This window comes from Neolamprologus multifasciatus, chromosome 11 (assembly GCF_963576455.1).
Source record: "Neolamprologus multifasciatus chromosome 11, fNeoMul1.2, whole genome shotgun sequence".
Taxonomy (NCBI): domain Eukaryota; kingdom Metazoa; phylum Chordata; class Actinopteri; order Cichliformes; family Cichlidae; genus Neolamprologus; species Neolamprologus multifasciatus.
The window spans coordinates 26,211,074-26,499,431 of record NC_140449.1 but is presented as its reverse complement, the minus strand read 5'-3'; the positions used below and the strand labels follow the sequence as shown (position 1 = coordinate 26,499,431).

Here is a 288,358-nt window from a genome sequence, read left to right as displayed (position 1 = left end):
GCCACTTTCAGTTGCAAGGCGACTGCACAGGTCCAGCTGCGGGTGGCAACCGGTCTCCAAACAATCACAGCCTGACTCACTCAGATTAACAAAGGTAATAATTTAAAAACACAGACTAATTGTTAACATTTTGCACTCGATCTGAGTCTATCTGTGCTGATGACTACAACTCATCTGCATTGCATCATCTGGTTGCCATCTTGGTTGTATCCTGGTTAGACTCTTAAAGCAAGGTTACCAAATCCCTGTGCCCTTTTTTTTTTTTAGCTAAATTGCCAGCCTGCAGCAGCTACATTGCCATTTGTGGAGGATTTTTTTTTGTCTATTTCAGATCTGTAAGGTTCTGGCTGGATTTCTATTCTAAGAAGATAATTTGGATTTCTGTGTTTGAAGACAGCAACAGCTCTGCAGTGACTAGTTGTTCACTACAACTACTTGCAACTGGTCTCCATCCTGCATCACACGGCAACCACCAATTTTTACTCTACTGCGACTCTTTGTCCTAACAAGTATTCTCAAAAAGGAATATTGCATGGACTGAAACTTGTTGGTCAAACTTCAGCCTCAAAGATCAATAATGAGCTAACATAAACTAATATAATGAATACATCAATGATTATTTTTAATGCACGACGTACATAAAATGATTCATATGGAAAACTATTAATTGCCATAATATCACAAACAGATTGCCAAGTTAACCTTATTTAATTGCAAACTGATAGAGCCTGACTCTGTATCACTGCTGTTTTTTTGCCTTCCTGATGGACCAAAGTCGCTTTGAAAACAGCAGCTGACTGTGAGTGATTGCAGGCCTCATTCCCATCTTCAAAGGAACCATTTTCAAAAGCAACAAGATTGTAAGTTCATCGCACATTGTCACAATAATTTTGGTTGTGCCAGAGTCTTCAACCACTGTTTTCTCTGGTGTGATTGCAGCATAAGGCAGACTGCAGAAAAACATTTAATTCTTAAAAGTTGACTTTGTTGTAATGTTTTTGTCATGTTTTATGGCTTCTAAGTTTCAAAAATAAACATAAAAAACTACTCGTCAGCTTGTCGGGTGTAATATAAGGGCATCGGACTAATTTAGTAATTGGGACAGGCAAAAAAAAAGGAGAAAACCAAAAACACAGTGACAGTCTAGATATGTCACAATCAGGAGTTGAACTGCTGACCCTTGTTTATCGGATGCTGTTGGTAATTTGAAAAAAAAAAGTGTTTACAACTGGGACAAAATATTATGAACACACCTGAAATGCTTAAAGAGCATGAAATGAGATTTTGAAAGGTTTAATATTCAAAATGACAGCGGCTGTGTTCTCTCTCATCAAGAAAGATAAAGATTCGGGTTGAACATTAAGTGACTGAAAAGGAAAATAGTGATCTGCCGCTTTAAAAATTGTTGGATAGAGTGTCCCTGGTATAATCTGCAACCTAGTGTCTAGATTTATTATAAATGTGGTGCAATATATTTGATTCTGAAATAGAATCTAAATGAATCTAAAAGTCCATCAACCCTCTACTCAAATGTCTCAGGGAATTAGTAAATGTAATCTAATATTGCTAATAAATGGTGGCGGTGTGGATTTGGGGGAATGAATAGAACAAAAGGAAATACCCGATCTGTACTAAGCTGTTCTAAACATACACACTTGCGTATGTACTAAGAGGACAAAGACTGAGATGTGAGGGGGAAAAATGCCAATCAAGAACACGAGAATGTGTTTCTTTTTATATAATTAAGCTTGGATTGCAAAGCAGAGCACTCAGGTACAGTCATTGCCAGACACTCAAGCCGCTTTAATTGCCATCCACAGGTAAAAACAGCTTCTCTCCTCTGCACACTTGACTGAATTCAGACATCTAATGGCCTCTCCAATGTTTTATATTTTGACTTTTTAAGTTGGAGTGAGCAGTTAAGTTGCTTCTGTGTGTGTCTGCTAATTGGGATGTTTGAGGCAATGGCAAATTGGTAGATCAGTGGTCTAAGGAGTCCTACTGAGAGGCAAAGACAAAGAGGGAAAGAGAAGGCAAGTGACAAACAGAGCTGCTGGGAGAGGGTTCACAGCTGCCAAGCAGGTAGCGGCCCTCACAATGTGACACGTTTGCCACCTCAAAATGGGAGCACAGAGGAGCTGCCAACCACCAACGATCCTGCTTTTTCTCTCTCGTGCTCTTTCAGTCATACTCCTACAAAGACAGGCAAGCTCTTCTCACATGCTGTTACTCTCTGAAATGAGCTGTACTAGTGCCAGGTGCTGCTGAAGAGAAAGAAAGGAAAAGGGAAGAAAGAAATGTTAAGGCTCCTGTGTGGACATTACTGTGGCGGGAGTGACAGCATGCCTTCGCAAGAGACACCTTGGCTCTGTTATTGTCACCACTGTGGACACAGCAAGTTCCTGCTTCCCTCTGAAATTAATACAAGCTGACCAGCAGCCTGCTCTCTCCGCCTCAATGTGGACAACTGGCTCATTCAGGGTGACAGAACCTGTGACTTGTCCCAACATAGCCTGGATGTCCCGACTGGGCTGGGCCATTAACGAATGCCACTCTGCACAAAGCTCTCCCTTGATTACAGCTGACCTTGGCTTGGGAAAATGAAATCACCATGCCAGGTTGACTTTCACAATGCACAGACTTGGCCGCTGTGTAAATAAGCATATCCGTCGTTTAGGTTTGTTACCCCAGTAGGGTAAAACATAGCTTACCCTCACCGACACACATCAGATCGTCCTTCAGGAATTGCTACAAAAAAGGCAAATAGTTTGTAATGTAGCGCCGAGTTAAACTGATTGTTTTCCATGCACCGATAAATAGCATTTAAACATCTGAGCTTCGACGCGGGGCCAACCACTGATACGCAGCAGCACTGACACTCAGATGTGACAAATTCTGCCAATGCACGCACAAGTACTCAAGCACACAAGACCCCTTTTGGAGTTCAGTGTTGTTATGCCGGCTTATCGATTGAGGACCTCCTGATGCGATCAACAGCTGTCCCTCAGCTGAGTGGCCGCCCGGTGTTGTTCTGCCTCAGCGTTGCCCTGTCAAGGTCACATCTCCCATCACTGTCTGTCTTTTTTTGTGTGTGTGTGTGTGTGTGTGCACATTTCTACACTGGGCTGAATTACAGTAATGGTCCTCTCAGACAGCAGGGCTGCTTTGCTGAATAGTAGCAAGATTGTTGGTTGCTGGGAATCACATGGTAAAGCAGAGCTGGTGGTTCAATCCCTTCCCGGCTCAACGGACATAAAGTTTCTCTGGCCTTGCAGACAGATATGGTCTCTACTGATTGAGGCCTAACTATTTCTCTCTGTGTGCTTTGACTCTCTCCTCCTTCCCTAAAGCTTTCAGAGTTTTATAATTCTGTTTTACTCAAGATGGAAATTTGCTTTTGCTTACTTTTTAACAGAACATCAGGGGTAGGCAAACAAATGCTTCTTTTTCATGCATCAATCATCGCACATTTACTGGCCTCATTTCCACTTGTGGCTGTAGACACACCTTTAATGAGCTGTTTCCATATCAGTGCTTCTGCCTGCTACACCACTCATTAGCCCTGTCACTTAAAAAAAAAATGAACTGCATTTTTACTGATCGCGGCACGCTATCGAAGTCCTCCAGCAACATCGGTGCGGCTGTAATGACACCGCCGCACCGATGTTGCAATTAATGACAAGTGGCTGAGTCATTAATTGACTAGAAGTAGCTGGAAAACAACATTGTAATACATCAATCCTCATTCTTGAATATCAGACATAATCTTTTGCTGACAGCAAAATGTCCATTTGTTATTGTTGTTCCTCCATGAGTCAAATGTTTATTTCTTTATAAAGTTGACATTTTTATATGGATAGACATTCATAGTAATTTCACTTTTTTACTCTTTTTTTTTTTTTTTTTGACATGTTCTATGTTTTACTTTGGGTTTTTTTTGCCAATATGAAGAAAACTATTGAAAAAAAAAATCACTTGAAGACAAAAGGCCTCGGATTTTCCCAGCAGTTATACTCACACCACATACACACCTGACCCCCTTGGAGTACACCTGTTAAATTCACCGTCAGAGCCTTGCAGTGTTTCCTCTTTCCTATACGCTGTTTACCATTCCTATCTCCCCCTAGGCTTAATCTTTGAAAAATATAACATTTCTTATCACCTCTATGCCGATGATATACAAATATGTTTTCAATTAGATGATGACGACATTGCTCCTTCGTTGCACTGCTTCCTTGAGTGCATGAGAGAAGTCAGAGAATGGCTTTCAGGCAATTCCCTTATCCTGAATGAAAAGAAAACTGAAATTGTGGTGTTTGATGAAGAATGGACCCACTATCGTTGTACCCCATATACCAAACCATCACTTTTGTTGTTCCAACAGTCTTGGAGGGATCCATCCAATGTGGGTTAGTGTCAGACCAATAGCGGTGGTTTTGTTTTTTAACTTCACCATCACATAAAAGTTTGCCTCATCACTGAACAAAATCTTCTGCATGAACTGAGGGTTTGTTTTGCCCATTCTGCAAATTCTGTACGCCGATCTGGGTCATTCTCATTGAGATGCTGCAGTAGCTGGAGTTTGTAGGGGTGCCATTTGTGAGTAGCTAATATCCGCCGAAGGGATGTTCGACTAATGCCACTCTCCAGTGACATGCGGCGAGTGTGGGCTCTTGCTGAATGAAGCTAGGACAGCCACTGATGTTTCTTCATTAGTGACAGTTTTCTTGCGTCCACATTTTGGCAAATCCAACACTGAACCAGTTTCACGAAACTTAGCAAGCAGTTTGCTAACTGTAGCATGGGAGATGGGTGGTCTCGTAGGGTGTCTTGCATTGAAATCTGCTGCAATGACCCGGTTACTGTGTTCACCAGATATCAACACAGTTTCGATCTGCTCCTCACGTGTTAACCTCTTCGACATGTCAAGGGCTGTGAACAAAGAGAAACTTGTAAATAACTCATGAAAGAATAAAGTTACATTGAAACCAAGCACACCATTGTTTTTCTTGTGACATTACCAATAAGTTTGATGTGTCACATGGCCCTCTTCCTATTGAAAAAACAAAAGTTGTATCCAAGATGTCCGACTTCTAAATGGCCACCATGGTCACCACCGATCTCGAGGAGTTTGCCCCCTCACATATACTAATGTGCCACAAACAGGACTTTAATATCACCAACCATTCCCATGTTATTACGGTGTATCCATATAAATGGCCCACCCTGTAGATTGGATTACTGTAATTCTCTCTACTTTGGTCTTCACTCCGCTCTCCTTCATAGACTCCAGCTCATCCAAAATGCTGCGGCTTGCCTCCTGACTGGCACTAGAAAGCATGCCTCTATCACCCCTGTTCTTATTGATTTGCATTGGTTACCCATAAAATATCGCATTGAATTTCAAATATTGTTGCTCACCTTTAAAATTATAAATAATTTCGCCCCTCGTTATCTTGTCAATCTTCTTAGTCTATATGTCCCTGGGAAGCCCTCAGGTCTTCAGCCCAATTACTCTTGGCTCAGCCTAGATCTAGACTTAAATCTAGGGGTGACCGTGCTTTTGCCTGTACTTTATATTTTAGCTATATCTGTTCTTAGTAACTTTGTTCTTATATTCCCTTTTATTGCTGTATAATTAGTGCCCTCAACCTGATGACATATGTGGTACTTTGTTAATAGTCTTTTATTTAATTATTGTATTTTATTGTAAAGCACTTTGGTGTACCGCTGGTTTTTTTAAACGTGCTATACAAATAAAGTTGTATTGTATTGTAGTCCTTATTGAACAGACCTTGCCTCTGCTAGTCTCGAGTGAAGCTCAAGTTTTACGGAAGACAAATGCATTGCACTCATTCTTCCAGACATGATGGACAGCGTTTATCTGCTGCAGTTTAGCCTTTGGTCTGGTGCTGTCAGCCTGTAGTTGAGTACAAATGTTTTACGCTTGTCTTTTAGGCTGTGGTGACCTATTTTGGGAGGGTTTGGAGACATATGTGAACAGTGCATATAAATTGGCCTATGGCTCCAGTCTATTGTAATTGTTGTTGTTCAGAATAAATAAGTAGTAGCAGCCTTCAAATATGGCCACATATACATCGCTCCCCAGATATAAATCATCTATGTGAGTTGCAGGGTGTATATGTATATAAATTATTCAAATTAACATATTAAATTAATAAATAAAATGAACAGCTAGATACAGTAAAAGTGCAAAAGTCTCAAGCCACCCCTCATTTCTTTATATTTTGGTAGGAAAATGGGAAATGGGTGCAGAGATTTATTAAAACATACATACAATATACAAGGCAAAGTGTGTATAATTCAAATGGATTCCCAAGTCAGTCTTTTCACTGAACAAAGCATCATCTTTAAGTAGTCTTCAGGCTTCTTGAAGGACATTCAAAGTTTCTTCTGGTTGAAGAATGGGGCGATCGTGGCTCAAGAGTTCGCCTTGTAATCGGAAGGTTGCCAGTTCGAGCCCCGGCTTGGACAGTCTCGGTTGTTGTGTCCTTGGGCAAGACACTTCACCCGTTGCCTACTGGTGGTGGTCAGAGGGCCCAGTGTCGCCAGTGTCCGGCAGCCTTGCCTCTGTCAGTGCGCCCCAGGGCAGCTGTGGCTACAATGTAGCTTGCCCTCACCAGTGTGTGAATGTATGTGTGAATGAGTGGATGACTGGATGTGTAAAGTGCTTTGGGGTCCTTAGGGGCTAGTAAAGCACTATACAAATACAGACCATTTACCATTTTGATTTTGGCTGCCTTTTGTTCTGTTCTCTGTCAGCATAATCACTCACTGCTTCAATAATCTTTAAGTTCTGGGAGGCCAATACCAGACCATGATAATGTTCCAATGAGTGCTTTTACATCCAGGTATCCCTTTTCTGCATTGGCAGTGGGTTTGGGATCACTGTCGAGCTGAAATATGAAGCTGCTGCCAGTCAGATGCTTTCCAGATGGTACTGCATCAAAATCTGACAGTACTTTACTGATGGCTCTAGACACTCTCTGTACCTCTCTCCTGACCTATATTGACAACAACAATTTGAACCAAAAATTTCAAATAGGAAGTCATCACTCCGTAAGAATTGTAGCCAATGATTTTCTGTCTAGTTCTTCATTATTTGGCATACCTCTGTCTTTTCTCCTTGTTTCCCTTCCCTTAGAATGACTCTCTGACAGACATTTTTCCACTGAGACCATGAGTTTTTGTCAAGGAGTAGATGGACCAACTGAAAACCCAGATGCATGTCTTAGGTCCGGCCTCAGGTCTTTTTTTTTAAATTTATTTATTTATTTTTTTATAATTGACAGGATCATAACACCTGATTTTGTTTTGTTTTGTTTATGCTGTTCACCTGCTGTAGATTTTTAGATGTGCCACTTCTTCTATTGTCGCCCACTTGTCCAGTTTTCTCAAAATTTTCAAGGACACATTTCACACCTTTCTGTTCAGTTTTAAGCTAATATCTCTTTGGGTGCCACCTTGTTAGTGCAAGAAAAGTATTTTTATGCCTTTGACACTATTGGTCATTGACCACATTAAAGAAAATTACAAAAGTCTGGCTCCTTGGAAGCAAAATGAAAAGAAATTATTGCATGTTCAGATATGCAAATAAATGTGTTAGTGTAACTGGGTCTGTGGCTGCCCTGGTATTCTTGGATCTTATTATCAACAAGCGTAAGTCACTGAAATTGAACATTACAATAATTTTACATGTGAAGATTTGACAAACAAATTTAGAGACAGTTATGTATTTGTAAAGGTATTTAATTTACTCTGATACTGCAAATCAAACAGCGTGTCACACATGGTTACACGGACCTTCCCTCCCCTGTTTTCCTTAAAGTCCTTTTTTCTTCTCTTGCACTTCCTCTTTGTCTTGGCAGTTGGCGAGCAGTAACATTTAATTAGGATCAAAGAACCAAGGCCTAAGCAATGTCTATGAGCTGTGACATTTATGGCAAGATGGGACCCTTCAGATGACCTCAGGCCTTGACACATCAAAGGGTCTTGGGGAATATCAGACACTATAACTCACCATCTTGTAAGAATATTCAGCCTAAAATCTTCTGCCTGAAGATGTTCCAGTTCTTGCGAGAGGTCAAAAATCCATGTGCTCTTCTTACAATGAGAAGTGTCAGAGTGATTCGTTGTTATTTATGTAGTCACTACTGCCTGTAGTTATCTTTTAGTAGTGCAGTGCAATTTCTTTTTCTTTTTTCTTTTTTTTTTTGAGTTAGTGATCTGACTACCACTTAATTTTTCTTGGATGTTATTTTTAATGTGACAAAGCTGTTTCAACAAAAAATACCACCACCCTGAGGAGAAACTGGGCCCATACTGGTGTGCTCTGGTATAAATGGCTAAGAGCCAGCAAGCACAGTTAGTGATGATAAACACAGGTGGAAAAGAGGCAAGCATCATGCCCTCAAGCATGCCTGTACTCTGGCATTAGCTCATTGAGCACACAAGCTATTTCACCTTTAGCAAAACTGGCTATACTGCTGGTGGTATTTTCTCATATTGTGTCAATTATTTTCAGACTTAGACCAGCTAATTTTCCAGTGAGTAGAAATGTAGTGTTCAGTGATGGAAAATGCTGGAAACCACTCTGCTGATTTAAAGTGAGACTGAAATGTGAAATAAGCTGCAGTTTAGAGTTTTTGATTATGGAATTTGATCTGGTTTAACATTTTTCTGATATGAATGACCTTGTTTCTCTTTGGAATTTGAATAGCTTTACTTTACATCTTTGTATTCCTCACTCCCAGTGGTTGAAACATGTGCCTGGGTATTTTGGCAGGAGTTAAGCGTATCTGTTCAGCTTCCCTAACATTATTTTGCCTTCAAATTGACGAAGCATGTCCGACACCAAACAAAAATCCTCTTTGCTGTCGAGCTGCGCGTGAACTTGAGTCAGGCACCGTGTTGATCTGTGCTAGCACAGACACAGAGGAGTGGCAGCAGGATGGATGCCACCCCCTACTGAGAAAATGAGTGGAATCACAGCATTTTCCACCCAGCTGACACCCAAGACAGATGGAGCTAGCAAACACTGCAGCGCAGCTCCAGTCGAAACCATGGCAACAGCGAGGCAACAGAAAGCCTGCCAGGCCAATCGCAGAGAGGAATGCAGTGCTGTAGAAGCAGGTCCCCGAGGTAGAGTCAGAGATGATGATTGCCTAATGGATGTGAGGTTGGTGTTAAAAGAATCGGGGGGGATCCATCATAACAGGGAAGATTGGGTGGAATTCACATTATTCTTTTTATCCTAGGGGGTTGATTTTTATATCGGCAGAAACGAGCGAGTTAGATCACAGACAAATGACATGTCATCAGCGAAGCCTCCGTAGTGTTATAGAACAGAAGCTGACTGAAGCCCGAAGGCACGTCTAAAAACATGGTTAATGTTTTTTGAGAGTTTACACAGTGGGTTGATGTCTGAATTCAACTCATTCAGTCTGAATTCAACTCGTTTACCCTTCTGTTAGATCATTTCTGTACTGCTGCTGCCCACAGGGAATTTGTCATTTGACTTTGCTCTTCAGAGCAGAGGATCACCTGAATGGCTGCCTTGCCGCTGATGGAAACTGAACGTCTCGCTCAAGGACACACGACACACAAGGAGCACGCTCGAGCTCAGGCTCTGTAGGTGAACGAAAGTACAGCGCTACATTCTTAATGAAACAGTGCATTTTTGTGTTTGACTGTTTTGAAAGGTGAATTTACAGCGAGGGATTTATTTTAAATTGCAACAAGATTTGAACTCTAAGGAGACTGGCCTACCACACTGTAGAGAATATGCATTCTTGTACTCTTGTATTTTCTCTGCTGCAATGGGGAAAAAATCATTACATGTTATATTTTAGGAGGCTAAGTGAAATATCACTAAACTACTCTTGTTGCATTAAAAAAAGTGAAGCATGTTTACTAGAGAGAATGTTTAAACTCAGGTCCAAATCTCTTTATTATTGAATTCATGTTAAATGAAAAAAGCATCAGTTTTTCTATTAGATTCAAGGTCTGCTTGCCTGATACTGAAGCTGTGCGCGACCCCTGCGTGACCCTATTCTTCGATTCTCTCCGACTCTGTGCAGCCTGTGCTCCATTTACATATGCCCAAAAAATAAAAAGTCATCTCTGCATTTCCAGATAAGCTCAACAGCAATAAATCACCTTTGTTAAAACCACTTTGCTTTATCAGGGTGTGGCACAGATAAAACGAGCACTGACAAAGATACAGTATAATTGCACATTTTCTCATCTGCAGTACTTTTCACTGTCATGAAGTCTTTAGCTTTTTACACCACTTTTCGCCATTTCTAATCTTAGAGAATCCAGTTTGACTTTGCGAGCCTGTATCAACTTCTTTCTTGCTTTAAAACAAATATACGGTGTTACAGCTAGCTGATAAAATGTCTACCATTATAAGAAGTGACTTGCTGCCTGTGCACTTACCCCTTTTGAAGAACTTGTGAAATTGAGTTTCTGAAGTGTGTTACTTGTTTCGATTTCCGAGGAAAAGCAGTTAAATTTTGAGGGCCTGAATGGCAGTTATCTACCCTAAGCAGCCTGTGCACTGTGTTAAACTGAATTGCCTTTTCTTTCCAGACTCCACGGAGGCTCGGTGATTATGTAGGCTCTGTTTATTTGTTTATTTCAACAAGGATATATTACAGAGAGTTTCCGTCATTCAGAACAGGAACTTCTCTCCAAAGACAAACGCCAAACAGCTACAACATTAAAACAAATGAAAGGTAAAATTAATCGTTACATTACAATATAGAAAACAATAGATCCTTGCATTTGTGTGGTTAGAGTTATTTTGACTGTACATAAAAGATGGACATGGTTACAGTGACATCGTCATCATCTTTTATTGTAGCAATACCATGGAGCACAAACTTGTTAAAGGTACAGTACTAGTAACTAAAAGGCGTTCCATATTATTAGTGGTCTAAAAAATCCATCAACACCATCAAGACATCCAATTCAGTGACTCAGACTGGCAGAGGTGACAGTTGGAAGGAGTGGTCACACTCTCAGGAATGCATGACTTCAATTTAAAATGATGTCTTAACTAAGGGAGGCGTTAACAACAGACTAAATCATTTTCATACCCAGGATGTAAACATTTCAAAATCTGTGAAGTTGGATATTGTAACATAAGAGGGAAAGCCAGCCTTAACTAGGAAGACGTGATTTGTGTGTGTGTGTGTTTGTGTGTGCGCGCGTCTTTTCTCACACCGGTTTAAATTCTCAACCATGGAGACGAACCACTGCCCAGATTCTAATCATCTGTGGGAATGTGCTAAAACAGTTCTGATCCACACAGACCCAACCCCGCAATCCACAAGACCCCAGCGGATTTACTGCCACCATCGAGCTGCTACACACCACATGACACCCACAGGGATCTATACCCCAATGGGTTTAGTGGTTTTAGCAGGTAACTGCTAAGCTACACAATAACATGTGTGCTACTTGGACTGATATCCCTTCCTTCTTGGCAACCACTGTTTGAAGCTCCAACAGAAGATTCACGTTGGACTCATTAATCATTAAAAGTATGATATGTGCTTTCTTAATTGAGAGAAACACATTCTCAGGCAAGCATCTGTCACTCCAGCTTACACACACACACACTCACACACAGTCGCTCCCCCGCATACGAGGCATCACAGTGGCCATATCCTTCACTGAGTCGAGTCTTTGATGAGGCAGCCGATGCTTTGAAGCCCGGCGCTGCCATCAGGGGCTTTTAAAGAAGCCCGGCCTCTCTCTTTGCATCTTTCTCTTACACTCCACAAACAACTAGCACATATTGCCAACTGAACCACTGATCCGCACTAGGCCAGAGTGATCTTCCTCATTTCATCTTGCCTTCTCTCATCCCAGTCCTACCACAAACCCACATCTCTCTCTCTCTCTCTCTCTCTTTTCAACTGAGGCACTTTATCCTCAACCCCTCATCGAGCTATATTCCCCAGATCTCATTACCACTCGTGAAATTGCATCTTTTTTCTCTCAGATCGTTTCATCTCTTTTGAAGAACCAGCAACAGGTATATACGGTATTATTGTTCAGTGTTCAGAAATATCTTAGATTAAGAAGTGTTAACTCTTTAAAACAAGAGATGGATTTAATGGCAGTGCTACTCTGTAGGGTTTTGTCTCAGCGCTTAGAGTGGTCAGTTAGAAAAGACCTATATAAAGGCAAGTACATCCTGTTTGTATGCAAAACAAAAGAGTCATGAATGTCATGAATATTAGGAAATACTTTAGGAATACTCCAACAATTCTCTTGCTATGAATGTTTGTAGAAACATTCATGGTGTCCAGACAATTATTCCTAATGAAACTGGTGACTGAATTTTTTTTCTCTTGCGGCACCAGCAGGACATTTTTCTCTCTTATTATTCCGATGACGACAGGCTGTCTGAACAACAAATTGCCAAATACCAGAGACTTCATGCTTCAGGAAGACTGCTGTAGTGTCACTTCAAACACATATTTCATTTGCATGAATTTGACATGTAAACAAATTGTATGTTGCAAGTTAATGAAATGTGAGAATAAAGTGCACCTGACATTTTGTTTTCACATTGTCTTTGCTTGGTGTAGTAAAATGTGACCTAACCTAACATGCATCTTAATTTTTCAACAAAATTTACTCCATTTATTCCAAAACATCAAAGACTTCACCAGGGGGATTTTAAATCCGGTAGGCAGATTTACCTTAAACTATCCTAATTGTGACCATTCTGAGAGCTTTCCTCTTGTGCCACAGAACCTTCATGTTCTCAGTGAGGTAAACTGCTTTTCATGGCAGTCTGGGTTGCCCTCCAGCACCTCCCTGAAACTTATTTTTAATGCAGTACTAGTACAGCACTTTCGCACTGAGGGAGTATAATGAACATTACGGCCTCTGCATTATTCTGTTGGGTCTCAAATGTTTTACATTCTGTTGCAGCCTGCAAGTTTCTCACAGGATATAACAAAGTATGTGTGAAAACTTTAATCCATCTCCTACACAGAGTTGTGATGTCTCCACCATTTGCATGTAGCTCACAGGCAGTCCCAGACAGTTTTTCTCTCTTACACTTTAAACAAGATCTCTTAGACTTCCTACAGTTTCTCTGGGAGCGTTGTCTGTCGATGCCCACACAGGAAGGTACCTGTTAGCTCTTGTGTCTAGCTGAGTGGGCCAGTAGGTGCCTGTTGTCCTCCTACACCAGGCCTGTGAGACTGTTAAGGCCCTTATGAGAATTGGATCTGACACCATCAGCCCCATCTTCTTCCTGTTCCTCTTCCATAGTAATAATGATGGAAAGGTTGTGGCACCCTGCAAATTGCAGGTTGAATTATTGATGTCTGGTGCTTTGGTACAGCGAGGACTGATCATCTATGACATCTGTCAATACGTAAACGGGTATAACAGCGTTGCTATGTGACGGACAAGCTTGTTTTATTTGTCCTGTATGCCACAGGTGGGGAGTGTGCCAATATTATTATCTCTCAAGGTGCTAAGACAATGATTCAAAGTGATTTGCCGTCGGCTAGCTTGGAGATGGCTCCACAAATCGAACATGTGGAGTCTGTGTGTATTTATTTTTAAAAAACACAGTAAAACATGAGTAGGATTAAGTCTTCCCTCTGGCTGTTCTTTTTATTTTTTTTTTCTCATTTCATGCAGACACTGTGTTGCAATAACACAAAATAAGCAGCTTTGGATGATAAAACGTAGCGTTTTGGTTCCCAAATCAAAACTGAAGCATACACTGCCACTTGGTGGTTACCCTGTAATATGGAAAGATCATGTTAAAGTTGAAACAACTGGATAATGACCTCTTCTGTTTTTACAACCAGCACCCACATCTTCTTCAATAATTGCGTCACTAAGCTGGCAGAAATAACAGCTATTGTGTTTGCTACATAATACAGAGGCAGTAGCCGGCACACTGGAATGATTTGTATAAGCCCAGTTTAGTGGGTCAAAAGGAGGGGCAGAAAGTCTGTGGGCGGCTCGTGCACTTGAGAGAAGAACGTTTAAGCTGATGAACATTGCTTAACAGTATAGCTGTAATGTGGACTCATTTAGAGCTGCTTCTTTCCAGTGGGGGCTTGATTGAGCAGCCGCCACTTGTTTGTTTTCCAATTTGGGCTTTGGTGGGTACTTCCATTTTACCACTGCGTTTGTTTTCGGCGAAGACCTCATGTCTAATTTATTGGATCTGTTTTAGCATGTTCGCCTACTCGCTCTCAGGCGATGGTATGCTGCATAAATTATGCAGAGTACTTTTGATTTATGACATCAGGGGCAAAACGGCTGATGTGAGACTGCGTGCTGCGAGTTAGTGCGTCTTGAAAACAGCCTGCTATGTCACTGTGCCAGCTTTTCAGATTGAGATGTTGAAACGTGAGTGGGGTACAACAATGGAATAGGAATTTGCAGTGAAACCACTGGCTCGGATAGCGTTTAGACTTTTAAAACGATTCCCTCATTGGCAATAGTAGAGATTTACAGAGAAGCAAAAGAACACTTTGCAGTCTTTCTACTATCTTGCCCAAATTAACCTTGAATATTCATTGAGAATGTTACACACCACTGTGGCTAAATATAGCTTACCATCTGTAGCTCAGTATTCAAAGCAGAGGTAAAGCTTGGTCAAAGGCAACAATGTTGATGTAGTGAGATTTGGACTTGTTGAAGCATAGTAAAATGATGGTGCTGTGAGCTGTGGACTTGTCTGCTTCTCAGTCAGCTCGCACCAGCAGCTTGTGAAATGAAGAACGAAATCAATGTGCATCAAAGGGTCTCCTCCTGTCAGTCTTGTCAGATCCAGTTGAAAGGGTAGATGTACCGGGGAAGACTATTGAAGCTGAGACTTGTAATATTCCTTTCAATCAGTGATATCTGCAACTAGTCACTGAGATACCTGCACGGTGTCTGTTTTATTTGGAATATTTCTATGTTCCCCTATCAGGCTGATTAAGATAAAGAAGACAGAAAAGGATCCTACTGATGACCAATGCCGCTGGGAGAGAAATTAAACAAGGTGCACCCGCTACTTGTATAGAATTGTAAAGAATGCGTTCCATTCGCCTCGCGCTGAGTGTTCTGTTGGAGCCTCAGTAGAATTAAACCACAGCTATCTTTCAGCCTGCAGCAAACCTGAACCTTGTTTTAATGTGTTCTTGGGTTTTTTTTCAACTCTCAACTGTATGACGACCATTTTCCAAAACAAAATAATTACTCCATCTAACACAGCTAAAAACACCCCCACGGGTGCAGAGTTCAAGTTATGATGAAACATGTAAATATGTTTTACAACCATTTGCTCAATTTGCTCGTTTGCAGATGTCTTTTTGCATGTGTTTGTGTATTACATCTGTGATTTACTAAGTCTGTGGTGAAAGTGGATTCTGTTTCTACAGCAAAAGCAGCACCATCATTTACTGACTAAATGATCAGTAAATGATGGAGCTCAACTTTAGCTGACGTTAGGCTCAAAAAGTCCTGATTTTGTTATTTGAAGCTTTTCCCAGCTTTGACTCTGTAAACTGTATGTTCAGCCTAATTAACCTGTGCATATAAAAACAGATTATAGGGGTATTCATTGTAGGATTTGGAGATTGACAAGTTGTTTTAGGAGAAATGGGAAAAGAAAGAAAATTATGGTATATTTATACTAAGACTAACAAGTGAAAGATTAGTAAAAGTGAAAGATCTGTTTGGATCCCCGAAGAAGAGACAAATCCCACTGGGGGTTAGACCAGGAAAGGCATCCGGTGTAAAATTGTGCCAAATCAAATATGCAAAGCTACCTGCTTTGGCGATCCCTTGTGAATAAAACAGCAGCCAAAAGTGTCCCTTTTTTTTCTATTAACACTGATCTCTTTTCAAATTTACAAAACAAAAGCTGTTTTTGGTTTGATCTCTATAGGTTATGGAAATGTATCAGAATATTTATTAACTAGATACAACAGATAACAACAGATTAACAGATACATTTACTACAGGTAAGCAGAACATGAGCATTAGTTCAAACAAAGAGCACTTTGTTTTAGATATATTACTAATGTGAATACATGAAATCATTCTGCAATGCTGAAGATGTCACCTTAGTTTAGAAAATCGCCATTGACGTTGCTCATTTTATGTTATGACAATTTTGTTGTTATGTAATATATAGTTAGCAGATGAATTAGAATTGGAAAATAAACACGTTTTGCTGTACAGTGATGTGTTGCCTACAAAGTGATTTTACAAACACGATTTTCTGTTTTGTCCCTGGCTCATCATCATGTGGCTGACGTCATTACAAGGTTTTCATTTCTTGTTAATTGCAAGCCGTTAGAGACGGTTCAGTTTTAAGCATCCTTTGTTGTGTTGCCAGAACTAAAAATTCTGTTCTAATTAGCAAACGGTATTCAAAGATTTTCTTACAACTGGAATGTCATCTAACAAGATCTAAGATCTAACCATACACATAAGTTGCGAGTGGCTGTGTTGAGATTTTAGCTATATTTAGAAGTGAAATAATGACTAAAAAAAGAAAGTTAAAAGCTTGTCTTGCATAGTGCACAGACTCTCCTTGGCTGCTACAGCTCGCTAAACCATAGAGAAGGAGAGAGAGATATGTGCCTCACCTGTAATTTGTATAAAAAAGTGTAAAAAGTTTCTTTGAAAAGTTGCTGAATCTTGCAACAAAGTCCCAACCATTAGGTTAACTTGAGGATAATGATCACTGCTGTTAGTGAGAGGGATGGTTTATATTTCCACATGAGAAGTGCCTGCGTCACAAAAAACCCATCCAAATAACAATTTTTTTGATACAGAAGTAATCAAAACTGCTCCCTGCTGCCTGCAAATTGCTTTATACATGTATATTTGACCAGCTGCTCTCCTCTGAAAGTCAGAACAAAGGGAAAAATCTGTGAGAAAACTACTGCAGACTCACACAATGCTGAGCTGTGAGGGATGCGGAGGAGATTAGTCTGAAGATCTGTACTCATAAGCTGCCAGAATATGAATTATAGATCTCTGGTCTAAAGGAAAATGCCTTTTTTTTTCTCAGCTAGGCACCAAGTTTCTCAAAACACCAATACTCACCCACTGAGTTTCTTAGATTTTATTGTTACTTGTCGATCAAAGAAAACCTGAAGTGATTTCAAATTAACTCTTCTTAAATAGGTAACTAGTTGCATGAAAATATCCGTGCTGAACTTCAATCAACATATGATTGTGCATGTACTCTGCATACACTTTGCTCTCAGAAATAGAGGATAGAATCCAAGGAGCCACAAACCAGCCCCCTGGATGAAATTTGCCTTCAAATTGCAGATGATGACCCTGCTGCATGCCACCCCTGTGTCATCCTACGCAGGTCAGGTTTTCAGTTAGCTTTGTCTCCTACATCTCTGTAGTATGAGTAAAGAGGAAATGATGGCAGGTGTAAAAGAGACAAGGCTTTGTTTTCACATCAAAAGACTCCCATTTTCACTTCAGCACCAGTGACACAGAGAGGAGGGATTCAAGCAGCTGATGATGCTCTTTGCTGGCTGCTAAAACGCCGTCCTAGTCATTTATTGCCACATTATATTTTCAACATGTGCGTCACCTGTCTAATCGCGCATGATAATGTGTCCTAAACGACAAGAAGAAAAGGGAAAGTTGCCAAGAAATATTAAGAAGAGTCAAAAAATGTATGAATAAGGGACTTAGCTTACAATTGAAGAATGAGGTAAAATTCTATTTTTCTCCCTTCTCAGATAAATGGGATGAAAGCAGTTATCAAACTTTTGCAACACAGGAAAAATATGTCTTATTCTTTAATGCGACAGAGTTCAAATGTTTGCTGTCCATGTTCGATTTGTTAATGAAGGTGTGATCAGTTTATATATATTCTGTGATCAAACATGCTGCAACTCTTAGCATTATGAAAAGTAGAGTGGACTAAGCTTAGCATAAGTTCAGAGAGGCTATGTTAAGCTTGTCTTAAAACCCTGCTGAATCAACCAAGCTCAATAATCATCCCCCTCATCAGCTGATGGCTTTGCGTGCAATATTTAAACTGCATTAGCCTGCTCGCGGTTGCATTTGCAAGCAGCTTTGCAACCCACTTACACCCTAGCTTCTCCTCGCTGTATCTGACGCAGTCATTGTTATGCCGGTCACAGTGCCTGCTCTGTTCTGTATAGGATGTTAGTGCTGTTCTTATTACATCCAGCTTTCCACATAGAGCCATCAAACCCATATAAATTACTGAAGATGGGAAAAAATTGCTGGACTATAATGGTCCTGATTGTGTTTTTAATATATTTTCTAGTATCCAACAGAATTGAAATATTTGTTTGGTTTCAGTTAAGTTTGTATATTAGCTCTATTACTGTGGTCACTGTAGCATCTACTGTGCCACAATAACTGTAACAGAAAAATATGTTACACAACTACAAGAACAAAGGGTTTTGAGGCAGAGACTGGCAGGAAACAGAGGTTCAAAATTACTAACACTGAAATCTAGGCATGTGGAAGAGTGCATAGACCTCTTTTTTCCATGTGCCATGTTCCCTGGGGTGAGGACTCAAGAGTTTTTAGTGGTAAACAGAAGTGGCAGACCACGAAAAGTTTCTCTCCACTGGGCTCTGATGATGTTTGTTTTGGGAGAGATGACTCCATGCTTGATGTGTGTCTTCAGCAGTTAAGAGCTGATAGAAAAGCCATTTGTGTCCAGCCTCCTATCTGCCAACTGACAGAAAATTTCAACTGAGAGTGAAGAAAGTGACCTGTCGGCTGTCACATTCTATCAGCGTTGCTCTTTGCCTTGCTCCACCATCCGTCCATCCTTTTCATCCCTGCAGGGAGTCTTAAATATTTAAAATAAAATAAAAAATAAAAAAAGCACAGAAAGAGATGTAAATCCAGCCAATCATGGACTTTACTCATAGCTTCACATTGGACAAGATGCAAGTGCAAACACACCAAGTGCAATTACAGTAGTACTTCAGGATGGAAGCTCGTGTGCTGGAGGAGGCTCTGAGTGTGGCACAAGAGAGCAGCGGCATGTCGGCAAAGATAGATTTACGAACACAGCCTTTCATTTAGATTGTGTGCTGTGCACTGAGACGATGCCTGCCAAAGGGGTTTTACTATAATTAATCATGTAATTTATAAACAAGCAAACAATAATAAATGAATGCAATATAATCAACAGCTTCTGTTTCATGTTTGTCTGTTACTTAATGTAGTAAAGGGAGTTCATTTAAATGTGATTGATTTCATGATCTAAAGTATCTTTCTGTTGTGAAGCTTTAATAGACACAAATGCAGAACGTAAACGAGGACAGTTGCATTTGTGTTGGTTTTGGGTGTGTGTGTGTGTTTGTGCCTTTGGGCTTCTAGTTTGCTCGCGCAGCACTGGCGGTAGAACGGGGCGATGAAGAGAGATGAGACCAGGCGGAGGGTCATTACCGCGCTCTTTGATAAAATGGAGAACCAGGGGACTCGAGGGAGAGTGGCACACACAGATGTGCACTGACACACGTCAAGGGGGAGGCTGTTCTAGCTAGAATTAACAAGTGACTGTGTAATGCCACCACGGTCCCATAAAATCTTTTAATAGACACACATTCTTAAACTAATACAGTGTCTGAAACCAATAATAATTAATAAATATCAGCCTTACTGATATAGGAATTTTATGACTCATATTCGGTGTCTGATCTAAGTCTGATTAAAGTCTGATATTTTTTTCCATTTCACTTACATAAGAAATAAACAGATTTCCCTAATGTCTGTAATGTGTAGTTATTTATTTACTCAGTTATTCCCTGGCCGACTGTCCTCAGTTAGGCTTGTAGCTGTTTGTGGCGTCCAAAATACATGTTGTTGCAAAGTACCCTCTAGTGGACAAACTATGCAACATCAACACTCAGAATATGGTTGAAGGGTGTTTCTTGCGTGCCTTCTTTACTTTTATTTCCACTTATCAGACATTATAAATGCTGATGTGGAGATATTGGCAAACAGGTTATATCAACCAGCTTATCGTTCAGGTTCTATTGATGAGTATTGCTAATCTTAAACTTTCTTTTTACATGTATGTAGGATGTATTCCTGTTCTTACTGCTGTTCTTATCAGTATAAAATTTCTGACATCATAAGTGAAGTTGTTTTTGTGTTAGTCCTTGTATTTAAGGGTGTAAAAAATAATACGATTCATATTCTGTGATGCAGTTTCTTGTGTTTTTGGCTATTCTTGTGATGTACATACTACTAGGATATGTACAGTGTAGTTCAAATGCGTACATACCCGTATAACCCACTGTGCAACTCCCAACTCTTGAGCCACGAGGGGCAATCGTGGCTCAAGAGTTGGGAGTTCGCCTTGTAATCGGAAGGTTGCCGGTTCGAGCCCCGAGCCCAGTTCGACCTACTGGTGTTGGCCAGAAGGGCCAATGGCACGATATGGCAGCCTCGCTTCTGTTAGTCTGCCCCAGGGCAGCTGTGGCTACAACTGTAGCTTGCCTCCACCAGTATGTGGATGACTGGGTGTGTAAAGCGCTTTGGGGTCCCTAGGGGGGACTAGTAAAAGTGCTATACAAAATACAGGCCATTTACCATTTACATTTAAGGTATAGATATAATTATGGTTTTATATGGCACTTTTCTTTTCTTACTGATGCTACAACGGGCCAGTTGTAAATATTTAATGTAACTCTGAAATTCTCTTCAAAACAACTGCACACTTCAAACTAGACTCTGCAAAGTTCTCTTCTACAATAATAATCATGCTAAAGACAAGTGGGCTGTAGCTATCTGGCTGCAATTTCTCTTCTCATCTTCGATTTTTCTGCTGAGTCACTGCTCTCCTGCACAAGCTCTTTCTGACTGCGCTTTGTCCTCAGCTACACCGTTTTCTCTCCATATAACACGTCAGTGTCTCCTCAGTCACTTTCTCTTGTCTCCAGTCTCTGAGGTTTTCACTCTTTTATGAATCTCACCTCTGCTCAGCTACCTTTTTGTCTTCTGAGACATCTCTCTCTTTGTCGAGATTTCAATGTCTTACTCTTTTATCTTCCTTTCCTCCCCCCCCCCCCCCCCCCCCCCAAAACACTATTCCCTCTGGTTAATGGTGGAGAATGAATGGAGATTTGATGAAAGATAGTCCAGCTCATAAGATGATACTGCCTCCACTTGAGACTGTTGCTAGTGCAGATGTGAAGGTGGTGCGGTTTTAAATAGACTTTCGTAGAGCACATAACTAAGAGTTATTTTAATATTACAATAGTTGTGTTAATGCTTTTACATTATTCGTTTTGTTTTATTTGTTTGTCTTTTGAGGGGGGAGGGTGGTCAGAGGCAAAGTGTTTAACTATTTATGAGTAAACAGAAGAAACTATTTCACACACTGGATGTTTTACAGTCGTCTAAAAAATAACTCTTGTGAAAGTACATCCAGTCTGAGATTATAGAGTTACCTTTAGCAGAAATAACCTGAAGTAGTAATTTCATCTATTACTTTATCAGTCTGTCACATTTATTGGGGAAAATTTGACCCACTCTTCTTTACAGTGTTGTTTCATGATAAAGGTTTTTGAGGTTTGTGGGATTCATTTATGAATAGCTAGCTGAGGTCTAAACTTTGGGCCAATGCAGCACATTGATTCTTTTCTTTTCACCCATTTCAGTGCTTGGGATCGCTGTGTTGCTGCATAGCCCAGTTTCATCCAAGCTTTAATGGTCAGACAGATGGTGTCATATTTAATTCTTTGGTATACAGAGGTGTTGATGGTCAACTTGATCATGGCTGACTCCAAGAAACAAGGCCACTGTGGCTGTGAAACAAACCCAAGTCACCGTGCTTGACAGCATGAGGTGTTTGCATTGGTAGGCTGTTTGGTTTTTGCAAAACATGGCGCTGTCCAAACCTGTAAACAGTGTTCCACAAGTTTTATGGGTTGTTTAGATGCAACTTTGCAAACCTAAGCTGTGCTGCTATGTCATGAACTTTACAGAGCTCAGTCAGCATGTTAAATGTTCGAGTCTGAGATGTTGTTCTCTGATGGGGGATGGGTAGTTTCTCTTAGTATTGCACAGTTTGATCACTCTTGGGAAGATATTGGTGTCATCATAACACACACACATACATGCTCAGTCAAAGCCTCTGCTTTTATAGAGGTGTTCACACTTGCTGATGATCAAGTGCATTTGATTAGCAGCGCCTGACTGCTACTTACCATTTTAATTCCTGTGGAAGCAGTAAGGATGTGCATAGATGTACTTGCATGACTGTATGCATACTGTATTTTTGTCAGTTAATATTCACCAAGTTGTATTTTGTGTTTTCTCTTCAGTTGTTCAAAAATAAAGCAGTGGAGCTGGGAGAGAAGCTACTGCCTGCCTTCAACACACCAACAGGAATACCCCGAGGAGTCATCAATCTCGGGAGGTGAGTTTCAGCACAAGTCATCGCGTCCAGCTGTCCTTCTTCTCTGATAAAAGACGATTGAAAGCTATCACATTTTTCTGACATTCGAGAGTGAGCAAAACGACAAATGACAAAAGTTGTCATTAAGTAAGATAAATGTTGTTTGAATGTGGCGATAACATCAATTAAGGAAAGCAAAATTGTATTTAAAAAAAAAAAAATCTCAGTCACACAGGCTCTGTTTATTGACAGTGGATCAGCTGCAGGCTAAGCTTCATAATGCAGATGACATTTAGATAAGAATTAATCTGTGTTCATAACCACTTCAGAACATCGTCTGAATAATATTTGCATGTTTTTAAATGAACAGTGTTAATTTTTCAATCTGTTCTAAACTATTGCTTTTCTAATCTAGAATCTGTGTTGACATGATCTTCTTAATGCCACAGTCATGCAGCACAACTTTGAGCTATTTTCATTTTCAGAGCAATTTCCAGCGTGGAGTTTTGCTTCTCCGCTTGTTTGGATGTGGGTTTGACCCTTTTTAGGCGGGAGTGGAAATAAAGAGGGGAAAAAATGGCTTGCAGTTTTATAGTGAGACGGAAATCGGAACTGAAAAGCTTACAATAAAGAAATCTGACAAACTGATGAATGATAACAGCACTGTGTCGGCCGGCTGTGACAGGCAAATTATCATTGCTGGCCTACATTCATGCAACGTGACTATTGTCTTGTCATCACTCGTATGATGTATGAACAACAAAGTGTAAAGGGTACATCATGATGTGAATATGGATCAAAATTACGTGACCAAGTTTTAACTTTCAGACTCTTCTTCTCATTAACTAATTGTATTTTCTTATAAGATACTTCCTGGCACCCCTGTCTTCCACCTGCTACCAATTAACCCACCAGCCAGGCTGGACAGCTGCTGGAAGATTTAATTACCTCAGTCTACAGTTAATTCCTTCTACATTACAAACAGTGCCAATCCTACAGATGGGCAGGAGGAACCATACTGCCCATAGTGTATCACACAAAAACAAACCCACGTCACTTTGGAAGTAAACATATGCAGCGTGTGAGAGAACGTCTGCACCCTGGGGAAGTCAGTTCAGGGGAGTTTCCATTAATTGATTTTTTCCTTGTGATAGATTCTTCTTATGTTTAATGGTAATATAGTGTGTGTACTACTGTGTTAGTGTGTGTACATTATATAAAACAGTATGGTAAAACTGATTGACAGGAAGTGCATATGTAGACTTTCTACAAAAAAACACCACTTTTAAGTTTTTACTCTTAATCGTTCAGATTATTTCAGTTTATTGTGACAGAAACTAAATATTCTAAATTTGGTTTGACAGAAAGTTTGAACGTGGTCATGATCACTATCATTAAAGTAATACGCTCCAGGGAGCCTTTTTTCAGCTTTGTCGAATATTTAGAGGAAGAAAATACGTGAGAAAATAACCTATTAGCTAATAAAATTCTTGATTTTGTGTTTGGGGTTTTTTTTAATCTCAACCTTATAATTTAGATTATGCAATAACTCACAGATTCCCCTTTTACAAATTAACAATGTCACATTTCCTGTTCTGTAGCCCAAAACTCCTTCAACGTGCTAAAGATGTTCTTAATGGCACTTAAAACCCTTAACAACATTAGATGTAGTGTTTAATTCATGGTTCCTGTTAAAATGACAGCGTAAACAATGCTAAAATGATTGCAGTTAAAAGGTAAAAGATCCTACTTTTCCCAAGCACATTATTCCTAACACGTGGTATTGATTTCCATTTTTTAATCTGTTTTTTTTTTTCTTTTACACTCAATTATATTTCTGACTGATATGGAATAGATTGTGTTTGTTAAAGAAGGTGAAAGGGTTAACGGATGCGTGCCAGTGATGTTGCTTACCAGAGACTCCTCCCTCTAAAGACGAATGCAACACCTGCTGCCCTGTACTGAGTTTCAATTGATTCCACTTGAAGCGTGAATCAGATATGACTCAAGCCAGAAGTATTAACGATGCAGCCCCTAAACCTTTAATAGGTGCATTTATCAGAGTGCCAGACTCTTTGATTCCCCTCTGCTCTCACTCGCCAGCCACTTCCCACCATTTCTCTCCCCTTTCTTCTCACCTTCTCAACATTTCAACTCAATTCATTATCCGATATCGCATATCTTCCAGCAACTCTTAGAGGATATGTAAAGTCATTCTTTTAATGTATTATGGCCTAACTAATCATTGGCAAGCATCAGTTCACCACACTAAGCTTTGATTTGTTGAGTGATCTTACCCGCACTAACTAATGGGCCAGCACTGCTGACCTTCGTGTGCAGTTTCTAAAACACTTTTCCAGGTTTATATTAAGGCATAGAACTTGAGTAAAGTTTGACATTGAGTATAATGAAACTTTAAACAAACATCAATCACAGCAGTCAAACATAAATTAATGTTAGATGATGGAGAGGGCTATTTTTTATAGACCTTTGATTAGTTTACTTTTACCAGACAGAGATCCAATTTGCTGGGCCAGTTGCCAAGTTAATTTTATGTATTTTAAAACTACTATCGGAAAAAGATTTTTTAAAATGCACTCACTTAGAGTGTGTAACTACTGGGAATAGTTCTCTAAACGTCTGAACGTTATGTGCTGCAGTTTTTATTTCTTAGGTCAGTGTCATAAGCCGTTTACAAAAAGCACAGAAATGTGATGACCTTAGGTTAATAATACAAGATTTAATGGGCAAAGAGAGAGTTTCTTAAACTCATTTGACTAAATTGGAATTACATAAGCCGATTTTTATTGTCAGTGAAATTAACATTTGTATTGTTTGTTAATTTATTGACTGGTCGACAAAATGTCAAAATACACAGAAAAATGCCTGTCACGGTTATGTGCAGCACTATGTGATACAGGCTGTTTGTATTCACATAAACAGACAAAGACGTAACATCTTTACATCACAGGAACTGGTAAACATTTGGCATTTATGCATAAAAATGAAGAAAAATCTGAATTTATAATTTCAATGTTGTCATTATGATATTAGTCGTTTAATAACCACATATCAAAATCAATTAGATCAGTGCACTTTGGATGGAATGCATTGTAGAGATTGCAGGAGATGGTTACTGATTTCTATCTGAAATAAAAGGCAAAGCCTCGTGCATTAAGCAGAGACTGACTACAGAGAGGTCTGACCAGCACTCAGAGTACTTTGTTCAGCTCCGTTTAGCTGCACTGTGATGAGAATATGACATACCCTATAACATCTGAAGAATCTCGTATGCAAGTGGCCTTGGAAAAAATGAGATTTGCATGTGTTGAGGCTCTTCCCTGGAGTTTGGTTTAATGCTGCTGCAGTGGCAGTATACCAGAAAAGAAAGCTAAAAATGCCTTTTAAACTATACATTGTTGTCCCAAAGTAGTTCTCGTGCTTTAATTTTGTGGAAACAAAACAAGGAAATTGATGTCATGCAAAAAGGTTGTACACAAAGGCAGCACAATGAGTAGATTGTTAGCTTCAAATACGGAGTTGCAGTTGGAAAAATGACAACTATATCAGACTTTGTTTCACTGAGAGGAGATTAATGGGTATCAGAAGGTTGTCCTGGTAAGCACTCACAAACAAAATAATGTTATGCTTTCACTTGAAAACCAGAGCAATCCTGTAAAGAGCGAGCATATAGAAAGTTAAAAGCTTTATTAGCTCCTCTTACATCCAAATTAATATGCTTATCTGTTGAGCATGTTTTAGACTGTATGAATAAAACCAAAAAGATTAGGACAGCGATTAAACCCATTACCTTCACAGCATGCCACCAGTGAATGTAATTAATCTGCATTTGCAGTTAGCAGTGTCAATTTGACACAAAGACCCGATCCTAAAACAAAGATCTGAGCATGGTCAATATTTATGTTTTACAGGCTCAACTACATATGCCTGATGCTACAAAAAGATAAGGCGATGTGCCTTAAATTAATAAGGCTTTACTAATTTAAAAACAAGCACATACTATATATAACTAAAGAGAAACACAGGCTATGTGTGCAGTGTCAAATTAGCATAATGACTTAGCCACAGCTTTACATAAAATATTCAAACTCTAGCGCAATAGCAGCAGGTAAGCCTCTCAGAATTAAAAAAAAAAAAAAAAAGTCAGGATCAGCTAAGTATCAACTGAATCAAAAACAGTAAAACTGACAGGTGACAAACATCAGACGGTGTAACTGAACCGGCTTCTTCTCGTCTTCCTTACCACTTCCCAATGGGCATTGCATATCTAACCACTCACAAACATGGGCACAGACAGATAAACCAAATTTTGTTATGTTTTATTATAATTTACATGCAAAAATAAGTGATAGTTACTATGAATCTCTGTCTTGCTGAACTGTCTATTTCACGATACTTAGTGGATGTGTTTGAATGTTATCCCTGTTGTAGTGGCACCAGTTGGAGCTGGGGTTGGGCCTCAGCCGGGAGCAGTATCCTGGCTGAGTTTGGGACTCTTCACCTCGAATTTGTGCATCTGACTGAGCTGTCCAGCAATCCAGTATACACGGAGAAGGTTCAGTATATGAATAACCCTTCCTTTGCAATTTACAGCGCTGAACAGAATGTTCTGATTTCCTATTACCACAATTTTTGTGCAAAATGCCTTTCAGCCTTGAGGTGATGGCATAATACAAATTCCCCTTGCCTAATGACATGCGATTTGCAGGTGATGAACATCCGGAAACTTCTGAACAAGATTGAGAAACCTCATGGCTTGTACCCAAACTTTCTCAGTCCAGTCAGTGGCAACTGGGTCCAGCGTAAGTACTGTATTGTGCATAATACTTAAATATCAGCGCAGATATTTTAGGATACATACAAGTTTTGTGATGAAGGGTAAAGTCAGAAAAAAACGTTTTAATTGAAATTGGGGTCACAGGTCCACTTGGGAAGGTGATTTTTGTTGGCTGATATTCACTGTATTACAGTAATTATGTGTATGTGTGGGTCAGGACTTATGTGGGTCAGGACTACAGGAGTGTGAGGTCACTGAATGTGGTTTCACATTTCTTTCTTTTCTTTAGCTTTCACATTACCGACAGACCTTGAATCACCTCACATGTCAAAGCTCTTTCAGCCGCTCGCCTGTGTCCTCCACCTATCCACCCTCTTCCTTTCATTTGTAAAACCGGGCTCCTACAGTAGCGAGGGCTATATGACTCCATTTGCTCTGGGTTATTAAAATGAGAATGAATTCAATTACTTAAGGAAATTGGATCTTTCCGATTTACCTGAAAGAAGCTTGGGGGAAATCAGGTGATCAAACAGTGCCTGAATTGAAAAGGTGGCAATCTGAATCATTACAGAAGCAAACTGTTGTGGGCCAGGATGTAAACGAGCTGAGGAAAACTGTGTATGAATATCAACAGAAAAGGGGGGGGGTGCATTTGGCTTCATAGCTTTCTCTCATTTGTCAGTGTCAAGGACAAACACAGCAGCACTGTGATAACCTTGCAGAGGAGTTAGCAAAGGTGTATGTGCATGCAATGAGTATGAGTGGATTAATAAAGAGTTGCCTTTTATGTGAGATCATATTCATCTTTTGAATTCAAATGTGAAATTATAGCAGACAAGTGGAAAATCAACAGGCGTTTGTTTCAGTTTCCACTGACAAGCTTGAAGTGTATTACATAACCAGAAAACACAAGAGTACAAATGATTTCTCAACTGCAACTATCACGTTTTAGTTCACGGTAATTGTAAAGTCTTCATCAAAACTTATAGCAGAAATACATTTGAATAACTTTTCATGGTTACATAATCAAATCATTTTAGTTGTACTGGAATCGCTATGAGCTTTGTACTTATTGTGATTAGCAGCAAAGTGTTTATATCTAAAATGAACATAGAAGCCAATGCAGAAGTGACTGCATTCATTTAGGGGGCAGTTGTGCTGATTGATTCTAGTGCAAACAGACCTAATGCTCACTTGATCTATGATCAAAGGTTTTTGGTGATTTTTTGATCTCAATCACTAATTTAACAACTTATCTCAAACAATAAGGTGTCTACTTTGTAAACTATGGTGTAAAAGCTTAAAGATTAGAAATTATTGACCACTTGGTGATATCACATTGGCTGCGTCTGTCTCCTGTTTAAAGTGTGGTTGTGACAGCACTCGCTGCGGATTGGACTGTTCTCCTGAAACATATAAAATACTTTTGCCATCTTTTCAAGAAATTCTGAATTTGTTTAAAAATTTTCCAGCACCTGCAGAAAATCGAGAATAAAAAAATCTGTATCCATGCATATGTGTTTGTGCGTGTGAGAGACTTTGCTGAATAACTCAATATACCTGTTATTTTCTCCGGTAGATCATGTTTCCATTGGTGGCCTTGGGGATAGCTTTTATGAGTATCTGATCAAATCATATCTGATGTCAGACAAGACGGACGACGATGCGAAGAAGATGTATTACACTGCACTGGAGGTATGGAAATCTTTATTTTTCGGTGTAAACAAAGGAATCAACTTGCTGAAGCATAGCTCAGTTAGATTAAATGATAATTACAGTAATTAGCATACACTTTTAATAAAACAAAGCCCACAAACTGCTTTACACCCGTAACAATCAACAGCAGGACAAGCAAGTATGTTGTTTTTACGGACTGGTTGAAGGCTGAGCAAAAGATACAACACTGTAAATTATCTTTATCTGACACAGAATGGACTCAGCTGTAATCAGCCAAATGGAGCATGTTTTCATGTGGTGCAATAGTAAAAGCTGCTCTTCCACTATCAGCAGAAAAATATCCGTATACTTGAATGTGCATGCTATGATCATGTATAAAATCACTATTATTTCTTCTTTAATGGAGATAATGTCAGAGTAAACCACACTGCCTGTGGCTACAATTACAATATCATAGAAAAATAATTTTAAGATGCCACTGAGAATTCCTCAGTTTTCATCAGAGGGTCAAGCCAGAGGCAGAATTACTAATTACAGACTTTCTTTCTCCCCTGTGACTTGGTATTTAAATGGCAAAGGACCCCCGCGCTTTTAGATTAAGTTATATGCTACATGTTTATACAGAGATCTGAGGTGAAGGCATGGCACAACTCATTATCTTTGGCATCCAAATAAAAGTAGAGTTCTAATTAAAACGGTGCTGAATGAGAGAACATTTTCTAATTATGCTATGCCATGATTACTGCTAACAACAGCTAATTAGTAGGAAAATCATCAGCCGCAACCCTCAAGAAAAATGGGTTTTTTTTCAGAGAACATGGTATTTATAAACTATTTATAACATCCCCTATTTAGCATGAAGTGATTCCCTTGCTGTAAACAAGAATTGCAAGTGGAAACAGCTGTTTTATGAAACAAAATACTGACAAGAAACACCTGCAAAGAAGCAGAAATGTACAAAAAAGATTCTTGATTCCTTCAGTTATTTAATTTGCAACAAAAGCAATACATTTACTGTGCAGCACTGCAGTAGCCACACTGGACTAATCCCTTATAGGAGGAAAGATTGTCTATATATTCTATTGTAACACAATTATCTTGAATTATCAGTGTCTGATAAAAAATAATCAGTTGTTTTATCTCTTACCGTGGACCGTGTTAACGAGACGGCAGCAGAGTGGGTCTTTGCAGGTCACAGCCTTTGCATGGTCGGCCGTGGCTCCTGTCTTGTTAGCACTGCTATGTTATTACTTCTGGTGGACACCAACTACGTTTGTCGTGCCAAATTAAAAGTATGCATATTTAGTCCACATTCCAGTACCACCTACATACCGCAGCACTGGTGAATAATAATCACTTTAATCTAAACTGCATGTATCACACCACATCTTGAGCAATTCTACTTTAAACAGTCATGAAGAGCTCTTTTAGGGAACCAAGCAGCTATCTTACCAGGTGTTATGTATACCACTGTATAACACTTTTCAGGTTTCAGTGAACAGCCAGATGAATGATATGCATGCATGGAGTGCAAAGCATCATATTTGAATGTATTTGCTAGCTATCAATCCTTTTGCACTCTCTTCTCCTATAACTTTGGCTGCATTAAATCATCTACAGATAAGTAAACATGACTTTGGACTTTCTGCTGCTGCATATTTAATGTCAAAGTAAAAGATATAATCTTTTAATAGTACTTTGTGCGGTTTCATCTGTCAGGTTTTATCGTAGCATCCAGTTCTAGGTTTGTTGGAACAAACGCAGAGACAAACGGTGAGAAACTGGTGAATAACAAATGTTATGCCTCAAATAATACTGAGTGCATAGAGTTTGCAGAGAATCTCTTTGCATGCATTTTTGTAGATCTCAATCCTCTGTGATAATAACATAATAAGTCAACATAAACACACAAGTCTGTCTGATTGCTCTAATTTCTAAATACTGCTGAAGCATCACTATAGACATTGCTACATAAACATCTAATTATCTGAGCTAGTCATCTGTAGTATGAAAGTCCCCACCTGCATTCTTGCACAGCAGTCTCTGTACTGTCTTCGTAGCCAATATTGGACGATAAAAAATGTCTTCCTCAGACCTTTAAGACTTTTCAGCCTCCTCTTCTAAGATGTCTGTAAGTCCCCTATGCTGTTCTTTGTCTCTTCATGTCTCAGTCCTTCCGACCTAAGGCCTGAGCAGAGGCGGCAAGGAGAAGACACAAGGAGATAGGAGTCAAAAAGAGATGCCCTTGCTTCGGAGCAGTAATTTTAAAACGATGTCTATTAAAGATGACAGGTGGCACAGCTGCCTACTGCTGCTTTTTATGACCTCTGTCAGAGGAGCATAAAGTTTATGAAAAATTAGGCATTTACTCTCAGTCGAATTCATAATGTGACACACACAGTGACAAGAAGGAAGGTATGTCAGCAGCTTTTATTTATTTAACGCACACAAACAGTTAGGGGTAGAAAAGTTGGTTGCACAGCTGACCATCATTTAAATATCTAATACAACTCATGAATACAAATGAACACTTATCATTTGTCCTGCTTCAACTTGATTTCTGTATTCCTGTCTGTGTCTGTCAAACTTGTGTCACAAAAATTTCGATTTTGAGAGAAACGCTGCTGCTGTATCAATCATAGAAAACTAAAATAAACGGTTAAAATAGTCACCAAATATACTTACCCAAGTAAAGTTTAAGTGCGGTAAAGGAATTGAAGTGTCTTTATGTCCAGAGCTCCTCCAGTAAGGCTTGTCTCTCCTAGAGATTCATTTATGAAAATCCTCAAAAAAAGCAAAGAATATTTCTGGGTCATGGAGAAATAAAACTAGAGATGTGAGAGAAGACCTTTCTCCTCAATAACTCTCTGGAACTGTGAGCGGTCTGCTTGTACAGTTTAAATCAGACTAAAAGTAATTGGGTTTTTAAGTACACTATATGGACAAAGTATTGGGTCACACCTTTTAATCTTTTGCCAGAGGTGTATAAAATCAAGCACTTGGCCATGCAGCTTGCCTTTACAACACTTGTAAAAGAATGAGTCGTTCTAAAGAGCTCACTTGTTGCAGAGGTGTCTTCCTATCATAGCACCAATGCTTGAATTCAATCAATTTTAAGCCTTGGTGCAGAGAGAGGAGCACAAGTGCTTAAATGTCGCCAATGCTCTGTTGACTCAGCACAAAAACTGTGTGCAGGAAGCTTTACGGCATATGTTTGTAAAGCTGAGCAGCACCTGTGTGTGTAATATGTATGTAGCCCGGTACTTTTGTCCATATCGTATCACTATTAATTGTGAACTCTTATACAAAGAAGTAAAATCTCTGGTGAAAGAAACCCATTTCCCGATGTTGATCACAGCTATGCATGAATCATATTTGAAAAGGGGTAACTGCTTTATACAAACAGTATGTGAATGATGGCAGCGGGCACATCAGGTTTAAAGATTCCCGACTGCGTATGTCATTGCAGGCAATCGAAGCCAACCTGGTACAGAAGTCGCCTGGTGGTCTCACCTACATGGCTGAGTGGAGAGGAGGAATCCTGGACCACAAGATGGGTCACCTGGCATGCTTCTCCGGGGGCATGATCGGAATTGGGGCAGATGATGGCGCACCGGAGAAGAGGCAGCACTACCTGGACCTTGCCGCAGAGATCACACATACATGCCATGAGAGCTACACTCACTCAGGTAAATGTCAGGGCTGCTGTAGAGCTGGGGTTTTTTGGAATAGTGTCAAATACGGTAGCACTTATGTTTTATGTATGTTTATGTATGGTTTATGTTGGGTTTGAAAGGCACAACTGTGGTCTGGACTTACTTTAGGCCTATGCAGATCTTGAACATATCTAAAGACAGAGGGTATACTTTTATAATTTCCACAAAGGCAAAGTAGTCTGCTTGCTTTGGAGATGCTTTTGCACAAATGGAAAATTGCAAACTTAGCAGCAGTGACCAAGTCACAGTCAGGTAAAATCATATAGGTTTTAAATCTCAGTGAGAACTTAGCTTCTAGAGCTTTCTTCTTTAATAATTCTGTTAGTGACCATTTCCTAGTGAGGCCACTGATTGGCTGTCAAAGAGGGATACAGAGAATTTTCCTATTAAATTAAATGAAACAATGAACCTAAATCCTAACACTTATGCAAAAAGGAAAAATAGTTGAGCAGACCCTGTAGCCCTCCCGCCCGTCTTGACCTGTCAGGTTGCCGAAGAGAATCTGCTTCCGAGGTGAATGACTGTTTTATCCCAAATCTTTTTCTCAATTTGGTGTTCATTCTCCTTACAGCCAAGCCAGAGGAATTCACTGTTGTAGCGCACTATATCTGTCTTGTTAGGAGAGTTTATGGTAGCATTCAGAGTAACGAAACTGAGTCTAGGGGAGAAATATTGTAAATTAAAAGAGCCTTGGGCGTTTAACCTGAGACAAAAGGGGAAGCATTCTTGGTGGCTTCACCTCAGCGGAGCGACGACAGGTCTAATAAGGAGCAGCAAAGAATTAAACTTCTCAGTTTTTCTGTAATGTCTCACAGCTGTAGGGCAGCAGCCAGGGAGCCTCGGAGTTTGTTTGATACTGATAATAACAGCATGTTGAAATGTATTTGGAACAAAGAAAAATGGAGAGAATAAGAAAGGCAATAGGGATCAAGTTTAGAAGAGTAAACACTGTGATAAAACCTCCAACGGCAAATTTTCTTTGGCTCCAGCCTATGAATGAGAATGTATATGGCTGCACTTTAAAGATGCACCCAGGGGGGAAATGCAATAAAAAAAAAAAATCATATAAGCAAGCCTGCATTGGGAAGACCCTTGTTTGATTTATGCCTCGGTATACGTCTCGGTCCTGACAATAATCTCCTCTCCTAATTTCAAGCTTTTTTTTTTATCCTTCCACTGTTGGGTGGGCTGTAAGGATTCATCTTCAAGTGCTCGTTCGCCAGTAAGCTAATGTGACTCATCACATAACAGGTACCTCGATACGCTTTGAACGCATTTTGATCTGCAGGCCCGCAAGGCTTCTCTGGCTTTCTCTTCTATAGTCAGCCACCAGGTTTTTCTTCACTCATTACAGGAACTGAATGGTGCTTAGAAGCTTTCGGATTAGCTGTCTACAGGAAAGAGAGAGAAGTGAGATTTGCTCTTGCATGCACATAAAGTGGCTGCCATTAAGCTGTGTCTTAAATACCAATACCATAAAGACTCCTCCTGCTCCTACTTCTGGATCTCTGCCATCTTCACAGCATCGAGCTGGTGCTGGGAAATGAGGACCTCAAAGGAAGTAGTAGGAGGTGAAGAGGTTATTGTGTGTGTGTGTGTGTGTGTGTGTGTGTGTGTGTGTGTGTGTGTGTGTACCACAAGTGCAGTCATAATCACCTTTATGCTTCGAAAGTGTAGTAAGATTGTCACTCAGTGCAGCTGTGATTTAGTGTGAGCATCTTGACTTCATGTTACTTCTGGTTTAGTTTTGCATCAGAGGTTTCTTTTATTGATTTAATGTGTTGTACTTCTACCTGCACTATTCACACATCTGCTTAACCTCATATAGACTTTAGGGAGGTGACAATCATCATTTATACATTTCTACATTTAAGGGTTTTTGGGGTTTTATTTTGCTGCTACACTGCAACTCAAATCACTTCAAGGCTCACAAAATTTCAAAATCTCTGGTAGCCCTTCGGGCAGGCATTCTTCAGTTTTTGGTAGCCCAAAATAAATTTAAGTAGCCCGAATATTGTTTCCTTTACAATATTATACATTAAAGTATAATATTGTAACGGAAACAAAAATTAATCAAAAAAAATTGTTAAAATACAAATCACAACAACTGTATAAAAATTACAATCATCAACTCAAATACTTGGTTCAAATTGAACAGAAATTTCTATGAACTTGTAAGAACTGTGTAGAAATTGAATCAGTCTGTGTCAGATCCTGAATCTGAAATTTTCACTGAAGTCACGGGTAAGAAGTAAGTGGAACCAAGATCTAGGCCATTTGCTTTTTGAAGTTTGCAAAGACTGCTAAATTCTGCCAATGGTAGTTCACTCTTTGCAATATAGCACGCTGTTCTAAACAGCTTTTTCAGGAGTTCTTGTTGTGCTTGGTTTATTTGTAGTATGTTTTTTTGCAATTGGTGTTTGTTCTGGGAAAGATACTGCAGACTGGGCAATAATGCATTTCTTGCATTTCTCATGGGTTCTGATGGGGTCTTTCTTAAAATGACTGGTCCCAGTAACAAAGGCGCTTGTCGACTCAGAAATCAAATGAAACTCACAACACACCTGGCAGAACATCATGATATTTAGCTCGTCATATTCCAGCCACAGAAATTCTTTTGTCCATGAAACCAAAAAAGCTGCGCTTTCTTTTTGCCTCATAGTCTTTAGGGTAAGTGACAAATCGTCAACATATTACGTTTTCGGCTACCCACCACATTCCTAAATGACGACCTCGGAAAAATGAGGAAATATGAGAACCGTATGGACTCAATCTACACATGTTCGCTCTTTTCCTTCAAATAGCTTAGAAACACGCTATTTAACATCATTTAAGTCCTGTTTAAGGTGAGGAAAAAGGTTATGGTTAGGGCTAGGGATAAGGTTAGGTTTAGGGCTGGAATACAGGGCTGGAACGTTGGTTACCACGGGAGCGTCATTGCACTGGATTTCAGCCATAACCCGCCGCATACCATAAGAACGCCGAAAGTCTCCTTTCGCGTTCCTCAGGAACGCCGCGGGACGTGACAAAATGTCGCCATGTTACGCCTCGGGAGTGAGAACAGGCTCGATTTGTCATATCTTTTCCGTTTTGTGATCGGCTTTTCTTTGGCTGCCCCTTCTTCACCCTGACCTGTCTTATTTGGCTCTGCAGAACTAAAATACCAGCGTAAATCCTGGTGCTTTTACACACGTACTTACATAATGATCAGCGATTCTTTGCGCACTCAACCTCTCACATGTTTAAGCTTGCTGCGAGAGATTTCACTTGTCGCGTTTGAATAGTAAGCTAATGAGTGATAAGACGATGTCAGAGGAATTGGTGCGCAATTAATCGTCACTCACCAATCAGTGCTGCCGCTCTCTATACACCGTTCGCGCGATCGCAAAATGAAAATGAAAGCAAAAAGCAAGCGCAAATTCAAACGCGATTTCAATATGTCACATATTGACAGTGGCTCATCGATGCCAATGACATAATTACTCAGCTACATTGGCGAAAGAATGCAAAAGCACTGACATATATTTTCCTATGATAGCCCGACGGGCAGGGCTGAGTTAGATTTTGGTAGCCCGACTGGAAAAATCGCTAGCCCCGGGACGTCGGGCTAGCGATTTTGCGAGCCCTGCACTTCAGACTTGATTTTGCTCCTTTATGCTTAGTATAGGTTAGAGAAGTAGCGAGTCTGTCTTTCAGTTTGCTTTATTTTTTAATTGAGTAGCATCCACTGGAGTTCTCCTCACACTGTTGACTTTGAAAGCTTTACCAATGAAAATAGTGATTCAGCAGCATCCATGTAGTTATTAATTCTTCTGCTTCCCTTTTCCCAAGCAGGTGGTGTCATAACACACTGAAGAATTTCTTGTTTGAAGTTGTCTTCTTCTTTCTTTATACAGTGACAGACCTTTAGTGAAGTTTGTGTGGAACATTAAACCATTTATTACTTTGATGTTTTTATGTGTTGCACACTTTAATGAGCCATAATGGCCCAAATGCTCTGCTCAATTGAATGCTGCCACTTCCAACACGTCAAAGAACCTGTTTTCTCCAACCATATTCATGTTTTCTAAAGGGCAACACGGCCTACAGAAAAAAAAATAGAGCAAAGTAAGCACGTTAGGCAATGTTTCTAAATTTAAGATGTTGCTATGCCAATGCTCCTGTCCTGACCTGAGAAAGAACAGATTCCTTTGTGCTGTTTCTTAAATAGAATTTCTTTGCTATGTAGTCTTGAATTGTGGTTGAGATATAATGAAAGTGAAGATAAAGAAAAGCCTACAGAACCATCTGACCAGCTGTGAGGATCTCATTTAATTTAACCTCAAGCCTTTTTTAAACTGAGAATAAGGACTGAATTCTGTATGAAGGTGATATACAGCAAAGAAAGAACTCCATCGTCTTTTCTGAACAATTTTAGACTATTAAACCAAGCACAGATCTGTTGAAAAACTTTTCATTTGTACTGGCGGAAAATCATCCCACGTCTTGTCTTTGTATTTGTCTCATCAGCTACTAAACTGGGACCTGAAGCGTTCAGATTCGACAGCGGAGCCGAGGCGACGGCAACCAGACTGAGCGACAGATACTACATCTTACGACCAGAAGTAATTGAGAGCTACATGTACATGTGGAGGCTAACCCACGACCCCAAGTACAGAGAGTGGGGCTGGGAGGCTGTTGAGGTGGGATCATCAATTCAGCGTTAATAATTGCCTTATCTGTATGAATACGAGATCACACTGTAAAAGCGATGGTTTTCCATATTGAAGCTGGCTATGTGCCAGACTATTTATTGTCTTTGAGAAGTTGCCAGGCAACAATAAAAATCATGAATTTATATAGCATAATTTTGCAACCATGGTAACACACATGTGCCTAATCAATCAGAAAGTCTAATGTAGGGAATGAAACAGATGTGTAGGTGGGTTTGTGTCTCATTGTTTAAATCTGTGCAGTTCCCTCATTACAAGTGAGGCAAATGTATCAACGCCGTTACAAAAACACCTAAGTGAGCTGTTAACACACAAAAAACAAATGCTTTCAGCTGCTCCCTTAGTCACAAAGGGCTCACCACAGCAGGTAGCTCATCATATTTGATTTGGCAGAGTTTTACATCAGAAACCTTTCCTGATACCGTTCTTCCCATTGTAGCACTCAAATGCCTTCTGTAAAGTTGCAGTTACAAAAAATTCCCCTTGGAAAGCTTCTTGAGACCCCAAACATGAAAGAGAAAGCAATCAGCAACAACCAAACTATCAGTATTTCCAGTTTTTGTTTATATTAATTTCATTTTCTGTAATATTTCTCAAAATTACAATATGTCCAAAAAAATGTGTCTATTGAACATTTTTCGATGCATAAACTGCAAATAAACAGCACACTGTTTTGCCCTGGGACCTCATCACGTGAACAGTTGTGAGGAGGGGAAACCCCGCTCGGACACTCGTGGGTCCAACATGGCCAGTCAGTCAGTGAAATCTGCCCTACAGTGATGGATGGGACTTATCTGCCTTTAGCCTGTAGCTATAATGTTATGTGGATTGTGAGCAATCATTTTCTCGAAACCTAATTGTGTCATTAGAGGGAGTTTAATCATAATAATAATTCAAAGAACTGAGACAGTTTTCCATCTTCAAGTTAAAAACTGATAGAAAATAAACAATGATGGATAAATTAGATCTGCATTTTGTCGGTGGAATCTTAGGAAACAAAGTAAAAATTCCAAAAATGTGCCGCATGCAGAGTGCCCTCTAGTGGATAAATTATGCAACATTGAAACTCAGAATGTTGAAGGGTGCTTCTTTTCTTTATCAGCCATTATAAATTCCAAAAAGGACAAATTGGCAAATAGCTAATATTGAGCAATATTATAGGACTGCTGATAAAAAGATGTGGTTCCAGTGCTGAGGAGAGGGTAAAAAAATGAAAATGGGTGTTTGTTGATGACTTTTGTGATCCGCAGCGCTGTTAGTTAGTCATCATTAATGTTTGAAGCTTTTCAAAGCTGGGGAAATGCAAGTCCAAGAGAGTCTTTAGGCTTTAAAAGTCGATATGAAGACATATTTATTCTTTGGTTCTAAACAACTGAACTACAAATCACACATGAGGCCAGTGCACTACAAAAATAATTTAATGGTTTATTTAAGCGTCAGAAACTGCACAGTGTAATTTTGTCCCCTATATCCTGTCTTATTACTGGCTTGAATTTTCATTTTATAAATTGCACTCGCCTATTATGTCAAGCCCCTTTAACACCCTCAATTACCCCGAACTGCCTTCCTTGATATTGTGTGGCACTATACATTACCTTGTAGATCAAGCAATCCCACTAGCAGGAGGTGAAGGTTGTGCAGGGATCACTATTATTAATGTGGCAATAGACAGGACATTAACTGTAGTAAACTGTAGAGGGCTGCCATGAAATATTTAGCATTAATGTAGTGCGCACAGAAGTGGAGAGATCAGGCTGACGAGTTTGACGGGCCTTTAATTATTGGGCACAAAGGTTGAAAGCGGCGCACGACGCTTCTTTTCATGAACATCAAGCATTAACACGTCAGGGTCTTTGTTAATTAGCACGTATAAGGCAGCCCTTTGTAGCAGGGGTAATAATGAGCTAATCTGCTTGGCTAGCTCAGCCACTCTCCATTAGCCCTTGTCAGATTTAGCATTGCTTAAGCTTCAATTGTGCAGCTGGCTGAAGACCGTGGCATGCTCAATCTTAGCCTGTCTGTAGGTGCACATGGACACAGTGTTGTTGAGTAAAGGATTTTCTACTCCTGTTCCAACATTTGAGAAGAACAACTGATTGTTTTACTTCTAAGCTCTGATTTGTTTGAAGTAGATTTTGTGAAATGCCACATTGTGAGATAAACTGGAGATGGCCTTCCTTTTTTCCACAATAAACATGCCATGTTCCTCTCCGCCTCCTGCCAGGCCCTGGAGCAGCACTGCAGAGTGGAGTCTGGCTTCTCTGGGATCCGCGATGTTTACACCACGAGTGTCAGCCATGATAACATGCAGCAGAGCTTCTTCCTCTCAGAGACACTTAAGTAAGCCCCTTTTCCTCTCTATATCCCCACTGGTGAAAGAACCGGCATTTTACAATCTACTTGCATAAATTATTGTCAGTTTAAAAGTAATAGAGGATGTTGGGAATTCATCATAACCCATTACCTGTTCCGTCCATGAAGCACATGAATGCTGTGAATGAGACACACTATTTTTTTTGCAGGAATAAGAAAGGATGATAAATAGGTGGTGTGCGGTAGGATGAATAAATTTTACCTCCCCTCATTCCTGGGTCATTAAGCAAAGTAAACCATTCGGGATCCAAAGTTGTACTGCAGCTAGCAGATGATAAAGACCCGTTTTCCTCGGGTGCGTAAGGAATCATTAAGGTTCTGTCGGACAAAGTGCATTGTCAAAAACTGTTTTAACATAATAATGGCAATATACCGGTGCAGTTAGTATGTTTACAGTGCCTGCAGTAGCTCATCAAGATTCTCATCGACACCAATTAATGTGGGTTATTTAACAATGAGCATGATTGTTTTCTTCTTTTTTTCAGCTCAAATCTTAATGTTAGAAACGGTTATATTGCAAACTTAAAGGCCCTCTGACAGTTTCAATTCAAACCAGGGTAATGGTGTAATAATTTAGCACTGGAAGATTTTTAACTGCACTTTGTACTGCACTGTTGACTTTCTTGTACTTGCAATAAGGGTAACAAAGGATCACATAAAAACAGGTTAATCATTTTGGAAACTACAAAGAATAACATGAGAAGACTGATTCCACTCTAATGTCCATGAAGGGAATGTGACGCTAACTCGGAGAGACAAACAGAAGGGCTGGCTTTGCTCAAATTTAACAAAATCTGCTATCAACTCTGAGATTATCAGTGCAGTGCTTTACTGATCTATTAGATCACCACCCAATGTAAGGCTTCTGCAACAGTTACTGTTTTACAAAGCAGTAGAAAAAATAGTAAAGTATATCATTATATTTTGTTAAGATGACATTTACTTTGTCTTCCTGAACAAAAAATAAGTTTTAGAGTTGGAACGTTATCAATGATTAATTTTTAATTTCTCAGGGAAGTGCAGTGCACCGACTCAAATGCAGGTATACAAATGTGAATTCATTTTATTTGCCTGATAAATAAAAAATATAATTTTTGTTTTTTAAAAATAAGTTATTGCCAACAAGCTGCTGTTTCTTGGAAAACAGACATCTGTTTATTCAGTATTGACTGAATTAAATGGGCATTCTTCCTGTGTGTTCAGGTATCTGTACCTTCTCTTCTCTGACGATGACCTTCTCTCCTTGGAGGACTGGGTCTTTAACACAGAAGCCCACCCGCTGCCTATCATCCGCAATAGCTGCCTGCAGGATGATGCAACACAGGAAAAGACGGTCTCCGAATAAGACTGAACACCGACGGACAGTTAAAGACATCTGCACACACACAAACATAAATATCGCAAACCCCAATTCAGTGCAGGTTCCGAGTCTTTTCAGGAGCGTGTTACGGACTCCCGATTCCTTTCCAGTAAAGGATGTTGTCGTTTTACGCTGTGATTGTAAATCCTTTTGCCGGAGTTACTTCCTGCTGGCACTTCTATTTTGTGGACAATCAAGACAAACATGACTTTCATGAAAAGAGCACCTTTTTTTCTTTCCTTCTTTCCTCTATGAGGAAACCGGTTTAACTTGCAGACCCAAATGTCTGGGAGAGAGGGGGGATGAAGCGTGGGCCATATTGTCGGAAAGAAAGAAACACACAGAAAACCACTTAAGTTTTGCTCCTTAGTTTTGCTGTTCCGTTAATCTTCAGTAATCAATGATTTCCTGAGATCCTCTCAGTGCTTTTTGTTTCGTTTTCCTTTGTGAGTACACACTCTTTGACCAAAGGTTTCTTTACATTGCTTTTTTCCCCTCTTTTAATGTGTTTTTGGTGAGATTTAGTGGAAAGTTAAACATTTACAGTGAGGTTTGAATATTGACTAATGTACAAACATGATATCTGACTCTGAAGTCCACCTCTAAACTGATGTTGATGTCACGTTTCTTACGGAAACAAGTTCGAATGAATTTTCTAAAGTTCAGAGGTGATCAGGAAAGTGGTCGTGTCTTATGCATCCAGGGACCATTTTTTTAAAGAATGATGTTGGGTTGTGTTTCCACAGTGTGCTGTTATTTTATTCAGTTTTTCCCATCAGGACAGGGCTTTCTCTGTCCTTTCTGATCAAAGTGACAAACACAGTAATGTCAGTTCTGTGACTGTAAAAGAACCATAAAGGAAACGAGTACATTTGCTCTCCAGCTCCAAATGGGTTTTCCTGTTTCTGTTGTAGTTTCTTCTGCTTCACTCTGCCTTTACATGTGAATCCAAATGGCTGCCAATACCGATGTTAAAGGCAGTTAGGCTGCAGAGACGTCATTTTTCATCACTGCTGTTCCGCACAGTTGTGGAGCGAATGTGCTGTATATAACGGATGATTTGAGTGACCCCATATGAGCTTGTCTTGACGTTTTTCTTTCAACTATTTTGTGTCTTTTTCTTTTTTAAACTTCAGTGATTTTTTTTTTTCTGGGTTCTCTTTTTATTTGCTTCCCTCAGGTGTTTCAGTAAAAAAAAAAGGGAAAAAAACTAAAAATTTCTGATTTTAAGTCTAGTTATTGCTGATATTAATTATTGTTATTACTTATTCTTACTGTTTGATTTTAACTTTCATTGTTAAATATTTTCAAATACTGATTAAAAACTGTGCAACTTTGTACATTTAAAACGACCGCAGTTGCCTTGTCGTTATTGCTTTACTGAGTCGTTTTGTTTTTGCTCATTTTCGACAGCAGATAGCAACAACAAGATAAAAGATTGGAGTCATCTGCTGCTTAGATTTCTTTCAGGATTTTCTTGCAGGAAGTTCATTACAGATTTAATTAAAGGGGGACGTCTCAGGGTTATGGAACGTTCCAGCAATCACAACCAGAAAATGACTAATGGGCTTTGGCCATTACACCTTTTTCAGCGTGTCAGGCCAACAAAGCAAGATTTAATATCATCCTCCCCAAATGATTTAACTCTACCTGCTGTCAACTGAATCCTAATTTCGGCATGATGGCTTGAAGTGATTTCACTTTCCCTTTAAATAGAACACGCATGAGTTATTGACATGATTGACATTCAATGGTATTTTAAAAATGGTGCTTTAAATGTCACAGATCCAGTCACATTAATCTTACTGACACCTTAAATAAGAACCAATGCAAAGGTTTAAACAGTGTAGCATGCAAATGTAATCTTTGTTGCAGCCTGCAGCTACAGTGCAGGACCCTCTTCCTGTAGTAATGCCAAAAAAGTAGGGGGCAAAAAGTGAAGGGCACAATGTGTACGTGTGAACATGTACTAATCTCTCCCAGGGACTTAAATAGAGGGGGGGATCACTGTCCATTTGAATGCACCTGAGACTGATGGCAAAGGACAAACACTGCACATAATCCCCTCCCCTCTTTTTCTTTCCTCTTTGCTGGTCCCAAAGTCCCCAGCAAGCCAACCAGGGCAGCTGAGACAGAAGTGTAAGGGCTGCTGTCCTTCTTGGCAAAACCTCCAGTTGATGTGCAATGAAGGAGAAAGAGCCATTGCTATCTCGCTGTCACAGTCGTCCTCCAGCTGTCTCAACCGGCACAATAATTTTATAGGGAATAACTGGCAAGTAACTGATATCTGGGTCCAAGTATTATTCAGCACTTTGACATAACTCTTCTTGCACTCTACCTTCTCACATTTCGGCAATCAAGTGAATAAATTCAGGCTACGAGGGAAAAAACACAATGTCAGGTTCTCAAGACAGTCAAAGAAAGCAAAGCAGCAAAGTATTATCACAGGTTTACTCTCAGGTCACTCACTTGACCTTCAGTTAGAGCAAGTGTGCAATCTTGCACTAAAATCAAGAAAACATTGATTTTAGTTTGCCATGCCATTCCACAAGGGCGAAAAAGCATGCTTTAATGTTTATTTAATAAAAAAAAATGCATTTTCTGTTATTTGCATCATATTTGACATCATGAAAGAAACATGCCAGAGTGTATTACCAGATGAATATGGTTTATCTGTCACTACTGGGAACATTTTTATTGCCGTAAGTGACAGCAGCTAAAATGCAGCTGAAGAGCAGATTTTCAGTTTTTAATTGAAGATGTCTAAGGAAAATGTCAAACTGTTAAAGTACAGCCATTTTATTTTTCAGAGTCTGCATTATTGAAGCCATCACTAAATATTTGCCCCTTTTATTCATCTGCCTTCACTTGCTGGTGACTGTTTTCTCATTTTTTCTTTGGCTTACAAATCTGTGTTTTGGGTTTTTCTCCATCTATATTGTCCTATCACTTTAGCAGCATTTGTCTGTGTGTGAGAGCAGAGCCTATACTATACACTGTATAGTTTTCTAATGGTAGCCCTATGTTTTAACATGATCAACAATAATTTTGGTATTAGTATTATTATTTTTATAGGTGATGTAATTTGCTTTGGATCATGAGGACTCACTGTCAGTTAATCTCATCTCATCTGGTTAGAAGCAGGAAACTTCTTTAGTGTAACCATGCTTCAGTGTGAACACTGGTTTGGATCTTCGTGTAAACCCTCTGTTTACATTCATAAAGGTGTTTCCTGTTGATAGGCCCTTACAGTGAAACAGTAGTGCTTTGTACTTTGCTAGATGTTGTGAGGATGTTTTTCTTCACCGAGAAAAGAATTCCAGAGCTGTTGCTGAGCATCATCACTGCATCCTTGTTTTAGGAATGTACTAAACTGTTGATTTGGCCGCTCCTGACATTTCTCTCTGATTGGTCCCTTTTGTTCTTTTCTACCTAATGACGGCATCCTTCTTTTACATCAACATTTCTCTCCCGCTTGAATACTGAGAGGAAAACGGCACCAGGTTTGACCTGAAAAATCCAGTTCAATATGTAGTTGGACTTTTTCCAGTCACTGTTTGATTGTAATTATCAGATCGGTTTTGATTGTGACCAGAAGCAAAAATGTCCTAATACTCAGTGGGCATGATTTGAGAAAAAACTGCCATGGCAACTACTTAAAATCTCCCACTTAACTGAAATCCTGACTATTCCCACCACTTCCACATAAACTGATTTTTTAACTGCACTCATTACTTACAGTCGATCTGCTTTCAGCATTTAATTTCCACCTGACATTTCAAATGCTTTCACAGTTTTGTACTTCAACTGAAATTTCAAAACCTTCAAGTGTTCAGCTATTACTATTATGATTCCAACTGCTTTCATCTATTACTAAACATTCATGTAGTGCATTATGTACATTTTTATGCACTCACCGGCGTAGTGTGTGAATTATGATAAGGTAGTGTCATGTCAACCAAAATTATGACAGCATTTCATGATCCTGGCATCTACTGTTGCATAGAAAGCACACATTAATTAACAAAAAATTAACAAATTAACATTAAGAAAACACTGGCTGACACATGCAGTGTCAATATCTGGTTAAAATTTCTTTTAGCTAGCTTTCTATCCTGCACCAACAACAGCTATTCCTGCTAGTGACTGAATGGTAGAGGGTGGGTCCTTCCCTTATGGCTCGGTCACACTAGAGTAAAAGTAGAATAGCAATTTCTTTGTGACAGGCAGAAAAATAAAGATTATTGGTATTTGGTAAACAATTACAAGTAGCTGCAGAAAACATTTTGATTCACAAGCCAGTTGCACAAGTTGCCTGGTGTTGGGCACAACATCGAAACCATTGCTGTCCGCTGACTACAAACAAGTTACAACTGATCTGAATGAGTCTGCACCGATGAACGCAATTGTCTGCAATGCATCTCTTTGATAGAGGGGACGTGACTCAATTGGACGTATTGTCGTTATATTCCTATACAAAAGTGGGGTTGCTGAGTGCCTATGCCATTTTGCAAGTAAATTGCCGCCCTGCAACAACTCTGTCGCTATTTGTTCCAAATCTATAAAGTTCTGGTTGAATTCTTCTGCCTGGATTGCACAAATGTCGGCATTATTTTGGTCGTGCTGCAGTCTCCAAACACTGGCATTACTTGTATTAGACAAGCATAATAAAACGTTCACTGTGAAGGATCACCATCCACAATTAGCTGTTTCAAAGCTGTGAGTATACCATCCAAGCACTTCATATTGGCACATTTGTCAGTGTGAAAACATTTCTGAACTCAAAATAACAATTCTAAGATCAGAGGTATACACTTTATACGCTGCACTAGTTCTCCACATGTGGTTCATCTGCTTTTATGTCAGAGTTCAGCTGTTTTCTGTGATTTTGTCCTATTTAAGCTCCTTTCAGGGCTTGGACTAAGACCTATAACACAACAATCTTACTACTCAAAAATGTAAGAAACCTCAGCGACAGGTTGGTCCACAAGCAAAACTCCTTTAATCTATTAATAGAGAAATAACAATTTCTAAAAAAGTGAAAAATAATGTCTGGTTTAATTAATTACAGGGTACAGTTGATGTATTTTGCAGATAAGGCAAATATAGTACAGTTAAAACACGAGATACTTAACGGTTCCTTGAAAATGTAGAAGCTGACATCAGAAATAAAAGAAATATCAGATAAATAAAAATAAAAAGCAGCGCTGCGTTTTCTTCTCCACTAACAACAACAATAGAGTGACAGGTTCAGTCTCTATATCCCCTATCCTACACCCACCTCCTTCCACCTTTTGTTGCAATCAAACAACTTCCATCAAAATCCCTTAGATGTATTCTGGGACAACAATGTTATCTTAGGCAGTTTTCTCAACAAACACATCTCGCCTGAATCATGTCTATCTGATACAGAAGTTTTAAGTTAGAAAAGTACTTCACAAATAATTTAGGGAGTTGGACATCTTCTGTCCCAGTAACTGTTTTGTTTTATCTTTACAGGTACTGAAAGTTTACGTTTTAAATGCTCCCTCCGCCTCCTTTTCCCCTTCCTTTCAGTTCCTGTTTCCACACTTTTATGGTTACACAAAATTTTTAGTTGCTGATAAAAGGTAAGAAAAAGAAGACCATACAAAAGGATTTGTAAAATAGTTTAATGCCTGCTTACTGAGTTAATCCTTTTGACTGATGTGAAGTCACAAAGAGAAAATTAATGAAATCTGTGTATGGATAGTGTAGTAGTAAGACTACATGCCTCTGGAGCGGGAGTCGCAAGTTCGATTCCTGCCTGTCATAAATTTGATGACAAAGGGATTTCACACTTTTAGAATCAACCATGACTACAGATAAGCTCAATAATGCTACTCAGATACATCAATCTCCAAACATTTTGTGCTAGAAGTTTTATGTTTGGACGTAATTGACACTGGACAAAGATGCTGAAGGAATCACAACAAGGTGGCTCCGCTGGAACAATACGTCTCCCCCCACCTACTGTTATTTCCTGTCAACACACTTCAGCTTTACACTGAATTTGGTGTCTACTGTGGGCCCAGGGCAGGGAAATATGAATGGCTTTCTTTCTGCACAATGAACTTTTCTTTAAACTAATTTGCTTTCAGGGGCTCATTCATAAATTCTGGGGGTTTTTTTTGCCTGTCCCATTTGGATCTTTAGCCATCAGAATTGTTGTCTGAAGGCCAAGAAAGATGCCAAGTGGATTTACTTTACCAAGTGGATCATCATGGCCTTGCCATATTGGTCCATTTGATTGACCTTTATTATAATTATGTATTTATTTTCTTTTCAATTTTTAAAGACGGGACAGACATGACTGGGGGATAGGACAGGGAGAAAGAATGAAAGAAAGACAGGGAGAAAAAGAAAAATAGAGGGGAGAAGAGATGATGAGAAAGGGGGGAAGAAAAAAAACCAAAAAAAAAACCCCCAAACAAAAACAAAACACCTGGATCACCTGTATGGAGATAAAAAATAAATAAAAAAATAAAAAAATAAAAAAAAACAGAAGAGAAAACAAAAACAAAGAGCAATATAATAAAAAAACACCATCACAATAAACTAGCTAACAATAGATAACAGTAGATACTTTTTTAATTTCACCTGTTGAGAATGAAAAAAGAAAACAAGCAGAAGAAAACGAGAGCAATAGAATAAACAACATCATCATGATATGTGGGAATATAACTGTAAATACTAAATATTAAACATTATTGTGCAGCACGTAAGATCGACAGCGCACAGTGTGCTTTGAGGTAGGAGCCAAAAAGGGTGTAGTTTGTGTGTGTGAGCACCCGTGTGTACACCTGTGAGCATGAACGCGCCTGTTTTTAAAAGGTTCCTTCATGTAATGATCTGCGATCTATATTTTATTTCAGGAAAATGACAGACACAGAGATTCTTTACAGGAAACAAAAGTAGCTTTCCTAGATGCAGACAAATTGTTCGTGGGGGGAAAGTAGCACAGATGATGCATTTGTTAGGGGAGGTTTGCTGTCTGGTTTCATCCTTGACTTTGAAAAGTTCATACACTGCAGAGGGAATTCTGCTGTATTATACTCATATTTCTTCTAAAGATTTTTTTTTTTTTTTTTTTTTTATGAGAAAGTTGTCATTAGTATATGTGATTAGCATAAAGACGGATGATTGGATAATTCTGGCAATACAGGAATCCATGCTGGTTTGTCCCCTGTCATTATCTAATTTCATAATTATTAAACCATGTGTGATCATTAACTATACTGATTTATGGAAATGATAACTCTTAGTCCGACCCTGTTGTCATTTAATATTCATATTCAATTATAGATTCTAATTAGATTACTAAAAGTAATGTTAGAAGCTGTTCTTTCAGATCATTTATTCTGGTGGTGATTTTTTTTAAAACAATCCTTCAAGTAAATGAGCAACTGAATAGCTGTGAATCTATGCAGTATGGTTTTGGCACAGCCGGCTGCGTGAAACTGAGTGTGAATGGTTTTTCTGTATATTCACCAATGTGTGCACAGAACAGATGCCCCAGTCCTCAGACAGAGTACTATGTAGCTCCAGTCTGGGCTTGTCAGAACACCCTGTGCTACTCTGCACTGCCAGCACTTGAAGGTCTGCCAGGCCGGCCTCATCTGCTGCCCCTACACCTTGTTAGAGCCCAGAAGGAAGCGCAGCTGCATAATCAGCTGCTAATATTTCTAAAAATAACACATTAAGCTCCAGGGTCAGAAGTAGGAGGGCTAAGAATTGACAGGTAGACAGCATGCATAATCTATAAAGACACACTCTAGAGTTGGTGTGTGGGAACTTCATGCTTGGGGCTTTTTTCATGAAGGTCACATATGAGGTTTTTAAAAAGGCTGCATTACTGTGGGCCTCGAATTATTTATATTTCTTATAGCATATGAAAATGTTGAAAAAGGGATTCCACTGAAGGTCTACAGAGTTCAACGTGATATTTTATAACAATTTCTTTTTCAACTAATCATTTTAGAACCATATTATAGTCTAGGGATTTTCATGTATAGCTATCTTAAAAGCAGCATATAGCTGTAGTTATCTGCAGTAGTTTGCAATAAATGCTAACATCAGCATGCTCACATGGTTTTAACTGACAATTGATCCCGCTGCTGACATGCTAATGTTCATCATTTTGATAGAGAGTATTATTGCTTCCCAGTTATTACAAAACACAAATTAGAGCTGATGCAGGTATTTTGGACAGTGAAATTACAGGAAATGTTTAAGACTCACCAAAGATATATTTAGCAGTATCATCCAAAGGTTAAAGACTTTTCACTGAAAATCATGAATCTGTCTCGTAGTGGCACTACGGGGTGAGTCATAGCTATATAAGATTCATCCTCTGGGCATCATGATGGACAGCAGGATAACACGCCATGTCACAAAGCTCAAATCATCTCATACTGGTTTCTTGAACATATCAGTTGGTTCACTGCACTCAAACGGCCTCCACGATCACTAGATCTCAATTCAACACAGCACCTTTGGGATGTGGTGAAACTGGAGACTGACATCATGGATGTGCCGACAAATCTGCAGCAGCTACAGTTTGTGATGCTATCATGTCAATATGGACCGAAATCTCTGAGGAGTCTTTGCAGCACCCTGCTGAACTTATGCCACAATGAATTAAAGCATTTCTGGAGGCAAATGGGGGTCAAATCCACTTCTTGCTGGCCTTTACCCTTTTCTGTCTAATAGGGACTGGTGAGTGTATGCACTCAGATTTAAGCGACCTGACTTCCAAACACGCTGTGAAAAATGCAGAAAAAGGAGCCTGGATCACCTTACAGATGGTAAAGGTAAAAAAAATAGCAGATGTTGCTGAGACAAGTTCTTTGAAAAAGGTATTTTGTCACATTTTTATGTCACATTTCATATTTGCATCATCTTTCCAAAGTTGTAAATCAGACTTTCTGTAAACTTGCAACCATTTCCAGAAATAGTATAAAACCTGGATGGTTGGTTTTGTATTTGCAGTAAGTATCTATAGTGTAAGCTTGCTGGGTATTTTAAAGATAAGAATGCAAACAGCCTTCAAAAATGTATGATTTTTAATGGATATTGTGTGTTTATGTTTAATAGTTGACACTTAAAGATGTATTACTCTGTTTTAAACACCCATGCAGATTTTGCTGTCTCTCAAGAGTGATTGCTTTGTAGCAGGCCATCCTCCTCGTCAATTACATGTTTTACTGTTCAAAGGCTTTGAGGAGCCTCACGAGTGGAGTAATTTAACCCAGAATCCCGATGAAAGCTAATGCTAATTGTTATGGTTCTTGCCATCATAAATATTCATTTGTCAACACAGTGACACACCACTCAGTGCTCTCTGGAGATTTGCAGCTTTGAAGATGCTAGGATTTGTTAGGAGCTCTATTTTAGCAGTACATGAAATATTGAAAAGCACAGTATACTTCCATCTTCTTTTATTAAAAAAATAAAGTCTCTTATTTCCTCCAAGTTTGCGCTTTAACATCAGTTCATAGTCATACCTACCATGGATCCCTGCTGCTTTTACACATTAACTTTATGTACATACTTCTCAATATTGCTTTGAAGGTTAAAATAATTGATGGCGTTCACAGAGCGTCTGAGACATTGTTTCTGGAAAGACTCTTTGTACTGGTAACAAAGGCACTATTGGGTTTTGCAATTTCATTTTTTCTGATCCTTTGAGCCGCGTGAATGAAATGCCATTCTTCTCAATTTCACTGGGTTGGCAGCAGAAGTCTCAGTAGCAGAAATTTTAAAAACTTCAATAAAAAATAAAACTACGTGCACTTCTTGATACCACTAGGGGGTAAGTTAGAAAATCTATTTGGTGAAATTTCAGTAAGCTGATCTTTTATCCTTCCGTTGCTTAGACTTTGCACGTGGCAGCATGAATTTTGATCAACTCTGGTATTTTCATGGGCTTTCAAGGTGTGTAGCCAAAGTGTTAATCGCGTGAGGTTTAAATGGAACCTTTAGCTGGGTTTGAGGTAGCACTGTTGCTATAAAAAAAAAAAAAGGTTTCTGCTGGAAAAACAAAAAACGAAGTTTGAAGTGGGGAAGTTTGATAGAGTCTATATTTATAGCACATATGGGAAAAAATCTGGCTTGTACTGCAGCAGGTGTGCTGCTATTGTTTCTGCTTTAATCATTATGTTCCAAAGGTGAAGGGATGTTTGCTGAAGCCAGTCCAGTCTGTTGTTCAGAAACCTGCATTTGTTATTTTGACTACATCTCAATTATGTGCTTTTATTCACAAGAAAGACTGAGATCTCCAGGATTTTATATGTTTACAGGATATTTCATTTAAGCCAATTAAGATTTAAAAGTCTACCTTGCAGTGTTGTCTTTTTAAAAACATTATTTTTAGTTTGAAAGTCATTTTCTTGACTTCCCTTACAATACAAATGAACTGTTTTTTTTTTTGTTTTTTTTATCATTTAGTCATGTTCAAACTCAGATCCATCCCTATTCTTCTGCTTATCCAGTTCAGTGTCATTGGCCTATACTAACTGCCATAGAGCGAAAGGTGGGGAAAACCCTGGATAGGTCGCCAGCCTGTCGCAAAGATAATACAGCTGATCACAGCTACCTGCAAATGGTGTCCCTGTGTATTCCCTTTAGAATACTTCGTACACAAATTGACACTCCGTGTCTGGAACAATTTCATTCCTGACCTTGGTTCTGACAAGAACCACACAGTTTTTCCAAGACATATTTTGTGGACACAAACAGTATTATCATGCCTGTCCCTGCTCCCCAGAGCATCTTTAGCACTACAGGAAGGCCAGATTCCTGCAAGAAGTGTGAGACCTGGTTGACAGGTCCATATTCGGTGTGCCCATTGAGGGGCATGGGCAACGGGCATGAAGCCAAGCCACAGACTGAGGCTCCAAGCTGTCTGCACTGATGAAAGAAAGAAATTTACATCAACTATGTTGCCATGTGTCTCCAAGGACTGTGTTGCTTTGTTCACTCTGAAATAGTGCCCAATGCAATGCTAATTAGGAAGGCTTTTTTTTTAAACTACTGAACAAATTCAACAAGAAACATTTAAAGTAAACCTGATAATAGGCTGCTCTCCTCAGGAAAACAACAACTGCAAATTTAATTGTAGTTACATGAGGACAAAGAGAACTAGTTATGTCAGCGCAGCTTTAATGGTACAGTAGTGTGAAGGTGCTGCTGTATGCTGCGCAAAGATCAGATGTTGTGAAAAACTAGAACTGTTAAAAATGTGGAAATTACTTTTTTCATTTATGCTGCTATAAAAAAAAAACACTCTAAAACACTCTAAACTTCAGGGTTGGTTACCAATTAGTAACAATGCATAAACTGTTGTCACCTGCTTTGGTGCAAATGAACGGGAAAACGGATGCACAAGAAATGCTCCAACAAGATTACACTCCAGAACAGAATAGTTTTGGAGGTGGTGGCCTCAGACCATTGCTCTGTCATGACCCTTCCTGACTGATTTTTCACTAGTTTCACTCTTTGCTAATGTCCTTCTCACTGCTGGCAGCATGACACGGTACCTACGCTCCTACCACATAAATGCAGAAGGAAAGAGGTTTGTCCTCGCTTTGTCCTCGCTCCCTGGACAGTCTCTGTCCCTGTTACTCAGAAACATTGCTTAGTTGTAGATGTATGTGCAATAGCTACTAAATTACTATATAAAACCTTCATCTCTCTCATCTTAAAGTTTGTATTCACCTCATCTTGAAACCATGTCTTTTGCAAAGTCTTCTTGGTCTGTTTCCCCCAGGGGGCGCCGTCTTCATCAAGTTATTTATCTTTATTCATCTTTGCACTGTTTTTGGCAACAGCTTGATCACAAAGGAGCAAATCCTAGTCCTGCTGCTGTTGAATGCCCTTCTACATAAATTCTCCTTGTGTAATAGTGCATCTCCTGGTATCTCCTCTACACAAAAACATGCGTTTTCTCAATCCGGCTGTCTTGGTTTTTGTAGTATTATTTGGTTTGTAGTCCCATGACTGACCACAAACATTACAGTGTGCGCAGTTTTGTTGTTGATAGGGCCTCCTGTCTGAGTCTGTGTGCTGGGAGACACAGCAAACCTCCTTATGACAGTATATATGTATGGTTGTATGTGGTCACCACCTGAAAGATGACTCTCTTCTTGGGTTGTCTTGTTGTTGCCTCTCCAGTGTTGTTGCTTTCATTTGCACCAGAACAGGTGAAAAGGATTTATGCTTCTTAACTTGATTAATTTGTGTTTTTTTCTTAAGCATTGTGCAAGAAAGAAATCTTTAAATATTCAGAAATATCCCTACTAAAACTTTCAGTTTACTGATACTAAGGGATTAAATAAATAACTTAAATATTAACATTGATTGGCTATATTAAATAGCATTTTGTTTTTCTTTCCTCCTCACACTGCAGACATAGCAGTATGTTTGATTGGAGACGTCTGAATTATCAGAAGAGCAATACATTCAGCTTGAATTGATTGCTTGTCTGCTTTGAAGCTTTTGCAATTAAACATCATTTATTAATTTACAGCTAACAAATGACTTGGGTGTGCTTACATTTCCCTGAGAGATGGCAAGATTCACAAAGGGACCATCAGCTTTGTAAATTCCAACGGCATAATGACCTTGTTATGCATCCGTCAAACAAACATAGGTAGCAAATGCTGGTAAAAATCAATTGTAATTCTTATAGTTCGAGATTTAAAGTCATCCATTTTTTAAAAGCAGGTTTATTATGTTATTTTCATTGAGGCTGACCTGTTTAGTAACGTGTATATACATGCAAATACTGCTCGCTGCTCTTCACCAGTGCCAACATCAACAAATCCTTCAGTAGACAAATCAATATTGAAAACAGTGCTGCAGACAGACTTCTGTTATTTTTCTTACAGTAAAACTGGTGGAATTCATTAAATGTTACTTAACTGGCTGCAGTCAAGATGAAAGCTGCTCTTCACTGTTTGAAATTATTTAACGAAAAACTAAATATCTGTTGGACAAAACCAGCCACCCAAGGGAATAATATTTACTGACATTTCATACATTTTTTGCTTTATTTTGTTTAATCAAGAATAAAATTTGCTGTTTTTTAAGCCCATCCAATCACTAGAAATGCACCAGTCCAATATTTGCCTTGCATATCAGACAGATACTGAATGAAGAACCTTAATATTCCCATAGCACAGAGGAAACTAACAGCAAAGCTTCAAAGATGTGTAGGTACTTCACAATTCATGCTGACAAGTTTTATTGTTTGCTTGCTGTACGTGGTGTCTTATCTCTGATTTAAGGCAAATGAAAAGCTCTCTCTTTCTATGTCTCTCTCTGAATATTAGATTTAACACTTGCTGTGAAGCTTTAACTACACGCTATCACAACAAATTTTTGTCAGCTAGACTGAGGTTGTCGTCTTCTGCACATTTCTTTTCACACAGCAACACAGAGCAGAAAAAGAGAGATGATAGCACGACTATAAAAGACAAATCAGGGCAGGAGAGACAAAGGATATAAGCCATTGTGTCTTGATGCATGCTCAGAAATCGAGGTAAGTAAATCCCCAAAAGTTGACTTAACATCAGTTCATGACTTCTTCAGTCTCCAAAAATTCAGACTGAAGAAGTCACTTGGATGTCTGGAAAATATACTTATATTGACACAACCTGTACTAAAGCAGAAACCTTACATTGATTAGGAAGTAGCACAGCTTATTTGTTTACATGCAGTTGGATCCCGTCCATTTACTCCAACTTCTTTATTACAGACTTTTTTTAGGCGTTTTTACCATTGTGATATCCGCCATGGTCACAACAGTGTGCTGTCACAATTAAATATATGAAATACAAGGGTTCTAACAAGCTGCTTGTGGATTTAACCGAAAAAGTCATTTTGTTCAAGCAGATGGTAATTCTCAGACCTCGAGTGCCATCGCTGACAGGTTTGCACTGTTAGTGTCCACTCTAAATGCAGCCAAAGTATATTTAAACCACGTGTCTCATTTAGACAGACAGGTAACCAGCTGGCTGCCTCTCTCAGAACAAATGTTCAAGTCACAAACGAGGTTTTAAAATTGATACATTTTCTAAAGATATTTAATTATTGATCCAAACCAAAACAAGTATTTGTGACTATAAAGCACAGGCAGAGGAGATATCTACCGCTACTTCATAAACTTGTGTTGACCCATCACAAGTCTATTTCATTACTTTGCCGTAAAGGATGATGTTGCTGTTTAATGTTATTTCTTTGAAGTTTGCTGTGTTTTGTGTCTTATTACAAGAACAATGACGTCAATCGTGCTGGATTCAAAGATGCAATTTCACCGCAGACAAACCATTGCTTTTTATCCCAAATACACAAATGCTTTTATATGTGCCCTACATCTAAATAAAGGTTTTCATGTGGGTGCACAGACTGAACAGTGTTTTCCCTGAAGCTCCTTTTATCAATAGCATCTTATTGACTGGATATCCAGGGAAGACATAAGCAGGGATCTAAGCAAACAATGCCAAATTATGATCTCATACTCCCCAAATAAGCTATTAACACACATAGACTGCAGCTCGAAACTTTTTAGATGTGAACCAGCCAAGGTGCATCACAGTTGAGCTGTGCATTAATGCCAGCTCCCTGGTACAAACTCTGTATCTCTTATCATTGTGCCCATGTGAGAGTCATGTGCCATGTGTCCTGCCTTCTGCACAGTCTCCCCATGTAGCAACCTGACCTAAAACCAATGGATTATTTACAGCACTGAGAACCTGTCACACAGACTATCTACTCCTATATGCCGCATGCAACAAATGACAACTTGGCTCTCCTGAGAGAGAGGTGGGTGATTAATTAATTCATATTTTGTCTTTGTATATCAGACATGGAAAACAGAGAAGTTTGTCAGATCAATCATATTTTGAAACACACATTTGCACAAGCCTAATTACACATTGTCAGCCAAGAGCCTTCAATGACACTCCAAGTTCATCTGTTTTTTCGTAGGGAGGCAGAAACATTATTGTTTAGCTTGAATCAGAAATTACAATTATTTTGGTGAATATCAGCCCACGCTCACATTTTGCTAATTACCCATGAAGTAATTTCCATAAATAATTGCTCCTGTTTATTACAGTGGCCCCATCTGCCACACAGGAGTAATCAAATGAGCACAGTGACTTTGAGTAATGGCACTTACAGGCCTATATTGGAATACTCCAACGCAAAGGAAATGAAGTTCAAATCGGCAGCTCATTACACACCAATCATCTCAATGGGGTAACGTTTTCACTCCAGCTCGACCTTATATCAAACATCAATGCAGAGGGTGTTATTTTTAGACATTTTTTGCAGCATTTTAAGCAGAGCGATATCACTGAAATATTGAATAAATTATAGTTTTGATATTTATAATCATCAGAGAATTCATTCTACTCAATTTTCCTCCTGTGTTATTTGCAACAAACCTTTCTCCTTATCTTGTTAAACGTTTGGATAATGGGTAAGTATGACCAAACGTTTGACTTTTACTGCAGTTATGCAACATTTTCCATATATACACAACGCAGTTAGATCAGTGGTTGTTGATCAGTGGTCATGACAAGTTGCATATTAATGATTAATGACCAAGAAACTGATCTCACAGCCCTAAAGTAAATCAGTGGTGCTTGTTTCAGTCATTATGCAAATGTACTTTTAATAATGTTGGAGAAACCTGCAGTCAGCTGAGACTGAAGTAGTCACCTGGATGAGTGACGAAACAATTCTCCAACTGAAAACGCCATGTTCACATGAACAAAATCGACTTTTTGGAAAAAATTCTGTTGCTAAGAAGTTGAGAATGTCCATATATCTCCGCTACTTAATCCAAATCCTCTGTCAAGAATAACTTGTTCTGGACAGTCTCAAAAATTATATTCAGCAGAGTCAATTAAGCAATTATATGCTCCATTTGACTGCTGACCATAATGTCCCCCACTGTTTTCTGCTTCAGTACTCGCTGCGTCTCTCTAATCTTCATAGAGTGTTTGATTTAATATTGGGGTACTGGCAAGCGACTGCCTGAAAGCTATAAAATTTTAAGCTGAGATAATGACTTATTAGAACTTCTGACTGAACAACACAAGTGAAACTGACTGAAGATTAAGAAAATCGTAAATGTCACTGGCAACACGATTACGCTTAAACTGTGATAAGGTTTTAATTTGCTTTTTCAATAGGCTTTGATTTTACCTTCAAATGAGCACAGAATAAAACATGATGGCAAAATGTAAATTCAGGTTGAAGTGGTGTAGTGGTTTGTGAGCTCACGGGTGTCAACTGATTAGGTTCATTAGCAACAGCTTGACTTTTTAGCTCATAACTGACTGTGCAAATTTGGCATGTAAACAACCATTTTTGTTGACAATTGATTACGCCTGGTAATAGCTGCATTTCTTTACAGTGTTGACTAAATAAATTATATTTATTTGATTCTCACATATATGAGTTATGTTCTTAAGTGCTTGGCAAATCCAGTCAACACTTCATGAGTTACACCTTGCTGTTACTGGGTCTTTCTTTTGCTTTCAGAAGGGTATAGATTTAACAAGTTTTAGGTTTTTTTTTTTGAGATTTTGGTCCATACTGACCTCCCACAGATGCTGCAAATTTGTCATACCCTACATCGCAAAGGTTCTTTATTGGATATGGTGACTGGAGGCCATTTGAGTACAGCGATCTCAATATCATGTTCAACAAGCCAGTTTGAAATGATTTGACCTTTGTGGCAAGGTCCTTTATCCTGCTGGAAGCAACCATCAGAAGATGGGATACTGTTATCATAAAGGGACAGACATGGTGCACAAATTAATAACCTTAATATTCCCAACATCACCACTACCATCATTCTGAAATGCTGACACAAAAATATGGTTGTTTGCACCATATTTACCTGTACCATCTAAAATACTGGAGCAGAAATAAAAACTTATCAGAACAAACAACATTTCCCATGTTCTGTTGCCCTGTTTTGGTGAATCCATGTAAACTAGATCCTGAGTTTCCTCACAGGATTGGCACTCGGTGTGGTCTTCAGCTGCTGTAGCCTGTTTGACTCTACCTTGATATGTGTTGCATTCAGAGATGTTCTTCTGCATACTTGCATTGAAATAAGAGGCTATTCGAGCTACTGTTGCCTTCCTATCAGCACAAAACATTCTGGCCATTCTCCTCTCAGCTCTGCCATCTCACTGAGTACTTTCTCTTTTTTGGACCATTCTGTGTAAACCATAAAAAAAAAAATTGGTTTTGAGTCACATAAAATACCCTTTCTAATTCTCAGTTTGAACATCAGGAGGTTTTCTTGACTATTTAAACATGTCTAAATTAGAGATGGACCGATCCGATATTACGTATCGGTATCGGTCCGATACTGACCTAAATTACTGGATCGGATATCGGAGAGAAATAAAAAATGTAATCCGATCCATTAAATATCAAAAAAGCACCTCACAAAACTTGGCGACATGGCGAGCCGGAGCAGTGTGGTCACGTGATAGAGCGGCTGTGTGTATTTGTAGCCTGCTAGCAAACATTTCATCTCCGAGGAAGTTATCTCAGAAAGAAGTAAAGCAAGTGTGTAAGTTCATCTCTGAATGTTTGTAAAGCATTCCCGCGTTAAGCTTAACAACCGATATATAGAGCAACTGCCTCTTCTCTCTCTCTCCTGCTGCTACTTCAATCGTGAAACTGCTTAATGATCAGCTGATCGGCTTTTCTGTCCTGAGTCCGTCTCTCTTCTTTGTTTTTGGCCCACTTCTCACCAGAAAGAGGAAACCAGCGGCTGAACAACAGCAGCACTATTAAGCTTGATAAGCTGTTGTTAGAATTTATTTAATATTACTTTCTAGACCAGGATCTTTTTCAGCTGACGGCTGGTAACTGTACAGGGGCGGATCTAGCAAAGTTTAGCCAGGGGGGCCGATAGGGCATGAACAGGCAAAAGGGGGCACAAAGACATACTTTTCTTTCTTATTCTCATTTAAAATATCTAGCTTTTAATTATTTAATAATTATCTGAATCTTACACCCAAAGTTTTAATCTGATGTAAAATGTATAGAAGTCCATTACTGTATATAGTAACTGTTAAGTCTAATATACCCTAGTACTTTTTAGTAGTAGTACTTTTTCCTTTGGGAAGGTACCATCTGTGCAGTCTGTAATTCTGTTGAAGAAAGATGTTGAATCTATTTAATTATTCTTGAAAAATAATTTATTTCTGTGAATTTTTTTCACCCTGCATCAAATTAAAGTTGATTACATTGATTAAGCATCATGAGGAAGAGGGTGGTTCCCTATTTTCTTTTGCTGGGAGTTTGCAACCCTATTAGTTAGGTTGCTTAATATTTCTGCTAAGTACTCTTTAAAATACCAGAATAGGGAGGATGGGGTAGGTTTAACTTTATTAGATTGATCAGTGTTGCTAATCTATGAAATATTTTGGGTGCAGTGGTTTTTTTTTTTTTGGTTTTTTTTTTTACATACAGGTATAACAGAATAGCTTTAGTGTTGTTGTTGTTTTTTAACTTGAGTATGAACTTATACAAAAAGCAGCAAGATATTAAAAAAACAGTTTTACTGATTAAAAAACACACTATATCGGATTCATATCGGTATCGGCAGATATCCAAATTTATGATATCGGTATCGGTATCGGACATAAAAAAGTGGTATCGTGCCATCTCTAGTCTAAATGCACTGAGTTCCTGCCATGTGATTGAATCATTAGCATACTGCAATAACAGGTGTATCTAACAAAATAGGCGATAAGTCCCTTGAAGCATCCGTTGTTGTTATAAGTAAAAGTTGAATTTATTCAAGCATATGTTATGTAGCAAAACTGAACAATTTATGCCTTCAGAGAATAACACTACGGCGATGGGTATGGAAACTTTTATGAAATTTATACATGCAATACAAAAGGTGCACAAAGGGATTTTTTTAACCAAACATTTCTATTATTTACAATATGGAATGCTGTACTTAAAATGTATGAATATGTTTTCCAAATCGGGCCGTCTTGGTTTTTGTAACATCATCTGGTTTTTAGTCGTGAAAATGTGACTCACCGCAAACATTAGAGTGTGCACATTTTTGCTGCTGATAGTGTCATGTCATGAGACTCAAGAGACCCTATTAGCTGCCTAACGGAGTGTGAGACACATGATGTGAGGTTTTCATTATTGATGAGACGGCTGTGAGATGTTTAGTTATATCTTGATAAAGAAAGTTTTTGATTCCCATTTATTTTTTTTAGATTATCTTGAAGTGCATAACTGTCAGAAATGTGTCACTTTCAACCATGTTTAACTGTGGCAAAAAATGGCGATTTTGTAAAACTACTGTAGCTCTTCGCATACTTACGACAAAAGAAGACCAACAATAAAATGAGCGTCATGACCACAGACACAGGCAGACACACAAACAAGTGGTGCCCACTGATTCTTACCGTCAGTCCTGTGTGGACATGGCCACTAGAGGCGTAGTACTTCGGTCAACTGAAAGACAAAAAGGTATTTTGTCAAGTTTAAAGTTAATCTTCTTGATGATAGTGTTTTCTTCTTGGCTGTTGCAGATTGATGGCAGATTTAACCCTGCCATATCATCAGTCACAAAGGATACTGTGGGAATTGCCGGGCAAGTATTGCCTGAGAAGGAAAAAGTAAGGTGAAGACAAGACTCCTTTATCACAATAATGATAGAGACCTTACTTAAAGAGATTTTTTTAAGAGCAATGAAAAATTGAGCCTGAGGCTTGTTGCAGTTATCCCAGTGTGTGTTTACCCTCACCACAAAGCTCAATGTTTAAATCCCCACTGGTCTTATTAAGGATGAAAGAATGATTCATTGTATCATGTGAAAACGTTACAGAATCCACAGCAGCTAGACTGGGCTGGGCTTCCTGCTCCTCCCTGTCCACAGAACAGTTTGAAACTGCTTTGTGAGTGATAAAGAAAGGACAGGCAATCCTCAGTGATACATTACATATATAACCTAATTATATGTGGTGAAGCTGACATTATGATAAACATACAGCATATTTCATAGCCTGCTTTATAGTCTTGCTAAAAATATTCTCACCACTTTTTACATTTGCTGTCACTTTGATTTCAATGTACTGAAGAGCAAGGAAGCATCGACTGTAAAATTCTAGGTCGCCAACAATGTTTAATAGTTGACTAGCAGCAAGTTCTGATACCGATGTGTTCTCGGTTTATTTTTGTTGTTAGTTTTCCCCCCTTTTAAAAAAAAAAAAGAAAAAAAAGAGAGAAATAATCATTCAAAAAGGCAACAAAATTGCTTTTAAGGCTTTCAATTCTTTATTAAATGTGAGCTAGTATAAAATTGTTGTAATACAACAGTAGCAATTGCCATAAGCAAAAGTCATATTTTTGATTTTTGCCAGTAGCTGATGGCAGCCAAAAAAGCCAATCTTCTAAGGAGACTTTGTTCTGTCTCTGACTTTAATTTTTGCAGTCGTTAATATACCAGACAGTCAACTGCCTTAGAGAAAAAAGATAAATCCAAAAAGACACTAACTCATTGTTAAGGAACGGCTGTGTGCAGACAGGAATAGGACCCAAGGTGCAGACACTCGGAGGCAAAACTTAAACTCAAAACCGCTTTAATGTTAAACTCAAATATAACATAACTGGAAATATCAAAAATAAACTTACACTGGAGGACTGGGAAAAACACACAGCTAAATAAACGGTAGATCGCGACAATGACAAACTGAAACACAGGGCTTAAATACATAGAAGGAGCAATCAGGGAATGGACAACAGGAGGGAAACACAGCTGGGGCAAATCAGAACTGACGAGACAAGGAAGCGTAAACTGAACACACTGAGATAAGACAGAGACCTTCAAAGTAAAACAGGAAACACATAACACAGACTGAACAAAAGACACAGACTCACATGTAGGCACTACAACAGAGGGAACAGAGATGTGGGACCAGGGCAGACACAGACTGGACACGGGGATATAGCAGACAGGGGAGACAGCAACCAAGGATTACACAGAAACAAACCATAAGACATGACTCTAACGAAAACCCAAAGACTAGAAATTATAAATAATATAATAAACTCAAAAACCCTGGTTCAACGACCCAGGCATCCTAACACTCATTTACCAGTGATTCACTCTTTCACCAGGCACATGTCAACCCTTTTCACAGAATCCACATTTTTCTAAATTTCTTCTACTGTTCCTTAAGGCCATGAACATGTACTGTATCTCATTTGGTTCTTTAGGACTTTTGAGTTGGATCTGAAATGACAGTTCTCAAATTATGCCGGGATTGTGGTCCAGAGTAAACCATCAAACCTTGGTCAAATGAAAAGAGGCAGTGTAGGGTCAGAAAATAAAGTGAACCATGGTTTAGTTTTATTCTGGTGTAAAAATATTTTCTTGGGTGGTTTGAACCTTTGGACCAACAGCAAGGCAGAACAGGCTAACATCAGAACCAAAAGGAAAAAAAAAATCAACTACAGTAACACATAAGACATGTTTGAGGTCTAAAATATGATTCAACAATGCTATTAAAATAAACTAATGCCATTGCCGTAACCTTCTAGCTATTTTTTGGAAGGGCAGGAGAGAAAGGATACCAGGTGGGAGTGGTGAGTATTATGCTTGAAGTTGGTGCTGCAGGGAGTATTACTATTCTGACAACAAAATTAATCTGTTCATTTTTCTACATTAGTGTAAACAATAAATAAAAATTTATTTCATTTAATAATTTCCTATTCATGCCATCTACAGACAAACTGATGTCAAGTGCACAGACATATTGCCCATAGGTCATGACAACAGGACACTGGTATGTCATGTGCATTTCTTTATCTAAATATGTTTTATGATAGTGGACATATTTACTTGGCTTGGGTCTGAAACTTACTATTTTCTTAGGTAATCGTTTGCTCAAGTTTCAAATTGGTGTTACCCTCTATTCTAATAAACCCAAAATATAGTAATAATAATAATAATAATAAACAATAATTTCCTGTGATGTAAAATAAGGAAAGGCAGAACATTTGGGTAAAGTTTGCACCATATTTCCACCTTTATTTTTATTTTTTAGGATCGCTTTAATTTTCCTGACTGCTCCTTGTTTGACTTTTTTTTGTCTGTTGTCAAGTTGTCAAAAAATGGCAAATCATTATTTATTGCTTTGTTTGTGGCATAAACAAACTCAAAAGGTCGATACCACAATTACAGCGCTAGACAGCAATTTGTAATCAAGAGAGATTTTTGAGAGTAAATATCTGGGTCACAGAAAGACTTGTCATAGACGTACATGCTGGAAAAGTCAAATCAAAACCACTGAGCAATACACAAGTAATCTGCAATCAAGCCCTCATTTCCAAAGGACAAGTGACTTCTGTGAACAAATTAAGCAGAAGGGCAAAGAATTTGCCAGCACCAAAATCATTACCATCAAAAGCTGAGATGGATGTTACCATTTTATTATAACCGCCATCTTTTTTCTTTCATTTTGTCTCTTTTTTTCTTCTAGGTTTGTCTCAATATCTCTCTCATATTATTCTCTTTTTTTATACGTATATTGCAGATTTTTTGTTTAATTTGCATGTTTTCTCCATTATGTCACTAACGATAGACACAGTAAATTGATATTAGAGAATAAACTCCTGCATATTTCAAGAGAAAAAAGGTCGAGCATTCGATGATAATTTGTAAACAAAACAAATTAAAAAACAAACAAACACATAAAATACAATTATCTAAAGACCAAGGTGACATTAAAAAAAAGACTAACAGGTCCTAACAATGGAAGCTGGAATTTGAATTCATTTTTGCCATAAGTTACTTCAGTAATAAATAACCAGTCATTATGATTAGTGATTTTTTGTTATGTTGCAGCTTTAACAGACATACTGTAGACTTGTAATCAAGACCGCCTAAACCAAGACCAAGACAATACCAAGACCAGAGGGTATCGAGACCAAGACAAGACCAAGACCAAGACAGACCGAGTCAAGACCAAGACAAAGTCGAGACGAGACCGAGACAAAAAAAGTCTTTAAACTGCAGTCAGATGCTGCTTCGTTTACGGGTCTCAGGCATATTTATGTGTTTTTGGGATGCACTCGTACAGCCCTCCTGACCGCTGTCTACTGTCTCACTCACTTACTGAGAACAGACGCACGCTCCACTTGGCTGTCGCGTCTCTCACCCTCTGTTTTTCACATAATGATATTATCCTATATTCTCGCATGTGATTGGCCACAATATGGAGGGATTGGAGCATAGCTGAGCCACTGTGTGAGAGCTGAGCAGCGAAAGGAAATTAAGTGAGGAGCCGGCTCTCGCTCAATGGGAGTCGACTCTTGTGATTCACTACAAAGCACGGCTCTTAGAGCTGATGCTTTTGCGCAAGACACATTATTGCACGTTATGTTGTGTGTCATGGATACTGTTGACTCCAAATCTCCCGACCACTATGTCGATCTGAGACAGCAAGACCGAGACAGCGAGACCAAGACAAGACCAAGACCAAAGTCTGTCGAGACCAAGACAAGACCTAGACCATGTAAAAGTGGTCTCGAGACCATGAACAGTCTCGAGACATCTAACTCTAACATACTGATTAGTCTCCCTTCACTGGCTCCCTGTTAAATTGAATTCAAAATCCTGCTCCTCACATAAAAGGTCTTAAATAATCAGGCCCCATCTAATCTTAATGACCTTGCAGTGCCATATCACCCTATTAGAGCACTTTGCTCTCGCACTGCAGGCCTACTTGTTGTTCCTAGAGTATTTAAAAGTAGAATGGGAGGGAGAGCCATCAGTTTTCAGGCCCCTCTTCTGTGGAACCAGCTTCCAGTTTGGATTGGGGAGACAGACACCATCTCTACTTTGAAGATTAGGCTTAAAACTTCCCTTTTTGCCAAGGCATATAGTTAGGGCCGGACCAGGTGACCCTGAATCCTCCTTTAGTTATGCTGCAACAGGTGTAGGCTGCTGGGGGATTCCCATGATGCATTGTTTTTCCTTTTCAGTCACCTTTCTCACTCACTATGTGTTAATAGACCTCTCTGCATTAAATCGTACTTGTTATTAACCTCTGGCTCTCTTCCACGGCATTTCTTCTATCCTGTCTTCCTTCTCTCACCCCAACCGGTTGCAGCAGATGGCCACCCCTCCCTGAGTCTGGTTCTGCCGGAGGTTTCTTCCTGTTAAAAGGGATATAAGGGATTATGCTATATAAATCAAAATGAATTGAATTGAATTTATTTTTTATTTTGATCCCATGCAGACAGGCTTTCTAAAAAAATTTAAGTGGTCTTGAATGACAGTTCTTCAGGCTTTTTTGAGGCTTTTCATAGTTTTTCATTGGATATTGGCTGCTGTTTCACTAATTTTCAGCTCAGTCATTGTACCTGTCCATTCTCAGAGGAAGACACCTAACTCAAGGTCTAAACAAGTTTTGTGTCAGTTTTTACATGTATCAAATTGTATTTTTCCACCAAAAAGGTAATTCCCAAAGAGCTATTAGCTGGAAATGTGGCATATCTTAGCATGGTGTGCAGTGTATCCTAAAAAGAAAAAAATATAGAGGAACATAGGACAAGTGGAGGATAAAAGAAGAAGTGGCAGGTCAAAAACTACAATGTCTACAGTAGAAAAACAATATCTGAAAGGCAAGTCGTACAAAAAAGGAACAAAACCCAGCAAACACCTGATACAGGACCGTCAGTTGTTCCAGCTATTACTTGTTGAAACATCAGAAATGGTCTCATTGGCAGAGTGGCTGTCAAGACGGCATTCTTAAAGAAGAGAAACAGGGAGACAGGGCTGAGGCATGCCAAATTACACAAGAACTGGCTCCAAGTTTAAGTTTCTGGAAAAGTACTGTCAGATTTTGATCTACTATGCATCTGACTGGTAACAGGTACAATTTTCAGCATGACATTGATGCCAAAGACACTGCCAATGCAGTAAAAGCAAACCTAGATAGAAAAACGTACAGTGGAACACTATCAGTCATGGTTGCCCTCCCCACAGCCCAAACTTCAGCATTATTGAAGCAGTGTAAGATTATCTTGACAGAGAACAGAACAAAAAGCAGGCAACATCCACATAAAATCATTGGAATGTCATTCAAAAAGCCCAGATAAATATCCCTGAAGACTATTTAAAGAAATTAAAAGAACACTTGACTTGGACAGTTCAGGTTGTGTTGAAAAATAAAGGTGATCATACCAGATATTGACTTGTTAGAATTGTGCAAATTCAGTTTTTGCCTTATATACTGTATTTCCAGGAATTTTTGCATGTATTACTCAATTTCCTGAAATAGTGTTGTCTCAAAAGTTGTGCACTTTAGTACCCAAATAAAAAAAATATACATTTAACCAACTAATATTTTAGTGTGACTGGCAAGGGCAGAGGCATTTAAATGTCGCTGTTAAAGATGCAATCACAAGTCTGGGTTTTAGTCATCATTTCTTAAAATTTACAGGTATCATATGCATGTTATATTTTAAACAGTGAATGGCTCATCCGTTCAAATAACTTACAGATTAAGCAACAAATAAAAATAGTCATGAATAAAGACCTTGTTTCTATTACAGCTATGACTTTATCGTACACTCTGGCAACACTTGCAGCTGTCAGCTTGTGGTTTTTGATGAAGTTCACTCTTCTGTTTTTGCTAATAAGAACAACTCGTCTGCTTTTCTAAGTAACTGCTGTTTCATCTAGTCTATGACAGAAGTGCAGAAGCTGCACATCAGTAGTAAGAGATTGGGAAGCAGCAGATGAGCTGCCAGCTTCTATTACCAACACACGTCACCAGGTATTCACAGTGTCATTCAGAATTGAGAGCATGCACGGTCAGCGGGAACATCTCAACAGGAGACAGCTTGTCGAATTTAAAAATGCACTCCTTCCAATTAAGAGGCATATTAAGATTGCGTGATTGAGTACTCTGTGACTAATCCCCTGACATTAGTTTGAGCTACTGTGCAGGAGTTAGTCATCATTTTGACTGCTCATCACAGAAACTTCCTCCTTTCTTTTTTTTTTGCATTATTCTAATACTATTTTAATCAATCAAGTTTTTTTTTAAGTGTGAAATGTCAAGTTCCCAGAGCCTAGTCTGACATATTCAGTCTCTACACTTCAAATAACAAAGATTCAAATTTCATTGGAAAAGCTGAAACCAGTGAATGTTTCAGATTTTCTGCAGATAAAATACATGGATGCCTGAACAGTTAATAGGCAAATCTTAGTGATGATGTTATCATATTAGTGCTGCACCAAATAATTACTTTCATTATCACTTAATCTGCATACTGATGGAAAATGTTCGTGACGAATTCACGGGGCACAGAGTGTGCAAGGCTGCAAGGCTTCAAGTCTTTTAACTTGAAGCCTTGCAACTCTAATAACGCATCATTGCTTTCTTACTCAAGTACCTGTCATGGCTCTGTGTGCGGGCAGGTGGCGTTGTGGATTCAAGTGCAAGACTCAGAGACGGAAATGTAACTGAAAACCTCAGCTTTATTGCTGGCACCAAACAAAACAGAAACCAAACATGAAACCACTAACTGGAACACACAGGCAGGATCTGAGGGTACGACACGACACTGAGCACGAGAAAACACAGGGCTTCAATACACAGGGTGGTAATCAGGGAATGGGCAACAGGAGGGAGACACAGCTGGGAGAGATCAGGGCTAACGAGACAAGGGGAGCAAAGATGCACACACTAACATAAGACAGACTTTCACAATAAAACAGGAAACAAGAACCACTAAACAAAGACGCAGACACGACACAGAGACAGACTGGACACTGAACTGAACCTGCAATAAACATGGGAACACAAAACCTAAGAACTACTCCCTAAACCAGAATAAGTGAAAACATAGATTCATCATCATCAGCAGCAGCAGCAGCAGCACTACAAAAGAATAAGAAAACAATCAAACACAGACTGAAAACACTGAAACACAGATTGATCATAAAACCCAACAAAGCACCAGAGAAATTTAAATAACAAACCATCATTCAAAAATAACCCAAAACATAACAACTCAAAATACTGGGTCGAACCGACCCAGAACCGTGACAGTACCCCTTCAGTTCAGTCAAATTTCATTCAGTTTCATTTATAAAGCACTGATTTACAAACTTTTATAAAGCAAAGTAAAGATCCTACAATATTAGAAGGAAAAACCCCAACAATTGAATGATCAGACTATGAGCAGCACTTGCCAAAAGTGGGAAAGAAAAACTCCCTTTTAACAGGAAGAACCCTCTGAGGAGAACAGGGCAGAGGACAAAGAACAAACAATGGGAGACAGACGACACAATTTAATGACTTATACCAGCTTACAAAACTAGAGTGGAAAAGAAGTGTGTAGTGCATCATGAAAAGTCCCCCAGCATAGCGGTCCCCAACCTTTTTTGCGCCACGGATCAGTTCATGCCCGACAAGTTATTTTCACGAACCCGCCTTTTAGGTGTTGCAGATAAATACAACAAAATAAAACCAGTACCGGTACCAAAAAAAGAAGATTTCAGATTCATAACACACGGGAAAAGACCCAGGGAAACCGAGTTAACTATAAAAACGATTTAAAAAAATGATGATAAAAACTGATAAAAACCCTGAAAACCATCAATTTCACACCCGAGCCTCAACTCTCACAGCCCGGTGCCAAACAACTCACAGACCATGGCCCGGGAGTTGGGGACCGCTGCCTCAGCAGATTCGGCCTATTGCAGGAAAAATAAGGAATTGTTCGGGTCTACCTGATCTGGTCCTAACTATAAAAAGTAAAGTTTTAAGCCTTATCTTAAAAGCAGAGAAAGTGTCTATCTCCTAAAACCAAAACTAGGCGCTGGTTCCACATGAGTAGGACCCCCCCCCTCCCCCTCCCTAGTTTTAAATACCCTAAGAACCAATAATAAGCCAGTGGTCTGAGAGCAAGGTTCTCTATTGGGGTGACGGCGCCTGATTATTCAGGACCTTGTATGTGAGGGAAAGGGTTTGAAATTTAAAATCTTTCCTCTCAGATTTAACAGGGAACCAGTGAAGAGAAAATGCCATAAAGAAATACGAAAGTGTCACATTGAGGCGCATTGAAGGACACATGCTGTTCAAAAATGACACCAAAATCTTTCACAGTGTTATCATTAGTGGTCAAGCTAATGCCATTTTTAGGGCTGACTATAATAGCCTCAGTTTTGTTCAAATTTAGAACAAAAAATTTAGAGGCCATCAAGATGTTTATGTCTGTAATACATGCAAAACTACATGCAATGTCTGAAAAGAAAAAAGGAGATCTTCAAAGCATTCCAGATCATAAAAACTGCTGTTGGTGGACCATTTTTCTTTAAATCTGGCTCGCTGCATCTTTCTAAGTTAGTGATGAACTATAGCTCAGAAAAGAATTTCCAACAGTCCACAGAGGGAAAGTCATAGATCCATTTCATATCTCACATGACGTCCAAACTCATCTGACCTGCAAATCGATTGAGGCGTTCCACACAATTAAGGTCGTCAGAGTCCTTTAAGTTCTGTTTTGAGGAACAAGGCAGAGATTTAAGAGAGCAGAGCGAGGACAGAAATAAGTGGAGCTGAGTAATATGGATAAAATCAATATGATGTTATTAATAAAAGTGAAAGTAGAGACCAGTAGTCTTCCACAACACATGTTGCATCATAGAGGTTTTTGCTTTACTATAATCTTATTTTTGACCAGTTTCACATAAACTTGTCAATTTTTTTTATATAAAATTGATTATAACTTAATAATATGTTATAATATATAATATAATCCCCTTTCTTATGAAACAAGCATTTCTGATGGATTACTTGTGACTTGTTATATTCTGTCTCAGCATCTGTGCAGCTGTTTTCTGCAAAAATTTCAGTGGATTTATTCATACAGTTGTTTCACGTAATGAATATCGTTTTCTTCTTTCACACAAACAGACTGCTTCCTCTTCCAGGAATCCTTCATACATGCATGTGCACATATGCATACAAACTATATTCCACACAAGTGGAATATATTTAGAGGAAAGGTTTTCCAAGTAAACACCTTAGAAATGGAAAGAAGCATGTTGTTGCCAGAATTGTCTGTAGAGCTTGTTGTCAGGTTTTCTGTATCACGAGCAGCTTCAAAAGCTACTCACAGTCTTCCATACAAAATCAGGCAACAAAATCAGTGCATGTTTACAGGGCCTCTATTGGCAGAAAGACCATCTGAAGCTTCCTGGCATGAATATTAATATGAAATGGAAATTCAAGCAAAAGAAAATTTTCTTTCTTATCCCCGATCAAGGCCGATCCTGGTGTTCGTTCATACGTGCACATTTTAATCAAAGGAATCTACTTGTTTGTGATGTTTTTACTGACCATGTGCCATCTTAAGATTCACATCAACAAGAAAGATACTAACAAAAAGGGACTGACAAAAGTCTAAAACATGCACCATTTTTTGATCGACAGTACCTTGAACCAAATGTGAGTGTAATCAAAACTACATTTCATATTATATTTTCTATTATATTTAAAGTAATAGCAAAGTAGAAGGTGTGCAGTAGGTGTCAATGTAAAGGAGTCAACCTTTCATTTAAAGAACCTGACACACACTTCCAGTCAGTCAAATCATCTGGAGAAACAAAGTATATGAACTGAAGTTTTGAACGTAAGTAACCTTATATTTAGAAAAAAAAAAAATCAAGGTCTTAAAGGTAAATCTAAAGAGGCTTTTGTAAAGGCTTGATCTAGGGGTCACTCCAGAGTGATTTTAACAAAGTTCCAGAAACCCAAGGCATCGTGCACATTGAGTTTTCTTGTAGAATAAACTTTATTCTACTAGAATTTTGTAAGAAACCTTTAAAAGGATCATTTGAATTTAGTCTTTTAATATTTCTAATACAAGTGTGTCTGACTAATGTCAGTATGATCCTGTAAGTGGTGTCAAGGGGTTAATGTGAACAGCCTAAGACTGAGGAGAATGTTACACATGCATTTATGCTTTTTTGACTGCTAACCTATTCACAAGGGATTGTCACAGCAGATGGCTCTGCATATTTTGGATTGGCATAGGTTTTTACACTGGATATAAGCCCCCCAGAGCTTTGTGTCTCATCCTAGTCTTAAATCAGGGATCTTTGCATGTTTGCATGTTAAGCAAATGTGTTAACCACTACACTACTAAATATGATTAGGAAGAGGTGAAGGGGGTAAAAGCCAACAACAAACTGACAGCTGTTTATTAATATTTCAGTATCCTGAGTGGGCATTAAAAAAAAATCAGGTTTGCGGTTGAAAACTTTTGGTCTGTGATGTTTACGGCTTAATTACTTGGGTGGTGTTTTAATTCTTATCTTGCAGTGTGTTGCTGATTGTCACACAGAGTGCAGTGTAATGCTGCAGCATCCTGCGATGCAAACGCAGTTGTCTTGCTAATTCTTACCTTATCAAGTCAGTGCTCACCATGAATGCCCCATGCAAGACAAAAGTAATGAGGAACAAGTGCAATTAAGTATCAGCAACTGTGATTATGCTATTTCATTTGAGACGCTTTTTAGCTGCAATAATTGTTAGAATGGAATTAGACTGCTATGTTGCCTACGTTTAATTACAAATAAATTATAGAAACTGATAAATACAGAGTTCTGTGAACAAATTAGTGTGTTTATTTGAGTTTTATTAGGTTAATCTTATGAGAGAGGTGAATTAAAGTGCTTATTAAGTTTAAATAAGTTCAATGAAAAGTATTTCATCAGCTTAAAATAAGGCAATTAAATGCCTTTTTAAAATTACATTATAAACGACATTTACATTATTTGGGTTTACACTGGACAGCTGGTGATTCACAACAGTGTACAGATTATAATGTTGCACATCAACCTGTATAATGAGCTATAGGCAGCTGTCAGAGTGAGTTGCAGGGATGAAAAAATAAAAATCTATTTTGAAATCTATAAATGCTCAGTAAATTGCCAGGCAGTGCTGATAATGACATGACAAATAGAATATTACTTTTGCGTTACGTTTGACTTTATTATAATATCTGATTTTTTAAACTGACTAATCCCCACCTCCATAATTTGCTTCAAAAGCAATTGAATATAATTGGAACGAAATCGCAGTAATTTTTTACCTATCCAGGAATAGTTAATATGGATGTTTCCGTAATGTATATGAATCTATAACAGATGTCAACAACATGCTTACAAGTATGAATTACAAATTTACAGAGCAAAACTCATGTGTGTTTTATTTCATCATAAATGAACATTATTTATCATTAGTGGAAAATATATGTTGAATAAGCTCTCAAACCTACTCCACTAAAATCTATTAATTTAAAAAATGTAAACGTTGTTAGCAAAAAGACTATCTTGGAATGAATGCATTAAAATTTGGTCTACTATTTTTTCCATTTCAAAAACAGAATTATCCCCTCACTGGACACAGTGGGCTGTGACTTGCCTTTTATTCTCTGTGGCATAGATTCAACAAGGCTTTGGAAACATTCCTCAGAGATTTCTTTGAGTAATGGAGCGCATCAGTTATTCACAAGCACATTTGTTATTTATTTCACCTATATTGTTGTTTCTTATGTTATGTTATTGCACCACAAAGGCAAGTTTACATAATTCAAGTATAACTGAGCAAAAGCGATCGAATGTCAGGCTGAATTTATGAACATGAACCTGTTTAACCATCATCATCATCATCATCACTTCTTGCTTACAGCTCTCCTCTCCCTGGATGCAGTTCCTCTCTCTCTCTTATTCCTGTGGGACAGTTCCCTGCTCTCTCCCTAACTTTGATGCCATCTCGGTCCCGCACTTATTCTCTAGTGAATTTTGAGATCTACCACTTTTCACAGTGGTAAAGTCACAGTTACAGATATATATCTGACAGCTGAGATGGAGTGCAGGCTTCATCCAGAGGAGGGCTGGTTTATTTCCAAGTATTTCACCATGTAAATCGAAAGCCTGTGTTACAGTTGTCCTTCATGGTGCGTAGAAGAACACAGCCCATTACTTAGTTACTCATTAACTGACACATCGCCATTGTTTTCTTTCTGCATGCCACGTCATCGTAGCTCTTTATTAAGGTCAGATTTATATACTGTAAGATTCTTGTATAAATAAGACACCTCCGAGCTTTGCGAGTCCCATTAATTGGACCATTTTGACAGACATTTCAGTGCGGTGTATTACAGATCTGAGAGAAGAGGTAAAACACACTACATAAAAGTGATTTGTGGTGTTGCAGAACTCTATGACTGCACTTGGGTTCATTATGGACTGATTTCTATCATTTGACTAAAAATCTGAAACACTCCATCGGCTCACTTTCAAGAATATCTTGATTGCCTGCAAGAGAAACTCCTAAAAATACATATGTGATAAGGTCAACTGCAAAATTAACTATGTCCAAGAGGTGCAGTTGGTTTTGTGACTCATAGGTTTGTACATTTGTAGGGACTTCCGTTTCAATACACAAGATTTTCAGAGGGGAATATTTAAATGAAGTTTGAGGCACTAAATTTAATGCTAAATTTAATATTGCAAAAAGGTTATTTTAGTTGTGGATTTGTGACAGTTGGAGTGTTTGTTTATTTAGGATGACACGTTTATAATTAGCATGCATGGATGCTCCGAGATGTGCTAAAACTCTGGCTCTGTCCTGGAACTTTGAGTAAGCCCTCTCCCTGCATGTTCAGAGCTGAGTCCCTGTCTGCTCCTCAGTAATAATACTCATATTTTATTGAAAATGAGAAGAACTGAATTGAACTGTGTTCCAGGTTTTCCAGTCACATTTCTACAGAGATATTGATAAGATTTTTTTCTAATGAAAGCTCTGCACATCTTTTTTCAGCAGTGCACGCACACAGAACAATTTTCTCGTAGCCTTTTCCCGTTACTTTTCTCTATTAAAGCCATACATTCAATTTTTAAATCCATCCCACCATTCTTTCTCTTCCGCTTATCCAATTCAGGGTCGCAGGGGGTTGGAGCCCATCCCAGCTACCACAGACCATACTCCCTTTACAGATCACCAGACTGTCACAGTGCCAACATAGAGAGACAGACAACCATTCACATTCTCACTCCCTGATTGGCCGTGTTCGTTTTTAAACCAGCAGTTTATTGTGCTCTTGGCAGATAATACTAAAATGAACTGACTACTTCTTTGTTGATAAATTAGCACACTGTTAAGAACTTTCCACTCCCCTGGATGCATTTTTGGGAATGAATCATCACACTAATTTGCCCCACAGCTTTCAGTTGTAGACACGGCTCCTCTTTGGTAAACCCTGACAGTAACTTTTTGATGCCAAAGTGAAGCTAGCTAACTTCAATTACGTTTTGTGTGCATTTTGCTGGAAAAAAATAAACAATAAACAAATAAAACCATATTTCATTCATCACTTGTCTTTTTGATAAATGAGGAGGAAGGATTATGTCAATGTCTTGTTGCAGTATGACTCAAGGAATAAGCTTCTGTCTTCCCCCTGGAGAATACAGGGCCCTGCTGTACTTGCTCACTAATAGTTGTTGCTAGCAGGAGAGAGATAAGTCTTCAGTCACATACAGCAGAGGAAATATCGTTGTATGTTTTTTTTTTTTCGTGATTGACTAAATTTGTCTCCAAGAAACAAATTTCCTGTGGGTATCGGAGTCCATTAACAACTGATGCCCATGTGGTATGAGGATATAGTAAGATGCAAACAATCTCAAACTGACACATCTAAAGTTGAGAAAATATAACTAATCACAAATCCAGGCCCCACAGCTTTCTTCTTCATCCTATTACTCATAAACCTCTCAGTTTCTCCCAGCTGTCTGCATGGCACCGATAATAAGGGAGCCAAACATTTTTCTCTCTGCTTTATGAGGCTCCCCTGTCTCCACAGTAGCTGCCGCGTTTTCAGATGTCTCTTTATTCTCTCCACACGAAGAAACACTTCTGACGTGATTAGCTGGAAATATTTAATAAATGGGACCTGGCTAACGAGCTTTTTCTCGGAGAGAGGACTAAACATGCAAAGTTATTTCTTACCTTTGTAAAACTTTGATGTGCTGATTATACAGGATTGGAGCCAAATGTCAAGGGTGTGCGATTGATCGAAGAATGTTTTCATATTGAAATCGGGTGGAACATTGTCATGTGTACAGTGTATGCTCCACTGACTGAGATTATTTGTTTCATGTGAGGGTGATGTTAAGTGGGAGGTGAATTAGGCTGTGAGAGACAGCAGGGTGTTTGGATGATATTTTGTCCCTGCCAGGACCATCTGCACTGTTGGAACTGCTCTCATTTTGAAGCACTCGGTTTGGTCGTCACATCTGTTTGTGAATTCTCTCACACACTGCTGACATGACACATATGCACATGTGTGTTTCTCTTCTCTCTTTGCAACAGATATTATAAAATTTACACTTTTAAGGTAAGGACATCTGTTTAACATATGCAGACAATATGGACAGACCTCACAGTGAGCTTATGATTTACAAGTATGTTACGGTAGGACATCAACGTGTTAAGAGTTACTTTGCCATAATTTTGAATGAGATTTCATTAAATACTTCTTTTAGAAAGTTGCAATGTTTTGTTTCACAGCCTAATTCTAACAAGACCTCCAAATATTGTATCATATACTTCTCTGAAACTTGTAAAAGTTACTATCAGCCCTGAAACCCTCGACTTCTGCGCACCTGCCTTTTCAGTCTATGGTACCAGATGTGTGAAACACTTTCCCTGGATCAGGTCCCATCAGGTCAGGCTTTTAACTTTTTTATTTACTAATTTGTTCCTATTTGAGGACAGTATAGCCCGTGATTTAGTAGGTCTAATCTACACACGTTCACAGAAAATGTCACATATAGGCACGAATTTATTTAATGTGTAAGAAACTCTGCATGTTCAAAAAATGGTTTCATGACTTTTCTCAGTGAACTCACTTCTCGCAACAAAAACAAAGACATAAGACAAGCAAATACAATTAATTAAGAAACAGATATCTTGGTGAGAATGAGCTTGAGTTTTAGACAATCACTCATTTTCTTCTGCCTACTGTATGCAATTCAGGGTCATCTAGCAGGCCGAAGCCTGTCCCAGCTATCACAGGGCTTTTCTACAAACTAGAACTTGTTGTAAGACACTCGTTTTTTTCCACAGGTAAAGGGTTAAGGCTTTTTACAGTTGAAGGTATGTTTATGGGACAAATTAAGATAAGTTGTACCACTTAGTTGATGTAACTAAATATATGATTAAGAGTTTCTGGAATGTATTACTAAAAATGCCAAACAGAGTGCAGCAGACAGGAACCACTCTGGTAAAAAAGAAAAATGGTAAAAAAAAAAAAAAAAAAAAATTAAGAAAGAAATATGGGGGCCACTCTTAAGCGTTTTCTAAAGGTTCAATTAAAAAGTAATCTTCACTACTTGTTTGAGACTTGTTTTGTCAGCAGTGGTTGGTCAGTTAACTGACTCATTTTATTAAAGAGCAAATCAATTAAATATCTTCGATAATGGACTTTTTTTGTCGTCTCTTTAAATGAAAATTTCTCTAGTGTCAGAAAAAAAACTTTCTTATCTTGTTGCTAAGAGCAAACTCACTATTTGTTCAAAGCATCACTCTGAGCTTTACAACTTGTCACACATTTTTCATAGTAAAAGCCACTTTGGCGACACCTGTCTGAAAAACTGCAAGAACCAAGCCTTGTTCCCCCCTCGCTGTATTTTGCATAAATAAATATTGTAAAATAAAAATAATGGTTTTGCCTGTTTGTGGAAATGAAAAAATTGCACATGATGTGCCAGAGATGATATTTTAAAAGCTCATCCAGTGAGATAAACCATTCAGCAGATGAGCTCACAGCTAGAAATGATTCGATGGGGTTTGGTGGTCCTGAGCCAAACCAGGACAGCATTTGGTCCATGGCTCACCCTGCTGGGTAATAATACTATTCACTCGGCTGCTCCTGTGCCCTCACCATCTGGGGATTTAATGAGCCCAGAACGGTCTTGTTGATGCCAACCAATTGCAGAGCTTGCACTCAGTCCCCCTGGTTAGGCAAACTCCAGCATGAGTCTGGAGCTTCATGGAAGCAGAGATACGTGAAGTGTCCCATACAGCGAGTTCAAGTGAGGCGCTGCATGATAAGCATAGTTTTGGGGGCCTAGAGACACACCTGCGTATAACACTTTCTTCATGTATCAGTATACTCTTCATCATAAGAATCATAATTGCTTCAACAATGATTTAGGAAATTCAGTGAGGAGGTGCAGTATCTTTGCTAAACATCTATAATTTGCAGGTCACACTGTTTGACTTTTGATTAAGCCCTAGAAATTCTCCTCTATCTAATTTCAAACTCTCCATGAGTGTGCTTCTCTCGAAATTCCTCTTTCCTCACAAGGACATCAGATAAGACCGCGAGTGCTGAAGCAGGGAAGGTGAAGGCGGTTTACAACTATAAGTCTGGCCGAAATTCTTTTTTCTCACAGTGTGAGTCGAAAAGATCAATAGTCTGTGTTGCTCATGTTGAGCCCTGCGGGTCTTTGAGTGGTGTCTTGACATAGCAGCTGATTCAGAGTGCATTGGTGATGGTGAAATCCACCCTGTGATCGAGAACTTTAAAGTGACAGAGCTCTCCCAGAAGGCCTGAGTGGGGCTCAGTCAAAGCCTTCTGATGCTGTTCTTCGTGCTCGGAGAGTGAGCAGGGACTGTAAGCTGCATGCATTTAGTTATAGTAAAGCACAATATAGTACAGCTGTTCTTTTACATGACTTGGAATCACAAGCCCTGATCACGGTGTTAAATATGTTTGTGATATTTGGCACAAAAACTAAACCTTTGGCAAGATGTAAACAAAAAACAAAACCTGTGTGTATACACTCACTGTAGAGCTGCAGTGACTGGTTGGCTAAACAGCTGATCTATTTTTTTACGTATTGAGGAACAAATGAGGAAAAAAGGATCTGTTTTGAATGTTTTCTTTCTCATGCATGACAGTAAATAAAATAATTGGGGAATTCAAACCTTTTGTCAGACCCACACTTTTCACTTTTTGCTGCCATTTTATTAGCAAATTAATTAATGGGTTGTTAATGAAAACAATGAGCCGATTGAGCTTGAACTTGATTAAAAATGATAGACATTTGGATCCAGTACCAAGTACAATTTACAATTGTACTTGGAGAAAATTCAAGGAGATAAAACTGTTTCCCCTGCTTTCCAGTGCTGAAAAAGAAATACATAAAAGAGCATGTTGGTGCCAGTGCGGCTGAACTAAATCCCCATTAAATTATAAACAGGGGGGCGCTCTGACAAGATCTTAAATTATGAGACCATCTGGAGCTCTCTTATTAATTTCTATATGCTGATATACTAGCTTTCATTTAGGCCAACATTGGTTTTATTGGATATCATAAAACTCATTAATACCAGATTTTTAACAGCCCATCCCAAATGTCACAAACGGGCTTATCCTCATTGTGGGAAGTGACAGGAGAAACATACTATACTGGGGTGCTCGGTACAACAAATTTAAGAAGTAAGCACTCATATTTGTTACGTTTAGGCACAAGAGAATAATCGAAACGGCATCTGCCTTTTATGAATTCAGACAGCATCATCATACAGTTGATTTAACCCTACCTATTATTTTTCCAAAGCTTTTATTTATTCTCGTGAGAACAATTCTGCTTGTTTAAGCTGTAGAGAAACCAACAGCACAATTATGACAGGGAAGTCAAAGAACTTTTATTTCCCAGAAATGTGCAGCACAACAGCACAGCCATGGAGGAACTAATTAACCACTTTTTCCTCTGCTTCTTTTAACTGACACCTAACAGATAAAAGTGACTTTGCGGGCTTCTCAGTCGTCCCTTTGACCAAGCAGACTTTGTCAAGACAATTCAATTACTTCTTCATTGGTTACACACAGGGCTTGTTTATTGATGTTCCCAATTTTATTTGCCTTTGATTCTGTTTTTCTCTTCGAGAGACTTGCTAGTTATGCCCCACAGTTGCATATAGCTAATGAGGAGCTGTGTTTATGCCTGCTGCTTTTTTTCTTTCCCCCAAGCACTCTGCCACTGCCTCATAGCCCCATTCCCCTCTCCTCCTCCCAGCTCACGTAATGTGCCCTTCAGGAGACCCTAAACCTGCGCTCCACAATCTGTACGGAGGTGATCTTCTCTGTCTGCACCTCTTCCCAACTGAGACTGTAATTAACTTGCACTGATTGAGCCATCAAGCCCACTCAACGTGTGTTCCTGCTCATTTGAATCCCATAGAAGAAACAACACGAAACACCACTGCGCGCTGCTGTTAGCTTGATGACGGCTGCATTGTTTTCTTCCTTCTCTCAACTTATATTTTGTTTCTATTTCAAACGTTTGGGAATCTGTCTCGACAAGAATACATCAACACGTGAATGAGAGCTCTGTCGCACAAACACAAACACACCCACACCCACACACAGATACAACCCGTGCTTTAATCCAGAGAGCTTTATTAGCAATAATTCTGAGTTATCTCTGTAAAGCCTCATAGGCTCAGCTCAGCGTGAGGCAGCACTCGAACCACACAGACACCTCCCTATAGTGCCAAATTATTAGAGCTCAAAAAAGACTCTTCAAAGGCCTTTGCGACTTACTCCTCCAATCCTCGAGCACTAATTTTCAGCCGTGGGGTTTGTCTGGGGTCAGGTGGGGATTGTTAAAATTGTTTCAGGTCCAATTATGCAGAGAAAATAAGCCATGTTTATTGGCCAGCCGGGACTAAACTACAGCTCACTGATCTTTCCAATTTGATTTAGGAAGTTTAGATACACTTGATGCGCTTTCTTGGATATTTCTTATCTTGACAGGTTTATTAGCTCGGGCAGACTGGCTTAACTCACTCAGAAGGGCGCCGCTTTGTAACAAGTGATTTTCAGGACTTTCGGAGATGCCATCTTTCAGTCATTTTGATATCCGAAATGGCAAATGAAATCATAAAAAATGCATTTATTACCATCAGCAGATTTTACTTATAGTGATTCTGTGAACTCAAGAAGGTCTTAGTCATATTTGACGCACCGCACTGGCCTGAAGTCTGTCTGAGTTAAAACTAGGCAATGCAAACATGATACAAACAATGTTTAACTTCTAAACGTCTTATTCGCAATTTACAGAGCGATCATGCTGATTATATGTGAAACAGCTTCATCGCAGAGACAATTCTAACAGTGCTGCCCATGCATGAACTTTACAACGACAGTCTGTCTAAGTATATTTACTGACCTGTTTAATTTCTTTATCTGTCTGTGAGAACAACACAGTCTGTGATGAACACTCATCAGCCTTGTTTTCAGAGTTTAGTTGGTTGCTTTTCATTTTTTGCCTGCTAGCTATTTTTTAGCCAGATTTTTGCTGTTATGTTGTTGACTGGAACATCACCTTGGCTTCAGAGCAGAGGTATGCTACATCCAGCATCTTTTTAACCTCTTAAGCCCCAAGCCTAACTGATCTCCTGCCTTTTGCCCCCGTATCAGGGGGCGTTGGGGCTTAAGAGGTTAAATGCATGTAGGAAAAAGAAGCACGCTGATTATGTAGAGTTTCAAAAACTGGCGTATCAAATATGATACACAGAAGTCAGAATTTTCTCTGTCACAAAGAGGCTCTGTTTTTACCCTGCTAAACCATTGTGCTAACTTATGCCTAACACTCCACCTAGTCAGGAGCAGGTTATGTATCCTCATATTTCCAGCATATTTTAGGTGCAATAAAGATTCTCTGCTAGGGGAATACATTTTAAATGTGCAAACTGATAAAATATGCCACACTAATATCGTGATTGAACCCCAGCTGTAAAGTTGGAACAGCACAAACCACGTATCGAATTGTCATAGGAAATTGCATGCATTCAGCTGGTAATAAGAAATTCTATTAAGAAATTATTCTTCTAACCTGCTGATACTGCTTGAATTGCAGGTACTAGAACACAGAACACTCGCCGAGAACGCTTGTTCAAGCGTCTTTAGGCTGTGCTACAGTCAGAGCTGAACACACAGAGTAACCTTTAATGTATCCAGTTTAAGATCAGAGCTTTAATGTGCGGCTGTCATGTTAGAAATAAACATCAGAACTGAGAGAGTTTAAACGATGAACTCAAATTAAAATGTTTATTTTACCGCTCTGTGTGTTAAATCCAAAGGTTAATGATTCTCTGCCGTACTAATCTCTCGTCCTGTTTGCAACAGCGTTTCATTTGCTTGTTCTTTACAGATTTTTAAACCATTTTGTCATCATCTGATAATATCTTTGGAGTAGGCATCACTTGCAGGTTCTTTTTGTGTGAAAGAATAATCATATGATGAATAAAACACCCCTTGAGGTTTAAGAAAATCCTGATAACCACTGTTGTGATACTCGTAACGTTGTAGCTTACGCCCTCATGGGAGCACCTTTGGTGCCATGCAGTCCTCTCTATAGTCTCTCTAGACTTAAATACCTCTGCTAATGGACACAATGACAGTTGCATAAATTAAGCATAACAGGAACGACTACCTGGTCAACAGGTCTCTACCTGTCCATGTCTGCAACTGAGAATAATCCAGGCTTACGAGGCTACAAGGATGTTGGCTCAGTGTGACGGGTGTTGGTGAGCTTTTACAATAGTACTTATTGTGACAACGTGCCGACAGCATTATTAAATATTATTTCACTTCAGCTGTCTCCTGTTGGCTCCACACCTGCGTGTGAGGAGGAAGAAGGAGAAACCACTAAATTTAAGAGTCTAGGCACTGCGTCTGTAAATGACTCTCACGTTGATAATTTTTATTCTGGGATTCGTTTATTTTTTACATTTTATTTGACAAAGTTAGCAAAGATCTTAATGTTGGGCTTCATGTTTCCTGACACATGAAGGCGAGTGATACAGAATAAGAATTTAACACTGGGATCAGATTGTTTCTCTGCATCTGCAGATGCCCATAGCAAAGATACCATAAAAACCTGTCCACCCCTACATTTTCTTTCCTTTTAAAAACAAACAGACAAAAACAAAACAAAGCAAAAAACCCACAAACCTTAGAGGAAGAATTGCAGCTTAACAGTCTTAAGAGCCTTAAAAGTGAACAGGTGTTGTGGATAAAAATACATAAAAATACAAGAAGCTTGTGGCAAAAAGTTAGGCTAATAAACTAAAGTTGGGCAGTCGGTCTCACGTGTGAAAAAGCTATTTTCATAAAACTAAGTATACCACTTTAACACTGCCATCCAACAAAGCATGAGGAATGTAAGCAGATACAGTAAACACCAGCAATTTGTCTTTTCCCCTTCAAACAGCGAGGCTCTTAATCTTCCTGCAACAACAGCGAACGCTGCTTAGATAACTCCCATTTGCTGATGTAAATTTAAACAAATGACTATTGCTGCAAGCATTTCAGTCTGAAGAGTTTTTAAGGATTAATAGTGAGAAAAAGCTGCAACGTACAGACGATCAGTCAAGTCGACTGCTCCACCGAAAAACCATATTTTTTCTGTATTTTGGTAATCTGTTGTGAAATAGCCAAACGTCTACTGGACTGCTGGTCCAATCGTTTTTGCTTTTCAGACACTTTCTCTGTTTCAAAAGATGAAGTCATGTTATGGTTTAAACAGAAATTACACAGAAGATAAGTTAAAAGTACAGACACTGTGTCTTCAGCTATTCCCATACATGCAATGCAATTGTGAGTTGTTAGAAGGAGACATACAAGGAGAAGTTTAAGATTCTAGGCATTGTTTGGGAAACAGCCTGGAATGAAATTAGGAGAGACAGCAGTGAAATGGATCCTGGTTGGGCTCTCGCTCCAGTTAATCAGATAACAACAAAAGGCACCAGAGCATGGGTCGAGGAATCTGTCAGCGGGAAGTTGCGGCCTTGAAACCCTAGGGGAGGCACAAAGAGATGGAGCGAGTGAACAGCACATGTATTTGGGGGATGAAAGAGCACAAGAGTATCATTAGAGGACCGTGCGTCTAATTGCTTTTGTAATAGATGCACCAGCAGGTGTCAGCAAAGCAAATGCTAACTAGGACACATTCCAAACCGCCCTTACATGAATTATTCTCCCTAATCCCCATTCTTTGGGCAAAACTGGAGCATGAAGTATGAGAAAGAGACTTTAAGTGCGACCTAGTGATGACAGTGACTCGTAAGCAGACCGAGCTCTGTCATCTGGCTCCCAGTTTATTCTTAATAAGCCAGGCACAAAACACACATGGATAAGCTTACATCAAAACTCCATCAGTCCATTTTTTTTTTTTTTTTTTTTTGCATTTTCCTAAAGTTGGGAGATTTGGATGCTTTGGTATCTGCCATGAACAAAAATGAAACAGATGACACATTTGACCGTGTCAGGATGACACACTGCCTCTCAGTATGCAGCAGTAGTGGGTCCCTAGGACTCCCTACTGTAACACTGCCTTTGATATCATAGTGGGAAGAGCATGAAAACCCTCTTACTCAGTGCATGACATCAACACAGGCCCCAGTGTGTATAATAAATATGTCAATCAAATAATGAAACATTAATGTTGAGTATTGAAGTGTCAGCACATCCATGTCACATCTTGCTGAGATGGTTTCTGAACTGATGGTTTTTGGCTCACGTTAATAAGACCGGCTTCTTCCAGCTTTTTCAAGTAGAGGATTTTTTGCTATTCTGTAGATGAATTAACACTGTTTTAAACTGTATTAGTATTTAGATCTGTGAAACGCAGAGACAGATATTTAGATAAATTAGAATTGAAATACAGATGAAATACAGTGGGAAGTATTTCAGCTGGGACACACATATCACTGGTTACCTGCAAAGCTTCTCTGGTGGAGATGCAAAGTTGCTGCTTTATCACTTTGAATTGAGCCAGCCATAATATACTGTTAACGTTACTGAATTTAATACAGCAGCTGAGTCTGTAACCCTTGCGGCACATCTATACTACTCGACACACTGATTTCATAATTACCGATGAATCAGTTTAAAATCAGAATCAATAATTGAAAAATGTCAAAAGGAAACAGCCAATTTAAGAACAAAAAACCTCATTAATGTTGTCTGTTAACATGTGAATACTGAATGGAAGCTCGGTTTTAAATAATATATCTGCAAACCGAACTGCACATTGTCTCATTCAGCCCTATGCTGTTACACCCTTGTATGTGACATGAAAAAAGTGGCATTTGACAAGTGCATTCCTCAGGATACTCACTTGTGGTAGTGCCTCGTGGACTCATTTTTAAAAGCTCCTTTGGATGCATAAAGTGGTAATTATGGATTGCCTGTCTTGTAGGCGGAGGCTGGAGGACGTTTGAATGGATTGGCAGCTGTCTCCTGAGCAGTGTCAGGTCTATTTGCATCTCTATACAGTGTGAGTGCAGCCGTTAGCTAACGTCTGTCTGTCTCGTGTCAGTTAAATCCCAGAGTCTCTCAACTGCAATACCTCTTTTCCTTTGTTTTAGTTTCCCTCCCAAGAGCTCTGACTCTAACTTTTCTATCTTTGATGTTTTACTCCAATTCTCATGCCTTCGCTCTCTTACTTCCTCCTGTGAAACCCAGGATAATTTTATGATTTATCCCTGAAATTGTGACAGAAGTGAGCACACAACTAATATAACTCCCAGTTCATTCATTTATACACTGGCCTGTTTCATAAAACTGCCTTCCTTTATTCCTTCATCCCTCTGTTATGTAATATTTCATGTGGTAGGAAGGTTTCAAATCAGTGTCAAGCCTGACCTTTCCTTTAAAAATTGCCCAACATGTACAACACGTATTGTTAGGTGTGCAAGCACGCATGGGCTTCAGTGTGTGTGTGTGGGTATATATATATATATATATACTGAAACACATACTCAATCTCCAAAAATAATAATAAAAAAGTAATCAGAATGCCATGGTCATTACCCCTCATTTTTCCAGAAAATAAAAGCTGCAAGTTTACAAGAATCTATTTGTAAAAGGTCACGCATGACAGTCCAACAGTTTGCAATTTCATTTTGTACTGCCGTCCTCTTGCGTGCGTTTCTCTTTCTCACACCCCATCCTGCCACCACTATCTCCTATCCCTGTCTGTCTTCCTCCAGAGCATTTCTCATCAGACAAACAGAGCCCATCTTGCTTTCCAAAGCAGCCACACCAAGTAGCTATCAGCCTGTCACATCTTATCAGAGTTTATGCCTTCTTTCCAGGGAGCGGAGACACTGGAATCATGGCTCGGTAGATTCCTAACCATTAAATAGTAATAATAAGGTGGACCTGCTTCCGTAGTTTGGGGAGCTTTTTGGTCACTGGAGTGTGCAAATTTGTCACCGGAGAGAGGGCCGAGTTCAGCTGCAGAAAACACAGATTTCCTTTAATGGCAGCTGACATGCTGTCAGCTTTCTTTGAATTTTGTTAGATTACATTTTTACTGTTTTTTGGTGTATCTACCAAAAATAAATAAACATATTTAAGCTAAAATGCATATTTGGTACTTTCTTACATGTTAAAGGTATTGAACACCATTATATTTAACTTTGAAATGACTGGCAATGTATTCTACTAAAAAATATTGTACTTTGATGCCTTATTAATGATATAATTTGATGTATAAGGTGTCAGGAAGGAGCTGCAGCAATGGGAATGTAGCGACACCAGAGCCAAGGTGTTATATCCAGATGCCGGTGTTGGATGAGCAGCCTGCAGTTCACTGCGGTTCATTTACCCTAATTGACTGGAAAGTAAATGAACGTGTTCTCGAGCCACTGCAAACTTTTATAGTTTTAAACAAGAGCATTGCTTTATGATATAGTGAGAAATCTGCAAATAACTGAACAAACATTTTCTATTGGTTGTATAATCCTGATAGTTTCCATTTCAAAATTCAGTACTTTTCCAGATTACTCATATTTATTATTATAATAAATTTTCTTTGTGCAGAAATCGGCTGCACTGAAAGGCTGCTACAAATTTTTATATTTTAGAAAACTGAAAAAAATTCAGTTTTTCCTTTTACCTACATCACATGCTCTCAAATGTGTAGAAACCACTGATTCCTACAGTTATGCTCTAAATGTTTTGTGAGAAAATTCTGTCAAACCTTTAAGTTAGGCCTCAGCTACACAGGCCTAGAGACCAGTTGGCAATGACGCATCACTATAGGGAAAGATGTGTGTGGATGGTAAGTGATTGTTTACAGTTGCTGAGCCGTAGTTAAAAGTGTGAAAAGTTAGATGCAAAACAGAAACAGAGGGATTTCACCTTCAAAGTAAAAGTTGTTCCTGTTGAAACACAGCTCAGTGGTCAGTTGGTGACTGCTTGCACGCAGGCCCATTTTAACCATGCAAGCTGAGAGAGACTCTGCTATTGACCAAAGCAATAACAAATAGGTTTTTGGTGTAGCAACTTCTTTGCGACTGATTTCACCTTTTGTCAGCCAACAACCTCCAGCAACCACTCACCAACAGTTTGGTGAAATACATTTTTCGCTAGTTTTTTCCAAAGGTTTCCAGGGGATTGCTCTGTCTCTAGAGCCATGTGACCAAGGCCTTAAGAGTTTGGTGAAAGAACAAATACAGTCAGTCATGTAGTATATTTTATTATCAAACACAGAGATTTGAAACCTGTGCAGAGCAGTCCTCATGCTTGCTTTTTTATTTTAGTTTTTCAGCTTTCTTGGATTGGTTACCCTTCTGTCTGTCCATGCCAACTTCTAAAACTTAATGGATACTGAAGAACAAAGAAGGGGTTGGAACAACTGTGTGAAAAGTGGCAGATAACCTTTAGAAAGTCGTTTCATATTTGTGCGGCTTGAAGAGACTCATGAATAATGAGAGCCCCAGGCCGGAAAGTCTCTGCTGTTTAACTCATAATCAAAAAGTTCAACAACAAAGAAAGCTTTACATCCTCAGTACAACAACATTTCTAAGACCCATTTGCGCCAAGGTCAAAGACCCCAGAGAGAAGTGGTTAATATTCACTTATTATTTCTAAAGAGCCTTTGCGTGATGAATTCAATTATTTAAAAAAATGTAAAAAGGACATGGGAAACCTTGGCAGTAAACTAACGCAACAAAGTAAACTTTATTCTTTAATCAAAAGACATGTAGAAAAATTCTGCCCTGTTCTTTATCCAGAAGGTTAATGGAATAGCAACTTATTTAGAGCCTTCTAATCAGAACAGGGAAGCGGGGCAAATGGAGAGAGATACTGTAAATCTCTGACATCAGTAAGTCTCATTTATTTCCTCAGCTCTCTCTCAGTTCTCTGCTTTCCCTCTTAATTAACTGATAAAAACAGAGGATATGAAAAAACTTGTACTGGTCATTTCAGTTGTACAAACGAATCATATTCTATTACAGCTCCACAGACTGAAGGTGTTGACATAAAATTAGTCTTTACTTCAGAAAATAAAGGCCTCTATTAATTGCTCATGATGGCTGGTTCATTCTAAACCACAAAGATTTATTTTTTTTATTTTTTGCTTGCATTTGATGGGAAACTAGAAGAACTAGATGCACTTTGCAACTATTCTGTTACATTATCAATTATGTTTATAACTATTTAAATCACACTGCATGGGCTTCTGTAATGAGGAAATATAATTAAATGTTAATTTTAATACCAACTATATAAGTTTATAGACATTACTGTGCATAAGTCTTGATTCACCTCAGCTATTTATTGAAGCATGCAAACATACATGGAAAAACAGTACAGTGATATAAAACATGGTATAAAAACAGTATAAAAGGCAAAAACTGAGGCTTTACATTTCTAACAAGCTTGTTATGACCTTTATTCTCCAACACAGCCTGAACTCTTAGGGAAAACTTTCTTGTAATTGCTTTAAGTAGTCTTCAGGATTGGTTGTCCAGGCTTCTTATAGGTCAGAACCTTTCTTTGGTCTGGTGGTCTGGGCTGTGGGGTGGCCAGTCCGCCACTTAGCGGTCCATTGTGTGTTTTCATATCCAGGTATGCTTCTACTGCACTAGCAGTGTGTTTGGGATCCTTGTCATGCTGAAAAATGAGCCTGTTGCCAATCAGATGCTTTTTCCAGATGGTATTGCATTGTCAAGTAAAATCTGACAGAACGCCACTGGCTGAAATGCAGCCCTGAAACCTGACAGACCACCGTGGCTGTAAACACTGACTACAGTACCTCTCTTCTGACTTCCTCTGTGCGTACTAAAGACCTTCAGAAAGCCTGGAAAACCATTGCTCAAAGACCAATTTAAAAGAACATCTGGCTGCTTGGAAGCAAATTATTTAAAAAAATGACGATGGGGGTGGCTCAAGACTTTTGTCTAGACACTGGTATCATTAAAGTCAGATAACGTCCGCAGTAATGTGATGCACAAGAGATGATGTGTTCATCACAACTTAATTTAAACTATAATCATCCCCAAACCTTATTTGACAAGGCAATGGTTGTTTTAAATCCTCACTCATACATAGAAATAAAAAACGTACCTTTGAGCATTAATCAGGCAGTGATTTATGAAAACGCCACTAAATCATTTAACAGCATAAGCTTAATTTACAAGAAAACTGATCTGACGACAGCTGGAGACAAAATTCAAAGTATATTGCCTCACTGTGGTCTCTACAAAACGCTGAGGCAAAATCAAATGAAGACTGATTAAATATTTACAGGCTAAAGATTAACTGATTAAAGATTAACCTACACTAATTAACAAAGGGTTCTGGAAACTGTAGCACTCTCAAATAGCATTTACCTGAGGATTATACTTGTGTCTGGTACCAAAAGACACATAAAACCATTTATGTGTAAAGGGTTTATAAAAGTTAAAGAAAAAAAGGTTCTCCAAAAGAAAAACAAATATCTTTGGCTCAGTCAGTGATGTGGTTTACATTCTGGGGTTTTTTTCTCCTTTATATATTTTCTGCTTGTACAGCACTTGTTCTACAGCTTTAAAACACAATAAAACAAAATTTGTTTACTTAATGAAATATTCTGTAGGAGGCAAAACTCCCAATGCGACTTTATTTGCATTCGCGTACTAGAGTTCAATTTGAGCCCTCCATTTCTTTGATATAGACTGTATATATGGGCCACTTTACAGGCTGGGCCAAGCTAATGAAGCCTCAGCTCATCACTCGATGTCATGGATATATATCTTTCTTCTCTGTCTGACTGGTGATAGAGAGTCTCTCTGCTCACCTATGAAGTAATCAATACTTCACTGAGGGTAAAACAGAGCAAAGGGTGGGAGGCAAAAGGACAGGGGCGCAAGTCAAGGGTGACTGAAAAAAGGAATACTGCTGAAGAGTGGTCATAGACCTGTGTGTGCGTGAGAGATGACAATTATAGGACCTGAACTAGGGTAAACAATGATAAAAAAGGAGTACAAGCTGCATCAGTATTTTTATACTGAGTCACTTGCTTTAATCATAATTAGTGAAATAACTCCAGAGATTAACAACATTAAATTCTTTATTTCAGAAACATTAATTTAATTTGCGGTACTTCCAGGACTGAGTCAGTGTTCTGGGAACTCTTTGTCAGAATTTCCATTTCTTAAAATATCTAATCCAAATTACAAACCAAAGAGCAATAACATAAAACTTACTTTATTGATCTGCGGTGGTGGGGAATGGAAAATTCAGTAAAAGTAATTGAACTGAAGTTGGTCAAAAGCCAATAATTTATGAGCAGGTCACAGTTTATTTATACATATTTATAGCAATGGTCTCACATGATGTATTTGGTACCAAGTGTGACATCTGCCATTTGGCAAAAAACAAATTACCAGAGTTTGCACAGAGATTGCTGGAGTGACCTTATCATGTGACAGTTACTCAATAATGACCTGTGATTACAATTTGGAGGGAATTAACTTTCACTATTAAAGGAAGACGTTCTTTTTCCTAAAACACACATTTTACAAACATGTGTCTGAAAACAAATCTGAGGACTTGATACTAAAAATAATGATTTAAAAGAGTAAGTGTTTAGAACCTGTTATAGAAAGTACAACCTAATACACTGTACTACACCACATCTAAAATCTGATGTGAGCTGTAATTTTGACTACAGCAGCAGGTACAAAAACACATTAGTCACGCTGACAACAACAACGGGAAAACACTGGGAACATATTATACAGCGGTACAGACTTTGACATTTACTGCATGTTTATGGCTGAGGCATCAGTATCTGAGGAGCTTCTAAGGACTCAAGAGATGTTGTCTTAATGATTCATAACAACAAAGATCTTTTTTTTAAAAAATGGTGTAATTAATGAGCAGTTTATTTTTTCTTTGTTGTGAGTTATTTACATAATTTAATAAGTGTCATATTGTTCGCAGCTATAGTTAAAACGATAATGTAGTCCCCTCGCAGCAAGATGGTCGTGAATTCAAAATACACAGCGACACGCGTTTTCCTGTCTTGGGGACAAACAAAGATTTTAAACTTGACTGCATGTCGTACATGTTAATGTAGATTCAAATCACACGTGATTTTGGGCCTTTTTCGGGCACAAAAAAGATTTTATTTACATGAAAGTTTCAATAAACAGTGTTTACAAGGTCTCAATAATGCCATCTTAAAATAAGATTCAGGTTGAGATATGATCATCCTATTCAGTATTTATATCAAATCATATAAATGCACAAAATTTGCCTCTGCCATCACCAAACAATTTTCTCAACTGACGACACTTTTCATTGAGTTTTTATGGAAGAATAGACACTCCAGGCTGCACCTATCACCATTGTATTTTCCTTAAGACAGAGAAGTGCTTAAATGCCCAAAACCACTATGGTACTACCGGGCGGCATGGCTGAGAACACTAATGTTTTACTATTTATAAGAGAATGTGCCATTGTGGAGAGAGATGGAAGGGTATACTCTGAAATTGCCCCTTCCTATTTACCTGTACTTAGCTAATTTTAAGAAACACCAAGAATCCTATGGTCAAAAATATTTATGATTGGGGTGTGGCATTAAGTTAAGACCCGCCTCAATGAAGTTGACTCACTCTCAGTATTCAGTCCGATATAGAGAAAAGATCGCTTTCCCCTAGGAGGGGGTGAAGGGGGATTTAAAATATGTGTTGAACAGGGGCTACAAAAAAAATAGGAGATCTTTACAATCCGGATAATAAACACTTGTTGATGAAATTGTTGCCAAGCATGACATAGCCTGCAGCCAGTTCTATTGTAGATATCAACAACAGAGATTTTATTACAACAGAGCAAAACCAGTTCTTGTCTATTCCTGGCTTATCACTTATCACTCGAAGAAATGATGGTGAAAGATTGTCAGGGAAGGGGCTTAATTTCTAAAATGTATAATGAACTGGTGGCTGCCTCTCCATTGAAGAGTGGGAGAGGCCTTAGACATAAGGCTGCTGGTGGCTAAGAGAGTGACAGCGATTGCTTGAAAAGAGGTGGATAGACCAAGGACAGGTAAATGGATTTCAGAATTAACATCAACTCTGCCCGTAGAAAAGTGCAGAGTTGATGGGGTAGGCAATAAAGCTTTGATAGAATCTGGGGCCCCTTCAAAAACTTTCGTGCAAATAAAGACTTTTGGGGAGGGCGGTCCATTTGGGAATATGTTTATTGCTTGCAGGGGTAGGCAACTCCAGGCCTCGAGTGCCGGTGTCCTGGAGGTTTTAGATGTGTCCATGATCCATCACAGCTGATTTAAAGGGCTAAATGACTCCTCAGCATTTCTTAAAGTTCTCCAGAGGCCTGGTAATGTACTAATCATTTCATACAGGTGTGTTAACCCAGGGTGCGATCTAAAACCTGCAGGACACCGGCACTCGAGGCCTGGAGTTGCCGACCCCTGATTGCTTGGCATTGAACGACTACTTCCTAATTTACATGTAGCGTATACCTGCGAGTGTGGGTAATGTATGGTGAGAGACACAGTTATCCCCCCCCCCACACACACACACTTTTTCTTTTTTTTTTAAATTGTGTACCATTGCAGTATGTCTAGTTTGTGGTGTATGCACTTGTTTTGTTGTTTTGTTACATTTTAGCAGTTGTGTAGGTGTTATGTTCGAAAATAAATAAAGACACTGTTGGGAAAAACAAAATCATAAATCTGTGAGGTATTTATATGTACGCAGTTTGGGCAATGGTTATGCTGTGTTTCAGGTATTTTTGAGATGTTATTAAGCTTTTTGAAATCTAAATTTTATTTGATTTCACAAATTCTGGCACACTAGCAACAAAAAAAAAACATCAGACTGACTAGATAAAGTTAATCCACAGAGGGGTGGCTGGCAGAGATGAGTAGACACGCCTGTGTAGAAAGGTCAGCCCTAATCTGACCGTTATTTACTGCATCACTCACAAGTTACAATCGAGGTATGTTTTTATTGACTCACAGACTCAAAGGTCTGCTGATGATCTCTGTAAATGATCAGTTTCCTCTTTCCCTGTCCAGATGTTTACAGATGTGGGGAAAAGAGGAAAATGTGCTGCAGATTACGCTCTGCAGGAAAGCAGCAAAAGTCTGTTATTAAAGCAGTCTTTTTTTAAAATTGACAGCATTTTGCAGAGTTCATTCATGCTTGAAAATGTTCCAGTGTGGCTGAATTAAAACAATTCTGCAAAGAAGCATTGGCCTCCACTCCTCCTTCACAGCAATGTCAAAGACTTATTGCCAATTATCGCAAATGCTTGATTGCAGGTGTTGCTGCCAAGGGTGGCTCAGCCAGTTATTAGGTTTACGAGGAAAAGCTTTTTCACACAGGGACAGGTAGGCTTAAATGGCTTGTTTCCTTAATAAATACATTTTAATGATTAGAAATATTCATTGTGACAAATATGAAAGGAACTCACACAAAAAACACCAATCAAGAAGGGGACAGGATTTTTTCATGGCACTGTATAGATGTGCATTTGATTTAGTGGCTTATTAACTCTACTTGTTATCATGTCTGTCCACGGGAATCCTGAATCCTTCTCTATCAGTATCTCTAAACAGCTCAGGCTCTCTTCAATAATCCAAGTTTAGAAGAGACACTTCTTGCTGGTTGAGAAATAGAATGGTTTCATTTAACCGTCGTCTCTCACCAGCCAGTTGGAACCTTTTGTTCTCTTCTGTATCTTCGGTTTAATTTAATTTCAACGTTGACTGATTTTGAAGAGTGGCGTTGTGTGCTTTGGCTTAACGTTGCCCATGCTGTCAGAATGGGTAATCAGTTTTCTAAATGTGAGAAAAACCCAAAGGAGTCTAGCCACACATAAAACGTCACAACCATGCAAAATAATCCTGGATCTGAGCAGCTTAGTCAGTGTGGTTTAATTGCATATACATTGCTCTGCAAGCAAGGACATGCAAACTCTCTTCTAAACTACAAAAAAAAGTTGTGGACTCAGGTTGTTGTTGAGGGAAGGAAACAATCCAGAGCCTGCCAAGTCTGTCTCATGATGTGAAAACTCGGTAGATTTGCAAGTTGCTTTGTCGACTCCAACAAAACTGGCCGCTACCGTAAAGCTGACATTGAGAAAAAAGGATGACTAACCTTACTGTTGTACAATTTGTTTTGGTCACAGTGGTAAACATAGCTTTAAGGTGGAAAATGGAAAAAGGAGGCTCTACCAGTTAATTTTCTTTGTGCAGGGACCTTAGCTTTGCAGTGACTTGGTTTAAAAAATAAATAAATGCAGTGAGAGAACGCTGCACAAAATCCTCTGACAATCAAAGATTTACTCCAGGCCACGGTTGGTGTTGTTACTTGTTAGGCATGTCACTAATATATTTGATGCAGTGAGTCAGCAAGTTTCATCTTTTGTCTTTGTTTTTTGTTTTGCTTTCTCAGATTTATGGTGTGGCTGCTCATAGAAGATCCATGCAAGCTTAAGTTTATGAAGAACAAACATTGACAGTTGTGAATCTTTTCACTTCCAAGCATCTATAAGTCTGTGTAAAGGTCTCAGTTTTGGTTCAGAGCTGATACTTGATTCAATAAATCAATGCGACACGTTTTTCAGATTGTGTTCTACATCAGAACAGCTGTTGGAGATGAAATGAATATAATATAATAATCCAGATGATTTGGGATTTTAATATTTTTAAAAAAAAAACAATGTTTGTTCAAAGTTTTGTTCAGTCTCTCACCCTTTAAGGAGACAACTATATACAGACATGTATACATATGGCTGATGGGATGAAGTATTTAAGACTTTACATGTATTACATAGCTAGTCATCGAGTTGCTTTTTTTGTGGTCAAATGAGTCTCGATTTCTGCTGCAAAAAACAGATGCAGGGTTGGATTTTTGTGTAAACAGCATGAAAGTATGTCCATCTTGCCATCACCTCCTCCACCACCCGATAGTGTAATAGTGTGAAGGTGATATTTTCTTGTGACCCTTTGAACCACTTGATACAAAGTGAGCATCATTTAAACATCACAACCTACCCAACCCTTTATGACCACAGACTGCTAGGAGTCAGATAACACTGAACGCCATTAGCTCAAATAATCTCAAATGTCATGATCCTTGGTGTTGTTATTTAGTCTTTAGGTTTCTGTTATCATGCCTCGCCTGTGTTCAACATCACGTGTTTAGTGATTAGTCACTTGTTGTCAATCTCTCGTCTGTTTCTCACCAGTCTCGGTATCAAGCCTGTGAGTTTATTTCCTGTTTTATTTTGATAGTCTCTCGTCCTGTGTGCCGTTTTGCTTCCTTTGTCTCTTTAGTGAGTAATTAGCTCCAGCTGTGTTCCCACCTGTTGCCCATCCGCTCGTTATCTCTGTGTGTGTGTGTGTGTGTATTCATGTCCTCAGTCTCCCTCTGCTCATTGTGTTGTCCGTTTGATCTGTGTGTTCTGCCTCGAGTTTCCATGTCTCCTAGTTTTGTGCCTTACAGAGTTTAGTTTTGTTTCGGAGTCCTGCCTTACCTGCCACACAGCCGTAGCTGACATCAAATAGGTTTTTTGAGCATGGTCATCAGTTCACTGTACTCAAAGGGTCCACAGTATACCAGATCTCCATCTAACAGAGTACCTTTGGGTTGTGGTGAAAGATTTGCATCATGGAAAATTTGCAGCAACTGTGTGATGCTATTATGTCAATATGAACCAGAATCACTGAAGAATATTTCCAGCACCTTGTTGAATCTAGTTCATGATAATGATAAAAGGGTCAAACCCAATGCTAGCAAGGTGGACCTTATAAAAGGTCAGTTGAGCTTATAGAACTTATTGTTTTTGTTTAATAAGAAAAAAAAATAAAGTAAATTACTGTTAAAAGACAGCATAATGATGTTCTGATTGTATTATGAAGATTCTGAAGACAATACATCATCTGTACAAGCTAAAGGGCTGCATTATTTCCCAGTTTCTTTACCCAAAAGGACTAAATAAAAACTTGTTCTTTGGGGTCAGGGTTTATAAAAAGACAGTGATGATATTAGTTATAGCCTTGCCAGATGTTTTGAGGAATAGATCTCTTTATAGTGCAAATCCAGACAAACAGCCAGAGATATAAGAAGAGACACCTGACTTTTGAGAAATGAAAAAAATGCAGCCCTTAAATTCCTCCCTGAAAATGCAATAATAAGGACAAATGCACTCGTAACATGGAGGACACCTTATTCCTTTCGGAGGACGCATTTATGACTCCCTAATAATTCAATACCCAAGGTGAAGTGAAGATCAGTAAAATATTGCACTGGCTACAGGCTAGGAGGTGGTTTGGGCCTTAGAATTGTCACATTTTGATTTGTGTATTCTCAGAGAAGCCCAGCAAGGGCTTGCATTTATTTACGAATTATTCTGTTGTGATGCATTTTGTCTTTTATCCACGTCCAATATACTTGCTTTCCTGGGAAGAAAGATTGATAGTAGTTGTCAACCCAGGATGACGCATGGGGCCTGAAGTAAATTCTGCCACTAGGCCTGTATCTTCCCGGTTCTCCAAGGTGCCTGCTTCAGATTCACAACTCTCACCAATGTTGAGTTAAAAATAACAAGGCCGCCATTGAAAACTCTCACAGCCAGGTTTGCTGCATATTGGCTGTCTTTACTCTAATAATCATTGATTTACTTAATGGATTAATGTTTGCTCCTACATGGACTGAGGCACAGATCTGCAGCACATTTCCATTTAGCTGAGCCGGAGCAATTTAAATGAGAAAACAAGCTTTGGCTCAGTGACCCAGACCTGTTTTCTCCCTGCTCAGAATGGGACAGACAATGTTATTAAGCAGAGTAAATTAGCATGTAACATACATACAACATACAATAGTACACATTAAATGACTTAATGGTTTATCTACCATTAAGTTCAACAGTATCTTTCTTTTTGCTTTCCTTTTTACTGACCCACCACCAGAGTGGTCATGCTGAATGATTTTACAGGCAGCATGTTCTTCATGGCTTCTCCTGACCATTTTAACATCTGTCACATGTACTCAGGATGAACCTCCTCTGTGAAAAGCACAGGGCCCCAGTGGTGGACCAATGGTGCCAGTTCTGGTATTCTATTGTCCATGCCAGTTGGGCTCTACAGTGCCAGGCAGCGAGCACAGGGCCCACTAGAGGATGTTGGGGCCTCGGGCCACCCTCACCCTCTGACTGTTTGGTTAAAGACCTGTTAGAGATTTCTGGCAGTGTTCATCCTGTTCCTCTTTGCACAAAGGAGCAGATATCGGTCTTGCTGATGAGTTAAGGATGTCAGGAGAGCTGCCCCATTCTCATCCATGTGCTCAAGACCGTGGGAAGGAGAGACAGAAACATTCTTGTGATGTTGATGTGATATCCTGGAGGACATGGACTACCTGTCAAACCTCTGTATTGATCTAGGCACTGCCTGATTCTGACACTGACCCTAATTGTTGCCCCTTTACTGCACTGTTAATTTTATTTACAACAAGGCAGCTGAAACCGACTAACAACTCCCTCTACTACTTAACTGACCAGATCAATATCCCAAAAGTTTAACTGACTTGATGCTATGCTCTAATTAAAGTGTCAATTTTTCATGGTACATAAAAATGTGGCCAATAAAAAGCACTTCTGCTGCTAGCAAGAGAGAGTTGTATTTACGACTTCAGCTCACCATAATTAGAATTTAGATTATAACTAGACAGATATCAACTCAAAGCTGTAAAATATGTTAGGTGAAAACCTTTGCTTGGCTCCTTTTCACATTTTTTCCCTTTGAGTTCCCCAGCTCATTCAGGATAGAGACCAGGGAGATCCACACAGCAACAATTTTCACTGAGTAGAATTAGAATAGCTCAAAAAATATAAAACAGAACTGATGAATTGGTGCTAACCTAAGTCTACATGGTTTAAAGTAGGGATACTAAAGCTAAAGCAATAGTTGGTGTCTGAAAGGCACCAGCATTTCCGCAGGATAAAGACACAAGTTTGGAAACAACTAGCTTATATAAAATCTCAAACAGCACAGTAATTTTTTATGACATGGGGTGAGAACTAGACTAGATGGACAGAGTCTATATGGAAGCATGCGTCTGCACACATTGTGTGCAATGTTGAACTGCAGATTAAACCACTACCACCCTTTTCTTCGTTCTGTTATATAACTTTTAAGTGTGAGAAAAAGGTCTGAAAGTTACAAAGTTCTTGCCGAAGGCAGTTATTGCTTCCCTGAGAAAGCACTGCCTTGCAAACTCCTTGTAACAGCTCATTTGTAGTCCAGGCTTTTCTTCCGTAACTCATCTACTTTACCATGTAACACATTTGCATAACCCTACAGGCTGGTCCCACCCCCCCACCCAAACAAATAGGAAGCTGCTCAGCAGACCATTTTTTTATCACTTGAGTTGCTTCTGCTATGGTAACTCAAAGCACAAAAGCATAGACTGCGTTAAACATCAAAACATTCCTACACATTTCCATCCTGGCTCAGTAAAGACCAAACCAATGGAACCAACAGTCAACAGAGCACGATAGTCTATGAAAGACTCCAGAGACCGCACACATAACTGGAAATAACAACACATAATGAAGATCCAGATTAAACACAGGACTGCATAACATGATGTTCATGATGTTCTGTTGTTGTGATCACTTTTTATGGTTAGACTATCACATCATGAATTTTATGTAAGTTATGCTTCACATAGCTACAAAGCTTCAGTTGCATCTACATATTGTTTTATTATTGCAGTTTCACTGACACTGTTGGCATTACTGTTTGAAATAAGGAAACTCAAAGCTCCCACTTCACATGTGCTCACCACCTCTGTGTGAGCACACAAAACACATAAAGACAGAACCTGAACTTATTTCTTACATTTGATCCAATTTATTGCAAACATTTTGTGTGTTTTGAATTTTGAGTGAATGCGGTTATTGTGTTGATACTTTACTGCTGCCCCCAAAAGGTTATTAGTTTGGTATTTTGCATTAGTTTTCTATTTTATTTATTTATGTATTCAATAAAGTTTTGAGTTTTTGTTGATTTTTTTTTTTTTGTCATTTTCAGTGCAATACAGGTTATTTACCAGAGGCAAGAGCAAGTTTTGAATTAGTACTTTAATACAAACACTGAGATGTTTGTGTGACATCCCAGCCTCAATAATCATAATACTAAAGCTGCCTCGTGCTGGTTGCCCTGAAAAATTTGACAGCAACTAAAAACATTTCCTACGTGTCTTCCTGTTGTTTCAGCTTTGTCAATACAAAAATACACTTAGTTTTTTTAAGTCTATTTTTTTTTTTTTTTTAACTTTGTTTAAAGTAAGTTTTAGTATTAGTTACTGTATCAAGTTTTTGATACTCGTTACTAGCTTTGTATATATGAAACTACGGCAACAACACAAAAAGCTAAAGAGACTTTAGAAACTTTTACAAAACCTACACTCATACATGGACTCAAGACACCCAGACTAGGCCCAGGAAGAGGAACAAACATGACAGAGTTTAAGAAACGGGACCGAGGGATGGAGAGGGCAACAAACATAACAAGACAAAAACCAAAGACTGCAAAAAACTCAGAAGCACAAGAGAATACTAAACACAAAGACCAAGACAACTTCTATCAAAGAAATAAACAACAAGTCCAGAACCAAACTTAAACTACTGGGTCAATGAACCAGGACTAGGATGGCAATATTTCATGTTTGGTCTATGATTTTAGTCACTGAGGTTGTTTCTAGGCAACATGATGGCATCATAATATATTAATCATAGATCAAAGTTTTGTGGATATGAATCCACATATCATGAAATGATATTCAATGATATGGCTATTGAATATCATTGTATATCAATATCAATATCATTCATGATAATTGATATTCAATTATCATGAAATAAAACGATAAAATGGTTTTATAAAGTGCCACAGATGGGGTCATTTTAGCTCAGGTGGCTGCTAGATAAGGCAATGACATGAAGGTATCGTATATGCAGTAGATAAGGAGGATGTACCTGTGTGCCAAGAGGAGTTTACAGACAATAAAAAAAATTGGTGTGGTATAGTAAGATATAAACATTAACATTATTTAAAACTCTGATAATTCATCAACTCATTTGTTGATTTTCTTTACCTGGGGTGGTGTCTACAGTGACCCACTACAACTTCAGAAAACACCAGCAAACAGAAAAATGCTGCGAAAGCACAAAATACAATGAAAGTAAAATAAAACATTGCAAAAGCTCAAAAAAATAAATAAATAAACAAAAAACACATAAAAACAGTGGAAGCCATTTTGGGGAGAATAACATAATTGGACAGCCGTAGCAAACTAATAGTAAATATGTATCTTAGTATCTCAGTCTTTTATGAATGATGCGATTAAAACACACATACCTGCACAAAGGTATGTGCAGGTATGCACATACCTCCCCCACAAAGCTGACAGATCTTCCACGTCTTAATCCTGTTTCTGTCACTTCTGCAGCTGCTCAGCTGTTCCGTCTCATTACCGTTTCCCCAGAAAAACCTCTGCTGCGTTTTTTTTTTCATTTTCCTTCCATTGTGTTTTGTGTGCTTTTACTAGTTTAAGAGACTAATCTACATATCTTAAAACAGTGGGAGCAAAACAAAGCAAACCTCTTGGAAAAGCATATGAATCTGCAAATGAGCATAACATGGGCACTTTAAAAAGACTCATCTCTTTAAGGATACAACCTCACTCTTCTGACAGCTGATGATCAGGGATCTGTGGTTGTAATGCATTATTCAAGCAACAAAATATCTGCATCAAGAAATCCGGTCCACATCAACAATCCCGTGTTGGAATAAGACTCTGTGAAGGGCACAATACATTGTGTGCTTGCAATATAAAGCAGCCATGGCCTACATGCATTTCACCAATAGATTCCCATCTCATCTAAGTATTAATGTTGTTCCAGCTGTTTTCCCCTTTTGACTCGCTGCACTCAAACACCTCCACCTCCTGCTAAAGTTATAATGATCTAGTGTTAATTGATGGGTTTGGATAATGTCATGGCAATAGGCCAGGCATGCACCATGCAAATCACATTACCAATCAAGCCAAGGGTCTTCGCCTCAAGACACATGGTAGATGAGTTTTACATTTAAAACAACAAAAAAAATTCTCATTAATTTACGAAAAGGGCACACATCACAAAACCATTATTTGCCCATTAGCGAGTTTGTTGTTTAGAAGAATCTATTTTCTGCTATAGTTTTTCCAGAGAGTATACATTCAAGCCTCATTATAATAACCTCCTCTCCTCCTTGTTGTGGTTAATTAAATTGTTCAGCTTCTGTCTATGTTCTTGATGAGCCTAAAGGAGCTTTATATATATTTAAAATGGCATTAATGCAGAAGTCAAAGAATGTATTTTTTTTTTTAACCCAATTTGTGCTGGATAAGGTTACTTTCATTCGCTTAAACATTGCGTGAGACACATATTTTCTTTGTATTGAAGAAGTGCAGCTCATCTGTCAAGTGCGTGAGGTTTCTTTTTGAGCTGATCAGTTTCACTTGAGGTCTTTCGAAAGGGACTGTTGGGAGAACAATATAAAAGGGTGAAGGTGGCAAAAAGGGGGTAAATATAATTAGCAGAATTAGTGAAGCAGTAAGTAGCACCCATTATATAAAAGTGTTTGAATATTGCATCCGTCATGTCTCTCGGGCCCTGTTTTCAGGACTGTGTGCAGTTTTAGTGGAAAATGCACAATGTGTTTTTGTGTAACTATGCAACGCCCATCTTAAGTTGCCACTTTGGCCAAGTCTTTACTAAAACAGTGTAACTCAAGACACTTCCTGGATAAATAAAGGAGGTGGATGGGCAGCAATGTGCCACGTAACTTTCATGCTACATTTACTGTGGCCAGAAATATTGGTAGTATTCAAACTTACTAGGATATAATAATAATAATAATAATAATAGAACTAAGAAATTTTACTATAGACAAATCAAGCATTTTCTAAAACTATAAAGAAAACCTACTATATTTTTTGCACATGCTCTTCTTTCTTATCCAGCTATTTATCAATAACTGATATATAGACACACACACACACACACACACACACACACACACATATATCACTTATTGAGACATACATACATATATATATTGTGCCATTCCTTACTTAGTGTATTGTCTGTCTGTGTTACTGTTTGTACTGGAGCACTGTAACCAAAATAATTTCCCCTGGGGATCAATAAAGTATTCTGATTCTGATATATAATTAGCTATTTTCACTATAGAATACAGGGTGGAGCTGCAAATCAGGGGAAGGCTGTCATTTTCCTGTGATTTGCAATTTTCAGTTCTTAAATCCAGTTACTGTTTATATTAGTTTATTCATTTCCTGTTCTGTCCCGTTTCCAGTTCCTATTCTTTCCACCGTGTTTTAATTTTCCTTCATTCCCTGTGACTGTGTTAATGTGTGAGTATGAATAGGGCTGTCTTCCCCTTACTTATATTTCGTTACAGTATGCTTTTTTGGGATAATCAGGCTTTTTTTGCACAAGCAATGCTTCCTTACACCTGCATTGTTGTAGAAAGCGGGAGAAAAAAATCTCTGTGTATTCAGTTTTGTCAAATAATGAATGACACTGCTGACTGATCAAAGATGCTTCTGATCCTGAACTCAATATATATTTTTTACTCCACTGGTTTTTAATCTGCTTTTTCACTTTCAGTGAAAATTAAAGATAGATCATGATCATCAACAACAAAGAAAACGAATGAAACATATTAGTCATTTTTAAGAAATTCTGTTCTTAAATAAACCCTTATTTGTAATGATTACCTTTGCTTCTGTAATCTTTCTATAGCACTGAGTAATAATCACATGGCTTCTCTTCAACGTGAGACCTGATCCAGAACCAGGACCTGTTCTTTTCAACCCACGTTTATTGAACCAGATCAAAGATCTGGCTCAAACAGGCTGGTGAGATAAGACACACGAGATGCATCTGATTTGCTGTGACAGTGCACTGGATGGTTCATTGATGATGTTCTTGAAGTGCAAGAGGCTACAGAAGTGCATCACATCTCTTCCACAGGTTGGGTCTAAGAAAATCACAGCTTTTGTTTCTCCTGTTTTAATTTAATTTAATTTGACCACAATAGGAAAAGCAAAGATTCTTTCGCAAACAAAATGTTCTCCAAAAAAACAAAAACAAAACGTTTTTTTATAATAAAAAGTCATTGAAAACTCTGTACAAGCACAGATTTCTTTTATATTGTGGTTTTGTTTGTTCAAAGTAATTTATATTTGTAAAGTAGTGTTTTTTCTTCTTTTTTTGCCTTTACTTACTCTTTAGTGTCTAGTGTCATAGTGTCTAGATGCAGAAAGCAGAGTCATACATCAACTTTGACAGGCCAGTAGAGTCTGTTTTTGTTGTTTAGCCACTTCAAGGCTAGTATATTGTGTATTACACCTTCTTCAATGCTTGTCATGGCAAGCATTGAAGCACTAAAGCCAAAATGTTGTTGTCAACAATAAGGTGTCATAGACCATAACCCACTGAAAACAACGCAATGATAAGCAGATTGTGTACATACAGTTATTAGAAAGAAAGAAACCTAAATTAGTAAGAGAGGTTGTTAGACTGCATGCGATCTGTGTTAACTCCTGATATGCTTTGTTTCATTCTGTAAAGGATTTTTTTAAAAGCCATCTTTATAAGATGTTTACGTAAGACTTAAGACTTTTCTGTTGAGGGGGAACCTCAGGCTTGTATTTCAGCAGCAAACTGCTCGCTTTTAGTATTTTTCTTTAAACCTTATTGTCAAAGTAAAGAAGTCTAGCAAAATAGTCTATATTAGTTTCAGGGGCAAACATCAAATCACCATAAAACACTTCAGCCTGACCTACAGATATTGGTTCTGTGTTTATGATTCCATTACCTATATGTCAATATGTAGTAGAAAAGAGCATTTTGGATTTCAAAATCATTCTCATATACACCTCATGTATATACTTTCTCCTAAGAGCAGGTTTCAATGCTTTAATGTATTAATTTTGTCCAAAAAAAAGTGGGAAGGCAAAGCAAAACCATGACATTTACTTCTTAGTTTTAATTGAACAAGCCCACAGATTATAAGAGCATGCATAATTTATCAGAAAACCAGGCCGTCATCACAAAATCTAATCACATTAAAACAGGGAAAGAATGAGGGTTAGAGGCCAAGTAGAAATAAGTTTTGCTTTTCAAATCGTGGGAGCATTTTAAATTGTGACTTACGGTCATAACTCAAAGCTCAGACTCCCAACTCTCAAAGTCAGTCTTTGTCAGCTTGTTGTTTTCTTAAATTTGATTATGATTTGCCCTTTGCCACATAAGCGAGCAATTAACGATGAAACTTATGACTCTAAAGCTTAGAGTGGCATGCAATATTTTAATGTGATCACTTTGCTTCCCCGTGAGACCTGGAGTGTTTCTGGATTAAAGATTAGCTGTACTTTTAACAACCTTAACAGTAAGTATCCTGTGAGCCGGAAGTGTGTCTGTCAGATAAAAATAATTATGAGTATCTAACATTTATATAAATAAATATGTTTTTGAAGACTTACAAGTCCAAAGTTCACTTAAGCATGACTGCATCAGCACGTAAAACTACATTTCCCTTCAAACAGGGCGTCTGTTTCAACTGTGAGAGCTACTGATGCCTATCACGTTTATCCAATATTGCATAATAACTGCGTTCCTATTATATACAATAGGCACTCCCAGCTTTGGGATGTCTGCCTACGTATTTAAAAAAAGATAATGAATGGGGACAAATATGTCGCATGAACATCACAACAACAACAATGTTAAGAACCTAAGCTGACTTTAAAATCAATAACATAAGCAATTTATATATAAAAAATACACACATCTCATAATTTTCAGTAAGTGCTCTGAGTGTTGCTAAACTCAGGAACCACAAGGTCACTGAGTACCAGGGTAGCCTGATTATGTAAATATTTATATGTTAACTTTGGATTAGTGAATGTGATAAAAAATTATCAAACTTTAACATGTTTAATTTCTTAAGCTGTTCCCCTATAGCTTTTTGGTCCAAAAATTTTAATTGCCTCATTATATATTGTCATAAAGTGCCTAATTGTTTAGTATGCTGCTTGTCGCCAAGAGATTACACATTAATTTAAGTGAGCGAAAAATCAATCATCTACTAGGCCACTGTTTGAAAGCGATAGCTGTGTCAACGAACTTGGGTTGTATTCATTTTTTCACGTGATCAGTCACCCGTTCCATTTTCTTTTCTGTGTTTGAGCCATTGACTTTCGTGCGCAATCATTTCAGATAATCTTATGCAATGTTTCAAATAAAAACAAATGAAAAATAATACCTATAACCAATCTATATAAAGCTAATATCTAATTAAAAAGATTTTTGGATGGATGGATGGATAGGGTATAAGCGTGTATATATGTATGTGATGTATGTCTGTGAGGGCAGACTTCTGTATGGAAGGAGCAGCCAATCACAAGAAAGTTGGTTTAAAGCAAGCAAAGCCTGCCTCAAAGGTAGAGTCCTTAAAATCACATCGAATTAAGTAAGAGGGCCCAATGCCTATAAGTAAAGTTTATATGGAACTGTGAATCATGCAAAGAACAAAAGAAAAATGAGTTTCTACAACCAGCCAAGCCTACTGGCAGATGATCTGTGTGAATGAGCCAGTATCTCGTAACCACTGGGCATTGTTCCTTAATCTTTTCATTGTAAACTCCAAAACAGGTAGAATTCCACAGCACATATCCCACAGCTTTCTGAATCAGATAGTACTACACTTACAGAAACTGTGACATAACTTACACATCTATGTATTTATTGCCTGAACTGTGTGTTATAAGTGTCAACACTGGGCTGTTTCAGCATATATAACAGTGGTCTGTGACCCATATATACGCAAAGTTTTTTTTCTTTCACTTTCTGTTTTTTCCAGTTTCAAATCTCGATCGTTTCCAGTAAACCATGAAAACCTGAAAGACAAGTCCAGAGAGAGAGAGTGACTGACTCAAGGTGAGGAGGGAGGGAAGAAAGAAGGAAGTTGTAATTCTGGAAACAGAAAATGGGCAGGACATATAGTAAGAAGAAAAACAGGAACAAAGTTATGGCAAGTCAAAGTTCAGTACACCTGCACACCTGAGTAAAGCCACTCCTTTCCTAGATCGCATCAGAGATGGTTGAAAAGCAGAGGCAGGGAAATGCTTTGAAACCTTATTCAGCTCCAAGACTTAACAGCGTTTTTCACATTCATTCAGGTTTTATTTGGGAAGATTTCTGACATCAGGTAGCTTTTTTTATGCAGGTGTGTTTGTGTGTGTGTGTTTGTTTCCCCCCTTTTTGTTTGTCCTTTTTTGGTTTTACTTAAAAGAGAGCAGAACTGCCTGGAATTTTTGGAGCCCACATAAGTGATGAAGATGTGGTTCATGAACATTATGATGCTTCTCTTTTTCTGCTTTGGTGAGTACAGCAAGTCAATTTGGATCTTTTTCTCTTATTTACAGGTGTCAACTAGAGGCAGGCTTACACTGAATGGATTATTATTTTCTAACAGCAGAAATAAAAAAGAAACACTTGCAGAATTGCAGAGTTATTCCCTCTTATTTGAAATGAAAGAGTTTCGGTGACCGAGAACTCCTTGGCCATTGAAAATGACCACAAGAAAAAAAAAAGGAGTCTTCAATAGTTGACATTGAACCGCTAATTTAAAAAAAAGCTCATTCTGAATTTACTGTGTCCAAATTTCAAGCTTTCGATAAACTTCATGCACTTTAAAATTGAAATATAATAATACAATCTGCGCTGTTGAAGCACTAAATCTGTGCGTATGGTTTGACTAGCTTGGAAAATATTCAGACTCCAAAATGCAGCTTGTAAAGGATATGGTTTCCCATCCTGAGTCACAGCCTGGGAAATGGCCGAGTTTTATATCCATGTATCAAAGATATGACTGGAAAAAAACAAGATCTTCTTGAGTTTCAGCCACCTGTCGAAACAAAGCCCATCTTAAATGATCTCCCCGCAGTCCCAATCCAGTGTGTGCTCAGTTCAGTTATACTGGGTAACTGCTATCCTCTTTAGTTCAAAATTCAGGCAGCTGTACTAGCTGAGGGCACGAGTGCTTTTAGACTGACTGTATTAAGAAAAAGCAACAGAAATGACTCATTTTGAATTTATTGGTTTTAAAAATACTATCGAAAGAAATCACTTATTCAAACAAAGGATTATTATTTGTAGCAAAAGACTGACAGACTTTTCCCTTCATCTTTACAGAATCCTCAACTGGCAATGTCACAGTGCAATTTAACTCCAGGAATTTCAATAACATACTCCACTGGGATCCTGCAAAGAGTGATTTTCCAGGGCAAAGGTTACTCTATAGTGTCAAGTACAAGAAGTAAGTCCAGGATGATTGATGATTGATGTGACAGCTGTACTTTCCCTGCACTGTTGCTCTGATATAAGGGGCTAATGCAAACACACTTTTTTGCCAAGTGTTGCTGGTGTCTCATTACAAACTGTCGTGGAAAATTTATAATGCAACTTGACAACAAATTAAGAACACAGGGCTGGGCGCCACATGATTTAGGGTTGTATATAGATGTAGTGTTGCAATGGCAGGTATAGCATGCTGAACAAAACCTTGCTTATTTTTACAAATGTCCTCTGCTCACATGACTTGTGTAAAATAATCTTAATGTCTGTTTTATCATTTCTGTATGATTACTAAAGACATTTAAAAAAGACTAAAATTGCCACAGACGCACACTGTTAATGGGCCTTCCATGAACGACCCCACTGCAGTGGAAAAATGCTGTTCTGTTTCTGACCTCACATACAGGCTACTGCAGAGACAAAAACAAATATTCAATTACTCTTTGAGTAAATCCTGATAAAATCTAAGCTGATTTCAGGACTTTTTTTTTTGCCTTTTCTAAAGATTCATACATTTTTGATGACGGTTTTTGGAGATTTGAGATTGGATCTCTTCATACAAAAATATAGAAAATTGCCATTCTTATCCTTCAGGATCTAGAAATCTATTTTGCAAAGAGAAGAGGCCCCTCTGTTGCTTTCCCTCACCACCTCTTTTCCCCCTTTCTCTCCTCCCCAAGTTGTGAGTCACTGTGTTTATAAAAACACAGTGACTCACAACTTGCCTCAAAAATCCCACAGTTAGTCAAGTTTATCATGCTGTTGTGTGGCTTAGAAAACGTCTAAAGAACGTCTAAATATCTCCAAAAAGTAAGGCCTGTTACAAGTGATTAGCAGCCTATGTGTTTGTTTCTATGCTGCTTTTGTCACTAAAGAGAGCTGCAATACTCATATGACGCTTCCAAGCTGATTTTTTTTTTACTCTTTTCAATCAGTCTCTACAAACGGCCTCCACGAAGTGGAAATGTCATCTTGTCCAATTTATCATGATGTAGTTTTTTAGACAAATGTCAAGTGCTCCTCCTATCCAATTGACTTTTCTCCCAGCTACTGTCACTTGGAATTTCTGGAGTGATTTTCAGCTTCATTTTAGCTGCAGAGAAAGACTAGCGTGCCTGCAGGATAATGGTTTCTTATTAACACAAAATGCTCATTTGTCTCTCTCAAATAAAAAAAAATTATGTGTGGTAAAATGATTATGGGGAATTCTGTGAATTCAGTGCAGCCATTTGAGGCGCATAATATTTTCAGTGCTTGAATGCTGGTTTTCACAACTTTTTATAATATACAAGGATTATAATGAATCATTATTACTTTGCTATCAAAATCTGATTATATTGTACTACTCTCTTTACAGTGATGATAGCGATCAGTCATACAAGATAAAAGATGAGTGTCAGAATATCACCGTCCTGTACTGTGACCTGACGGCAGAAACGCCCTTTGTTTATGATGTTTCTTACCACGCTAAGGTGTTGGTTAATGGCAGAGCTCACGGTTCCACTGAGACAAGGTTTAAACCTTCAGAACACAGTAAGAATACCCATACTCAATCATACATTTCCTTGCATCTTATAGTAAGAACTATTATATCGCAATATTCATCCATTCATCTTTTTTTCCCCCATCTTCATCTTTTCTCCATAGCTATTTTGGGTCCACCCATCTTGTCTACATCCACAACAGAGTCGTTTCTGTTTGTTAATGCCACCTTGCCTGTGGGACCAAATGGAGTCTCCATTGCAGACATCATCATTAACGGCAGAAAAGTGCCATTCGAGACTAAATTTATCTATACCTTGAATTTATACTACCCAGATTGGGCTACAGCGGTGAGTGGGAATTTACAATATAAAACATGCTGTGTATATCTATGTATTGTGTAAAATACGGCACAAGTGAAACCAAAATTACAATAAATTTAAAAAATATAGACATTTAATCTACTACTATTTGCTGATGACACCAACTGTATGTATCAGTAAGAACAGTGAACCAGTCTACACACATTAAAAAAAGTCTGGTAATTCTTATTATTTGAGCCCAACCAATATATATTGGCTAATATTAGCCATTCACTGATAGTATTTATAGCATTTATAACACCACCATTATGGATGTTTTTAATAGTATGACCACCAGAGGACACATCTTCAACTTCCTTGTTGGTAACACGTTTTTGGAAAGCTACAAACACAACAACTTACTGATCAGAGGAAAGTTAAGCATAGTGTAAATGAGTGATCAATGACATATTATAATGTTTCACTGCACTGCCATATTTTGCTAAGGACTAATGACTCATAAGTACGCACCAACAAACACTAGCAGACGTTAGGGAGATATATTTATGTTTCATGTGAATGACAGGGTGAAAAAATACAACATGAGTATTGAGCTTAACCACATATCTGTATTTTTATATTCTGTATCCTTTTGTCAAGTGGGCTCTGATTATTGGGGGTGGGGGGGGGGGGGGGGGTGGGTGGGTGTTGTATGTTATTTTACTACTAAAGAGCATAGAGAAATTAATGTTGTTGAGTAGAAACTTCTTTTTAGCTTGAAGTGTACAAATGCATAAAAATAGGGTTGAGTTTTAAGTATTTTCAAACAAGGAGACAATGCAAACACAAAATAGGAAAAATCAGATTAGAGTCCAAAGCAAAGGATCAGGGAAAAAACTAAGAGCTACATTAAAAGGCCATTTTAAAGGGTTGTGAATAAGGAGTGCTGATTCCATTTTCTTCTGTAACTGATTACCTGCAGTGGCAGGAAATGCCATCTTTTTTCCAAATATGGACTGCTAGAAAATGACATAACTGAATTATTCTCTCCTTGCCTAAGTGTTATTTTTCTACTATGGATTAAGACAAAAGGATCGAGACAAATTATGCAGTGCTCTCTTCCGCGTGAATGCCTTTGCTAATGTCAAGACAGTCACGGTTGGGTGATGCCATGACATCCATTATTGTTCCAATATGTTTACATTAAATAAACCTGCTTTCGAATTGTGTTTGACTTTGTGGCTTTGGTTATCTTGCTATGACAACCAATCCACACTGGCTTTGAATAACTGAATTTTAAACTGAACTGAAGCTTGATCTGGATAAAATCTGATCTCTATATTGTAAGTGGGCCCCTGACATGTATTTTAAACTTCGTAACAAGCTGAGAAACATATTCTAAATTTTTTTTTTTTTTTAAATTTACCATTAGTTCATGTTTAGTTCTCCTGTACATTATAACAGAACACAGCAAAATGTGTTTGATTGCTCCAACCTGTGACTACACAACTATCATTAATATGAACGTATTTTTCCTCTAGCACGTTGAGAGCCACACTGGCCAGTTCATCATCGACTTAAAGAAGAAGTCTAAATACTGCGGCACGGTTATCTACAAACCATCTTCTGCCTGGGGTCGCCCGAGCAGTGAGAGTGCCTCCTTCTGTGTAACACTGCCAGGTTAGCACAATAATGGCAACAGCATATAAAAACATCATTTTATTCAAACCAATATGTTGGTTGTTTGTTTGTTGGTATTCAAACTATGATGGGCTGTTTTTGAACAACAAAACTTGATGTCAGTTTTGAATGTTAATACTTGTGTACCTTTTTTAAAACTCCCTGATAATATTTACAAAAATCAGGTTTCACTTGAGAAAATTGTGTGCTGCTTGACAACCCCATAGGAAGCTTTCAAGGGCCCACCTGCTGAAGAAAAAATGCAAAAATTTAGATACTTGAAAATGCTGCTTTTTTTTTTTTTACATTTGACTTTAATCAGACTGCACAAATTTCTTTGAGTGAATGCAGTGTTTGATAATAAATCAAGACAGTTTGTTATAATTCAGCGCTTCTTAAAGCCTTTGCATCTGCACCACACAGATGAGGCACTCACTGACACTGCAATGAAGCAGAAAATGAGGCTACACAATAAACACGCTGTTCCTTCTGTAAATCTGTACTAAAAACGTAATCTTTTTAAATCTCAAAAAAAATCTCCCCTATTATTGTGAACTCGATTAGGCAAGAGATAAGATTACACATTGGACTTGCAAAGATAATGTTCTCACCTGTGCTTGCCAGTGTACATTCCTTAGTGCCATATATGACAGTAAAAGCCACAAGTGCACAGGAGTTTCCACAGGAAATCCATTTCTGTTAGTTACAGTTAGCTATCATTCAAGTACATCTCGAAAATACTTTTACATACCTGAAATTCAGGAATGTGTGTATTCATGTGCTGTGTGACAGGTGTAGTCAGGATACTCCCTGAGAACATTCCTAAGCATGCACGTCACCCTGGGAAGTTTTATAGCTCCCGGCTTTTAAGTGCTCAAGCATTTTCCTGTAACATGTCTATCAAACAACCTTTTCTCTATTTCAGAAAATCCGTGGATGCTTCTGCGATGCCTTCTCTTGATTGCGGCTGGTGTGGTTGCCTTAGTCATAGTATCAGCTGTGTGTACGTGCAAATATGTGAAAGGTGGAAAGTCAACGAGCATGACACAAGCACTGGTAAGGCTATTGTTTCTTTGTGTCCTTCCTTACTGTCACACAAGGAAATGTTGTCTTACTGGAAAATCAATATCAATTGCACATCACTAACTCAACACAGGTTCAGTTTGATAAAGTGTCGCATCAAGTTAAGATACAAACAATGAAACACTGTGGGTGTTGTTTTAGTAAAGTCAAAGGAGCATGTGCAGTGAGTCATGGTGGTTTGGTAACTGGTGTTTTTTGTAGTCTGTGTATGCTCTCTTTGCTTTTTGTATCAATGTGGCATTAACTACAGATTTCTAAACAGCTTGGTAGACCTAAAAATACTTTAATCAATTGTGTGTGTTTGACTGATCCATATCGCTTCATTGTTTTGGAAACAGGAGGCAACCACTTCTGAAACCCCAAAGATACTGCAGGATCCAGATAAAAATCTCGTAATTTCTCAAGTCGAGGTATGCCCTCACATGGATGAAATAGTTTATGCCAAAATCCAGATGAATAAAAATGGGCCTTCAGTTAGGAATGGAGACTATTCCCCCCAGGACATCCCTTTCCCTCCCTGGCAAGACCACACTGGCTCCTCTGTGGACACAAGAACATGCAGAACTCCAAATTCTGAAGACACAAGTGCCCAGTCCTCTGACATCTACAGTTCTGTGGCTGTTCTACCTAAAGAGAATGATGACATTCAGCAGGCTGTCACTGAACGTGAAGTCATACACCACGTGATCGCACGCGATGCAAGACCATTACCTGATGCTGATTCTTGTGACACCAACCCAGATGGGAAGCTGCTGCTGCACACAGTGCGGGATATCAATGGACAACTCATGTTGCCTTTCCTCAATTTTCAGTCACAAAGCAGCAATAGTGATGCAACATGCCTGTCAAACAAAGAGAAAAAACCTCTCCTATCAGACCTCATACCCTCTATGGATCAGTCATCGTTAGCTTCCTTGCTCAGCTTAAATAGCTCAGAGTGGTCCGATTCTGGATGTGATGATAGCTCTTTAATGACACCGACCCACTCATACTGCAACACCCATTTTTCTCCATCTCAACCACTTATTCCAGATTCTGACAAGGAATGTGAGCCTACACTATCGAGTGATGTCTCATTTGAATCAGGATACAAGCAAAACTGGATGCCTGAATTATGTAGCAGATCTATTATAGACAGCTGCAGAAGGACAAACTACATGTGGACCTGCAATGGCTCCAAAATGGAAGACAATGACAATGAGGAAGTTGAAGACCAGGGAGAAGTAGAGAAATCAAGACCAATTTTCCTGGGAAGTTGGACAATAAGAATTCAAGAATAATAGACTTTGATTGACCCCTAACCCCCACCCACCCATCACGATCCTTGAATAACTATAGAGAACATTTCTCTGTTTTTTTGACGGGAGGACTGACAGTGCTTTGGAGGCAGAACTCTAGTAGATGGATGGGTTAGCAACACACAGTGTTGTTCAAGATGAAGAACTGCCTCTGAATTAAGTACATTTCATTCCTATGTGTGGCATATTTTTCTGTTTGTATCGTATATTTTTGTATATTTTTATTTATTATCTGACAATTGCAAAATATTGGGAGAAACTAACTGGGTTTACATTTAAAAGCCTGGGTGCATTTGCTGTTTATAAACTCTGCAAATTCTTCGTTACTGTCACTTTTTAGCCAAAAAACCCACTTAAAAAAAACCAAAAAAACAAACATAATTTGCGTTTTATATGAGGTTAAACAGCCAAAGTTTACCTCCTTCCAAACTGATAACATCTGTTCTGAATATGTCATTGTGTAATGTCTAAAGTGAAGTGAATAGGTGTCAACAAACATCTCATTTCTTAGGGAATTCATAGCATCTCTCACATTTTATGTAATGGGCAACAAAAAAAAAAAGTTGCACACTATTAATAACTCCCAAAACTCTAATGACACATCACAAGCATGCGTGTTTGTGTGTTATCACTTTGACAACATGTTGCAACTTATTACAAACCCTAAATACACAAATCCAGTCTGGTCATTTTTAAATTACAATGTGAGCGATCAGCCTTAAAGATTAGATGGAAAAACAAATGCGATTGCATAGTGGCTGAACACAGCAGCAGACTGAGCCCGACACTTATTGTCACATATTGAGGTGTTTAAAATGGGAGTAAAATGACTGAATGTCTGCAGGGCAACAATATATTCAATTTCTTTTCTCATTAGCATGTTTCAGTGTTAACAGATGTACAATTCATGAAATGGCTACATTTATGTATATAAAAAGAAATGGTTTTTTTCATCGCAATGTTTACGAACTCAATGTTTGCTGTTCTTCCAGCATAAGGAAACAGACGGTATCACATATATTAGAAGGTGGTGTTGGTTTCCACCCACGCCATGTAGATAACACTGAGGCTTTTAATAGCGTCAGTGCAGACTTTTAAATACACCTATAAAGTAATAATGTCAGGTGTGTTGAAACCATGTGATGTGAGTCACATGTGAACTTTGTACAGCACATTTTAGACGTCTGTTTTATAACAGATATTTAACCTGTCTGTGTTCTTTATTTCCACTTTGTAAATTTCCACTTACTGTTTATGTTGGAAGTTCATCTTTGCAAGTTTGAGTAGCATTAAGAGATAAGAGTTTAATAACAACCATTGAGTAACATATTCTACAGTAAGATTTGTGAAAGTGTCATTTTCAGTTTTGAGTTATTACTGGAAATGATTAAAATGTCTATATACTGGAGAACTTCCTTATAACTGTTGCAGTGTGAGTGTAGCAGAGACACAGTACTGTATGCAAGCTTGATTAGGAAAACTCTGAACATATTCTGAATTCCGACTTCTAAGAAATGTTTTGATTAATTGGCATTCACTAACCAAAACTCTGGTTAGACAGTGCTTATTTGAGAAAACCATACCAACGAAATAAATTTGCATCTGTTTTGTAACATACTGAAAGTTCTTGCAACGTGCCGTACACATTGACCTCGTCAGGTAATAAAGAGGTGATGTGGACGGTGCAAAGAATCCAAAGTTCAACTCAACCGCCTGTTGCTAAGTGCATGTTTTCAGTCAACTAATGATGATAAAGTAGCTTTGTTTTTCTACTTCTGCCTGGGTGAACATGCTGTAAAAGTCTCGTGCTTAACCGTTTAAAAAAAACAGCTTCATGTTGAAAATCACAAGTGGCACTGATTTAGCAACAGACTGCACACTTAGAATAGAAATGTCATTAAATGGTTAAATGGTTAGAAGCCACGCTCAGAGGAGGTAGTTTAAATCATAGCCTAAAGAATCTAAGAAAGGCTGACCCAATTGATTGTGATTTGAATTTATATACAAAAAATACACAGCATTATTGGCAACTGTATCTGTAGTCTAAAATGAGAGTTCATTGTTTTGTTTGGGGTTTTTTCTGAGTAGCTAGGAGAGAAAATGATCCTTCCATTCACTGTTCAAACTGAAAAGGGGAAAAGTGTAGCTAACTTCAAGACATGATACAGTATAAGCTTTTGTGCGCATCTCAGATTTAATGCCCATTGTTAGCTTATACAACTGTTACCAGATATGCTAATAAGATATTTTCCAATGAAAGGCTGACCTATAAACAGGAAACAAAGAAAAAAGTAAGTGATATGCCATGCTTCACTCAAAACAAGTCTTAAATATCTAATCAGAATAACAGATTCATTGTAACTACTCTACGCCGCTGTACTATGACTTTTTCCCCTTTTTTTTGGGGGGGGGGGGGGGGGTGCAGTTTAAGTGGACAAAATAAACTCAATAAAATTAATTATATTTTGCAGGTAATGTCAAGATACGATAAATCATTCAATGTAATATACAGGTTTCAAAGCCAAATTAGGAGTGGCAAATCTAATTTCAAAGTTGCATCAGTAACAAAAAAACAATGCCCTCAATATGACAAAAGGAGCAGCTTCATATATCATGGAAACACAATTTGCAGAGTGCACTTTGTAGGACAGTGACAAAATTTTTTACACACACACACACACACACACACACACACACACACACACACACACAGTATGAAAAATAACCACACAATTGAATCAATACATCCTGAGACACGATATCGACACGAACTTACATTATGAACATGTCAAAAGCTTAGATTTATGACCATGCTGCCTGGTAGAAATTACTTGAAATCCAAAGCTCCTGGAAAGAAGTAACACATAAGTAAAGCACGTAGACAGCTACATGGAAACAAAGAAGTGATACTGTCTAATGTGACAGATTGTGCAGCAGATTATTGGTTTTAAAAGTCAAAGACAATGCCAGGTTGTCCAGACAGCTTCCCCATGAGGGCTTATTTGTTTATCTTGTATCTTTTATAAAACTAGTACTGTGTTTTACTGTATTTTTAAAGGAACAATATAACTCCTGCATTAGTGAATGATGGTGATAGCTAAGGTTAAATTTTGCTTCGCTGTTCTGTGCAAACAAGTAGACACAAAGTATTTTGTGCAATTGAGTTCACAGCCCTTGGGTGTTCTGCAACTCTCTTCATCCAAATACAAGCGTCTGAATGAACATGGGGCTCCTGCTCTCCCCTTTACATATAAATGAATGGGTTCATCAGTTCTTGAAGAGAGAATAGGTCTGATACATAAAGGGAAAAGTGGATATTGTTTAACATTAGTGGAGTGCTGGAGCTGAAAAAGCAATTCAATTTTATTCAGTTTTATTTATATAGCACCAATCACAATAATAGTCCCTCAAATTGATTTATATTGTAAGATAAAGACACTACAATAATACAAAGAAAACCCCAACAATCAGATGTCCCTCTATGTGCAAGCACTTCGTGACAGTGTAGTGTTTTAACAGGAAGAAAACTCCAGCAGAAACAGCATCAAGCAGGGGCGGCTATCTGCCATGATTGGTTGGTGTTTAGGGAAGAGAGACAGGACAAAAACATGCTGTGGAAGAGAAACAGAGTTTAATAACTACTAATGATTAAATGCAGTGTGGTGTATAAACACAAAGAGTTAAAAGAGGTAGCGACGCAGAAATGCTGAATGCATCATAGCAGCCCCCTTAGTCTTGACCCAGGCAAAACTAAGGGAGAGTTTAGGCTCACTTTATCAAGCTTACTATAAGATTTATCAAAAATGTAAGGTATAGCCTAATCTTAAAAGTAAAGAGAGTGTCTTTCTCCTGAAGCTAAATTGGAAGCTGGTTCCTCAGAAGAGAGGTCTGAAAGCTGAACGCTCTACCCCCCTCTACTATTAATTGTCCTAGGAATCACAAGCAAGCCAGCAGTCTGAGAGCAAAGTGCTCTACTGGGGTGATATGGTACCACGAGGTCTTTAAAATTAGATGGGTGATTAGATTTCAAAGCCTAGTATGTGAGGGAAAGGATTTTTAATTTGATTCTGAATTTAACAGAGACCCAAGCAAGAGAAGCTTAAGGGAAGCATCCATAATTAACCTTAATGTGTAAGGAATTCTCCCCATTTACATGAACAAACTGTAATCTACTAGATAGATATTATTCAAATCTGCAGAGGAGTAAATATCACTACTATAATACTATAAATATTGTACAACTATGCTTTCAAGAACTTTTGAAATTAGCTAAGAATTAGCTAAGAAATCTAGGTTAAGCAATGCCTTGTTAAGTAATGATTTCATTACCACAACCTTAAGACTTATGGCGTTTAGAGATAGATTGATGATATTCAAGATCAAAGTGTAAATTAATGGTAGGGCTATGCTGCGCAGTCTTGTCAGAATAGAATCTAGCTGCTGAAAATAATTACTAAAGTTAACTCAGAAAGATCAATCGGAGAGCCTTAATAAATATCTGTAGCATTCAAAGTTGCTGTACATAATGATCCATCTGTAAGATCATTATGAATATTTTTTTTCTGTTCTGGATTAATTTTTATTTGGAAAAGAGATTCATGAAGTCATTACTAGTTCTTTTTAAAGGGATGCTTGGGTCAACAGAGTTTTGACTCTTTGTCAGCCTTGCTGACTGGCTACAGCGCTAAAAACCTGAGGTTGTTCCAATTTCCTTCCAAACACTAATGAACAGTAAGTCCTAGCTTTACATAGGGCTTTATATAGGCCAACACATTCTTTTTCCAGGCTAAACAAAGATCTTTTACATTAGGATGCTATTTCCTCTCCAGACTAAAGGTTCTCTGCTTTAAGGGTCTTCTGATTTAAGGCTTTCTTTTTCAGAGAAACCACAGTATCCAGAGTTGTATGAAGTGACGATTTAACACTGTTAACAAGATAATTGACCTCTGTGCGAGTAGAGTTTAGGTAGCTGCTCTGCATTCTACTGGCACACAGCATTGAAGATAAAAGTGAAGGAATTACATACATTAGTTACAGCACTTTCAGTAAGACGTCTACTGCAATGAGATTTATTCCCCACTGCTGTGTTATTAAGAAATGATCAGAAAAAGGAGGGTTTTCAGGTAATACTGCTAAATGTTCAGTTTCAGAAAAAATCTAGGGCTTATTTAAAGTGGTGGGTGGGCTCATTTACATTTTGAGAGAAGCCAACTGAGTCTAATAATAGATTAAATGCAGTGTTGAGGCTGTTGTTTTCAGCATTTACATGCATCTTAAAATCACGTACTATGAGTATGTTATCTGAACTGAGCACTAAATTAGATCAAAAGTCAGAGAATTTAGACTCTAAGTAAGGTTCAGGTTTACAAATTTACATAATTTCCTTAGGGATGTTGTTACATAGGGAACAAATCATTAAAAACATTTGCAGTTTTCCAGTTAGGGCGTATAAAGGTGAGCAAGGCTTGCAAATATTTCAAAACTCTATCTGGTTCTTCGGTTGATTAATAAGTGGAGTAACAGATTGCTCCAACAAAATTTTTTAAAAAAAAGGAAAGAAAGAAAGAAACTAAAGTAGACCGACAACAATGAAATGTATGTGAAAGGATCTTGTGTGTAAGAGTAAGTGGGTAGTCGAGAGACAAAGAAACTGGGTAACACCCAGAAAAGAAAAAGGAAGGAAAGTAGGACAACAACCTACATGAGAACAAACCATGGTGTGGAGAAGTGAGGAAGTGAGGAAAGCAAACAAGAGGATTTTAAACTGTAGCCGCGGTGTTTCCAAAAGTCTTTGAGAAATTAGGGTTTTTCTATCTGTTGTGTTTAGAAAGTCATGTCATAGAGCATATTGTCAAGCTTTCAAGCTCGTGCCCCGCATCTCCCCATCTGGCTCCTCTTTGGACAGATGTACAAAAGAAACTAGGAGCAGTAACAAGCAGTAGTTTGTCTGTCAGAAAGCAGTCTTTCTCCACTTTCAAGCCTTGACAAGATTGAATAGGAGATCTCAGGACAAACCCTCGAGTCTTACAGCTATAAAAGAACCTACAATGGGGAATAGCAGTTTGGATGAACCCAATGCTTCTGCACCCACTGAGTGTCAGACAGTGTTGAGGGAGTGTGCCTCCCCTGGATCAATGAATATACTGACAGACTGAGTACCTGGGCCACTTACAACACACAGGCAACCATGTTAGACAGTTGCATAAATAACTGCCCATTTCAATTATTGCCAGAAAACTCAAAGGCTGATTGTATTTACAGAAACAAACACCTCGATTACAATTCTTTTCTTTTCTTATTGTTTTTCATATAAATTACAATATTATTAAAAATTCTAACAAATGCCAGTGCTCCCCCTCAGCCTCCTAATAAAAGCACCTACTGTATGGTATATATTTGAAAATCCTAGGGATTTTCTGAAACGTTGACCTCTGACCTTGATGTCCAGGTTACTGGGATTGCAACTTGACTGAGATTTGTAGTAAATGCACCTATAGCATGAATTTGAAAGTCCTACTTCCCCTCGTTCTTGAGCTATCATGTTCATAACATTTCAAAAAAAACTTGACCTCAAGGTCACTGGGATTCAAACTCACCCAAAATCTTTAGTAGTTTCATCTATGGTATTTGTTTCAAAATCCTGTGTTGTCTCTTAGTTACTGCATTCACAAACTTGGTATTCATGCTGCCCCACCCGCCTTCACAGTGACGAGAATGCCCCATCAAGCCTTTACAGCTTAGCGTTAAATTTTTTTTTAAAAAAATGCTGAAACTCAATTTATGACCTTAAACTTCCTTGTTAAAGTATTTAATAGAGATCTCAATATTTAATAGCTCCTGTGATATTTTGTTTGCAAAGCAGTCTTTATAAGTGTTATTTTGGGTCATGTTCAGCTAATTTATCTTTTGTATAACCAAGCAATGCAAAATTCTAGTTTGGAGAGATACAACAAAAAGAGGAAAAACTTATTTGAAGAAAAGATATTTGAAGATGCTCAGAGAACATAACAGCTATAGGTTTGGGGGTCTCGTCATAAAACTATCAACAACATCCCTCCAATCTCAGATGCAGGCATCTGTTTTCTAATTATGTCTTTTCTGATAAGGTGCAGAGAGTTAACTGGGTCTATTGAAATGCATCCATGCCTCATAGCTAAAAACCCTGCACTCTGATCTTCAAGGTCCTTCATTAAAGGTTCTCATTATCCTCGTGAGATAATAGAGAGAGAAAGTAAACTTTCAGCTAATAAAAGACTGCAAAATAGTTTGTCTTTTTACACAAGAGAGTGTGTATGACTTGCCAGTTACTTACAGATATAAGACGTAAAGCAATGTGTGTTAATAGTATGAAAATGAATGAGGGGAAACAAGATGTTTAACAAAGATAATGCTATAAATAGCTTGATATTCTTGGGGATTGGGGATGCAGCCTTCCTAAAGTATGGCCCCAAACTCTGAAACAAGAAACTTTTAATCTGGCATTTAAACAGTCCATACAATTAATAACAACAGCTATAGCAACTGGGTTCAGCCACATTTAAAAATCTGGTAGATGCAGGGCTTATCAATATATTTTTCATCAATATATTGACCTTCTGCTTTTGTTTCTTCCAAGATTGTTTTCATATTTTTCTGTGCTTGACATGATTTTATGTTTGACTATGTATTATTTACATGTCTATGTGTGCGCTTCTATAGGTATGTATTTCTGATGGTTTTTATGTTTGTATAAATTTCTGCTTTAATAAGTGATTTTTTTATGCCTGTGAAGCTCTTTGAACCCAAATAAAAGTCCATTTAGCTGAATTAAACTGATCTTTGCCATTTTGCATTGGGCCTAAGTGACACAGGCCTAGAGACCAGTAAGCATACCAGCGAGTGGTTGTCAGACGTACCAAGCAACCACAGATTGTTAGGGGAAAATGAGTATGAGTTGTGGCAGTTATTAGGTGAAATTGGTGGCGAAGTTGAGAGATGTATACTGTGCTGCACCAAAAAACTTTGCATGCAAGTAGATTGCTGCAGTCGCCAATAGTTAGCATGGAAGAAGCCAACTTAAACCATAAATGGAAAAGTTTTGCCCTCAAACTAAAAGATGTACTTTTTTTTTGGTAACATTTCCCGGTTGCAGCAGTAAGGCTAAAAAATTCACTCTGAAGGCAAACATTCCCCGTTTACCTTTTTGCACTGCACTTTTTCAAGTTTCGCCACAGCTTGCCAACCATTGGGCAACTGTTTACAGACAGTATGGTATCTTAAAGGCACATTATGAACAACCACATCAGTTTGCTAGTGACCAAAGTAATCACAAGGTGGTTTCTGGTGTGGAACCATCTAAGGAAAGCCATCGAACTCCAGCAGGCACTTACCAACTGGTGAGGGAATGGTGATAGAAACGTTGAAATTGAAATTATCTGCTACTTAAAATTGTTACTACCTTCATGCTCACGCCTCTTCTGTAGAGCTAGCTAGATGCTAAAGTACTTCAAGCACGTCCTACAGTCACCAGGAGCTTCCTGCCCACTTTAACTCCTGAACATAAACACTATAGACGAACCTAAAGTATAAAAATGTAAGGAGTAAAAAGTACTGTTTTTTATGTAGGGAGTAAAAGTAAAAAGTTGAAAAGAAAAAAAAGAAAAAGAAATACTCGAGCAAAGTACAGATACCTGAAAATTTCAAAAGTTCACTTACCATTAACACCAACTTGAAAGCACCGATCATCAGTCAGCTCTTGTAAGTTGTCAATCTGTTGAGAGGCAGTAAAGGAAGGTGATACCCCATCATTAATCTCTCTCTCAGCTTTTCATACACTAAATTGCTTCACCAATCAGCTAAAGCAAGACCTGCAGACCTCTTTATTAGATCTGGGTGGCAATTCAGAAGAGCTAAAAGCTAAACAAGCTTTATTTAGCGTTAATAAACCTTTAATGTCATGACACCAAAACCTACAACAACTACCTACTTAATGCCAACTAGTAAATATAAAGGAGAGACCGTCATCTTTTGGCTTCTCTGTGGTGACGAGCCTTTTTAAAAGTACATCCAACAACAACATGACTGACAACAACTGGCGTCCTTTTTCCTGCCATCCCCTTGTAGAGGGCACCTACGTCTCGTCAAGACCATGTCATTTAATAAATAGAAGTCTGCATGTAATTGGAACCAATCACTTCGCCCCCTTCCTTTCCTCTCTTGCATTCTAATGATCTCTTAATGGGCCCTTGATTAGAAAAAGGCATGGAAACAGCTGTCAAGGCAGGCCAGGAAATGATGGATCATCCTGCAGACTTTGGTGTCCATTAAGTTCTATTCTGGGCCCGATCACCACTGGGGGAGAAGATAGCAAAGAAAGTTTAGTAATATTTAGTTTCCCAGTGGAACAACACTCACTAAAGTCTTGAAACTGATATCAAATTAATTTTGAGCACTGGGAAGAACATTCAGTCTGAACCTAACAGTGTTGTGCATTTTTGCACATTGCCTCTTGTCAGCATGGCGTGTAATGTGTCTAAACTTCTCATTACTAAGCCCGGCATACTGTGCTATTTGCTCAAGGGCGCAAAAGGTAAATATGATGACACACAAAGTGATGGTATCACATGACGATGAGAGATATTCAGTTAAATGAGATTAAATGCATTAAAAACAGAGTAATTCATCATACGTTATCAGGAAATAATAATATGACATTGTTGCTTATCAAAACATGAACAACCCCGCATGAAAAAATGTAATGCCATGCAGGAACTGTCTCGTATCCTTTCATATTCTCGCCTCTGGCTCAGGTCACGCCAGATTTACTGTAAGCATGAACTGCAAAATAAGGAAAGAAATACCTGGCCTCCAGGATTGGGGTATGCTAGAACTTTCTCTGATATGAGGTTTTAGAGTCTTACTCAAAAAAGTTCCCAAGTCCAAATGAAAACACTGCCTAATAATAACTAGAGACAACATTGTGGTTCAGTCAACTTCACACCTGTAAAGTGTCTGCTTGTGATGAGGTACCTGTTGACAAAGGCCGATGACTCACCACCAAGCCGAGTATCACATCCCTCTTAGAGGACTCAAGATGGATCATGTATCTGTGACAAGAAGCTGATCTTAGTTGTATTCTCTGTTAGTTGGTGCTTGCAGTAACTTTTTTAGCAGCAGCAGAGAGCAAGGAGTCTGCAGTTTCAAGGCATTTCACAAGTGTCGTGCCTAGTATCTTATTCTCTCCAAGTCTTCTACTGTGATCAGATAAGTCAAGAAATTTGGGTTATTTTAATCTATTGTTGTGTTCAGGTTGTCAGTTGTTGGGAAGTTTGAGTTTCCGCTCTTATTGTAGGTTCTGATCAATTATTGTCTTTAAATCAGTTAATACAGCTTCTCCTAATTTTCCTTTTGCCACCACTGATCCATATAAAATATTCTGGACCAGTCAGAAGAAACAGCTTGGATATACCAGCTCTCGTCAATGCAACGTCTCGCTTTGTGAGCTTCAGATGAAATGATATGATTTCCATGAGCCCCCCTCCCCCCCCAAAAATTGGGGCTTTTATTCGTACTTCAAAGAAATAAAGTATAGTCCAAGCATGAATTGTGAATAAGCATTAATGATTAATAACACATAAGTCATTCTGAAAGTGCTGCAAATATTTATTTCCTCTTGGCTTCCCGTACATGTTTAACCTGGCACGTGTAGTAATTGAATGTAATTGACTGTACTGTATGTTCCCAGAGCTATTACTCTGGGAACATGCAAACAAACTGATCTGCATAAGTGGCCTAAATAAATTAGGCACTAAACAGACAGAAGCTGCTCCCATCGAGCTTTTGAGCATGACAGCACTTCAGCAATTTTGTAACAAACGTGCTAAATCATTCATGTCTCTCTGAGGATCCAAGAAAACACGTTAAAGGCCTCTTCTTTGTTCTGCAGTTATGGTAAAAATATAAGACAGCACTGACATTAGATGGTCCTGGTGAACCTTAAAGCTGAGGACTCTTTCAGAGAAAGAGGAACCAATAAAGATGGCCCTCAGCTGCTTTGTCTCAGCAGTTATTCTTAGTCAGACGGTCACTGCTCGTGTATGTATGAGAAAAGAAAGCCTGGCAACCTGAGCTTGTATTGTGCACTGATATTCCAGAGGCAGGTGTGGCAACTAAAAGCTTATAAATAACTCCTCAACCTTTTATATGCTGCTATGGCCTTAAACAATGAATGCTTTGAGTCTCTGTGAGTCAAATGACCACTAGACACAAGAAAATCTTGTACCACTTATAGTAAAATGTCAATTTCCTTTAAATTGTTTGCAGATTTAATGCCCTAAAAGTGGATTTCAGTCAAGTTTATGTTTCCAGAGATAAAAGGTTTTGAGAGCAACATGAATAGACACAGTTCCAATACACTCTTGGGAATACAGTGTCATATTTAATTAGACGAAACAATGGCCAAGACAACAAACGAAAGACAGGAAACAATGTGAAAAAAGTCGTGCTGCAGAGGATCAACTCGAAGTCAAATCATGAAAGGAAACTTCTGGAAAGTTTGAAACTGATATCCAGTGTTTACTGAACTAATTACTAAAGCCAGCCACAAAAACACAATCCTGTGTAACAGGTTTCAAATTAGTTTCGTCCTTGAACGTGTTATCATTTTCCAAGTAGCAAAACAAAAGACTAAAATAAGATTAAAAGCACACATACACCCACAGATAAGGTGACTATATGTACAAGTATTCCTGTGAGCCAAAAGTTCAGGATTTGGACTGCTTTGGTTAAGTTTCAAACTTTTTTTTTTCAACTCTTGGCCCTGTCTGATGTCATTGCAAGCAGATACCAATGACATCAGACAGGGCCAAGAGTTGAAGCAGATAATATGGTCATCTCTGTGAACACTGACTGGGTAGCCAATCAGAGGAAAGCTGATTTAAAACATTTTACTTTAAACAGATTACAAACTGAGGGGCTAGAAAGTATAAGTGAAGCTACTCTAGTACATTAATCATCAGAGGGCCATAAATGTTACTGCCGTTTATGCTAAGCTATTGAGGATGTGTGTAAATTATGAAATGCTGGTGACAATCATTAGGGTTCATCCTGTGGGCATCATCATCATTTTCTGAACCAAAAGTCATTGCAATCCTTTTAACAGTAGAAAGATTTTGCTCTGTATTCACGAGCAATCACACAGGAAGCCTGCATTATACCAACTGGTTTCTTTTAAAAACAGACTAACTGGTCATACTGTTTATGTGACAGTGACAGTTTCCTTTTCAAATACTACTTATTGTTTTTTGCTTTTGTTTTCAACTATCATTTCTTTCTTCCTCGCTTTCTCCCGTTCTCTTTGGATCTTCCTTCTCTCACCACGGGCATCTACCTCCCCAGTGTTTTAGCCTTTAATTTTCTACCATTTGTACCCAGGTGGAACAGTGCTGAGAGGGCTGAAATAAATATATATTTCTTTTAGTGGCAGTTTGTAGTTCTACCACAGCCAGTTGTTCTCCTGAGGCCGTTCCAGCTGTTACTTTCAGCTGTTGGGGTTTCATTGTACAGGGAGCTATTGTCTCATCTTTTAGCTGCTTGTACACAAAGATCTTTCTAAATCGATCTGGCAGTGTGTGTGTGTGTGTGTACACACGTTTCTGTATACACAGGGGTGTCATTGGTCTATATTTACCAACTTAAGAATGAGACAGCATTGTGTTGTCGACATACTTGGCAGTGAAGGACACCGAGTTCAGGGTCACCCTGATTGCTCAAGAGACATAGAGAGAGTGAGGTACAGTAGATGAAGACAGACAGACAGTCAAAGGCAATAAAGAGAGGTGAGACACTAAGACTGAAAAGCATCTTCAAGGAGTGAGACAGGGAGACAAAAGGAAGTGGAATATATTCGTCCTACAGATCTTTGGCAACAAGAGAAACTGTGAGTGGGATTTCCATTTCCTCAGCCATTAGCTAGATCTACCACAAATAGCAAGCAAGGGGTTTTTTTTGCTGTTCATCAGTTTCTGAGGAATTAGAGTACCTAATAACACTAAGCCTGGGTAAAATGCATGCACTGTACCTCTACAGTACATTTGCATAATGCAGCTAATTGCTAGTGTTTTTGCTTTGTCAAAAAGGTTTCCCTTCTCTTCTTGTTTCTCTTGAAAATGTTTGCTCGCTTCTTCTGCTAGCTGAACTTCTTAATTGTCTTGTCTTTTAATGGCCTTAGTGGATGCAGCTTTTTAATTACTCTCCTGGGAGACCACAAGTCAAGCTCCTGATGTATTTGTATAATTTCTTTCCCTTCAATGTTTAAAACAGTGAATCATTTACCTTGTTTTGTCTCAGGTTGATAGATTTTTATTATTATTATTATTAACATCAGACCTAGAAAATGAGCTCTCACATTACTCCAGAGACTTTTTAAAAAAAAATTGCACGGTGCATAAGAAATAGAACCACTTTGCTTTATCTGCTTTCCCTCCAGGGGCCTGGGGATCCAGGCTTCCCCATGGAGATTGATCAATTCCAATGTGCCAGAGGTTGACCTACTATCCTCTGTGCTCAAACAAACCTCTCCCCTTGGGCAGCAGTGAGACGCATAAAAACTAAAATAAAATAAAATAAAGTAAAGCAGCAAGGGAATCAGCTGACCTGCAAGCGTATTAGCCTGTTCCCCAAACCTCTTCCACAATGCAATTGAAGGAGATGAGAAGAGATAACACATTGCACTTGTTTATATTGCTAACACAGGTGGCTGCCATTGGGAATGGGTGAATGAAGCTATCATTCAGGCACGACCTGATTCTGTTTGTTGGGTGTGTTCTGCACTCACCTCCCCAGAGCAAACACATGATTAATGATGGACAGGGTGTGTGCAACACCATGGCCAAGCTCAACTGATAAAATGTAAGAGGCTCAGTTGCTGAAAAAAAAGGGGGTGATTCACACCATTTCAACATGTCACAACACAGTAGGCTGGACAGTGAACAACACACAAAAAAATTGTAGGTTTTCACTTTTCTTTAGCTTTCTTTTCTATTTTACCAATTTATAGGTTAACCCAATAACTAAAGCTCCAATTTCCAGTTAGAGGCCCAGTAGAAACCCCAGTCGCTGGGGGAAAATGATTATTCCCTGGCCGGTTTGCAAGTGATTTTGGACGTTGCCAAATTGGGTGGAGCACCAAGAAAACCTCTTGCGGTTGATTTAGTTGCTAGCAGATCTCCATGGTCAACTGCAGTTTGCATAAAAGGTACTAACTTGTCTGCAAGATGTCAGGGCTTTGCAGTGTGGAGAGAAGGAAGAGAGGACCCAAACGTAGGATTTATGAAGGATAAGGACAGTGTTTATTACAAAGGCAGGATGAACGGAATATAACAGACTGAAACTGACTGATTGACTGAATGGCTGGCTGGCTGGTTGGCTGGCTAACTGAACTGGAAAAACACACATGCAGAATTGTCGGCAGCAATGACAAGACAATGAACTGGAGGAAAGTAAGGACTTAAATGCACAGCAGTGATAATGATGAGAGACAGGTGAGAACACAGCTGAACTGAATCTGACTAATCACACACAGGAAGTGGAACAGAACATAATGGACACAGACCGGGGCAAACAGAAAACAGAAAATGTGAAAACTAAACATTGACAAAATTCAAAACTGAAAACGCTGGGTCATCGACCCAGAAACCCTGACGCAAGAACTTGCAAACTAACCTCAGAGCTGTAGTGAAATTACAAAAAAGTGTGACAAAAAAAACAAGAAAATAGAGAACGTTCACCTTCAAAGTAAAAGTTGTGTCACAAAACATTTCAAAAGGCGAACAGTCTTCGTTTCCAGTTCGCATTACAATCTTAAAAGGGTAACAACCACTTAGTGAGTAGCTGGTGAATGTCTGCAGACAAGTCAGCGACTTCTCCAGCACAGTTTATCTCTTTGAAAGGAATGTCGCCTAGACAACAGTAAAAAACCTCCAGCAACCACTTGCCAGCTGGTTGGGGAATAATGTTTCTCCGTAGCAACCACAGGTTGCTAGACAGTCGCCATTCAGTCTTTAGACCTGTACGACAAGAGCCTATGATAATCAGCAGCTTAATGGAAAAAAGTAGTTTCAGCAGTATTTCAAAAGTATTTCAGTATTTCATATTAAAATGCTTAATCAGTTTTAATGTATTAAATGGATTCTGAACAGTTTCTTTTCCTCTCTGAGGTGTAACTTTGACATATTGGATTGAAACCCGATTATCGAAGTAGTATTGGGTGTTTGATAACCTCTTTTGATTGCTGTAGATTTAGAAATATAATTATTATTATTATCACCTTGTTCGTTGTTTGTAGTCACTTCAATATAATATCATAAGAGATTTAAGCACTACGACAAATATTCTATATACAATTAAAACTTAGGGCTGATTATTCCCATTATAAATCTATTGCTTTTGAAAAGCTTAAAGCACACGGGTAAAGGGTGTTCACTGTAAACATATGCATAATTGTGCAACTAATCTGAACTCAATTTCAAACCCAGCTTCAGGTTGCTGATTACTAATACAGATACCCTCATGGCTAAGGCTACAGTGCCTTTAGTGCTCGACTGACTCCTATTGACAATCACATTGCCTCCTACACACCTCTGCATGCTCACTCGTAGCTTCCCCTCCCCTCCCAGGTGCCGGTTGGGGGGTTACCATGGAAACCAGGATGGTGATGCATCGAGAGCAGGAGGAGCAGTCGTCCCAGATGTCTCACAGCATGCAGCTGTCCTCCCAGATCAAGAAGAGGACCTTCACGTCAAGGTGCAAACAGACACACAGTGATAGCAACATCACTGCATGCCATTTATAATGAATTAATTTGATAATATTTATCTTCATTTTAACAAAATTCGGGAAATGCCACAACCAAAGAGGAACTAATCCTAAAGGTATTATCTTTGACATCAGATCCAATTTATTCTTTTCTGCCAAAGGCTTTCTTTGTTGCCCAAAACCTAGAAAAATCTCAACAAGCTACACTAAGTGGCATGTTCCTTCATCTCGCTAATAAACACAGGAACCTCTTTATATCGTGTTATGTGTGGTATGTGTTCTCCGCTTTTCTCTGCAACTATTCTTTCGATTTACTTCAAACTTGGCAGGTGTATTGCTGGGGGCTCACAAAAATGCAGTGTTAAGCTTGAAGTCTGTCAGATCAGAACTTCTGATAATTTTGCTAGAAATCGCTTTCTGTTACACTTCTAAAACAACTAGTTGCCTAAGGTGTTTAGGGAACATCGACACACCGTCCCCCAAGGGAAAAAAAAAATCAAAAACAACTGCTCTCACCAAAACAGGTCTGTTTCTGGTGATTATTTGACTATTCAGTAACTGTTTCTTTTAGCATTGCTCTGTGCATAATTTCATGTGATTTATTTTCCATTTTTATTACTTAAATAGAAAATACAGGCTTAGTGAAGTCAAAACATTATAATCAAGAGTTGGTTTTGGTCTTTTCATGGGGTTTGCTAACAGCACAGAGGAGGAATAATCCTTTACCCTTTCATTTAAAAACCACTACTTATCAATATAATGAACTAAACGCACTTAAACATGTGGCCTTTACATGGATTTACTGTCATCAGTGATCAATAAGTACTGCATACACATGAAATTCACTTCATTAGATGCATCTGTTCAACTGATCATTATTGCAAATATCATATGGAAGCAACTTGCTGCATTTAGGCCTGCAAACATGGTCAAGACCTGGTAAAAGTCAAACAAAAGATTATAATGTGGAAGAAAGATGATGTAAGTAACTCTGAATGTGGCGTGGTTGTTGGTGCCAGAAAGGCTGATCTGAGTATTGCATAGCGCTTTACTTAGTCCCTAAGGACCCCAAAGCGCTTTACACTACATTCAGTCATTCACCCATTCACACATCACACTGGTGATTTCAAGCTACATTGTAGCCACAGCTGCCCTGGGGCACACTGACAGAGGCGAGGCTGCCAGACACTGGCGCCACTGGGCCCTCTGACCACCACCAGTAGGCAACGAGTGAAGTGTCTTGGACATAATGACCGGGACTGTCCGAGCCGGGGCTCGAACCGGCAGCCTTCCGATTACAAGACGAACTGCCAACTCTTGAGCCACTGCATAATTGTTTATTGCACGTTTATTTTTAGATTTGAGAAACTGCTGATCTACTTGGGATGTTCCCACACAACCATCTCTACAGTTTGCAGAGAACGATTTAAAAAAGAGGAAATATTCAGGGTGGGGTGGGTTTCTGGGTGAAAATACCTTGCAGAGGTGTTTTAGTACACATTGTTTAAATACTAAACAATGTGTTAGTGTTTACCACAGTCATCTCTTTATAACCACAGTGTACATTTTTGGATGGCTGCTTAGAGCAGGATAAGATGCCACGTCACAAAGCCCAGACCATCTCAAACCGGTTTCTTGATCATGACAATGAGCTCACTGTGCTCAAATGGCCTCCGCAGTCACCAGATCTCAATCCAGTAGAGCAGCTTTGGTGTGACGCTATCATGTCAAGCCAAATCTCAGAGGAATGTTTCCAGTACCTTGTTCACTCTATGACACAAAGACCGAAAGCAGTTATGAAGGCCAGCACTAGCTACTTTACAGTACTTTTGTTTACTATACAGGATCTAAGTTAAACTCCTCTTAACTCTGGGACACCTCAGAGTCTAAAAAGTGGCTTAAAAGAAGCTCCGTAATCACTCTAACAGTAACAGCTCAAGGGAATACAAAAACAGAAAACTGACAAGCATAATGTTTGTGTTGTCATATCATGAAGACTTCTGTTCAAACTCAAATTTCATAAGCAAAACTCCAGAAATAACTAGTTCTGTTTTACTTTTTGTGTAGTATTGTTTATTGCACGTTTATTTTTTAAATGAAAGAGACAATTTAGACAAAAATTACAATAGAAAATCCACTGCACTGTAATAGGAAAGTGCAGCTTGAGGCTTTAGAATTGATGAAGCAAACTGATTAATATTTGAAAAAGGTGGAACTGTCTCGCACCATAACCAGCTTTCTGTATAGTATTAAAAAGAAATAAGCAGGATATAGGATTAACAGATTGAGCGACTTGTTAAGATGAGGACTCCTTGCAGCTTTACTAATAGCAGAGGACATCCGTATGTATCTTTGTTATAAAACAAATGTATCCTTTATGTAAATTTCCTTTTTAGTACTGATTCACTACATGGTTCAATGACACATTCAATCAAAAACTACATCAACACATGCACACAAGGAAACAGTTTTATTTGCTTTCTTTTCCACCAGAAGTCCCTTTGACATTGTACTACAGCCGGTTTTAAAGGCTAAAGTTAAACATAAACTCTTGATCATAAGATAAGCAGACAACAGCGGGGTGAGCTAACGGATAAATTAAGACACCTGTGTGTACAGATGCATCGGTTCAGCTACTTTGTGGTTAGCATGAAAATTACCTGAAGCAGGAAATGAATAGCATTCAGTTAACGTCCTACACAAACATCCAAAAACAATCTCAAGGTCAAAGGCTGACTTTCAGTTTAACCCATGAACACCTAGTCCATCATATTTGATAAATATAGTTTTATTTTTGAGACGTCTACAACTATGTGATTTTTTTCTCCTGAAAAACCTAAAAAACATTTTAAAGCAAATTCAAGACGTAGCAAATATGATACAAATTAAAGCTATATATGGAAATGAACATTTTATAAATAAAATTGTCAGGTGGTTTATTAAACTCTAAAGTTTCATAAAAAACCATGTCATGTGTAATGATTAGATTGCAAGTCTGGTCCATTGTTATTTGCCTCATTTTAATTTTCTCAAAAGGTTTTTTATAACTTTTTTTGTTTCTTTTCATTTGGCTGCCCACACTCACATGCAGCAGGCCTCTCCATTTACACTATGGCAGAACACAAATGAAAGCAGGCACACAGGTACAAGTCAACATATACTTATACTCTCAAGCCAAATTTGCCTTCATTTTCATGCACCCCTCTTGCTGTAGTGAGTTATTAAATTAGGCTAACCTGTGGGTCTACAATCTCCATTGCAGAATACAGGGAACTGGCCAATGGTTCTCCTCGGGGAAGATGAAAATAAGCAATTATTCCATCTAGCTTAGTTCAGCTGAACTTAGAGGTCATGTCTCCTTTTGTTTAAAAGAAGAAGCATGAGAGGGAGCAGGTGCATTGGTGAAATTTATACTTAGAACATGCTCGTGGGAGCACACTCAAATTTATCTTCATGTTAGATTGAGCAAAGTGGCCTCTGGGTAGGTTTAGCCAACACCAGAGAAGGGAACAGTTTTCTCTACAGTGGTTTCATTTTTTGTATTTGTAGAATAGCACAAAACAGTCTTTGTACAGTATGTTGACAGGCATGAAACAGCGATAACAGAACGTCCAGTTCCATCAAGTTTCCCTCTTTTTTATTTCCTCCTTCCAGTTACACCAAGTTAATATTTTGAGGAAGCCCACTGTTTGTAAACACAAACGAACAACCACTCTCTTTCAACCAACAGCAGTGGCATTTTTGGCCTGCACGGATTACTGCATGCATTTGGAAGTTCCTGTTTATATGTGCCCTCGTGCATACACATACATATATCTATATTTACACACACATATATATGTACTACCCAGCCACACACAACATTATTCAGTGGTACACACATTCAACCGCAACCCGAACAATAGAAAGAAAATACAATTATAGGAAAGCAAAAGCAGAAGTTGTTCTCTCAGCACCGTGAAATGGGGAAATTTCCCAGATTACAAACAAAAGAAAAAGAGAAGTCACGTCAATTTGCATTGCCATTTGTAAGATGACTTGTTGAAAGCAATGCCTGAGGCTAGATGTTAACAGCAACGGTCGGGGTTTGTGTGACGCAGGTGGATAATAATACAGTTCTGGCATCACATTTGAGATTTTTATTTATTACAGTGAGACTCTGTGGTGAAGTAACGTACGGTACTTTCGCAGCTTTTTAATTAACAGGAATCCAAAAAAGCTAATCCATATTCCTAAAAACAAAAAGAAAAGGTTTTTTCATTACATAAGAAAAACAAGGGAAGCCTTCGCACTTATAAAATAGCCTCTCACTGAGGTTGCAATTATTCTAAAAGAGTAAGCCTCATCTTCAGATAAGGAAACAAAAACTCAAATTTGTGCTTCTCGTGTTACAAATGTGCTATTCAGTTTCACAACTGCAACAACAACAAAAGCCTCTTTCCTTCCATGGTGGTGCACATACTGTGGATAACGTCGACTCAGTTTTATGTTGGAAATTCAGACAGATAGAGTTTGTGGTGCAGTGTAGGCTCAGAAATGTACATATCTGCATAATTGGGCAAAAGTCTGTTCTTTACTAGAAAAACGGGAAGTTTACTGAAACATGCAAAACATATAAGGCAAAAACAACGTTTTTACAGTGATGTGCGGGGAAATCACTATTTGTTATGAACACCTTTCCTCAACACAGCCTGAACTCTTGCCATGCTTTCTTGTAACTTCTTTCTCTAAGTCTGTAGGTGTAGTTCTCCATGGATCTTGGTGGATGTTTCAACGCTACATTTTGGATTTTGACTAACTTTTGTTCCATTCTCTTGCAAGATGATCCCGCCCTGTTTCAATAATGTTGAGGTTCAGGAAGGCCAATTTCTCAGGTCCTGTTTTGATTGGGGTTTTTATTTTTCTTATTTTTTAACACCACTACCTTCAGATGCCGGTCATCTACCGTAGATAGGTTTTTCAGGCCTACCGCTTTTTCTTTTGTCCTCCACATATTCAGGTTCCTCAATTTTCAGACATACTGCACAGGCTGCTGAGATCTGTTAAGTCATCAGCTAATAGACAAAAATACTATTTTATCTGTAAAATTAGGTTATCTTTGGGATAACCTAAGGTAATGGTAATGGTTAGGCTAGGTAATGATGATCGGCTTTGCCTAAAGACACAATTTGAAATTGGCTTAAAATTTGCTACGTTGTCTGTTATATAGAGACAGCTAAAAGGAGTGAAACAAAAATGAGTGAAAAGCATCCAGTGTCTAAAGAAGGCTTTTGAAAAAACGTAAGATAGACTAAGGACTTATTGTAAAAGACCGTGTTAGAAAAAATATATATAAATAATTCTTGGAAGCAAAATATAAACAAATTGGGGGGGCTTCGTGAGTAGTATATGATGAAGCGATAACTAGGCGGTAACTAGGAGAATTGTTGGCAGTGCATCAATATTTACACTCTCCTGTATGTGACCAGTGACTGCAGTTTATGTTTAGTTCATCTGGTATATTCCACCTCACTAAATGTAGCTCAAACAGCCAAACCACCACCTGAATCAAACATACTGTAGAGCCTGAAAGTTTTACTGTTCACTATAGTGGAGTGAAAAACTTTCAAATGGCTGTGACCGTGTCATAAACAATCTAATAAACTCGCCAATACATTTGCATGAGCTTAACGTCACCAACCGCAGTTCCTCTTGATGACATAAAGACAATAATAACATGTGTTTGTACACCAGTGAGGAAAAGGGGAACAGTGACAGAGCAGAAGCAGCAGCTGATTGCAGTTATGACATTTCTCACACTCGAGGAGAAAAGAGGTCATATGCTGCTCTGCTCGAATGGCTATATTAGGGTTTTCAAACCCCAAATGGTAGCTAGTTGAATAATCGCATAAAGCACAAGGCCACAATTCTGCAAACACTGCACATTTTACTGCCCACAGACAAGAACCCGAAGACACGACTGTTTCAGCCCAACCACTGTGTTTAATATCCCGTTTTTAGCTCGGATCCCATCGCCACAGGATCATAGCTAAAATTAAAATATGTTTTAACAAAGCAGTATTTTGTATTTCCCATTTAAAATAGTAGCAAATCCAATTTAGCAGCTTGCACAGTAATACTACTGACAACACAGGAGTAGTATAAACTGAATAGTGACAAACATGCTACACCATCCTATGAACCACGCTTTGGGTTTACCCCAGAGCTGCAGAGTGACAGAGGGTATATTAGTGTGACAAACATTACAGAGGATGTGTTTCAAAGAAGTTCTGCCTGTGATGGATTTATTTTCTTTGTAGTTTCTTTTGTCTTGTTTGATTTTTGGTTTGCCATTGTTTACCTCGCTACATCTTCACAACAGGAACCAGAAAAGATGCTTAAAAGTTGTTTTCTTAACTGAGATAAGAGTTGCCTGCTTTAAAGTGAATCCCTGGAGCGCCTGAATAAATGAACCCTCATATACTTTGTATTTGCCTACATTAACCGAAGCACTCTCTGATGCACGGCCTCCTGTGCTTCTCAGATAGAGGATATTAGAGGCAGTGCTGCTTTCTAGTGGCAGAGGAGAATAATAGCCTGATGAACAACAGATTGGATATTGTGTCATAATCCGTGACAAAGTTAATAGGCGTGCTAATATCCTTCTATCAGCAGAATAGATAACTGTGAAGGATGACAAGGGAAGATATCTATTTTGTAATCTGTCACCTTTGTGTGTCGTTTGATGATTTGCAAGATGCATGTTAATCATGCTTTGTTTTATTTTATTTTATTTTTTTTTTGTCCTCCACAACACTTTGGATGTCACAGCGATGAGGAGGCCTCCTATTCAGGTGTCTTTCCTATCATACCCGGTGATGTCATGTCAGTCAAAGAGGTCCTCGACATGGACAACTTCCCTCGGCACAGGACATGGTGAGGCACAAAACAGCTCACAGATCATCTTCATACAGATGTAATTAAAATGAAACGTGTTAATTCTAGTGTCGTAAATATTCAATACTTCCATAAGCCGAGTCAAGCTCAGTGAAATGTGTCCTGGGAATTTCAATGGATATCGATCAACAAATGCATATCACGTTGCAGGACGATGCAGTCAAATTATCCTCTTTAAAAAAAACAATAACATCCTTTAGGGTCCAAAAATGAGACTCAAAAGCATAGAAAGTGAGAGCAACCACATGATCCTTTAAATAGTCCTAGTAGCAGAGGCTCATAAAAACCAGAAGCCTGCATCTGCAAGTCTTGATGCGGGGATTTCTAACGCAGGATGAGTCTTCAGTGCATGAAAAAAGGGCAGCAACCATGGACGAGTCTCTTCACACTGTCAACAAGGCTCCACTTTTTTTTCCTGAGGACTTCCTTCCTGGATGATCTGTTTATGTCATAAAACCCCTGCCTCTCTGTCACTATCCATGCTCTCTCTCCACTTTATTTGACAAAGAAGAGTGGGTCAACTTCCACTGATGCTTTGCCCTGCGAGCTAATACAGCACAAGAGCTTTTCTGTCAATAGAGAATCTCAATAAACAACGGAAATCAGGGTTTTTTCCCCTCGTTCTCGTCCGTCTATAAAAGGCCAGCTGGGTCCCTTCATTTGCTGGCTGATGTCATGGACCAAATAAGCAATAACTATTCAACTGCAGTCATGCAGAAGAAGGATATTAGATATGTTTGTATTTTTGTGGTTATAGATAGAAGCAGGGGAGTCTCACATCCTGTGGAAAGATGTAGAGCACAAAGCACTGTTTTATTTGTTAGTCAATAAAACTCTTTTGTTTTTGTTATTTAATTATAATAGATATTTGTTTCCCCATTTATTTAATGTTCATGAAACCCTTCATCACACAAATGCATGAAACTGTAACCAGGATCAAGACTGATGGGACACCACTGATAAACATCAACTACCGCCACGCTCAAATGACAGCTAATCTAAGATAGGAGTCAGCTGATACTGATGATTGTCTGATAAACTCAAGCTATCGAACATCTTCATTTTTGACTCTGGTTCGTTTACAGCGAGTGGGGCAGTGGTTAGCCTTATAGCAAGAAAGCCCTTGGCTTGAATGTGATGGCTTGTGTAGTTTGCATGTTCTGCTGTGCCTGCACGACTCCTCACTGGGGACTCTTGACTTCCTCTCACAGTCCAAACACATGGGTGCTGAGTTAAACAGTGATTTTTTTTTCTTTTTTGTGTCCCGTTTGAATCTTTAGCCATCAGAATTGTTGTCTTAAGGCCAAGAAAGATGCCAAGCGGATTTATTTTACCAAGTGGATCATCATGGCCTTGCCATATTGGTCCATTTGATTGACCTTTATTATAATTATGAATTTATTTTATTTTCGGTTGCTACAAACGAGACAGACATGACTGGGGGATAGGACAGGGAGAAAGAATGAAAGAAAGAGAGGGAGAGAAAGAAAACCAGAGGGGAGAAGAGACAGTGAGAAAAGGGGGGAAGAAAGAAAGAAAAACAAACAAAACAGTGATTATAAGTTGACCACAGGTATGAAAGTGAGGGAAAATGACGGACTGTTTCTCCGTGCTAGCTCTCCAATAAAATGATGACCTACCCAGTTACTCACTCACTCACCTCTTAACTACCTATGTAGTTAACATCTATAGACTACTGCAGATTAAACCTACTAGTTTGTTTTAATTTAAAAGATATAGATTTTTTTTTTAAATCCCTTTATGACTCTGAGTATAAGGACTTTGCAAACAGTCTGTGAAAGTAAAGAAACATAAATAAATAAAAAAAGATCTTTTTTTCCACTTATAGAACATATACCACCTACACAGTGCTCTCGTGTCTGGTGCAGTCACGTCCATTGATAACAGCCTATCTTTACAGCATCTTTGCAGCAGATGGTTTGGTTTTCAAGCAAGTGAAGAGTGAAGGCAGTCTGCCAAAAGGAGCATGAGATTTTAAAGAAAAAAAGCCTCCATGTGTTCAAGAGGGAATTACAAAACTGGTTTGTGGGTCGATTTGAAAGACATGTTGGTTAATTGTGTTGGACTTCATATACGAAGCAAAAGAATAAATATTCTGGTACTCAAGCTGGACTTTTTTTTTTTCTGCCAGAACACATGGTCTTTAACTTAGTAAGTGAATCAGAATATAAGAGGATTTTGCTGATGACATGTATGAACTCTTTTTCTTTCTAAGTGTCTTATGATCATGTTGCCAGGACAGGATTACTGCTCGGCTGTCATATCTAAAAATAATCCCAGAATAGAGAGGTTTAGGTCACAGAGAACACACGCTGAGGGATTGTTGTCTCTAGTGAGTTGATGTGCTTTACCAAAATCCCTCTTCTGCTCTAGGGGCACCTTGTCCTGTCTGGGTCACGTAGTGTCTGTGTTGCAAGTCAATAGCACTTTCAAATTTAAAGGCTTAGCAGCAGCCAGTTTCCTGTTCTCCAGTCTATCCACAACCTGATTACACTCTTGTGTCAAAAAGGATTTGACATTGCTAGTGTAGACTTCATCATAAGTGCTAAAAATAAAAGATATTTCCTTCTTCAGGCCATGAAAGGAAGCTCTGGCTGGCAAGTGGCCGAAAAAAGTAAATAGACAGATGAACAGAGGTCACAACGAGTGTTAAAGTAGCAGATTAGAAATAGTAGAAGACAGTTGCCAAGTAGCAAGAGTGAAAAGAGGGGAAGTCATCGAGGGTGAAATCACACCCTCTTGAAAGACAAAACACAACTGAAAGTAATGAGCCTCAGCTGCAATGATGTAGTCCTGCCAACTTAGCATCTCATTATGTCCCCTCTTCCATATCACCACGACAACCCTCCTATCTCATCAACCAGTGACTATCCATCCACAAACATGCTCAGCTAATGCCGCAGTTTTGTGTCACCTTCAGATTTTAAGACCCAAACCCTACCGCGCAAATTTGCAAGGTCGACTCCCTCTGAAGTGCATCTTCAAACTTCCTTTCTCCTCAGATGTGCTCAGATGAAACACAGTGTAGATGGATAGTTTAGGATGGAGGCTGGAAAAAGCTGAAGACGACTGACCTCTACGGGCCAAAAATGAAACAATGGAAGGATGAAGCTGAAAGCTCTTGATAACTGGCACACTATTTCCAGACCTCTGCTTGAGCGTTTGCAAGATGGGGGGAGCATAACATTCGATTTGATTTGTGCGGAAACGAATGTGCTAGATCATTCTGTGCTGGCAACTACATGTTCCTATCAGATTCACGTGATGGTCTCTCCAGTATCTTCCCCACATAGTCTGAGGTAAGAAATAAATTATGCAGCTGACTCATGCATGCCCAGTTTGTCTTGGCAAGAAGGTTTTTCCTTTTCTTTGCAGAGACAGGAAAGGTTTTGGAGAAATAATAAACCCATAAACCTCTTCATGCCCACTGACTCGATGTGATCCAGTGGTTCATTCCACTCAAGGCTTAAATCTGAACCCAGAGAGATTAAAAGCATCAACACACTTTGCTAAACAAGCCGGTGGCAACAAATACTAAAAACTGTGTTTTTAGGCACATGGGATTGTTAGTGTGTGTTTGCACATATTTATTTGCCCGTTTAATCAAGAAGTTTGCGCATTTAACTGAAAGATCTCAGCCATTTACCGAGCGATTCATGCTCTAGCAAAAAAAACTCAGAACTGCTTGTGTGAATATTTAAGATTCTTTCTCTCTGCTGTGGCAAATAATTAAGCCCTGGGGTCTGCCAGTCAGAAAATACTTCAAGATGCACATGCACTCTACCATGATGAGAGAGGAGTACTCATAATAACTATAATTACATGATAGCGTGTTTCAGTATGTATATATCTATTCAAATGGATTAACTGGATGTACAGAGGAGATGTATACATATTCATACCGTCAATATGTCACGCAAACGTGCATGGGCTACCAGTAAGGCTTCATTAATTTTTTAAGAGGTGTCTGGTTTGTTTAACAGATTACAAGGAGATCAGAGCACAGGTTCAAGAGCTGAGAGCTGGTAGGGATTAACTTTGTAACTTCACAAACACTTAGATTAACACAAAAGAAGAGACTAATCAAAAGCAAGCCTTGAACCTCTTCCTCTAGTAACGCAAGTTTTCCTACTTAGTGTGTCACCTGTTTGTCCTGGAAAAAACAAACAAACATTAAATTTGCTTCTTCTGACTGAATATACTATCACAGCTGCCTTGCATCTCCATGACAACCAGCCTGATGAAAGGCAAGTCAAGGATGTGACACGGCCGACGACACGGTGTCGCTTTGAACTGTCCACACCTGAAGGATTCCTGAAGAGGTAGAAGCGTTGCATCGTTTTTACAGTGATGTGAATCAGCAGTGGCAGCCGGGCTTGATGTACAACTCAGAAATACCAAAGCCTTTGAACGTGTGCGAGAACCGTGCTTATATGAAATGACAAAAAGCTACAAATTGAGCAGCGAACTAATGACCTCATCAAGGAGCATTTGAGAAGACAATCTGACGAATATCATAAAACTAGCATTTGACTGTAAATGAAGTGGGACACACTGAAATTGTATTATGCCCCTCTTAAAGTGAAAAAGAAACGCTATTTGGATTCTCTCAAAAGGTAAAGCCATCTATTGCGAAACATGTTTAAAATTTTGCCTGCAATTCACGTTTCTGCTGTTACCTCTGATGAATGCTAGGTGTTTTTTTAACATGCTACTCACACCAACAGCACAAACACCTTTGGGAGGTCCAGTTCAGTGAATCTAATTAATGTAGGTGAAGCTTGGCAGATAGGCACCAGCTACATCTCCCAGTGTCAGCATAACTATCGGTCACAGTGCACAAGCCTCAACAGCATCCAAAAGAGAGCTGTAAAAAAAGTATGTAGCTAACAACTTTGGAGCTTTAATGAGAGAAAATTGTTTTTGGAAATTCACATTTTTAAGCAGAATGATCTAAATCATCCTTGGTAAGGACAACCCAGACAGAAAACTCTGTCCACTGCAGTCGAAGTTTGCCATGGGATTAACTACCCCAGACTAGAGAGAGAAACACCTACAGAAACTACAGTAATATTAGACCTAAATCTGTTGATCTATTGGATGGCTCGAGTTAGTGAGACAACCAAAATGGCAATCTAGCACCTCCTAGTGCAGGGGTGGGCCATTAAATTCCCCAAGAGGCCACACAAGTGACTTGGACTGTTGTGGACTGCATCAAGAGGCCACATTAGCATAACTGGTACTCCAAACCAGTCCCAGTGACCCTTTGAGAAAGTTAATTGCTCACTGCTGTCCTACCGAATGCCCAAATAAGGACACAAGTAGAGTTAATGTAGGCAATAAAGTAGAAAAATAAAAAAATAAAAAAAAACACCTGGGACCTAGCATGGCATATATAACACACCAAAGGCTGCAGAGGTTACAAAGAAGCTACTGCAGGATGGAGCAATGTAGTAGTAGTGTTGTTTCTTTTCAACAACATTCACAATACTATACTCGGGACAAATGATCCAACATTATGAAACAGCAAATAAATAACCACAAAACAAATTTAAATTACTTCATGCTTTACACAAACAGGGAAATCCTAAAAGAAACCATGGCTGCTGATGAAGAGTATGAGAGAGAGCAGTGGACAATGTTTGGGAATGAGGCGGAGAGGGTGGAAATCGATGTGATCAGGAACCAGCAGTTGTTACGCACTCGTGTTAACAAGATAGCTCTACGCAAACAGGTACAGTCAAGTATTTGTCTTAAGAATCCCATTATTTTATTCATCAAAAGACTACAAAACTGTTTAGATATTAGCATTTCTGGAGAAAAAGTGCCACAGTTTGACCACCTTAAATAAATACAGCTTTTCTGATTGGTAGATAACAACCAGAATATTTTTCAGAAAGGTTCCCTCTTGATTACTGTTGCTAATTTTAATATATAATTGTCCATCCTTCCTCGGTCCTCCCACTTGTTTTAATGACAGCCAAAGCACAGAGACTTGCTATATTTAAGAAATACAGTATGTTTATCTACAATAAATATTTATAGACATCCATGTTTTCCTTCCACGGATAAATTCACCACTCTGTCTGTATCTCAGGCAGAAATGAAGGCATCTGCCCACATGAGGTACCTGGAGCAACTGAGTCAGAAGGCCCCAGACTTTCCAATCCCTCTGAGGGCTCACACCGTCTGGCAAGGCATGACTGTGAAACTCTCCTGCACTGTCCAGGGCTGTCCAACCCCAAAGGTGACATGGTGAGTACCCTCATCTCTTTCTACTACTTATGCTAAAAATGTGCAGTGTCCCCACAAAAATCACAGGGCCATGGGCAAAGTTGCATCCTGTGATGTTAACCTATGACGTCACTTGTCTAGTTTTGTAGATATGCTGTAGAAATGTCTACACTCTCTTGAATATAATACAACCAGATGTGCCTTGCCTTGTGGAGCTGCAAGGGCCAAAAACTACAACTGAAAAAACCAGGAGCATCGCTCTTCCTACAAAATCATGACCAACTTAAGCAAAATACATACCAATATAAAAATAACAAACCACAAAACTTGTTCTAAGAATTTTACTTGAGAAACTACTTTTTTTATACTGTCAACATTATAAATGAACAGTAAGTCGATGTTTAATTGCCATAAAACTGCATTTGTTCTAATGGCCAGCAAGATGCAACTACTTGGGTTTAAATGAAGAAGAAGCCAGATTGTTTAAAAGTCTAAGGAAAACAGCCCTTTAGCTTTCTTGATGTGTGAACTCGACATTTTCATTCACTGATTTCAAATTTCACTGAACACAACATGATGCTTATTTAATAAATTACGGTTCCCATTACAGTCAATGAGGAGGAAAAAGCAGGGTATGCTTTACGGTGGGTCGACCCTGTAATTGACTACTCTGTGAGCATGCAGTATCCTTCAACTTGGAAAATCCACCCTTTTTATATACAGACACACATCACATACATAGCTGGTCACTGTCTATAACACAAGGTGCAATATCCTGGGGAAATGGGTTCCTGTCCTCTGGTCTAGCCATACATATCGATATCTGCATTTGTTCAAGCTGATAAATGAACATTTTAAAAGTAAAGAAGAGACAGGAGAAACATTCGTCAGCATAGCTGGTTCACCATTGAACACTCTGGAACTTCCAGCACAGCAGCTAGCGGACGTAAAGAGGAATCCACAATTTGTTATCGTAAAATGTGTATATTTTGAATTGCACTGTCATGTTATCTCATAAATGATAACACAGAGTAGAGAATATGCTTCTTTCTCCTGTCTCCTGTCGGTGGCGCTGTCACTTGGTGTTCGCTCGCTCGCTCTGTGGTATAGTATCGCTTCCTGTTCCTGCTCAAACACAGTGGTGTTTCTGAGTAGCTTATTTGCTTAGCAGTTTAATTAACAACTTTTAAATACATTCTTTTTTCACAGTATAATCTTCACGTGCTTCATCCGAAGCACACTTTCTGTGTACTCACTACCTAATTTATAGTATTCACTCACTGTCTCTGTACTGTTTCGCTAGCTTAGCTCGTAGCCGACCCGTTAGCACCATGGCTACTTCACCTGTCCCTTCTGCACTTTCTTGCTCATTGTGTCAGATGTTTAGTTACTCCTCGGCCTCCTTTAGCAGTAATGATATCTGTAACAAATGTAGCATATTTGCAGCTCTGGAGGCCAGGATTACTGAATTGGAGACTCGGCTTTGCACCCTGCTCTCACCCTTAGCTAGCCAGGCCCCTGTAGCTGGTGCAGCCGAAGATAGCGTAGGCCCCGCTAGCTGTTCCCCGGCAGACCCCAAGCAGCTGGGGAAAGGCTGGGTAACGGTGAGAAGGAAGCGTAGTCCTAAACAGAAGCCCCAGGTACACCACCAACCCGTTCATGTGTCTAACCGTTTTTCCCCACTCGGTGACACACCCGCCGGGGGTCAAACTCTGGTAATTGGTGACTCTGTTCTCAGACATGTGAAGCTAGAGACACCGGCAACCATAGTCAATTGTCTTCCAGGGGCCAGAGCAGGCGACATTGAAGGAAATTTAAAACTGCTGGCTAAGGGTAAACGTAAATTCAATAAAATCATAATTCACGTCGGCAGTAATGACACCCGGTTACGCCAATCGGAGGTCACTAAAATCAATATTGAATCGGTGTGTAACTTTGCCAAAACAATGTCGGACTCTGTAGTTTTCTCTGGTCCCCTCCCCAATCAGACCAGGAGTGACATGTTTAGCCGCATGTTCTCCTTAAATTGCTGGCTGTCTGAGTGGTGTCCCAGAAACGATGTGGGCTTCATAGATAATTGGCAAACCTTCTGGAGGAAACCTGGTCTTGTTAGGAGAGATGGCATCCATCCCACTTTGGATGGAGCAGCTCTCATTTCTAGAAATATCGACAAATTTATTAAACCCCTCAAAACATGACTATCCAGAGTTGGGACCAGGAAGCAGAGTTGCAGTCTTACACGCCTCTCTGCAGCTTCTCTCCTCCTGCTACCCCCCCAAAAACCCATCTCCATAGAGACTGTGTCTGCTTCCAAAAAGACAAAAAACAAACTAAAAACCAGCAACAAACAACTTAAACAATCACAAAGAAAGAATAATACAGTATCCACATCTGAACCAAAGAGTAAAACAGTGAAATGTGGATTATTAAATATTAGGTCTCTCTCCTCCAAGTCTCTGTTAGTACATGACTTAATAATTGATCAACAAATTGATTTACTCTGCCTTACAGAAACCTGGTTGCAGCAGGATGATTATGTTAGTTTAAATGAATCAACACCCCCGAGTCATTCTAACTACCAGAAATCTCGAAGCACAGGTCGAGGGGGCGGTGTGGCAGCAATTTTTCACACCAGTCTATTAATTAATGAAAGACCAAGACAGACTTTTAATTCATTTGAAAGCCTGATGCTTAGCATTGTCCACCCCAGCTGTGAAACTCAGAAACCAGTCTTACTTGTTATCATCTATCGTCCACCTGGGCCTTACACAGAGTTTCTGTCTGATTTCTCAGACTTTATATCTAATTTAGTTCTGAGCTCAGATAAAATAATTATTGTGGGTGATTTTAACATCCATGTAGATGCTAAAAATGACAGCCTCAACATGGCATTTAATCTGTTGTTAGACTCAATTGGTTTCTCTCAAAATGTAAAAGAACCCACCCACCACTTTAATCACACTCTAGATCTTGTTTTAACATATGGCATAGAAACTGAACATTTAACAGTGTTTCCTAAAAACCCTCTCCTGTCTGATCATTTCTTGATAACATTTACATTTACAATAATTGATTACGCAGCAGTGGAGAGTGGACTTTATCAAAGTAGATGTCTTTCTGAAAGCGCTGTAACTAAGTTTAAGAATATAATCCAGCCACTGTTATCATCGTCAATGCCCTGTACCAACACAGAGCAGAGCAGCTATCTGAACGCTACCCCAACAGAGGTCGATTATCTTGTTAATAATTTCACCTCCTCACTACGTACGACTCTGGATACTGTAGCTCCAGTGAAAACTAAGGTCTCTAATCAGAAGTACCTGACCCCGTGGTATAATTCTCAAACACGTACCCTAAAGCAGATGACTCGTAATCTGGAGAGGAAATGGCGTGTCACAAATTTAGAGGATCATCATTTAGCCTGGAGAAATAGTTTGTTGCTTTATAAGAAAGCCCTCCGCAAAGCCAGAACAGCTTACTACTCATCACTGATTGAAGAAAATAAGAACAACCCCAGGTTTCTCTTCAGCACTGTAGCCAGGCTGACAAAAAGTCAGAGCTCTGTTGAGCCAACCATCCCTTTAACGTTAACTAGTGATGACTTCATGAACTTCTTCACAAATAAAATTTTTATCATTAGAGAAAAAATTACCAATAATCATCCCACAGATGTAATATTATCTACAGCTACTCTTAGTTCCATTGATGTTAAGTTAGACTCTTTTTTTCCAATCGATCTTTCTGAGTTAACTTCAATAATTACTTCCTCCAAACCATCAACGTGTCTTTTAGACCCCATTCCTACAAAACTGCTCAAAGAAGTCCTGCCATTGATTAATTCTTCGATCTTATATATGATCAACCTATCTCTAATAATCGGCTATGTACCACAGGCCTTCAAGGTGGCTGCAGTTAAACCTTTACTCAAAAAGCCATCTCTAGACCCAGCAGTCTTAGCTAATTATAGGCCAATCTCCAACCTTCCTTTCATATCAAAAATCCTTGAAAGAGTAGTTGTCAAACAGCTAACAGATCATCTGCAGAGGAATGGTTTATTTGAAGAGTTTCAGTCAGGTTTCAGAGTTCATCACAGCACAGAAACAGCTTTATTGAAGGTTACAAATGATCTTCTTATGGCCTCTGACAGTGGACTCATCTCTGTGCTTGTCCTTCTTGACCTTAGTGCAGCATTCGATACTGTTGACCATAATATTCTATTAGAGCGATTAGAACATGCTGTAGGTATTACAGGTATTGCACTGCAGTGGTTTGTATCATATCTATCTAATAGACTCCAATTTGTGCATGTAAATGGAGAGTCCTCTTCACACACTGAGGTTAATTATGGAGTTCCACAGGGTTCGGTGCTAGGACCAATTCTGTTTACATTATACATGCTTCCCCTAGGCAGCATCATTAGAAGACATAGCATACATTTTCACTGCTATGCAGATGACACCCAGCTCTATCTGTCCATGAAGCCAGATAACACACACCAATTAGTTAAACTGCAGGAATGTCTTAAAGACATAAAGACTTGGATGGCCACTAACTTTCTGCTTCTTAACTCAGATAAAACTGAGGTCATTGTACTCGGCGCTGAAAAGCTTAGAAATATGGTATCTAACCAGATTCTTACTCTGGATGGCATTACCTTGGCCTCCAGTAACACTGTGAGGAACCTTGGAGTCATTTTTGACCAGGATATGTCCTTCAACGCACATATTAAACAAATATGTAAGACTGCGTTCTTCCATTTGCGCAACATCTCTAAAATTAGAAATATCCTGTCTCAGAGTGACGCTGAAAAACTAGTTCATGCATTTATTACTTCCAGGCTAGACTACTGCAATTCATTATTATCAGGATGTCCAAAAAACTCACTGAAAAGCCTTCAGTTAATCCAAAATGCTGCAGCAAGAGTACTGACAGGGACTAGAAGGAGAGAGCATATTTCTCCTGTTTTGGCTTCCCTTCATTGGCTTCCTGTTAAATCCAGAATTGAATTCAAAATCCTGCTCCTCACATACAAGGTCTTAAATAATCAGGCCCCATCTTATCTTAATGACCTTGTAGTACCATATCACCCTATTAGAGCACTTCGCTCCCGCTCTGCAGGCCTACTTGTTGTTCCTAGAGTATTTAAAAGTAGAATGGGAGGGAGAGCCTTCAGTTTTCAGGCCCCTCTTCTGTGGAACCAGCTTCCAGTTTGGATTCAGGAGACAGACACTATCTCTACTTTTAAGATTAGGCTTAAAACCTTCCTTTTTGCTAAAGCATATAGTTAGGGCTGGACCAGGTGACCCTGAATCCTCCCTTAGTTATGCTGCAATAGATGTAGGCTGCCGGGGGATTCCCATGATGCATTGAGTTTTTCCTTTCCAGTCACCTTTCTCACTCACTATGTATTAACAGACCTCTCTGTATTGAATCGTATCTGTTATTAATCTCTGTCTCTCTTCCACAGCATGTCTTTATCCTGTCTTCCTTCTCTCACCCCAACCGGTCGCAGCAGATGGCCGCCCCTCCCTGAGCCTGGTTCTGCCGGAGGTTTCTTCCTGTTAAAAGGGAGTTTTTCCTTCCCACTGTCGCCAAAGTGCTTGCTCATAGGGGGTCATATGATTGTTGGGCTTTTCTCTGTATCTATGAAGCGCCTTGAGGCGACATTTGTTGTGATTTGGCGCTATATAAATAAAATTGAATTGAATTGAATTAAATAACTACATATAATAAATATAAGGAATAAGGAAATCTGTTTATGTTTTATGTGTTTATGTGTCACGTGTGTTTATGTTATTCACAGCAAATTTTCATGCTGTGAATCATAGTCTAAGGAGCTTGGATAGAAAAGCGTCTGGACTTCTTTAAGTTGCTTGAAGATGTTTCACCTCTTATCCGAGAAGCTTCTTCAGTTCTAAGATCAAATGGTAGAGAGTCCCAGATTTAAATCCAGTGGGAGTTTCCCCCCCAAAGAGGGACAAAGGACCCCCTGATGATCTTCTACCTAATCACATGAGCCAAGGTGTGAAAACAGGTGTGGGTCACAATCAGCAGGGTTTCGGGTGAGCTCATTGTGAAACCCCACCCTATCATGTGATTTCCTGAGGTCCGATGGCCCAGGATGTGAGTGGGCGTTAAGGCGTCTGGGGAGGGAACTCAAAACTGGATTATAGATGGCAGGCAGTGTCGTAAACCACCGCCTCTGTTCAAAGATGGTCGATCACAGTGGACATAAATGGCGTCTTTCACTCCTCTTTCAAACCATCTGTCCTCTCTGTCCAAAGTGTGAACATTGGCAGTGACCTTTGTTCTTTAGATGCAGATGAACTGCTGAGTCTTGTCCCGTGGAGGTGGCTCTTCTATGTTGTGCCATGTGCTTGTGAAGTGGCTGTTTGGTCTCTCCGATGTAGAGGTCTGGGCATTCCTCGCTGCACTGTACAGCACTGTTGTTAAGTTTGTGTTTTGGAGTTTTGTCTTTCGGGTGAACCAGTTTTTGTCTGAGTGTGTTGCTGGGTCTGAAGTACACTGGGTTTAAATCTGGGACTCTCCACCATTTGACCCTAGAATTGAAGAAGCTTCTCGGATGAGAGGTGAAACGTCTTCAAGCAACTTAAAGAAGTCCAGACGCTTTTCTTTCCAAGCTCCTTAGACTACAATGACCTGGATGACTGAGAACCTTCACAGACACATGCTGTGAATCCTTTTTATACATTTATTTTTTTATTTGGGTAATAGTAGTTTTCTCAATGAAAAATTGATGAAGGAACAATTGGATTGCCTGAGATCTTGCTCTGCAGGAAAGCAGGAAAAAGACTGTCATCATAGCAGACTTTGGAATCTACTGTGAAAAAAAAAAATTTAAGTGACAGTTTGTCTTTTTTTCAGCACTTAAAATTTTTTTATTTTTCATAAAAATTTATAAAAATGAAAGTTTAATGGCACAGCTGACCTAACATCACTAAGTGGAAGGGGAATTTTATTCTGGTATGTTAAACCATTTGTATTTTGGGGTTTGATTGAATCATAGGTATGTAAAAAGGAAAACATGAGATTGAGAATACTGTATATTGTAGACCAGGCACCTGTTACAGCCCACCCATGGCTGTTTTCCTCCATGCCATTCCCCCTGTGACTGCTTCTTTAACTGTCCAAACATGAGCTCCAAAAGTTTCTATTCAATCTGACATGGGGTCATCTGCATAATTGTGTCCCTTTAATTTCATTTCTCGCTCGGATGGAGTGAGTTAGAGCAGAATAAACTGTTTGCAGAGTTGTACCTTTTGGGGAGAAACTGCGTGTTATATAATCAGAGTTGAAATAATCAGTCTATCAACACACACAAAAACAACCAGGTTTAGAAAATTACTTCTTAAGTCATTTATCAAGCTAGCAAGCATTCTGGTTTTAGTCTCTTGAGATTGATGATTTGTTGCTTTCTATATTTAATATCCATGCTAACTGAATATCCTTGGGTATTGGGAAGTCAGAGCAAAAACAGAAAGATGAATCTTCTATGAATAAAACAGCCCTTAGTGGCAGCACTACATTGTATCATTATTTAATATGTAATTGATCCAAAATAAACAAAAGGTTACATTAAAAGTCCAAAACTTACTTGCAAAAGAACCAAAAAGACCAAGAGTCATGACATTGCTGTCCAGAACCCTGAGCTGAATATTGCACGCAGTATTAATATGAAATAATCTGTGTTAATTCAGGCAATGTGCCAAACTGTCGACCTTGATACCTGAGCTGCTGTGAGACTAGCTGATGAAACGACTGCGTATGCTTAGTATTCATGAGCTATGAGATCCACAAAACCTGTGGCTCATGAGTTTCATTACCCCATATGGGACCCATCAAGCCCAATGAGCTGCCCTCAACAATGCCCAGCACAAGACAGAATAACAGATCAAAGACCCCCTGTAGTTATCAGACATTCAGCCAAACTAACAATTGATTATGAAAGCTGTGCATGAATAATTAGTAGGCAGGAGCATAAACCACCCAAGTACAGCCTGATGTTCATTTACTCTGATATTCAAAAAACAGAAATTGTGTACTTTTTCGGCAGGTACAAGGATGGTGAGCTGCTGATCATATCTGACCGACCGTGGAATTACAATCTTCAACAAAAATTTGGTCTCAACACACTGGAGATCAGAAGGTGGGTCACTAGCTCAAATCTCTAATTAAGTCTGGAAAACTGGAATGAATGTGATGGAAGTGTGCAAGATAGGGCACACAGCAGATTACTTGACCTTGCCACTGACAAATTAGGAATGGAATAAGAAACTGAAGCTACTTGTAGGTAAGATAAGGAAATTAAATGGTGGCGTTATGAGATAAAACGTGCCTGTTCAATTAAGAAATAAATGTGCGTGCTGTGTTGCAGGTTTTTTTCTATTACCCAAATCCAGCACAAGAAAAGAGGTCACAGCTTTTTCAACATCTCTTGTGGCTTGAAATTCACCCACTTTCAGCTCTCACTCACAAACAGATGACATTCTATATCTTCTACAAAGGTGCTCTCCTGATGATGCTGGCGAGTACAAAGTGGTGGCCAAGAGTCTCCTGGGTGAAGCTGTGACCTTTGGAACGCTCGTGGTGAACTGTGAGTGGTTTCTTATTTCATCTCGAGTCAGCTTTGCTCAAAAACCAGTAGCAAAGATGGAATACAGTACAACTGCCCCCAAAAGACTGAAGAGTCTAGTTTCAGTCAGGCTGGCAATGAGACACTGACACAGTAAATTATTTGACTTAGTTTGAACATTTTTCAAACCTGGTTTACACAACTTTTACCTCTTTTGTTGTTAGTTTATCTTTTCCCATTTTCAAATAAAACCTGAGTTCTGGCTTCCTGAGTGCAATTCCTTCGAGATCATACATCGGAAGCATGAAAAAATGAACTTTAGATCTCACACTTCTAACATTTTCAAACTTCCTTATTTTCCCCATAAACATACTTTTCATACACTCGGTGGAAAAGTTTAACCCTCTCTGCTTTAATTATTCAACACAGATTCAACAAGATGCCAGAAATGGTCCATATTGACCTGATGGCATATGCAATTGTTGCAGATTTGTCAGCTGCAAATCAACGATGCAAATCTCTCTTTCCACCACATCCCAATCTCTACCGGATTGAGATTTAGTGACTGTGGAGTCCAACAGTTATGTTCAAGAAACTAGTTTGAGATGATCCGAGTTTTGCAACATTATGTGTCAATCTGCTGAAAGCAGTCATCAGATGATGGATACATGTGGTCATGTTGAGTTGGACACAATGCTCAGGTAGGCTGTGGTGTCTAAACAACGCTCAGCTACTACTAAAGGGTCTAAAGTGTGCCAAGAAAATATCCCCCACAGCATCACACCTCTATCCCCAGCTAGAAACACTGATGTAAGTGTGGCAGCACGAGGTGAGAATAAAGTAAATACTCTTCAGTTTTAAAAGACAACGCCACTCTGGGAATTTCACCCAGAGAATAATCAGTAACACTAATCACCACGAAGGCAGTTAGGTTTGTTATACTCAGTACAGAGACGAGGTTCAATGTTAAAACAAATTGACAATTTATTAACAATTATCTAAAACACAATCATAAAAATCCACGTACAAATATGCTTAAAAATATATTCAGCGCTGAGGCTTACCAGTGGAGGGGCAGGGATGCCACGCACAAACTCAAAAAAAGAAAACACACCAAGACACAAGTGCAACACAAAAATCACACACTCACACTAATAAACTAAACAAGGCAGGTGTGTACACTCAAGGGATCCCACCACCAAGGCACCCTGGTCTCCTCCACGTCGGCACTCCGCATCTGAATAAAAGCAACAAAGAAAATTTTAATAGATAACAAAATTAATGTAGCGCTGGGGGATAACCCTACTGCAGGACCACACTGGTGATCTGCAGCTATAAAAAGGGCCTCCCACCAGTGGTGTAACAAAAATCCAAACTACAAATCAAAACAGAAAAACATACAATCTGGATAAAACTTTAAAATCTGGAGCAAACGGGATCGCCGTATTACTCCAACTAGCCGTCTGCCCGACTATAAATTAATCATACGCTCATCAATATGTACGCCAGCTGACTCCCATAACCGGCGTGCATATGGCCGCTGTCCACGCCGACGTCCACGTTAAAAAGCGGACAGCAGCAGGAAAAGAAACTTCACAATGGGAACAGACGGTAAAAGCCAAGCAAAGCAAAGCAGCAGCACTTCAGTTAGTGTGGCGTTGCGTAAAACCAAGGCCCACACTTCCTGCAAAGCATAATAAATAATTACTATAAAACAAACAATAAAAGGCAAGGATCGAGACAAAATTGAATTACATACCGAGTAACCCCACGTCATGAAACATGAGCAGGGGCTCATAGGAGGCTTCCACAGCTATGCCCTAAAAACAATATCTGTTTACCATCAAGTAAGGTAATGCACACACTACGATGGGTAAACACCTACCAGCCGCGATGGAGGCTTCAGAATAATCTCTGCCACACCAAGGGGAAGTCAGGTGACCAAAAAGGAGATCTCAGGTAAGCGATCCAGGAATGCTCACAGGGCCACTATTTATACTAGCGCCCCCTAATGCGCCAGGCTGAAAGTGGGTGGAACCAAAGAATAACATTCATCCTGCCACAATCTACCCCTCCTTTTTGCATCGTCGCCCCGACGATGGATTACAAGGACACCCAGGTTAATCCCAAGGCCTAAACAATGCAGAGACAGCATGCACCCTAAGCTCAGAAATAGAGTTTGCAGCCCCTGGTGCCACCTCCCCTGTTGGTCTTGGGAGATGATGGATGTTTGAATGCTGGCCAGCCGTGGACCGTGTTGTTCTTCGCATGGATGGAACTGGTGCTGCACTCGGGGTCGCTGTACAAATGGCTGGAACGGAGGAAAGCCGGTCTTCTGGTGAGAGCAACAACTCAGAGCTACTTGGAAGCACTGCCACTGGGCTATAAGATGGTAGAACATTTACTTGAGGGGCTCCTATGCTCAGGAATAGCAGGTCACTGTCACTTGATGAGTCATGTTCTGAGGATGGTATTTCTGGGCCATGTGGGCTACTGCTCGGAGCAGGCCCTTCTGATGGTATAGCTGCTATTACCACAGCCTTTAACAACGTTCGATGAACATGCTTCACACTGCTAGGATCATCGGCAGGTGCAATGGTATATACTGCCCCACCTGCTTTAGGTACCTTCAGGATCCTATATACACCGCTGGTTTCCATCAATCCTGGATCTTACATCTCCCTCTTCCGCTCAAATCGCGCAGGAACACCAACTGCCCGTCATTCAATGGTGCCTCTTTCACCTTTTTATCATGGTGCCTCTTCCTGCGGTCGGCAGCCAGTTGCAGTCGCTCCTTGGCTCCTTCATGTACCACCTGTAGCCGGGCTTTATGCTCCTGAATCCACTCGTGCACATCTCCACTGATGGGATCTGGTACTCTGCCCAACAGAAAGTCCACTGGCAACCTGGGTTCTTGTCCAAACATCAATAAGAATGGAGTTTCCCCAGTAGCCTGATGGGGAGTGGTGTTATAACAATAAAGTAACTGGGGCAAACATACATTCCAGTCCCTTTTCCTGGATACTGACAGGGTCCGCAACAAATTGTGCAAAGTCCTATTAAAGCGTTCGCACTGACCATTTCCAGCCGGATGATAAGGAGTAGTATGGGACTTCTCAATACCATAAAACTTGCAGAGCTGCTGGATCAGGGAGCTTTCAAAGTTACGACCCTGATCAGAATGAATACGTGCCGGTACACCAAACTTTGAGAACCACTCTGTTACGAGAACCTGGGCCACTGTAGCAGCACATTGGTCACGAGTGGGGACAGCCAATGTATACTTGCTAAAAACATCAGTCATTACCAAGACGTTCTCCAGCCCATTCCGGGAAGGTTCAAGCAGGGTGTAATCAATGGCCAAGATTTCATTTGGTCGAGAAGCCAACAAATGTCCCATGAAACTTTGAGCTGCTGGTTGGGTGTCTTTTGCAACTTGGCAACGTTCACATCTCTGACACCAACGAGCTACCTCAGCAGACATACCTGGCCAGTAGCACCGTGAGCAGAGAAGCGCTAGGGTCCTTTCCACACCTTGATGGCCATGGTCCTGATGAAGATGGGTCAGCACCTGCTCCATTAGTGAACTAGGCAGCAAAAGCTGAAGTACTACCTCGGCACCGTCAGGGCGATGAACCTGACGATACAGAACTCCATCCCTTCCAATCAGACGATCCCATTGTCGTAGCAGCACCAGAACAGGTGGGGCAAGTTGCTGCCGCTCCTCGAAGCTAGGTCGCTGCTTCCGTCTCCAGAACCCCAGGATCTCTTTTATCACTGGATCGACCTGTTGGAGGGCATGAAGATCAGGAGTGGTGAGATGGGGCAAAACTGTAATGGCAGCTTGGGATACCTCAACTGGTCCCAGCTGCAAGGCTTGTTGAAGAGGTTCAGGCAAGGCTGTACCAGGAACCATGGCTTTAATTTCCTGAGGATCGGGTGGATGCTGGCGAGATAAAGCGTCTGCATTCTTATTACTCCTTCCTGACCTGTACTTTAAGTCAAAGTCAAATGAAGTGAGCTGAGCTGCCCAGCGCTGTTCAGTAGCCCCAAGTTTAGCAGAAGACAAATGACTAAGAGGATTGTTGTCAGTGTAAACAATACACTTGTGGCCCAACAAGTACTCTCTAAACTTCTCAGTCATGGCCCACTTAAGTGCCAAAAACTCCAGCTTCATTGAGCTATAATTTAGCATATTGCGCTCAGTAGGCCTCAAACCCCGACTGGCATAGGCTATTGGCCTTACCTTACCTCCCTGCTCCTGGGAGAGCACTGCCCCTAGGCCGCCATGACTGGCATCTACCTCTAAAATAAAAGGCAAAGTGAAATCTGCATATGCCAGCACTGGTGCTGTTGTCAGTTTAGTCTTTAATGCCTCGAAACTTTGAGCACACTCTGCAGTCCAGTTCTCCATTACACCATGCTCTGACCTCTTCTTTGATTTTCTGCCTCCCCATTCTGCCACCAGTCTATGCAGAGGTGCCGCCAGCTTGGCAAAACCCTCTACAAAACGGCGATAATAGCTGGCAAACCCAAGAAAGGACCGCAGTTCTGAAACCGTCTTAGGAGGCTGCCAGTTAGCCACCACTTCAACCTTGCTAGGGTCCGTGGAGACACCCTGATCGGAGATGACGTGGCCCAAGTAGCAAACCTCCCGCTGGAAAAAGGCACATTTGGCAAGCTTTGCTTTCAAACCCTCCTGCTGAAGCCGACCTAGCACCACATCCAGCCGCTCAAGATGTTGCTGTACTGTTGATGAGAAGATTACAATGTCATCAAGATAGAGAAGCAGAGACTGGCACTGTTGATCACCGAAAAGGCGTTGCATTAGTCTCTGGAAGGTGCTAGGGGCATTACAGAGCCCAAATGGCATTCGGTTCCACTCAAATAGGCCAAAAGGAGTACAGAAGGCAGTCTTGGGCCTATCCTCTTCCGTAACTGGGACCTGATTGTAGCCACTGGCTAAATCCATGGTGGAAAACCAACGGGCACCAGTCAGTGCATCTAGGGATTCCTCAATGCGCGGCAGGGGGAATGCATCTTTCCTTGTCTTGTTGTTCAGTTGCCGATAATCCACACACATGCGTGGGCTGCCATCCTTTTTCTTAACGAGTACAATGGGAGAAGCATAGGGGCTGCTACTCTCTCTAATCACCTTAGCGCCTAGTAACTGGTTAATATGCTCTTTCACAACCTCATACTCTGAAGGGGGGATGCGCCTATAACGCTGCCGCACGGGGATATCATCTAAGAGCGGAATGTCATGGGAGATCAAGTTAGTGCAACCCAAATCAGTGTCGTGAGCAGAAAAGACAGAGCTGTATTTCTTAAGGAGAGACCTCACCTGTCCCTGTTCCTCTGCTGACAGTTTAGACAAATCAATCCCTTCCATCTGATCTTGCACAGTAGGAGTGGCGGTGTGAGATGCAATTGTTGCTATGTTATGGGGTATCTCTGTCACACCAGCAGACAAACTGACAACGTGAACATCCTCCAGGGTCCCCATAATGGTCCTGGGATGAAGCAAAACCGCTGTAGTCCCTACATTAACAACTGGTATGTATGCAGTACCTCTAACCACTCGAACCAATGCAGGGGACGCTAAAAGTCCAGCAGGCAACTTAACATCATTGGGTTCAAATAACACGGTGGCACCTGAATATTGCTCAGAACAGGTGGCGGCCACTATTTTCATTACACCACCTGGAATGCAACATGCTCGCTTACCTCTCACTCTCACATGGCCAGACAAATCCGGTGGGGCTCTTGTACTAACATCATGACACTTTTGCAGCGCATGCACAAGGGATTTAGGGGCCTCTGTGACAGAGCCCAAACTAAACAGTGCTTCACCATGTTGCCCAAAAAGCTCGTGGTAACACTTCCGAATCACATTCATCCCCAATACACCTGGAACCATAGAAGGTCCTGCACCTGGCAGATCCTTAACGATCAACACGCCACACTGTGGAATAGACTTACCACAGAGCTCTACACCTAGCTCTATATAGCCAAGGTAGGGAATAGACAAACCATTAGCTGCTTTAAGCTGCAACCAATGACAAGCTTGGAGATGTTCTTGACCCCAGGACTCAAAGTGCTGGCGGAAAAAGCTTTCAGTAATGGTAGACACCATGGACCCTGTATCAACCAAACAAGGTACTTTTATACCGCCCATGTCCACATCTATATGCGGACAGGATGAAACTAATTTGGAGACTGCCTCTGGACCATTGGAAACAACCCTTGAGCCAATAGACACCCCACCCGAACTGTGGCTCGGCAGTACGGAGGGTGCTAGTTTTCCGAAGCCGTATTTAAGGGAGAGTGCCTGCGATTATGCCGAGGGGCCTGCGAAGGAGGCCGGGAACGAGGAACACGTTCCCCATCACACTCCCGAGCAAAATGTCCAGGTTGCTGACAACGTCTGCATATAATGGCATCGCTCCGTCCCGAGCGAGACATTCGATGGGGGCCCTGCAATCGAGCAATGCTCTGAGTGAGCTGATTAAGTTGCTCCTGCTGGCGTTTTAACAATTCCTTCATCTCACTCATCTCAGACAGATGGGTGGACTGGGCTATTCCTGAAGGACCGCTGTAGACCCCATACTGAATGCCATAGACAGAAGGGACAGAACTACTTCTATGTCTAACGCCACTAGGCAACCCTTCACGTTCCCACCTAATAGCTTCCCCTCTAATCTCTAATAATGTCAGGGTTGGCTGCCTCCTTACTAGCTGCTTTAACTCCCGCCGCAATGTACTGTCTAAGACCTGTTCAACAAATTGATCTCTTAGTAAAACATCAGCATTGGGCATGCCATTAGGGGCACTCGATTTAACTTTTTCCATAAGACCCAAGAGGGCAAGGGAAAACTCTTGCAGTGTCTCACCTTCCTGCTGTCTTCTAGAGAAGAAAGCTTCCTGCAATGCTACATAGGAGTCTGAACAGCCATAAAGTTCTTGCAATATAGTGATTATCTTAGTGGGATCAGTCCTCTCTGCACTAGAGCGATATTTGATCTCCTCACGTGCTTCCCCTTCCAGGTGGTCAAACAGGAAAAATGCTTTATCAGCCAAAGACAAATGACGTGCCCTAGCACAACCTTCTATTTCCTCCAACCATTCATTCAACCCTATACCTGATTTTCCTCTAAACATGGGGCATTTTCTGTCACGGGGCACAAAAACTAGTCTCTCTGCTACAGAGACACTAGCAGTTGGGGGGTTAACAGATGATGCAGTTGAAGTAGAAGGTGTAGCACTTGTACCTGACCCAACAACCCTCTCCTGACGCAGCCTCTCATTGTCTGCTTTTAGCTGCGCAATCAAGTCCCTGAGTTCCTGTAATTCTTCCTCCATCTCTATAACACAGCTGTGGAATCCAACACCAAAGTAGCTGCTGCTTTGCTTTTATCCTGTACAAAATGAATTAAAAACAATTTACGTTACACCAGATAATAAAAAAAATAATAAAAAGGAACACACGTCTCTGTTTTTAAAGAGTATATCCTGTCGACAACGCCAAGTTTGTGGCAGCACGAGGTGAGAATAAAGTAAATACTCTTCAGTTTTAAAAGACAACGCCACTCTGGGAATTTCACCCAGAGAATAATCAGTAACACTAATCACCACGAAGGCAGTTAGGTTTGTTATACTCAGTACAGAGACGAGGTTCAATGTTAAAACAAATTGACAATTTATTAACAATTATCTAAAACACCGTATAAAAACACAATCATAAAAATCCACGTACAAATATGCTTAAAAATATATTCAGCGCTGAGGCTTACCAGTGGAGGGGCAGGGATGCCACGCACAAACTCAAAAAAAGAAAACACACCAAGACACAAGTGCAACACAAAAATCACACACTCACACTAATAAACTAAACAAGGCAGGTGTGTACACTCAAGGGATCCCACCACCAAGGCACCCTGGTCTCCTCCACGTCGGCACTCCGCATCTGAATAAAAGCAACAAAGAAAATTTTAATAGATAACAAAATTAATGTAGCGCTGGGGGATAACCCTACTGCAGGACCACACTGGTGATCTGCAGCTATAAAAAGGGCCTCCCACCAGTGGTGTAACAAAAATCCAAACTACAAATCAAAACAGAAAAACATACAATCTGGATAAAACTTTAAAATCTGGAGCAAACGGGATCGCCGTATTACTCCAACTAGCCGTCTGCCCGACTATAAATTAATCATACGCTCATCAATATGTACGCCAGCTGACTCCCATAACCGGCGTGCATATGGCCGCTGTCCACGCCGACGTCCACGTTAAAAAGCGGACAGCAGCAGGAAAAGAAACTTCACAACGGGAACAGACGGTAAAAGCCAAGCAAAGCAAAGCAGCAGCACTTCAGTTAGTGTGGCGTTGCGTAAAACCAAGGCCCACACTTCCTGCAAAGCATAATAAATAATTACTATAAAACAAACAATAAAAGGCAAGGATCGAGACAAAATTGAATTACATACCGAGTAACCCCACGTCATGAAACATGAGCAGGGGCTCATAGGAGGCTTCCACAGCTATGCCCTAAAAACAATATCTGTTTACCATCAAGTAAGGTAATGCACACACTACGATGGGTAAACACTTACCAGCCGCGATGGAGGCTTCAGAATAATCTCTGCCACACCAAGGGGAAGTCAGGTGACCAAAAAGGAGATCTCAGGTAAGCGATCCAGGAATGCTCACAGGGCCACTATTTATACTAGCGCCCCCTAATGCGCCAGGCTGAAAGTGGGTGGAACCAAAGAATAACATTCATCCTGCCACATAAGGCAGGATGGATTTATGCCTTCACCTTTTATGCCAAATTCTGTCCCTAACATCTGAATGTTGTCTACACATAACAGACAAGTTACCAAAGAACCGGTTTTAAATTAAATTTTTAAGCTAGTTCCTCGAGTTAGATACAGTATTTTGGCACCTACAAGGTGATTTAGAAAGAGGTATTAGCTGAAAACGTCTCACCGTAGTATGCAGGATACCCATAAAAACATTGGGGAAACTGGAGAAGTGTGGTCAAAGCAAAAGAAGAACACCACCTAAAACATCTTAAAAAATATTTACTGCAAAAAAAACAAAAACAAAACCATAACCTGAAAGAAATATCCTTATAAAGGATTAATTATGAAACCACGATGCACGAGTCAAGACCACTGACATGGAAATCCTAGCACTTTAAGAACATCTTAAGTAAAATAATCATAAGCAATATAAAGTAAATTTACTCACCATCATCTGCAGTCAGTGTTGGAGGGCATTCTTCAATCATTTTTGCTCGTATGGGCAAGTTCACAAAATCAGCAGGTTAGGACATCTGGCTTTTTAGCACTTGTGCACAAATATGATGTGGTTTCTGCCTTGAAGATGGCGTTATATCCCGGCCTGTTGGAGTCCGTGAACCATCATTTGCACAAACAGCCTGTAGAAACAAGTGTCTCAACTGCAGCCTGTCCAACTGTCAGCCATGCACCTGTTAGTTTGACAAGTAGAATAAAAGTAGTAAGTGAAACTGATTTTTTAAAATAATTTTTTACCTTCAGTTCTCTGAACTGAAGAAGCTTCTCGGATGAGAGGCGAAACATCTTCAAGCAACTTAAAGAAGTCCAGACGCTTTTCTTTGCAAGCTCCTTTGACTACGATGACCTGGATGACTGAGAACCTTCACAGACAATTTTTTACCTTGTTTAACTTTAACTTTATTTTCAGATTAAAGAAGCTCCGCCCCTGACATCCCAGGTGGTTTGGCTAGCCACTGAGAAACTAGAGAAGAAGACGATATTATGTTTAACTAAAATAAAGTTCAAACGTTAAATTTAACCAGCACCTCAAGCTTCCATGAATATTTACTTAAACCTCCTTTTACATTGCACCATGAATGTAGCGCTGGGTTTTTCCTTACAGGCATGTTTTTCTTCATTAGTCCATTTACAGCTAACGTAAATGCATATTTTGAAATCCTGCTATGACAAATAAAACATTTCATTTATTTTTTTGCTTTATGTTGTTGCACAGATGATCATTAAGGTGCCCAGGGTGCAGATGCTATGCTGGCTAAATTTGACCAAATGTGTTATATCTCCATCCTCCTAATGCCTCGGGTCTCCACGGTGCAGTTTTCTGTCCTCATTATCTGAGTTTCTATGTAAATTTGGTGTTTGTAAGAGAACTGGCATCAACGGGAATGATCAGAAAAACAGGTCCCGTTGCAGTGCTCATGCATAATAAATTAAAATGAGACAGTGGGTGTAGCAGTGACTAATAACATCTACAGTGAGCTATACTGCCTCGCAGCAGTGTTACAGAAACTATTTATTTTTTTATATATTTTTTTATTACCTTGACCTACCTGCCCTTTTATGAAAAGGCTTCACTTCCTGAATGCTCGAGCTCACTTTAATGAGACACTTCAAGGCTTCTTCTACATTTCACAGGTATTCTTCAGGCTTTAACACAGCCTTAGGTTAAAAGGAATATTAGATGTGACTTGCATAAATGTGGCATTGCCAGGTTTGATTTTCCTTCTGCTTTATCTTTTCTTTCTTTCTTTCTTTTTTTAAACATGTTTCTTCTTCAGTCTCACAGTATCATTCACTGCTTTTCTCTCTGTTTCTGACCCTGCCTGCTACTCTCCAATCTGTCCCGCTCTGCCGCCCTGCGATTCAGCATATCAAGGAGCCGTGGCTGGCTCAGAGCGCTCGCAGACCTCCGGTAAGTTTCACACCAGGGCCTAATGAAAAGTGTCCCCTTTCATTTTCTCTGCCACCCTTTGAAGTTCCTCCCTCCACCAGTAAACGAGGGCAGGCTGAGTGACTTTGAAGACTGTGACACAACGTTTGGCTCTGCTGTGCATGTGGCACCTCTTAAAGAAAGACATGGGAGGAATGAAAGGGAGCTGCACACTGATGCTGTTTGGATATCACGGGAATTTATGTTTCTGTGTGGGTGTTCATAGATGTACAGGCATAAGTAAGACTATTTGTGGGGTAGTTACTGAAGGGATAAAACGACTTGCTTCCAAGTGAGCAGAAACGACAGTCATGTATATTTCATTCCAGGGACAGCGGGAGATTTATCCCACTTCGCTTCAAGCTGCGGAGCACCTCGTACTAGCTGTGGCAGTTTGTGGCCTAGATTAGCTTCTGCCATGTGTGGGGTTCAGGACTTTTTAAACTAGAACTACATCATTTATATACATATATATGCTTGCAATCTGATCAAGCCAAAGAAGCGGTTTTGCCAGGAACAGCTATCTGACATAGACATGTTTATCTTACAAGGACCTCTAGTTTTTGTATAAAACATGACATCCTGGAAAATATATACACTTTTAGAGTTTTATATTAAACTGGTTAATGTCCCTTCAACTTCACCTTGTTTTTAATTTATTTTTATTACTATTTTCACAAATTACCATCTTCCTCCAACCTTTTCCAAGTAGCTTTAGTGCCCAGATTTAATTTAACACTTATATAAATGACTTTTGCAAACATAACCCAGTCACAGGTGGCCACAACCTTGTGTACCCCTAATGCTGGTCCCAAGCCCAGAAAAAATGAGACAGTTGCACCAGGATAGGCAGACCTTTTGCCAAATCAAGCAGGTCATCATGAATGAGACTTCTATAATGGTTTGGAGACTGAAGGTGGAGCTGGAGGTAGCAGAGTTTATCATGTTAGAATTTTCATTGGGAGCGAGCAGGATAAAGAGACAACGGTGATGTGGTTTGGAAACATACTGGGCAATGGACATTGAATTTGGAAGACCACAGACAAGATTCATGGATGTAGAGGAGGACCTGCAGAGCGGTTGGTGTAAGGATGATGAGGGAGCTAGGGTGATAGAGCAGCCAAAAGAAATTTTAGAAACATAATATCCACTTGTAGTCTCACACATTTTCAATGAAGCAACAACCATAATGGGTCATATTGTGTATATATCTTTTATTATTCATATTAGGGATGTGAATGTGGGTTATTTTACCCATCAGTTTTATTGCTTGACTGCAGGGCACAAGCAATCAAGCTTTACTGTCTAGCTACCCTGATGTGCAACAACATTCAAATTGCTTAATAGAGATGTGAATAACATTGATCATCTTGGTACCATACAGTGTCCTGCTGGGAAATTTTGGTCCTGGTATTCATGTGGATTTTACTTTGTTATGTATATAATATATATACTTGCCAAGCCTAAAAGAAAAATCGCAAAAGAAGAAGGCTCAAACATATGCTTCGGTGGTGGTGGTTGTTGGTTGTGGTTTGTGTTTGGTGAGAATGTTCGAAGTGTTGTAAATAAAGACAAAAGCTCCCTTAGTTTTGCTCGGAGCTGTTACATAAAGTGAATGAGGGAAATATCGAGTCCTAGAGTGTTTTGTTGTTGCCCCCACGGGCCTCCCAACGGTTACCAAGGGCTCTCATTGGCCTGCAGGCCACACTTTGAAAACCCTGCTTGTAATCCACAGGACCCAAGGATACCAGTCTCAGACAGCAAAGGCCTGTGACTATTTCTCAACAAGCTGGATTGTTTTGATAAGAGTTATTTTAATATTGTGACCTGTGTATGCATGCACTGTTAAAAATTTACTGCTAGTCAACTCTGTCCATTGTCATCATCTTGCACAGATGTTGCGTGTTTCTTGTCAGGTTTGACAGATTTCTTATACTGACTGTGCAAATGTGCGCGTTTCAAAAGGAAGCAAGGTTTCTATTGAAAGTGTGCTGATTTTTAATTTATCTTAAAGGGATTTTAAAGACATGGCAAAACTGGAAAAGTAAAGTCAGGAGCAATATAATTTATGTATGTATTACACTATTGCTTCTGAGGAATGACCATGTAGGTGCAAGACAATCCAATATTTTCCCTACACACACAGATATTAAGTGGCAATCATGTTGAATGAAGCTTTATCAGCTTGTAATGGCATCAGGGGCTGCTTGCTAGGAGAATGTGCTGAAGAATTGCATGCTGCTATTTTTTTGTAACTGATACTTGATTATCTCATATGGAGCTGATTGTATTTTCCAAAACAAATCACTCAAACTAAAGCGTGACTGCGGTAAATTTATCATAACATCAGTGCACTGAGGGAAATGCAGGATTTGAATGATGGGAAGCAAACATCTTTGCGGTGTGTTTCAATAATTCTACGCACACTGCTGTGATAGCCCGGACTTCTAAGCAGAACAAGATCGTTATGAGAAGCATGTCACAATCTTTCAGATTCATCCCTGAGAATGGGATTTGACGAGACCTCATGGCACAGATATCTTGCACGTCCGGATTGTATTGCTTTGCTGTTTTTGACGAGGCAGAGAATGACAGGCATCTAAAGGAATAGCTTGTCAGGAACTGTTCACTTAAAAACAAAGAGTGCCATCTGCAGCTTTTCTGCTGTCCTGTGACGTTTCCCCCGGGGAATTCTCTTATAGCTGCTGTGTGTGTCTGCTTGGATAAAGCAGTGGGTCTTTTTCTAGTCTGTATTAGATGGTCTTTTTAGGCATTTCTGTCTCTATCATCCGTGTGTTCTTACTCCTGCTCCATTCCTCCCATCTCTTCTAGCCTTACAGCTTCAACAGGAAGCTCGGTTTGGCACCTCCTTTCCCCCGACCTGGGTGAAAGAGGGTGACACCCTCACCTTGGAGTGTACATTCACCTCAGCTCTGCTCCTCTTCCAGAAGGATGTCAGCTGGTTTAGAGATGGTAAGTGTTGCAAATACAAAGTAATTAAGTAAATGGTAAATGGCCTGCATTTGTATAGCGCTTTTCTGGTCCTTAAGGACCCCAAAGCGCTTCACACTACATTCAGTCATTCACCCATTCACACACTGGCGATGGCAAGCTACATTGTAGCCACAGCTGCCCTGGGGCGCACTGACAGAGGCAAGGCTGCCGGACACTGGCGCCACCGGGCCCTCTGACCACCACCAGTAGGCAAATATGGGGTTAGTATCTTGCCCAAGGATATTTGGCATGCAGCCAGGAGGCAGCCTGGGATCGACCCACCGACCTTCTGATTAGTGGCTGACCTGCTCTGCCACCTGAGCTACAGCCACCCCAAAGTAAGATTTATTTATATTGCATTTTTAAAGAACAAAGTTCACAAAGATCTAACACAGATTAACATTATTAACACAGATCTTAGGTCCAGAGAAAGCACATATCTGGGCTCTAGGGATAGCCATCACGCAAGGATCAGCAGATCTCAGAGATCTAGAAGTTATGTATGGCTGTAGGAGGTCACTGATGTATGGAGGCAACTGACGATGGAGGGCTCTAATCGCCAAAAGTTTAGGACCTTTTAGAGGCCCTGATGAGAAGCCTCATAGCAGCATTTTGGATAATCTGCAAGCGATCTGGGGATGATTTACTCAGAGCAAATCATCCCAAAGGTCCAAGATTTTAATTACCTTTGGGAACAAAGATGTCAGGTCCACAGATCATAACTTCAGTTTTTGTGTATTGAGAAACAGATAATAGGATACCATTTAGTCCTTTATAATATGAATGCAGTCTTGAACAAAAGATAATTTGGTCACATAATAGTATGAAATGTCTTCAAAGTTATTCAGGATGTGTCCAAGTGGGAGCAAACAGGATAGGTCCCAGGACTGAACCTTACGGCACACCACGGGATAAAGCAGCAGGAGGGGACACAAAATTAGCAAAAGCAAGTGTAACACTCCAGTGAGAGGGATGGGAAGAAAATAAGTCAAAATGCCCACCCACGTTCTAAATCTCTTAATCAGGGTACTACGATTAACTGTGTCAAAGCAGCTGACAGACGCAAGAGTATAAGGATTGAATAGTTACCTGCATTTCATCTCATTTTATGTGTTAAAATTTCATTTGAATTTTAGTAGAGTGAATCTGAAAGTTATCTAAAATGTTGTGAACAGTTCAAACTTCTGGTAGTTGGTTGGTCACCACTTTTTATAATGTTTTGGACATGAAGGCAGTTTTGAAATTTTCCTCAAATTAAAAGAGGGTGAATAATGGCCTCATTAAAATATGAAGGGACACAGCCAGAAGTTAAAGTTAAAGCATTAATTACTAGTGGTCTAGTGGCATGAAAGGCCTTTTTGAACAGTGAAGTAATTCATCATAAAAGCATTATTCTTGACTTTTTAGCTTGCTTTTTCTATTTTCCAGGTGTACAACTGCATCAATCCAGCAATGTGGAGATTAAAACATTTGACACCAAGGCCGTCATCACCTTAAGGGCTGCACACAAGGAGCATGAAGGTCTTTATACTGTAAGACTGAGAACCACGGATGGAATCCAAGAGCACAGCGCTTTTGTCTATCTCACAGGTGAAATACTCTAAAATGTTAGCCTACACTCACAATTTATCAATGCATTAGAGTCCAAAGATTAATGGATCTAATATAAATACTGAAGCTGGCTTTGGTGCTTTAAAATTATCCACTAATGTGAAAATATACCTCCACAGTCTCACTGAGAGAAAATTAAGACCACTTTTCATGTGCAAATGCTTAGCATGAACAAACAGCAAACATCCAGATGCATTAGTTTAGCTTAAAGTTTAGAAACAATAGGAAACCCTCAGCTGGCTCTCAAAAGGATCATCATGATTTTTTTTAAAAAACCCCAACATACCATTCATGTAGTCTTAAAAACTGTCACGGGGGGGTGGGCCGGTGTGTTTGAGGTGTGGACAAAAAATGCGGACACAAAAGAAAAATGCGGTATAACAAAAAGCGAGCCGTTTATATCTGGGCTGATGTCGAAACAAAAACAAAGCAATGCAAACTGGAGAAAAACTAACCTGAAACCTAAATGGAGAAAAACTGGAACATAAAAACTGACTTGAACATGGTCGGAACAGGATTCATGAAAAACTATGATGAGAGATAACTGGACCATGAACCTGAACAGGAAAAAGGAAACTCTGTGACCAGATGTGACTTGACCTGGTGAAGACAGAAGACATAAATACACTGAAGGGTAATGAGGGAAGTGGAAACACCTGGGGAAACACAGCTGACACAAATGAACCTGAATGCCACAGGGGAAGTACAACTAAACACATTGAGCATGGAACGGACTCTTCACAATAAAACAGGAAACATAATAGAATGTAGACATGACAACACGAGCTTGACAACGTGGAAACGCATACATGAAACACGTGACAGACAGGGGAGAGGCGGAACACAAGGAGTGACGAAAGTACTGGCACAGCTGAAAGTACAACATAGAGGACAACACAGACTTACACCAAAGACAGGAAAAGACACATAAACTCAGAGACATGGATGAACCTAAACTAGAATAAAAACCAACTAAACTCCAACTAAATAATAACACAAGAGCTTCACATTATTTCAATATAACATAAGAAATTTCTTGACCATGTGCTTCTTTCCTTCTGACGTCTCTTTTATAACCACCAGTCACAGTCTTGTAATATCCCACATTTTCACCCGTTTACTGTTTTTACAAAGACACCTAAGCAGAACATGCATCTAAAAACAAGTGCTCTGATTTTAAGCATATTTACCATCAATGGTTATTGTATTAATTACCTCTTGCTTGTGCTTGGTTGGACCCAATTTACTTTTAGAGCTGCTTTAATTTGTATTGGTATAGATTCAACAAAGTGCTGGAAACTGTGGAAACATGATAGCATCAGACAGTTGCTGCGGATTTGTCAGCTGCACATCCATCGTGTAAATCTCCCATTCCACTAAGTCTTGATGCTGCTCTATTGGATTGAAATCTGGTCACTGTGGAGGCCATCATGTCCTGCTGGAAGCAGCTATCATAAGATTATACAGGGTGGTCATAAAGGGATGGACATGGCCAGCAACAATAATGCAGGAGAGATCCATGATCTCATGTTGTTTACATCCAATTCTGACCTCTCTCATCTAAAAGCTGCAACAGAAAATTGAAACTAACGTTTTTCTCAGTCTTCTGTTGTTCAGATTTGGGGAGCCTGTTTGAACTGTTGCCTCAGTTTCTTGTCATAGCTGACAGCTCGAAGCAATCTGGTGGTTCTCCTCTGAACTTTGGAATCAGCAAGGCTTTTTCACCTAGATAGCTGCAACTCCCTGGATATTTTCTCCCTTTTTTTTCAATCATTCTCTGTAAATTCTATAGATGTTGACAAATCTCTGTAGATAAAACATTTTCTGAAATACTCAGACCAGTCCGTCTGATACAAACAACCATGGCACATTCAAAGCTAGCTAAAGCACTTTTCTTCTCTGTTCTAATGCTTGGTTTGAACTTTGGATTTCCTAGATGCATTGAGTTTCTGCCAAGTGATTGAGTAACTCTCCCCCCAAAGGGAGGGAGTATGTAATCAGTTGCATTTGTTTGTCTGTCTCTCTGTTTGTTAGCCATCTAGCATCTACGGTTTTCAAAAAAATCATTTGCAAATTTTATGTGATGGTAGATGCTAATAACAGATTCAGCTGATTTCATTTTGGTGAAAATCGGGTGTAAACATCAAATTTGCACCAAATTTGAAAATCAGTAAAAACTTTATATTATCCACAATTTTTTGTGGATCATCGTCAAACCTCACAACAATAGGCCTTGGGAACATGAGTACCTAGGTTGCCTAGGCATTACCTGCTTCTATATACATAATAACATATATAGTGGTAACAGTTAATGCTTAACTAAGCAGATGATGAAATGTATGATCCATTTTGCAGACACGTTGCTTTTTTTGAAGTATGTAGCTTGTTTTCAACGACTTCCTAAAGCCACTCATAGGCATTGTGCCACGCTTGTAAGTGGGTGTCAGATCACATCAGAAACTCCTCAAATACTTAGTGTCTTCTTTGAAGAACTTGCCCAGCTGTCTTTCAAATTATACGCTTTGTTTGATGTGATGTTTTCAGTCCTCAGCAAAATGACAAATAATGACAAAGTGTGATCTTGTCACCTGTGCGTACAAAATATCTGTCTTTTGGAAAATATAATTGTCTTTTTTTACTTTAGAGTTCAGAGCAAACATTCCTCCAAACATTATTTGTATTCACCAGATTTTGGTTCTAGTTTCATTTCCTGTCAGCAAACTGATTCACACGGGGAAATTGCACCATCAATCAAAATATTTCTCCATCGAGGGCTTGTTAACTTTGTTCGATGAAAATATATATTTTTCATATGCTGCTTTCTTCTTTCGACATGCAAATAAACCAGAGAGTAGCTCACACTTGAGTCATCAACTTGAAATCTAAGCAGCACTACGAGGAGGTTTGACACATGTGCAGTATGTGTTTTAAAGTCATTGTAGTGCTTGTTCATGTATGTATTCAACCTTAACTCCCACAGCGACAGCATGAAGTGCTCTGAATCATTCATGAGCTCCTGTGCACATACATCGATAACACATCTGAGCCCAAATAAACACACGTATACGGACACTTAATGCAAAGTAAGTGTCTTTTAAAATCTCTACTTGGCTCACTCGCTCTCTCTTTTGTTTGGGAGCTCATTTTTTTCACCAGAGCTGTAGGTACTAATTTTGGAATCAGGGAAGGTCTCTGAATGTGTGTTTTTTCCATCATTCAGCCGTCATATTAGCATTACAAATGGGGGGATTTGCAATAAAAAACAAATAAGAAATGAAGGATAGCAGGGAGGAACGAGATATGTTTCTTATTTAAATGTTGACTTAAGCCTTTTGTTAAAAAAAACAATCTATTCTCAGCATCAAGAAAAGGTTTGCAAACATGTCACGCTATGTTATTCAAGTCTGCTTTGAATTATTTCTTCATTTCTTTTTTGTCCTTTTCGCTATGTCTGTGTGTGTGTGTGTGTGTGTGTGTGTGTGTGTGTGTGTGTGTACATGTTTAGGCATCTTTGTGAGGACAGAAATTAGTTGCGGGGACCAGCAGTCACTTATGGGGACAAAATTCCCATCCCCACGAGTTTGAAGGCATTTTTGAGGGTCAAAATGGGGTTTTGGTGTCAAGGTTACAATTACGTAAAATTACGGGTGTCAAACTCCAGGCATCGAGGGCCAGTGTCCTGCAGTTTTTAGATGTGTCCTTGATCCAATACAGCTGATTTAAATTGCTAAATGACCTCCTCAACATGTTTCAAAGTTCTTCAGAGGCCTGACAATGAATTAATCATTTGATTCAGGTGTGTTGACCCAGGATGAGATCTAAAACCTGCAGGACACCCGCCTTCAAGGCCTGGAGTTCGACACCCCTGGGTAAGGGTTTCATGGTTAGGGTTAGCTGTGAGGGAAAGCATTATGTCAGATGCTGACAGATAGATGTCCTCACTAAGATATGAAAATGAGTGTGTGTGTGTGTCAAATTTGAGACGGCAGGAGATTTGAAATTTCAAAGATTAAAACACACTTGATCTGTTATAATATCCAAATCTAAAGCCAAAGTCTTGTTTGTGTTCAGAACAGCTTTTTCCATAACCAGCTTTGAGCATCAGTATCGTGGGATATATCAAGTTTAAAGTAGTAAAACTTCACTAATGCAGGGTCTGTGATGTAGATCATCAGAAACAAAGACTTTGATCTGTTTTCTGATCATTTGCTGGAGAAGACTTCAAAAGGGGCATTTTAGGTAAACTTTCCAGGGAGATCACCATGTGGGATAGGTGGCTGGTCAAAACAAGTTAGAGCTCATGGAAGGTCTTATTTGTACCTATACGTTCTCTACCACCCCGTCTTTTAGCAATGATTCCTTCTCTGTCTAAACGATTTTCTAATAAACCATAACTTAACTGTCACTAATGGCTCTGAAATGGAAGAATTACATTTGTTCACATGTTCTTTTAAGTGGTTTGGATAAAAAACTGGATCAAAGAACATCAGGTACTTGAGACACTGTTTTTTTTTTTTTTTAAATCTTTCCAATTTGAGCGCACAGAATTTATTTTATATAGAATATCTCCTGGAGTAAGTTAACATGTGGAGTGGCAACTATTGATTACTTTAAAATCATTGATAATCCCTGGTCATTAGGAGAAACACACAATAGCAGGTCAACAGAGCAAAACTCATTTTTGATATTGTCGTCACCGGCAGGCGGGTGGCATGAATGTCCAACTTTGTGAACATGATCATTTGAGACTGACACAATGTAGGATTTTCAAATTGATGCCATAGGTGCATCTACTAAAAATCTTGGACAGGAATCTCAGTGATCTTGACCTCAAGGTCAGAGGTCAAGTTTTCTGAAAATCTTGCAGACATGAAAACCTAAGAAACCCAGGATTGGTGGCCATTTTTTTTACTTTCAGGCTTATATGTTTGAATCAATTGCATGAACTAGATTGCTATAGATCCTATAATTAAACTTACCAATTCCTTTTCCCCTTGCTTTTACACATCTCCTCCTCCTTTGGCTCACTATCTTTCTCCTACTTTGTTTGTTGGAAAAACAAACCCTGTGTTTCCACAGTAAACGATTTAGTTGAGTGCTAAACTGGAAATCCAATAAATATATTCCAAATAATGTGAAAAAAGCAGCACATCACAAACTTCTCTGTCAGCTGGGACAAATTGCTCCTGTTTGACTTGTTTACTGGTTCATTCAGCCTTCATTAGAACTACACAAATTCAGTTCAGTTATTAGTACATAGCTGGGGGCTGAATATTTGTATGCTGTTTTTCTTCTCGCTAACTGACTCTCTGCTGACATCCATAGATGCATCAGCTGCAGTGGTGGGCGGTCCCGCGTCTCCTCTCGCAGTGCAGGTGTCTGACGTGAACAAGGACTACGTTTTCCTGACTTGGCAGCCGCCCAGCGCTGATGGAGCTTCACCTGTGCAGGGATATTATGTGGAACGGTGAGAATTGCGATGTACCGCTTACTTCAAATATTCCGTTGGGTTCAAATGAATCGGGTAAAACAAAGTGAAAGCTGACACTGAAAGTTTATTTCACACCTTTGAAAACTAGCTGACAGTGTTGGCAAATCAACAGTCCACTGAGCAGGTGTTTATCCTGTTGACATAGAAATGTGCTTCTTTGTGTATTTTAGGATTTCTAGATTTTCACTTTCACTGTTAGTGTTTTGGTTTCTGTTTTGTATTTCTAGCACTCTAAGTTCTGCAGTATTTCTTGATTTCTAGTTCTTGGGTTTTGTTCCTGTGCCCTTCATGTTCAGTGTAGGTTTAGTTCTGTCTTCATGTTTATTTTCTTGTTCCCCAGTCAGTCGTGTCTCATGTCACTCCTGTCCCTGTGCTCCGTGTTCCCTCTGTTCAGTATCAAGTCCGTGCACTTGTGCCTGTCGTGTGGTTCCTGTTTTATTTTGATAGTCTTGTGTCCTGTGTTCAGTGTTTGGAGTTTTGCTTCTCGTTACGTCTGATTAGTCCCAGCTGTGTTTCCACCCGTTTCCATCCTCTCGGTTTTCAACCTGTGTATGACTGAGCAAGTGTGCTGTCACGTTGTACCTTCACTACTCTGTGTGTTTTTCCTCCATGCTCCTTGTAGTTTTTTCAGCTGTTTCCCAGTTTAGTTCCTTAGCTTCCCAGTGTCTTAGTGTTTTGATTTCAGTTCGTATTTCTAGTTCCTCGCTTTAAGGCTTTGTTTTTTGTATGAAGATTCATTTACAGCCAAAATAAAGCTGCCTTCTTTATTTCACTCCTTCATTGTCTGTGAGTCCTGCATTTGGCCGCACAGCAAACCATGGCATCGAGTCACCTTCATGTTTTTTTTACATATTGCAAATGCAATGTCAGGGTTTCTTTGTCTTTCTTTTTTTAACCTTGAAAATTTCAATTGTCAGAACTGTTTTTGTTTTGTTTTTTTCATTGTGTTCATATTGATTTTTACATTAAGCTCCTTCATTAAGTCATTGCTTGGTTGGTGATTTATCATGTCATTTAAGTATTAATTAAAATGACAGCTGATTGTGTCATTTCAACAGGAACTTAATCAACTGATCAACTGTGAGACAATTAGTCTGACTACACTACCTTTTCAGACTGTGTGCATGTTTGAATTCAGTAAAACAACGAAAGAAAAGTATTGACGAAAAGATTTCAGGTTTTCATTGCCAGAAATATCCAGCACAGAGATTAGATCTCCTACAGTGAGCTCACGTTGGTTTGGCATTCATTAAAATGCTTATTTTAGATTGAACTCACAGTGATTTCCTGTGCTGCGAGTCAACATGTGACCAACAGTAAGCCTACACTGCTAACCCTTCTGTGTGCTTCTGCTGCTGAGGAATTTGAATTGGACATATTAAGTTGGCAGAGCCCTAATGAGATGGATGGTATACATGGTAATTATCAACCCTCAACTGTGTGTTAACAGCAGACTCAAAGGCTCTCTGAGGAGATCAGCTGCTGGAGCTATCACCAAAATCAATCAGTCAGGATCACCTGAACATGTGTGCTCATATATTTGCATTTCTGCATTTCATGTTCGTTTGTGTATTTTCTTCTTTAGTCACAACACACAGCTCTAAACGCTACTGGTTACTGAACAACGAAACAAAGTGTAGGATACTTCCCAGTTCCCTAGCAACCCCCCCGTCTGGTTAGAAAAGTGGCAACAGTTTGTCATTGATGTCGTACAATTTGAGCCTGGACTTGTACTTAAAAAACATTTTTGTTCTGTTTTTGGAGCCCTGTTATTTTCGCGATGCTCTCTGGTCACAATTATACTCTTCTGTGGCGTACGTACTGGCTGTTGTGTGGGATAAAGTGTTTCAGAATTGGTGTTATAATATTGTACCCCGCAGACTGCACCTAGTGTTGTTCAAACACAATGGGTTAGTTTTTTGTTTTTCTTGTACAATTTTTTTTTCTTTATTACTGTATTTTCAGGACTGACTTCTCCCTCGCACCGTGTCTCCTTTTCAGATGTGACCTCGGCCAGGGTGAGTGGGTGCGCTGCAATATGGATGTTCAAAAGATTTGCCATTACCCAGTGTTCGGGCTGAAGGAAGGAACTCTGTACCAGTTCAGAGTACGTAGTGTGAACCAGGCCGGTGCAGGGCGCCCCTCCAAAGCCACGAAGCCCGTCCTCACTGCAGACCCCCTGGAACACACCAGGACTATGGGTAACACATTAAACATCAACACTGACATATAAAAAGCTGTAAAATGTGTTAACGTTGCTGATTTTTCCTGCATCGTCTGATTTATTTGTGGAGTGAAATTTAAACCTGACCAGCAGAATACCTCAAGAGCTTTGTCTTGTTGGCGTCTGATATCATAAATAATGCCAAAGTATGCACAACAAATATGCATGAGTGCTTTAGTGGAGGAACTTTCCCCGATCAATTAGCAAGTGGAAAAAACACTCTCCTGAAATTGCTTAAATTACTGAATCAGGCTTTGCGATGCAGTTGTATTTATTCCTTAATCATAATAAATTAATTGTTTGAGTTCATAAAAGAAGATGAATTAATAAAGAAATGTTCCCAGTCTATAAGATGTCATTTTCTCTCTTGGGCAGCCTTGTTGATGTAAGATCACAGGCACTAAAACTGTCCTATCAGTTAGCTGTCAGGTTCATGTACTTGATGTGGTTTGTACAAATGGGGGAACTTGCATGACACATCAAAGTGTTTTTCTTTGGTAGAACTTTTGGATGTCTGACAAAAGATGCATAAAGATGCTTTTCTGGCTCTAGAGAAAGTTGATCTACTTTGAAAACCAAAAATTTAAGATTATAGAGTCGGAAGGAAGAAGAATTTCTTCTCATACCTTGAGATTTTCATCTGGACTTTACTGACTTAAATCTCTGACTAAACTGTTGGCTTTCAAGCTGCATTGTGGGTAATGAGAGGAAAACATGGCGTTTGCCAGAGTGAAAAGATGCCAGTGTATCACTATTTCCTTCATTCAGACTAATGTTAGGTCACCTTTATTTATATAGTACATTTCAAACAAGAGCTGTTGACTCATAGCTCCACATGAACAGACTCCTGCTCCTTAGAAAAGATCCTTGAAGTTTCAGCACTTTTCTACATATTTCAATTTATGGTCTTTTGAGAGCCAGAGTCTAAGAAAGTTTAAATTCCTCCACTAAACATAGCAGACTTTTTCATCAAGCACTGTGGTTTGCAAATGCAGTTGCTCCATAAGTGCTATTGGAGGACAAATGCCTACCAAATCAGCACCACGGGTGGGTTTACCACTGTTATCAAGGGGTACTTTACATAGCTAGCACCCTGCCCCATGGACAACAACTTAAAATACCTTTGGATTCAGGTGGATATGGTTGTCTCCAGTGAGTGATTAGAGAAAAAATATGTTCCCTCTCGCTTGTAGTTAGTTAGAGTGGACCTAATGGCAGAAAAAAGATAGAAATGCAGCTTAATCATTGGGCAATTCTGTCTGAAATCGGGCTCAAAATCTTATGCAGCTGTTGGGTTGTTGCTGACTGTGATCGCAGCATATGATTTACATTATTTTCGAACACATCAAGCCACTGAGCGACCCCTGCGCCTTTTCATGGAAGCATCTGCGTGCACTATGTATCCCCACTTATTTATTCAGGCTTTTCCTTTAATTTGTCACTCATCTGCATCTACAAATGACTACAGAGAGCATCAGCAATGTGTTATCAGTTCGTTCCTACTGTTTATTCACCTCATCTGCCTCAGTTGCCATGTTACACCTGCAAGGAAATCAGCACTACCAGAGAGAACAGATGTAGGTGTGCAGATTTAGATCTCACTTTGTAGAGCCGCGGGCTTTTGCGGTTGTTTCTCTGACAGCTTCTTAATTACATTGTGGGGTAAAACACATTATTTCCTAAAAGATTACGTATTTTAAAGCTTTTCTGTTTGGTCAACGGCGTAATGTTGGAATGATGGGAGCAATTAATAAGATGCGATGTGGATCGTGGAGTGTGTGCGTGCCTGTGTGTAACTGGGAGGACAGATGGACTCTGGTCAGATGCTGTGGATCATTAAACACAGATGAAGGACAGACAGAAGGCTGACTTGCCTCCGGCCTGCTCTCCATCCTCCCATGTCGGTCTAGCTCACTTCTTTGTGTCTCTCTGAGTCCAACTTTCTTATCAGTGGCTGCTCCTCTAACATTAATACAATAATACTGTTATCATAAGCTCATATATAACTTCATTACCCTGGTACCACGTTCCTTTCTATCCTCTCTATTTTCAACCTGTATCTGTCTGTTATGTTCTCCTTTCTCAGTGGTTACAGTGGACAGGGGAAGGACCATTACTATCACAAAAGATGAACTGGAAGGTGAGAAACTTTATTTTTATTTCAGTGCATAATTTTGTCAGAAAAACAAGCCACTTGAACATTTTCCCCATTGATTTAAAACAGCATCCATGTTTTACCGGCACACATGGTGCCTCCTTTATGCCTGCAGGATCCCTCGGGGTTTGTGGCTTAATGCATCTTCATATTATATTTAACAATGAGCTGCAGTAATTGTATGACTGTAGCAATGAGCATTTGCTCCATTTACAGAACTGAAAAGAATGAACAATCCCTGGCGGTGTCCTGGTAAATGCACATAATGGCTCGAGCTACTGTGAATGCCTGTGAAGAGGGCTGATAACCTTGGCAATGTAACCCACGGACAGATAAAAAGGAAAGCGGGAGGAGGAATTTGTGTTTTTGGAGCCATCTAAAACATGTAGCACAGGGAGTCCATTTATACTCTCTTTATTCTGTTCTCCAGGGGAGGTTTAGAGCAGAAGGAGTGTATACATGTATAACAAAGAAGTGCATGCGTGCAGCTCTTAACAGAAGTGAAATGACATAGCACTGCAACATCCTGAACTTCTAAGATCAGTCTCCATCCAGACTGACTCTGTTGCAGTACACATAACTTCAGACACTCCCTTGTCCAGATTGTATGTTGTGTGTAGAATGAAGAATCAGAATATTTGAAAGGTTATATGCTGTAGAGCTGTGGGAGGGTTGGAGAGAAACTAAGCCGAATGAATGTGATGTATGTAGTTTGCTAATGCTGTCTCACTGACCTTTGTTCCTCTAAAATTAAACTTGGATCCCTTTTTTATTATTTATTATCTCTAAAAAATTGTGACGTTTGGAGGTCTGACCTTTGTTTGACTTTTGAAGGTGGAGTGCATGGCATGAAAAGAGCTACTAAATTATGGTCTCTAAGTTCAATGAAAGAGGAAACTTTCTCCCTTATTTTGGCTTTCTGAAAAGGGGAGGCTAGCCTCCAGATTAGAAAAGTGAGCTAAAAAAGTCACAACCAAAACAGGATGTGACTTTTGTAGTTAATAAAAAAGACATCTAACTCCTCCTTATTATTGAGTTTATGGTCTCAAGCTCTAGTTTCAAAGTCTTCTGTATTATGTAAGTTTACATTTAGAGTTGCATTTAAAGTTAAATATGTTGTAGATAAAGTATGCAGTAACGAGCTTAAATAGTGTATTGGAAAACTGGAAACTGAGAGAAACAGCTGGCTAGTTTTTATTAATTTCAACAAAAGCAAAATATAAAAATGACAGTGTACTTTTATAAGTGGCTTCATTAGTACTTTGAATCGATCCCGTTGAACTGCCAAGCTAATCTTGGCTTGATCTTCATCTTGGGGACCCTGATTTACAAAATCATACCATATCACCCTATTAGAGCACTTCACTCTCGCACTGCAGGCCTGCTTGTGGTTCCTAGAGTATTTAAAAGTAGAATGGGAGGGAGAGCCAAAGTGCTTGCTCATAGGGGGTCATATGATTGTTGGGTTTTTCTCTGTATCTATGAAGCGCCTTGAGGCGACTTTTGTTGTGATTTGGCGCTATATAAATAAAATTGAATTGAAATTGAATTGAATCTCGATGTTGTATTCATTATGTTTGAGGCCATAAATTCCTCAGCACTGGGCAAAGACTATAGGAGCCCAGGGTTTTAATGACCTCAGATGATCACTGAAAAAAAATTAAGGTTAAAGTTGGCATTGGTTTCACTTAGCAGACACAGATGTCAGGTTGTAATTTTTATGAAATTCATTTCAGTTTTATTTAAATAGCGCAAAGTCACAATGGTTACCTCAGAGAACTCTATATTACAGAGAACCCCCCCAAATGAGCATGCACTCGGCGACAGTGGGAAGAAAAAACTCCATTTTAACAGGAAGAAATCTTCGCCACAGTTCCCAGATATGTATTGTTGTTCGTTTCCTTTTGTGTACAGTATACACGCCGTATGGGAGAAAACGTCAGTCTGCCACGTTGAATCATTACGTGCAAATAATAAAATGCTAAACACTTTTATGTTTGACATTTAAAGATGTGCTGCAGTCATCTTCTTTTGAACTGAGGTCAGGTGACTGACTTCACCAATAAGGTGCGTTCCACTTACTGTCCCTAAATGCTCATTTTAGCTGCACATTAAACATAATTTTCCTACTGCTTGGTTGTTTTTTAAAAAAAGAAGAGTGCATTAAAATGACTATATTGTTTGGCTTCAAACAGAGTTTGATTAAGCACTTTAAGAGCCACAAAAATCAAATCATTTTCCCTTAAATTAGCATATTCAACAGTCAAACAATACAGCATTGAATAAACAGTTAACTGTTCAAAAGAAATATAAATGCAAAAACAGTAAAGCTGCAAAGTACATAAACCATTTAGAGACCAAAAAATCACTGTGATTAACATCTCTCTTATGGACAAAATTTGATCATTTGATTACCAAGTATTATTGGCTTGTTGTGCAAGCCTGTGCTTTAAAACTCAGTCCTAGAGGCATTGTTATGCTCATTATGAAGCACATGTGTGGGGTTATTAGTGATGGCTTGGCTTTTACTGTGTACTTGTTTGTTTGTTTGTTTGTTTTTTTATAGAGCTCTATCAGGGTTCTTTGGGTTCTTATAATAAATTTAAAACTGGTGTTAATTGTTATTTTAGCCTGTTCTTGTCTTTCTGGAGCAACAAATGAAAGAAATGCAAGCATGCATTAAATAGAGGAGGTGAAATATGTTATAATTACTCCCTCGTCTACCCCGCTGAGAAAACCCGTACAACCGCCGATGAGCCTGCTTAATATTATCTGTGTTCTCAGTAAACTTTCATTTCTCTTCACATATACCACACAAATATGTGTATGTCTTCACAGTTTCACAGCATTCATTAAAAATAGTCCCCTCCCTGAAAATGGGTTTAAGGAGCTTATCATTGCTTTTGTCTGTCGTCAGCAGATTTTACTACATGGCTTTATGGTTTTTTCCGTAACCGCTGCAGCACTACATGAATTTTTTTTTTTAAAGCACAGTGTGTCCTGCTACTCAGATACTCCTCTGTATACTAACAAAGGTTTGCTGCCTCTACCATCCCTCTCTCTTCACTACTCTTTCAGCTGTGGAGCTCTTCTCTGATCCACACTGCAGCTCTACAAACTCTACAAGGAATACAAACGTGACACAGATGGGACACTTCTGGCTAAACCTGAACACTTCTGTTGTCCTTGAATCATTTGGAGTGTCACTGAAAGTATTTGACTACATGTTATCTGCTATACTTCGGTATTAGAAAAGGAGGTGAAACTGGGGTAGCCAGGTGCTGTGCACACATTCAGCAGCAAAGCATTTTAAGAGAAAGAGAATCAAACGCAGCTTCTCAGCCAACACTTTTTTGGATTTTCATTCTCATTGACCTTGTTCTAACTTTTGCATTCGTCATCCTCCGCTTCCTACTCCTGTCTTTGCTCTCTAGGTCGAATCAAAGCTCCTTTTCCTCCCACAAATGTCCACGCCTGCGAGGTGAGCGACACCTACGTGGTGCTGAGCTGGACCGAGCCTGAACCCAGAGGCAGGGAGCCGCTCACCTTCTACGTGGAGCGGGTCAGTCACGGCACATAAATATTCATATTACAACAACTCAGAAGACTCTGATTGGCTGCAGGCCTCCCCCGAGGTTAAACTTCCTTCATCTTATGAGCTCATAAGTGAAGTTTTAGTGCGTCTACTAAAAATCATTTTTAGATTAATCACATCGGAGCATAATTTAAACTTGGAGAAAAATCTCCAATCTTTGTAGCAGCCAGTAGAAAATCTCCTCACAGCGACTTGAAACTGGTCACTATAACATATTAGAGGTTTATTATCAAGCTGATTTGTTTTGATCCACTATTTGAAAAAGTGGCCTGCTCTGGGAGTCACAGTTAATCTGCAGTCACGTGATATGTTGTCTGAAGAACTGCAAACTAAAATCGCAATGATAACTGTTCATGCCAGAAGAGGTGAAAATCTGAAAGATTAGGATATCATTATTAGATTTTAGATTTCTAAGATGGCTGGATAATTGAGATAAACCTATACAGTTTAATTTACAAATCTGAGAAATGAGACTGATTATCTTCTGTGAAGTTTTACACATTGGCTTTTATTTCATTTTAAAAAGACCTGCCTCTGAATTAAAAATATATGCATATGTGGGAAATGGACATCAGTAAAATGTTAAACATTCATTTGAGCCAAAGCTCCTTAACTCCATAATTATAGATTTAAAAAATGTAAGGGGCCTGTGTAAGTTGAAAACCCAGCAGAATTTTCACCAGAGTCTGCAGCTTCTGCACTTTACGAAGCGGTATATCATGTTTCAGCTAATTGCTTCCATTTTACTGCAGCTTTAGTGTTTTGGTTCAGTCTCGAGTCACATAGCATCATTGTTGCCTGCAGCGTGCATACAGTTGTTTTTAGCAACAATAGACTTGATGTACTTTACCTACTCTGTACCAAACAGAATACAATGATTGCATCTAGCTGGCAACCATAGTAATCAGCAACTTAAAACCTCAGCAGACGACAGAGAGCAATCCAGACCTGATAAGCAGTGATTTTTATACCTTCAGGTTTCCAACAAAAGTTTCATGTTGCTCTGTAGATGCTGGATTAATAGTTCCATCTTAAGGAAGCGATGATCCAGAAAACATCCACACTTTTAAGATTTCTAAACAAACACGCACCTACTACGGTAAAAGACATTAAAAAATATCTACATTTAAATTACAATTAGATATAAACTCACCTGGCTACTCTGTTAAGTAAATCTTTTCAACTTCATATATCTACGTTTATCACATTGCAGCATCTAAATGCATTTAGATGCTCGCAATGACAGAATTGGGAAGAAAGGGAATTTAAGTGACTTTAAACATGGAATAGTTGTTGTCACAAGATGTCCTGGTGTAATTATTATAGAAGGTGCAAATCTACTTGGATTTTCACACAAAACCAGCCCAGTTGTTTAAAGAGAATGGTCTGAAGAAAAAAAAGAAAATGTCTAGAAAGTGGCAATTCTCTGTGTGGAAATATCCTGTTGATGCCAGTGGTCAGAAGACATTGGCTGAAACTCACAGCAAGGCAACAGAAACTCAAATAACCATTCCCTATAACCAAGTTATGCAGAAGAGCTTCTCTGAACAATCAATATGTCAGACCTTGAAGCACATTGGCTACATCAGCAGAAGACCACATGGCGTGGTGCTTCTTAACAGCACGTCTATCACTCCATGACCACAGTGTACACATTTTCACAATGCTCATGCCATCTAAACTGGGTTCTTCAATATTACAGTGAGTTAAATGGCTGTGCTTTGAATTGTGGTAGATGATGGATGTGTTGCTGATAAACTGCAGCATCTGTGTGATGCTATCACGTCAATATGGATCAAAATCTGTTACAGTATACAGCAGCACACTGTATGGATTTACAAAGAGGACCCAAAATGCAGACACCAGGGAACGCGGAACAAACCTTTAATGTTGACAGAAAGCGAGCCGTTTATTGAGGCTGGTAAAACGTTACAAAACAAAAGGCAGACGTGAAGCTAAACAATAACCTAAACTGGGGAAACTAAAGATAGACATAAAACAACCGAAACATGAAACCTGACTTGGATACAAAGATACCTGGACCATGGAACATGGAAACATGGCACAAAAGACAACACATGACCAGACAATGAATGAACAGAAACACACAGACTAAATACACACAAGGGCGATTAGGGGATGTGGAAACACACGGGGAAACAGCTGACACTAATCTGACATAACGAGACAAAGGAAGCACACTGACATAGGACACAGACCTTCAAAATAAAACAGGAAACATGAGACGCAGACATAGCAATACGAACTTGACACATAAAACGCACAGCATGAAACACATAAAGGTTGAAAGAAACTTAAATACAGGGGTAGAAAAACACAAAGAGAATCTAATAAACAAGTGAACTTAGTTAAAGAACTTAAACTTAAACATAAACATCAAAATAAACTAAAACTTAAAACGCTGGTTCAACAGACCCAGCAACGTGACAAAATCTCTGAGGAATCTTTCCAGTACCTTGTTGAATTCGAGTCACAAAGACCTGAGGCACTTCTGAAGGCGAATGGCCTCCAATCCAAGTTTCTTATAAGTGTATATAATGCTCTCTCTCATATATGAATATTTACACGTATACAGCTAACCACCGTTGTAATTAGTAATACCTTCACATCCAGTGAACACAAGAATCAGTGTTCTTGCATCAGTACTTCCCGCTTGTTTTGTTTGGGAAGTCCGGAGCTGGAACGTGAGTCAAATTAACAGCAGGCTGCTGACAACAGCACTAATTAAACAGACAGAAGGAGAAGAAATACACACCCACATATACTGCGGTGTTGTCAGTTTAACTGAAACTTTACCATCTTATTAAAAACAAGCAGACCTTGATGTTGCTCTTACATGCCACATATTCTGGCATCAGGAGGGTTTTTTTTTTTTTTTTTTTGCTTGCATACAGAGATTTTTTCTAGTGATTGGTTGTTGGCTGAATGTGTTATTTAAAAGGCTTTGTTTGGTTTAAAATTAGTCATGCATCTAATCCAGCAACCTTTTAAAAAAAATCTTTTTTCAGAGGCATTATCGGTGATGTCAAAAAAGTTTTCTCCAACATATTGGAGTGTGTGGACAGCCCCTGGCCTTTACAATAATAGAAGGCCTACAGGCTCTCTAATATCAGCCCAGGCACTGAACAGCTTCTAGCTCCAATAATAAAAAAAACTGCTACAGGAAATAGATCTTTATTGAAGCTTTATAAGTTACTGAGGTAATAAAACTGTCAAATCTGTCAAAGGCATCTGAAATTACTAAAAGTCTACAGCTTCACTTCCTCTTATATAATGAAGAGAACATTCAAATATCATATTCGCCCTTGAGCAAGCACTTTATAATCACTGATCTCTGGGAACATACCCGGTTCTAAACATAGACTTTGGGAAAGAAATGATGGCAATACAGAGCAGGACAACAACTACGTTAATGTAGCCTATAATGTAGACACTGCATGATGATGGCTAATTGACAAAGATGAAAAAGAAAAAAATTCAAGATGACAAACTGGCGGTCTACAATTTGCATACCTACCCATCTGTCTTCTTTTTAACTTTATCCTGGCATATTGTTCCTTTTTTCATATTTCTGCCTTTCTAAATCAAAGTATCACTGTCTGTCACTCCAAACTGTGCGGATTGAATCCACCTGCATATTTTAAGGATCCTGAATTATGAAGATGTCCTTGAGATACACAGCACTTTGGAAATTAATCTAATTCTCCACCTGTTTCAGTCCCTGACAGGAAAAAACAGCTGGGGGATGGTGAGTCTGGACATGGTGGTAAACTCTCCCAGGTTCCCAGTATTTGACCTGGTGAAGGGCAAGCAGTACTACTTCAGAGTGCGTTCAGTCAACAAGTATGGTGTCAGTGATCCCTCTGAACCGAGCACACCGATCTCCCTTGGAAAGCCACAAGGTGAGATTAAATATGTTATGTACCGGTAGCCATTTATTACTCTGCCTCTTGTAAAGGTCACTTCGATTTTAAAGAGTGCCGTCATTTTTCAGCATTTCCACACTGAACTGTATTTCACCTACTCTACATGTTCACTCATACAGTAATTTTACAAGAGAAATGATGTGGCTATATTTATCTCGGTTTTCAGTGGTTTAATAGATCATCTGGATTTCTTATTGAGAACAGATCACAGTACAATATTGAGTGCTCGTAAGGAATAATTTATCAACCATATAATTATCATTTTAAATACATGACAATATGAGACGTATCTTATGGGTCTAATAACATTACCATAATACACAAGTCCTTGTCTGTTGTTAGTTTCTTTGGCCACTGACTTCGCATGTTGGCATACAGATACTTCTCGGGCCCCTGCTGGTTCTTATCGGTATCTGATGTTGTTGCGTGGTCAAGTTGCCTAGCAACCACTTAGCATTAGGATAAAATGAGGCGTTCGGTTTCTAGCACTTAGACTCATTATAAAAGCATTGGATCCTTTTTTTATTTCACCACAATAACATTTAATTTATATCTACAAAACTACAAAACATTTTGCATTATATATAATATAACGTCATTAAGTTGCCTAGAACACATCTATGTGGGCTAAATTTACATGTTTTTACAGTTTATGGACCAATAACACCTATTGTTTTAATTTTATGACAATAATACCTTCTTTATAGCCATGAAATCTGAAACATACATGCCTACCAATGATCTAAAATGACCTATTTTTTAGCATATAAGTGATACCTACCTGCCTTATTTTTACTTTTCTCAATGTGATTAAATGTATCAATTCCACAAAACAGCACAAACAAGCCAAACAACAATACTGAAACATGGCCATGCACCACTTTTTCATTTTAACAGAAAAAAACTAAAATTAGTGCTAAGGTTTTTATTTTCAATCCTTTTCTATAAAACAAAAAACAATCCTTCAGTGCTTGGTTCATAGAATTCGTGAAAGTTTCTTGCAAAAAAAAAGTTTTCAGTAAGTGGTTCTGAACAACTTTGTATGTACCCTTGTGCTCTAACAAATGTGTTGAGTGCATTTTCTTCCTCTTAAAATATTTAGTTCAGTGGAATGTTCCCAAAATTTGGAGGTACCCCCAGTGGAGGTAGAACAAAGCAAAGCGATGTTTTTGATAACCTCTAAGGTTTCCCACATATGAAATGGATTATTGTATAAAAAAAACATTTCATTGCAAAGTGGCAGATGTTTTGGAACAACCCATAAATAAAAAAGTACAAAACATATCCAAGCAAAATAGGAGATGCTCCACGTGAACTTATGTGATTCAATAATGTACGCTCCCAAAATTGACTGTGACAGAGAAAAGGGGTCCTCTACGTGTCTGAATAACAGAATGTGAATATCTCGATGCACAACAATAGGTATAATTTTATATTGTACCTATATATGAATATATGATGAGTCTATTCATTTACTTTTTGGCAGACTTGCCCCAGAAACACCAACCAGGGTTGGCTGGGCAGATATCACTTGTTAAATCCAAGAATATGTGATATGTAACTGTAGCAGTAAAAAGTAATGATATTGTAAGTCCACGTAAAATAATATTTCTCTGCCTTATATACCAGTAGTGTGTTTTCTTTCCTTTTAAGGGTAGATTTTTTTACAGTTATTGCTGTGCACCCTATAGAATCCAGTGTTTTATGTCCAGAAAACTGCCAGTAGCTACTGGGAAAAACAAAAGTCATCTTCCTTTTTTGGTTGCACAGTGATTTTTCATTTTCTCAGAAGATTTCATACCCAGTGGCAGAAAGCTGCATGGTGAAAGCAAGGTTTAGAACCAGTCTAAACACCTGTGGTGCCAGTATTATATTATGAAACCAGTAGTTAAATTATAATAAGTCCTTCCATCTCCTACCTCTTATCCAGTTCAGGGTTGTGTGGTAGCTTATCCCAGCTGACATGGGGCAAGAGGCAGGGTACGCTTTCAACAGGTTGGTTATCAGAGAGATAAAGAGAGACAACCATTCATGATCATGTCTTTGGCCAGTGTTAGAATCACCCAGAGAGAGCCCACACAGGCATTTCTAGGACCTGTAGATCAAGTGTAGGTGTGTGTGAGTGCATGTGTGTATGCACAAGACAAACAAGACAGGGAAGCAATGATAGAGTCCTTGAATTGTAATGCTACTCTAGATTATTTCAGTATAGAAAACAACAAAGTTACAATCTTGTAGTCAGTTTTCCTTTTACCGTTTTAAGTTTCGTGGTTTTAGTTGATATTTTTTTTGTTTATTATCTGATTCCCACCAGCTGTGCCAGCTCCACCTCACTCTGTCATGGCAATTAGAGACACAGACACCTCTGTGCTGCTGCAGTGGCAAGAGCCCGAAGACAAAAACGGCATTCTGGGATATTATCTGTACTACAGCGAAGCTGGCAAACACAACTGGAAGACAGTTAACAACAAGCCCTTTGCTAAAAACAGGTATGTGGGGAAAATGTTAGTATGAATAAAATTAAGTTATAGTGACAGCTAAAATGATCTAATTTCATAGGCCATTTCCAGATCATTGTAAGTGATATGCATGATAAATAAAGGTTATTATAGTTAACAAAAACTAATATTAAAACTCACAGTAGATATAAAAAGAAATTGAATTTAATTAAAATAAAATAAAACACAAACTTTTTAAGTGTAAACAGATGTGTTTCTTTAATTTAGCAGAAACACTGAAAATAACATCAATATTACTTTCAGATTTCTTTAGTCTTACTTTTAGTATTGGTAAAATTTGTTATGACAGCTTGTTCTGGTGAGCCTTTGATGGGAATATTTATTGAGGCTTTAGACGCCTAAGAGACTCTTTCTTTTCATTTTACATCTATAGTAATTGTTCTAAATCCTGCCTCTGGCCCACCTGACATTAATACTTAAAAAGACTAAAACTACACTAAAATTAGACTACAACTAAGTATGTTCAAACTGCAAAAGCTAACTGAAATTAGCAAATCAACTCTGGAAATGAACTGAATTATAAACATAAAGTCAAAAAGAAATAGAAATGAATATCATAGAAAATGCAGAACTACAATATATGTGATTTGAACATAATTTCTCCTCAGGTTTACAGTCCATGGCCTCAAGACTTGGAAGGACTACGTGTTTAGAGTAAAGTGTGTGAGCCGAGCAGGAAACAGCAGCTATTCAGACCAGTCTCAACCCATTATGGTCAAATCAGCCATTTGTAAGCATGCCTGCCAGACAAAAACATAAAATACTAAATATTTTGTAAATATTTTGTAATTCTGTTATTGAGCATCTAACTCAGAGCACTTACACTATATTATAATATTTAAATGGCAGTGAGTGCTGAGTATGTTCAGGGGTTTCTTTGGTATACAGTTGTGGTATGCATATGCTAATCATAGGCATGAATGTCATAAAAATTTGAGATTTTAATGATTTCTTTTAACATCTGACATAATTCAACCTGGATATTTGACCACTCTTCTTGGCAGAATTGGTGGAGTTTAAATTGGTTGGCTTCTTGGTTTTTAAGTGGAGTTCACAAATTTTTAATAAGGTTGAGGCCAGGGTTTTGAGAAGGCCATTAGTGAAGTGTAAAGTTAGCCTGAGGGCAGCTACACATTTCAGTTGATCTTAAAGGTGTTGATTTTAGAGTAGGGGTTTCTGTCTTAGTCAACATCCTCTCCATGGTGATGTAGACCTCCAGCAGTGCCAGCTCCTGTGGCTTGAGACTCGGTGGTTCCTGGGTTGTCTTGAACATCCCAATCAGTTTGCTGTCATCTGAAGGTGACCGTTTGAGTCTTCTTTCAAGCAAATTGATGATTGATCCAAATGAGTTGTACTTACGTACAGTTGTTTTTACTGATAATCTTAGAATCTGTTGCAGTTGTTTACAAATGGCTCCTTCACAACTTGTTTAAATCTGCAATTCTGCTTAGATCTTCACTGAAATCCTCAGATTTTTCCATCGGTCAATCGAATAAGTGCCGTCTAATAAATCATTTTCAATGCTAGAAAAGAGAAACTGCCAGCTGAAGTCAATCAAGATCACTAACGAGAAGTTAATCGGCCTTTGTATTGTCATTTAAAAAGACACTGTAGAACATTTCAGCACCACTTATTTAAAGATTTAAGTGAATGTATGTATATTTTTCCGCCTCTATTTATAATTTTGACCATGTGTGGATTATAGAAAACCCAAAACAAATTCAAACTTCTGCCCTCAGTTATTAAAGTTGTACGCTGTGAAAACACTCCACTCTGGATTTCTTTGACCTGGTCAATCATTAAAACCCCAAATTATCATGACATTCATGACCATAATGTGTGTTTGTAAACTTCCCATCACAGTTTAGTAAATTTTTTTTTGCTTTTTCTCAGCTTTCACTCAGTCTTGGTAGAATGGGGTTTTTGTTTTTCACTGGTAGTTTTCATTTGCAGCTTCACGAGTCTCCCCGTTAATGCATATGCATTGTAAATCAGGACAATGAAAGGCTTCCAACATTCACTCTACATTTGTTATTTGGTGTCCTCCACATAGTTGCAGCATTTTAGGTAGCGCAAAATAATTTTTAGAAAATATTTAACAAAGAAGGCAGAGAAATCAAAGCTTGCATTAATATAGCACATCACTGTTCACTGCTCTTGTTATCATATCTAATGGAAATTGTGATCCTGTCACATAACAGTCTATATGTTTTGTCAAGTAAGCTCTACCAAATGACTTATCCGGTAGAGACTGACTATACATGAAAAGCCACTGACCCTTCTTGCAGTCTCAGATAATATGCTTTCTGCAGCCTGCAGTATTGTAGAGTTATGACTCATTTCGCTTGGCACTCACTGTCAGAATAATCTCACATCTATTCTGCTACTCTACCATTACCTGTGGGATAATAGCTTGAATCCAATTCTTTGTGAGGAATGCATTTTTGTCAAATAGAATATGAGGTGAATATTTATTTCGTTATCATTGGAGAAAGTCTAATGTAGGCCTAGAGTTGTGAGATTGAAAATTTGGACAGAAGCTGTTGTCGGCCAGAGAGTTATTGGCATTTTTTGGTCTGTTTAGCAAGAAGCAGTGCCTGCTGAGACTTTCTCATCTATATGTATTTTTTTTCCCCAATTCCTTCTGCTTGTCCAGATGTTCCTTCTGCTCCCTCTGCCATCGTCCTTCTGCTATGCACTGGGTCAGAGATGGTTTTGGGCTGGAGGGCTCCGTTCTCTGATGGGGGAAGCCCTGTACGTGGCTACTATCTGGACCAGAAGGAAAAGGGCATGGAAATATGGAGAGAGGTCAACGTCAAACCTGTCAAAAAGTGCCAGTTCAAGGTGGGTAATACTGAAAGTTTTGGACCATTTCTCTGAAATTTAAGTGCTGACTTAGGTGATGGTCTGGTTACAGACACAGGCACAGTTTTGGGATTTCAAATGTCTGCTGTCAACCAGACTGGCACAAAAAGCAAAGCAGACTTTGCAATGCAGTTTTTAAAGAGATCATTTTTCTCCATTTAAAATGATAAGTTAACATTAGAAATTCTTTATTTAACCCATTTTGGTAAATTCCTATGTCACAGGAGAATATAGTAGTAGTAGTAATATTATTATTATTATTATTATTATTATTATTATTATTATTATTATTATTATTATTGATAATAATAATAATAATAATAATAATGTAAAATATTTTTTAAAAGAATATATGGACTGGTTCTTGTATAGCACTTTTCTACTCTACCAGAGCACTCACTAACCCATTCATCTAAACATTTAATTCCACACTTAGATGGATGCATCCGAGTGTTAGTATCTTGCTCAAGGATAGTTGGCATACAGACTGGAGCAGCCAGGGATCAAACTAGCAACCTTCCAATGCATAGACGACCTGCGCTACAGCTACCCTGACAAAGTAGCAATGTCAATACTTTTTGTAAATGAAAGGAAACATGATTACGTGCCAGACAGATATGTTGGATTGTAGAGTGTTATTGCATTTGCTTATCACCGTGGCAGCTGAGCTGAATCAGTCTGTTAGGTAAGGGGTGCGGCTGCTGCCTGTCCAGCAAGCGCTGTGGAGGGTGGTCAGCACTATCCATGATGGAGAGCAGTTTGTTCAGTGACCTCGTCACCACCACAGCCTTAAAAGTGTCCAGTTTACAGCCAGTCACAGAGTTGGTCTTCCTGATCAGTTTAGTCAGTCTGTTGTTGTCACCAGCTTTGATGCTTCTTCTCCAGCAGACCACAGTTAAGCAGACTGCACTTTCCACAGCTGACTGATCTCCAATATTTTGCTGCACATGTTGAAGGATCTCAACTTCCTTAGGAAATAGAGCTCATCCCCTTCTTATAGTCAATTTCTGTGTATAGCTGTAATTTTTTTTAAATTAGAAAAATGTCAAACTGTTTGGATGGATTGCTTTTAAAAATGTCAAGACATCGGCGTCCTCTTTAGCATGCGGCACGATTTAGCACCAAGATTGGTTCAACACTGATTCCAGACTTGTCTGTGCTAATTAGCAGCTAAGACAGTAAGCCTAGAGCTTTAAGGTAGAATGCCAACATGGTAAAGCTTATACCTGCAAAACAACAGCAGGCCGGCATTGTTTTCATTGTTGTTATTATGATATATTCATACAGTCATCAAGCATTGTACAGTTAGTATGGACAGTATAAACAATACAAAAGTGCTAGTGTTATTCAGTGTTTCCTTATGTCAGCAGAAAACATGTTTGCATGTTTTCCACTTACTGACAGCAGCCGAAAAACAAAAAACATGCTGTTATACTTTTGATGAAAATAATACAAAAAAGAATAAGTGCACAGAGAGATTTCTAGTCACTTGCTAGTCCTTGCATTAAGGAGTTTTATAATAATGACAATAATAAAAGTTATTTCTGGATTTTGCAGTTCCTCTAAATAATGGCAATAACGGCCAAAGCTCCCTCATTCGCACTGGCTGTGTCACTAGGCAACAAGCAGTGTCCATGGAGACCCAGAGGAAAGTTAAATCTTTAACCTGTCTCAGAGAGATTACAGGTGCTCTGTAATTAGACATTGTGCAAATGTGTTATGTGTGAGTGGCTGTTTTTGGCTCCTGGGAAAAACAAAGACAAAGCCAATTAGAACGAAAATGACTGTGCCACCATAAATCAAGATTAGCCCCGCGTGTTGCAAAGTGCAGACTTTTGAGGATTGGAGACCCCTTTTGCTGAAGAAGAAACCCTGTGATGAGAACATGCAGCGCCCCCTTTTGGACTAAACAAGCCTTTTCAACATTACATCTTCAAGAAGCACAGAATCGGCGTGAGCCTTCATTTGAATCAAGTTGCTGGCTTCCTGGATGCAAATTAGAGTCATTAGAACATCGATTGTGCTGCAATTTTGAGCTCAGGGCTGCTTTTCTCTCTGGAGCTGTGCTCATGATTTTGGCTTGGAAGCTTCTTTGCTTTAGCTGTCACAAAAGACCATTAGGAGCCCATTTTAGAAGACAAAAACAGACTTTAACCTCCTGTTTTTCTCTCACTTAACTAAAACGAGTACACAGATTGCTCACTTAAGTAGAAGTATCAATAAAATACTGTACAACTACTGTAACAAGTGAAAGTTCTTCATATAAAATCCTACTTACAGTACAGACCAGTTAATAAAAGAAAAAAATCACTTTTTTTCCAGAGCAGATGCTAATTTGAGTGACACATTTGAGTGACACATTAACACTGCTTTGTTAAGTCTGATGCATAAATATATATTATATATTAATTAATCTTTTGCTGTATCTTGCTTGTTATAAAGTATAAATCAGCTTATATTAACAGGCTTCTCTGTGAGCCTTAAATTGATATTTAAATATAACCATCAAAACTGTCTAGACTGCTTTTTAAGATAAAATGATAAAAATCTGAAACAGTTTTTTATTCTTCCTTTTTTAATGAAATATCTTTCCTAACTTGCAAAATAACAAAACAAAAAAAACTTCAGATGAATACAGTGGAATAGAAAATATGATATTTTGCTACTAAAATGTAGAGAAGCTGCAAAATGAAAAAATATGGTTACATTCAAGTCTAGGTGAAGTACAGGTCATGTTTTCAGCCTTTCATCTGCCAACCTTGCAGATGCTTCGCTGATAAAACTCTCTGTAAAAAAGGTGTCCCGCTGGAGGATGGAAAATAGTTCTTTAATAATCACATGCATCCTGTTTGCCATCTAGTGGATGAAATTTGCAGTCATTACTTGGGATGGGCTTTATCTCAGTCTAATACCATGATTGTTGCTCCACCTAAGTGTGGCATGGCAGCAGGTGTCGGGTTGCGTATTTTAGATACAGTGAAGAAAGCTCTCCGTGGTTGTGTCAATTAGTTGCTGGTGGAGAGCTGAAAGTAGAAGCAGAGGTTCACAAGTGTTCACAGCGCCGATAAGGGCCTTAAAGTCTAAGTGGCTGTGAATAGAAAGATCAATGAGGCGATCAATAAGGCTGATTCGCCTGTCTTTCCAAAGCAGAAGTGTCTGGGGACAGGATGCAGAAAAATGCTGTGGCAGCATCTCCAGAGAAAATATGTCGTAAAATGCCTTCCTGAGTCAAGAGGCTTTAACTGTTCAATGAGGGAGCTTTTTGTCCCTGCTTGATGGGACAGCGTATCCATGTTTTCAAGTACTTGGTTTTGATTTATATGAATAAAAGCTTTAATCACTGTTTGTACCAGATAAATAACACTACACTGACGTTCTTAGAAACAGTATTAAAATAATTTAGAAAATCAATTTAAGGAAAACAAAAACAAATGCAGGCTATAGAATGGCAAAACTCAAGTAATATGTCAATAATAAATTATGTATTTACCAGTTTCATGACCAGGGAACAGCTTTGCTTTAACAATTGGGAAGATCTGAGTAATATTACAACTCAGTATTACAATAAGGTGCCATAAACGAATAGCAATATTTAATATCTGGGGGGGATTTCATCACTCTATTACCCCAAGACACAGGTGCATTGTAAAGTGTACTGTAAATGTTTCTGCAGGTTTGCAACCTGACAAGCGGACATTTCTACCAATTCCGTGTGTTTGCTGCCAACATGGTGGGCATCGGGAAACAGTCTGAACCCAGTGAAGCTTTCCTATGTGAGAAGTGGACGATGCCAGAGCCAGGTGAAATTAAATTTCCGTTATGCATGCTTTACTTTAAAAGGACTTAAATGTTTAAATCATCAATTCTGCACTTTGTTTTGCTTATCGCTGGTTTATTTGTGTGAGCAACCCTTTCACGCATGAATTAGCCCATTGAACAATACACCCCTAACTTAATTAAAGACCCTAAACACTTCTTCCATCACAACACATATAGTTAGTGGCCTTTTTTCATATAATACCATTTATATTGGGATACAGTGCAAAGGTTGACCATAAATTATTTTTGAAGTGGAAATTAACTGTAACCATGTCATGTTTTTCAGCAGTCTGTAAACATGTTGATTTTATCTCTGAAGTCAGGCATCTCAACATGGGAGTCAATGGGGACTGAGTCACTTTTGAATCCATTAGTGGAACTACAGCTATTAGAAGCTTTTTGGACCTGTCTTTGTTATGAATAAAATATATTCTTTATTTATTTTAAAGAGGATCCAGCTTACTGAAATAAATAACTCTGTTTATATGAAAATGTTAACAAAAGAGCTTTTGATCAGTGCTCAAATCTATGTTCACTTTCCACAATGTAATTTGCATGTTGCACTGTAACTGTAAGAACTTAAATATTAAAAGTTGTCTGTTACATTTATACACAAAACTGTTTTATCCCCTGAGCTATGTGCCTCCATCAGTACCCTCCTGGCATTCAGTTTCCTCTGTTTGTTGACCCTGGCTCCTGTGACCATCTGAGACCATCCATCAACTTGAGGGCCCATTTATATAAATCAGTGGAAGTGTGTGTGTGGTCACCGCACATACATACATATTTTGGTTTCAGAATAAAATGTGCTTATTTGCATATTGTGCCATTAAAGCGCAGAATAATAGCAGAGGTCAGTGGTCAAGTGAAAACACAGTATCTACAAAAACAGCCTGTGGTTAGATTCAGTTAGTGGAATTCATTATGTGTTTATCATCTGTGGCTTGTGCTCAAATATTGCTATGGATGGTTGTTGGTATCCCAAAGCAAGACACTGAAAACACTACAGAAAAAGTAGGGAAAAGTCACTGAAGCAATAAATGACTAATGATGGAAATAATGTAGTATCTATATTTTTGTTAAATGAAACCAGTTAAAGTTTTAGCTTTATATTTTGACTCATTGTTAATGGAGTAACAATAAATAATAATATTGTTGTTTTCTTACTTTTGATTGACGTTAGACTGATGTGTCACCCGCAGGCCTATTTAAAGCTGATGGTAGACTCTACCATCAGCTTTGCATGATTCAAAATAACACTTATCTTGTATTTGATGCTGCCTCTCAGTTTATCCTCCATCGAAACAGGCCAACTCAGCTTCCTTTCAGTCTTGTGATTGGCTGCCCCTTCCAAATAAATGCTTGGACATTTAACAGCTGCGGTGCGTGCAGGCCTGAAATGATTATTCTCAATGCAATAAAACAATTCCAAGAGTAGAAATTTTTTTAGAGCAATCTGAAGCCTGTTGGCTACACTTAATGCAGGAGAGATGCATTTTCAGCCCTGTGCGGTGTCTCCAGGCATTCCCTTTAGGTTACCTAGAGTCCAGAGTCGAGGCTCAGTAGATATCCCAGCCACTCTCACTCTGCTCATATCAGCTTTGTGTGCCATTAATATTAAAAATGGAAAAAGGCTCTCTCAAATGTGCCACTTTTAAAGCGCAGCTCGTTAATCTTGGCAAATGGGCTTTCCTCTGTGCCATTAATGATTTAAAAGTGACCCAAAATCATTAAGCAAATTAGCTACCACATTCTGGGATGAAGTCAGTCGGGGTAGATTAAGGAAAGTCATTGTACTCATTTTGACTTTATTGTTATTTATAGTTTGCTCGGTAATGACTTTCCACTGTGACAAAGACATGCTGTTTTTGTGTCTGTGCACTTTTACCGAACTTTTCTGGCCTCACATTGTTGCCCTGCGTTCAAAGTCCATGATCTGTTCTCCTCTTTCTCAGGCTGCCCCTACGACCTGGAGATCAGGGAGGTGAGAAACGGCTCCCTGGTGCTCTTATGGGCTGCTCCGCTGTATGAAGGACGAAGCCCCGTCACTGGCTATTTGCTCGAAATCAGCCAGGGTGACCAATCAGAGAACTGGACTGCTCTGAGTGAAAAAACTATTTCTGACACGCATTACAAGGTGAGCGAAGTATAAGCATGTTCAAAATTTAATCAGGTGACAGGGCAAGCGATGACGGTGTGGTTTAGCCTATGACTGGATTATTATCAGTGAAAAAATTATCTCTGACCTCCATACCAGAATTTCATTACTTTGTGAGTCTGGGGGTAAAAATGTTTAAATGATTGTGATGAATTATGACAGTGACTGTTAAATATTTGATGTGTTTCTAATGGCATCCAGGTGTCGGCACTTCAGGTGGGTGAGACCTATCGTTTCCGTGTGTCGGCTATCAATGAGGCTGGCGTGGGTCATGCCTCTCTGCCCTCTGAGCCGGTGATAGCTCAGACACAACCAGGTAAGCTTCTAGACAAACTATACAAATTAAAATTCCTATGTGTATGTAATAATAGGAAAACTGCACACTTGTTTGTTGTTTTTGTTGAGGAACAAAAGATCTTAGCAAAGATCTCAAATTCGTCTGTCAGATATGAAGGAGGAGTCAGGAGATGGTTAACCCAGCTTAGCATAAACACAGGGAACAGGAACAGCTTTAGCTCTATACAACAAAGCAAACAAGTGGATTTCCTAAAAATAAATCAATAAAAAATACATTTTATTTTCATTTTATATCCAGCAAAACATGCAGTACTTTACATTCAGAGTTCAGAGTCAGAGTTCCTTGTAATTTGTTTAAGTAGACTTGAGCTGTAGCTCTAAGGCTTTGTGGAAGGACAGTATATGACAATTATGTCCTTAAAAAATTAGAAAAGTCCAGCAAAGACCTGACACGGCCGGAGAGATAGATCCACCCTTTCATTTGATCCTTTTCAGAAATTACTCCATGAAAGAGTGGCTGTCAGAACTCATTTTTAAAGACAGAAAACAGGGAGAAAAGACTGAGATGTGCCAAGAGCTTGTCAAATTTGATTCACATCACGCCAGATTTTGATCCACTAAAATTATAGATTTTGATGGATTTTAGTGGTAAGCTACTCTCAGCTGCTCTCTTATGCTCATGGGGTTGCCACAGCAAGTAGCTAAACATATTTTATTTGACAGATTTTTATGCCAGATGTCCTTCCTTATGGAACCCCCAAGGGATGTATGTCTCGTCCCAAATTCCAACTGTGATTTTTCATTTGTTAGGCTAATGTGTAAATCACTGCACTTTGGAGCCACCATGTAGTGTCTGATTGGCAATAGCTTAATTTTTTTCAGCATGACAATGATGCCGAACAGAATGCCAATGCTGTGAAAACACACCTGGACAGGAAAACACACAGTGGAACACTATCAGTCATGGATCAGCCTTCCCACAGCCCCGACCCGGACATTATTGAAGCAGTGTGGGATCATCAAAAGGCAGCCAACATCCAAAAAAGAGCTTTGAATTTCACTGTACAAGTATTCCTGAAGTCCACTTAAAGAAAGCACACTAAAGCTTGCTTAAAAGAGAATAAACATTGATTTTTCAGGCTCCTTGAAATTGCACAAACTTTTGCCTTATCTAATGTGTTTCCATTTATATTCACACATTTCAATACATTCATGCCCTTATTTCTCATTTTCCTTGCAAAATATAAATGAGGAATGGACCAAGACTTTTGGATAGTGTTGTACACCCAAGCAGTTAAAAATATGCACTATCCAGCATATGCACTATGTTCAATTTGGTGCCACTAAATGGACTATTACTTATATAGTGGTATGCTGCTACAACACCAGAAGCACTGTAGAATAAAGTGAAATACACGACCCCTTCTAAGCAGGCTTCTCTTTCTCAGGCACCAAAAACATTGAGATTGGTGTGGATGATGATGGCTTCATATTTTTGGGATACGAAGCTGCTGAGATGAATGATGAGAGCAAATTCCTCTGGAGCAAAAATTACACAGACCCAATTGGTGCTGGGAGAGTGAGAGCAGAAACCAAGACGAATAGGTAGGTTTTTCATGTGCAATGTCGAGCAATCATTATTTTTTCTCTGAAAATGTCTAACAGCATTTATGAACGGGAAAGTGTGTTTGAAGTTAAAAAAGGTAAAAAAGACTCGGTGCATTTCAGTTTCATATTCAAAAAACCACATGATACAACCGAGGTATAAAAAAGAGCATCGCTGTATACAGATGGTGGGTCAGAATTTGGCATGAACAGCATAAGCCCACCCATCTTCTGATAGCTGCTTTCAGTAGGACATCACGCCATGTCACAAAGCTCAAATCATCTCATTCACCAGAGCTCAGTTCAATAGCGCATGTTTGAGATGTGGTGGAATAAGACAGCTTCAGCATCTCTGTACATGCATCTCTTTGTTTTTCATTGTCTGTCAGATCAGTCCTCACCTTCGCAGACCCCTCTGAGGAGGATCTGGGTCTCTACACGGTGAACATGAGCGACAACCCCCAGCAGTCGTCCAGCTACGATTTCACAGCTGAAGGTAAAGTGGTAAACTTGCGAGCACCCCTTGCCCCTTTCTAAATGTAACGCTCATCAGAATGAAAAATGTTCAGTTGTCTCTTGCGTTATTGAAGAAGCTAATGGATTGGATTTATATAGCGCTTTTCAAGGCACCCAAAGCGCTTTACAATGCCACTATTCATTCACTCTCACATTCACACACACATTGGTGGAGGCAAGCTGACAGCAGCAGGGATATACAGAGCCTTTAATTTTAAGCTTTATAAAGCTTTTCTCGCAAGCGAGTAATTATTCTGCTCACAGCCGCTTCCACAAGGTCACTCGCCCAGCAAAGTAGATGTTCTCAATCGATCTTGATCTTCAACTATTGCACTATTCACTAGTACTCTGACAATACAACTGCATTATGTAACCCGTGTTCAGATCAAACTATAATTAACCTTGAGTTTCTGTTGGACTTTTTTTTTTTCCAGATCTTGAACGGCTCAAAGAACTCAGTTGGCAAGTCAGAAATCCGTGTACGTACTGCTAAGACATTATAATATATGAGGAAGAGTTCACATTGTGCTATCAGCTTATTTTAATCACCGGAATTAGTGTTATTAGTATTTATTCATGACATACTGATCACTTAATCTGCCTTTAATTTATCTTTGGCAGTGATTGCACTGAAGTCGGCCTGGCAGGTGGAGGTTTCTGAGAAAGGCAGTGTACGGCTTTGGCTTCAAACTGAGAGTCTGAGTAATGCAGCTGAGCTCCGTCTAATCTTCAATGACCGGGAAATCTCCAGCACGCCGGTAAGAGCCACTGATCTGGTTATCCTGTGTCCTTGCCAATTTGAGAGTTGAGGAGTTCACAAACCCTGAGAAATACTACCATTGCTGACCTTTAAATGGTTAAGCGTTGTTATTGTAATGATCTGCCAGTGGGCCATTTTTTAAGCTGCTGAAGGTTACTCTATTAGTGTTGAACTGCAGTTTATATCACCTGTGCCAGGTTAGTTTTGGGCCAGCCCACATCAATATCTGAGGAATTCAGTTTGACAATCTGCCGAAATGAGTGAGTAGAGGTCACTTGTGATCTTGTTTGTCTAGGAAACATCTTATTTGAGTGAAGTGACTTGGAAATATTTGCATGAAAGCCATAATAGGAGGTCATCACATTAAAATAAGGTGTTTCATCCTTTACGAAAGAAAAGATATCGGTGTCCCGTAATCCAAAGGAATGCACAGTCTGGCAGTGCAGGAAGACACATGTAACTAACAAATGTGCTGATATGTTCTGAACTTTCTACAATTTGTTAAAACTACAGGGAAATTATGAAGGTTAAGCTTCTTTATCAAAATGTGCTTGTGATGAAGTCGCTGCTGTGTGTGAACATTTAAATTAGTGATCTGTTAAGAAAGGTAATTAGCTACAGATGATGAAAGCGAAGAGAAAAAAATTTGGGAAGAAAGTAAATCAGCTTGTGTCTTTAGTGGGTGGAGAAAATGGAGTGGACAGCAGCAATTCTTAAAATTTCTTGAAGTTTTTTTTCACTGGCTTGTCTACATTTATGTAGCCTGCATAACTCAATATGGTAAGAAGAACATATGGGGCAAAGTATCAAAGATGAGCTTTTTTGTAGTCCGTCTTCTGGGTGTTGTCATTTCAACACAGCAGACCCAGATTAGAAATGAAGTCTAGTCTAAGTGCAGTTGGTTTCTCTGCACATTCAAGACTCTTCTGTGAAGTGCTTAAATTTTTTTTGCATCTTTGTTGACACACCTCATGACATTTTCAATCAGGATCAAGACGTGATTGGGAAAAGGAAGGAGGTTTTTGGACGGTTTGACTAAAAGCTTAGTGTTGTCATGAGATTTTTGAATGATTTGGTTCCAAATTTCTTCGTGTAAAACAAACTACTAGATATGAAATGCTACAACACGTCACTAATTACACAGTAATTTGGTCATGGTTTAAATTAAGGGTTATCTGTGATGATCTGTGATGCTGTACAGACATGCCTGTTCACACTTTCAAATTCTTCAAGTGGCCACAAACCAGATTTACAGCTTTCCGTTTCTGCTATGTAATATAGAATACATTCTAATCCCCAGGTAGTGACATCAAAGCTTGCTGAAAATTCCCCCCTTTCATGCTCACGACGTGGGAAATTTGCAGATGTCATGAAACCCTACCGGGCGGAAATAATCAGGTGTAGGTGCAAGCATCTGTGTTTATGACAAGTCAGTGTGAATTCAAAACAGCAATTACTGTTTAAACGAACATCCTGAGATGCAGGATGGTGAGGCTATCAGCAAAGATGAAGAGCAGGTGTGCGCGGCTACAGACAGGTTATTTTACATAGTCTAGGAGAAAGATCAGCTCAGGTGAATGTGGGGGAAAGAGCCAACATCTGGGCAAGGCACATGAAACAAATTTGGACAATGTTCTTCAGGAAAATATAATTTAGGGTAGTAAATCTATAGTTAAAACATTAACATAAACTAATGTTACCTTCTAGTGCAAGAAGAAATAGCTCTTTGAAATTTTGAAATCTGGTATATTAAGAAAAATGTTCCTTTTTCCTTCCTATGACACAACTAGTTGAAATATATTAAACTCACCCAACAATTGATTAGACTCACCTGTCCATTAATGCAAATATCTAATCAGCCAATCACATGGCAGCAATATACTGGCTTTAGGCCTGTAGACATGGTCAAGAAAACCTGCAGAAGTTCAAACTGAGCATCAGACTGATGAAGAGAGGTGATTTAAAACCCTTGTGTTGTTTAAAAATGACCCCAGGTGTATGGCAAACAAGCGTATAGGAATCCCGAGGACATTAAGTGACTTAGAATGTGGCCATGATTGTTGGTGCCAGGCAGGCTGATTTGAGTATTTCAGAAACTGCTGATTTACTGGAAGTTTTCTGTGCAACCATCTCTAAGGTTTACAGAGAATAGTCCAAAAAAGAGAAAATATCAGTGAGCGCCTATTCTCTAGACTAAATACTTGTCGATAACAGAGATCAGAGGAGAATGGCCACACTGCTTTGAGCTGATAGGAAGGCAACAGTAGCTAAAACAACCACTTGGTACACCACAGCCTACCTAAGAACACTTGATGGCCATGTCCTTCCCTTATGACAGCAGTATCCTCTTATGGCTCTTTTCAGCAGTTCTCTCTTTATCTCAAGCTGTTTCTTAAACATGAACATGACTTCTCTGTACTTAAATGACCTCCCAGTCACCAGAGCTCAAGCCAATAGAGCACCTTTGGAATGTGATGGAATAGGAGATTTACATCATGGATGTGTCGCCAACAAATCTGCAGCAACTGCGTTATGCTATCGTGGCAATATGGACCAAAATCTCTGAGGAATGTCTGCAAAATATTGTTGAGTCTATGCTATGAAGAATCAAGGTAGTTCTGAAGGTGAAAAGGAGCCCAACCACACACTGGCAAGGTCCAGTTAATAAAGTGCACAGATAGTGTATATCCACACACATCCATTTTTTAACTATTTATCCATCCAGGGTCATGGAGGCCTGGACCTTATGTCACATAAGGGTCAGGGTTTAAAAAGAAAGAAAGAAAATTTCTGTCTCAGTAACTATTTGCAACAAAAACAAGAAAGCAATAAAGCTATTTCAAAAAGATCCTTACCCTATTATTGATAAACTGATGTAATGTTACTGTAATGTAATGTAATGAGAGACCAAATATGGAAAATGTAAAAGTGCAATTCAAAGTCAGATCGCCTAAAATAAAGAAACATTATAATCATAAAGGAACATAAACTGAATGTGAACAAACTTATATGTGTTGTGACACTGAGCACAGAATAATCAGTGCTGCCATTGTAGTTATTGAACCGTGCATTGATGTGTGCACAGAGAGAAAAACAAATACAAGGCAGCATATTTATTGCGGTTTCACAACTCTGTCGGCTACATTTTCTTTGCCCCGGTTTGTTTGCCGCTGCTTTATATTCAGCAGCTTCCATTTATCGCTTGTATTTCATTTTCATTTATTCCATTATTTCCCAATATCAGAGTTCCATCTGAACAGCACTGATTACACATTATTTCTAAATGATCACAGCTGAGGTTTGTGAATTCAAAAGCCATTTAGCTGATTAGGGCCCTTAGGCTTGCCATACATCACAAATCACATCCACCACTGAGGCCTATCAACATGCAAGGCATACACTTATCTTGATGAGCATAAAAGCCGTGAAAATGAGCTCAAAGGCTGTTTTCTCTGTGTCACTGTTTGTTTGCGTGTTTGCATGTGTTATAGGGGAAAAAAAGAAGAAGTATTTCATCTTCAGCGTGCACATGGCATTTCAGATGCTTTTATGTGACTGTTTCATGATGTATTCTCTCTGTACGAGGAGCCATCTATAGGGTAGTTGCAAGCAGCACATCCACCTGCCATCTGGGATCATCTGAGCTGATGGGTGTGCTGTATGTGTGGCAACATTTGTTTGCTTTTCTGCAGCACCGCAAGATCAACTTTGACAAGGCCAAAGGTTTGGTGGAGATACTGTTTGATCAGCTCTCTCAGGAGGATGAGGGCTCGTATACGGCACAGCTGAGAGACGGCCGCGCCAAGAACCAGTTCACTTTGGTCTTTGTGGATAAAAGTAAGTCATTCTCTCATAGTAAGTGACAAGTGCTAAATCTGAGAACCGATAAACAAGGAGGAGCTGCACAGAAAAGCAGGCATGTCACAAAAGGTACATAGTGAATAAATAAACACGCTACTGCAAAAAACCCAAAATGCAGCCTTAACTAAAATACATCTCCCTCCCTTAATAATTTAGAAACACGGAAACACACATAAAAGGGTGAAAACCATTCAACAATAATACAAAAATAAAATCTCAGATAACTTATATTATTTGCAATGCAAAAATAAAAAGCTCAAAAAAGCTCATGGGAACTGTTTATTCCAGATTTTCTCTTCACTTTTACACCACACCCCCACTCAGTGAGTTTTACCCTCATGCGCAGGTCATCGAGAAGTGGAACAGAAAATGGAAAAATTGTTGAACGTGTTGGTTGTGGAGAGAAATTGACGTGCTGTGATCTGAAAGGGTGGTGATGCAAAAGAGCATTCGAAAAAATGTCTGCTGATATTGTTTCGTGCAACTTTAGGTGATTTATTTAATAGTGCTTAGATGTAAAAATTGGATTTTATTTGCTGATGTGTGCCATGTGTGTCTATATTGATAAAGGTTGAAATCACTTCTCAGCTGATTAAATGTCATTTCGATCTTGTTTGGGTTCATTCTTGCACTCAGTCTGACGCTGTCTGTGTCTCTGTCAGAGTTTCGTGAGACGCTGGCCTTGGCTGATGCAATCCGACATGACAACAAGAGGAAGACTGGTAAGAAATCTTCCACACATCAAAAACAACTAATGCAATCAGAGCCGACAATCAAGGACCAGCACGACAGCCAGTGGCGCAGATATTCTATGATGACTGTTTGACCTAATGCTGAGAAATGTCTTTGTGAACTGATCTTATTCATTCAGCGATGCCTTGTTGCTTTAAAAGACTTCATCTCATTCCAAGGTGAAAGCTAATAGTTGCAACAGGCGTTCATAATCGCTGTATTGATGAAACATATTGGAGAGTTGCATAGAGAAAGACATGAAGCTTTCTGTGCCGCTGAATACTCTGTTTTCATCACCTGAGCTCTGAGACCTGATACGAGAGGTTCTGCTCTAAAACTCTTTTGTGTGTAGAGGCCAATGTCCCAGTGTCTGCTTGTGTAAACAGAATATCTCAAACCAAATCCACTATTCAAAGTCCACGTGAGACCCAAAGTCCACAGAACTCATTCTGTCTATTACAAGCAGAATACTAAGCTATAAAAGAAAAACCAGCTGGGGAAATCTTTCCTGCAGTATGTTTCCTGATTAAATCATACCATAATTCATATTTCAGACACCTACCACTGTGCGTGTACTGAACATACTGTTATGAATTATGTGTTTTGAATAAATTAAATGATCAGTATGGATGGATAATCATTTGTTTTGTTTTCCAAGGTCCTTATTTCCAGGAATTCTTGTCCTGGAGTGTAAATGAGGATTGTGAATTAATTTTGAAGTGCAAGGTACTTTTATATTTTTACATATTATATGTCCGAATACTGACATATCTCATTTATACTAACCACCAGAAAATAGTGCTACTATAACCTTTTTAGTAGTATTAATAATAATAATAATAATAATGGATTGGATATAGCGCTTTTCAAGGCACCCTTTACAATGCCACTATTCATTCACTCACGCATTCACACACTGGTGGAGGCAGCTACGGTTGTAGCCACAGCTGCCCTGGAACTGGGCAGCTGTTGAAACTGGGGCAGACTGACAGAAGCGAGGCTGCCATATCGTGCCATCGGCCCCTCTGGCCAACACCAGTAGGCGGTAGGTGAAGTGTCTTGCCCAAGGACACAACGACCAGGACAGAGAGGCCAGGGATCGAACCAGTGACCTTCCGGTTACAGATACGCTTCCCAACCCCCTGAGCCACGGTCGCCCAAATTATGCTAACTCTGTTATGACTTAATGACTAATGTTTGTCACATCAACAATTTTAAGTCTGATCTGTTCCAAGCCTTCTCGCCTTTTTCTTTCTGTCATTCCACTTCTGTCCAAAGAGGGCTGTTTCATCAGTTAGCTGATGAATGGTTTGCACCTTGTAGTGATTAATAAGCACAATGTGGACAAAAGTACTGGGATACAGAGGAGTTGCTAGGCCATGGAAACACATGCAATGAAGTTCCTAATACAGAGTTTTATGCTGATGTTGATGCCAGAAGAGGTTTGAAACTCAGCTGTTGGGTCAGTAGGACACCACGTGCTTTATTAGTTAGTTTCTTTGGTTCCTTCAAGCTTCCATGTTACAATAATACCACTTACAGCTGATTGTGTTATATGGATTGAAAAGTGAGGTCTTTATAACGAACCATTCTCTCACGAAGGCAAAATGTATGGCTAGGTGCTTAGTTTTATATTCATGTGGTTCAAAGATGTGGCTCAATACTTTTGTCCATAAATTGCAAATTCATCAGATTATCACCCAATATAAGTTTTATGCCATACCAAAGCATTTTTCTGTAAATCTACATCTACCAGTCTGTGGAAGCTCTCAAACTGAAATGATATTTTTAATGCTATAATATAATTATTGTTGTTATTCATGAATTTTCAGAATTACTGGTTTAAAAAAAAAGCTATAAAAAAAACATGTATTTATTAAAATGCCAAATTACTGTTATTTACTTGCATTTCTGAATGAAAAAAATCATTTTAGTGGTTGAATGTTTTACTTTCTAATTTCAAATGTGGGTATGAACATAAAATTAAACATAAAAATGGTTTATTTGCCAAATAAAAAACAACAATTCTTAGTTTCAAATGAGTTTTTTGAATACTTTTGTGACTACATTTGTTAAGCACTGTATTTGCTCTAGTGCAGATGTAGCCTTTGATAAATTGTGTGCCTACCTCCTGGATCGTGTTCTTTATTTGGATAGATGTTTGTTTGGATGAGGTCATTTTTAATAATTTAAAGGACTCAGTGATGAACCACCTCTCTGCCTTTTAATGTGGCTGAATTCACCGGTGATCATTCTTTGTTTGGTTTTTTTATCAGAACTAACTGAACTGTTTGTCTGGCCACATTGGTTGTTCTTGTTTCTCTGTAGCAGACTTGTTTTATTTTTGCATTTTTGGACAACCTGTTTTACTTGAGAGCTATTTTGGCCAAATGTTACAGACTTCATAGCCGCAGCTTCCAAATGCAAATGTGAAACTTGTTATCGTCTACATCTTTTGTATTCACTTGTGAAGAAAGAGTGAAGGAACATTTCAACCTCTGCAGTCCCTGAAAGTTTATTCAATTTCTTACATTAAAACTGAAATTATTTAGGCACATAATTATCTTCATATAACTCTAACTTGAATGGAGTCTGGCAGTCTAGAGTGACTGGAAAGAAATGTGACAGTATAATAACATATGAGCCTCCTTGTAACCCAAAGCTAAAATACTAACATAACCCAAACAAGATGAAAGGACCCACAATTTTTGCACCAGCTTTCGAGAACACTTTGTGCTGTTTTTACAGGTGTTGTTTATCTCTCCTGACGCAGGTGACGAATGCAAAAAAGGAAACATCTCTCAAGTGGTTTAAGGATGGTTTGGAGGTGACTCAGGTTGCGTATGATCCATCATCAGGGGTCAGCGTGCTTACTATCCCACAGGTATGCGTAATGATTGTGTCCTGTTCTATTTTCCGATAAGGCAAGTATGAATCATCACACTGTAGCTGATGTAGAGAGCGAAAGGAGATAAACAGAGTGACAGCTGACATTTATAGGATTAAGTCTACACGAGTCTTAACCTTGAGATGAATCAAGATTCACCTTGAAGTGAGCCTTGCCCTGGAAATGCCTCTTAATCAAATATTTGGTTCTCACAGATATCACATACTAAATACTGAATGTTCTGAATATGTTTAACTTTAACACAGTAGATGATTTTTCTTCCCTCAGGTTACAAAGAAAGAGGCAGGCTCGTACAGAGCTGTGGTGTCAGACGGGAGAGGAGAAGATGTGAGCACCTTGGACTTGCTGGATGAAGGTGATACTTGATTTTCTAGCCAAACAAATATTACTGCTTTTTGTGTTATTTGATTTATCATGGAAATTAGTCATTTAAAATAAAATATAAAAATCTATTTGAATATGGATGATTGTTTTTTTTAATTTGCAGAGTATGACAAGCTTCTCCAGCACCTGAATAAACAGTGCGGTAAGTGACACGTATTCAGAAGAACAATCTTGGTGAAATGTGCATATGGCTTGTTTTCTACATCAGGTGAGCTGTGTCGGGATGGTGATCATACACCTGAAAGCCATGTTGATTAGCTGTTCCGTGCCCAGAATACTAATGTGCCGAGCACCCCAGATAACAAACACTTTGTTTTGAATTGCTAAAATATATCCAAAATGTGCTATTATATTAATCGAGAGTCCCACCCCCATACAGCATTATCAGCCAGCTCACTGAAGATTCAGAGCACCGGTGAAGGCTTCAAGCTCTACTGCTCACTTAAATACTACATAAGCTTCCTGAAGACCAGCTGGTACTTCAAGTGAGTTCACAAAGAGAACACTTCTCTGATCTAACATCCAATACCTGCTTCAGACACATAACTATTTTAAATTAATTCAAGCTCTGCAACAGAGCAGCCAGCTTTTAATATATATACAGTGGGGCAAAAAAGTATTTAGTCAGCCACCGATTGTGCAAGTTCCCCCACTTAAAATGATGACAGAGGTCAGTAATTTGCACCAGAGGTACACTTCAACTGTGAGAGACAGAATGTGAAAAAAAAATCCATGAATTCACATGGTAGGATTTGTAAAGAATTTATTCGTAAATCAGGGTGGAAAATAAGTATTTGGTCACCTCAAACAAGGAAAATCCCTGGCTCTCACAGACCTGTAACGTCTTCTGTAAGAAGCTTTTCTGTCCCCCACTCGTTACCTGTATGAATGGCACCTGTTTGACCTCATCATCTGTATAAAAGACACCTGTCCACAGCCTCAACCAGTCAGACTCCAAACTCCGCCATGGCCAAGACCAAAGAGCTTTCGAAGGACACCAGGAAAAGAATTGTAGACCTGCACCAGACTGGGAAGAGTGAATCTACAATAGGCAAGCAGCTTGGTGTGAAAAAATCAACTGTGGGAGCAATCATCAGAAAATGGAAGACATACAAGACCACTGATAATCTCCCTCGATCTGGGGCTCCACGCAAGATCTCATCCCGTGGGGTCAAAATGATCATGAGAACGGTGAGCAAAGATCCCAGAACCACACGGGGGGACCTGGTGAATGACCTGCAGAGAGCTGGGACCAAAGTAACAAAGGTCACCATCAGTAACACACTACAACGGCAGGGAATCAAATCCCGCAGTGCCAGACGTGTTCCGTTGCTGAAGCCAGTGCATGTCCAGGCCCGTCTGAAGTTTGCCAGAGAGCACATGGATGATACAGCAGAGGATTGGGAGAATGTCATGTGGTCAGATGAAACCAAAGTAGAACTTTTTGGTATAAACTCAACTCGTCGTGTTTGGAGGAAGAAGAATACTGAGTTGCATCTCAAGAACACCATACCTACTGTGAAGCATGGGGGTGGAAACATCATGCTATGGGGCTGTTTTTCTGCCAAGGGGACAGGACGACTGATCCGTGTTAAGGACAGAATGAATGGGGCCAAGTATCGTGAGATTTTGAGCCAAAACCTCCTTCCATCAGTGAGAACTTTGAAGATGAAACGAGGCTGGGTCTTCCAACATGACAATGATCCAAAACACACCGCCCGGGCAACAAAGGAGTGGCTCCGTAAGAAGCATTTGAAAGTCCTGGAGTGGCCTAGCCAGTCTCCAGACCTCAACCCCATAGAAAATCTGTGGCGGGAGTTGAAAGTCCGTGTTGCTCGGCGACAGCCCCAAAACATCACTGCTCTTGAGAAGATCTGCATGGAGGAATGGGCCAAAATACCAGCTACTGTGTGTGCAAACCTGGTAAAGACCTATAGTAAACGTTTGACCTCTGTTATTGCCAACAAAGGTTATGTTACAAAGTATTGAGTTGTATTTTTGTTATTGACCAAATACTTATTTTCCACCCTGATTTACGAATAAATTCTTTACAAATCCTACCATGTGAATTCATGGATTTTTTTTTCACATTCTGTCTCTCACAGTTGAAGTGTACCTCTGGTGCAAATTACTGACCTCTGTCATCATTTTAAGTGGGGGAACTTGCACAATCGGTGGCTGACTAAATACTTTTTTGCCCCAGTGTGTGTGTGTGTGTGTGTGTGTGTGTGTGTGTGTGTGTGTGTGTGTGTGTATATATATATATATATATATATATATATATATATATATATATATATATATATATATATATATATATATATATATATGAGGTAAATTTTAATCTAAAATAAGCTGAATCTTCTTCCTAAATCACAGAATTCGATACTTTCTCTATACATCTATATATATCTATCCTGCACATCAATGCATGCTAAATCGAAATAGCAATGCTGTGATATTTAATAGCAAAGCAATAAAAGGAAACAAGTTGGTCTATTAACCTCTGTTTATGCCATAAATACATTTTCAATGTAGGGGATTTTAATAGTTGTAAGCTGTAATGGAGAATTGTGATATGAGTACCGCTGTCCGAGTACTTCATCTACCACTGCGTGATAATTTACCTCAACACTTGTTTTTAATGGAAAGTGTGAGGCTGCTTCCCTTACATGAACAGGCTGTAAAACGTCTAATAAAGTTCAACAGCTACATGTTAAAGACCTAAAAATAAAAGAGCCTTGATGTCTTTGATGTGTACATGCAAATCTGCACACTAAAATATCCTATTCATCCTCCTCATATGCTTTACAAAGAACATAGCCTGGAAACAGCCTTCAAATTCTTAAACTGCTAGCACCCCCTGCTGGATCATTCAATGATAACAGCAAATGAGAATATTTTAAAGGCTCCTTAAAGCCATTTCATTTTTCATTAGTCTCGTTACACTAATCAGTGCTAAAAATGCTTTAGCTGTGATGTAAAGGAAATCATTTCTCACTGGCTGCCACACTGATCGAACATAACTGTATTAAATAGTAACTTTAATATATGGCAGTACATAACTGTGTACATGCTCTTCTCCATGCTTAGACAGAAGAGGATTGACGAGGAAGCCAGAACAAAGCCTGGCAGCAGCATGCAGAAGGTTTGGATTGAAATCTTCAACCCAACAGAGAACGATAAAGGAAAATACACATTGGAGATGTTTGATGGCAAAGAGACACACAAACGGTTTCTTGACCTGTCGGGACAAGGTGAGTGCAAATGTCATTTTAGTTTAAAGGTTTTAGATTGTGAGATCGTTTTTTCCCCAGATTTTTTATTGTGATTATTTTTCAAACATCCAACAGTTTTTGATGACGCTCTGTTGGAGCACCAGAGGTTAAAGTAAGTGCTACACCCAATGCACTAGATGAGATATGTAGGCTTTTACTGAGACTGACAGAACAGTTTTCCAAAGGACAGAGGTTTTACTCGAAAACAGATTATCGTTGGCTGACACTGTGCAATTCATTTTGATCTAACCCTTTGTTTTCATCCCTCAGGCAGCTGGCCATTGCAGAGAAAAGTGAGTGATAGGTTATGTGTTAATCCCAGGACATTTCTTTCCGTGGCAAAGATTAAAAGACTCTACATCATATGCCAGCAGAGAGTTATTTTTGCCTTTTTGTTTCAGATCGGGCTAAAGTGACAAAAGGCCTTCCTGATGTGGTAGCCATTATGGAGGGCAAGGTACAATAACTGTTTAAATCTTGCATATGTGCTTCTCTCTGTGACCTGCCATTTCATGTCTTGTTTGCTCCTTCTCTTCAGTCTCTGTGTCTGACGTGCTACATTGATGGCGAACCAGCCCCGGAGATCTTCTGGCTTCGTAACGATAGGGAGATATTCAGCCAGGATCACTTTACAATCACTAAAGCGTCCAAGTGCAGCAGCATCACTATAAACAATGTCAACGTGGAAGATTCTGGAAAGTACAGCATCTTTGTACGCAACAAGTACGGCTCTGAAACGGTTGACGTGACCGTGAGTGTTTACAAGCATGGGGAGAAACCTCCAGCTAATGCAGTGGAGTTGAGTTAGGACTCCAAACTGAGTCAAAAATCGATATTTGTGCAGGGAGTGAGGGTTTACCAAGATCTGCGCACATGTTGTTTTTGAGAATTTCCTGCAAACAAACCACAGTATCCTCTACTCCAGGATTTGCTTCTACTTTATTTGATGTGTCTAGTATTTTGCTTAATGAAACTCTTTTCGGCTGATTATCTTGCATAAAATACCACTATAGTAGCCAGTGTTCTGCAGTAAACAATGGTAGCATTTTCTGTAAGCAATTAGATAAGAAAAAGCTGATTTATCTCTATGTAATTGACATTACGGAGCTAGTTTGCTGGCTTTTACTTGCTCCACTAGCGCTGAATTTGCACTGCATTTTATCATTTATCTGCTTTTGGTCATGCTGCCAGTTTCAACAAGTCTCGCTTTAAGTGCTTTTGAAAAACCCTAAACTCTGATCTTAGTTTCCGTTGAAGCAGATTTGTATTTTTTTCTGTGTGTGTGTAGTGAATAAAGGGATTTACAGCAATTTTTCTCTGGTGGATTACTTCTAAAATAGATTTTGCAATGAATGATTTCTTTTCCACTCTGGAAGCAAACAGTCCGCAGTGTCATTAACCTTTCAACATTACCTTAGAGCAGCGGTTCCCAACCTTTTTTGCGCCACGGACCGGTTTATGCCCGACAATATTTTCACGGACCAGCCTTTAAGGTGTCGCGGATAAATGCAACAAAATAAAAATAGTACCGGTACCAAAAAAAAGAAGATTTATTCATAACACACGTGAAAAGACCCAGGAAAACAGAGTTAACGATAAAAACGATAACAAAATAACGCTGAAAACCGATAAAAACCCTGAAAACTATACATTTTACACCTGAGCCTCTACTCTCGCGGCCCGGTACCAAACGACTTACGGACCGGTACCGGTCCGAGGCCCGGGGGTTGGGGACCGCTGCCTTAGAGTGGTAGATTTACATTAGTAGGCTGGAGACGTGAATGAGGTTCAGTTAAGGTCTGCATATTAGTCATGTTTATGAAATGCTTTCATTTAGCATTTTCTTCTTTTCATCCTTAAACTCCTCTACGATTTGATATCCTTCTGATAAAAGGTTCGATTCTTTGTTCGTGTGCTCTTTTGCTGATTCAGATCCTTTGTCATAAATTGCAAGTGGAGCCTCAAAGAAGAATAGCTGTCCTCTTATAATACTAATGAGAATCAAAATATTCAAGCTGTGAAATAGGCTGGCATGCCTTTTACTGCCAAGTCCATGTGTGATCTGCACATCTTTCATACCAGTGAAGCTCTTAAATGCTAAATTTACTGAATTTACTAAATTTACCAATATGAATTGACCTTTGGTGAACGCTGTGTCGCCACATAGGTATAAATGAACTCCAGGTTATTCAAACATGTGATTACTTCAGAGGACGTTGTTACTCATTAGACATAGCACGGGGAGCCCTATACCATCAAGTATAAGAAGGTGGGGCATACGCTAGCAATCTCCACATTGTGTTGAGCTTCACACAGCTGCCTCAGCCTCCCGCCACCTCAGTGAAGGAGAAGCCAGACCCTCTAAACAACATGGACTTCAGTGGAACGTGGCAGGTCTATGCTCAGGAGAACTACGAGGAGTTCCTCAGGGCCCTGGGTGAGAAAAAAGTTGGGCAGTAAAGAAAAAAGGTATTATTTTCTGTAGCTGAAGTTGTAGGTTATTGTGCATAAATTAACAATATACGTGTGTTCTGCTTAACAGAGCTCTCAGAAGATGTCATCAAAGTGGCCAAGGACATCAAGCAAATCACTGAGATCAAGCAGAGTGGCAATGACTTTGTCATCACCTCCAAGACTCCCGGAAAGTCCGTGACCAACTCGTTTACCATCGGCAAGGAGGCTGATATCACCACCATGGACGGCAAGAAGATCAAGGTTACTCATTTTTATTAGACTTCTTTTTTTTTATAAGAAATATTATCTTGAATACTAATTTACTTCAGGATGATGCAACCTTTGAGAGACTAAAAAAATACTGTATTCTCATTATTCATGAATCATACTCATATTTAGTAATCTGCTCCATTGTGTGCTATGGCAACAGTACCACTGTTAAATTGGTCACTGATTGCTGCATCTGCTGCTTCTGTTTGACTAAAGTTCAGTCATCTGTGTCTAAGAATACTCCTCTTCCTACTGGAAAAATAAAAGAAAATTACATGTTAATGGGCCTGAAGATCTGAAGGGTTTAAATTAATTTTCTTGTCTGTTTTGAGGGATACATTATGTATAATGCCTCTTCCAATGATCTGCAGTGCACTGTCAATATTGAGGGCGGCAAAATGGTCTGCAAAACTGACAAGCTCCGCCACGTCCAAGAGCTCAAAGGAGGAGAGATGGTTGAGGTAAAGTCCACCTTACCAGAATTCAAACAAGCAGCAGTATGAAAAACCAAACAAACTATTTGCTGGATTATAATCTTAATATTGTCTGTAATTTTAAAGTGTTTCCTTTTCTTTATCCCATTTCAGACTTTGACCACTGGGTCGACAACTCTCGTCAGAAAGAGCAAACGGATATAAACTTGGCACCGAAGAAACCAGTGTCTATTTAAATAAAAGTGTTGATTAAAAAGAGCAGCGTGTGTCATATTTCTGTCCCCTTATATTTGCAGTGGTCTTAATGAGGTCATTGCTTAGTGAGGCCTTTTTGATGTGTCTAAAATGTTTTATAAAATATTAACTAGGTAAACAAAAGATATCCATGCAAAGAAGCATTTGATAAAAGTTGTGTTTGCCATGTCGACTATATTGAGAAATCTGCTTGTGGCTTGACGTCCACACCATCCTCTAGTGGACTAGCGGGTCTATTGCACGCTATGCCGTGATACTGGTTTGGATAGTTCTGGGGGCTTGAGCAGGCATAAATCGGTTTCTATGGTCAGTGTGGGGACTTGGCTTCTGTTTGATGAAAGAAAAAAAGTAATTATAAATCAGGAAAGGTTAAGGTGAAAACTTAAGGAAGCTTTAAGCTTATAAGGTTATTTTAGGGAAATTTTGGCAAATATTTTAAAACATTAACTGTTAGGGAATTACATTTAATTTCAGGACTCTGTGATTTCCATGTTTTTCTCTTATAATCACAGACAGTATGAAACAGATTTGTCACACATAAGGTCAGATTTTAGACTTTTAACTGTATTACGACATTTCCTGCTGATGAGGACCCTCCCTTTGGCCATTCATAATAATAACGTAATGAAATAATAGATCAACAATTAAATGGCAGTTATATACCACAGAAATTTCTGTGGATTCAAAAGACATTGAATTAACAAAAACTTTATAACTACATGACAGTCTCAGTAATGAATTAAATATTTTTCTTTAATTTTGCACATTTAAGTCTTCCAGTCGTGCTGACAAACTTATTTCGTTTGCTACTTAATTACTTGTAATGCAATTAAACCTCTTTACATTCACATGAAGAGGGAGTTTCACTGATCCAATTATGCTCAAAGTAGCCAATATGTGGTCCACAATGTAAACTGTCAGTTTGACATCCCTGTCTGAGAGAGAGGAGAGAGACCGTCGTGCTTTACTTCTAGGCATGCGCAGTGCCGAGAGGGCGCTCTGACTGACCACGTAGCCTGTCTCAGCTGCGGTACAGATAGCTGCAATACACGAATTCACGGCCTCTCTACAGTAGCAACGGGCCGCTGAAAAAATGGCGAGATACCTGAGGCCTCCAAATACATCTCTTTTTGTCAGAAACATCGCCGACGAGTCCAGGTACGTTGTTACTTTCAACCCCGCCGGCGTGCAAGCAGGCATGGCCAGGCTAAGTGTGACGCTAGTTAGTTAGCAAACATGTCAACGTGATGTCATCATCAAAATTAGGAAACTGACGTTAACGGTCAGAGAGCGACTCCGAACAGAGAAGCTGGCTACGGACAACACAACCGTGTAATATTTGGTAATATTTAGAAATAAGAAGCTGAAACATTCGTGTTGTAACTGAAGTTAACGCTACACCCTGACCTGTCTGGGGGGACAAAAATAAACGACTGAAATACGTCTTTGAAACTGAACTAAAGGCTGGACAGCAGCAGTTCCTGCAAGTAAACTACAATATCTGTAGTTTACGCACTTTTGCACTATGCACTTTTTAATTATAAAATTTAATTTATGTCCTTCCTATCGTTAAAAAATAATTAAAAATATTAAGGCAACACTTGAACATTACAGCCAATTAAAACTTCGGGCATATAAATAGTGAATTCATTTTATCTGCTTTGGTGCACGTGAAAGTGATAACAGGTGGACTGGAGAGGCAACAATATGACAGAATGGTTTTGAAGGTGGTGGCTACAGACAGTTGCTCTCTCTATATCCCCTCTGACTTATTTTCTTGTTTTACTTTTTGCTGGTGCCTATGTCATTGCTGGCATCATAAGACTGTGGTCCATTCGAGTTACAGAGATAGTCCACCTCTTACAGGATTGCACATCTTTAAGCCCTGTCACGAGGTTTGATTTGTCTCCCAGCATAGGCTTAAAACGGTGGAAGGGATCTCAATGCACTTCAAGGTGCTCTGTTTTCAAATTAAGTTCAAAATACCTTTATCCTCAGGGCATGGCTGTTTAAGCTTAAACAAAAAGTTCAGGCACTTGCTTGACTGTGCTATGAGAGTAAAGGCATTTTAAATTTTATTTTAAACAGAATGTATTTTGAGTGTTTTGAAATTTTAGCCAATGTGTATCCTTTCCAAAGAGTCCCTCAAATAGAATTGGTATTATTCTGACTGAATAACAGTCAGGAGTGCTGACTGACTCCACAAGACTGTTGAGGCGATCCCTTGAGGGGAGTTTCATGGGGCCATAGAAGGGAATTGACCCAGCAAAAGGACCAGTATCTGCTCCTTTGTGTAAAGATGAACAGGAGGACCACTGCCAGAGCCTTGCTCATGTGTGTGTTTCTGACCAAAGACTATGTAGGTGACATGAAGTCCGGGCATCCTTTAGTAGGACATGTGCTCACATGCCATACACTGTGTTTGGCATTACCAGACAACACTTAGAACTAGCCCGTTGTCTTCACGGATGCAAGTCCACAGTGAGTACATGTGCCGGGTGTGAGCGAGCCTGGAGATGCCATAACGAATGTCATGATGCCAGCTACAACATTGGCACCAAAGCAGGTCAAATGGATTCACAATGGGTTATGCTTCCTAACTGGGGACATTGGTATCCCTAAGGTGTAACTGCCTTTGTGCTACATTGTTTTTGCTGCCAAGATTAAAATAAAAAATGTATTTGGAAATAAGCGTAATGAGTTCTGTTTGATAATCTAGAGGCCTAAATGTGAATAGTATGACTTAAAGTACTTATTATTAAAGATAATAAGTAGATTTTTAAGTGTGGTTGATTTCACAAAATAAAAAAAATCACTTCTGTGTAAAGGGCCATATATGGGTTTTATGGCCGCAATGAATATGTGAAAAAGACAGTTTCTGGTTAAACTGCACAAGTTCACCTTAAATGTCCTGATGAGGAAACTTCCTTATGAGTAAGAAAGTAATTCGGTTTATTTGCTGTTAAGCAATGTCCGATGCTTTGCTGGCGCCAACTCTTGTGTATGTGCTGCACACTGGACTCGAGCCAAATTCATATGGTAGCCAGCAGAATAAATGTGCTTATTTCATGACACTTTAGGCCAGAGGATTTACGGCGTGAGTTTGGTCGTTATGGGCCTATTGTAGATGTCTACATTCCACTTGACTTCTATACACGACGACCAAGAGGATTTGCTTACATTCAATATCCTTTATTCTTTCAGTTTATGTTCGTACTTTTTCACTAATGGATTGTAAAGCATCAACTCTGATCTGTTGGGTGCAGTGAATTGAGTAACACCTGATTTAATATTTCCCTTTTAAGAGGAGTTTTTGTAATGTAATTGTTTTTTTTTGTTTGTTTTTTAATGCTTCTAGCATTAAATATACTCCTAACCAATATTTCTTCTGTTGTTGCCTCAGAATGGTAAAGATACAGGTATGGAGACCCCACACCAAAGAAAGTTGAAAGGCGGTTGTAGAGTAGATTCAAGCCAAAGACATCCAGGCGACAAGCAGTAGTGGAATTTGGAAAATAAAGACAGAGCAAAAGCATGAAGATACAAAGAGGACAAAAAAGAGAGATTCCAGGCTTCCATTTGTCTACCAAAGGGAGGAAAAGAAAAGTGTTTATTGGGCAAAGACAAGCAGGAAACCTCAAGTTCTTCTGCCAAGGCTATAAAGATCAAGCTGAAGGTCAAGCATGTTAAAGGTAACAAGCCAGACTTTTTGTATCCTACCCAATCTGATCACCATTAGTATTTGTCTTGTCTTCACAATTTGAAGTCACAAATGGGCCTATTTTTAATGTTACATAATTTGAGTTGGTATTACTGAAGACGGTCAATTATAAATGAAAGAAATATGCTGAGATGATGAATTACTCTTATACATTTTTGGCCTCACTGATCCAGTAGCTGTGTGGTGTTTTTTTTTTTTTTTTGTTTGCTTTTTATTTTACTTGTGTTGCAGCTGCTTGCTGTGTTTTTTGTATTGCATGCGTGCAGCTTTCAGTTCCACCTTTCCAAATTAAAAGTCCTTAACAATCCAGCATGTTTGAAGATGTCCGGGATGCAGAGGATGCTCTTCACAACCTGGATCGTAAATGGGTTTGCGGGCGCCAGATTGAGATCCAGTTTGCACAGGGAGACCGCAAGAGTATGACCAATTGGCATTCCTACTTGAGCTTAACTGCACCATCTCCTTTTGGGAAATGTGTTGTATTGTTACATAACCTTTTGATGTGGATTTGTCATTAAAGCCCCTAATCAGATGAAGGCCAAGGAGCGCCACTCCCCTCGCAGTTTCTCTCGCTATGAGGATGATCGGGATACCCGCAGAAGACGATCACGGAGTCGCAGCTATGATCGCCGCAGGTCCCGGAGCCCTTCTTTTGACCGTCGCCCTCGGAGGTCTGAGAGCCCTAGAGAGTGAGTTCTTGGCAACTTTTACACCTTTTGAAGAATATAAGACATTAAAGTTCACCAAAAACATAATGATATAAATGTAGTGAGTGTGAAGGAGTGCTCTATGGATGTTTGCAGCTCTGAAAGCTGGCACTTGCAAAGGAGGAGGAAAAAAGAAAGGGGAAAGGGAAGATGGAGGGACAATTTATGACTCAATAGAGTGGGAGGGGAAAAAAACGTGTGTGTACATACTGGGGCTGCAACAATTTGAGTAACATGAATATAAATAAAATTCTCAATGCAAATTTTTTGCTTCAGTGCTTTGTTTAAACTCTGTAGCACTCAGTTGTCATTATATAAGTACAAGCGTTTCACCCACATTTTAGATTAAAAATAAATATGCAATAGAAATATATCTGGTGCACATGTGCGAATAAAAAAAATATTACAACATTGAGCCCAAGCAGCCCCCAATTTTTCAACAAAAAAACAGATAACACAACAGCAGCAGGGAAGATGCTGTCATAGTTTATCAGGGAGATGCCGTGTAGGTAGTTGGCACTCTGCCTCTGCTCTGTGTGGGTAGACAGTGCAGAGGCAGAGCAGTTACTGAGATGTTGAGCTCAGCTGGGGTTAAAGCAAACATTTTCTAGTGTGCAAAACAGCAGCACTTATTCCTGCAAGCATTATTAAAACCTTTATTTGGAAAAAGCTGGTGGGAGTTCTCCATCAAACCACCTGTTTAAAAACCTTCAACATGAAGAGAAGCAAACTCTGTAGCCATCCTCATTTTGTTTACTTTGTTTTTTCCACAAGGAAAATGGGCTGTTAGCTTAGTCTAATAAGATGTTTAAATTAGGCAGCTAGCTAAAAGCTGCAAGCAGCTGTCCTACTTTATATCAGAGCAATACCTGCAACAGGGGTGACTCAACAAAACGGGGTTTAGTAACCCATATTTATATCAAAGCTTTAGTAACATTATGCAATCCAAATCCACAACATAAAATATACTCAGTGTTATATTAATTGTATCAATATTTAAAATATTTAATAATATAAAAATAAAAGTTTTTTTTCACAGGCTGGTCAAGCTATAGAAGGGCCACTGAGCTGCCCTCTTTGCCACCGCAGAGCATTGAACAACACTTCAGAAATTTGGAGTTATCATAAATGTTAACATGCTAACATTTGCTATTTAACTATTAGCAACTAAATGATAGCAACATTAGCCACTTGTCATCAGAAACGTAGCGGCCTGTGGACAGTGAGTCACAACTCATTATGGACAAATGGAGAACCACACAGGTTACTGGCTGTGCAGTGTCAAGGGAACAATAGCTGAACTGAGCAGAGAATCCAGAGGTTTGTTGAACTAGATCTGAAGAGCAGAGCTCTTTATCTAGACTTTGGTCTAGGAGTGCACTAGCTTGTGACTGACTTGAATTTGGGTTTCTGTCTTTCACCGTCTTTTACGTTTATAACTGTTTAATATGTCAAGGATATTGAAACGAGAGCTTAACCAACCTTTCAACATCCCTTAAAAAATTGCTCAGGAGACTATCTTACCATTTTGGATTATGCAAATTAGCAACTTGCTATTCTCATGATGAGCTGGGGACCTATCCAGGTTATAGCCCACCTCTCAACCCTGAGATAGGCTTCATATCCTGCCCCTGCAACCCTGAGTGGAATAAGCGGTAAAGAAAACTGTTGGGTGAATGATGGATTGAGGAAACATGGTGGGTGTATCACTCGTCTCTCTGGTGGAACTTTAAAGTGGAGCCTATATTTAGTATTAATTTCCTCATAATTACAAACTGATATGTAATACATTCCTTAGAATTCTCTGTTTTGTTTTTTGTTTGTTTTTTACATTTAAATATTAAATTAATTGACAGTTGTCATTACATTTAAAAAAAAAAAAAAAAAAAAAAAAAACAATTCTGTGAACTTCATTTACCAAAATGTAAGTGAACACAGTCTGAAATGGCTCTCATGCTGTTGGCTGATTGCAACTTGGTGCAACACAGTTAACTAAAGCTGTCATTTAGCAAGTTTGGAGTGTCACTGCTTTGAAAGTGACCAATCACAATAAGACCAGTTCCTGCTGTGGTTCCTCCCCTCTGTCATTTAACTTTAAAGGAGAGCTTGTACACTCTGCAGTGTTTTGAGTCGAATGTGCTGTGTGGCTGTTGTGCACTTATTTCTATGTGCTGACATGAGTGAGTCTACCATCTCTTGTGAAATATTTATTTGTGACTATGTTTTAGTTATGATATGCTTGTGACATGTGCCATAAATTTAGTTTCCTGTAATTGTGTGGGCCATGCGCAGCTTGTGAGAGGGCATGATGTTTGCAGGTTTGTACACAGAAATTTGGACGATGTCCGAGCGTGGCAGTTTCTGCAGGAAACAATTTATGTAATAAAGAGGAAGCCATATACTGCTTGTATGTAGGCAAGCCATGCTGTAAGGATATAAAGTAATTCGCTCAAACTGTACAGTAACTCAGCAATTTTGTTTTCTTGTTCCCTCTTCAGCTCTCGATCCTACAGCCGACATAGACGAAGCAGAAGCCATGAAAATAACAAGTGGGCTCATTTCTGTCCTCTTGTATTTCAGTAATCATATAAACATGGCACTGTACTCTGTAATGATAGTAACTGTAATGATAATCCCAATAGGCACAAAGCTCCTCCCAGTGACCACCACAGAACGCACCATGAAACGGCCTCACACTCCACCTCCCGCTCCCCATCAGCGTCCAGGTCAAGACCAAAAGGTAAAAAGAGCCAGTCCAGGTCTCACAGCCCTGCCGAAGACTTCCACCCATCCCAGAAACAGTCTGTCAGGAGATCCCCATCACGCTCGTACTCTAGATCCATGTCCCGGTCACGCTCTCGCTCCAGGTCCTGGGCTGGACGCAAGTCTGGAGGCCACTGACAGACTGTTCTCCAAAGCCCTCTGTTTATGTTTCTCTAGAGGTTTCTGTTTAATGTTCACCTCTAGCCATTTTGGACATGCATTACTTCACATTGTTGGCTTCATTAATCTGGTTAATGATTAATTAACTGGTTAATAATGTTCTGTTACGTTCCTCCTAGCCCAGGTTTTTTTTTTTTTTTTTTTTTTTTTTCCCCCAGACGTACAAGCAGCAGTGACAGGAGAACCACAGTATGTGTGCACAAGATTTTTGCTTTTGTAGCTACAAGCATTATCAGTATTGACTCTAGCGTGTATAACATTTGGTTCCCTCTGCCATTGTTGCTATTATTACGAAGAGTTTTGCGTTTGCTGCTGAGAACTGCACCAATTCCCTCCCACACAGAGAGAGAAAGCTAGCTTCTGGATTGGGAAAGTTTGTAACAGAAGAATACCTTAAAGTCATTGTAAATTTTAAAAAAAAAGATTGGATATAAGCTACTACTGTAGTGAGCTATGGAACTCATGCAGAGCAATGATTTTGTGCGTCACTATCTATCAATGTAACTGCGTGCACTCAAAGTTGAATGCTTCAAGGTCCAACTGTGTTAAGAACTGCTGTTGTGACCTTTATGAAGAGACCAGGGTGCAAGTAGACATGTTAAAAGGTTGTATTTATAGAAAGGTGTGCATGTGTGAAAGGAGTCTTGTGCTTCCTGCTTTCATTTCTTATTTGAATATGGAGGAATCTCTTGCCAAAGGTAAATAAACAATTTTGTTATGTTTGTAAGAAAAGCACATTTGGCTCCTGCCCTTTTTTTTTTTTTTTTTTTCTTTCTTTTTGGTACATGTGTTAAATTAAACTGAAGGCCTGCTTTGCCAGTATTCACAACATGCCCTGGTCTTAGATGTCTGGTTTAATTTAAGCAGGCCAAATTGTATATTATAGTTATTGTAATTGCTGTGACAATGAAAGATATGCTGATACAGCTGGTACCCAATAATAGAGTCATTTTGTTATGTAATAATATACTAAAGATAAGAATCAATTGTTTTTTGTGTCCCTAAGTAACTCCCTTGTTTAAACTGTTATACCTGATATCTTTTGACAATAAATACATTCTTACGCTGCTCTAGTTGAACAAGCTGTGTTGTAAAGGTAGTGTCAAACAAGTGTTACTATATCAAGTCAAAAATACTCAAACACAAAGTAGGGGGGTAGGGGAGGGGATTTAATTTTTTGTTTTAGTTTTTTGTTTTGTTTTCGTTCAAGTTTTTCATCAATTCAAAGAGTGCTTTCTTGTTTTACATTTTGTAACAAATTAACACCAATTGTAAACAGGGCACATTTCATTGTTCTTGGTGACATTTCATCCGAGGGACAAATTAAAAAGCCAATTCACTGATTTAAATTTTGAATATGGAGACTGCCATGCATGATTTAGTCTGGGCAAGAAAAAAAAAAAGTTTACATGAACCAAGAAAAGGCAGTAATTAAAATAATAGACATTTTCAATTGTCAGCAGGCGGAAGAACAGCCAAGAACTGAAAATGTCTGGAAAATATTTGGTCAACTTGGGAATTTCCACCAATGATTATGGTCAGTTTCAGTATGAGTTTTAACTTAGGCACACAGTTTTTCTTTTTTGTAAAAAATAAAACAAAATAAAAAAAAGTGCTATGCTTACACACCATTGTAAGCACATTCACAACTCAAATCTATACATAAGCAAGTCTCCTAGAGTCCAATTGGGAGTTTTTTTTTTTCTATTTTACTTGTTTTTCCCATTTAGCATCTTTCAACCTACACTGCACAATACACAATAAAAAATGTGCAATAACTCTGGAAAGATCCGAGTGTAGGGGTACTGATAGTTGCTATAGGCAGCTTTTTTTTTTTTTTTAACAAAAATATTCTTCAGTATTGAAGTCAAGACATGACCTTAGCATGTCTCATACATTCAGTGTTATTACTAAAAATACTTTTGTCAAACAGGCCACAAACTTGGCCTGCAAATGTACATATGCTACAAGTGTTTTATACAGTTCATTATTTACATGGCTCTTGAACTCACAAGCTTTCATACTTTGTTTTGTCATCTTTAAGCTGGCCATAAATGGCTCCAATTCTGCAAAGGGAAAGCAAAGAGCCTCAACAGAGAACTGAAAGAGAATCCATAGAAGATAGTCAATTACGCCTCCGTTAATTGAACAGCATCCTGGCCTGTAACTTATGAAAGAAAGAAAACAGTCTGATTGCAGTGCAGAAGGTTAAGGGACAGAAGTGCAAGAGACAACGGGCAGCAAGTGTCTGTTGATTATGGGGTAGTTAACCATTGAGACTTAATTTGTAAACGCAAACACCAGCCTCCTGTCTCACATTGAGGCGCTTGGGCCTCTTCAGAAACATTCCTTAGCTCTGTCTCGCCTTGTGCACAAAAGCATACAGCCAACAGGGCCAGGCAATGTGGGTTTTTTTTGAGAAAACAAAACTCAGTAGTCCCACATTTAAGCAAGGCCCCCTTCCACATGTTGGAGCTGCAGGCACTGTCCTGAAGAGGCAGAGACTGAGGAGCAGTAACGGTACTGATCAGAACAGATGAACAGGTGATCAAGGAGACGTCAAACCATTCACTTCGAGTTGGCAAGTGGAAATGGCAACACTGCCATCCGCCCAAATGTCCAAAAAAAGAAAAGCAAAACATTGCTTTGGTTATACACAGCACATTATACATCTTTCAACAACCACAACAGAAAGCACTTATACAAAATAATGCTATGATAAGAGTGCTGTAGACCTTGGACACACTCAACTCCAAGTGCATGTGCGCACAGCGCAGTAAAAAAGGGTACGTGAGTTGGTGGTCCAAAGCCAGTGTGCCATGGTCTCTTACTACCCTTCGTTTGAGGTTATACCATTAACCTGTAGTTACACTACAGCTCATCTCCTGTAAAATATCTTTTTTTCCCTGCAGAACTGCAGTTGAGTGCCTTCTTTAGCCAAACAATGAATGTGATATATAAACAACAGTGGGCCCTTGATTAAAAAAAATAAAATTGCTACAAATATGAACCTGCTTTAGCACCTAAAGCTTAAGGAGATAACTCCAAAGATCATTCTTCATAGAAACATAAATGAAACACCATGTCTGTCCAAAGAAGTGGACCGTAAAAGTGATGGGAATTTACCTGACTAATGTTACCATCCTTGTTTGGGGAAAAAAGCACACTCAATCTGCCTTGGCAGCCAAGATTAAAAATAACAAAACAAAACACAAGTACAAAGAATATTCAGTTTGTCATAGTCACAGAAACTCCGCTAAAGGCATCACCGACCAGCAAGGCTGCAATTCTGTAAATTTTAAATGATCAGTTTTTTTAAAATGGATGGTAAACAGGAATTGCAAATCATTGCTCCTGTCAAGCATCCACCAACTTTGAAGGTCAGCCAAAAAAAGGAGAGAAAAAGAAAAGAGCTAAAAATACTACAGAACTGAGGCGTTCCTGGTGGGTGGGTCCATGCATTGGCTTATTTTTTTTCTTTAAATGAAGAACTGGTATCAGGCCTGCACCTTCAGGAGGCTCTTGAGCTGGAAGGTCATAACCTCCCTGTTGTCACAGGAGCCGATAGGGAAAGACACCCAGTGACTAGGGGGTTTGGGCAAAACACTGGGTGAAGGTGGCTCACTGAATTTAGGCCCTGCATAGCTTGGGCTGCCTTGGGTTGCCAGGAGTGTGTTGAGATGAGACACTGCACCCTCCCAGTTCTGATCATAGTTGGTGGAAAAACGGACAGAAGCATTCTTCTCTGCAGACACGGCCTGCCGTGTCTCTGGAGACCTGTGGTAGGCAGCGCCTTTCTCGCTCCGTCGGTGGCCGTGGTGGTGAAGGCCCCCTGCCCCCCCTACGGATGCAGCTGCTCCGTTCTGGTCACGGCTTCGCTGCTTTGCCCGGCCAAGCTGGTGGTTCTTCTTGGCCAAAGGGCGCTCAGGGTGGGTAACTGGAATGTTGTACCTCTCTCCACCTCCCATACTGCTTTTGCTCTACGTGTCACCTAAATTGTGAGAATAGTATTATTAAAAATAAACTCTGGTTATACATTTCTATTCACGCTAATAATCTATGCAATTACAGCGTAAATTGTTGACTACCAACCGCGAGCACAGGCGCACCACATCACAATAAAAACAAGTACAGAGACTACGTGCAGAAACACCAGACAGCGAGGCTCGCCCATCCCCCACACGGACACCAGGAAAACAGCGCCAGCTCACCTCTTTGTTGTCAGAAAGTTAACCGAGTAGACGTCTCTCTTCAATCTTTCTCCTCCAATCGGGCCCCAGGTCCTCGAAGTAGTCTTCTGTCTACCTCTCGCTGCACATTTGTGTCCAGCAGGGTCTGAGGTTTTCATGTGCCAATAAGCGTTGTTTTCTCGTGAAGCCGAGCTGAACATCAATTCACCTCGGCGCACGACACTCCAAGAAGTCGCCGACCCTTCAGGGCATTAACAAAAACGCTTATCAGATAGGCTAACTTGACAGGACTTAACGTCCATTAGATATGCTAAATAGATAGGATCAACATAACAATAGCGCTCAGTGTTGTGACGTGTGACTGGGAACTGATGTTTTCTTCAAATATTCTATTACATAACATTGAAGTACCGACAAAATGACATTTCCTCGCCATTACTTTTATAAAAACCCTGCATATAACTTGTAATCTATAGCGATTATCACACGAAAATGTTATGTAAGAAAAGTGCGACATCATAGCCCACTTCTGTTTGCTCAGGCTGGGCTTAAACTGCGGCCAATTTTTCCCTTGTTCTTGTGTAGTAAATTAATAATAAAACGAAATAGTATGTATACCTTTCATATAGGATCATTGAATTAATTAGCAAATCCAGTGGTTCAAATTCTAACGTCTTTTATGATCTAGGACGCTCTACTTTGGCACAGAACCAAAACAAAGAAAGGAGAAGGTTTAATATGGCGACGAGGTACAAAACTGTTTCTTACCGACTTCTTCAGGCTTGGTTGTTAAAGCCTTTCGTCAGAAAAGAATTTACAGTTAGCTTCTAAACTCCCTCTACGGACTATGTAGGAAGCACAGCAAACTATATCTCCTACAAATCCGTCACTCTCGAAGCTTATTTGATGTTAAAGGCCGGTGAAGAGATCTCACTTCTCTCTCTCCCGACTCAGAATTGCGACAAAATGGACTCTACAGCAGCGGTATGTACTCCCTTGCAACGCAAATCTAACCAATCACAAAGCGACTACGAAATAAACAACCAATCACCGAAGAGGCAGTCGACAAGTTGCCTGTTGCCAGACTGGTGACGTTAATTGCCGACCCTCCTCTCCTTGCCTTTGTTGGAGCTCGGGTATTTCCCGAGAGAAGTGAAATAAAGAAGGAAAAAACACCACTTTCGGTCTCTGGAAGTTAACGTAATAGATAGGAAATGCCCGAGATGGCACGTAAAACATTACATAAAGGTTTAGAGTGAGCATAGAGGCAGTTAAGTGTTATGTAACACCAAGACACCAAGCATGTCCGCTACCCCTTCGGTTAGGTTGTAAACACGTCCAGTGTTACTAAGGCGCCGTTTGTGCCACAGGAAACTGTTTTGGTTTGTTTTATCACATTTCTTACTTTTTCAGGTTAACCCCTTTTAAGCCCACTTGACACAGCAGCAACAGGCTGTAATAACAATGTCTATGAGCGGTCGTCCTTCCCAAAAGTGTTTTGTTTTATTTAAATTCATTGGGTGGAGGTCTTAATAAGGGTTAGGGGGCTATATTACATATATCACCCTCAGTTTGTCCCTTTGATGTTGGTCTCACTTTTCCTCCCAATCTTTTCAAAGGACTTTGAGGTTTGACTTCCATGGCAAAGTCTTCCAGTAGGTTTTATGAGCGCAGGCAGGGCTAAGTGTCATCGCTCTGTGTCATCGAGGCCTTGCCTTCTTTTCTCGCCTTTTTAAAGAGTTGCACAACGCTGCTGAAGGCTGAAGGCCATGGCAAGGCAGGACACTCCCCAAAGCAAAGTAATCTCTGAAATGGGGCTGTGCCAATCAAGAGTCAACTATGTAAGGAAAGTAGGTCACCCAGAGACCGCTGTAGGTCGCTAGAAACACATGGGGGGTGAAAAGGACTACTCGCCATATTTGACTGGCTGCAGAAGCCAAGCAGTGTCAACACGTCACACAGATAGTGTACGATTGGAAAGTTGGATGGAAACTTTTTTCCTAACACAGAGAAAAAGAACAAAATTACAGATTATCTATTGGCCTGATTATTTACGGCGTCCTGTTGGCCTACAAACAAGTGACTGAAGCTATGAATATGAACTTGAATGGTGCAAAATGTTTGTCATATGCCCACGCAAAGGGAAGTGGGGAAAGTACAGAAGCAGTTTCACACAGCTCAGCAATAAGTTCAATACATATAAAGAAAGTCTGTACTCTCAGTAAACATATTCAAATTAAACCTTTTTTTCCTGGAAGTACCATTTTTGTACATTAGTTACTTAACAAAGAAACTTAATATGTTATAAAAGTAACACATAATTGACAGAATTTAAATATTAAAATGAAACCCATGGTGAAATAGATCTATAAGTGGGTTTGGGTCAAACAGGCACATTAAATTGGAGGTCCTTCTCATCCCTACTGTTATTTAAGATTTATTTACTTATCAACTTTTTACGGGACCACAGTGCGCAGATGAAGTTGGTACACTCACATAACCCTTTTTTTTTGAAGATGTGCCAACCGCAGATGGTTTTCTGTGAAAAATGCCCACAGAGCATATTTGGAATGAACCACTGAAACCAAACAGGAAAAAATACCTTTTCAGATGAAAAAGTTATTGTTGACGTGTAGTCGACAGAACTATTTTCTTTGCAGACTACAGCGCATGATTGTTTGACTCGCCAAGTTTGAAGATTTCAAGTTTTCAAGCCATTTTATAATAACCCAACGCCTCAACATCTTTCCCTTTATTTTAGTAGTACATTTAGAAAAAATATATACATTTTTTAAATGTGACTTTTAACAGACCACTGATTTACAAAACAGATGAGAAATAATGGCAGTTTTCAACAACATTTCTCAAGTTTCCCAGTTTCCGTCATTACATGAGCAAAGGCTCAGTTCACTTGTATTATTTTACAGCTTTATGAATCTAACAAGCTGTTTAAATTACAAATACATTTAACTCCTTATTTGTTTCGACTAATGCTGGCATCACCACACCAGAAATAGCAGTGCATGATTTCTGAATTATTAATGACTTCCTTGCAATCACGGGTATGGGTTTCATTTTACTTTTTGGGGGCAGGGACACCAAGTGCAGGTTATCATCCAATAATTTGAATTTTCTGCACCTGCATGCATGTGCATGGCAGGTGTCATTTTTATTCACTATTTTAATAGAAAATATCTATTATTCTCATGTAAAGTATTTAAGTGCTTATGCATATGCTTAGATGGAGTATGTGTATGTGTCAGCATGACCTTTTGAAAACTGCTTAGCTTTGCTTAACGATGTTTCACTATGTTATCTGCTAACTGTTACGGCGTTGAAGGACTAAACTCCAAAGATGACCAGTGCCAAGAGCTTCCTGGGAAAAGATAGTGGGAGTTGTTTTCTGCCCAGAAACAGCCCATTGGACAGAAACCTGTTGTAACTGGGAAGATACAGAGAGTTGTGTGTGAAGGTATAAAAGAGGAGCTGAGACATCCCAAGGGCAGAGCGCTCGTAACTTAGACCTGTGATGTTTTGATGTGTGTGTTCGCTCTCCTGCATGCATGCAGTAATAAAATAGCTTGACCACAGCTGACAGTGTTGCAGACCTTTTTTTTTTTTTTTTTCACAGAAAATTCCACAACACTACAACAACAACAACAACAATCTTTATTTATAGAGCACATTTAAAAACCAGCGGTATACCAAAGTGCTTAACATAAGAGACAGAGAAGGAACACGAGTATTATAAGGCCTTAGCAAAGTATCAAATATCCTCACAGGTCAATGCCACTAATACACAGGGGTAATATAAAATGCATATCAAAATAAAAACATAATAAAAGCACAAGCCATAAAAATATGTATAAAAAAAAATAGAATATGTCTACAAATGATTCATCCAAGTTTTATGAACTCAGATTTTCATATTACAAATGACCTACTCCTGGAAAAAAAGAAAATTAAAAATTTATATTAGCACTCCTCACTCGTATCAAGTTAATTACATCTAAATGTAAATTTAAGGAAGTTTATTTATTTTAAAAAAAACTAAGAAAAACACTCAAATATGTAATTAAAGATTTTTTTTAAGTGTGTGTGTTTGCGCTTTCTCCTGCAACAGTGCAGTAGTATCTAAGGGTGATCACGTGAAATAATTGGGTCTTGCATTCATGCAATGCAAGACCTTGTGTACAGCAAAGCTAACACAAGCTGAGGGGCGTTGAGCCTGATGACCTACCCACTGCAGTGACCCAATTTAAATAGATAACACAAATCAATGCATATATGTAGTCCTAATCCTATACTATGATAAGGTATGCTATTCCCAGGCGCTTTGTTACCTGTGACTGACGGAGTGGGATCCTGGTTATAGGGTCCCACTCCGTTATGGGGTGGCCTTGTATCATCTCGTTCAGCTGTGCACTAACTTGCTCAGGAGTTATTCTTTCTTATAAAATTTGCTGCTGAACTGACCCGGTTAGTGGTGGGTACCGGCCCAACAGGAAACTTCTGCAGGTTCCAGCATGACTGCAGTTAAAAGACTGTTGAGTGTGACTGTTGAGGCCTCAGACCTGAGAGCAGAGCTGTGTTTTTAATTCTCTTGTTGAGAAACAAATAGAGCTTAAGCAGTTGTGGGTTGTGGGAAGTCTGGTTAACGCTACAGGATGTGGCTGTGACCTATTAATATATACATTCTCTTTACAGATAAACAGATATCTCTGTGAACTCCATCGAGGTTCCTGCAGCATTCATAATTCCCATGTTGAATTAAAAATTGTAGCTAACACTTTTCATATTTCGTATTCCCTCACAAAGAACCCTGATCATGTCCCAGTTGAAGTGAAAGTAAACAATGCAGCAATTTTTAAGCAAGTGAATGTCCTTGTCCTTGTCATAATTAATTGAGATCTTTCTCTCACTCAGTTATTACAATAAACATACAGTTAGGTCCATACATTTTTAGACAGTTGCACTTTTTTTTGTAATTTTGTCACAGTACACCAGCACAGTAAATTTCAAATCGAACCGTCAAAATGTGATTGAAGAGCACAGTTTAATCTTTAGTTTATGATCTATTTACAAGTACAGCCATTTTTATATAGGTGTGAAAAAGATTGTTTTGAACAATAAAGATTAAAATGAACTTGTATCAGAATGATGACAAGATAAAAGTATGGTGAAAGAAAGGAACAGCTCATGATCTGTCTGTGAAATATGTTATATGTAGGCATGTGTGGCTACCGGTGGAACTGGGCCACTAGTATTTATTGATGTGACTGAGGTGCACAGGGTTATACTCTCTGCTCAGATCAACAAAATGCTGCAAAAGTAGTCAAAATGTGCTTCACAGTACAAATGAATAACGACCCAAAACACTCTGCAAAAGCAACATAAAGAAATTGGGCAATCTTGAATGGCCAAGTTAGTCACGTGATCTTGAACCTAATGATGCATGCTCCTCAGTTACTATAAAGATGCTATAAGTTGCCTTAATTTCTAATATGAAGGCAGAGAGACCCATAAACAAGCTGCAACTAAGAGGAAACAACTGGTGATATGCACAATTACCAGGGGCACAGACACAAACAGTGGCAAAATTACAAAATTGTATCATTGTCCAAAACATGAACCTGAATCTAACCCTCCTCTGTCACACCAGCTCTCTGCATGTCCTCCTTCATTACGTATATCCACGAATCTTCCTTTTTTACTCCTGCCTGGCAGCTCTATTTTCAACCCACTTCGCTGTCCCTCCTCTGTACCTGTCCAAACTGTGTCAAACCTGAGCTGTCCCTCTGATGTATTCATTAATAATCCCATCCATCCTGGTCACTCCCACTGTAGGTCTCAGCATCTTCAGCTCTGCCACCTCCATCTTCAAATCGTCTCCAAACCGTACATCACAGCAGGTCTCACTACCATCTTGTAAACCTTGCTTTTCAATCTTGCTGCTATCCTTCTGTCACAAATCCCGCCTGGACACACGTCTCCACCCACTCCACCCCGTTTCCCATGACGATGTAATTGAAAGCTATTTGAGTCAGTTTAGATTTATCTGTGTGCTTTTGCAATTTTCATTTGGTGCGTTTCATTTCCATATTTAGAAGTCAAGCCTTTCATTTAACAAAAACAAAGTAAATAATTAAGCATGATTAAAGGATTAAGTATCCAAGTAATTCGATTTTTGCCCGAACATTTTTTCCTGTGTTCTTCATGTCAGTGAACTGATACTGCTCCCTGAGGGTCTGGCAATCTGGAAATGAGGAGCGGAAATTTGATTAATGGATTTAATCCAAATCTGTCTGAAGCAGCAGAGCTGGCCCTGATGTTTGTGTCCAAGGCAATTTCTAAAAATGGATTGTGTAACAGGATGATGCAGTTCAACAGATAATTGAACATTTCAGCTTTTAGTCTGCCCTGTTGTCTGTCGTGTTTATGCTGCACCTGGACAGACAGTGAGCGAGTAGAAATCTTATTGAAGCTGTGCTGCCTGCTCCTAATCACATTTCCTGCTTTCTGTCCTGCTGACTTTATCAGGTCAAAGGAGGAGAAGACACAGCCCGTGCACCAGATATCGCTGCCTTTCCGCGAGACATTTTTTGTTTCCTTTTCTTTTAAAACAGTCATGTAGTAGAACACTAACTCCTTTCCTTCATGAAATTTGATATATTACTTAAATTTGTCAGACCCAGTTACAGACTCTGTGTTATTGAGCATGATTTTCTCTAAATGCTAAAATAGGTTGCTAATTTATTTCAGATTGCCTCGGGTATGTGGTTTAGAGATCTGATTAAATTGTTGTCAAACTAATGCAGCCTATTTTTACCACATGGGACTTAATCTAAATTAAATGACCTCATTGCTGAGTGGACCGCTTGTTGAGTTTGTATCTCTAATGAATAATCTTTAAAGAAACTTTTAACTTGTCACCTTTAGTCTGATGCTTTTGGCCAGTTTCCTGACTTAATCATATTGCCTACTGAATCAGGGTTGCCTAGTATTGCCCCCTATGTACTGCCACCAGTACTACAATACAATGGGCAAGTGGACTACTCTCTCATTTACATAAAAGGGTTTCAGGTCAAGTGAGTCAGTGCTATCACTACGCAGATAGTATTTGACTAGTTCAATTTCAAAATGCTGAACTGGACACTTGAAATCCTGTCAAAGTAGAGTGGCTCACATTAGAATGAATTTGGTGGTGAAATTAAGGATCGAAAATCAAACATGTAGTCAGATTTATTGAATTGCAACACACACACACACAGGAAAAAAACTATAAAGTTGTCTGTTGTAGGGGTCTTGATGCATGCGCAATCATCCAGGTAAGGAAATCCCAAAAAGTTGATTCTGTTCATCTAGACGTAGCATTTTTAATGTAGAGGCCTTCGGTAAATGGTCTTTGATCAGTGGTCATGAGAATTTGCATATTAATGATCAAGGAACTGACCTCAGAGCCCATTGTTCATTAAGTTTCAGTCATTGTGCAGATGCATTGTTTATAAAGTTGGGGGAACTTGGAGTGAGCTGAGACTGAAAAAGTCACTTAAATGGGTGATGAAACGTTTCTACCACTGAAAACACTACGCCCAGATGAACAGAATCAACTTTTATTTCCTAACAGATTTGTCACAGTCGAGGGCAGACTGTATGAATTGACAAGAAGGACCCAAAATGCAGACTCCAAGGAACAGGGAACAAAACTTGAATGTTAACAAAAAGCGAGCCGTTTAATGAGGCTGGTAAAAGGTACAAACAAAAGGCAAGGCAAACTGAAGCAAAATTAACACAAATCTAAACTGGGAAATCTAAACAAACACCTGGTGTAAAGAACATGGCGTAAACAACAGACGACCTGACAAAGAATGACCAGAACACACGACTAAATACACACAGGAGGATAATGAGGGAAATGGAAACACATGGGGAAACAGCTGACACACATGAACATAAGGACGTCACAAGAGGAGAGTAAAACTAAAAACATTGAACATAGGAACTACGGACCCCTTCAAAATAAAACAGGAAACATAATGAGACAGACATGACAACCTGAACTTGACAACGTAAGACACAGATATGAAACACATGAAGGGCAAGGGAGACTTAACAGGGGTTGGAAGACACAAGGGGAATCTAATAACAAATGAAATAGTAAAACTAATGAGTTTAACCATATACTATAAACATCAAAATAAACTAAAACTCAAAACACTGGGTCATAAGACCCAGGATCGTGACAAGATTATTTTGCAGAATACACGTTTCATGTCTATCCACATTTACCTGTTCAGTGTTCTTGCACCATATTTGTCATAATATGTGTGCCAGCCAAATGCAGGATGCCAACTTTTACATCTGAAAATCTTTATACGGGTTTGTCGCAATACTGTAGTAACCATCTGTTTTCTTCCACTTATCCAATTCCTGGCTCATGTTGGTGGGGGGGGGGGGGGGGGGGGGGAGTCTCTCATAGGGCAAAAGGCGAGGTACATCCTGGGCAAGTCAGCAGTCTACTGCAGGACAAGCAAGAAAACCAAGGAATTAAAGCCATCTTATTATTATCTACAATTCCTTTACTTCTATAAACTGCAACAAGGTGTTCTTCTAATCCTTCAAGCAATGTTTTATGAGTATAGAATTAATCAGTGAAGCAGGGGTAACTCCAGGCCTCGAGTGCCAGTGTCCTGCAGGTTTTAGATCCCACCCTAGGTCAACACACCTGAATCAAATGATTAGTTCATTACCAGGCCTCTGGAGAACTTCAAGAAATGCTGAGGAGTCATTTAGCCCTTTAAATCAGCTGTGATGGATCATGGACACATCTAAAACCTCCAGGACACCGGCCTGGAGTTGCCTACCCCTGGAGTAAAGCATTAACTAAGTGATCCTGCAGGGACAGGGTATACGCAGATATTTCTGTTATGATAGATGCCGTTTTGTCCGATGAATATGAGTAGAAGATAATAACAAAAAGAGGTGGAAAACAATTGCTATTTAAATCTAATTGAAAGAGGGCTTCACATTGACTAGGACAGTTCAATCTTGACCTTAGGTAGTTCGTTAGAAATAACAAAAGTTCTCTTATTGAGATATTTAGGCACCACAAGAAGCTGCTGGCGCTTGCAAAATATGCTGCAAAACCCAATGTGGTTATGCCCCACTTCCTCTTTTTTTGATGATCATGCTTTTTACACTTAACATTTAATATCTGACACTCAATAATCTTATTGGGTTTTCGCCACAGTCCAACCTCATGAAGCATACTTGAAATATATGAGAGACTTCAAAATTCAAAAGGGTTGATCTTTGAATGATCTACTGGTAATCTCTATTTCTGTTTAAGAAAATATTACGTAAAAAAAAACAAACAGAAAAACGGAATTTGTGACAGAGAGTGGATAATTGATCAAAAAGTGGGCTTGGTTTTTGTTTTATCTCAGATGTCGCCTAAGCAGCTCCCGCCCCCTCATGTCATCACAGCTATACCCTCCTTGTCTTCTCTCTTCACATGCACACCAGTACTCACGTCTGCTGGTTTGTGTGTTATGCGGCTTCAGCTCTGCAGCTAAGAGGCAGGAAATCAGATATTTCAGTAGTTTGCCAAGAAAGAAGAGAAGGTGAGCTCTTATAACTTTATTTAACACAGTTAAAAATGTTCTCTTATATATGAGATTTAGCAATTTGGTTTAAGTGGCATTTTGCAAGTGTGAAATTGTTAGAAAAAAATATGCTTTCTGCAATATTTCTAATCTAATGTGTAGAGAGTTGATCTGCTGTTTCTGACTTATTTTAATAAAGTCTCTGTTTCCTGCAGTACATAAAAGAAGAGTGACTTCAAATAGTAGTTTTATTTATTTTTTATTCCAATTCTGCTCAAAGGGTTCATGATCTTTTGTAACAATGTGTCAGGGCGCAAAAGTGACTCAAGGGGTTATTGCCACACGACGCTGCGCATGTCACCACAATGTTCATAAAATGTCTCTCAATAAGGATCTTTCTCAATACGTGCTTCCTTTGGCCTCATACATATGCAATTTTTATAGTCTTCACATGGCCGTGTCACAGATACAGTGGAAACAGTATAGCGTGGTATAATTGGAACAACGCCACACCTAATCTTATTTATATAATTTCTGAGTGTTTATCAGCTGCTCTAGAAATATATTGCTTCAGGAATATTTTGATTAAACCCTCTGTATTTCATCAGTCATGCTGTTCCCCGCCAAAAAAAAAAAAGAACAAAGAAATCCTCAATCTCAAGCCACTTTGTGCAAACATTTAAAGGCAGTTCTTTTCATTTATAACAGCATAATTTACTTCAATCTAATGTTTTTGCCTCAGCTTTCCACAAACCCTTTAATCTATTGATTGCATACAGGCGACGCACTTCACTGGAGATTGTTTAATTCAACTGTGACCTTCACCCGCTGATAAAACGACTAAATACAGTCTCCTCTGATTCCACAAGAGGGCACCAACATGGAGCTCCTGTACAGTGACAGCACAACAGCAGTCTGGAAATATTTTTTTTAAAAAGGCAGCTAACAAAAACTACATAATTTTATAATGCAGAGTATCCACCCTAGGGGATAAACATTTATAGTGCATAGATGTTCCTGACATGAATGGGAAAGCTAAATGTTTTAGAGATATAGTAGCTGAAATTTCACTATAACGCTGAACATATCATGAAAAATTTTTTTGCTTATTTTTAACATAACAGGCACAAGGATAGAGCTCTGTGTATTTTTAAATTCAATTCAGCCTTCAGTAAAAATCAAAGTGTTTTATGGTTTGCTTGAAACCATGTTCTACCAGGCGACTATCTCCCCCGTAACATCATCAGCTGAAACTGTGATGATCGTCTGTTTGTTTTGGCCTCTAAATGACTTTCTGTCTTGACTCAGAGACGTTTATGTTCCCTTTAAGCTCCAGCGTCAATGTTGACAACAACATAAAAAAGTAATCACGTTTTCTGGTTTGTTTGTTTCACCACAGGAAGTTACCTGTCCCGTCCAACCTAATGTGACATACGTCAAAGTGACGGAGTCTTAACACATAAAGATGTGAATGAAAGATCAGATTCTGTAGAGACATCTGTGCTTCATAAATAACTTGTAACATTTGTTACAGCTTTTTTGTACTTCATTTCCTAATTATAGTAGCTGGAATGACGGACGGGGAGACAGCTACTTCTGCAGAGCATGGACACGCAGGTAATATCTCATCAACAATAGCTATGCAGCTTTCCATTAATGGTAAAATTCAGTTCTGTGTTATATAAAAAAAGGACATCTGTATGTACAGTTGACTGGTCAGCTAAGACTTGTCATGGTACTGATTGTGTTTTTCTCCCAGTTAACAAGTCCTGTGTGAATCTGACGTGCTACATGGTCCTGAGTAACGAAGAGAGGAAAGCCATCGGCACCATCTGTTTCCTGGCAGGCCCTGTCACACTACTGGAAAATGTTCTTGTGCTGGGGGTGATTGCTAGCACAGCCACCTTGCGAAAGCGGCCATCCTATCTGTTTATTGGCAGCCTTGCTCTGGCTGATGTCTTTGCCAGTTGTTTCTTCACCATAAGTTTCTTACACTTTCACCTCTTTCATCTCAAAGATGGCCCAGGCGCCTACCTCTTTAAGCTAGGCGGTGTCACCATGGCCTTCTCTGGTTCAGTGGGAAGTTTACTGCTGACTGCTCTGGACCGCTACCTCTGCATCTACCACTCCTCGACTTACAAGGTGTTGCTGACACGGCGCAGAGCCCTGCTGAGCCTTCTGATTCTCTGGAGTACAATCATCTTCCTCTCCTTCTTACCTCTAATGGGCTGGAGGTGTTCCACAGGCCTTACTCCACCTTGCTCAAACTTGTTTCCATACATCAATAAGCACTATCAAGCCTTCTGGACCAGCTTCGTCCTTGTGATTCTGGTTCTGATTTTGGGGGCTTATGCTCTCATCCTGTGGAAGGCCCACCGCCATGAGTCCTCAATGACCAGCTTCCAGGGAGCAGCAGGAAAATGTCAATCTCGCATGAGGATGGATATCCGGTTGGCTCGCACCTTCGGCCTGATTCTGCTCATACTGGTGGGCTGTTGGGTTCCTGTGCTTTCTTTCATGCTAGTAGATGTCTCAGTGATCCTGACCCGAGACCAACAGCGGGCCTTTGCTTTCTGCAGCACCCTCTGTCTGGTCAACTCTTCAGTCAACCCACTGCTGTATGCCCTGCGCTTTCGAGAACTAAGAATTGCTCTTTTGCGGATGCTGCAAAAGCTGTGTTGCAAGGGAAGGTGTAAAAAACTCACAGAAGACTCAAGCCACGGACTACCCTCTGCAGAAGACAACTGTACTGCTTTATCTGACGATGAGATGCCCAAGGCCAGAACCACCAGACCTGACTCCATTTCAGAAATGGTCTACAGTCACCAGCTGACCATGAGAAAGTGAAGGAAGCTGAACGTTAAAATAAAAGAGAAGCAATACAGTTCGTGAAACACTTGTTTTCACAACAGCTGTTAGCTAGTGATCAACACCATCACTGTAGATCAAGATAAAATCTGTCTATACAAGGAAATGTCACTTACTGTTTTTTTTTTATTGTAATTGCAAATAAGCTTGTAAATAAGTAAACAACACATGATAACAGTACTTGTCAAAACAAAACACAAACCCTGAGAATTACAATGTGACCATTACACATTACTTTAATTATAAGAGATTATAAAGTATGTTGTTAACCATTAATCCGTAATGTTATTACCAGTTAATATGCTTAAAATAGAAAATGATAGTTACACAGAGGACACACGGAGCTTTTTTCAGCATTTTGCAATAACTGCACCCAAAAGATTTAAATGGAAATAAATACCTCTGCACTCAATCAGACTAAGTAAATTGTTTTGTACAAATGTCTGCTACTATGTGTTACTAATATTTAAGCACATATAAAGGTAATTTACCTTTGACCTCCATGTTTCTCCTCTCACTACTTTAGCATTCCATGAAATCCTGGTTCCGTGAACTGAACTGCTGACTTTTGGGTTTGCCATTTGTTGCTAGCATGATTCTTTATTTTTCAGTGTATGACCCAGAGCACGCAGGAACAGAGGAAGCAGTGGGTTGCCGATCTGCACATGAATGCCAGGACCCCACAGAATTTCACACAATGCTCACTGAACAAATCCAAGCAGTGTGTAGAGGTGAATGGAGCAAATGTTAGGAAGAGAACGAGCACAGACACTAGAACAGTCTTTGCGATAGTAAAAGCTGGCAGCTGCAGTAGAGCGTACACTGATATGCAGTTACACTCGCAGTGACACTCAGCGTAACATAATCAGAGCTGCCGCTTGTTGATTTAAGGTCACAGGAAATTCTTTAGAACACCTATTTCATCCATTGTGTGAACTTATTAAAAATAACACTTGGTCTCGACTCTTTGTATCTTTTTTTAAAGCAAATTACACAAGTACATTTCTTTTATCTGATCAAGTGGGCCCATCTCTGTATCTGTCTTTAGGATGACTAAAGGGACGTTCTCTACCACAGCAGACAATCTGTGAAATTAGCTAGCAGTAAGGCACATGACTGTGTTGGAGAAGAAATAGCAGCAGGTGGTGAACGGAACGAGTATGTGGCTTCATTTTTCTCACTACAGCAGCAAAAAGTAGGGCTACACAATTACTGTAAAAATGATAATCTCGGTTACTTCAGGAAGTATTAGGATTGATTATTTCGTGTCATAATCTGACTTCTGAAACGTTGAGAAAAAAAAATTGCCTGTTATTCTTCGCCTAACTGAAACCAAAGCGTTTATAAAGAGCCGAATCGGTTTTACAATTCTTGGTAATCAAAGTCTGCCTTCCTTTGATGTTACCTCAAGCTGAAGTAAACCTACCCCCACCTCTAAGGGAGTGAGTTGCAGAGAAGCATGAAAACACACAGCTGTAAAGGAAAGACAAAATGAGAACTGCAAAAACAAAATGGTTATCTCTTGGTCATTTTCTTTTACATAATATAAGATGAGCTTTATTGTCACTCCAAGCAAAACTGGAACTGTTGGGAGCCATCGATTTAATCAAATTAAAATTTTAATCCTTAGCAAAAATTAAATGTAAAGGATGATCATATGTATACACTCATTTTAAACTAGTCTAAAGTTATAGCCTTGTAATATATAAACAAATAAAGTTATTTTATAAAGATTTGGTGGAAAGTGTTATACAATCAGGTGGTGTTTATAAAATTCTTATATTGTTGAGGAAAATGCAATACAATGATTGGAAACTAGACAATAAACAATTGAAGAATACAACAGTGGAGGAAATGAATACATTTTTAAAGATTTACGTCATCATCATCTGCCTCCATCTCACCCTTTACTACATCCATGTACTTTCTCTGTGGTCTTTCTCTTTTTGTCTCCATGTTCAACAGCCTTTTCCAATACATATTCAGTATCTCTTCTCTGCACATAACCAAGCCATCTTAGCCTGGCCTCTCTAATGTTATACCTCTGATATACTAATTTCCAATACTGAAAGTCTTAGTATCTTCAACTCTGCTCGGCCTCCAGTCTTTTTGTTAGTGCCACCATCTCCAAACCACATATCATAGCAGGTCTCAGTATCATCTTGTAAACCTTTTAAACCTTTTCTTTCAGTCTTGCCAAAGTTACTACTGCAATCATGGACAGCTTACTTATTGCCGAGTCTGTGCTTGGTCACTGATGTGTTTTAAGAGATCAGATAGCAAACTATCTCTACGCGCAAATGTTTGAATGCAAGAGATAATAGATTAAATTTATAGATAGATTGTGTGTGTGTGTGACAATAAAGCTCAGTTGTAGTGAATTTATGTTCTAAACTGTTGAGTATTGCAGCATCGACAGCGATCAACTCGAAGGAAAATGACGACGGAGGCAAAAATGTCCTTAATATTTTGGGAACTTTATTCCACATCAACACGCGGCAAAACTTTCCACATGGGTGCCATTTTCGTTATGGTATACTTTTTTCTTAGGGGCGTGATGACGCAGCATCCGTGCTCTTACAATGAAACAGTGCCTCCTTGCAGTGTTCCCAACTCCTCAGTAAGGAAACTCGCTATTGGCTGTCCTAAAAGTTGCTAGAAGTCGCTAAATGACGTCATCACCTAATTTGCATAATTGGTCATGCTAATGTAATTGTAATCTATGTTGTTGGAGAGAGAAATAACATCGTGAAAGACACATAAAGTGAGTAAAAAACGTCCTAAATGCATTTAGAATTTATTTAGAACTACAAATTAAATATATTTTAGCAATTATTGTTTTTTTTAATGTCACAATTCCAACCCTGCTCCTTTACCCGGATTTGGACCGGCAAAAGTGACCCGAAATAGGCACTCTGGTGGAGTTACTTTGTGTGTGTGTGTTTTAAGTAGTTTTAAACCTTGTGATTCACAAAACAGCATAAGAGTAAAAGAATAAAAGAAGAACTGACTGCGTTACAGCACCCGCTGCTTCTTGAGAGTAAAAGCGATATGCGCTTTCACGTCTTTTTTTTTTTTTAGCGAGTCTGAAAACTCGCTAAATATAGCGACAAAGTCGCTAAATTGGCAACACTGCCTCCTTGTGGTGACAACTAAAATACTGTCTCTGTTAAACCACAGTAACCATAATGCAGTTAAACACTGTACAACATGAGTACACACAATGAATATCTTAACACAAACTGTTACTTAACCTAATTATTAAACCTATTTAAACCTAACCTAAATATTAAATGTAAATTTTTCCATATGTCGGTAAAAAAATTTGGGGTCCGTATTTAAAATACCAAATTTACCTGAACTCTACGGCGAGACGTCTCGTGAACCTTGAATTTAAGTTCAAGGGAACGGAATCATCAACAACAACAACAGGGTAAGACAGCCGGAAAACGCAGCTTAGAAGCGCCGAATTAAAAAAGTGAAAACGACAAATTAATCTAGTTAGAATTAATCAAGACATTACAAAAGCAATTCTGGATAAGAATTACATTTCAAATCTGCGACAAAACAGAAAGATTCGTTGCAAATATTTGAAGACCCCCCTATTTCCGGTAATGGTAGGCTCTGGCTTTGTGACGTTTTAAAAATTCAGCAGGCAGGGTCGGCAGTTGCTTTACTACTGAGAGAAGAAAATCCGTTGTTGTGGAGCGGAAGAAAGGCGAAGAAGAAAACCGAGGAACGTTAAACGTACATACGCACGAGCGTTTAAAGTCCAGCGTTTGCGGGTCGTTTTTCTTCCTGCTTATTATTTTCCGTTTTGTTTAGCTATAATGGCTTGTGGAGCTACGTTAAAGCGGTCGATGGAGTTTGAGGCCCTCCTCAGTCCCCAGTCTCCCAAGCGGAGAAGGTGCAATCCACTACCGGGGACTTCTAGCACTCCGTCCCCTCAAAGATGCAGCCTCCGTCCCGCCGTCGACAGCCCGGCGCATTCGACGTCTCCCCCGGCTACTGGCGGCGAACACAGGCTCACTCCAGGTATGGATTTAGACCAAATTTGACGGCTTTTTCTCCCTTTCAGGGTGGGTGTCATGGGGGAGGGGGTTTGGGTGGAGTGGAATGGATAGCTAGCTACTTGAATGGGGGTTGGAGGCTAAATGTTAGCTTACCTCAGCTAACGTCAGGAAAAGGGAATGTCGTCGCTGATTTACCAGAACAGATCTCGTTACCAATCATAATGAATCGGTAAAGGCACCGAAAAGTAGAAGCGACTCTGTAAGTATGGGGCTTGTGGCGTCACTGCAGCTCTTCGTTTTCGTCCTATTCTTTGCTGAGCTGGCTTACATTGGCTAAATTTGTTTTGTCCGTGAAAAAAAAAAATAGATCCAGAGTTGTTCGCTTGGCTAATTCAAACAGTCTATGGCGATAGGGGAAGTTGAATAAACATGACGCCCTTTTACAAGCTTTGCTCAGACAATCTTCAGACGTGTTACCACGTTCAATTATTTAATATATTTCATTAAACTTTAATTCGTTCAACTAAAACTGGACTGAAAGGACTCAACAGATCTTTCTTCTTTAACCCCTGCTCGTTGGCTCTCCTGCAGACAAATGGCATCACAGCAGCAGCCACATCATTGCAGACTATTAATTAGGAGGTGCCTGGGTAATGTTCCTTAGTTTCAATGCCACAGTGCCACAATTGTGTTGTATTGAGGTGGGGGTTACTATTATGCACCACAACCATTTCTTTTCCTCCTCAGGCATGGAGGAAGGCATTGTTCATTTCCTTTATGCCTGTACTTCACTCTCCCATTGATTTGAAAATGCAGCTCCATCCACTGTGAGTCTTGGATGGATGTGTGGGGTGCACAAATAGGCCCAGACTAATTGCTTGTGTATATCCACTGCATCAAGTGGCCTTGACGTATGTGCCAGTCAGTGATATTTGGCAGGATGGCAGCATGAGGCCTAATCAATTGGTTAATTCTGCCAAAAAAAAAAGATTGCAAGATTAATTTAGCTCTCTAACTTGAAGAAAACCACACAATTATAAACCCCTAGATTTTTTTTGGATTTATACACAAATGTGACTCAGGAGGCAGATAAAGTGTTCTTTTTTTGCCTATCATTTGGCAAATACTGAACCCCCAAAACTGCTCCCAATATGTAGAAATTCAAGGCTTTTACTCCTTATTGAACAGTTTGGAACTCACTAGAGAGGTTTTAGCTATAAAGCACAAAGTAAAATTACCAGAACTGAGAAAATCAAATTCACCAGGTCACTGTTGTTGGCCCAGTTGTCTCCTCCATGAAATAGTTTTAATTCAAAAAAATAAAAAAAAAGGCTTTTTATTTTTACTTGAGTTATTAAGCAGCTGGAACACAATTTGACTTGATCATTACAGCCATTATTGCTGTTTCTTGCTGGGATTGTGTTACTTGACCTAACTATTGAGTGGTGTGTGTGTTTTCATTTTCTTTTCCACCTTGGAACAGCAACATGGATGATGTTAAAACAGAGTGATATTCGAAAAAAAATAGAAATATGCTATTAGTCAGGGTTGTATTCATCAGAACATTAAACCAACGCAACTCCCAGGTTGCACAGTATGCCTGCTGGGCTGCACGTTTGTGTAGTATTGTTTGAACATAACTCTTTGGAATTTAGCTTTCAGTTTTAATTTAAACACCCCAGGATTATGTCTCAGTCTGACCTAATAGAAAGTTTTGGAAACAAGTGAGCAAATACCTACATTTTGCTTCCTGATTGGCTTAATATGTATGACTTATAAGAGCTAAAGCTTAATATAGAACTTCTTCTTGTGTCTGCCTTTGGGTACTTTTCTTCCATTTGCTATCAGTTCCTCTTGGGTAGATACTGTAATATACTGAAATAATAATACTGAAATACTGAAAATATGTTAAAAGTTTATTTTATGACACAGAAAGATTAATAAGAGTAATTTTAAAACTTAGTAGCGGCCGTCATTGCCGCAAACTGGAGTTTGGCTAGGCCGCGCTATGATTTCTGGGATATGGTGGGCCACGAAGGACATACCCAACCCATCCTTTAAATTCGGGGAAAAGGACGACGCATTTGTCGGCTGCATTCGGAGGAGTCTACGAATTTGGACAGCCTAATCGGTCTACAAATGCGTCCTCAAGAGGATGCAGCCCATGAATTTGGACACAGCTATAGAAAACCATCTGGGTGATAATTTGTGATAATTATATGTATAGCAAAAATTTACTGAACATTTTACTGCTTGCAGGCAGCAGCGTTTATTAGTGCAACGATAATGCAAGGTGTTTTCCATAATTCTTCTTCAATGAACTGCTGTCATCTGTCACAGATTGCTAAATTCAAAGTGTGAATGGGCTGATCATCTTGTTGCGTGTGCTATAGAACATAAATTCATGGTGTGCAGCAACGTGGGATTCAATTAACTTGTGTGGAAAGGTAGGACAAGTTTAAAAATTATCAAATAAGAACTAATCTTGTTGTGCAGTAAGGTTAAATGCACACATTTGAGCTGCTGTTGAAAAGATTCAAGATGGAGTTTCAGCTAGCTTTCATGCTCCCTGTTTCTCATAAAAACACAACAAAATGTTAACACTTTGGGGGACTCATGCAAAGGGACATAAATGAGGTACCATGAATTTACTTTCAGTAACACTTCCTCATGGTCAGTTCGAGCAAAGAAAACAGTTTTTTGGGTTGTTTTTTTTAATGCCCTACATCAGTAGTTTGTGTGGGTTACATTCGTTTATACTGAGATTGTATGTAAAAGGTTGATCTAAACCTCATTGAGGTTTGGTTAGGACGTAATCTCTGACAAAGGGGTCTCTGTTGTTGCTGTTGTCTGGACTGTAAGGAAAAAACGTGCTTCATTGTACACATTATTGTATGATGAGGCTGGGGGCAGTGCATGATATTTGTCAGAGATGAGGCAAAGCTGCCCTGTTTCTCACAGATACAGGTGTTTATGGTGGTTGGCTTGCTGTGAAATGTGTTTCATCTCTGTAAATATTAGCAGAAACTAGCCAAAGAATCATATTGATTCAGGAGTGTTTTTAGTTTTGAGGGAATACGGGGCAGTTAAAAACAGTCTTTTTCTTCTTCTGCTGATTTGTTTATTTTGTTTTGTAATTACAGCGTGGCTGTGTTGTAAAAGAATTAGAGTTCAGGAGCTTGGAGTAATGAAAATTTGCCTGCTTTAGAGACACAAAGTCCAGATACCTGATACTAAGCTCATCTTTCCTGAAAGAGGCCTCCCATGGGAGCAGCTCTGCAAGGCTGCCTTTCTGATGTGGTGTGCTAAGCGAAAGCAGCTTTGTATTTAACGAAAGGTCAACTGTCATCCCTCCCACCCAACTCTACCCGCACATGTTTTCCAGCTAGTCAGGTTCTCTCGTGTGCAGACGAGAAGGCAAGAAAACAGGATTGGACGTTGCCAGTGGATCTTTAAGCAATTTCATTTCATACTGTAGATAGTACACCTCTTCTCCTCTGCCAGTCTGGGCTTGTACTTCTGTGAAATTCCTGAAGATGACAAATGAGCTGAGTGTTTTCTTGAGAAGCATTACTTAAAAGGATAAACTGTGTGGCACTGTTAATTTATAGGTTGGTCAGAAAGCTTCCCAGGTCATAGTTCAAGTGATAACCATAAAAAAGAACATTTAGCGTACTATTAGAGAATATATCAGGGTCTTTCCTGGCTCAGAATGGGTCTTCGGGTATGACTATGCACCAAAACACAGTCTGCATGTAGTTAAGGCGCCATTGTTTCTGTGCAGGAGTAAACTCTGATAAATAGGCTTCATTTAACACCAGTACAGAGTGTCTGTACTGACCTAAATGCATAGACATAAAAGGGCTATTATTGGTAGGAAAAAGTACCAATATGGTGATTTTATTCAAGTACATTGATACACTGCTACCAAAACATGTAGGCGCTTTGAACAGATCCCCACACCATTTTCACTTACCAGAGTCACTATATCAAAACAACTTGTAGTGCAGACTATAAGAGTAAATATTAAGAGAGAATAAATACAGAATTTTTGCCCTTTTTTTGTTCTTCTTTACTTGTTTTAATGTATTATAGGTTATTTTTATGCATTGTATAGACAATAAAAAACACATTATCTTGGTAGTGTATTGTTTTCATTTTAACATGCTGTAGTTATATGTAGTTACTTCAGACTTTTCACAAAGTCTGAAGTAAAGAAAATATGAAAGTTCTGGGAATATCCAAAAGCCTGATTTGTAGTACTGCACTGAGTACCCGCTGTAGTGGGGGTTGTCGTTGTTTGCATACTGTGAATTGGCGTGTCTGCCGTCACTAGGCAGCCAAGCTGTTGATGTTGGACTTGGAGCTACTAAATTTTTAACAGCACCTATGTTTTCTGAATCACAGGGAGAAGGGACCAACTCCATACTAGTGTTTTCAGAGCTACAAACACAAGGAAATGCATTTGTTTTTACTGGCAGAGCACTAGCCAACTATTGGCATGATGAGCGAGATAGAAGCAATGAGAGTGTATTGCATGTAACTATTTTCTGCTTAGCTAAACTCTGCAAACCAATCTCACATTGTTTGTTTTCTACATTATATGTGACACAAAGTGCAGCAACTTTGAAAACATGATTAACAAGAAATGTAATTAAAGGTTTTGTATAGCTTCAAAAAATACACACAAAATACTGCTTTTGTTTTTTAACTTTACTAATTAGTATTTTGAATGCTTTGGGTATTGTTTTATATTATTTGAGTAGTCTGATGTTAGAAAGTCTGATCTCTATGTTAAATGACTAGTTAATTAGTCATCAGAAACCTCCCTACCAGTAAAGCCTTGGTAATACTCTCTTATGGACATGGTTACCTGGAGACCTGATGACCGAGTAGTCATTCTTGTTAGACTTCTTTGAAGTCCACCACCTGGGGCACATGGATGTCAGTGGAGTCACAAAAAACAAACAGGCATACAGACATCTGCACAGACCCTCGCGCTTACTGTGCGATAATATTTACGTGGTTCTGACCTGAGCAGATGCTGGTGAACTCGTGGACGTGGAGAGTATAATCTTACATCACAACCTACTTCCCAACATTCGAGATATTTGAAACGTACCTCCCCTACCGCCCTTTACGGGTGGAGGGTAAAATGAAGTAAGTCTGCTTTGTTTTCTCTCCTCCATGTCTAGCCGATCTTCTGCGTATTCACTGCTTAGCCCTTAAGCTTCTCCACAGTGTTTCTCTGGCTTCCGGAAGTCTCTGTGATTGATTGCTTGGTCTAGTTGTGGCAGGGTCATTGTTGCCAAGCAACCCTGTTGAGCTACTGGCAGTTGGCAAAGCTTTAAGTGACATACAGCAGGAGAGGGGTTTCACTTGTCATTTAGATGAAAAGACCAGTGATCAGTGGATACTGTATGCATACAAAGCATGCACTCAGAGGATTGTGTTCTCACTGACACTCTTAATTGATGGTATTAAATGACTAAGGTTTTTGGGGTGACTGTGGTTGAGCGGATCATCGGCTAATCTGAAGTTTGGTGGTTCAATCCCTGGCTGTTCCAGTCTGCTTGCCAGAGTATCCTTGGGCAAGGTACTAAACCCCAAGTTCAGTCTTCATATATGTTCAGTCAATGTGAATGTTAGAAAGTACTTGGATATAAAAAGTAGCACTCATATTGACTGTCTGTATGAATAGGTGAATGAGTTGTGTTGTATAAAGAGCTTTGAGTGCTGAAGTAGGACTAGAAAAGTGCTATATAAGAACCAGTCCATTTGAACTCTTCAACGCATTTGACTTTAAGCGTCTGGCCTTCTCTTCTCACACATATTCATGCAGGCTTTATTTGATCAAATGTCAGTTTGAGTTCCCTTTACAAGTGGAGGGTTTCCTCTAGAAAACTGGTTCATGGAGATCTGTAGATCTACCAAGTGGCACTTGGTAGAACCCATAGTAAAAAAAAAAAAATAATAATTTCAGCTATTCTTTTGGCTTCCAAGAATTAAGTTGGCCAAGATAAAAATGATTAATTCTGTTTTTTCCTTTCAGCACATCCTTTACTTTTGGGCCTCCATAAAACCCTGCCAGGTTGTTGAATGTTTAGTTCAGTTCACACTTTATTATTCAGCAACTAATATAACTTGATGTTTGATTTGTCTTCAGGACAGCTTCAGCATTATGCCGTTTCTGCAGTTTGTTGTTAAACTTCTTCAACTTCAGTGGTTTTTAAATGGCATCAAAACAGTGATCTGCTTAAACGTTGTCCCACATCCTTTTTCTCTTCGTACAGCTGATACGAAGCTGCAGAGCCTCTGTTGCCTGTAAGATGACATTGTTCTGTTTGCAGTGACGATGTTTTATTAGTCGCTAAACAAAAAAGTGCCTTCTAGATTGGTCTTGTGGTGTTTATGCTCAGAGGATTCAGAGGCGCGACTACATCCAACAGGAGGATGCATCTCGGAGGACAACAGTTCACTGCACAACCGTATAGAACGCAGTAAATCCTCTGCTTTGCCAGCAGGTCTACAAGCATATTGATGAGTGGGTTGAAGTGAAAGAATGGCTTCTTACTCTATCCCCAGCCAAAATAAACAAGGCACTTTTCCTCATATAGAGATGCAGAGTGTGTCGAGACTATCTTATTCGACTTACAGAAAACTTTACTCGCTCTATATTCTGTTATCAGCTCAGTTTCAGGCCCCTGTGTAGATCACCCCCCACCCACCCCGCCACTTGTTATGTGAGCATGCAGGCCATGATATTAGCTGTTTTTAAACACTGGACAGCAGATTAACATAGACTTCTATGGAGGAAAGGTACTAGTCGATAAGTTCTTAGATACTGTACACGAACAAAATTTACTTGTTGTGACACAACTTAAGGAAGAGATGGACATCCATGAATTAGTAGAGTGTAACACTTTTTTACCTTTCATTGTCAAGGTGAACTTGAGGTATTGTGTTTGTGATTATTTTGTCCAACTAACAACCTGAAAGTGTCAGATGGTAAACCTTAAAATGCAGCACATTTTTCTTACTTGCATTAATATACTCTTGCCAAGTAATATTTTTTGATAAGACTATGACTTATAGATGCACAGTATATAGCTGGCCTGTTACTGTACTTATGTTTCTCTTAGGCTAAAAATGCATGAATCATGCAGCTTGTACAACAATACAAATCAGTTTGTACTGCATTTTCACAAAAACTGCTAAACAGACAATAGAAGGACAATGGTTGGGTACCTTGGTAAAGAAGTGATTTCTGTTGCTGCTTAGCTCTGAGCATTTGCGCTAGTTGTAACTTGGCATCACACACTGCTATTATGGAAACCGTATGAAAGAGAAGTGAAAATGATAGTCATAAGATTTAAAAACCAAAAAAGACCTTGTTTGGCTGTGTATGTGTTACAGCTGTGTTAGTCATGTTATTAATGTCAATCTAGTGCACATCTGTTCCTTCTGTCAATCTTTTAGCCTATATTGGCTAACAATTTGTAAATTTTGTAGTAACCTGTAAATTGTAAATACTGTAAAACTTTTTTTTCTGTCATTTAATGGTCGGGCATTGTACAGCTACAAGCATTTCACCCCCATGTCATACTCTGCATGGTTGTGTGTGTGTGTGTGTGTGTGTGTGTGTGTGTGTGTGTGTGTGTGTGTGTGTGTGTGTGTGTGTGTGTGTGACAAATAAAATTTGGAAACACATGGAAAGTGTTTTGTTTTTTTGTTTTTGTTTTTTTGCTGGATTATATTAACTTTGTTTTGTGGTTGATCTTGAATTTAACAATTGAACAGATTAATGAAAATAAGCAGGGTTTTTTTCCTGGAACAAATCTATGTGCAAAAAACAAAAGTTGGCTTATTCTGCTATTTAAATGTGGACATTTAAAGTTTGCATCAAATAATTCTAGATAATTTACACTGCCCATCATTTTTACGACCAAATGTCTGTTGGGAGCATGTGTGAGTAAGGGTAGTTTTTTGATCCTGTTTTTCTTGTTTCCTGTTTGCCCCCCGCAGAGCAAATCTTCCAGAACCTCCGTCAGGAGTACAGCAGGATCCAGAGGCGGCGGCAGCTGGAAGGGGCCTTCAACCAGACTGAGGCCTGTAGCTCCAGTGATGCCCCCAGCCCCAGCTCCTCTCTCAATGCTCCCAGCTCCCCACCAGGTAGGAGACGTAATAAACTTGGTTTTCTGCACCGTGCGGTTTTTTTTTTTGTTGTTGTTTTTTTTCTGGTAAGCATAAAGACAAAAAAAAATAAATAAATAAAACACACAACTACACAACACACTCACTGCACAATTTCAAGACAGGCAGACAAACTGTTTCCAAGTGTTGATGAGAGATGTTGACTTCTGCGTGGGGCTGGGTGACTTGCTCCGTGCTCCTGTTGTTGCATAAAAACACGCTAACTTGAAAGCATACAGGAGTTAGGGCATGAGCTTCTTTACATGTAGCCATGTACATGTTGTTTTATAGAGGGGAAGATGGACTTAGTTAATATCATTATCAATAATATACTTTATCATTGGTGAAATAAGATGGCTTGCCAGTTTAGACCGTTTCTATCAGCGCCACGTTGACCATTGTTGATCGCCATCATCACCCATTGATATAACCCTACTTCTGTCCCAAATCTAACCTGCTGCTGGTGAGTCACTCTTATCCACTAGATACGATAAAAGTTTGAGTGCAAACAGAGAATACATGCGTCATGGGCATATTATCCAAGTGCTGTTGACTGTAACACATGTGTTTCAGATGGAAAATAAATTTTAGATTAACATTAGATTATTTAAATACATAATTTAAAGACACCTGTCATGTTATTACATGGTCAAGAGGAAGAAGACCCTTGTGATTTTGCACTATACAAATGAAATAAAATAGAATTAAATCTGAAGCTCATAGATCAGATTCACTAAAAGAGTTGACTTTCTCCCCTCCTCGTCTGCTTTGTGCGGCTCGATGTGGCTTCCATAAAAAAAAATTGCCACACTGCTATTTTATGTGATGCAATGCATCAGATCTGATGGAATTACAGGCATTGTTTCGAGTTGCTCCATTCAGCAGTGGTTACATTATCAGTTTGGTGCATAAAGTAAAAAAAAAAATCCCAGTGACTGTGTGTAATCCAAGCCTCAGGGCTTTGGGTCTGTGTGCTGTGTGACTCTATGCAGGACGACCTCGTAGATCACAATGACTGCACTGTTACTAACCCGGCCTCTTTCTGTCTGCGAGGCCACTGTTTTAACCTTCATCCCCACTCTGCCATCCTCCACTGTGACTTACAAACATTTTAGTCTATCTGGCTCATAGCAGACCTCAAAGACCACTTTGTAATGAATCACCGAGCTAAAGCCGGCTCTAGTTTGAGCCTCGCAGAGACGCTGGGGAGACTCAGAAAGAGGCAGCATTAGTGTTGCATGACCGTCCTGGTCTTTCTGAGGTGAGAGAGGACACAGAGCTGTAATTCTGCAGCCAGCTGAGCAGCTATTAGCTTAGAGAGGATGTTTCTGCCCATGCCTGAGTATTGCACCATAGATGTGATTCTGCTTTATTCATTTATTTATAGCTGATCTGATTTGTTTTGTTTTTTTTCCTCAGGTGCCTCAAGGAAGGACCAGCCTTCGTTTACACTGAGGCAGGTGAGCTACCTGTGTGAGCGCCTGCTCAAAGACCACGAGGAGAAGATCCGGGAGGAGTACGAACAGATCCTTAATACAAAACTTGCAGGTAAAAGAATCCTCCTTAATAATAAAATTGAAAGGACTCGAATATGAACAGTGCCCTTTATATTCTGGGGATGATGTACAGTCAGTGTGACAAGCATTTGTCTTTAGTGTGTCTCAGATTTTCACGACGAAGCGTTTACAGTGTGTAGCTTCCTGGGAGTTTAAATGTGCTATTAAATCCCAAGATGAATATTTTATAACAGCTGGAGGGAACAAAGACATAAAGAGGATATAAAATGTCATTTAGCAACAAAAGCAAATCTGCATTCATTCAAGTATGTCTGCTTTAAAACGATTAATTTAAAAAAAAAAAAAAAAAAAAGGTGCTCTCTCTGTTTTGACTCAGGCCTGAGTGTTTGGTAGATTTATAAACTACCAAATTCCAGCTTGGGCTTGTCGTATACAGGAAGTGACACGACCTGCTACATATCACACATTATGTTTATTAAAAGCAGTGTTGACTGTTGCACACAAAAGTACGTTACTTCTTTTCTTCCTGTAAACGAAAACTTGTTAAGCTTGTCTTTACTTTTGCATTGCTCTGTGACATGGCCCCAGGTGCATTATCACATAGTGTACAGCCCCTCACACTAACACAAATGCCTGTGCTAATGAGAACACACAGGGTCTTTGCTTTATCGAGGCCCAAAGCCACACAGAACAGTGTTGCAGCCACAGTGACCCTGCTATAGAAATAGCAATATAGAAACTCTGACTGCTCATGACTGCTTTGTTACCTCTGGCTGCTTTGGGGGGTCGGGGTCAGCAAACACTCGGCTTTAACATCACTCTGGGTTCTTGGTTGCTACATTTGTACTAGCTTGCTGTCAGTTCTAGGAAAGTGGCAATGTCGTTGTTAGCAGCTATTTGTGGTCTGAGCCAAACCGTTTGTACTTGACTGATATTTGTGTCCTTCCATAGAGTATAACTCAAAGTAATGTTTATCTGCGCTGCTCTAAAGTTGACCTCCTCCACATAACTACAGGGAGCCGATTGTAGCAGAAGTACACTGATTAAAACTGTGTCGGTGAGGTTTAGTAGTTCTACTGATGCTTTATTATGGACAGTTTCTATTAAAAGACCTGGAAATGTGATTGTGAATCAGTTTTCAGGTACTTAGCTTAATGAAAATGAAGACTCGTTCCTCCACCCATTTGATGTTTGCAGAATGTGGCACACACCCTCACCTCCATCCTCCTCTCTTTTCAGAACAATATGAATCTTTTGTAAAATTCACACAAGACCAGATAATGCGAAGATACGGAGCTCGACCTGCTAGTTGTGAGTACTGTTATCTTTATTTACTTTATGTTTTTAAGTCTGTTCTCAGTTAAAAATGACTGCCTCTCTTATAATAACAACTATTTTGTATTTCAGATGTGTCCTGAGCTCACATCCATGTGATCCCGGCTTCCTATAATAAGATGGCTGCTCTTCTACTGCCTCCTTCCAGTTGATTTACATTTAATTTCCCTAACACCGCCCCTTCGTCCCTTCTCAAACTGTTTGGGTGCCATGATTTATCCACTTTTTAATCCAGAAGTTGGTTTCTTACTTCAAAATTATTGCTGCTGGCCAAACTTGGAAAAGTCTGAGAGAAAGTCTGTATGAAGCCCGCATCTTTTGTTTGTTTTATTGTTTTGTTTTTTTTTTCCCCTTTTCTTTTATTTTTTTAAATATGCTTTTCTGGACTTCCTCACTAAAGCAGATGTTTGTTGAATCTCTTGCCAGCGCTGTAGAAAAAGCTTATTGGCTTGTGACCGTTCTGTATAACCTTCCAGCAGCTGTATCTACTGGCTCCTGCTTCTCACCTTGTCCCACTTTACTGTCCCCCCCTTTCCCAACCTCCCTCCTCACAAAACTTACCCAAAATGTGGATTTTTCTCCCTTTTGAAAAAAATAAAAGTTCTGTGACTAAAACATGTTGTCTTGGGTGTTTCTTTAAACCTCCATATTTATATTAATAATGTGCACATTAAGCCACAACATCTCATCATAAGGTCAGTAGTTGCTCTTTTGTGACATTTTGACCCTAAAACATGTTCTTTTTTGTATCATTCCAAATGTATTTCTTTGCACACCAAAATGACTGAACTTTGAGTAAAATGATGTTGAACATAATTTTAACCTAAAACAGGTTATTGGAAATTATCATCCTGAAGAATACTGCTGTTTTGTTTTTTTTGTTTGTTTTGTTTTTTTGTTTAAATCTACGGTTTGGCTTGTCTTCCAAAAACAAAACAACAAGGGTTATAATTAAATGTAGATAAACGACTACATTTGAATTTTACTGCTTTTGGCTTTGAATTTTCTGACATTTTGTACAGAAAAATGCAGATGAGCTGTGATTAATGGAATATAATTGATAAATTAAGCAAAACCCCTCTAACATGAGTTCATCCATGCATAATAATAATAAAACCTATTTATGTTGAAATCTCGGAGCTGATGACTTGTTCAAATGGGAAATGTATGGCCATTAAGACTTGTTCACAGCTGGTGTCTTATCTACTGTAATCGTTGATTCTAAAAATAATCCCGGCCATTAGCCTTATTTTCGTGCTGTAGCACCCCCCTGTGGTAGATTGGGAGAATTACAACCTCAATATTAAAGCGGGTCTCTGACCTGAGTGAAGTTTATTGACACTGATCAGTTTGAATATGAACCACGCTTCTAATCAAGAGTATTTTCTTTTCTATGTGTGGACTTATAGTGTTGGTCGGGATTAGGCCACGGCTCCTTGGGAGGAAACGCTACCGTGTCTGTGACGTCACTGACCACAGGTGTGGTACGAGGGGAACAGGTAGGCTGTTTGCGCGGTTTGGAAACTTGGGATTTGTGGGAAAAAAACAGCTGTGCTGTAGCTGGGAAGAAGAAGGGGAGCATCGGGAGTTTGTTTATCTCGCGTAGGAAGAAGGAAGTTTCCTGCAGGAAAAAAGCGATGAAAGGCCTATAATTATCAACAAGGGCTTAAGCGTTTTCTTTCAGTCTCTTAGGGAGGGTCAGTCTGAAGAAGGCAGCCCTGCGGGTCGTCCGAAAGCATGGCCGGACTAAGATAAACAGGGGGAGAAAAAACCCACAAAACTTTGCTGTAGGTTACTGTTTAACTCCAGTTCTCACCGATCAGCTCTTTCATTCAGGACTTGGAGTCGTTTGATTTAGTTTGGAGAAGTCGGTATTTGTCTCTTTGGCACCGCCTGGAACCATCTTCTCTCTTCCTGTTGAAGGTTAAGGTGAGTTAGACAAAGTTCGTGATGATCAATTTATTTTATGTATTTATGTTAAGCAGCTATCCAAGAAGGTAAGAGCGCGAATGTAATCCAAGTCCTCTTAATGCCGACAGTCACCGAGCCCTAAAAATCAGACTTCGCCCAGAAAACAGGAAATGCTACAGCACCGGGTAACCCTCCACTGTTACTGTGCTGTGAGATCAGTTGTAGGTCAAAATGTAGGCAACGCGGAAGGAAGTGCCATAAAATAACATTATTATTAATAATAAATTAGACTCTCAACCTATAGTCTTAAAAGTTAGTTTAATGCTTACAGTAACCTTCAGTGTATTTCATGTAGTTGAAATGCACGATTAAAGACGACACCCAGCTTCAGGTCAGCTCTTATAAACGAGGCTGAAATAATCAGCTGAAACATAACTGATTTAAGTAAAACATTTCTTTAGTCAATTTTCTTGTGCACAACCCGGAGGAGGCTTTATTGATGGATGTTTACTTGTTCTGGGACATGACTGAGAGGCAGCTGCCTTCACAAAACGATGTTTGTTTTGGTTCCTTTTTCAAAACCTGTTAAGTGTCGTCTCCCGAAAAACTTCCGGATATAAGGAGAAAAAATAAACCTAAATATTCCTCAATAATCGGAGCGAAACTGAAACAAGAAACTAGACCTTTAAAACTAAATGAAATCTAAAGAAGTCTGAGGGGGGGGGGGGGGGGGGGATAGAGAAGAGAATTCTAATAAGGAAAATAGGATCGGCTACTGGGTGTAAACAAAAATAAAAATGCAAAATGAAAACATGGATCCATCTGGCCTTGTGTCAACGGTTCAGGCTGCTGGTGGTTTAATGGTGTGAGGGATCTTTTCTTGGCAATATGGGCTAAACTCGCAGAGGCAGGTGTTTGTAGCTCTGTGTCACAAAGAACTCAGGTAGTTATGAAAGCAAACGAGAATCTAAGAGAACGTGGCTGTCAAGACATCATATATAGATGTGAAATGACCACATACTATTTATTAAATTAATTTCCATCCACATTTTAAAAGCTTAAAAAGCAGCTCCTGCTTCCAGTAGTACTCAAATTTCTTTTACACTAACTTAGAATTCACTTTTAACTCAGGGCTGGAGCAGTGATGGCGGACGATGACCTGGAGCAGCAGGAGCCGTTTCCTGTGGAAACGGATGAGAGGCAGCCGAGGGATGAAGAGGAGCAACCGGATGGTGTCTTGGAGATGGGATGTTATGAGAAGTTCCACCGTCTTGTCTCCAAATGGATGCTCCCAGAACACTTACGCGAAAAGTACCTGGAACGCGCCAACTGCTTTCCACCCCCCATCTTCATCATCCTCATCAGTATTGCAGAGGTAGTTCTGCATATGCATGACACCGATACTGTACAGGCACTAGGACAGTGATTATGGTTTACATTCGTATTAAATACATTCAGGGTAACTGTTAATAGTACTGTTTTGTTGTTCTTTTGTTCTTAACGTATTTACTGTACAGCTCTTTGGTCCTGTGCTGGCTTTTTAAAAGTATTTTATAAATAAAGTTGGGTTGAAGTCATTGTTATCAGTGAAAACAGCGGTAGCTTCAGGTTACACTGAGCTTCACTGCTGGGAGAAGCTTTTCCACAGAAAGCCAGTGTGTCTTTCATTCAGATTCAGTTAAATAAAAACATCCAGTGGAATTTGGTAGCTCATCAGCTGATTTACTCTGACCTCAAAGAGTTATTTATGATGTACATTATTAAGACTTTAAGTCAAGGTTACAAGGAGTGTATTTAAAATCGCCTCTATGTTAAACACACATCACTGTAAGCTCTCATAGTGTCAATGTGAGCTCCTCTTTCTGGCTTTGTTGCCAGAACCTTATGGCTTCTGCCATTTTGGGTTTTTTGGAGTGGGAAGTGATCATATTTAGACAAGAGGGTGGAGTGCTAACCTGGGAGCTAATGCTACCGAGCTTGTTTGCATACCAGCCTCAATTTCCGGGACTGAAAATTAAAGAGCCACAAAGTGCCAAGAGGAAGACTTCCTCTATTTGGCCACACGTAACAAAGCTCCCATGTTAAAATGCCCAACTTTCATGTTTACAGCCTGGTCTGTGCAGATACTGTCCCCCCGTCACAACAACACTAGAAGTGGTGAATTTCAGTATAACTCGCCTATCTGGATACTGGAGTTTGGCATGTGGGTACTTTGATTGGCAGCTGTAGCTGACTGGTGTTTGTTAGGATTCACCTTTGCTCCTTGAACTGGATCTCTTCACTTTTTTAGTGTCCTTTGGAGTATTTTTAAAGGCTTAGTTGTATGTGGCTTGCTGTGCGGTATAGATGGTCTGTTTATGCTTCAGTTTCTGTGAGCACATCAGGGCTTGTGAGATAACCAAGTCAGTTTTCCACTTGGTTATATTGTAACGTGAGAGCTGGTGTGAAGCCTGTTGCCTCTGTTTGCATGTTGCCTTGTTCAAACTTAGGAATGAACAGCTCTCTTTGTGGCTCACAGATGTTCAGTGTCGCTGCATTTGAATGCCCATGGATACTTTCTCAGCGTGTTGTTGCTTTATAGTCATAGAGACAGTAGCGGTTTTAGATACGGGCGGTTGCCCGGGGTGGCATCGTGGTGGGGGGCGGCATCACGGACATCGGCAAAAAAAATTGCTCGTACTCATGCTGCCCCGACATCAGCCAGCGCATACTGAGAATGGCATAGGCACTGATCGGTTTTCTATCGCCCATTTGCTGGGAGTAAGGGCGCCCTCCGTTTGCGAGGTGTGCCTGCTGCTTGCGGCACAGGGAGGAGAGGGCGAGGCGGCGGGGGATTCTCTGGCTGGCTGGAGCAGCATCTAATAACCAACTCGCAAAATAAAACAAAATAAAAACAAAACAACAAACACGAAAAGACCAGACATTATGATACAGATTTATAATTTGAAATTCGAAATTCTGTAGGCCTACACGAAAAGTGAGCGCGAGAGCTCTCGGTCCGCCTGCTTGCTGCTGAAGTCAAAGTAAACTTTATTGTCATCTCCGCTACATACAGTCCAGTATATAGAGAGACGAGACGACGAGGCTCCAGTTACAGCAGTGAAAGTAAACAAACAATAAATATAAGAAGAGAAAGAAAATAAATATACACTTTAGGACTAGAGGTAAAGGGATCAATAACAATTTAAAATCTATAATTTACAGATTGATGATTTAAAGTCTCACACACAGCCCGTTGAAAGGGGAGGGGGCCCTGCTGCTTCCAAATAGAACACATTTCATTTATAATGTTGTAAATCCAAGCCCATTATGTATTCATGATTTGAATCCTGGGTTGTGTGAAATCTCAGAAATAAACCCTATAGACAAAGTGAATCTGTGAACACAGGTGTAGGTCTATTAGGTTATGTTGTGGTGATCCTCGAGTTGGGGGATTTGTGTTCATACTGGAGTGCAAAATTAAAACCAAGATGGACAAGAAAAGTTCAAAGCCATCAGGTGCTCAGTTTAGAAAAAAAGAGAAAAGAAGAAGAGAAACTAGCAAAAGATACAGGTAAGCAGATGTGTCATTGGATAATGGCAGGTCATCCTGAAACAATCAGAATCAGAATCAAAATACTTTATTAATCCCTAAGGAAATAATGTGGATTACAGTTGCTCCAAGAAGAAATGGTAAAAATAGTAACAGTAACAGACTAAACTCCAAACAATACAATATGTTACAGATTTTAATATTAATTAGTCATTGTCAATTGTTGATTTGTCCTGTTCTCATTGTATGAGGAATTATGATGGCTGTTTGGTAGCCGTTTGCATACAATGCATCAATGCATACTCTCTCTCTCTTCATATGTGTGTGTCTGTGTGTGTTTCTCTGGCGAAATTCAGTATGGTTCCGACAACAGTTTTATGTTAATGTATAATCCTTAATATGTTTTATGTGTGGGTGGGGGTGGGGGGGAGGTAGGGGTTGCGGGCGCCAGAGGGAGTGTTCGCCCGGGCCGCCAAACGGGCTAGGACCGCCACTGCATAGAGATATAACCATGTAGACTCTTTGTATCATCAGACTGGGAGGAGTTTTGAGGTCAAGTTAGTGGGAAACAAACCTCAACATCTGTATGTCTAATTCCCTCATCCTTTTGTTTTTTTCACAGCTATTAGATTTAGCTTGACCCTGATATCTTTTCTACAGCGTTTTAGACTCTCATACTTCATGTCTAATGTTTTGTATCCACCCTGTTTCATTCATCAGCTGGCTGTATTTATCTACTATGCTGTGTGGAAGCCACAGAAGCAGTGGGTGACCCTGGATGAAGGCATCTGGAACAGCCCTTTAACCTACAAGCCTGAATCCCGGAACGAGGCTTGGCGCTTTATCTCCTACATGTTTGTCCACGCCGGGTAAGCATGGGAGAGCTTTTAGATATGTTAATTACACGAGTGAGGCTCTAATCAGTGCAAAACCCCCCAGAAAAACATTTAAAAAAAATGTGGATAAAACTCACTCACGGGTGATAATTAAACCCAGCGGTCACTTTTGAGATTGCAGGTTTTGCCTAAAGCATCCTGTCTTGTGTTTTTTAATGTTGAGTTTTTAGCTGCAGCAGTAGCCCTTCAAAATTACTCACCACAGAGGTGAGTAATTTTTCATGAAGATGGATAACTAATATTATCCCAGCTGCCATGGGGTGAGAATGGGGGCACACCCCGGACAGATCAAAGGTTTATTACAAGGATAGCACAGAGAGAGGCAGACAGTCACACATCCCACACCTACAACCAATTTCATTTTGAGCTCCCCCAAGAGGAAACCAGTGCAGGCACATGGATAGCATGCAAACTCAAGTTGAGCTTCAGGTCATGTTAAAGAGTTGCATAGAATCTTGGTAGTAATTGTCTGGCATGGCTGTAAAACCACTGCAAATGTACTGGATGCAGCAAGAAAGAAGTCATTAGTGCATAAGCTGCAGAAAGACCGGAAAACCAAACATCATGACTCCACAGGAAAGCTATTAGCAAAGAGGAACAACAGTCAAACCAGCTCTGACTAAAAAAAAAAAACCTAAAGCTTAAGGCGGGTGATATTCCGTAACAAAAACCTCTGAAAAGACCAAAAGCAACAAAAAAGTGTATGCTGTGTGTAGACAAAATAATATAGAGCTTATTGCCGTGGACACTCTTATTGTCCAAAACTATTAAAAATACTTACCTGAGGTGTGTTGTTGCCCTGGATTTTTTTCCCCCCATGAATAAACGCACTGTATATTGCTTTGAATCTGGCCTGCAAACTGCCTTAGTATCCTCCTGGAACAATGTGCAGAAACAAACAAACCAAGTTTAGTCTCTTAAAGTAACATTTGTGCAACTGATTTAGTAATAAAACCAGTTTAAACAGGCTTAACACTTCAGCATGAGCGATCTAAATAGGGACTGTCTGTGTTCATGCTATTTTGTCCATCATGCTGTCCTGCATCTCAATGGCCAAGTACTTATTGCCTACCTTGTATTTTCTAGTGTGCAGCACATTTTGGGCAACCTGTTGATGCAACTGGTGGTAGGAATCGCACTGGAGCTGGTGCACAAAGGATTTGAAGTGGGGATGGTTTATCTTTCTGGTGTTCTTGCAGGTGAGAATTACCTTTTTTCTGTCTTTCACTTAACAGCCTCAAAACTGAGAACCACCTGCTGGTGGAATACTGAAAGAGGATAGAGGACACACAAAGTGCCATGATGGTTTAGTCTGGCTTTAAATTGGATTGCTGCTATGTCCCTGAGGCTAATCAGGGACTATCATCCAGTTATAATCGTACTAGTCTGATGTTATCTGCCCAGATGTGACTCTTAATCCAGGTATAGGTCCTTAATCTTGATATATGATGTCCAATCAGGAATATTCTCCACTTGACAAACTTGTGTGGAATAATCGTTGCAATGGCGGGGCCAAGCCAAAGCATCACGATGTCTACTTTCCTAGGCAGTATGGCAGAGACGGCTCTGTGCATGACCCCAGTCCTCTGGGACTCTAACTACCAGATGTCAGCAAGCCTCCCTTCCTGAGACTCAGCCTTCCTGAAGTTAATTTTCCTGTTCATGTTCGTGTTTGAGTGTTAAAGCTGTGGATGTTTCTCCCTCAGGGTCTCTAGCCAGTTCCATTTTTGACCCTCTCAGTGCCTTGGTGGGGGCTTCTGGGGGTGTTTATGCCCTACTCGGCGGTTACTTCATGAACGCTGTGGTGGTAAGTTCATCAGCAGTTCATCAGGAAATCTGTATTTTCTTTTCATGTGACAATGCAATATGGTGTAGGTAGTAAAGAGACATGATCTACAGGTTAGTCTTGTAGGTAAAGACTAGAAATTGAAGTAGTAATGTTGAATTTTGTCAGTGCATATGCCCCACAGGTCGGGTGTCAGAAGAGAAAGAAGAATTTGGGAATATGTTGGGTGAAGAGATTTAAGTCAGAGCGGTAGATATTGGTGATTGGATCAACTTCAGTAGATACATAGCTGAAGGAACAGAGGTGAAGTGTTCATAGATGTGGTATCAAGGAGAGAAATGCAGAAAAACAGATCGTGGTGGATTTTGCAAAAAGGGTGGAAATGGTTGTGGTGAATACCTACTGCAAAAAAAACAACAACATATGAGTGGAGGAAGGTGCACACAGGTGGACTGTATCTTAAGCAGAAGGTGCAATCTGAAAAAGAGGAAGTAGTGTCAGGGGGAGAATCTAACTGGGCAACATTGGATGGTAGTCTACAGGATGACTTTGGAAATCAACGAGAGGAAGTGAGTGATGTGTTCATAGCAATAGCTCGCACAGCTTGTTTAATTAAAGGGGAACTATTGTGTTCTTTTCCATTTCCATGATTTTGTTGTTGGATGCAGTGGTAGTAACTTTACATAGTGAACAGTGTAAATTCTTTTTAGCCCTACATTGGGCCTTAGGACAGTCCCTTAGTTCATCCCCTCTTTGAAACAAGCCATTTTAGGTCCTTTTAAGGCAGCTTTCTTATCACTGGCTAACCTCTGCAAACAGAGCGTTTGTGCTAGCTACTGACAGCCACTGCTGTCTGCCTGAAATGACCACATTAAAGTTATCAGCTTTCATTTTACATCATACAAAGTGGTCACAATGAAACGGAGCATTTAGAGCTCTGGGAATGCTTTTGGCTCATAAGGATTATTTGTACATGTGCTGACCTCATTAGGTGAATCTTTATTTGATTTTAGCAATTTAATTTTTTATGACCAAAAATAGAGAAAAACAAAAATAGCTGTACATTTACATTTCTGATCATCCAATGCCCCTTTTACTTTGTAAATTACTACCTGTGTTAAGTTTAAATCTAAGTATTGATCTGGTGTTTGCTTCATTTTACAGAATTTCAGAGAGATGATTCCTCTCATTGGAGTGTTTCGTATCCTCTTCATTGTGGTCTTTGGTAGGTTCTCCTATCTGTGTTTTGGCCTGTTTGTGTTTTTGTACCTGAGGAAATTACCTTCAGAAACATTAGATTTAAAACTGTTTGCTTTTTCCCAGTTGGTTTAGATTTCGGGTTTGCCTTCTACAGAAGATTTGTCAAATATGAAGATGGTTTACAGGTATGATTTTGCTGCTGCTGTGCAAAACAAAACAAACAGGGCCTTTTGTTAATCTCCTCTGACACAGAAGATGCCTCAAGACAGATCCAGCTAAGTTAGCTAACCTCCCCCAGCAGCAAGCTTGTTTTGTGATAGCATTACTTCCTTGTGGCTCCAGACGAGCTCAGTAGCTCTTGCTGAAACTTGATTATTCATGCCGATGCACGCTCCTCTGTGCAAAACATGCCAAAGCTTTCCACACAACCAGAACACAGCCTTTTTATTTGGTTATTAAACTGGTCTTGCAAGTTTTCTGAGTCGCTTTCCATTGGGGGTGGGGGGCAGTAGCTTGACTACCTTGTAAATAGTGTGAAAGACTAAATGTAAAACCCGTCTTTCCTCTTAGGTGTCCTTTGTTGCTCACTTTGGAGGAATTGTGGCAGGGATGACCGTCGGCTACGTCTTCTTCAGTGCTTACAATGAGAAGCTACTCAAAGACCCACGTTTTTGGCTTTGTATAGTGGGCTACACAATCTTTGTTCTCTTTGCTGTGTTCTTCAACATCTTTCTTTCTCCGGCCCCGTAGGAGCATGAAGCTACACTCAGGTCCTGTTTTAAACTCTAAAATTCTTGTGTCACTCAGGAAGCTGATTTTTACTGATTTGTTGTAGAGAACTGTTACTTTTCAGGGACCCAAACATTGAATTGTTGGGTTTTTAGTTTTTTTTTTTACTTTGAGCTCTCTTTAGGGCTGAATTTGTGTGAAATGGCTCCTCCTGCTGTTTATGTGTAGTGTTGCTTTTAGACTATGCAGATGAAAATGTGCCCATTGAAGCATTAATTTTGAACATGATGGGGCAGTTATGTATGACTTAATTAACATATGTGGTTTACTCTTTCCTTGTGTGCTTTGTTTTGACTTTCTGCATTTTCCAACGTGTTCTTTTTATTTGGCTCATCGAGGACTGCCATTGATCCACTGTTCATAGAAAAGTTTCTTACACTGCTTAAAAACACTATGCACTAGAAGAAAACATCATATTAACATTTGACATCACATTTTAAGAGAGTTTTTATACGTGACAGCTATAACTGTATGTTTACATTGATGTAATGACTGGAAGAACAGGGTGAGTGTCCTTAATGCCTCTTCTTTAGCTATGAAGCCGCTTTACTATCAAGCATGGTGTTTTTAAAAATGTACTTTTTTTTTTTAACAAAAATATTTTTTGTTATTGAAACTGTAAGTTATCTAAGATTGTGTATAAACTATAACAAAAAGACCAAACAGACCTTCTACACTCGTGTTTTCATAAATAAGTCGCATTTGTAAATATTTTTTTCACATTAAATATGAAACTTCTGAAGATTTATTGTGTTCCACTTGGTTAAACCTGGTTTTGATCAGGTCCGCTAGTGGTATGCATTTACATATTCTTCTCTCTGTGTTCCAGATGTTGTTGTGGGGTAGATTCATCATCCCTCCTTAATAGCACCACAGCCTGGGTCAGATATAGATACAGCCAGTAGGTTATCTACTAATAAGTGATCTGATTTAAACATTTCTGGGTAATAACGTAATGGAATTAATCTCCTGTTTATGTGCAGATGCGTGATCAAAATTATGGTTTTTAGAGAATCATTTCTGAAAAGTTCTCCCTTTGACATATTGGAGGTGTACTGAAGTTTCTCCTCAATAAATTAAACCTGATCAGTCTCATACAGCAGCGACTCCACCAAGAACAGTTACAAATATGACCAGCAGAGGACGCACTGTGCCACACTACTCAGTAATGTCTGAAAAACAGGATAGAAACAAATATACAGACAGCTCCAGGAAACAGCTGCTTATATGGCAACTTATCTGCATCTGTGCAGACAGTAAGTAAAAAACAGGTTTAATGAAAATAATAAATAAAAAAAAAAAGCTTAATCTTCATCATTTGATAATTAAAGCTTTAAAGCTAAGCACAGAGTAAAAAAATCCAGTCAGAAACATCACAAAACACAGACATGACACAAGAACCATGAGCTACACTAGATGTAAACATTTTGTCAGTATAACCTCCAGTGGGAAACCTATTTTATTTCAGGCCAAAGTCATCAAAGTATGTTTTGGCCCAGTGCAGGCACACCTATTCTTACCTAATGCACTAATATGTGTGACGCAGTGGTTACATTTATTTTATTTTTTTGCAGTTTTGATAGAAATAAATGCAGAAACGGGGAGAAAAAAAGTTTGAAAAAAATAAGCCCAAATAAAATTAAAAGTATAAATATTGCATTACTTTAGTGTTTTTAAAGCTCTGCTACATGTGGAGAAGTTGCATTAAGACAGATCAGGGACTAATATTGCTAAATCTCACCTGATTGTTGCTTATTGTTGCGGTTAAATGTAATGTGTAGAAATAAGCACATCTGGGAAATTAGCGCACTGACAACATCGATGTGCAATTCAGAAAACTGCTGAAGTTTAGAGTTGCCGGTCTCAGGTTCGCCTGCTGCTCATGTTACCACTGATGTTTCTTAGTTAGAGGAAAGCAGTCTGATTTATCCCTCAGTCATGTGACGATGCTGGGGCAGAGGGCTCAGGTTGGTTTTGTGTAATATTTTTGATACTCTGCTTACATTTGGCACTCTATATGAATCTGTGCCAGCACTCTTATGTTTAAAGAAATTAAAGACTCATTTTAAAAAACCCCACAGCATTCTTGATCCACCTACTGACATCGAGCATCCGAAAGACGAAGAGGATGGTGAGACATATTTTCCTATGGAAGTGGAATGAATATGCACCAGCTCTAAAATCCCCCCCGAGGCAGTTCCAGCCTCTCATCTTCACTCTGCCACGATGACTGATAGTAATTCAATAACAGAGAGACATTAACCAAGTAAAAGCAAAGAAAATCTGCTGAATTAGTTCAAACATCAACATTTCCAAGGATAAAATGTCACATTTGGAGAAAATGGACAGCAAAGATGATTTCAAATATATGACAGATGGGATCTCTGGACAGGTAACCCTCTTCAGCAAATCATCATATGCTTGAAATCATCTTTGGAAATGCAGCTTTCTGCAAACGTGATGTTTTCTCCTTGTTAACATTTCATTTTGTTAAGCTGAGATATATTACATCTTGACAATACCACTGTTAACTACCAAAAAATCTTTTTATACTGTGCACCATTAGTCTAAAATACTGCTGCTAATGTTGCTGTTTGAACTAATTCAGCAGATTTTCTTTGCTTTTATTTAGTTACTGTCTCTCTGTTATTGACTTACTATCAGTCATCGTGGCAGAGTGAAGATGAGAGGCTGGAACTTCCTCGGGGGGATTTTAGAGCTGGTGCATATCCATTCCACTTCCATAGGAAAAATCTGGCTCACCATTGTCTTCATCTTTAGGATGCTTCCCCTTATAGCTGCAGTTGAGCATTTGTGGCTCAATGAGCATGCTGACTTTCTCTCCAATACCAAGCAGCCTGTGTGCAGTAGATCCACTACTGGGTGCTGCAGACCATGTCCTCTCCCTCTCTGGTTTCCATGGGGCACACTCTTGATGGGCTCTGGATACTAGAGAAGGGATGGCAGAAGAATAAAGCTCCCCTCACTCCAACCGGTCGCTGCAGACGGCTGCCCCCTCCCTGAGACTGGTTCTGCTGCAGGTTTCTTCCTGTTAAAAGGGAGTTTTAGAGCTCAGGATACAGCTTCCTCCAACTACGAAACATTAGTGGTAACAGAAGCAACAAACGAATCTCAGATCTGCAAATCTAAAAATCATTACAGGACACAGCGGTCCAGCCTATAAATCTGCTTCTTTTACATTGTGAAACTTTACACCAGCTGATTTATTTTATTTAGTAAATTTAGACATGTCTGCACTGGGCAGACATAGGTGAGCTGTGACAACAGTGCTTTGGCTGTTTTATTCATTTAAACCCTCCTCTACCAGTTGTTTAATTTGTGCATTGCCACAAAAATCTTGTTAAACAGAAGAACATCTGATTGGAAGTTTTCTAATGTAATTTCAGGTTTCACAGCATCTGGACTGGATTTTAAATCTCAAATGACACATTACTATAAGCACTTATCTGAACAAAAACAATACTGTCAGTTTTCTTCGCCCGTTTCATAGTTTTGGTTTTTGTATGCACTTGGAGAAATAGGTTTTTAAGTGTGGAAGAAAGCCTAATGTGCTCTGGTCCCCAAGGTCTTTGTGCTTGGTGTTTGTTTTTTTAATGTGTTTTATATCTGGTTTCTTTCAGCGGGTGATTGAGCCTACAAAGCTGTAAATGACCACAGTAACTCTGTTGCATTACAGAACTCACTGATTGTTTGCTGTAAATAAATTGATTAAAATCAGAAAAACAAACAAACAAACCAAAAAACACACCAAAAAAAACAAAAACAAAGTGATTACAAGGCCATGTTTTATTTTAGATGTGATATATTTTTGTGCACCTACACCAGATTTTTGTAAATAACACACACATACATTGAGCAGTGTGTGTCCTCTTAACAAGACAGGAAAGTAAAACAAACAGCTTAATGACTGCTATCTATTACTAACCCACTCGTCATGTTGAAAGTCAGTTTCTACTATAAAGCTATACTAAACACTAAATAAACCAAAAAAACCCAACACTTATATACATTCATGTACAAAATAAGTTAAATCAAAAGTAGTAAAGTAGAAACTGAGATTTACAAAAAAGTTAAAACAGCAACATAAAAATGTTTAGTTTTCACCTAAGTGTGTTTTCTCGCCTTCAATTTTTAAAGTGATAGCAACATAGAAACAAAATGTTGTTGGGGTCTAGTTAGCTGTGCCTCCATCTTCAGGTACAGATTCATAACGCTGGAGCTAGAGAGACAGAAGAAAAAAACCCAAACATCTACATTAGTCAAGTTTACAAGCCTTTCAGGAGCTCCTTGTGTCCATGCAGACTGTCAGATAAAAAAAAAAAAAATAATAATACACACTGTTACAGACAGGTATCAAAAAGCATCATGGCAGACAACACACTGGCCCACAAGAAGCGATACAACACTCATACCAGAAGCCTCGGAATAGAGCTGTACCACGACAAAGGTAGGACGTGGTACATGATTGAGGTTTGCTTCTTTTGTCCTTACTAGTCTGGACACACTATGACCTACATCATAACAAAATTACCAGACAGTCACAAGGAGTTTTTGAGCAAATTCCTTTTCATTGCACTTCAGGAGATTATGTGATTGGTATCGGAAAGAATGTATGGAAAAGTTATGCATGATCCCAATTTTTCCAGCAAAACAGTTTCACGAATATGAAGTTAAATATTGAAAACAAACAACAAACTGGGAGGCATCAACTGCATGTTTTCAGGAAAGTATCACTCGTTTACTTTTGTAACGCTGGTTAAAACTTGTTAATGCTTCAATCGAACACACTGCTCCAAGGTCATGGGGTCATTTTGTCTCTGTCTCATTTCAAGTTATGTTGCGCTACGTTTGTGCATGTTAAAGTTTGTACTCTGAACTTTAGACTAATTGAAGACTAAAAGGTCTATTTTTGTGTTGTATTAACTTATGTACTGATGAATTGTGAAATCATTGCACAACATGTTTTTGCTTTTTATTTCAACTTGTGGTATCTTGGCATTGATTTATTCTGGCCAGCTGTAGGACACCATGTCTTCTTTACATTCTGTGTCTAATTATAATGACTGTGCTTCAAAAATCTTAAAATCTAAATGAGGTTTAAAAAAAAAAAAAAAAAAAAAAAAAAAAAAAGAGAAGAAGAAGAAGAAGAAGAAGAAGAAGAAAAAAAGTCTTCTTTTTACAAAACACTGGAGGCTTACCTTTGCTTTAAGCTCTTTATTTTCCCCTGCCAAGCGTGCACACTTTTGCCTGAGATTAATCACCTCCTGCTGCAGAGCCTCAGCATCTTCTGAAGTCTGCCCAACTGCACCGAGTTGCTGCTTGACAAATCTGGTAGAAGGAGCCAGTTAAAGAATCTACAGCGAGTGTAATTTCTGTTCAGACTTGTAGCTGGGAGGGAAAATATCAGCTAAAGGTTCACCTCAACACACAGATCATAATGTTGCAGGCTCATAATGTTCAGAATCAGCTTGTGCGATTAGAAGGATACTCCAAAGCATTGTTGGGCTTTTCTTGTTGTTCATATAGCGACACTAGAACTGGAGACCAGGAGGGGAAGGGAAAAAAAAAAAAAAAAAAAAGTTAAACTTTCTACTTATCACTGACTGTCAGTAAATACTTGGATGGACTTAGTTCTGTTTACTTGATCTCTGATAACATAATTCGTGAGTTAAATGGCAAATTTGGACTGTTTACTCAAGCAAAGTCCTTGTACTGTGCACTTACGTTAACTCAAATTATAATCTAATGAATTTGAGAAGTTCGGCACCATTTCTTACAGTGAAAAACAAGTCAAAAATTCTTAATAGGTGAAAAATCCTGCAAAAAATGTATGTTTGATATCTTACATTCTCTATCAACATTACATTAGCTATCAATCCATGTAGTTAAGATGTGTTTACTAAAAAGCCTGACACTGGTGAAAAGGTTTGACCTTATGATTTTCCCTCAAGGCTACTTGGTGTCAGATAATAATTTGCAGCGCTGTCAAAAGAGGGTCTAGCTTTCAGTTGTGCTCTGTAATACTTTGCAAATAGCTCCCAAAGCTAGTATAATGACTTTAACAGAAAAGAAATGCACCATACCACTAGTTAGACTGTCAACAACACCAGCTTTCTCCAAGTATCTCCTAAACTGTTCCCTCTTGGGGTCTGGACCCTGCTGGAGGAAGAAAAATAAGACATTTTATTACCAGCTAATAAAGTACCTTTAAGCTGTCACGTCTTGCCTATTAGAGTGGGCCAATATGATTAAGAGTGTCCTCACTATTTGTAATTTCCTCGTATTTAATGCCCTGCACTTCAAAGGTGCAATAAAAAAAAAAAACGTATAATTTGTAGCCGTAGCTAGTTTATTTACGTTCTCCAAACTCTGTTTACCCACAAACATTTGCAGACCCCCATCACCGAGAAAGCCCAAATACAAGCCGTCACAGGTGCGATGGCGACCTCCTGATGAGCCTCCCTCCCTGCTAACATTAGCTTAGCTAGCTTGAAACACAGGACATGAAGCGGGTTCTTAAAAACAGCAGCGTAAAATGAATACAATGACAGCACACGCGCTTACTTTATAATGTGCCATAGTAATGTCGGTTAGAAAACTGCCCTTTTTCGTGTAGACAGCTCCTATATTTAGCGATCCGCTTAAAATGGGAGCACCTAACTTTGAGAAACAGGTACACCGCCGGCCAGGTTGGTAAAAGTTTACTTTCGTTTATCTTCTTCGCTCAACCAACTGCTCCACAGAGTCAAAGCTGCATTCAGGAGCTCCTCGGGAATATAAGAACGTGCAAAGGTTCCTCGTCACGAAACCAGTGATAAATTCTTACATATCTCCATTTCTGTTGTTTTTCCTCTTTTACAAAGCACTTAAAATTGCACTCTTAGGCCATTCTGCGATTGGAGGGCAAATATTGCGTCAAAACTGCTAAACAAAACAACAACAAAATAATATCATTATGTGTTTAGGAATAATAATAAATAATAAACCATCAAAAAATTAGATGTGTCCAGCTCAGGCAGTTTTTATACAGATACACTAGGTACACCTTTTTTAAGAGTTATTGTAGTTGCCGTATGCTATGCGGCATTGCATAGGCAATATAATTTACACAACAATGGATTTATTTACTCAACATGGATTATTTAATCTGTCCTGCAATTGCGGAAAGAAATAATTCCTACATTTCAGAAGGCTCCTGAAAGCCTTTGCTTCACTGTAGCAGGCGCCTGCTTCCATCTGCTGGTAACAACACTGAATAACACCATGACCGCTCACTCTCTGTTTGGTTCGTCTTCATTAAATGTTCCCTTTTAACCCAAGATCATTTGTGACTATTATTTTAGTCCACAAAAAAATACTCTAGGTGGTTTAAAATAGCTCATTAAAAAAAAGAAGAAAGGTTTTATTTTCTCCTCTTTCGAGCGACAGTTCACAAAACAAGTCCGAGTACTAGTCAGGTGACAGTGGTGAACCTCATTAAAGTGGCAGGCTGCTCGGCCAATCACGTGTCGAATTGTAACCCAAGCAGCGAATCAGAATCAAAGGGCGGGACTAAATGGTGAGTTTTTTTCAGGGCGAGAGGAAATCCTAAGGAAATGTGTGGGATCACGCTCTGCGTTTCCAAGTAGCTCAGGCGTTATTGACAAACTATCTCCATCGGGTGACGTTACTTCATGGTGCCTACCAACGGCCCGCTACAAACAAACAACTAACCGACAAAGTAAACGGGGGGAATAAGGGGGGAAGCGACCGTGCTTAGGACAAAATGTCGATTCAGTACGAGGTGGAACAGCTGTCTGACAGCTACGGGGTTGCGGACTCGTTTCCCAAAGATTTCGGTTATGGTGAAGAGGAGGCCGACATCGAGGACAGCCCGGCACCGTCCGACAGCAAACCCAGGATCCTGCTTATGGGCCTGAGGAGAAGCGGCAAATCGTCGATACAGAAGGTAGGCGGAGATGTTAAATTGTTAGCCTTCCGAGGCGAGCGCCGCCTGCCTCAGCCTCACGCGAGTATAAACGGGACGTTAGCCAAAATAGCTACCGAGTTGGGTTAGCATGTCGCGAGCGATGACGGTTATCAGTCAGCTGACAGCGTGCTCATCTACGTAAGAATTGAAGAAATAATAATAACAATCATAGTCATAATAAAGAAAAATTGTAGAAAGCTAATGGTCACTTGGTTATCTGTGTGAACTAACGCCGGTGTGTCCGCAGGAGTGAATTATTAACCAGCTGAACAGAGGCGCTCGGTGCATCTTCAATGGTGCGTGTGTACATGCAGCATGTGACTGTTTGGTTAACTTATCCGACATGCAAACAAAAAACAGAAAGTCTATGTCAGTCCCACCGAACTGTGCGGTATAGATTTGGAGTGTGCCTTTCACATGACATCAGAGCGACCACACCTTTAAGTCTGCAAGCCATAACACTTTTTAAATCAGTGCAGCACGCGCAAGGCTTCTTTACCTGAGTCGTACCCATTTTATCTAAATAAGAAAGAGGAAAAAAAAAATTTTTTTTTGTTCGGCCGCCACTTACCCCCCTCCAGTAACTGCCCCTGTGCATGATGGACTATTCAGACGCTCCCACACTCCCAAAAATCAGGAGCAGCCAGGACTCCAGTATGCTCAAGGAAATTAAGCCCGCCATATAGTGACACAGCTCCTTGTTAGGTGATGACCTCAGTAGCTGCTCTGAGATTGCTATGACCAGCGGCACCTGTGTTTTCACCTGAATTCCTAATTATTAATTTCATGAGCAGTTTTGGCCTTCCATTAAAGCATATTAATGACTGTCTATAAAATGTTTTTAAAAAAGTGATGTTTAATTTGCTTAAGTTTGAAATGCATTTTTGATTTTTATTTTTTTTTAAATGGCCAAAGATAATCATCATCCATAGATTTAAGTAACACAGACTTTTTGCTAGCTAAATGCAGGGAAACGCCACCCTCAACCCACTAAGTAAAACCCTGTACGAGTGTAGAGGACATTTAATATGAAGGCAAAACCTCTGTCAGCTTTGGTGACTGCTGTAAGCCTGGAGCCAAAAAAAGTTGATATTACAAGTTATGGCGGAGGCAACAAGCCACCAACACCTGTGGAAACTTTGCAGTTGTTGGCAAAGGGGGAAGGCACGTTCGGAGGCAGTGAGAGAGAAGGAAAAGCAGGAGTGTGGATAACAGAGAAGGGACTTGTGGATATTGTGGGTTGGTGCTAGGGATGGGCTCAGGCGGAGGCAGATGACTTGCTGTGTTGATCCCTCATAGGAGGGCTGATGTTTATCCAAGGTAGCAAATCCTTTTTGTGACGTCGAAAGCGCTGGAAAGAAAAAAGAAAAGGTTTGTTTCCTTAAAAGAAAACAGGAAAAAAGTTTTTAAAAAGTTAATATATGTAAAGAATAATAATTTTTAAAAAAAGTTCATTACTAGTAATCCAGTTAACTACAACATAATTAAAAATAGGCACAGTGTAAGGCGGAATGATAAGATTCTTTAAAAAAGTCCAGAAACTGAGTCTCAGTTAATTTTGTTAATTCCCCAAAGTATGGAATTGTAACTGTAAATAATCAAATGACCACAACCACCTGTCATGCAGCAAACCCTCAAGGCTGGTTCCACTTTTTCTAGTTTTTTTTTCTTTTTCTAGTCTTTATTTCATATTTCATCTATAGGCCGCTCAGAATATGTTTCTTGGCCTGCCACTTTCAGTGTTGTTGCACTGTTGTTTAATAATAGATTAGATGTAGTTGACTCTTCTATGATATTTTATTATTTATGTTCATATCCAAGGGGGAAGTAAGAAAAGGCTGAATATAGCTTGACGTGTTGCAAACCTAACCTACAGAAAGTGCATGGAGAAACTTTCTTGTGAAGAATCACACTTCTGTGCCAGTGCATATATGTGCACTTGCACTGCGTTTGCTATAATCCATACACCCTCAAGTCGAAGATTAACATTTCGATGTAAGCTTCCAACTGGGCACGAGAAACATGTGATTTGGATTTTTTTGCTGGTTCATCGGCCAGTGACCTCAGTGGAAGACACATTGATTTAAAATGCCAGCAGGGGAGCAAATACTCCTACCACATCACACGTCCACTACATCTCATTTTCTACCCTTTACCGTATTTGTTAAGCCTTCCTCTCATTAATTGTTAACTTCAGTTCAATGTACAGCAGCCACTTTACTATCCGCAGCGTGAAAAGCTGAAAAATGCTGACGAGAATGACGTGTTGCAATGGATCTGAGTCTGCAGTGTTTTGCCCTTTTCCCTCTTGTTCTACATGTGATGTCTGGATGATATCCTTGTGCTAGAGTGACACTATAAAGCAAATTACAGCACTGTCGTGATAATCTTTCACATGACTGCAATATTTTAATAATGGGATTATGGATCAGCCATTTGTAAACCACAAGTGAAGAAAACCTTACACGTGTCTTCACACATACAAATGTACGGTCATCGGACTTAAAACGTTGCTGGATGACTTCAAGTCTGTTTAAATTCAAACCTGCAACAAAAGTTAACAAGGTTATTATACTGAAATTTTTTTATTTACACATCTGTTAGACCCCCTCTTTATGGCCACCTCCTCAAACTCTTCCGTGAGGACAACCATCTCAGTTTAAACATGTCAAATCTCCATGAATCTGCCCAGGGTCTCCTTTTGGTAGGACATACCTGAAATGACTCGTCTAGGAGCAACAAGGCATCTTAGTCAGATTCTCAAATCACCAAAGTCCCTTCTTTCAGTGTGGAGGAGTACCAGCTCGTATGTGAGCCCCTTCCAAATTACCTAGCTCCCCAGTTTTTCTTGAAGTATTTATTTAATATGAAAATAAAAACTAGACTTTAGAAATAAAGAATTGTAATAAAATAATAAAACGAAATTGATATCCAACACTCTTGATTTAAGAAAAACATACTTGTTATGTCAGTGGCAGTTAAGAATTGATTGCAGTATTGAAAATTTGAAGAAGCGCATGTTTGTCTAGTGACTACAATGATTAGCGCAGTGTCCTCTGTCTCCAGTATTTCCAATAAATAAAGATGAAGTAACAAGAACAGACGGACGTCTTTGCATTTTTTTCCCAGCAGCTAGTGTCAGAATTACCACAGATTTGTGGTCACTGCTATATTAAAGTTTCAGTGACCCTCTTACAAAAGTGCAATTTCTCATAATCCCTCTGTTTGCTGAGTGTCATCATATACCAGTTTTCCCCACTAAATTTAATTAATGTAAATCCGGTTCCTCACTTTAGACTCTGTTTGTATTTATTCAACTGAAACATGGCATCAATTTTCATTTCAGGTGGTATTTCACAAAATGTCTCCCAATGAGACCTTGTTTCTGGAGAGCACCAACAAGATCTACAAGGACGACATCTCCAGTAGCTCTTTTGTCAACTTCCAGATCTGGGACTTCCCCGGCCAGGTCGACTTCTTTGACCCCACCTTCGACTACGAGATGATCTTCAGAGGAACCGGGGCTCTGATATTTGTTATTGATGCTCAGGTGAAGAGAAAAAAAAAAAGAGGAAGAATTGTTTGATAAGATAAAGTGTAGAAGTGCAAAATCAGACCGCTTTCAGAATCACGACCACTTACATTTTTATTAAGATGAAACTGTACAGAAGAAGAAAACAGGCATCCAAGTATACACCCATTTCAGCACTGAAGAATGAGCTGGGTGATGAACAGCCAGAGTGGCTTGAATAAAAGACAATTACATGCCACGGCTTTTATGCCTGCGCTGTCCACATGACTCTGAGTGCTTTCAAGAAGTAATCTCAGCTGCGATATAAGCCACAGCTCATCTGATTGCATGGCTTTATTTGTGCTCAAGGTGCATCAGATTCAATTTGCTTCAGCAGTTGGTCACACAGTGATATGAGAGGAGAGCTGTTTTCCTTTTGCTGTTTTGGGAGGCGAGGCAGAGGTGCATTTCCTCAAACCTCACTTTAAACTGATGAGAATGTACTCCTCCATGTTATCTGGAGTGACAGCTAATAATTATGTTGGGCTTAGCTCACAAGACTGTCATTCTCACTTCTTTAAGAAGAAGCACATCTTGATTTTCCTGTTTATATCACTGTGATAACTTTTTTTTTTTTTTGAAGGATGTTGTTGGATATTATATACACTCTTACTACATTAAAATATTTTCTCATGTTTTTAAGGTTAAAAAAGAGCCGATTATGGATGTAGTGTTCTGTAAGAATAAAGCAGCATGGTAGTATTAAAATTGTTAAATATTCTATGCTACATGTTGTTTCTGGTTTTGTGTCCAGAACAGAAGATTATAGGAAAATGCTTTAAATCTCGTTTTAGATTCACTTTGTGAACATGCCTGTTTTTGTGTCATCTTCTTTGTTATAGGATGATTATGTGGAGGCTCTGAGTAGGCTTCATCTCACTGTGTCGCGGGCCTACAGGGTCAATCCAGAGATAAACTTCGAGGTGTTTATCCACAAAGTTGACGGCTTGTCAGACGATCACAAGATCGAAACCCAAAGAGACATCCATCAGAGAGCCAATGATGATCTGGTAGATGCCAGTTTAGAGAAGCTGCATCTCAGGTACGATTAACTTGTGATTATTTTAATCATCTGTAAAAGCCAGAAGAAGGTGGGGGGGAAGACATCCATCCTGTTTTATATTTGATTTGCAGCAAACAAAGTTTCACACACTCAATAATGCAATACAATAACTCTACTGTTTAACAGATTTAACTAATCAAGAAAACAGGCCACAGCTTAAATGGCCATTAATAAGTTGGTACAGCAGTTAATCGCTTACCCCAAATCTCTCAGACAAAGCATAGTCTCTCAACAAAACTAGCTTTATTCAAGACAGTTTTAACACCCGTAATCACGTTGTCGTAAACAGACACAAGTTAACACAAGTCAGTGCAGACACAAAAAGACAACCTCACTGACTGGTAATGACACATGAGACTGAGAGATGTTTTAACCTCTTCCACAAAAGTTTTATATGGTGGAAACTTGGCCCCACTCATCCTATTTGATAAACATGGTTTAAGAGTATGGTATAAAATAGTTTAAAAATAGTTTTAATTATCCCTTTTTCAATAATTGCAGTAGAAAAGCCATTGGGATGGTTGTTTTATTAATGTCATTTGGTAATTGGTGTTGTTGCTAATAATAAGGCCTAAAAGTAGCTTCTGTTTCCGTCTTTACATATCCAGTAGTCTGTCTTCAACATTGTCTGCATAGTTTTAGTGTTCCTGTGAGATTCCTCTTTGACCTCTTAATGAAGCAACAGTGGCCTCTGCTACAGCTATCAGAGCTGTTGTGATTAAGGCTCCAAAGGGCAGAAAAACTTGAGATGCAGAAAGAAAGTCAAAGTACACATCTGCTGTTTGGTTCATCTTTGTGTGCACACAGCACACCATGGTTTGTTGTTTTCTGACATAAATGCTAAAAGTTTTAACTTTTATATAGCCTGAGGAGTAAATATGTTCATTTAGTAGTCTTTAGATTGAAGAAATGATCTTAAATTTTGTCACAGAATGCAATTAATACTTTGCCATTTAGCACAATGGATGTTATGGCTTCAGTTTTTTAAAATTCTTTATTTGGTTTGTTTTGATGTGTGGTTGGTGTCAAAAATTCACCATCATAGTAAATTCATCTTGTGAAGCCTCAAGTTACTTGTTTTGGCTATACTCATCCTACCATTTTGAAACAAGAGGAGGTAAAAGTAACTAAACAAACATAGACATTTGATACTTTAAGTACTTCTGCTTTTGATTCTAATAGGGACCATCATATGTGTTTGTCTAGTCTCATCTAACTCTAACCCTCAAAGAGTTTCCCAGTCTTGTTCTCTAAAACCTAAAGAATTATGGATTTGATCAACTGGCCCCGTAATGGAATTGACACCCTGCTAGGCTTGGGAGAGCCCGATTGTCCTGCGGAGACATTTGCTGCCGGATACTCGATGGTCGGTTGCGTCGTGTGTCAGGTGACACTCTCGATGGAGGACAATGAACAACATCTACCAATTTGGAACCATGATAACAGAGTTCGGGCTGATTGGAGCTGGCTTTGACCTGGCTTATCGAAGAACAAGAAGCGGCTACAGCTGTACAAAATCCCATAAGGCTGGCCGATATGATAGACGATTGGCAGGGCTGTGAGTACTCAGACTGTGTTTTGAACACAATATGGATAAGATCTTGGAGAAGAACAACGGGAATTGACAGAACTGGTGACCAGTGATGGACATTAGACCAACTTTAAAAATTGGATGCAGTTGTTTGCACTAAACCCAAACATTCACGATCTTCACTCATGCGGCCCCCCAGGCGCCAGCTGAAGGCTTGCCAAAGTTGAAGCTGATTGGAACAACAAATTCTTCCCATGATAACAGGATTGTTGACGGAACTCTTTGTCTTGTCCCTCCTTCAAGGCCACCTGGGTCCACTGGAGACTGTTGACTGATGCTTAACTGGGCGTGGTGACGCTTTCTCTCAGCTGAACACAGGATACACATGCACACACACGAAACACGTACACTGATACGCCCTCACTATCACCCTCCCTACCCCGGATCCAACGCCTCCTCCCATGCTTACCTCCCATCCGATGTGCAATCGAAGATTGCAGCGGTCCCAGATCAGCTGTACACACTGGAATACTCTCCCATGTTGCTTGTCTGTGTTTTATTGTGCTATGGTGTGTTGATATCTGTGCATTTCTGTATTGTCCTTTGTGTTACACATTTCACACAAGGGTTTTTTTCCCTTGCTACCTAGCCTGACCTGTCTCCCCAATGTGATGTTTGTGTATCGTATGTATGGTTGGCAAGGTTTGTCATCTCGGTTGTGGGCGACTGCAACTGACAAATAAAGGCTATCTCATCTCTCATCATCATCATTTACAAAGTGAACAATATGTTGTATTCATTAAGATTTGAAAGTAGTGTTAAGACTAAACTTGTCAGGAAAGGGTTTACTTTGGTCATAGATCTGTGGAGGCGAATAGACATTTTGTCAGACAGTATAAAAAATTTAGCGCAACTTGTTAATTTGAAAAGTAAAGTCAAGGCCAAAGTGTCTTAGACATGCATTGTTTCTAATGGCTACCACATGATTCATTTTTGTGATATTTTCTAGAGTCAAACTAGTCCAGAATTACTAGATACTGAAATTTATGTTGCAGCTCTAATAAGATGAGTTAATGTTAATTGCAGCCTTTGCTCCGACACACTGTATAGGAAGTCTAAATGTGTTGTGTAGCACATTAAACAGACTGTCGGGGTTGAGCCTGGGCAGCTCTGCAGCAGCTTTACTGTTGATTTTTAGGACTGTGTTGGCACACTGTGGGGTGTTTTATGTGGAGTGAGATTGTTGTTTATTCCGGTTAGACAGCCTGAGCGGTCCTGAATATATAGTGGATCTCTGCCTTCTGCCTCTGGTGCTTTCTTCACCGTAATACATTGTGAAGTTGAGCTCCTGCCAAGTGTATGCAGACACTTCCATTTGGCTCACACCACTGTTTTCTCAGACACAAACTTTTTATTTATACATCTCACTAACCAATGTCTATAAGTCATGTGTGCCTAGTTTTCAGCAGTCATATGAAGACTGTTTTTTTAAAAAAAAAATTTTATTTGTTGGGGTTTTTTTTGCCAAGTTAACATTAAGTTTTTATCCTTGTGCTTTTGTATGAATCAGGCTTTAATGCTTTGATTCACATCTCTTTTCTACAATTCTGCAACTGTTTGTCATGTGATCTTGTGACTATGTATTTTTACCTGGTTTCATATGCATTTTGAGGAAGTGAGAAGTGTTTCCTACTTGTAACAGCTTATATGCTTCCTTTTTTTTTTCTTCATCATTCAGCTTTTACTTGACGAGTATTTATGACCACTCAATCTTTGAAGCCTTCAGCAAAGTGGTGCAGAAGCTCATCCCACAGCTCCCCACCTTGGAGAACCTCCTAAATATCTTCATTTCTGTAAGCACACAAAAACCAACCCTTTATGCATAAGAATTCTCTTACAACTTTGTCACTGATGGAGTGATTTATGTGTGACAGCGTTCATGGCATGAGTCATTGCCAGCACGGAAGCCACATTAGTGTTGGCAGTTCCTCCACTGTCCTTACAGCCTTTTCTGAAGATGTTTGTGATCCTCAGTTGTAATGCTACTTTGTCCCACACTGGTAGTAGTAGTCGCTCTGTAACTTTTAACTGTTTTATCTCAGGGTATGACTTTTGAGTGGAGAACAACTGTTTCTTCCTTACATGTACTAACTGGTTTGGTAACTGCCTTGATTTACTGTATCAAAGCAGTCCATTCAGTAAACAAGTTCATATTTAGTTTGCAAAGTTTATTTTGGATGAGGTTTGGCTAACGAACAGGTATTTGCCTCTTTACTTGTATGAAAAACATATAAACAAAAAACCCCCAAAATGCTCCAAAGTTATTGTAAATTTAAATTGGCAGCATCTTCAAAACAGCTTTAATAACTTTTTTGCCTTTTTTTAAAAAAAAAATAAATCAGGATTTATTTTACAGTTGTATTAGACTGCATCAGTCTAAGCTTGTTGTGTTATAAGTTGACAGTTGTCTTCACATGTAAAAGCTTTAAGTATAAAGCATTGACTTTAGCTTGCTCTTATGACACATTGTCTTCATACCCGAGTTACTGTGGGATCTGATTGTGTACATATGTTATAATACACGATAAAGTGACGAAAAAGCCACAACTTTCTCATTTCCCATTCATTTTGTATTCATAATGTTCTCATAAATATATAAAAAAAAAAATTGAAACATTTATTCTCATGACATTTCAGAGTCGGCTCATTTTCTTTGCTTTATATTATTTTGCTATTTCAGGCTTTTAGACCATTTAAAAAAACTTTTGAATTTTACAGCCTGATCATACACAAATCAAAAATCAGATTTTTGTTTTGTTTGTTTGTTTGTTTGTTTGCAGCCTTTGTAAAAAAAACAAACAAACTGTAAGTTTATTCTCTCAGTAAGGGATCTGCTACCAGACATTAATTGTAACAGGAAGTAGCTTCCTGTTTCTTTACCATATTACACTTTTTGACTGCCTCTTTCTTCTGTCTGTCCTTTGTTTGTCTGTCTTCTTGTTGGTAACAGAATTCAGGGATAGAGAAGGCCTTTCTGTTTGACGTGGTCAGTAAGATCTACATCGCCACAGACAGCTCTCCTGTGGACATGCAGTCCTATGAACTGTGCTGTGATATGATTGATGTGGTTATTGATGTCTCCTGCATCTATGGGTGAGTTTTGTGCTTTAGTGATGCACCAAAAGCGGTCAGAGTTGAGTAATGAGTGCTCCATGATTTGATAAAACACAATTTTGGTCAGTGGTGTCTATAAAGTTAATTTTATATTAACTTTCTGTATTCATTTGCATAATAATAACTACCGTCATTTTTGCTTGAGTCTTTTGAAATCTTTTAAGCCTTTAAGAGACGGAGTTCACCCACGTGCTGTCTGAGGGTGCTTTCATTGAAGCACGACTTAATTTATGCACAATTAATAACCTCATAGACAAGCTGCAGTTTATTTCCCATTTCCTCTTTGAATGTTACAGTGTTTTGTTGTGTTTCACTAGTCTGAAGGAGGATGGCAGCGGCAGTGCCTATGACAAGGAGTCCATGGCCATCATCAAGCTCAACAACACCACTGTGCTGTACCTGAAAGAGGTCACCAAGTTCCTGGCCCTTGTCTGCATCCTGCGAGAAGAGAGCTTCGAGCGCAAAGGTAAGCTGTCAGATGACCTGTGATCCTCTGCTGCTCACTCGGCTTAATTTGGTTAATGGTTTTGGCTTGTGTCAAATGTCTTCATGTTTTCTTTCACTTTGTTTATCAGTGCAGTAATAGTGTGTGTCTGCATGTGTACAGATGGAGTGAAATTTGTAAACCTGGATGTTATCATGCACTGAAGTACATTACACAGAAAGACAGCAAAAGTTGGGAGTGATAAAAGGAAGCAGTAATTGACTTTCAAGCTCCAAAAACAGGAGACCCACCACTTACAATTAATTTAAATAGCAACATAAGCTATCTGCAGTTTGTTCCCCCATGTTATGGAGAGTGTAGGAGAGTGGGTTTATTGTAATACTTGTGTGTCTCCTTGAGAATTCAACACAGTCGATGAATTCTTAAGTGAAATTAAGCTAAAGCTGTTGTGCTAAAGGAAAAAAATATCAATTTGTATTTGAGACCCTGATCATTTAATAGCATGTTAGCCCTGGATCAGTTTGTGTATTCAAACAAGTTATGGGATGTACTATGAAGGACCTTCAACATAGCTGGGCTTTCTTTGCATTAGCTGGCTGGACAAAGCCTAAACCTCAGGATGTCGCATTATGGTTGTGAGCTTTCTCTGCCTGTCTCAGGGTGCTTCAGGTTCTGAGTGTCACCTACTCTGATGAGAGACGTTATCAGATGATATTAAAATGCTGATAAGAATCTATAAGGAACATAAAAAATCTAACATTAAAATGCAATACCGCAGCAAACGAGATGAGATTAATGCTGCACAAAATCACAAATCTTGGGATTTAGTGCACAGTCTTAAAATAAACAATTCAAGTTATTTATTTTAATTCTTAGAGCACTCTCAATACTGCTGTTTATTTCTAATGTGATGGCTGCACAATAGAGCAGAAATTTTAAACATTAAAAGGTTACTGTCCCATAGCCTAACAAAGGACACATGGGAATAAAAGTTAAATTCAATTTACTGATCGCATACGTGTTCTTTTTGTTTGTTCTGTGTGCTAATTATTAAAATCCAGACTGCAGTATAAAATATAAAAATACTTTTACATTTTCTGCATCACCAAAGGGAATGCATGCACATTTCAGTGAGTTTTGAGTTAGTGTAACATGTACTCAACAAGTCCACATATAAAATGTTCCCTTAGCAGAGGATCTATATCAAATTGTAAAGCTGTAAATACAGAAATCGTTGAAAACGTGCTGCTTCCAGAGTAATCTTTATAATTGGCAGTAGCATATGGCAATTCTATAGATTTGTAGACTTTCAGAAGCACTGTTACTACTACTGTTTGAATCCCAAAGCAATACCCCAGTTTGGCAACTCTAAGCTTCAGCTCCCTCTACAGGATTGTAGTCTGGAGACTGGCTCGGCTACTTTATGACTTTAATGGAGTTTAGCCACTTACATTGTTGACAATGTTTTGGGTCATGTCATGCTGGAAGAGCCATCCACGACCCGTCTTCAGTGTTCTGGCTGAGAGGAGGTTCCTGTCTAACATTATATCTTGCCCTGTCCATTGGGCCCTCAGTGTGGAGAAGTTGGCCTGTACCCTAAACAGAAAAGCGTAATATTTCCACCTCCAAGCTTGACTGTGAGGATGGTGTTCTTTGGATATATTCAACATTTCTCTCCTTCCAAACACTGCAGTTCAAGTTGATGCCAAAGAGGTACATTTTGGTGTCATCTGACCACAACACTTTCTCCCAAGCCTTCTTTGAGGCATTTAGATGTCAACTGATAAACTTCAGATGGGCCTGTTCATGTGCCTTCTTGAGCAGGGGGACATTTTTGGTCCTGCACGATTTGAATCTATTACAGCATACTGTGTTACCAATGGTGTTCTTGGTGGTCCCAACTATGTTCAGATGATTAACATGCTCCTCCCATGTAGTTTTGGGCAGATCCACCCCCTTTCTCATGATCCTCACCCCAATCCTGCATAGAACTCCAGACGGAGGGCGATTCATAGTGATTTTACATTTTATTCAATTTCCAAAAAACTGTACCAACAGCTGTCACGTTCTCACAAAGCTTCGTGCTGATGGTCTTGTATCCAGCCTTGCAGCTCTACGTCCTTGCTTGTCATGTCCTTTGACAGGTCTTTGGTCTTGCCCATGGTGGTGGAGAGTGTGGATTTTTTGTTAATATTCTCTCCCTCGTCATCAAAATATAACTACCATTTAAAAAATTAGTGCCAGTTCATTTAATTGGAAGTGAGCAAACAGTCATTGGACTGATCAGTTGTTTAATAACATAGTTTTTTGTTTTTCGCTTTCACAGGACTAATAGACTACAACTTCCACTGTTTCCGGAAGGCTATCCATGAAGTCTTTGAGGTGGGAGTTTCCACTCCGCGTTCAGCTGGTCCACAGGCAATGGGCTCACCCTGCTCCAAGGCTGTTGCACTCAATGGCACACCACGCAACACCATCTAGCTGCTGATGCAAAATTAAAAAACAAAAAGATGCAACAAGAAGGAAGAGGAAAGGAAAGATTAGGAAGGGCTCGGGAGCCTGTAGAGAAAAGACTACAAAACTGGGGCTCACCAGCGCACCAGTCACTATCCCATGCTCCCAGCACTTAAAGCACTGAGAAATGTCTCAAGCCAAGAGTGTGGGAGCAGCAGTGGAGCACAGAGGGGTCAGGCCAAGATGGACGATTGAAGGGAAATTCAGGCATCAGGTAAATGCAAAGCACTGTGTTAGCTTTGAGGAAGCCAAGAGACTAAACTGCACCTGAACAGGAAAAGGTTCAGGATCTTTCTTTGGAGTTCTTAAAGCAGTCAAAGGCTGTGATAATTAGCTGCTGTTTCCTCTGTATGAACAATGTGATGTGGGGGAATAAAACCCTCTGTTATAACCTCTTCATATGGACAAACTGTCAGTTTGGAGGCTTTTGTCTCTTGATGAACCCACCCCGACCACTTCTGTGCTGAAAAAGACGATGGATGCAAACTGCTGGTCCAAACCCACACATGTTCAGAGATGGCCTTATGTAGATAAAGCTTGACTGTAGTGCAAGCTTTTTCTCTCACCACCATTCACCTCACCTTACCTGAATGCTGCCCAAAACTTGCTTTTGGTTTGATTTGTGAAGGGAAAATAAGGTTTTGTGAGCAGACTAAAAGGGATTGTGTTGTCCAGTTAGTGTGTGTGTGAGTGTGTGTGAGAAAGGTTTTGATTAAATCCCAGGCGAGTTATTGTGAAGAAAAGAAAACGTATATGTCCTTTTAGCTAAGAGCAGTTTAGCATGATTAAACGCCTCTCATTCAGTGAAAATAACTCTTCTGTGCTCGTGCTCCACTGAGGAACAGCTTCTGATTGACTTTATGATGAATAGAAAAAGGAGTTTACTGGAAATTTGGACATACACATTGCAAAAGCACTGCCACCATGAATGAATCGCAGCCAGTTACACTATGCCACAATTTAAGAAAAAAATTAATTAAATTTGTTAAGTATGAGTGAGATGCAAGGTTGATGAACAGGTCAAGAAACCAGATGGACTCACGGTTTAGGATTGTCAGACTGGTTGCAGCATGCTTGCATGCTTTTCCACTCGGTCACAGTCCCGCCAAAAATGATTAACCCATGTAGCAACCTGATTTAGTTTAGTCCTGATGAGCGGGAGTCACAAGAGCAAATCATTACTCCAAGCATGCATACATCAGTGTGTTTTTTTTTTTTTTTCAGTTGAATTGTTCTCAACCAAAACATTGCTTCTTGTTTTGAAAAGGGGAGAGTGGAAATGGAATTAACAAAGAAAATCAAACTGCTAAAGTAGGAGAAAAAGACCAAATTTTATCATAATCGCCATTAAAATGAAATGCACTGTTCATGTCTGTATGTTTGTGTTTGCTTCTGTCAGGACTGAGAGGTAAAAGCTCGTACCGGTTGCACCTAAAGATCGGGAATTTGACTCAGGAACCAGGATTACCACATTATCTAGCTAACTTTTCTGAGTAAAACTAAGTTCTAGCTTTGAAGGTGCCCCCGGTTTTATTCAGCAAAGTTATTCAGGTAATTCTGGTGCTCCTTGAAACTGGCCCGAGAAGTTGTTTCATTAGTCACCTGAGAATAAGTCACCGCTTCATTGTTGCACATCAGAACTGTGGTGGATGATTGATTTCATGTAATGTGATGCTATACTGTGTGAAATAAATGAAAATTTAAAGTGTGTTCTTGTGCTTTTATTAGTTTGTTGATTAAGAGATATTTGAGAAACTTGCCACATGTGCGGAAATGTCTGCATTCTGTTTGACAACCCTTTCTTCACTATCTAATGCAAAAGTGCAAACAAACACAAGATGGTGCTGCAGGACCATCCAAGTCTCCTCTCCACTATTATGATATCCAGTTTTCTCTTTGCCAAGACCAATAAGTCTTTTTCATACTTGTTAAAAATACAGAAAGTGTGCATCCATTGCTTCACCTGTGCGGTGAATTATACAGCCTGTTAAATGTCACCAGCGTCTATAACAACAGCGAGAACTGCTGCTTCGTTTATTGGTTCTGCATTATGAGCATGACAATAGAATAAATTGGATTACTCAGTATTGAGGAAACGCAGGTGTTTACTCGCATCCGATTTCTAAAAAAAAAAAAAGCATCTTTATGTCGATTCTATGTTTTTGTGTTAAAATGCCAAATAACCGTTTTTAACATTTATTTGCGCAACAAAACTACTCCAATATAAAACAAGACAGACTGTTAATTGTCAGTTTTCTTAAAGTTGGCTGTTGTTCAGATGGCATAATAATGAGTGGGGAAAGAAAAAAATCCCCCCCCCCCTTCTGGTTTAGTGCATATAAAAACAACTCAGTGAATAGCTTCACCATGCAAGTTATTCACCAGTTAAGTTAAATAAGCCTCACAGCTACTGTCACGACCCATTATGTGGGGAGTAGGCGAGACAGCTAAACACCACTTCCACACAATTTAGATGCAATAAAACACTGACAGCTTTTTTATCCACTTCATTAAGCCAGTAATTTCTTATAAAAATCTCCCGCATTAATCCTGCCGATGGTTTCCCTGCGGTTCCTTAAGCTCTCCTCCAACCTTAGCCGCCTTGCTTTGATGCTTACTCAAATAGGCGCTAATTTGAGATAAATTATGCATCCACATGTAGCCTACCCATGCCAAGGAATATAAAGTGTGACACTGTGAAAGATGGTGAATTAAAGCAAAGTGTGATACCTTGACGGACTAATGGCAGATAGGTTAGGCCTGTCAGCCGGATGGTTTGTTGATCTGCATGTCACTTCACATTTGAAGAAGTAGAGAGGTCATGCTTATGATGTTTTGAAGGTCATTTGGAGTCATAGCTATTCCTGGAAGACCTTGCGGTAAGATGCAGAGCCCATGATATACTTAAATGAAGACACTCTAAAAGAATAAACCGAGTCATTTTTAGTTGTCCTTTAATTCCAATATGAATATCAAACATTTTTGATTCCATGCAGGGAAATTCAAGTGTCACAACAGCTGAAATACAACAACAGATGCACACATAAGTATAACACATAAATAAGTTCAACAGTCAAAATTTATCTAAATATGAGCATCTTTTATATGCCAGCGTAGCTCGAGAAATTAAAAGGTACTTAATTCTGTATACGCTGACGCGAAGTACACCGAGACAAAAATAGTAGCAAATAAACTGAGGCGGCAACAAAATCTGAATACAGAAAAAGCACTTGAGGGAACAAAAATTGTCTGGTGGTTAACGTGTCTCATGCCTGCAGACAGCTTAAAAAGCAGCTATTGCACTTGTACTGTAGCAGCAAAAACAAAGCGTGCTTCTAATAATGCAAAACCTGGATGTGTGCACTTCATCCCGAGCATCTTGCAGGTGTATTTATTGTCAGTTTGCTGGGAAAACCCCCCCAAAAAACCTCTCTTCATTTACCCAGGCTGAATTTAAAGTGACTGAAGTAAACTACATGCAATCAAGATATTGGTAAAATAATATCCATGAGCTACTGTTTACTGGAACACCTGGGTCACCTCGTGTCCACTCTGTATCACAGTGACTGAAAAGAATCTGTAGATGGGGCTGTTGTCTGCTGTTTCAGCTGCCGTCTCTCGCTCTTTGGCCGGTCTTTCTGCTCCGTGGTGCAGGCAACATGGAGATCAACATCACACGCGGAGACCTTCCAGTCAGAGAGAGCTGGAGAAAAAAGAGACTGTGGGGAAGTTGAGGAAGCAGCAGAGAGCGAGCCGCATGATGTACAACTGTAATTTGGCGCTGCAGCAGGTCTTGAAATTGCCTTGCTTTATCAAAGGCAACACTCCTCCTTCGCCTGTCCCTAATAAGTAAGCTTAACTAATAATGAAATAAAGCGAGCAGAACATACTTTTGCCTGTGATGTCATGCCCACTTCCGCACGCCGGTCCGCCCATCATCTCAGATCTCTTAGTATCATTACGACGACGATATTGCTATTACGTTCTTAATAAAACTCAGTCAGCGGTGTGCTATCTCCCATCTTTACATTTTATTAACCATGCTTATGAGAGATGAGGGAAAAATGATGTGGCTAAGTAAGACGTCTCAGATAGGTGACAGATGTAATACAGGCTACATGGGAGCTCCAGTGAGAGCAATTATCCAGCATAGACAAGGCAAGCTGGTGCTGAGATGATCTGACATCAAAAACTGTAAGCAAGGCAGTTAGTGGCACGATCATAGCAGTTCGGCTTTGCTTATAGTCAAAACTGGAGTTCCTAATAACGTGTAATACAAATATGAACTGCTCCAAAATATGCACAAGGCATCTTTTAAATCACAAAAACCAGATGCCTAGTCGTGTAACAGGATAAAGGGTGTTCAAAAGTTCTTTGTTTCTACCTTTCTTCTTTTAAAAAGATGGCTAACTTAAGAGATTTGTGTGTCTTTGTAATAAATTAATTGGAGTAATTGGATAACAGATTGCCAATCATAACAGAAAAGTAATAAAGGCATTATTTGGACAGTAATTGACTCAGTAAGTCACTGCCTTGGTCCAGCTTCTTTGCTTACTCATTAACTATCCTCCTTCATTTTGGAGGCTTTATTTGTTATCTCTCTGGTACCTAGGTTAAAAAATCAGTCAGGTGGACAAAGCTTAAGTAAGGAAATACAACTTTCATGGGGATATTTTGGTATCCAATAAAAACCCATCCATGCCAAAAACACCACCTGATTTTCCCACAGCCGACACACAAACAGAAAACCTAGTTTGAGGTTTCTGTTGCAACATATCATTAAAGCAAAACAGACCTGTCATAAGGTGTTCACTGCTTCTTTTTTTTTTTTGAGAAGCTAACCGGTATACCAAACTGCTCTACTACCCTTAATGTGCAGCAATGGGAGAAGCGGTATGAGGAGAGGGGAAAAGGATAACGACACTGGGAGTTAGAGGAAGGGACAGGCGTCTCCTGCATTTTCTGGTCAGCCAGCAGAGCGTGGAGCGAAGGGGCCAGCGGGCCAGCAGCCAGCTAATGGGGACCAGCAGTGAGCACGGGGCCAGGGACAGCGCTGACAAAAGGAACAGCGACAGATGCCATTATCTCAGCCTCATGCAGATACAATGGAGCTGGACAACACGGGTCCTGACACTTGCAGACATTTGTGAGCGAGCGTGTGGGCCGAGAGAAGGGGGCGTGTGTGTGTGTGTGTGAGCGTGCGTACACTGTGAAGTTAATAGAACACGATGGAGGAGAAGTGGATTATCATGGAGACTACAATTTCTTGGTAACACTCTGAGCTCCGCTGCACCCCTTGCATGCATGCGTGCATGCGCGTATGCAATTCACGTGTGTATTTGAGTATAGCCTACATGACCTCATCTTGTTACAGAAAGACAGCTGGATCAGTCACCCATCACTTGCTTAGAATTCAGGGGCATCGTGGAAAGCACACCACATTTGGTTTCATATTTCTCTGGGTGCTACTCTTGGACTTAAATTATGCAGCGTTCACTTCAACCAAGGATGTTCTGGTCATTTGGACAACCAAAAACGTGTCAGGGTGGGGTTTTCGAGGGGTGGGGGATATTAGCTGGCTGTGGTGATGCTTTTAGCAGGATTGGCAAAGGCAGAGAAGGGCTGTTAAGCAGCAGTTTTTGGGAGGGATAAGAAATGTGAGCTTTAGCCAGTGTAGTGCAGTGACATGGGACAGCGTTATTGACTGTGGCGGTGCATGCTGACAGTGGATTGTCAGCCCCTGCAGTCATTTGCCAGACTGAGCGAATGCAAGGATCAGAGTTTTGGAGCTTAGAGAACGAGAGAAAAGAAAGTGAGACAGGGAGGGATGGCACGGAAAGGAGAGCAGAGACTGGCAGCCATACAAATGCAGGAATATAAACATAATACACACACAAAAAAACCACACACACACACAAACACACACTGAGATGTGGGCACCCCGCAGAGTGTCTGACACTGATGCTGCCAGACTAATCAGGGTACTCTCCCACTCTTTCACTTGCTCATTAGTGTTAGAGGAGAAGCCAGACAGTTGTGACGTTGCAACGAGGTTTTGTCTTGCCGTTGTAACCATGTTTGGTGTGAGAGGGTAAGCAGTGATTTTAAAAGTGTTTGAAACAGGTCCGTGACATACTTCGAATGCACTCTCACATGATAGATTGAGCGGTAATATTTTTTGTTGTCGTTCGCTATGTAGAAGCTGTCTGCTTTAATAGAACAGTAACTTCAAAATACAATATCTGAATACATTTTACAGACTTGTAGCATCTCATCTCTGTGTAAGAAGGAATTTGTGTGGCTGCAATGATTCTGAAGGCAAAAAGCTGGCCGATGAAATCAGCAGAGGCTGAATATCTCAGATTCAAGAGAATATTGGAAAAAATCAGATATTTTTTCCCATCTATTGCTTGAGAAATTTTTCATATATTCAAGCCAGCCTTGACTCGTGAAGGCATTATTTTAAAATTCAAAACAGAAAAAGGGGGTCCAGGTGAAGACCTGCAGGAAAGCTATGACCAGGACACAGCGTTATGTTTGTGCCTGAAGTGCTTTCTA

At 39.3% G+C, this 288,358-nt stretch overlaps 11 protein-coding genes and 2 long non-coding RNA genes across 19 annotated transcripts in view; 9 read left to right on the top strand and 4 right to left on the bottom strand.

Moving 5' to 3' along the window:
* The window catches only part of LOC146508644 (mannosyl-oligosaccharide 1,2-alpha-mannosidase IA), a 203,492-nt gene extending 155,961 nt beyond the window's left edge, over window positions 1–47,531 (top strand). The window contains exons 5-12 of the mRNA XM_085178375.1: window positions 22,362–22,456; window positions 26,888–27,011; window positions 27,165–27,258; window positions 28,813–28,928; window positions 32,380–32,599; window positions 37,136–37,308; window positions 39,563–39,678; window positions 40,915–47,531. Coding sequence (XP_085034501.1) covers window positions 22,362–22,456; window positions 26,888–27,011; window positions 27,165–27,258; window positions 28,813–28,928; window positions 32,380–32,599; window positions 37,136–37,308; window positions 39,563–39,678; window positions 40,915–41,056 — 1,080 coding nt within the window. The 3' untranslated portion in view covers window positions 41,057–47,531. The remainder of the gene's footprint in view (window positions 1–22,361; window positions 22,457–26,887; window positions 27,012–27,164; window positions 27,259–28,812; window positions 28,929–32,379; window positions 32,600–37,135; window positions 37,309–39,562; window positions 39,679–40,914) is intronic.
* A 57,976-nt stretch (window positions 47,532–105,507) lies between these two features.
* LOC146508643 (uncharacterized) lies at window positions 105,508–115,253 on the top strand. The gene is made up of 7 exons (XM_085176882.1): window positions 105,508–106,027; window positions 106,841–106,964; window positions 108,360–108,535; window positions 108,650–108,834; window positions 110,328–110,466; window positions 111,392–111,522; window positions 111,888–115,253. The coding sequence occupies exons 1-7, from the start codon at window positions 105,979–105,981 to the stop codon at window positions 112,827–112,829; spliced, it is 1,746 nt and encodes a 581-aa protein (XP_085033008.1). The 5' UTR covers window positions 105,508–105,978; the 3' UTR covers window positions 112,830–115,253.
* On the bottom strand, window positions 112,023–166,938 carry LOC146508641 (uncharacterized). Its single transcript, XR_014876801.1, has 5 exons — window positions 166,066–166,938; window positions 159,678–159,918; window positions 121,542–121,596; window positions 115,624–115,694; window positions 112,023–115,113 (listed from the first exon to the last, which is right to left on the bottom strand). It is a non-coding gene; the product is annotated as an uncharacterized LOC146508641 (long non-coding RNA).
* On the top strand, window positions 124,723–209,887 carry myom3 (myomesin 3). Its single transcript, XM_085176881.1, has 37 exons — window positions 124,723–125,763; window positions 128,501–128,627; window positions 135,450–135,554; window positions 141,177–141,330; window positions 141,694–141,851; window positions 149,905–149,997; window positions 150,356–150,444; window positions 161,112–161,156; window positions 164,007–164,147; window positions 165,597–165,758; window positions 171,105–171,246; window positions 173,272–173,471; window positions 175,581–175,634; window positions 179,084–179,211; window positions 182,984–183,167; window positions 185,506–185,680; window positions 186,319–186,440; window positions 188,367–188,554; window positions 192,249–192,375; window positions 194,350–194,531; window positions 194,754–194,868; window positions 196,298–196,454; window positions 196,844–196,950; window positions 197,405–197,449; window positions 197,592–197,728; window positions 201,423–201,567; window positions 202,254–202,313; window positions 202,982–203,049; window positions 205,097–205,207; window positions 205,499–205,586; window positions 205,719–205,757; window positions 205,995–206,100; window positions 208,709–208,872; window positions 208,969–209,005; window positions 209,164–209,186; window positions 209,295–209,350; window positions 209,432–209,887. Exons 2-37 carry the CDS (start codon window positions 128,521–128,523, stop codon window positions 209,699–209,701), a joined length of 4,284 nt encoding a protein of 1,427 aa, XP_085033007.1. The 5' UTR covers window positions 124,723–125,763; window positions 128,501–128,520; the 3' UTR covers window positions 209,702–209,887.
* On the bottom strand, window positions 157,515–159,220 carry LOC146508642 (uncharacterized). Its single transcript, XR_014876800.1, has 3 exons — window positions 159,038–159,220; window positions 158,912–158,972; window positions 157,515–158,836 (listed from the first exon to the last, which is right to left on the bottom strand). It is a non-coding gene; the product is annotated as an uncharacterized LOC146508642 (long non-coding RNA).
* Window positions 209,888–211,171: 1,284 nt separating the features above from the next.
* Window positions 211,172–212,309, top strand: fabp10a (fatty acid binding protein 10a, liver basic). The gene is made up of 4 exons (XM_085176887.1): window positions 211,172–211,330; window positions 211,436–211,608; window positions 211,989–212,078; window positions 212,205–212,309. Exons 1-4 carry the CDS (start codon window positions 211,264–211,266, stop codon window positions 212,253–212,255), a joined length of 381 nt encoding a protein of 126 aa, XP_085033013.1. The 5' UTR covers window positions 211,172–211,263; the 3' UTR covers window positions 212,256–212,309.
* A 949-nt stretch (window positions 212,310–213,258) lies between these two features.
* Window positions 213,259–221,515, top strand: srsf10a (serine and arginine rich splicing factor 10a). Of its 2 annotated transcripts, none has more exons than XM_085176885.1 (6): window positions 213,259–213,464; window positions 215,387–215,509; window positions 216,338–216,444; window positions 216,548–216,716; window positions 219,233–219,283; window positions 219,377–221,515. In XM_085176885.1, exons 1-6 carry the CDS (start codon window positions 213,400–213,402, stop codon window positions 219,633–219,635), a joined length of 774 nt encoding a protein of 257 aa, XP_085033011.1. In that variant the 5' UTR covers window positions 213,259–213,399; the 3' UTR covers window positions 219,636–221,515. The 2 variants fall into 2 exon arrangements, with proteins under 2 accessions (XP_085033011.1, XP_085033009.1); XM_085176883.1 differs by having other exon boundaries at window positions 213,261–213,464; window positions 215,387–215,481; window positions 216,331–216,444.
* Window positions 220,826–224,842, bottom strand: pnrc2 (proline-rich nuclear receptor coactivator 2). The gene is made up of 3 exons (XM_085176886.1): window positions 224,636–224,842; window positions 223,889–224,108; window positions 220,826–223,668 (listed from the first exon to the last, which is right to left on the bottom strand). The coding sequence occupies exon 3, from the start codon at window positions 223,643–223,645 to the stop codon at window positions 223,175–223,177; it is 471 nt and encodes a 156-aa protein (XP_085033012.1). The 5' UTR covers window positions 223,646–223,668; window positions 223,889–224,108; window positions 224,636–224,842; the 3' UTR covers window positions 220,826–223,174.
* Window positions 224,843–233,232: 8,390 nt separating this feature from the next.
* On the top strand, window positions 233,233–238,623 carry cnr2 (cannabinoid receptor 2). Its single transcript, XM_085176542.1, has 3 exons — window positions 233,233–233,490; window positions 235,007–235,089; window positions 235,232–238,623. The coding sequence occupies exons 1-3, from the start codon at window positions 233,342–233,344 to the stop codon at window positions 236,317–236,319; spliced, it is 1,320 nt and encodes a 439-aa protein (XP_085032668.1). The 5' UTR covers window positions 233,233–233,341; the 3' UTR covers window positions 236,320–238,623.
* A 1,394-nt stretch (window positions 238,624–240,017) lies between these two features.
* akirin1 (akirin 1) lies at window positions 240,018–252,013 on the top strand. Its single transcript, XM_085176536.1, has 5 exons — window positions 240,018–240,375; window positions 248,379–248,525; window positions 249,966–250,094; window positions 251,303–251,374; window positions 251,471–252,013. Exons 1-5 carry the CDS (start codon window positions 240,171–240,173, stop codon window positions 251,479–251,481), a joined length of 564 nt encoding a protein of 187 aa, XP_085032662.1. The 5' UTR covers window positions 240,018–240,170; the 3' UTR covers window positions 251,482–252,013.
* Window positions 252,014–252,117: 104 nt separating this feature from the next.
* On the top strand, window positions 252,118–262,175 carry rhbdl2 (rhomboid, veinlet-like 2 (Drosophila)). 2 transcript variants are annotated; one of them, XM_085176533.1, is made up of 8 exons: window positions 252,118–252,897; window positions 254,441–254,684; window positions 257,562–257,710; window positions 258,824–258,936; window positions 259,444–259,544; window positions 260,688–260,748; window positions 260,847–260,908; window positions 261,294–262,175. In XM_085176533.1, exons 2-8 carry the CDS (start codon window positions 254,454–254,456, stop codon window positions 261,471–261,473), a joined length of 897 nt encoding a protein of 298 aa, XP_085032659.1. In that variant the 5' UTR covers window positions 252,118–252,897; window positions 254,441–254,453; the 3' UTR covers window positions 261,474–262,175. The 2 variants fall into 2 exon arrangements, with proteins under 2 accessions (XP_085032659.1, XP_085032658.1); XM_085176532.1 differs by lacking the exon at window positions 252,118–252,897 and adding an exon at window positions 252,904–253,327.
* A 3,129-nt stretch (window positions 262,176–265,304) lies between these two features.
* Window positions 265,305–270,235, bottom strand: LOC146508633 (c-Myc-binding protein-like). 4 transcript variants are annotated; one of them, XM_085176539.1, is made up of 5 exons: window positions 270,074–270,235; window positions 267,617–267,689; window positions 267,022–267,070; window positions 266,732–266,861; window positions 265,305–265,752 (listed from the first exon to the last, which is right to left on the bottom strand). In XM_085176539.1, the coding sequence occupies exons 1-5, from the start codon at window positions 270,098–270,100 to the stop codon at window positions 265,705–265,707; spliced, it is 327 nt and encodes a 108-aa protein (XP_085032665.1). In that variant the 5' UTR covers window positions 270,101–270,235; the 3' UTR covers window positions 265,305–265,704. The 4 variants fall into 4 exon arrangements, with proteins under 4 accessions (XP_085032665.1, XP_085032664.1, XP_085032666.1 ...); XM_085176538.1 differs by having other exon boundaries at window positions 267,617–267,692; window positions 270,074–270,234; XM_085176540.1 differs by lacking the exon at window positions 270,074–270,235 and adding an exon at window positions 268,098–268,290.
* Window positions 269,085–283,508, top strand: rragca (Ras-related GTP binding Ca). 2 transcript variants are annotated; one of them, XR_014876716.1, is made up of 8 exons: window positions 269,085–269,481; window positions 272,849–273,052; window positions 273,916–274,115; window positions 277,406–277,520; window positions 278,678–278,820; window positions 279,159–279,307; window positions 281,613–282,533; window positions 282,566–283,508. XR_014876716.1 is itself a non-coding variant. In XM_085176531.1 (7 exons), the coding sequence occupies exons 1-7, from the start codon at window positions 269,299–269,301 to the stop codon at window positions 281,765–281,767; spliced, it is 1,149 nt and encodes a 382-aa protein (XP_085032657.1). In that variant the 5' UTR covers window positions 269,085–269,298; the 3' UTR covers window positions 281,768–283,508. The 2 variants fall into 2 exon arrangements, 1 of the variants encoding a protein (XP_085032657.1); XM_085176531.1 differs by having other exon boundaries at window positions 281,613–283,508.
* The last annotated feature ends 4,850 nt before the right edge of the window (window positions 283,509–288,358 follow it).

Coding starts and splice junctions, on each gene's coding strand:
- rhbdl2 (XM_085176533.1), top strand. CDS start 254,454: ATGGCGGACGATGACCTGGAGCAGCAGGAGCCGTTTCCTGTGGAAACG. Junction 259,545..260,687: donor ACTTCATGAACGCTGTGGTG/GTAAGTTCATCA, acceptor TTCATTTTACAG/AATTTCAGAGAGATGATTCC. Junction 260,909..261,293: donor AATATGAAGATGGTTTACAG/GTATGATTTTGC, acceptor CTTTCCTCTTAG/GTGTCCTTTGTTGCTCACTT.
- LOC146508633 (XM_085176537.1), bottom strand. CDS start 267,920: ATGTTTGTGGGTAAACAGAGTTTGGAGAACGTAAATAAACTAGCTACG. Junction 267,693..267,797: donor ATACGAGGAAATTACAAATA/GTGAGGACACTC, acceptor TTCTTCCTCCAG/CAGGGTCCAGACCCCAAGAG. Junction 265,753..266,731: donor ATAAAGAGCTTAAAGCAAAG/GTAAGCCTCCAG, acceptor CTGTCTCTCTAG/CTCCAGCGTTATGAATCTGT.
- cnr2 (XM_085176542.1), top strand. CDS start 233,342: ATGTCATCACAGCTATACCCTCCTTGTCTTCTCTCTTCACATGCACAC. Junction 233,491..235,006: donor TTGCCAAGAAAGAAGAGAAG/GTGAGCTCTTAT, acceptor CATTTGTTACAG/CTTTTTTGTACTTCATTTCC. Junction 235,090..235,231: donor TGCAGAGCATGGACACGCAG/GTAATATCTCAT, acceptor TTTTTCTCCCAG/TTAACAAGTCCTGTGTGAAT.
- fabp10a (XM_085176887.1), top strand. CDS start 211,264: ATGGACTTCAGTGGAACGTGGCAGGTCTATGCTCAGGAGAACTACGAG. Junction 211,331..211,435: donor GGAGTTCCTCAGGGCCCTGG/GTGAGAAAAAAG, acceptor TCTGCTTAACAG/AGCTCTCAGAAGATGTCATC. Junction 212,079..212,204: donor AAGGAGGAGAGATGGTTGAG/GTAAAGTCCACC, acceptor ATCCCATTTCAG/ACTTTGACCACTGGGTCGAC.
- srsf10a (XM_085176885.1), top strand. CDS start 213,400: ATGGCGAGATACCTGAGGCCTCCAAATACATCTCTTTTTGTCAGAAAC. Junction 213,465..215,386: donor AACATCGCCGACGAGTCCAG/GTACGTTGTTAC, acceptor ATGACACTTTAG/GCCAGAGGATTTACGGCGTG. Junction 215,510..216,337: donor CAATATCCTTTATTCTTTCA/GTTTATGTTCGT, acceptor TTAACAATCCAG/CATGTTTGAAGATGTCCGGG.
- pnrc2 (XM_085176886.1), bottom strand. CDS start 223,645: ATGGGAGGTGGAGAGAGGTACAACATTCCAGTTACCCACCCTGAGCGC.
- LOC146508643 (XM_085176882.1), top strand. CDS start 105,979: ATGAAGATGTGGTTCATGAACATTATGATGCTTCTCTTTTTCTGCTTT. Junction 106,965..108,359: donor TATAGTGTCAAGTACAAGAA/GTAAGTCCAGGA, acceptor CTCTCTTTACAG/TGATGATAGCGATCAGTCAT. Junction 108,835..110,327: donor ACCCAGATTGGGCTACAGCG/GTGAGTGGGAAT, acceptor TTTTTCCTCTAG/CACGTTGAGAGCCACACTGG.
- akirin1 (XM_085176536.1), top strand. CDS start 240,171: ATGGCTTGTGGAGCTACGTTAAAGCGGTCGATGGAGTTTGAGGCCCTC. Junction 248,526..249,965: donor TGCTCCCAGCTCCCCACCAG/GTAGGAGACGTA, acceptor TTTTTTCCTCAG/GTGCCTCAAGGAAGGACCAG. Junction 250,095..251,302: donor CCTTAATACAAAACTTGCAG/GTAAAAGAATCC, acceptor CTCTCTTTTCAG/AACAATATGAATCTTTTGTA.
- myom3 (XM_085176881.1), top strand. CDS start 128,521: ATGGAAACCAGGATGGTGATGCATCGAGAGCAGGAGGAGCAGTCGTCC. Junction 135,555..141,176: donor TTCCCTCGGCACAGGACATG/GTGAGGCACAAA, acceptor TTACACAAACAG/GGAAATCCTAAAAGAAACCA. Junction 206,101..208,708: donor AAGACCAGCTGGTACTTCAA/GTGAGTTCACAA, acceptor CTCCATGCTTAG/ACAGAAGAGGATTGACGAGG.
- rragca (XM_085176531.1), top strand. CDS start 269,299: ATGTCGATTCAGTACGAGGTGGAACAGCTGTCTGACAGCTACGGGGTT. Junction 273,053..273,915: donor TATTTGTTATTGATGCTCAG/GTGAAGAGAAAA, acceptor TCTTTGTTATAG/GATGATTATGTGGAGGCTCT. Junction 278,821..279,158: donor GATGTCTCCTGCATCTATGG/GTGAGTTTTGTG, acceptor GTGTTTCACTAG/TCTGAAGGAGGATGGCAGCG.